The sequence below is a fragment of the Buteo buteo genome, chromosome Z (genome assembly GCF_964188355.1).
Source record: "Buteo buteo chromosome Z, bButBut1.hap1.1, whole genome shotgun sequence".
In the NCBI taxonomy this organism is placed as follows: domain Eukaryota; kingdom Metazoa; phylum Chordata; class Aves; order Accipitriformes; family Accipitridae; genus Buteo; species Buteo buteo.
In genome coordinates this window covers 4,623,313-4,908,223 of record NC_134204.1, presented here as the reverse complement: position 1 = coordinate 4,908,223, position 284,911 = coordinate 4,623,313, and the positions used below count along the sequence as shown (strand labels likewise).

Genomic DNA, 284,911 nt, shown 5'->3' with positions numbered 1-284,911 from the left:
CAGAAGTCCCTGTGAGGTGAGATTTGGGGAAGACCCTCAGCTCCCATCCCAGTGGACAATTTGCACAGCACTGATGGAGCGACCACCTCTAGTAACTAGACAACATCTAGCAAAGGTCACTAGGAAGAGATGGAAAACTCTGCTTACTCCCACAAAAGACACTCAGCTGTGCCTCTGATATTCAAGATCAGGGTATGTATGAGGTTTAAACAGTACGTGGGAGCACAGCTTTCTGCAAGAAGGACACTCAGGTGAGAAGGTCCTCCTACGTTCTGGCTGGATCCTTCACCTCGTCAGCTGGGGAACTAACTACAACACACTCAAGTGCATATGCAGAAAGTTTTGCCCTAAAGAAATGTTTGAGACTGGGCCAAGTTCCAGCCCTAGGGGCATTATCAGAGCTGCGAAGTAATGAGCTTCATTCATTCGATTTCATCCTTTTTCTGCGTGCCCACGTTACGCAAGCGCAAATACAGTTAAATTTGTCTAGATGTCATTGGGAAGAGGTGACGGATTCCCAGCAAGTGACAGGTCCTCCTGCAGATACCTCTCCTGCCTGACCTCACAGCCTTGCTTTTTGTCTTGCAGCGCTGAGCATTGCATCACCCTTTGACAGCGTCTACCTTGGCTTACACAATTACAACTGCGCCCTCGCCTGCATTGCGGTCGGGGGCATGTTCTACGCCCTGACCTGGCAGACTCATTTGCTGTCACTTGCCTGTGGTACGTATCTTTTACAAAAAGGGAAGACAAAAATTCATGCAGCCAGGCAGTCTACGAGTAGTACAGGTTTTAGAGTCAGCTACCGCTCTGCTGCAAAACTAGGTACTACGCACGAGGTTTTTTTTGCATTTCTGTGATGGCACGAGTTGAGCTTGGTCGCGCAAGCTGCAACTGCAGAGAGAAGGGCCTTTAGGCCCTGACAACTTAAAAACATCTGGAGACGGTGGCAGTACCGTTTGTGAAAGGAGCACAAGCTATGCCATGAGCAGAAGTTTAACAAATTAGCAACTCAACAGATGCACAGAAGCAGCCTTTTTGTAACTATATATATCATTAGAGGAAGAGTGCCATGACAAAAGAGCTGTTGCACAAGGTCAATTTAAAATCCATCTACCCAAAGACCCCCATCTCCAACAGCAGCCAAACCCAGACTCTATGGGAAGAGTTTAAGAACGGCGTAGCATATATAAAATACCCATGAAGATTCACCCAGCCTCCAACCATTTGCATTTCTGTAGTTTTCTGTCCTGAGCATGGTTTCTGGATTGCTCAGGAGTTTTCCCTTCCTTGACTTTGCCCTTGGGTGCCTTATCTCCTGCTTTGCCACCTCGGACATCCTGGGGCCAGGAGGGTCACTGCTAACTGCTTGAGGTTTGAAGCCAAAAGACGGGCGCTGGTGGAGAATTTGTGTAATCCCCCACTGCACACAGGTCAGGTTGTGCCAATTGATAAAAGAAATACCACCTTCAGCTACTCTTGACAAAACCACGTTCTTCATTCACCAGCCATCTCTACAGAGCAGGTAGGACCAAATGTAGTCCACGTGGCCAGAGGCAGCACTGGGGTATTTTAACTCATTGTTGAACTTTAACACTAATCCTCACATCATGTAGCTGGGAGGATATTTCATGGCGCCTTTGGACAGTATTACTATTTCTGATAACTTCTTTAGAGAGATGAGCAAGACTTTCCTCACCTTGAGCTGTCTTTGGCCTTCTTTTCTCAGCATTATTTTGTGCCTACTCCGGAGCAGCTCTTGCTAATGCCCTATCTGTGGTAAGTTTGGGGTTTGTGGTGGGTTTTTTTGTGGGATTGTTTGCTTGTTTGTTTTAACTGTATTTTGATTTGTTATGATACAATACTAAGGAAATGCCCCCAAAATCTCCATCAGTTTTGACAGCACTGAAGAGAGAAAGTAGTAGCCAGTGGCAGGTCTTGCACAAATTCTGTGTCAGTTGAATTGTGCCCTTGCAGACTCTATAGCTGATAATAAGATTTCAAAGACCTTTGGAGCATGTTATCCACAGTGGGATTGTGCACGTATATGTGAATTCCAGCAACAGCATATGGTTTGAGATGCAATACTTAGTTGCAGGCAATATTTCTGAACAATTCCCAATGGTCTAAATTTTTACTTACTTCTTCCAAGGTCATTCTCCCACCCTACCCACAGATATTATTTAAGTTTGATCTGGATATGAGAACTAAAATGCAGGGGACACTGTTCTCTTAAATACAAAATCATCATATCTGGACAGATCAAGAATGAGGTGAAGCCAGAAATGCCAAGCTTTGTTTCTTCCTTAAGATCTGAGGGATTAAAGCAAAACCATACTTCTAATAAAATTGATTTAGTAACTTAAAAGAAAAAATATTTAGAACTAGCAGCTTCGTGCATTAAATGTATTCATCTGGCATCCACTCAGCACCATGTAGATCCCTGCAGATGGATTGCTTTGTTAAGCACACCTGCTTTTGGGATGCATCAGAAAAAAAGGACATCTACTTTTTCTCCCTGTAATCTTGTTTTTGGCAGACCCCAAGTCAGGTCAAGAGGTGGGGATCACAGAGCAGGACTGCGGGTTGGATGCAATGCCAGTGACACGTGGGCACTGGGGATGGTGAATACGTGTGAACAGTACTCTCAGTACATGATATCTTAAAGGACAGCGAGGGTAGGATTTGGCTCATTTATTAGAGAACTTAAATGCCTATGTGTGAGCTGGGTGTCTTGGCTTTCATTACAGTCAGCAGAGCTCTGGAGCCTGATTCAGTTGCTTCAATATTGCTGCCGGGCACCACTCAGCACCGACAGCAGCATCTCCAAAAGGACTGAGGTCCCCAGTGCAGGATGCCTTACGTAGCCCCATACATTTCAGATAAACTAGATACCTCTGTGTGAGCAGCTGAATTAACATTTGGTAGCCGAGGAGCTTCCCAGACCTCCAGTGCAGAAACCTAGCTCGCATGTAGCCCCCACCATGTAGCCACCTGCATCTGGGCATCCTCCTCTGGATCCGAATGGGGGATCCCGTATTGGGGGGGGTTCAGGAAGACACGTTCTATTTCACACTGTCCTCAGGGTAAGGACAGGCTCTCCCAGCTTCTCAAATGCAAGAGTTTAGCAACGGGCAGAGGTAAACAAAGGGAACACGCAAAAAGAGGTACCCAAAGGCACGTGTCTGTCTGTCCTTTCCCCTTCCAGCTTGGGCTACCACTCTGCACCTGGCCTTTTTGCTTCTCCGCACTTCTCTTTTTGCTGATAAATTCAGACAACCCAGCCATCTACAAAATTCCCCTCTGCAAAGTCACCTACCCAGAAGCCAACCGGATCTACTACCTGAGAATGAAGAGAAGAGCATCAGAGAGCCGGAGAGAAGAGCAGAAACGAAAGGAGCAGAAACCCTCCGGGGACTCAAAAATAAGCACAGGAGGCACCCCCCTGTGCACCCCCAAAAACCGCCACGCTTACTGATTTCAAATGTCCACGAGTGTACAGGTTTGGGGTGTTTTTTCAGATGCCAGCCAAGCATACTACAGCCACAAACACCACCTTCGGCAGCGGTCTGCAGACTGGGGATTCAGCATCCCACGCTCCGGAGGAAAGACGATTTGCCCTTGAGCTAAGCTTTCCAAAAAGGACTCAGGTAACATAATAACGGCTGCCTTATCAATCCACAGGCTGTTAACTTCAAAGTCACCTCTTATCAATAATAATTATAAGAATAGGCAGAAGAACATTAAAGCTGACAAGAGGCTGTATTTAATTTCAGACATACAATTTAACAAAATAAATATGCTGAGAAGGTCTTGGTATCTAACAACAATAAATAATGTAAGAACTACATCAAGAGCTGCACTTCAAATTAAGAACATGTATATTTGAAAGTGGAATAAACAGACTGATCCCTTCCTTTCTTGTGTCAATGTCTAACCCTCTTAATCCCTTTAACAGCTACAACATACACAGGTAAATATTCTTACAAAGTGCATACTATTTTTGGTGCCATCTCCTGACTCCTCATTAAGTGCCAAGACAATGAAGGTATGAATATATATGCTCTAATCAGACTAGAAAAGTGACTAGCTAGCAATGATCAAACACTTTTCTTTTCCTTGCATAATTTTCTGTCTTACAAATAGAAGATCTCTCTCCTGCTGAATGCAGGATAGCAGGTCTGAATCCCTACGTGCATCCAGTGGGAAATAGGAAAACTTCATGTAAAAGAATGAGATAAACGTCTACTGCAGGTGGCAGTTACTGCAGCTCTTTCTCTGCCTTTCCTAGGGGAGCAGTTCCCTTGCATCACGTCACGAGCAATGAACAAGTCAAAGGCTCCCCTTGATGTTTCTTGGGTGTCAGACTGGGATTTTTACATGGGTCTTCAGTGTCTCGTGAGAAACCTCATGAGGCATCACCAGTTAGTCACGGGAAGCTGAGAACCCTCTTGCTGATGTTCTCCCTGGGAGTTGGTTTCTAAGACGCACAAGGTGCGAGGAGGACACTGCCACTTGATGCCTCCTCCAAGTGCTTCAGGGGCCAATTGCCCAAAAGAGGACTTTTCTTGAGAACCTTTTCCAAAACCTCTCCTAAACAAGCCTGACAGAAAGGCTTCCTCATCCTAAAGTCATTTCACATGATCAGTTTAAAAATCACAGACCCAAAGGACTTGAAGATTTAAAATCCAAAGAGACTATGTGACCACAAACACTCAGATCAGATGCTGTCCTTTCTGCTTCTGCTGTTTTGCAGATTCATTTGAGGGTCTTTGAGCAGGTGGGAGCCCAGCTCTAACCCAGCACTTGGACCTTTTTAAAAAAAGGTGAGCCTGGGTGCTGCTTCTGGGACTGTTTGTGTCTTTATAACCAAAAGACCAGCAACACAAGCAGCTGCCAGCCCCTCTAAATATCCCCTAGAAGCAGCATCCAGACTGAATTCAGCCTGGGAGACAAAACCTGTGCCACAAAAGTATGTTCAGATGCTTTTTAAATAGGTTAGGCCATTTCAGGGACTGGTAAAATTTAGGTCCTCCTTCCCCCCCTCTCTGGATGACAACAGATTTGAGATTCCACCTGGCAAGACAGCCTCACGCATGCAGATAATTCCAAATTTCCATAGCCAAGATCACCCTATTACTGAAAATTTAGGGATCGAGGGAGCTTTGTAGCCATTATAACCTGGTCCACCACCCTCAGACTAGCACCTGTGTTATACCTCTGTCCCATTTTAGACCTCAGGCCAACCTCTGAACCTGACCTTACAAATGCCCTCCAGGAAAGCACCGAGGGAACGAGCTGGCATTCCCACACGCCACAAGTCTTGAAGATTAATAAAAGACCAAGAATCCCAGCAGGCTGCCTGACACGTTAGCCGTGAGAGTTTTGTTGGCCCAGGGCAAACTAAGAGGGATGGGACTGACCACAGCTCGATACTTGACCTATGTCTATTAGAGGGAGGAAGATCTGCAACTGCAGATGTGCAACTGCAGATGTGCAGCAAATGTGTCAAAACCTCCCACGCAAATCCCAGCAGCCTCCCGGAGATGCTGAGCTCTGACAAGCAGCAGGAGCCCAGAGGCACAGGTGTATTTCTGTAACACAAGAGCAAGGGATGAAAAGCACTAATTTAGGAGAAACAGATGGTTGGCAAAAAAAACAACCTGGGACCCAGGCACTGGACAAAGACAGTGAAGCCTTTAAGCTATCACAGAGGACTGCTGCAAATAGATCTACAATCTCAGCCAGTGTTAAATGGTATTTGTAGGCTGCATGTGCAGCTGCTTATTCCTGCATGGTGACTCCAGAAAAAGCAAAGACACCATCAGGAAAGGTGTCAGCAGGCAGGGAAGAAAGCAGAGAGCCACAGGAGAACAAGCTGCCCTTTGAGTCACGATGCCAGCAAACCACTGCTGGTAGAAAAGCAGCCTCGTACGGTCACTACAGGCTGCAAGATCAGGGACATCCCAACGTTACTGCTGCTGTAGAGAAAACAGAGAAAGGCAGAATGACAGATGAGGTGATACATAGCTGTCTGAAAACCTTCCCTCTGCAGCAGTCAATGACATTATAAGCATCTGCAAACTAGCAGGACCCATTTATAGAATCATCAAATGGTTTGGGTTGGAAGGGACCTTTAAAGGTCCAACCCCCCTGCCATGAGCAGGGACATCTTCCACTCGATCAGGTTGCTCAGAGCCCCGTCCAACCTGACCTGGAATGTTCCCAGGGATGGGGCATCTCCCACCTCTCTGGGCAACCTCTCCCAGTGCCTCGCCACCCTCATCGTAAAACATTTCCTCCTTATACCTAGCCGTCCGCTCTGCACAGTTTAATTGAGCTCACACACAGCATTAGAGAAAGATTTGAATAATAGCAACATAAAGTTACAAAAATACTGCTAGAACCATGTTTTTTTAAGAAAAACCTCAACTGTGGTTAGTTATGCCAAGCATATTATTTTTTTTTCTTAAAATTAAGAGTGAAGTCCAAGCACAATATGGCTATTGGAAAGAATTTGTCATGTAAGAGCCACTATAGACATTAATTCCTCAGCCACAAGTAAATCCATCCTGAAATCAATTAGTAAAGCAATTTCTAGAGCTGAAGCCGTCCATAAAAAATAGGGTATAAACAGCTTTATTAAGTCTCTAGCTAATCAAAAGATTTGAGTAACTATAGCCAGTACTAATAATTCTTGAAAACAGGCAAGACAAATCAAGTGTCTCCTGGAAGGGAGCAGGAGACAATAAAAGCACCAACAGAAGTTATCAATGGTAGCCCAACAGCCTGTGCTCTATTGAGTTCTATAAAAAACTTTCATTAAGTGAAATAAAATGTACAGTTTTCAATGGGACTAATCATTTTGAGACAGTTCCAGAGATCTAACATAAAACAAATATGCCCATATAAAAAAAAAAAAAAAAAGCCTAAAACCTAAAGCTTCTTCTGTAGGTAGAGCAGTCACTCCATCCAGCTCACTTCCACAGAAAATGAAATGATTTTTCCTGTACAAATCAATGCCTGGCCTAGCAGTAGCATATATAAAAACAACCTCCTGAAAATTTGCCTGCAAAAACTGAACAGCAGCGGCAAATGGGAGCCGACTAAGAAACACGAAGGAATTGCAAGAGACCTCCCCGGTGAACAGAGAAGACCATCTATTCTGTTATAACTGGAGTCCAGTGTAAAAACAGCACCTATACTATGCGGTTCTAAGTAAAATGCTTACTTTATTGCTCCAAATGTCATTTTTCTTACTCTTCTATTTGCTCCATACCCCCTAAAAAAAAAAAACAAACAACTTTTCTCTTTGAGAGGACGTTCCCAGCTCTTCTCCCATAGACGTAGATGCTTCTGTTGATAAAATCAGTCACAGAACCTCTTACAAAAAAAGCTGAGGCAAGTGCTTTAGATGTCCTGGCTTAGGTATTGATGACTCCAGAGTGACTAACCTGTTAATCGCTCTTCATGAACAATTAGCAAAGCTGCGCTGAGGGAATGTGGAGGGCAGGGATTTGCCTTCTCAGTGGACATTATTTGCAGCAGAGGTAAGAGCCACGCTGCCATCCACACTGGAGCATCCTAGTTGTTGAAGAGTGATGTTTACCTCCTGATTCCTTCATCTGATGACCTTTTTTTGAGACCCAACAACCACCCCACGTAGTACTGGGGTCCAGAGCAGACTGAAACAGCAGCACAGAGGGAGACCACCATAAGAGATGGTGACACCTCTCAGCCCAGGGAGAATACCCAAAGCTCTAGGGCTGGAAAACCCACTTCTGTGCTTTTAAACAGGGATGAGGAGAAGTGGCTGCAGTGTCACAGGGGAAGAAAAAGCCAGGCAAAACATGATGGGTTAAAGTCTGGTGCCACTGAGCAGGTTTCTTTGTTGGTCTCCATTCTCAAGCTGCCACAGCTGCTCTGCAGCAGAGCCTGGGCCCTTCTCTCCCTGCTCCATCCAACGCTGCTGTGAGCTTAAAATAAATATTGTCATTTTTTCAGCCTTTCTGCAACGTCAACGCCTCTTCTTTCCGTACCTGCAACTACAGGTCGGTGCAAATAGGAGCGTGAAGTTGTCAGACACAGGGAGAGCAGGGGTCCCCCCCCAGCCCTTAGGCAGCATCCCAGCAGCCACCAGCAAATATCAGAAAGGGCTTTATGCTCCAGAGGGGCACTCCGGCAACACGGGGGCCTCGCTACAAGCCGAAAAGTCCCAAACTCTACAACATACCCAAATAAGGTAAGTCCCTACAATTTCCAGCTGCTGGGAAGTTGCTCTGTGCTTTGTCCATGCCAGATATCTCCAGTCTGCAATGACAGACGTATTCCCCAACGCCGCGGGGCTGACTCATTTTTTTTTGTTGATCGCATTTGCCAGGGTTACAGAATTACCACCGCTCTGAGGGTGAGATCTGTTTGCCAAATACTGTCCCCTCACCCCCCCCCCCCCCCTTCAACAGAAGGGTGTGTTTTAATTTGGAAGATGGAAGGAGTTCAAACAGGAAACAAACCCTTGATTGCAGTTGATTTTACAGTTCTCAGGAGGTCTTTTACAAGCTCCTGCAGCTGTTGCCACAGCTGGAATTCACACATCCCAGTGGTGGGATGAGAAGACTGGGGATAGCTCTGTGGGAAGCAAAGGTTTCTTCCGCCACATTTTCCCTGGGAATGAGTTTGGGCACCTCCGACTCCAGCTCAGCAGCTCCTGAGCACACTCAATTACCTTCGTGCATTTAGTAGCTTAAGCTGCCATGGAGCCGCTTCGTTACATCCTTCTCCGGGGACAGCCCTTTGCATAGACAGTTGAGGCAGACCCAAATCCATGCCCCCCAAATGTGCAGCTTCACTCAGCACAGCAGGGTTAAAGCACCAAGTGCATGCAGGAGCCCTTCCAAAAACATCCATCTACCTCACCCACCCAAAACGCCCAGGGGTTCGGGCTGCTTAGCGCATCTCAGCAGCTGCAAATCAAATTGTGCTGCACACTGAATTGCACCAGGCAAAGACAGAGAGACAGAAACATCCTCGACCCGTGCAGCTCGGCATGATCTGGAGTCTTTTTTCCCCTCGCTCCACGGCACCCCAGCCTGTACCTGACCTCCTTCCTCCACACCTCCCTCATTTCAACCAAGTGCTGACAGCTCTGTTGCCCTGTCATCCACAAATCTCCGCTCTGCAAAACCACTCTGCCAGAAAGCAGGCAGCGACTTTCTGGCTGTAGAGAAAACCAGAAAAGCAAAGATGATGACAAACTATCAGCCAGCAATGGTTTCTTACTGTAGCCAAGTGAGTTTATTTCACTTGTGTAAATTAAACTCTGTTTAGGGCATTTTCTGTGCCCAGAAATTGAATTATCCAACACATATGACTTTTTTTTCTTTTGTCTACTACAAAATGTGCATCTTTACTGCAAATGGATTTATGTTTGCTTGTGTGTGCATGTGCATGAAAATGCTGCTCTGTAGCACTCCTTGCAAAATTCCATAAGCATCTACAGGCAGTGTAACTCTACCTCTATCCATTGCACTGATTATTAATTTTCAGTTGTTCCTACTGTCTGCTGGTTCATTTCTGGATGCTGCCGGTCCTCTTTCTCCAGTCGATCAGAGCTGCAACCCATGCCATGTACAGCACCTTCCACTTCTATTAAGAACTACTTGGCAAGACAACAGTAATCATTGGGATTTATATGCTGAAAGAGTTTCTTGTTTGAACTGTTACGGTATTCCGCTCTTTGCTAAGGCCTAACTCATTCATCTCCTACAACTACACGTTTGTGAGAATGGATTATTTCCTTAAAAGCAGGCATGTCCTGGGTGAGACTCACATCCCTACCATCAGGGCAAAGGAATGAGAAAGGGCGTGAAACTTTACCAAGCTGAGATTAGATGCAGGGAAGTTAAGTGAACTGACTCTGAAATTGCAAAAGTGGATGAAGCAGCAGAAAACCACCTTGCCTTGTGTCTTAAAAATGAGGCAAGTCTGGCCAGCTTTGTCATTCTTATGGGGATCCTGCTGTCTTGAGGTAGGTTTGGAAAATAAGCCTCCGGATTTGGGTTTTTCCCTGGAGCCAGGAGAACAGGAGAGGGGTTTGAAGCTGAAATTTAGAATTGTTTGAGTTGCAATGTCCTCTCCGGTCCTGAAATACTTCGATACAGTTAACCTCAGGCTTCCAGAACCCTCTAGTATTTCAGGATGTTTCAATATAGCTGATCCAGTCTACAATGCTACAGATTACCGGGAAAACAAGCAGCCCTGAGGTTCAGATTCTTGGCATGAAGCAGAGAGCTTTTCTCACTGCCACCTCCTGGGTCCCAGGGCAAAGGAACAAACAGGATCATACCAAGAGCCAGACAGAACTGAAACTCCATCCTCCAGAACAGACGCACGCAACAGGGAGAGAAGAGAGCATCTGAAGCTCTCTGAAGCTGAAGACGACCGTATGAGAGGCCAGTGTCTTCCTGCACCTTATCTTGGGAGCCAGTTGGCCATAGTAAGCCATCGGAGCTAGGATCATGATGGTGAAAAGAACATTTTCCAATGGAGGTCCCATAGGTGCTTGCGACTCAATGTCATTTCCACAGGCATCCAGGCCAGCCTAGAGAAATGCCCATTGCTGATAAGAGAAGTGATGGTGCTGCTCGGAAACAAAGCAGGGAATGCAAAACCAAACAAGGGGAACCAGCCAGATGAATACACTTGGTTTTTCTTTGACCTGTATTTCATTGAGACATATGACTACCTGACCTTTCTCGGGGTCTCAGAGACATTTTCTGTGGTGGACACCACGGCCACCTCGATACTAGTGAATGGAGTGGTGCCCGGCCGCAGCTCATCATCACCTAGATGCTGAACCACCAGTGCAGCCCTTGGCATGTGTGGGCCTTGGCCAACTAGCTCACTTCCAAGCAATTCTTCACTCCCACTAGCACCAATGTTTTAAACAAATACCTTGAAAAATCTGCAACTAAAAGAGATGAGTCATTTGCTAACCCAGCACTCCCCTATTCCAAGCATTAGCCTATAGGAGGAGAGTCTGAACCTCTGCCTAAAGTTGGCACCTATTTTCCATGACAGCGTAGAGCTTTTTTACACCCTACTCTAGCCATAAGACATCTGCAACCCACTCTTCACAAATTCCTGGCCCAGTCCTATCCCAGGAGACAGAGACTATTACTTTTAATCAGTAAGTAGGTTTCCAGATAGCACTTATGCACTCTTGCATATGGATTGAGAAGGCGAGTCCTGAGAGCGTATCAAGCTGGACAGAAAGGGCAGTGGGTCTCCAGAGCAGGTGGGCAGAGGAGGGAAGTGATGTGTGTTCATTAGAACTGTTTATTTTGGGAGCCTACATCAGCAGCAGTATCCAGAGCCTTACAGAAGCTCAGAGCATGGGGAGTTTTGACAGTGCTAGGGCCAGAGAACTGCTGTTTATGAGCCCTCGAAAAAAATAGATATCTGAATAGTTGCTCTGATTTCCCAGCTGCACATGGGGCTGTGCTGGAGACAGACCACGAGAGGGAGCTGGACACCAGAGCCAGGCAGAGCTCCTTCCAGCCATCCCCATAGCCACTTAACCAAAAGCCATCCAGTTGTCGCACAGAGGAATGTCAAAGAGCAACTTTCTCTAGAGAATTTTTACAGGTCAAAATGAAGGGATAGAAGGTTCCCACACCAGCTTGGCTTTTGGTCCACTCTGTATAAACCCAAAACTATTTCCCTCAGCAAACAAGTGCAAGATTGTGACAGACCCCCTTGGTGCTCTGTGCTGAAACAGATTTTTCCGCTCTGCATTTGCTCATAAAAATGAGACGGTGAAAAGCAACGTGGCCACAGACATTGATGGGAACAGACTTGCTGATGTTGCTCCTCCAGGCACCCTGCTTCTGGGCTGAGCCTCAATACACCATCTGGTTATCTCCCCCTCTTGCCGTACCTCCGTTTCCACTGCCGCCTCTCCACAGCCCTCCAGAGAAACCACAGATTGGGAAAAATTCTGGAATTGAAACAGTGGGTTCGGTCCTAGTGAGCCTTCCAGCAGGAGGCCAGACCAGATGAGTTGCAGAAGTCCCTTACCCTGCTGGAGCTGTTTTGGAGCATCATCTGGTTTTGACACTGTCTGCCATAATATACTCACACAAAAGTTAATGAATTATGGGCTAGATAAAGGGACAGCAAGTTGGACTGAAAACTGGCTGAATGGTTGGGCTCAAAGGGTTGTCATCAGTGGCACAAATTCCAGCTAGAGGCCAGTAATTAGTGGTGTAACCCAGGGGTTATACTGGGGCCCAAACTGTTTAACATCTTAACTAATGACCAGGGTGATGGGGTAGAGTGCACTTTCAGCAAATTTGGGGAAGATACAAAACTGGGAATAGTGTCTGATACACCAGAGGGTCGTGCCACCATCCAGAGGGTCCTCAACAGGCTGGAAAAAAAAAAAACGGCTGACAAGAACCTCATCAAGTTCAACAAGGAGACCTGCAAAGTCCTGCATCTGGGGAGGAACAATTCCACGCACCAGTACATGCTGGGGGCCGACCAGCTGCAAAGCAGCTCGGCAGAAAAGGCCCTGGGAATCCTGGTGGACACCAAGGTGACCACGATCCAGCAACGTGCCCTTGCAGCAGGGAAGGCCAAGAGCTTCCTTGGCTCCACCAGGAGGACCTTTGCCAGCAGGTTGAAGAAGGCGATCCTTCCCTTTTACTCAGCACTGGTGAGACACATCTGGGCTACAGCATCCAGTTTGGGGCTCCCTGGTACAGGAGAGACGGGGACATACCGAGCAAGTCCAGCAAAGGGCCACAAAGATGGTTAAGGGATTGGAGCGCCTGTCATACAAGCAGAGACCGAGAGAGCTGGGAGCGTTCAGCCTGGAGAAGCGAAGGCTCAGGGGATCTTATCCATGTGTACAAGTGTCGGGGGGGGGAGAGTAAAGAAGGCAGAGCCAGACTTTTGTCAGTGGTGCCCAGTGACGGGAGCTCAGCTGCTGGGAGTGATTTCCCCCCCCAATGAGGGATGACAAGGAACCCACAAACATTGGCCCAACCTAGCAAAGGCAGACCAGGACTTGAGTTTTAGCAATCTGCCGAGCTCCATATGTGGATTTACGTCATTTTAGAGTATCTGTTGGAGTCCAAGAGCTGATGCAGCTCCCTGTGCAGACCTAATCCCTGCAGTGCAACCTGAGCCGAGGAGCACAGCCAAAACCAGCAGTATAACGGCAATCTGCTACCAAGTGGTTTTCAATGTCCCTCTTGAAGGCCACTGAGCCTTGAGAGAGGTGTGGAGACAGAGCATGTGAAACTGGATCAGGGCCATTAGAGCCTTTTCTGGCAGAGCTGACGAGTTCAGGCACTCTACCCAGCTAACACAACCAGACAGCTCCTGCCTGGCGAGCTAAGAGAGGCAGGAATCATTCAGGCGTTCCTCTGGGACAGCTCAGGTACTAAGTCTGGTTGTGATCCAGCCACCAACCCCTCTTCTGACCATGTCAACCACTGGGCTTGGTGCAAGGGGCGTCCTCAGAGCCGCCTTCCCACAGAGCACGGCAGGCAGAAGAAACACATCAACCAGCTTCATCGGCAGAGAGCTGATGGGTTAAGCCGTAGCTTCGGCCCACCTAAATCACACAGGACTTAGCTGCCAGACACCAACCCCAGCTGCCTTGTCCTCAGCACCAACTGGTCTTCACACATGCCTAAACCCAAGAAGCAAGTCGCTAGTCACCTGTAAGTGTTCCCTGCCTGCTCACTTTGCACATCATTACGTGGTTACCCAGAGCTCGTGGCCCGCTCCCAGACAGATGGTACCCAACAGCTACAGAACCGGCACATCTTGATCCTTTTGACGAGGAACAGCCTCTGCTGTTTTAGTCTTCCCACCTTGAATCCCAAAGCCCAAAAGACAGGAATAGTTACCTACGCCCCTGAGTGCCCAGCACTGGAGGTTAGTGATGGGCACCTGGCTTGGCATGGATTGAATCACACCTGGGAGGTTTTCTATCATTCCCACCCTCCTGCACCAATCCTATAGGGAATTTCAGTCCTCAGGCAACCAGGAGTGCTTTGGCCGTCTAAGGCACACATCCACGGGCAGACATTCCCGCACCTGACTCCAGCACCCCATCTGTGATCTGGCCCAGACCTATTCAGAAGGTAATTGTTAGAAATTTAGGGATTCCCTAAGGCAGTTGCTGTGGTACTCAAACCCTCCCCGTAGCTGGCTGCACCTACGATCCAGTGAACCCATGACACGGTATTGGAGATCGTCACTGCTCTGCTTCTAGTTCACAGAGCTGGCTGCTGCCAGGGACTTCATTCCCACGTAGGCATCAGCAGACTCGGACCCTGTTACTCATTAACCAGCTCTGACAATCTAAACAAAGCATCGCTCCGAGACATCCATCACGGACCTGCAAGCCAGTGGCTTTTTTTTGTGAATCCCCTCCAATGTGTCCACAACCTCATTAAAGTGCCAGACTCGGACAGGGGGGTCCCAAATCTGGTTTCGTGGAGGAAAGAGCCACCCCACCGCTCCGCAGATGGAGGCAGCACAGCCCGACGGCGAATCCTGCCTGCCCCCTGCGCTGCATCTCTTTCACAGAGAGCAGAAAAGCTGCTGTTTTACACAACTTGAGGCCAGGCCTGAGCATCCTCGAAACATGAGAGATGTGAAGTCTAAAACTCAATCCGATCAGATTCCCTATGAGGATCTCCCATCCAACTTACCCAATGCATTTCCCTTCTTTTGAGATGCAAGGATTCGTTTTAGCAGTGAGAAAGCAAAGGCAGCCCAAGAAGAAATTAACAGTAAAGGGAAAAAAATTTACTGCGCTGGAGTAAAGCAGCTTCCCCTGCAAAATTTAAAGTAACGTGTACTACTGGGTGTAAAGTCAGGGGATGGCAGAGTCTGGCTCGCTCACAACGGCTGGTGCCTGTTTGATTAGAGGAAGCCTCGCTCGCTCAGCGATGCTAAGCTGACAACCGCTATCAGATACCCTAGTCTTAGGCATGGAAAAAACAAATCCAGTCTCCTGTTAAATACATCTCCATCAAAAGAGAGGCACCCTGGGAAGGAACACAGTGAGAATAACGTCACTCCAGCTCACGGAGATGCTGAGGCTGTTTCCACAGGGCTGGAGGAAGCAAAGTCACAAAGTTAGATGGGTTTTGGTTCAACAACGAACCATTCGCTCCAGCACTCGGGTGAAGTTGCGCTCTAAGCCATCACTGTCAAAAAGTCCTAAAGTGAATTAAACTGTGGTTTAAATTAGCCTAACAGGTTCCTTTAAGTTCACTAGCTTTTTCTCTGCCCTTTCTCCTGTAATTCACTCCCTCAAGACTTCCCTCTCCAGCCTCTTCTCCACCTTTCACAGTGATTTCAGAGCCTTATAAACCCCTCAAATATGCCACGCTTCTGATATTCCAGATTCCTCCAGCGAGCCAGGGAGGCCAGGTTAAAAAAAAAGAAAGAAAAATACCCCTTGAATTTCTCAAATAACTGATAAAAAGCAATTAAACAACGGAAGGTCACCAGGTCCTCCACTCTGGTGTGTTAATAGAATAGTGCCTCCAAAAATTACCCAGAAACAGGAAAACTCAACAGGCTGCTGATACACGACACGCTGTGATGCACACTCCCAGGTCAGTGTTTTGAGAGGGAAGGATGCTGACCTGTCTTGGATAAGGAGAATAACGCTGGAGAGGTCGAGCTCAGGTATATCGAGAGTCTGGTTTGAAGCCTTGAGTCTTTTTAAGTGGTGGGGGAGGAGAAAGGACAGAGTTAAAGGAGAGTTAGTTAAAAAAACAACAAAAAAAAAGCAGCAGGGAAGAGGACATTTGGAGAGGCCGTTGGCAAGAGACCAAGGACAGAGCAAGAGGAAAGGTGGAGAATTCAAGAGGGAAACTTCTTAACATTTGCTTGGAGCTCACTAAGTGGGAGGAGAAACAAACTAATTAGTAATATCAGGACAGGAGCCATGCTGGGCTATATAAGCTGGTAGGGCATTTTCTTTTTCCCACTCTCTTAGCCCTGCTTTCCTTCTGTCCTAGCCAGCAAAGCAACAGCTACCCCTGAACTCATCGGAGAGGTAAGAGCACTCTCTTCGTTCCTTTGAATGCACAGCAATAAACATGCACCCTGTTACTGACTGACTGTCTTACCTGGATCTTTCTTCTTCCCCAAAACACCTAACAAACAGCATTTCAACAGTCCTCCTGAGTGAGAGCAGCTAAAGCTCAAGAGGAGCACAGAGGTTAGCGAATGTCACAAGAATTTCAATTCTTGAGAATTTTCTAGCTGGGTGAGGATTTATTAGTACTGCTTAGCCCAGTTGGCTGAACCTTTGAGGAAAAAAAAACCCCAACAAACAACAACAACAAACAACTGGAACTCTTTAACATGTCCTTTTACTGCCTTTCCATTCTGCAAAATGAAAAATGCCCAAATAGTAACAATATACAGTTAATGTGATAGTATCTCTGGATTTCTCTGTCCCCAAGAGAGAGATCTCTGAAAATTGAATTGCGAATGGGCTTAATGAATATTTGAATCTGAGGGATAAGCTTTCGTTTGAACTAATGCTTTGAAAAGTATCTTCTATTGGAAAACCTGAACTTTTTTTTCAGTGAGGGTCAAGTGCATTATAATCTCTCTGTGCTGCGGGGTGTGCTTGTGCGTGCGTGTGTTCCTATACATAACACAACACTACATTTATCCAGCTTTACTAAACCCCTGGTAACATTACACAGGCTATGCTGGAATCAGAGTTGCTGAGAATCTGGCCCTTTCCTCCTATTGTACTTGGATGCAGGAATTCCTCTAAAAACATGCTGCACACAGAGCTGGCTGCCCGCACGCTTCACAGCAACAATTCGGAGAATGCAAGATACAATGACTGTAATTGTGCAGTAGCAGTTCCTTGGACAAAGAAATACCACACGGTAATTTAAATCCTCTTGATTTACAGAGTAACTTGAATTTTGTCAGGGAGAGAGGAAAATTCCAGAAAGAAGAGAACGTGTTAGATAACTTTGCTGCATTTTTAGAGATAAAAGCCCCAAACCTAGCAACGCAGGCACCAGCTTGGAATTAACTATTACCTGGGAGTATTAAAACAATTAGCCAAATAAAAGCCTCTGCTCCTTTCCCAGCTGCAAGCACAGCACCACTCTTACCGTGCACAACACATCCTGAATGTGTGACCGGGCTTGTCTCCATTTCAGCATGTGAATAAAAAAAGTATTTTCAGGACAGATGTTGCAGGAGTGCAGCACCAGCACGGAGCCTGCTCCGCTGCAGCTTTAACGAGGCATTACTGAGATGCCGTAGGTATGGCGTGACATGGAAGAAGTGTACACAAGTGGAAGAGAAATTGATTTAGGGAGACATGAAGTTGCATAACATCAGTACTTTGCTAGAGCACATTTATTAACTCTGAAAAGATGATAAAAAAACCAATAGATTAGCTTCTTGGCCCTGAGGTGATTTCATTTTCATGCAAGAGAAACATCTTTTTTTTTTCTTTTCTATTCTCACGGGTTCCATTTCATAGCTGATACAAAAGTATTTAGATAATTCTAGCTGCAAAACTTTCCTTTCTGCTTACACAAGCATTCTTAGCGAGGATGGCAGAAAGATATTATCCAACAGCACAAAGATATCTAGGCAAGGAGAGGCGGCAAACATCTGGAATCACTGGGGAAAAGCAGCAGCGCCCCAAATCTAGCTCTCACTTTCCACGGTACACCATGGGAAAATAGTTTTAAATAGTTCCTCTGCACTCACAGCAACTCAGTCCTTGCACCACAGAGATGAAAATCACATTCAGACTCCCTCTGCCTGGGTCCTGCTGCTGCTCCTGTATCACACCAGTTACACACCAGCATCGGGAGCCCACACTGGTTTTCCTACCAAATGCACGTCTGGAGCATCTCTCCAGAGCGTACATGAGATCAGGAGGTGCACTTCAAGCTGTGTGTCTGAGAGCAGGACTTACACAGTCTTTAGTTCAGAATCTGAGATCAAAAAACACTTTCCCCGACTAACAGAAATAAGGAATAAAAAAGTTTTTACAAAATCCTTTCTCCCCACAGAAGCCAAGCAGTCTGTTCCAGCAGAATAGTCCTTTCACAATTATTTCCATTTCCCTCCTTCATCCACTAAGAAAAAAAGCCCACCTTGGCCGAAAACTGCATGTTAACATAACTTTAATAGCAGATCTTCACAAGACTTAAAATTCTCTGAACATGTCCATGTGTTCTGTCCTTTCTTAAAATGGCTGCTATCACCTACCCCCTAAAACAAGGTAATGTGTTAGCAGATCTTTCATCTGAGCATATACGGCAACTATCGCTTCTTATAACGCCAAAAACTATTAAAATTGCCCCAAAAATTCTCTGCTGGTGCTGGTTTCCAGGTGGTTCACTGCTCCTTTATACTTTCTTTGGACAACTAAGTAGAAGTAGAGCAAGTCCTCCATGCTCTGGATGGATGGGAAAATTCTGGATGGACGGGAAAATTCCCAGGCTGGTGGCGACAGCCGAACCAGCGCCCGCAGGAGGCAGCCCTCATGCGGCGCCTGCGATGTCATTTGGGGTGGCAGCGAAGCCAACGGGGCTGGATCTGGGTCTTTACGGTGTCACAAAGTTCTCATCTGAAACCAAGAGTGCTCTCGGCCTCCCCATTGCATACCAGGCTGCTTTGTATGTGATGGGGGTGTTTTGTAATGATTTCCTTCTCCTGTGTAAGCTGATAGGAAAGATGAACTGAAGTTCATGTGATTCCTCTCTAGAGAGACACATCACTTGATGGACAGGGACATAGTGAACAGGAGTTTGACCACCGGCCAGAAGGTGCCTGTGATCACCCCCCAAGCACTCCAATTTTGAATATTCTGGAAAAACAGGTATGCGGGGCATTGACACAGCCTTCGTCGGGGGTGAAGTTCAAGCCAGGTTGGTGGAAGTGCCTCACCTGGCCTTTTTGCCATGCCAAGTGGATTGAGCTGACTTCATTTCTGCCCATGAAAACCCAGAGCAAAGGAGTTCTCTGGACTTGCATGGTGCAGTACTACCTGCATAGCTGCCGTGCCAGCAGCACAGCCCATGTACCGCCAAATAGCGTCAGGAGCAGATAAAAGGTTTCACATCCCACAGGGATTCACAGCGTGTAATTATTACATAGCCCAGCGTAAAAATTACCTTGCACAAGAAAGAAGTGAAATTCCACTCGGGTACTCACCACGGGAGAAGTCTTTTCCCGTTCATTCTGGTCCTGATTCAGCACTGGACTCGCATTGCTTCACTGGGAAGTCAAATACGCACTTATGTGCCTTCCTACGGCGAAGCGACTCAAAGTTCTGATGAATTAGGGCTTCCAATCTGACCCGTTTTCTTCTCCACCATGTGAGTGAGCCAGACAGCGACTCTGATTCTTCTTCACGTGCCCATTACATCCCACGCTGCAGAACGTCTCCACGCTCCTGTGGTGCAAACAGCTCCTCACTCCGCATGCGGGGAAACATATTGGGCGTGCGAGCACGGGACACAAAACATCACTCTGTAAATGCAACAGCCCTTGACTTTACAGATTAGCAACAGAGAAAGCCTAAGTTACCTAAAGAGGAAGATTCTATAAATTGAAAAATTAAATGCAGTTTCACCAAATGAAGAGCATTTATCTTGGCTGGAAATTTTGATTTAGCTGAAAGTGCATCCAATTCACTTATTCCATTATTTCAGAATAAAATATGAGAAAAGCGAAGGTTAATGAATCAAGGTAATGAATTATAACTGAGCCAGGAAAAAGCCTTCCAGCACCAAGACACCATCCCTAGGAATACTCTCCTCCTTTTCTTTTCTTCCTCCTCTAGTTAAGCTCCTTGCCTTCATGTCCTACACAAAGTCAAATTCAACACTCTTCTACTTACTGGTCCTGTCTTCGGCTTCTTTCACATGGAACCTATCCTTGCATTAGGTGGGTCCTCCCAGAAGGCAGAAAATGTGTTTATTATTTGTGCAAATATTTATTACTTCTGAAATGTCACCAACAGCCCTCCAATAACACACAGTAAGAAACTGGCCAGGACATACATTAACCAGCCAGTCCCCTACACAGACTCAGAGCTGTTTAACAACGTGTCTGGGTCTGCAAGTGTAATGCCCAGGGATAAGGCTGCTTTAGCTTAAGTACTCAGCACCTGTATTTCTGAAGCATGGATTCTCTTCCCCAGCCGCCGAGAAGGCTTTTATCAAAGTTGCAAGTGAGTTAAGGACTAACTCCAACACTTTTGTGTTTGTATCATCCTATTTAGACTATTAACTCCCAACCTAAATCCTTTACTTCTTGCACAAGCTGCTACTCACCGGTGAGACCTGAAGCAGCTCTGGTTCTGTATTCACTCAACAACGTACCTTGTCTCGTGTTTTCTTTGTCTTGACAATTACCAAGAATTAGTTCTACTCTTCAGGAAACCGAGTACGCTCCAGGGAAAGGTTTGGCTGGTTTTGATTTGCTGACTTCATATTGAGAATTGGCCCTTAGACAAATAACGAATTGGCTATAGGACATGAGAAAGGTTGAACTGATCCCAATAGGTGACAGGATAGAGATCTATAAACCTAACTCTAGGTACCTATTATTGATGGCTGATGGATAAAATCGAACTGGAAATATGGGTTAAGCAGCAGAGGAAACGTAATCACTGAAGCAGCTTCCTAGATGTGCTGGATCTCTAATAAGTTGAATCTTGAGGTGAGCTTCAACTTCTGTGAAGCCAGTGTCCTTTAATGCCATCTTGCTCTTCTTGAAGTCGCCCTTTAAATCAAGAGCTGCTTGATTTCTAGAAAACATGGTATAGCTGAGCAGGGTATTAAAATAACATAAAATACTATGACACAAGGCTCAGTGGTTCCTTGCGGTGTTCAAATCTATGACTGCGTGAAAGTCTGGAAGGACAACGCAGGGTCCCAAAAGCACATGAAGAGGGAATGCGCTCATGGAGACATGAGAATCAGGTGTTCAGAGTAAGGATTTTCCTCTTTCTGGCTCCAAAATAACACACAGTGAGCAAAAATATGTGGTAGAGAGAATAAACAGGGATCAGTAAGAGGCATTGTAATGAACTGTCTTTTCTTTTTCCCTTGAATTTTACCAAAGGGTCAGAACATCAACATGGAAAACAGTGTTGATGTCAAGATAGAAACCAAAGGGGAAAGAAAGCCAATAAAGCAGAATCCACTGAGCAAAGCTGGGAAGAGAGTCTGCAGAGCTGTTGGGTACATCACCGGAGACATGAAGGAATTTGGAGCCTGGCTAAAAGGTAAAGCTACTTCATCATGACTAATTAGGGAATTCCAAAGAAGGATTGCATCAAAGGAGTAATAAGTAACTTCTCAGTAATGTGATTCAAGTTAGAGTAGTACAGAAACTACCTCTGCCCTGATTTATTTCCATTTTGTAGGGAAAAAAATCAGCTTTGTGCAGAGATCCACATACTGCTTAAATCTTGAGGATGACCGAGATGACATTTACCTCCCAACACGCCATGTACAAAGCGAATTTAGTCCCACAGAACATAGCCTAGGATGGTTATTTTGTGCTCTGCCATTCTTCATAATGCTCCCTGTCCTTTCAGCTGAGCAGTTTCTGTCAAGCCTAATGCCACTGTGAAGTTAAATTACACATAGGTAGGTGTGTTTGGTCCCCATAATAAATCAGCAATGGGATACACACATGATTTGCCATCTGAGGCACAGGCATCATAAATTAGCTGGTTCATATGAATCCGGTCCAGGGTACTCTGGCAACCACACTGTTCATCTCAGCTTTCCAGCTGTAAGACTTCAGTATAGACCATAATAAATCCCAGTCAGGTTTTACAGTCTTGTTGATTCATGGCTTCAGTCGTGCTGCCAAGTTCCACTGCCAAAATTCTTCCTGAGTTTCGAAAAAAACATCCTGAATCGGTACCATCTGTGTATTTGGGGGGGGAGGGGGGGGGCAGTTTATTATTTAATTTGATCTCTTCCAGATAAACCTCTCATGATCCAGTTTATTGACTGGGTGCTGCGTGGGATATCCCAGGTGATGTTTGTCAACAATCCCCTCAGCGGGCTTATCGTAGTTGCTGGCTTCTTGGTGCAGAACCCATGGTGGACGCTCACAGGCTGTTTAGGAGCAGTCGTCTCAACTTTAACAGCACTTATTCTGGGTCAGGACAGGTAAGACCATCCTTTCCCCCTTCAAAACCAGACTGTCACTTCAGTGCTGACTTATGTGTTCAACAAGCGACGCGGATGAAGAGCACGTATCTAGCCTTCACTGGCTATGTATCTGGTCTGGTAGGACCAGACAGATCTTCCCACCAGCTGCATCTGGTGCAAAGAGACCCTTAGACGTAACTGCCGAAGGAGTAGTTGCTGAGAGGACGTGGGACTCAAGTAAATTGAAGGTCGGGGCAGGAACCTTGGCAGGTCGTCGTCAGAGTCACAACTGCATGGGGAGGGAGGGGGTGATGCGAGCAAAGCAGCCCCAGGGGAGAGAATTTCGAGATAGTTGTTTTCTTCCCACAGATCAGCCACAGCAGCAGGCCTGTACGGCTATAACGGGGTCTTGGTGGGATTGCTCATGGCCGTCTTCTCTGCTAAGGGAAACTACCACTGGTGGCTTCTACTGCCAGTAGCGCTGGTGTCCATGACGTGGTAAGTCGGATGGCTCCTCTGCTTCTTATTCCAGTCCCAGTGTCCCCACACGGAGACTGAGCTGTCGTATTTTTATGCACTATGCTGACTGCAACACAAAACAAACACGACTGGCACATACATGCTACTAAATCTGTATCATTGTTTGCACTTTTAAACGCGAATGTAATCCAGAAACAAATAAACCCAATGGGGAAAGGAAAATCGATGGCTGATCATGTGTAATTCAATGCCCCAAATGTTAGCCATATTGCTGCCATGAGTCAATTCATTTTTGTTTCAAGAGAAACATTATTTTCACCATTCCCCACCACCATCAACCACAAGTGTTTCATCTATTTAAGCTGCCATATAAAAATGTCATGAAAATTTACTTCCCCAAGCACAGAAGCTGTTCAGTGGTCCCAAGACATGACGGTTGGTGCTAATGAAAACAAACAACTAATAATACTTTACTTATATATATGACACCATAATCTGCTAGGTATTTGGACAGTGAAAATTTTGAAAGCTGGCCTTTGGTCCCCAAATGTCTAGCTGGAGATTGCTAAACCACACAAATCTGTCTGCCTGGAGTTCGTGTGGTATTATACTCACTTTAATACGCATACATTTGATATCAGCCTTTACTTCTAATGACCCTGATCCATAAGAATGAACAAGGACACACAGCCTTCTTTGCAATTCACTCAGACCTGACACGGGTGTCCTAAATTCAATCCACTTCACGCACTAAAAGGAAAAAAAGTAAACACTGAGACTGAGCTAGGAAGTAACTCCATTAAATCACTGGATCCTCCACATGAATGGAGGATCTTGGCTCCTTCATGGTCACCAAATTCACCACATATTGCGTAACCTGACAGGAATCTGTACATTGCTAACTGCCCTGGGAAGGGTAGGAAATTTACAGGGTGACCTAGCATATCTCTGATTTTATCAGAAACACTAAGGAAATTAAACAGCTTTTTTAAAAAATAGAGTGAATTTCCTGCAGTTGGTTTTTTTTTATTGGGTTTTGTGGTTTGTTTTTTTTTCCTAGCTGACAAGCTCCTAGTGAGACCATTTTGTTCTTCTTTCAGCCCTGTTTTCACCAGCGCTTTAGGCTCAGTCTTCTGTAAGTGGGATCTGCCTGTTTTCACCTTGCCTTTCAACTTGGCCTTGACCCTCTATCTGGCTGCATCAGGACCCCATAACCTCTTCTTCCCTACAACCGTCATTCAGTCTGCAACAGCAACACCAAACATCTCCTGGACAAACGCCGAAATGCCAATGGTAGGCTGTCCTGAAGATAACAATCTTCTCGATTTACAAAGAAAACCACTATAGAATCATATTATCTTCCTTTCTGTTACTGCATTACGGCCTGGCAATACAAAATTGCATTTATGAGATAACTATTATCCAAAACGTAAAGGTTTACTCCAGGAATTGACATTTTTGATAGCTTGAAAATATGAATCTTTTTGGTATTATCTGCTATCTTTCATTTACAGTTGGATCTAAACTATAATCTTCAAAGTGCCTCTAGAATCTAATTACCCATTACTGTGCGTATACTGATCAGCACCCCATAGATAAGGTTGTGCTGATACTACCAGTTCATTCACAGGTTAATTTTAGTTTTCCATGTAAAGAGTGCTGCATTTTTAAAATTGCATCTTTCTGATTAGAAATAAGCAAGCAGATATTACTATGGAAGAATGGTTACAAATTTGGGTGCAGGCACACGTTCACATATTTTTAGCTAAGATTCAAGTGGGACCTTTCAAAAAAAAAAAATTATTCTCCTGCATAGCATGGTAAACAACATAGAGACTAGAGTAATAGCTTTCCCCTAAGGCTCAGTGGGCTCTTTTGAGGGGTTCCTTGGGAGTTATTAAGAAAAAGAAGTTAATTGATACTAAATAGCAATCCATATGAGTGAACATTTCTCAGAAAACATTTCCCGTGGCACATAATTTTATGAGGACCATAAATGGGCTGTTCCATGTGGAGGAACACAACATTTTGAGGAGAAGTGTTTCAAAACCATCTCTAAGTTGTGACCAAGTTGGGCTCTGTCCCACCAACCCAGCAACTTTTACACATTCATATTCCTAGTGAATCCCAAGGGAGTTTCAGGTATAAAAGTAGAAGGGGGATATAGCCTAACCTAAGTCTTGTAATTCTGGCCAAGACATTATTGGCCATTTCATCCTCGGATCTGTCCGGTCAGAGCCAAATATCTTCTCAAAGTCATCACCTACCTGAGCACTTCCATTTCCTAGATCCACTCTCATGCTCCATAACAGCAGGCAAAAACGGTCATGTCAGCAGCATGTGTAAAGATGATGAGCAAACCCTTTCACAAAAGACATTTGCATTTGATATTAGAGCAAAAACCTGGCAGAGGAGCTCATGGCTAAGGAACAAGGCGTGACTCATTTTCATCGAAGGGGAAACCCTGTGGAAATGCCCTGCTGTCTCCCGAGAACCGTCCAAACTTTCCACTTACAGTCCAGGAAGAGACACTGCATCTAACAAATGCCGAACATGAACCTGACCAAGAAAAATAGATTTTAAAAAAAAAAAAAAAATTACAAAGCCAATAACAAATTGTCTTTTTTTTTTCTTCTTTTTTTTAATTCCTGCAGCTCCTGCAATCCATTCCAGTCGGAGTGGGTCAGGTTTATGGTTGCGATAACCCCTGGACTGGAGGAATTTTCCTGATTGCTTTATTTATCTCTTCTCCACTCATTTGTCTGCATGCGGCAATTGGATCAGCTGTAGGGATGCTGGCAGGTAAGGACTTGACTTGTGTTGCAGATTTATATAAAAACATGGAGAATAAAAGAGGAACCGCAATGAGTGGAGCACTTACAGTCACAAATGTTTCTTCCATTGGAGAATGACTGCTTGAAAAAAGATAATATATACATATAATTCTGTTTTAAGAATTCTTTTGTTTGACTTCCCCATTCTCTTACCTCATTTCATGATGGTGGAAATCTTCAGAAGAAAGAAGCCTACTTTTGGCTGAAATGAATTTTTATCATTAAATACTTCATTTCTGGGTATATTCTGACGGGTTTAGGAGCGGCTTAATAAAAGTCATAGCCATCAGTCTGAATGTGCAGGCCTCAAGGATACATTTAAGGTTCACACGTATGCTCGTTCACTCATACATCTTTTGCTGAAATCACACGGCCGAATTCAGCTCTACAGCAGCAGGGAAATTCTGCCCTGATTGCATTAGATTAAAGCGGCTTTAGCCTTAGACCCTAGCAACACGACTACAAATCGGAATTCCATGTACGTATGTGGGCTAGAGCCCTTAAAAAGCTGGATTCATGCCATTTCTCAGCTGCTTTTTTCTCTTTAGCCAAGGAATGACACACATCTTTGACTTATTTTCCAGCGCTGAGCCTAGCAACACCTTTTAGCAAAATCTACTCCGGCTTGTGGGGCTACAACAGCTCCCTCTCGTGCGTGGCGATCGGAGGCATGTTCTACGCTTTCACCTGGCAGACACATTTGCTGGCAATTGCCTGCGGTACGTAGCCTATGGATTTTCACTATTACCGCGCTTCCTTTTGAAGTGAGACGAGATGCATTTATACTGGAGGTGGGCTGAAGCCAAACGGCCACCTCTAGACAGGCAGATGGACTTCGGCGAGACTGACGAACGATTGAGCTGGATGTTGGAGCCATTGCTCTAATGCACCCTGACAAAATAAAAGGAGCGCTTTCACTTTCAGCCAAGAGTTGTGCTCAAAACAAGAGCCGCAATAAGTGGATGCTGATTAACTAAGGTCTTTGAAATGAGATGCTTGGTTTTGAGGCATTGTGTTCGTTCAACATTGCTGGATGAATCATATTGTTTTTTCCAATCATAGATACCAGCTCAAATTCCTCCTTTGGAGGAGGACGTATCTAAACTTTGAGAAAACTGGAGCTCAAGATGAGTCCGCACCTATAGTTAGACAGTACAGTTTCCTCAGCCTACTGAAAGGGATACCAAAGGCATGAGCTAGGCAACACAGAATGATTGAAGAATTATTTATAAGGCAATTCCATATGAAATTTCAATATCACAGTGAGCTGGGAGTGAAACTATTGCTCATTCAGTGCTCATATAAAAAAGATTTAGCTTTGTATCTCATTGACCCACCTTCTAGCCCTAGAGGCAGGAGAGATGGGGGTGGAAGGCTTATTTTCCTATTTAACCCCATCCATCAAGCTACAAACTTTCCATGTCAGTGCATTTTTCAAAAGGCTCTGTTTCCATAGGCTCATTTTTCATCACTCCAGTTCTTTTTTTGTTTCGCCCTTTCCATGAGTTCCAGGTTGGAGGGGACACAGTGCAAAAGAAAAAGCTTTAAGAGGGGGCTGTCCAGGCATGGTCGTAAACACTGGTTGAGCTACACAAGGCAGTGTGAGAGATGTTTTGCCATTGCTGGTCTCCTCCGTGGGCAACCAAAATCACCAGGAACAATCTTTCTTTTTCACAGCGCTCTTCAGTGCCTACCTGGGAGCAACAGTGACTAACATGTTGTCTGTGGTAAGTAGTGTATTAGCTAAGGTCTTTTTACCCCAAAGACAGATTTGAACATTTTGTACATTTGGGCATTTTCCTGGCTTGTGAGGCAGAACACCGAGACTCAGAGAACAATTCGGCCAAAGGCAGAACGGGTCTGGGAGAGGGGACACGGTCTGCCCAGGGGGTTGGTGTGGTTCCCACTGAAACAGGCCACTTTGATCACCACTTTTCATCCTCAGAGCTTGTATGAACTGCCACAGCTCAGCCCTCAACACCTCTGAGATAATTACATGTCTATACTTTGTGCCTGAAGCGACTGAGAAAAGGGCCCTCCACACGTGTAAAGAAACCTCAAATTTGGTTTAATTGCTTTGCCCAAGTGCCAAAAGACACTCAGTACAACAGCCCAGGAAAAAGCTGAATGCTTCTGGTATCCACTCCTCTCTCACCTCCATCCAAGACCACTGCAGATGCACAAAGAGAAGGCAGCCTTCTCACCAGAGCTGGTAGATGTTGCAGGTTAATGCACTATGTCAAGATCTCGTAAAGAAATTCTGCCTCCCCAGGGAGAGACTCCATGCAAAACCAAGTCAAGACTTCCTTGAGAAAGCTTGTTCCAAGCTACCCGGCTCTGGGTTTTGTTCAAGGGCTGGGGCATCAAATGAAAGAAAGACATACAGTAAATAGGTTGTTTTGTATTTTCCTTTGCAGTTTGGGGTGCCATCAGGAACCTGGTCTTTTTGCTTGTCTGCGCTGACCTTCCTGTTAATAAGCACAAATAACTCTGCCATCTACAAGCTGCCGCTCTCCAAAGTCACCTATCCAGAAGCCAATCGAGCTTATTACCTGAAGATGAAGAAACATCAGAGGTCTTGCTGTGAGGTATAAAGACCCAAGAAGAGAGATACTTTGCAGATTTTAAGGCAAGAGCGCAAGGTGTTTCCCCAAAAAACATGATTTGTGTGCTACAAAGTCAAAAGACCAGAAAAAAAAATCACCATCTTATGAGTGGAGAGACTTTTTCCACTGCATTCCTTTGTGCTATCCTGATTAGATAGAACTGTGCTGTGCTGGAAGGACCTTTCCCAAGACCAATCTGTAATGATTCAAAAGCACATATGTCTGAAAAGACACTTCAATTTTAAGCAGTGGGGAAATGACTTAGAAGTTGAAAAGAAAAAATCATTCTGTGAAATCGAAGTCACAGCAATCGGACATAAAGCAATAAAGAGCAGAGCATCTCTCAGCATCTGATGGGACTCCTAATTAATGGCTAAAACCAGCTTACGACAGCAATAGGATACGTCTTAGAGAGCTTCATAGTAGCAGAGAAGTGGAATAAAGAGTACCCTTTGCTAAGTAGAAAATAGATGGTGAAGAATTCTACCTGGAGGATCTCTCAAGCCCAGTGGAGAGATATGTGCATTAGCAATCATCACACACAAGATGGACACAGATAAATTGCAGGCAGTGTTGCTAACACTTGCAAGACTTGTGGTAAAAATCACAATAATGGCAGGGAGGGGCTGTCTATCAGCCCCAGCTTTTGGATGTTTCAGTTTGCACTAGGCTGGAATATTTCCTGAAATAAATGTTTCAGGCCTACCCAGTTGCAGAGAAAAGTCTGTAAACCCAAGGCCAAGAAAGCAAATACCAGTGAAAAGAATCTTTTTCTAAAAAGGAAAAAAAAAAAAAAATGAATAAGATTAATGATTTTATGTTAATCTCATGATTTTTCTTGATACTTCAACTTGGTCATGTGTTAGCAAGGGAGGGGACAGCAGCAAAGTCATTGCTGTCCCTTTCCTATGCAATAAAATGGCTCTGTTCAGCCTGTGCACAAGCAGAACTAATGTGAGCTGATCTTCTTGACCTCTCTCCCTACACCGCCACCCTCGGCCCACAAATGTCAAGCAGCAAGTTCGTCTGCTGCCGAAGTTGCTGCTCTGCCATCTCCCTCCACGCCACGATGGGAAGAGGATGGTTGGAGGACTGGTGGACGTAGCAGAGGTCTACAGCAGACCAGCCTTGTGCCACCTTCTGCACGGGCTCCTGGGGTCTGCAGGTAGGGAAGGAGGAAGGTGACCCTGCACCCAACAGTGCTGGTCACTGCCTGGCTCATCAAGATACTTCATCTCATGATAAAGCTGACATCTTCACCAAAAATACTCTATACGCTCCGGTCCTTCGCTTGGCATTAGCCTACGTGCAGTAACGTTGCTTCTGGGAAAGCAGATCAAAACCTGTTCCTCTTATAGCAGAGGAAATAAAAAGTAGCCTGCGAATAGTGCTACTGCTGATTTTTGAGGTTGGGAAAAACACATGCCTTTTTGCAAACTTCAAAAAGATCTGAGTGAAAAATATTTGAGATGAACTGCTGGCAGTATTTTCTGGTGAAGTGTTAGGTTTTCAGATGTTTGACAGTATTTCTGTATGACTGACACTCCAGAGATCACTTGTAAAAATGTACCATTTCCTATGTTTTACTTGGTAAATAGCTACAAAATATTGTGTGGAGATAATTTTTAAAACAAATATTCATGCCTTTTTGAGTTTGGTATAAGTTTTCCTCTATTTATCACCACTAGCCTCTTCCAAAGACAGATTATCTCTTAAGTAAGTAGTATAGATGATGTTGGAAAATAAAGTTATGAAATGCGTGTGTGGGGGATGCTTTGGAAACTTCTAACTTCTGCTCTTTGTACTTATGGCATTTTGCTGCATCGATACCTTCTTAAATGTGCAAGTTGCTTCTGTACAGGAGGCACGATCAGCCAAAGGCACGGTGTTGTGCCTGCAGAGCTACAGGCAGAGCTGGAAACCTCCTCGAGACCAGATGAAGACTCATTCCTAGGGGAGATGCTGGACAGGCCCCCCAGACTGGGATTAGATAAGGTCACGTTCTGTCCAGAGGATGTATCTCTCCATTTGTCCATCTGGACAAATGGAAAAGGATATCTTTTGGTGTCTGAACTGACATCTCCCCTCCCAGAACCGTGTGTGCCCCAGAGAGGCAAACCTACAAAGGTTTTACTCTTATGCTTTCACTCTTATGTCAAAATCTGCACTCGGGCAGGAGTACACACTTTATGACCAGTGTAAATCAGCAGATTTCCTCCAACTGGTGCTATTTCAGCTTGCTGTTGCTGAGCAACAGGGACATTTTGGCAGTACCATAAAGAAACCATATGCACAGAACAGAGAAACAACAAAAGATGAAGGCCATGTCTCAGCCATTAGAAAGACTTTGCACGTCATTCAGAATTAATTCTCCATTTTACGCTATCCAGAGAATTCATTCTTCCCATCACCCCATGCAAAATAACAGTTATTTGGCAATATGACATGTATATCAGTCAGAATATGCATATCATGCTTTTTCCCATTATCGTTCATAATGCAGTCTTTGCTAACAGGACTAATTTATCTTATTATTGAAATTGTTCTTTTTTTCTTCCCCCCTCCCTTTACATCAAATAAGTTCTATTCAAGTCACAATTTTTTTTCAAGCACTCTTTTTGCGTTCTTGTTTCTGATACACAGGTGATACCAGACTCACAAGAAACACTTATGCTGGGCAGGAGTTTTGGGGCTCTTTCATGGACTACTATCCTTCCAGCGCCAGCATAACATAGCAAAAGAGGTGTCACTGCATTTAACATTTCTAAAAAAAAAAAAAAAAAAACAAAAAAACCCCAAACCCCCAAAAAAACCCGCAATGCCAAACCACTTGAAAACATCTGCTTGGAATCAGGTTTCATCCAAAAGTCCAACTCAACTGAACTGCCTCACTGCCATTTCCTAAGCCACTCTCATTCCTTCTGTCTGATGTGCGTAATTCTCTCCAATACTCCCATGGATTTCCACGTCAAGCAACTCCGCCAGTCTCTACCATTTGACACTGGCACGTCTCCTGCCACCAGTATCCTCCGCTGTAGTTCAGGGTGCTAGCCCAGGGTGCAGCCACACACCTCCCAGTCCCGCACGGGTTTGTTATTGGTGGTTTGAAGAGCAAAAACATGAATGCCAACTTAAGACAAGAAGTCGTAGGATGCTAAGCAAGGACCAGCAGGTATTTTTCAGTAGACCCTGCTTCTCTCCCTTCCCAAAGCAGCACTGCTTTCTCACGGAGCCCAGGGCATGCTGGCAACACCAGCAGTGGTAGGTACCAAGATGTGGGCTACAGCCCTCATTTCCCCTTCCCCCAGCAAACCAGTATGTGGGCGAGCGCAGAAAAGGCCAATATTTAGGCGGGCAGTGAAGATGCTACACCCTTGGTGACGCTGAACTGGGAGGAGGAAACTTTCAGCCCAGATTACCTGAAGACCAGACCCAAGAGTCGGTTGCAGAAGCAGGACCAAAAGCAGGGGGTATGAGTTTTATTTAGATGCTCAAATGTGGGGACGTGCAACAATATAAACTCCTTTATCTTATCCTCCAGGATTCTTGAGGGTTTTGTTTGGTTTTACCACATTGTACATGAAATATAAACAGTACAAAGAATGCTCGTGTTGATAATTATCTATTCTTTTGAATCTTGACATTTAGTATAAAGGGTAGAATTGACACAGAATTTGGCCATAGCTAGGAATAATTCACTGGCTAAGAAAGATGCTAGCCATGAGGAAGCAGGGCTGTGCATTCAAAAGAAATACTTGATTATTTCCCCCTCCCTCACAGTCTAAGCATTGCAAAGACCAGTATAGCAAGTGAATTGTTAGACACAGATGAACTCCTTCCTGATGTTCTGTCTTTGTCTTGCCATGGAAACCTGCCTTCAGGTGGTAAGGCCTTTTTGGTTACCAGCAGTTCAGCTTACTCAAGATTTTGAATGAGATGGGAAACAGCGTGACACTCCAGGCAAATACACCCCAGTGACTTAAGACCCTCACTCTGCTTATTCTCAAAGGCACAGGTAGACCAAGGTGAATAATTTGCCACGCATAGAAACGGAAAGTGTTTAAACAGGAGTCGGAAGCCTTAAGATTTCATAGATCTAGGCCAGAAAACTTGGGCTTAGGTCCCCAAAGGCTACGTACGTGCTGGTAAATGAACAGGATCAGGTGCTGGTAAATGAACAGGATCAGGTGCTGGTAGATAGACACCCATCCTGCTCGACTGAGCATACATGCCCTGGCACAGTCCCAGCCTTTGACAACCAGCATCCCTCAGGCAGTGCCTAGACACAGCTCAGCAGGCAGCGTGGACCTCTCTTGGCTCCTCAGCTAACATTGAAAGACGTTTCACTCGCAAACGGGCTCTGAAGGTTAAATCACATACCCTGAGCTTGAGCCTTCCTGACTTGCTATTGCATTGCAACGCAAAGTAAACCAACTTTGCTTCGTAGCATTCCGGCACTTTTCATCAGTGAGCGCCCCTTTCATACCGAACTGTTTGCAAGCGCAGCCTCCTGGTTTAGCAGGGGTTTAGCTCCTGCACCGTAGGGTTGCTGCCCACCCTGCCTCCAGCGTCAGGCTCGAAGATGTCCTTGGCACACACACGAGGGGAAGACCGCAGGAGACGGCGGCGTTGAAGCCCTGCCCTTTGCCTGACACAGAAGCACTCGCCTTGGGGGAGAAAGAAGAACAGAAAGAAAGAGGGAAACTCTACAACCTGGTGGTTCTGGGCATCACCCAAGGGTATCGCTGAAGAAGGATGCCAGCAAGGACCAGCAAAAGGGAGGCTGAAAGGGCAAACGTGTGACAGAGGAGCTCATGTTGCTTCACGTGCTACGGCAAGAGCCTCAGAGACTGGGGCAACGAGATCCAGTCTGAGGCTGGGTGAAATCCTGCCCACGATTACCGGTATTTCAAACTGCCCTAGGGAGCGACACCGCTTGAAAGCTGAGTATATTCAACCGCCACGAGAAGGATTTCTCACAACAAATTCAAACGCTTAGAAGTGAGCAATGAAATCAATGTGCAATCAAACAGAAGTACCTGTGTGGGAAAATATGGCTCAGTTGTACTTGTAACATCAGAGCAATTGCTTCCACTTTTAGGCCTAGTGAGGTCAATGAGATTATTTTTTCGAGTAAAATCAAACTGCACGCGGACATGATTGCAAAATTGGGAGTTCAAATGCAAACATTTCCTAGGAAAACCTTTATTTTCCTTTCTTTGGCCTCCCAGGAAAATATATAGAATAGAAAATGGATGGGAACCCTTGGCTTGGAAAACTGTCAAACTACAAATCCCCTCACTTTAGATTAAACATTCCTGAATCAGTCATCAGTTTAATCGGATAAGGCTGAGATCAGTGGAAGGTTAAGGATCAGACTTTCTCATTAGTATAATTAAAGAAATAATACTAGGAAAAGCATGCCCCTAGCATGGCGCACTGGGAAGGAAAAGAAGGAATTTTTTTCAATTAGAATTTTCCAGCAAACAGTGCTGGTGCCTCAGCCATAAAGCAGCTATAAAACACGTTGTAGTATATGGTTTTGGTGGCGAGGATGTGATACTCTATAAGAAAATCAGCCACCCTGGGCTACATTGCTGCACAAAGGATTTGCTACAGGTGAAGGCACTGCTCACAGCACTAACCTGTACTGATGATGCTCTCGTACCACATGGGCATAGCAAAGTGTAGGACAACCCAGCAGTGTAGTTTTCAACTTTACAGAAAATCTGTGGATGGTATCCTAACAATAGATATTTATTTATTTATTTTAAAGCAAATTAAATTAAGGGTCACATCTCTGTCTTTGAACTTTCTTTTCTATTAGAGAGGCCATTCTATTAATCTCATGCTATCTTCCCTTTCCGTATTTGCTGCTTATGAGACACAAAAAAAGAGTAGGCTATTTAAAGAGATAACAAAACTTGAAAACAGCTTCTAAGAAACAGAGAGGGAAGTTACAAACTGATGTGAGTAGAAATACTCACAGTAGAAGAGGACCTCCCTTGTCCCTTCCTGCACTGTCATTGCAAGCTGTGCTGGAATTCACTTTCATACACAGGGTGGGATGTTCTGCCCTGCTGGCAGGTTATGTTCTACTTGTCTACTGCAGAGGTTGCAATGTCTACGAAAGGCCCTACACATGCCAATCAAACGTGCAGGGCAAGAAAATTACACCTGTCTAGAAAAAAAGAACATGGAAGAGCAGATACATCCCTAGATTTCAGGGAAAATGGTTCAGAACACCAGTGAGCTACTAATTTAACAGCCTGACTATCATTAAGGATCTGTGCATAAAGCTCTAGGACTTATACCTAGAAAAATCAGGATGGGAACATGATGTACTGAACACCCGCCATAAGAATCCAACGCATGTGTCTCTGACTACACACATACTGGACAAACCCTCTGCGTTTTAATCTCTCACCTCTCAAAGGAAGATGTATCAAACTCTTCTTCAATTTGCCTTGCCTGTCTTTACCTTTTAGATTTCTCTGTGATCAGGCAACGCTTGTCTCCTGCTGCGCTCTCTGTGATAACAGTGCCTGGTACTCACCAAATGCTGTCCCAGTAAGGCCCAGATATGCCCTGTTTGACTTCAGAGACTCTTGTTGAAATGCCAAACTTTGGAGTCTGGTAGCTACAAACTCTTCATACGATTCGTGGAGAGAGAGAGAGAAAGAGATTCAAGGTAGAGAGAGAAGCACTTCAGTAATTCCATGATAATCCAACCCTTTCTGAAATAGCTAGCTAAGGAGGAGCAGCTTATCTTTCTCTGTTGACCACAGAAGGTGCTGAGGGCAACTAGACAACCACTTCAGTGACAACCAAGTTAGATGGGACAAATCTGGTACCTGTATTCAGCACCACACCACATAGACATATACTGCCCTTATCTACCTTGTTGTATGCTCTAATTATCTCACGTTATGTATTCACTTGAACAGAGACTCAAGTCTCTACCCTACTGTGTCATGAAGACTACTGAGAAAACGTGAAACAGCTTAGTGGCCTAATTCTAGATGGTAGCTCAAGGAATGGGCAAAGGCTCTGAGGGACTTATGGCACATCTTCCCCCCAAAGCCTTCCTACTGGGTAGTGGAGGAAGGTCCCTGCCCACCACGATGCTCTTTTGGTTCCCTGGTCATGCCAGTGAATCACGAGCAAAGCACTTGGAGCCTAAAAGGTGGACCAGTGAGGATCCCAGCATTTCTGCCCTTCTGGGAACTAAGCCTTCATATGATAAATAGCAGCACAATCTAGACAGGAGAGCAGAACCCATCTAGTTTTGTTTCAGGTTGGGATTCTGAACCCTGGTTTCTCGCACAAGGAAAGAGAGGGGGAGGTGGAAGGACACGGTACTTTGGAGAAAGCACAAATGTCAATTCTAAATGGAAAATGCCTATTCTGCCTATAAAACTGGGAGCAGGTTTTTATGACTTTTCAAAAAACAGAATGGAATTACACAAAATATGACATTTTCTGGGGTTTAACTTTTCATGGGAGAAACAAACACAACATTGATTTGTTTGTGTTGAGATGCTAAAACACGAACAGGACCGTCAGCAAGCAGTCAAGGGGCATCTGTCTAAGGCCTCTTCACTGCTAGTCTATAGAATGCTGTCACCTAACCTGCCAGCCTTAGCGAGCCGGTCATTCATTTCATTAGCCATTGGGATGCTGAACACCTTTTGTGGGGGTAAAAAAGGCAGATGAGGTTTTGTTAGTGGTGACAAACAGGCCACATAAGTAGTAGCTCGTGTTATGTCTGTCTCCCCTGACCTGAATCTTCTCTCGTCTGCAGGACGAGAAAATCAGAAAAATTCCTGTATCTGGCATTGCTATATATTTTTCATTACACATTCCCAGCTCATCCCCATCTTCCCTTTTCTCACTGTTGTTTTCCTCCACTCACACAACAGAGAAGACGTACAGCAAGTGGCAGCATCTGACAGCAAACGGAGGATCCTCAGCCACCTCCTGCTGCCAGAAACATCCTGGCTTTACTCTCCACCAGAGGAAGATACGACCCTTCCCTACATTCACACGCTCCCTGCATACAAAGCAGCAGTTTTCACCTGAATAGGAGGATCCAGAATGATAACGCCCTTGACACATCTCTGATTCGCTTCAGCATAACCCAACAGATCACTTATCTTCAACTTACCCTTATCTAAGCTGCGGAGGTGACTCAACCCTACCTACGCACAGAATATCTTCAAAATACAAACTGTCCCTCCCTAGAGAGAGAAATCCCACTTAACGGCGAGCGGTGTGTGGTGGTGACTTAGCAACAAGACGCATCTCTGTGCGTAACTTTTCTGCCAGGCACTGTGAGCAGCTAGCAAGCTTCCTACGTGTAATGAACCCAAGTTTTATCCAAGAGACAAGGAACACAGCAATAATTTGGAAGAACTACAAGTCGGAAAAAAATAAAAATACCCTAAAAGGATATTGAACTTCTGTCCTCCTCCCCAAGAAACCCCTTCCCTTTTCAGCTGTCGCACCATGAACGGCTCTTGAAGCCTTCACTCCCTTTTCCATTTCCCCATTCCTGGTTTGCTCGCAGTGTGTTGTTGGTGATGGACATGGTCAGCAACCCCTCTGGGGAAGCGTTCTAGCTTCTCCAGCACCACCAAACACTTGGAATTCACTAACCCTTGAATATCCTTAGCCACAACACCCTCCAGCTGCCACCAGAGCTTGTTCTGGGGTTCTCTGCACCTTGAGCAAGACCCTCGCTGGAGTTCACTCAACCCTTGCTGCCCTCAGCAGCTTGTTGGAAAGTACATACCATTCATTTCTCTCCTGAAACACCTAAAGGCACAGGATTGCATCTCTGTGGGGTGGAGAATGATGAAAGACATGACCTCGCAAGAGAGTCCACAGCACCGGAGACTCGCTCTGTCCGGGTACAAGAGCAGCATTCCCGGAGGGCGAGGACGGCAACAAAACTATCACAGAGACATTCAGTAAAGGTTTCATGCGGGCACATTACATACCATTTGATCACCCTTCATCCACATGATAGAGAAGACACTGTTTGATTACATTAGTTCAACCAGAAAAGACAAAAAAAAGGATTCAGGAAAGACAGGATCCACGCAGCAGTGCAGCAGACAGACCAGCCCATCCAAAACATGGTGGGGATTTTACATAAGGCAGCATGAGATTCCGTTTAGCCAAAACATGAGTGATACAGCTTTGGGATGAATTTGCCACGTTATAATTTTTTCTTTTACTAAGCCAAAGCTGAAAGCTGATACAAAGCAGAGAGAGAAGAACTAGATTAGTTTTGAAGGGGCAAACGCTGGCTAACATACCAAACGATAGATGTTGTGAACTGAAAGTTGTGCTGGGGATTGAGAGCAGAATAGCAGGAACAGAGCAGAAAAGGAGATCTATCCTTATCCCCGAGATGTCTGCAGATGTGCTGAAAAGCAGTGGAGGAGTGTCACAGAAATAAGTTACGTCAAATGTGCTTGAGAAACGGGCTTAGTTAGATCAAGACATCCAGACTTTCTCCACTGAATACCAAAAGCTTTTTTCTTTAGTACAAAAATGTTTATTGTTTTATATTTTGCCTGCAACAAAAATTCCAGAAGAAAATCTTTCCCCGGACTGATACCTCCTGGAAGGTGAAGCTGTCTCTCATCTTCAGTAGAAGCAAGGCTCAGGAGCAGCAGGAGCCAAAGAAGGAATTACACAAGAGGGATGCAATCTGCATAGCTCCAGGCTAAACTCTGCTGGGATCTTGTGGAATGGTCCTTCACAGCAAGCCAAATCACCCATCAGCTCCTTTCCAGTATAGCTGAAAAATCACAGCTGTAAGTATTTCGCTGCCTCCCAGGGCAGCAATTCTGCAAACAAGCAAAAATCCACACGACTCGCATAAACCAGCCAGGCAAAACCAGTGCCACCCTTCAAGCTAGAGCACATGGCAGGCCAAGGACTTTTGAAGCCTATGATACCAGAGGAGGAATATCAGCAAGAATGCCGTGCAGGAAAGGCACATTATCCTTACAACAATCCTTCTCCCAGAGGCAGCCGCTAACCTGTACGTTGCAGATTTACGTAATAAAGCTAAGGAGGTAACAGAGGTCCCATTTGCGACGTGACCTATAATCACGCCAGCAAGTTTTGCACGTTCATTTGTTCCATTGTCCTTTCAAAGAATGATGGCTATTTGTAAGACTTGCAGAAACCTGTGCTTTTAGATGAAGCCGTGAGCAAGCAACGAAAGAAATGCACCCAAACAGCTCTGACTTCATGGGGTTGTTCGTGTGCTCCTCAAATACACATAGCCAGATTTCTCCTGATCGTGGGAGAGGTAACCACATTCCGGTGCTGGAGAAGACAGCTGCTTACAGACGCGCCATAAAGCCATCCAGGAGTTCAGTTCTTCTGGGAAGCCATCCGAAAGGATTCAAAGGGTAACTGAGAATCGTTTATACACTCAGAGAAAAAGGGCCAAAGCCCTGATTATTCAAAATAATCAACCCTGACAGGCAAATGAGTGATTGTACCTCAGAGGATGCACATGTCTCTTCTTCCTTCCCTTGCTAAATCATAGGCTTATCTTTCTGCAGTATGATTACTTGTAACAAAGTAATGCCCTTTGCCGACAAGTACCTGACTCTGTTTCATCAACACGGGCTAGACCAAAACCTGTCTGTGTGACAACACTGGAAGAGGTTGCCCAGAGAGGTGGGAGATGCCCCATCCCTGGGAACATTCCAGGTCAGGTTGGACGGGGCTCTGAGCAACCTGATCTAGTGGAAGATGTCCCTGCTCATGGCAGGGGGTTGGACGAGAAGACCTTTAAAGGTCCCTTCCAACCCAAACCATTCGATGATTCTATGACAAAGTCACCTGCAGTCTACTCCTTGAAAGCCTACCTGTAGATGGTCTTAGTCACTCAGCTCCCTAACAGAAAGAGAAACCTCCTTTCCCCTCTTACAGCTGGAAACTACAACATGGGCAATCTAGGGTCATGTATTTTTAACTCTTTAGGTGCTTAAGGACATTTTGCTACAAGGCACAGCGGTTTTCAAACACACCAAGGTAAGTTCACACCCAACCCAACTGACTGTGGAAACCCCAGGAAGAGTTTGCCTTTGAGGACTGCAGAGCCTCTCTAGTTAACTTCACTAAGGTCTCTGAGGACGTCACGTGAGAAGCAGAGATTTTTGAGAAACCTGCCTGCCCCACGTGCCAAGAAGTGCCATTAACTGCTCGTTCTATTCGTTATGTTCACTCCTAACCAGCATGTTCCCCTCCCCAGCTGCTTTACCCAATTCCCAGCTTTAGACTACCAGTATTTTATTTACCCTGCAACATGACCAAATTTCAGCTTGCTGATGGCCTGGCTCCATCCTACTATGCTTTAAGGCAATCTCTTTGCAAAAGGGACCATGACCAAAGGTCACAATCCATAAAGGGGGTTCAAGATCGGAGAGGAAACAAATGACTGTATAGAAACGTCCACCTCATGGAAGGGCCATCCTCCCCTCATCTCCCAGGCTCTGCTGTTCTCTGACACTGCAGCATCATCTCTGCCCAACCCCAAGTTGCATCTCTTCTTCACCCCACTTTCCCACCATGCTTCCTCAGTTTCCCCCATTTTGGCACCTCTGTGTCAAGCACCTGCCCTCCTCTGGTGCCACTTCACTTTCTAATCTCGCCTGGACAGGAACGCTGAGCTTTCAACAAGCTCCTGCCAGCGAGGCAACAGCCACCTGCACACGTGGTCGTGAGCAGGCTGTATTAAGTGATGTAAATTGATCTATTGTTTGCTTCAACCCCGCGTGTGGTGAGAACTGATAAGAACAATGCACTCCCCATAACACTTCTCCTCCATATCATCAGCCTCCCATCTTAATCCCAGGAGTCCATGTCATAATCCATCACTGTTAATGAGTGTGAGCTCCCCTAGGTGGGGCCTTATCTCACTTGGTATCTGAAGGGCCACATGAGGTTATGGCAATAATGCAATTGAATAAAGGTGGAAATTAAGTAAAGGTGGAAAGTGGCTCTTTGGGAACACTTCTATGCTATCAGAGACCAGAGGAAGCAAAAGTAAATGCCTTTATATGCTACAACTCACATGTCTCTTCCTGGCATTTCCATCACTGGGACCTTCCAACCCAGCAGATTCCAGTACAAACAACACAGAAAGAGAAACTGCCAGCCTTGGGCACCTACCAACACACACAGGCACCAGTGTTGCTTGAAGGCAGGATTGAGCGTGCTGGAGAAGTGCTGAAAACAGTTTGCCATCTATTGCCACTCAATGTTCCATTTACTACCAGAAATGTTCCCTGAGGTGAAGGTGAAGAGTAAACACACGGGCAGTAATACTTTATCAGTATGTCCTATTCAGCCCTGTTGCCTGCATCGATCAAAATATCACACCCATTGAGCGAACTGAATGCCAGAAGAACAATCCCAAAGAAGATAAAACAGCGACGCAATCCCACCTTCAACCTGCCTTCTGGGGAACCCCTGCCACAGAGAGCAGAAATGACTCCTTCTCCTGGCTCTTCCAAGGGCAGGTCACTCCATCAGGGCAAGGAAAGTTGCTGCCTTCATCTCGTCTAACTCCTGTCCCACCTAGAAAGGAGCCAACCTTGCAGTGACAGGCTCTGCCAAAAATTCAAGGAAAGGTCTCCTCTTTCAATAGTACCTACAGCGCCTACCCTTTATACAGGACACGAGCTACCTACAAAAATTATTTGCAGCGGTCCCCTTAAAGGCAAAAGTGTCTACAATGCCCTTAAAATACGCTTGCCTCCGCCTATGACTCAGCCGCAGATTTAAACTGCAACGTAGACAGTCCTGGGACAATCAGGTCAAGGCTGTCAAAGAATATTGCCTGTGGACACAGTTCACTGGAAAGAGCGATCACTCAGCCTTGCCTCATTTATTACCTCAAGAGCTTGGTTTCACGTCTGCAACTCGCCTTTCCTCCCACGCTTGCCCAGTGGCTGGGCAGGGGCTGTGAGCACTGTGCCTTCCCTCACTCCCTCCGACCACACACGGTAACTCGGTACCTAGGTCAAATCCAAATTTTGGAATTCAGTTCAGGAGCAAATGGCTGAAAACAACCTATGTTATACTAGAAGTTATATGCCAGGTCAGATTAGATTGTGCAGTGGTCTCCTCTGGCCAGTCAACCCACCCTTCAAAGCTATTGCTTTCAAACACATGGCAAGCAATATTTAAGAGCAAGCATGATGGCGAGATACCCATGCAGGATGGAAAACCTGTGGTTGACCCTTACAGGTGGGTGAGCTGAGGAGCAGTCGAAGCACTTCTGGAGCTGCACAGCAGCAGAAGGGAGGAGAAATTCAGCTGAAGTCTGCTGGTGAGCAAGGGGAAATGGCTGAACAGCCCAGGCCTTAATCACATTTCAGATGCATGACAGCTTGGGACAGCAAGGTTAAAATGAAAATAAATTAAAAAAACCCAAATAACAAAAAAAAAAAACAAAAACCAAAAAAAAACCAACGACGACATCATCACAGTTACATTTTGCATTTAGATCAATGAAACGCTATACGCTATCGGACATTAGGAAGGACAAAGGACAACAGAATGGTAAGTTTCTTGGAGAAGGTGCCACAATAAACTTCACTCTAGAGAGGTTGGGTACAGGACCTCAGGCAAGGAAGGCTATGAGTAAAATCAAGAGGTAGAGAGGTATTCTCCAGAGGTACATCCTAGAAAGGTGCGTTTCTTTTCATTGCCGCAGATCTAAGTCTAAGTGCTTTTGAATCTGCTTTGAGTCTGCAAAGTCAGACAGCACAGAGGTGGTGGGGACCAGAGCTCCGACCGTGCATCAGTCCCATTGCCTCACTGGCCAAGAGTGTTGTGTCAAGGGAAAGTTCAGGACCTGCTTCAAATATAGCGTGGACTGATGGATATAACCCGCCCACGCTCCTTCCCAAGCTGCAGCTCTCATCCCAGAGAAGGGCCATGAAATCTACAGCTAAAGGAGCATAAATCTCTTAAATCGCCAGCTGCGCTCATTCAGCAGGGAAAGACAGAGCACATAAATCTCTCACTTTCAGTAGGAAGGGTAGGCAGCGACTTCTTTTCTGGTGGCATTTTAAGAGCCTTTAATCAGACACGTCATTCGGATTAGGCTAAAGGAGAGGTTTAGTGTCTCTTTTTTGCCAGCTGGCTCATCCCCTCGCTCAGGCTAATCCCAGCGTCACACAGAGACCAGATCTTTAGCACTTATTTGGGTGACAGGATGACCAGGGTAGGGGAGGACAGTCAGTGCTTGGTAACTTCACGTGGGTCCGAGCAGCATTGGGTTCAGTCCTAAAACTTTCTATTGCTATTATTAAAGCAAGTCCATATATATCCCTGGTGAGCCAAAGGTCTCTTAGGGTTGCCGTTCTGAACAGCCACATCAGGCGTTTAAGGGCAAAGCAGTGATTAAATCAGGGGTATCTACACTGTTGGTTAAGCTTAGGACCAGGTTTAGTGCTGAGAAGAGACAACCCCACTCTGCAAGCCTAGAGTAAACAGTTGCCTTATCCTGAGCTCTAGTGCTGCCTGGAGAAGCACCGGCATTATCGTGGCCCCAGGCTCATTCTCTCAAAGGCTTTGAGCTACCTTGGTACAAGGCAAAGTTGAGCACAGCATGTCACTGCCTGTCTGCAGGTGTCCCAAACGCAGTTCTTCATGGGCCTAGCTTTTGAACTAGGCTTTGAACTGGCAGCAGTAGGGACAGAAACGCACAGGTCTGGGAAATCAGACCCGTTCTTCATCTCAATACATGGATGTGACTGCAGAAGTCAACAGACAACAACTTACCAGAGAGACGCTCTCTATTTCTTCTTCCATCCACGATGCTCTGCCCATAATAAGATGCAAGCTATGGTTTTCATACAGCAATTGCCCACTAGAGAAAATTACCCAAATACGCCTTTAACTTGCTTTAGCTGATGTTCACCAGAGGCAACAAGGGCTCACCAGCACCCCTGGTGCTCCTCCATCAATTCGCCGCTGCAGCTTTGGTGATGGAACAGCTCAAGACCTTGCAGCGATGATAGGGCCAGGAGGTGAGTTTCTCAGGTCAGGAGCATTTGTAAGGGGCTGAGCAAACACCACAGGCGAGCGATTGAACCTGTAGACTTTCAAATTGGATCAGCAGGAACTTGACGCAGTGGTGACCATGTTCTGCAGCACCACTCAATGCCAAGAAGCAGGATCAGTGTCTTCTACAATAATGGTGCCTGGCTTTGACACCCTCCATCCCTCCCACCCCTTCTACTTTCCTTCCACTGTAGGTATACCTGTTAATTTTTTTCTCCCTCTAGCTTGGCGACGATGAAGTGGACGCACAGGGCGGATCGTCAGCTCCCTGAGAAGGGGAGCACAGCTCAGCTTTCTCCTGCTCAGCTGGCAGAGCTCAGGCAGAGGGAAAATTCCTCTGGCCTCCCAGCTTCACCTCCCAGCTACTTCACAGACCCAATCCCTTCAGGGAAGAGCGCCAGATTTAACAAAACATCAAGCTTTTGCGTCGAACGTGTGCAGATTGGCACACTTGAAGGACTAGGGACAGGACTTACACATGCCGCTGAAGTAATTGAAGTAGAAAAACTTGGAGCTGAAACTAAGACCCAAAGGGAGGGAGGAAGAACAACCAGCTTCACTCTAGTCCTTGACTAAGTGGGTGCATTGTCAGCACAGGTACAGCCACGCAGAAAAGCTCATCGTTCAGGTCCTCAGCGACAAACCTGGGACCAGGAGGCGTGAGCTCTGCCGTGCTCATCTCCAGCTACGTGTCGCAACCTGGATGCACATCAACCCCCCCCAGGACCAGACAGATGCACAGGTCACAGCAGTTTAACACGGTGGTCAGTGGAGGAGCGTGCAAGGTGGCATGGAGCAGCTTCTGACAAGTCCAAAGGGCTCTGCCTGCCAACGTACGTGGTGCAAGGGGTATCGCCGAACGGAGGGCGCATCTGCTAAGAAATCATCCTGGCATGCTCCTGGGTTGCCCTGCAAGTTTTGCCGACCATCCGTCACAAAACACGGCGGGAATTTCTCAGGGAGTTAGGAGAGATGAACGTTCTACAAGAGGCTAACCTTTAGGAGAAGTCAGCCACCGGGGAAAAGCTAAAAGGAGCTGGGAAACGCTGCTGGCCCTGTAAAACATTCACATTTCTTTACTTTCTCCATCAGATCACACTTTTAAACTGCAGCCTATATGGTATGGTACGTAACTCCGTACAGTGCCACTAATGCAGTCAAAGCAACACCCAGACACCATACATCTCTCCGCTTTCTCGGTGCCTCATGAGGCCGTCACCCGGTTTCAGGGCAGACAGAGGAGGCAAAATCCAGGGAGGAAAAGCTGACTTTGGCTCTCGCTGAAGGCAGTTTGATTTAGTCAGTACCATCTTCCAAAGGTAACCTTGAAAACCCCAGGACTGCTATTCATCAGACCAGACGCAGCCACGACGGTGATGGGGATGCGAGATACTCCACTTCAGCTGCCAAAGAGCACGGCACGAACTGGCCGTACCATTGGCAGGATGGGCAGAGAGCTCCCTATCTTTAACTGAAAATTTGCCACTGGCCTATATTCGATTGCTACTTACTTGTATTTACAGGTTCCTCTAGTTTTTATTTACGGGTTCTTTTTATCTAAATGGGTTCATCCGTTTTCCGAGTGGGAAAACCCACAAGTTTCCACTCCCCTCTCTTTCTCCAGATTCCATGTATTTTCGTAGCACGAGAAAGCACCAGAAACTGGTGCGTGTCTGGAACCAGATCTGTGATTGTTGCTTCTGTACAAGCACTGAGGGAAGATATTAGTAAAGTAACATAACAACTGCTGTCATTACCTACAGCCCTTAAAAAAAAGATTTACCAGGAAGAAAAACAGTATCTGATGAATATGGAAGACCTCCTGGTTTTGGTGTTGGACCAGAAGCAGCTTCCCTTACAAAAAACTTAAATACTACTTAAGCACAGAAATGGAAAAAAAGGTCACAGATAACAGAGTCTGTGGATCATATAGCCATGGATGTTTTTGTTTACAAAATTTTTTGGCTGATTCAAATAGTTTGTAAACATTTACAGCTATATGTTTTCAACTCGGTATTTTAAACATTAAAATGCTTCATTGCAAATAGCTATCTCATGGTCTGAAAAGAAAATCAGTCCAAAGATAAAACTCAAAGGTTTCATACTTCTGCACTGACTTACCAGATACTTGTCTAGGAGACGCTGGAGTAAAACACTAGAGAGGAAGAGGTTCATACTAAGTATTAATGGCAGCAATTCTTTACATAATCATTTATGCTTCACTGTAACAACATGTTTTTGGCGTGGATTTCACTTTAATCTTTTTCTTCAATCCATTGAGCCCCACTGTGCCATGAGTGGTGAAATGCTTAAAGACAGTCACAACACCAAAAAGTTTATATCACAAATAGATAAAATCAAAGAGTATATGGAGGGAAATGAGGATGGTGCACAGAAAAGGCACATAACGCAGATGGGACAAGGATACAGGTCTCTTGTTCACTGTTCCACCACCCATACCCTCAGGTTTCTCTGCTGACAAGGGCACATATTACTCTTTACAGCTACTAAGGACAGTTTGCAGAGTAGTTACAGCACTGGGTCCTAATCCTCCTGCTCGAGGAGGACACGCATAGGGACTGAGCAGGGCTCTAAGTCATTAGTTGAAATAATACCACCTTCTGCTGAGTAGCAACAGGTCCGAGCCACCGTAAATAACAGCTAGGTACTCTCAAAGCCTCCTCCAAAAACTGTGGGAAAACAAAAATCCCTCCCTTCACAGACACTCTAACTTTGACCAAAACAAAGAAAGGGTTCAGAAAGCAACAAACACACTTAATACTACCAAATCTCCAAGTCCCTCTTCTAGGAGCTTTGGCACAACAAGTTAAGAAAGGAACATATGTGGAGAGTTTAAGAAGAGGTGAGGAGCAAGGGGGAACCCTGCTATCTCTGCTGGAAGAAGGCGCTGGCTCTTGGTGCAGCAAAAGCAGCAGCAGGGACTCAGCAGCATCTTCTAATATCGGGTCTGGGAGGTCTCCAGCGGCTGAACACCCACCGCTGCCTACAGCGGGAACCGTGTGGGTGCTGCTGTCCCCGTCCCCAAAGAGGAGAGAAGCAGCGGGACCCTACAGCAAGCGTAGCTGCCGAAATGGGAAGAGGGAGTTGGACATCAGCCCTCCCTCTGGTCCGAAGCAAAAGCAGCGAACCTCAAGCTAAGACCTGATGGGGAATCCACGCGCCGAGGTTAAACTTAAGACTGTCATGGGATCGCCGTATGGGAGATGATGTGGAGGGGAGCACGGTCAGCTCTCCACAAACCCCGAGCTCCGCAGATCAGCAAACCGCACAGAAAGTTTGCTAAAGCTAAACCCAGAAGGAAAGAGCGAGCGTTTGCGCAAGGATTCTGGGCAAAAGCTGGAGCTCGGCTGATGTCAAACGCAGGTTAACGACAAGGAGGAGAACAACTCGCGACTCGTCAGGGTCACGGGAGTCCGGACAGAGCAGGGTACCGGCGGACACCAGAGTGCTCTTCCACCGCTGAACCTTGGCACAAGTGCTCAGATTATTTCCAAAGAGGAAGGGTTCGGTTTGGGTTTGGGTTTTTTTTTTTTTTACACCTAGGGATGACAACAACCTGTGAGCGTAAGGGGTAAAAGCACAGTTGGCCTGCAGGCTCCAGGTTCAGGAGAAAGAACTGCCTCAAGCCAGGAGAGCAAGGGTCTTGTTTACCACCTCCTTAAACAGATTGTAAGGATTTCCTCCAGACTGGTGAGTTGGTGGCACTTGAAAGCCGTCCCCTCTTGCCCCATCACACACGGAGTGGGTGTTTGCAGCCTCAGTCTGCAGTCCCCTTCCTTTAGCTGGAAAATGGTAATACTCCGATTCCCTCTGGTGTATTTTTCACATGACTGACCACAAAACTATTAATATCTGAATCCAGAGCTGGTTCAGCTTGACAACTCATTCCCTCCAGGGAGAGGAAAACCACAACTTCTTCCAACCCTGGAAAAACATTTTGTGTCTGCAAGACCAGCAGCTCAGATGTAATAGAGACGGTTCTGGTTTGCCGATACACCTTAGTGGAGAACGTCAACCAGCATGAGAGAGTTCAGCTTGTTTCTTCTGTGCCTCCTTCGCATCTCCAGGAAGGGTGAGTTCTGAGCTTGCTACGAATCCCTGCCTGATCAGGGCTTTTCTTTCTAGTCAAAGTACCCGGGGAATTGCCTGGTACAATAAACTCTCCAAGAATTGCTCCATCTCTTGCATTGCTTAAAAGGATCCTGAAATTCCAGGTGCATGTGAGAATACTGGAAAAACTCAAAGGTTTGACTCTGCAGTTGTCAGAGAGGTCTTTGGTTGGTTTTGTTTTGGGTTTTGGTTTTTTTTTTTTCTTTTTTAACTTGTGTAAGGAGTTCATCTAACTTTTCCTGTGCATTTTCAGTTGGATGCAGCATTTCCATCACCACCCAGAAATGCTATTTCACGTTCCTAGGAGTTATTATGCAACAAACACAATTTGCTCCAGTTCCACTGAGCACTTAAACTCATGTTTATCTTCAAGTATGCACTTAAATTCCATTAAGCTCAAAGGGATTTGCTTAGATAGACTGTCAAACTGTTTGCTAGAGCAAGGCTAGTGTCTGTGGTGGTCTCCAGCTCTCGGTCTTGTCGTCTTCATGATCTTTCCATTGACAACTAACAGGTCCACTGACCTGACAACTGCTTTCGGGAGTTACCTCGGGTAAGGTGTGTAGGCTATTTACCTGTGACCTTCCCTGTTTCTTGTGAAAGGTTTAATTCCAGGAACAAATGGAGGCTGGATATTAGCAGGAGGAAGCCACGGAAGACCAACCATGCTGAAGCTTTAAGGTTAAATTATACACAAGATGCTGACAACTCCCTCCACTCATAACCTAGGCAAACTGTGTTTCCATAGAAATGGGTGGAGCTGGTAACATTAGAAGCACTTATTTTTAACATTATTTCTCATGTGGAGGGAAAGGGGATGTTTATGTGCTAAAAAGAATGTTATTTGCTTAAGATTAGGAAAAAAAAAAAAGCAAACCAAAAAGGTGGCAGAGAAAAGCAAATCATACTCAAAAGCACATGATCTGCAGTTCTCCAAAAGTAAGAGTCACAGTGACATGCTGTAAAATAACCAAAATAACATGAAATAAACTAGAAAGCAATAGCATTTTCTGTTTTCACTGCCAGGTCCTTGTGCTCAAAGTCCACGAGCTTCCTAGAGGTCCTGTGGCCGCGTAGCCTTGTGTATTAGATTACCTGGGCTGCAAAAGGTATTCGTATCATTATAATGAATGACAAGGCAGCCTGACTTCAAATCTCAGTAATCAAAATACTGGCTTGGCACTGACTCCAGATAAATAACTTAATGGCAGAGAACCGGTCCTACGTTGGCCTTTGTCCATTGTGCAGCGCACAATAGATTAATATAAGCTGCACTGCCACTGAGGTATCTGTCAAATATTACGGAGAACAGATATATGAACAAGCAACAAATCTTATCTTAGAGCTTACATGAGTAACCCAACAGCTGAATACCTGCAGACCAGAGTGAAGTCAGCTAGACCAGGAATGGAGGGCAATTACTTACAGGATGCCTTTACATTTTTTGCAGTTTTTCTCAGCTATTGAGGGGAAAGCGCTGATTTAATGAAGCCATCAAGTGAGTTTCATAAGACAGGAACATAGCCACAGACATTCCTGAAGCCACAATCTGCTGCTACAGCTGTTGCAATTAGCAAGACAGTGAATAGATACACATAGCTGTATGGAAAGCATTGCTTAGCAGGTGCTGTTTGTCGATGCTGTTGGTTCCTGGGGAAGAGGAATGGATGGGACATTGAGTTTTCCCGATATATTTTTCAAAGGTAGGGAGCGTCCATTCAGGTGAAGGCTGTTTTTGTCACTGGACAAAAATGATCAGACTGGCTCTGGTGGCAGGGAGGTTCAGCTCCCCAGACTGCACTAGGATTTACTGTGACCTAATTTGGCCAAGACAGCAAAATCCCAACCAACGTTTGTGACATCTCAGCTGGAAAACTCAGGATTTCCCTTGTCAGGATGCCAGGACAAGGCCTGTCTGGGAAGATCCTGGCAGCTAGAGTCCGTGCAGTGATGCTCTGCTAACAGGGAGATGCTTTCTGTACTGCCAAGTCCTGTCCTATGGCAGGAGCTGATACAGAGAACTTGCCTTTTCTCACCAGCCTGTGTAAAATGATCTTCAAGTCTTTGTTCAGATCCTGTCACAGCTTAGGAGTAAGATGCTACTTTGTGATGATCGCAGCATTGATCATTAGAAACATCGTTATTCCCTTCCCCAGGGGTAATGCAACCAAGTGATCAGCGTAACAAATACTACAACGTAGGAGTGTGTGTGTGTGCACGCGCTCAAACTCAGTGCCTAAAGCCACCAAATTTCTCAATACATGTAAAACTTTTATTTTTAGGTTTGTTTTGGTTTTGGTTTGGTTTTTTTAAAGAAAAAAGTAAGCTGTTCCTCCAAGCACATTAATGTCCACTAACTGCAAAAGACTGTTACACAACTTAAGGACCTATCGTTCACTCCACAAACAAGAGGCCTGCTTAGGAATTAAATCACTTTCAACATGAGCTAGTCAGTCCCTGGAGCTCCGGTGCAGACCGGTACCAAATCCAGCCACAGTAACTGGGCTGCGCAATCATCTGCAAGTCCTCAGCAAGAACATGGAGCAGCACAGGGCCCACCACGAGAACGCAGCATCCGTTTTCTGACCAACAACGGAGCAGATGCAGGAAGGATGCCCAATTTTCCTCTTAAACACTCCGGATAACTCAGTGTCGATATCTCTTTTTGCTTCTAGGTGTGCAGTCCAATGGCTGGTCTGTTCATGTTCCATCTGACGTTACTGGTGAGCTTGGGAAGATGGTTATCCTGCCCTGTACTTTCACGCACCCCTACAAAACATTTGACCGGACCCTCACGGCCATTTGGAGGATCAAGGAACCTTACAATGGCACGATAGTTTTCAAGTGCATTAGCCAGAGCACCAGCGAGCTCTGTAAGACTGCCATCAGCTACAAAAACAAATACAAACTGCTTGGCAACCCCCGGCACAAGGACCTTTCCATCAGGATTGACAATCTGACCTGGAGCGACAGCGAGAGATACTTCTGTCGGGTGGAGTTGTCCGGAGATATCCACGACAAGTATGAAAGCAGGAATGGGATAAAGCTGCACTTGATTGGTAAGAGGGCGTGAAAGCCAAAGCCACCCCGTAGGGAAGTGAGAGCCACAAGATGTGGAATTCGATGAGATGGTAACAGAAGTTGACCTGAGATGGTCTTCCAAAGGGTTGGCTTTTCCAGCTCTGCGGATAGTTTATAACATTTGGGCAAGGAATAATCATTGCCTTCCGCAGCCTTCCAGTACGAGGCGATGAGCGCAACGCGGGGAAGGGAAGAGGAACAAAACTGGTAAGGAAATAGCAAGGCTCTGGCTGCTGGGGTAAGAGCCAGCCAAGTCCTGGGCATCCCACTTTGTCCCTGCAGCACAGGATCTGTGCAGGCAGCAGAGAGGCAAGCTGGGGTCAGCAGCCCATGGGGTGGGGATAAAAGCATCCTCTTCATCAGAATCTAAACAGGAAAGCCTGGGCGCCGAGCACATGTTAGCAAATCTTAGCACAAGAAGGGGGATTGGAAAGACAAGATACCTGGCATCCACGTGCCGCAGGTCCAAAATTCTCTGCAGCAGGAAACATTAAGTACAAACAGCCTGAAAAAACAGCTCGTATCAACAAACGTCAAATGCTAATCCCGTGTCCCAGGGTGCGCTCGCAGATCAAGGGAGTGCTGAGACCTGGGAACAGCATCAGACCTTACCCGTGGGTGCAAAGCTGCCATGAGCTGGATGATTTTCCTTGCAAAGTGAAACTGCCTTACGCCTGCTGTGCACTGTGGGCGTCCGGATAGGACCAGAGGATGAGTTCGGTTAATTCTTGGGAAGTTCTGCGTAATCAAGGCTCTCCTTCACCTGGAGTAGCTCCTAAACACCCTCACACACAGCATGACCAGGGCAGGACGGCAGCAAGATCCATCTCTCATTTGGGGAATGGACCCTGATAGTATGAATGGGAGGGGTTAAATAATGCTTAAAAAGTTATTTTTTAAACACCAAACCACACAGACACATGACACACGACTAACACAGCTAGCTTTCTTACGGATCAGTCCTCCAGCCTCAAACTCCTCCTGCATTACACAGACAACGGGGAAGACGTGCTGTAGGTGGTTGAAAGCTATATATTCGTTGTCTAGACTGACCAAAAATTAAATCAATGTTGAATTTTCCTCCGTGAGGACACTCATTTAGTTCCCTTCAATTTTCACAGTGCCTTTAGGAACCAAATGCATTAAATGGGTCAACAGGCCCAAGAGGGGAGGATCGATGGGTAACACAAGCTTGGTCATATCATCTCCGCCTCCTTAGCAGACTAAACCAAAGATGACATGTTCAACAGCGCATGTCTTAACATTCTGCATCCCCAAAATGATCTTTACCACTGTTCATGCAGTCACACAATCCCATATGCTACAAATCCAGGACACAAAATTAGTGGCCCTACCTTGGTATCGGTGTACTACACCAAAGCAACCAGGAACCTACACCAGTTGTTGGGTGGTCCCTACAGGGTTGGAGAAATGCATCAAAAATAGGTTATAGCAAGGAGCGTAAATGTTTCCCGACAATAATTTGCCAAATCTGGCAAGTCTGAGGCACCAAGCAAAGGGCTCGCACAAACGGATCCAGCCACGAGTGCTCTGGAGGTCAGAGACCAAAGGAACAGCCACGAGGCACTTGCAGGAGACCACGGTGGTTGCCTTGTCCCCGACCATGTGCAAATGCAGCTGGTCCGAAAAGGTCACCAGCTGCACCCGTGCCTACGTTGTGGACAGTACTGGGCTGCGATTCACAGTGCAACTGCAGAAAGCAGCCCTTCTTCATGGGCGATTTACAGCACAGCGCCTCTGCCTTCTGCCACCGTGGAAGGTCACAACAGTTGAAGTTGACCGAAGTTCAGAAAAAATAGCATTACAGGGATAAAACACAAATAGAGTACACATCCTTGCACCCAGGCTTTGCTGGGTGAAGCCCTTTATTCCTCTATCCAACAGAGGCAGGGTGGGGAAGTCTAGGGAAAGAGAGTGCCGAGAAAAAAAACGAGGAAGGGGAAGTTTGATCCCAACGTTACCCTGATATAGCATGCCGAGGGTCCACCAAGACTTCATTCCAGGTCTTTTGCATTAGACCTGCCTTTGAAACCTGACCGCTTTCCCTCCCCTGTTGTGATTTCTGCAGCTGCCCCCAGGATCACTAACATCACCGTCAGCTCCAACGGGGATCGCACCTTCCAGGCACGCTGCACCGCCGAGGGGGAACCGGCGCCTGCTCTGACCTGGACCGGACCACCCTACAGCAACATCACCTCCATCACCAGCATGAACCACCGCGTCACTAAGGAGCTCCGGTACCTGACCCACGATGGAAAATATACCTGTACTGCCGTCAACACCCACGGGAGAGCAGAAGGGGCTGTGTACTTCTATAAATTCAAAGCATCCAACAGCTCCTTCTTCCTGATCCTCATCTTTGTGCCGCTCGGAATTAAAGTGCTCATTTTACTGGTGATACTGAGCTTCACTGTTTTCTCGAGAGGAGGTACGTATTGCTGTTTCCCTTGGTAGTCTTCCTCCATCAGACTGGTAATCAGATGGGAGAGAAAGTCAGGCAGGAGGGGTTGGGTTTGTTTGGGGTTTTTTTTAATGATTTCACAATTTTCCACCCTAGGAGAAGGACATTTCTAATGGGAAATCTAAGAACAAGTAAGAGGGACCTCCTGGCTGGCTGAGTCACAGCCCGCGGACAGGAGGTCTCCTTCGGGAAGGGATCTTTGAATAGACAGAGGGAGCAGGAGTTTCCCTACCTGAGGAGAAAGGTTAATAAACTAACAGATGGGCAATTAGCAGAGAACCCACCGCCTACGCAACCAGATTTTTAATTTTTTTTTCTTGAAGCAGACTAATTACTACCTCTTCCCCTGTAGCCCATGGGCAGGATTTACCTTCGCTGCATCCCACACAACATTTTAATCTCCTGGGGTGGGCATCGTCATTTTACAAACCGCCCCTCGTGGTCTCCCGGGCCTCGCTACCCAGGTGGTCCCCGTCGTTAGTGAAATCCCACCTCCCAACTGCACCAAGGCCATGAGAGCAGGGAAAGCCCAGCTCGTAGGAGATGAAAATCAGCTCATGGGCCAAGGGATGAGACCTCCCGAGAAGCCCCAAGGCCGCTGGCCCCCCTGTGCCCACCACCCCTGCTGTGTGCTGGCGTGGGCAGGAGGGGACCAGGAGGGACTCCGGGGTTCTGCCTCTCAGGCTGGACAAAACGTCACATCGCCGCGACTCGATCTGTAGAGACGGTCCGACGTCAACCCCTTGCGAAAGCCACCGCTTGTCTCAAAACTGTAGAAGCGTCAAGACCAACCAGAAACACTTTGCTCCTTATATTCCAGTGCCTAATTCCCACTCCCACAACACGCCTGACAGAAGGTCTTCTCCCCAGTCGCTGGAGTGTCACAACCACACTCCAGCACAGCTCCCCGACACCTCGAGGTCAATCCTGGCTCCCCAGCTCGCTCTGACCCCATTGCTAACCCACGTCTGCCTTCTCACTTCACAGGTCCCTCCTCTGCTCCATCCAGCCTGGCCCGGTAAGGATGTCTTGCCTTCTACTCAATGTTATCCAGCAAGAGGGTAGAGATGGCTAAGGAGAGAAACGCAACGTGTCCTTGGTCTTGGCAACAACCTCCTGGCCTGAGAGCAGGCTCTTGGGACAAGGACAGGGTTGGGGTGATGGCCAAGAGAGCCGGTGTGAGGGACCAAGGCTTGGGCACTGCTGGGAGGAGGTTCTGATTTGGGTACAGCTGAGAAGAGACCCCACTGGTGTGAGGACAAGGGACAGTAGGTTGGAGAGACCACGGCACACGGATGCTGCGGCAGCAAAGGGCTAGCAGAAGTTTAGGTGAGCATGGTAGGAAACCACGTTAAACTAGCAAAAGAACCACCCAACCGAGGGAACAGACCGGGACGGGGTCTGTGCCGGGCTGAGGAATGACGAACGAGAGCGGGGAAACCGTGCGACAGACACCTTCCCCTCCCTCTGCACCCCAGTCTCTAATGGGGAAAAAAAAAAAATAAAAGGGTTCACGCCAAAGCTGATGAGATCTGTCGAGTGTGGAAGAGGTAGGGAGATACAAAATGGCCCACCTCAGAGTCAGCTCAGGTGGGGCAGGGCCCGATTCTTTGGCTGGCATCCATACCGCGCTCCCACAGTACCTTTGGCATTCCCCACTACCCAGCACAACGCCGTCCTTGGACACTCCCGACAGCTGTGGTGGCCAAGCCAGGAAGGGATGGGGGAAAAAAACCAAACAAACAAACCAAAACCCAACAAACTATAACGCAAAAACAACCCTTAGGCTAGACCTAAAGAAGCTGTATCTGAGGTCAGCATAATTACACCAGCCTGGGGCCGCTCCCTTCCAACCCGAGTTATCCCTATGTGATGTCTCCTTCCCTCCCCTTCCCCAAGACAGACGGGGATTTCAGCAGGACAGTCAAGTGTACAGCATCAGGACACAGCCAAAGGGGCAACAGGGAATTTAATCCTACAGTTAAATTTGGAATAATTATTTTCAAAAGCATCGTTTTGCTGCTTTAACAGTGTCTAAACCATATTGCACCCTCGATTTCATTTGTATAGATACGTACATAGATGCAAGCTTAAAAACCAAGCTCCTCCACGCTCTGGAAGAGCAGATCCTCTCAGGAGAAGTTTGTCACAACCTCCCGAGGCTCTGAGCAGCAGAGCAGTTAATGCTAACGGTGTAGGAGATCATTCTGGATGCTTTAAGGTGTAAAACATTAGATGCAACTCAAACACTTCAAAACCACCTGCTGCAGAAGGGAGGACCCGTGTCAGACAGTATTGCAGACGCTTAACTCTGACACTCCTTAACTACTAGCTGAAGCCACTTATAAAGTCTAGAGCAACCAGAAAAGTGTCTTCACCTTATTCCCTTCTTCTACCGCCAGGCCACAGCCGCAAGACTCCACCTACGAGAATTTTGACCGCAGACACGGCAGCGGCCAGACTTTGCCGACAGAAAGAACAGCCTCCAGACGCAGCTGAGGACCTGCGCCGTCTCATCCGCACCCGCCTGCACAGTTCGAATTCCTGTCCGCTCTCTGCAAGGGTTCCTTTTCCCAGCGAACATAAGACTGACGTTGACTGATGCGCAGAAGGTCGAACGGGCCTTGCACGTGCCTGACTTCCATCCCTGCTGCTGCTTACAAGCAAGGGAAGCCCTTAAAGGGAAAACAGAAGAAAGAAAAGAGAAAACAAAGAGGGATGGAGCTGGAAGAGCAGAAGAGGATCGACGTAGGATGTCAGTTCTAACCAACCTGTGTGTTTTTAGCCCTTATCAGATAGTGCTTAGCAAGCAGAGAACAGTCCACCATTTTCTCACATCTTTTTGCTTTGGTATTTTTCAAAAGTTACTTCAAAAAGCAGTTTTCAGCACTCCACTTGTCAAACCACATGCAGCTTCCAAAAGCCAGCAAGTGAGCTATTTTCATGTTTCAAATACCTGCTGTGAAAAACACACTACTGGAATCTCTGCTGGTTTGGTTTTATTATTATTATTATTCCTTAAATTGCAGAAGACTTTATTTAAGAGTTTGGAGGAAATCTTAACTTTCAAGAGGAGCCCAAGCAAAAAGGAAGAGGTTTTCCAGAAGACGGTAGAGCTGAAAGCAAGACACGCAAAGGGTGGTCTGTATTGTAACTCTACTGCACCTCCTAGTGCCCATGTGCACACACAAGCAGAATCTCAGAGCTTTTTTGATAAATACGCTGTGAAAATGTTTCAATAAACCAAATGGGCTTTTTTTTTAAAAGAAAAAAAAGCCCCCAAAATTATTTCTAAACAGCTTCCATCTCTGTATTACATAAAAAAAGTCCTTTAAAGCCTGACTGCTCATTTCAAATTCTTCTGCAATGAAGTCTCTGGCCATCCACAGACAAGTCTCTAACCCAACTGGGAACGTGCTCCAAGACCAGGTGAATAGACCCAGCTTATGGTACAGGATGATGCAAGTCAACCTGGCATCTTGGTAAGGCAAAGGTCCAGGAGACGGCTGTGAAGAGCGATGGGTTGGCACAGAAGAGGAGAAGAAAGAATGAAAAGCAAAGAAGCGACAAGAACCTACTTTCAGGTTTCTACCGCTGGATTCAATGCTCCGTGCAATCATTCCAGTGCAGCAGCTCCAAAACTCTTCCCTTAACGATCCTGCTTCTGGTAACAACCACCGCTGGCTGGAAGCCCAAGCTGCTACTGAATTACCATCAAGCCTGTGGTCCTGCTTGCAAGCTCACCCCCAGTCTGGGAATTAGTATTTTAAAGTTCAGCTCTTCATAACATCTGTTCTGGGAAAGTAAAGCGCGACTCTAAATGACTTGGCCAGGATAACAAGGGGGGAAAAAAAAAAAGGAAGAAAAAAATAAATGCAAGGAAATACTTGAACCTGATCTTTTCAATCCCAGTTTAAAATCCCAGCAGTGGCAAAGCCAGGTTTAATACAAATAGAAAGAGATGCAAAGATAAAAAGGAAGTTATAGCAGACGGTGTAGTCATGGACAGGTAAACTCAGTTTCACAGATGTCACAGGAGGAAAGAGACATCAATAATATTAACCGGACAAACTGAATTGAATTTCTGAGCCCTTATGATTTATAGACATATATTAGAGTAATGAGAACCCATTTCTACCTTTTTATGGGATTGAAGCTTGGCTTACAGGATTCTTCTCTTGAAAACTACTACTTGAGTTAAAGTAGTTTGGGTCCAAATAGAAGCATCAGACCTCGTGCCCCAAAACCACCCGGGATGCACTGCGTGTGCCCTGTTGCGTGTTGTCAGCGCCCTACACTCAGAACACTGCCAGCAAACGCATGTCACGAAATTGCTGCAGCAATTTAGATGCGAGGAAACTCATGGATCAGCGCTGTTTGACTTTTACTTTATTCGGTTTCCAGAGCACAGTCCACGTTAGTGCAACAAATGGGAGAACAAGGAGGTCCAGGTACAGGAACCCATCACACCCCTGGACACCAGGAAAGGCACAGAAATGAGTTTGCCTGAATCCTGTCCCTCTCCCCAGTAAGGGAACTCTTTAACCCATCCAAACGCCTACAAGATTGAGGATGAGCCACCTGAGAGCTTACAAGTCAGCGTTAGCAGGCCAGCAAACACAGGTGATGGTGTGGTGGGTGTCCACTGCAGACCACCCGCCCGGGCAGTACATAGGAAGAAACCCCACGTTGACAGGCCCCTGGTCCTCACAGGGGACTCAAACCAGTATATACTGGAGGGACAAAACACAGCACATGCCAGGAGGTTTCTAGTACTGACCTCATCTGGCCTACCAAGTGTGTTCCAGTTCCTCCCCTTTTCCCCTCACTCTCCCAGTTTGTACATAATCAGGGGTTGGGAGGATTTGGCCATTGCTCTGTCGAGCACTTCAGCTTCCAGAGTAAACGATACCAACTCCCAGCACCCCAATACCACAGCCCCTGTGGGATGCTGTAGAGGCAGCCTGCACAGAAAGCACTGTCTGCACACTTCACGCATCTTGCTGCTCAACTTCTGCTTCTCCGTTCCACTAACTTAATGCCACATTCAGCCGTTATGTTCATTTCCCTATTTGACCTTATTTTTTTAATAAATAGTTAAGCTGCAAACCACAGGCAACAATTCATCCCAGTGCAACAACTGCTGTGCAAGTCAAACATTCGAAAAGCCACAGATACTCATTCACCAACTAAACTGCATGAATTGTCCAAAAGGCACACTTTCCACTGCAATCTATAATGCTAGAAACACCATAAAACTCAGTTTTCCTTCTGAGATTGCCTGGTTCCATTTATGACGTGAACAAAAACACTGCAGTTTAGGGTAGGAGGGAGGGTGGGAGATGCTGGGAACATGAAAGTCTTTCCAGTAAAACCAGAAGAAACGAAAAGTCAATCTGTTGGGCACCACTCGGAGAATAATCCAAGCTCTGGAGTTCACATTTGCGACAGAGAACTGCCAGTGGATCTGTTAGTTCATAAAACTGTTTCCCTGTATTTGAGGAAAGCACAGGTTCAGACTTCCACCGCTAGCATGCTCACCAAGAAGCCAGAAGATTGGTGACACATACAGCAAAACTGTAGCTTACGGTGAGTTCTCCCTACTTCTTAGGACCTACCATAGAATGATACAGAGAGGGCTTTAACCACGACAAAACACATTGTCTTCCTCACAATTACTAGACTGAGAAATGGGAAAAAAGTCAACAGCATCATTTCTATTACATTTTAAGCAGTAAATTATTAAAGAAGCTGTTTCAATGGTCAAGACAAATGGACGTGATGATGGAATCAATGGTGTTTGCTGACAGCAGTAACCCCAGCCTGGTCCAACCCTGCCTACCAGCAAAGCCCTGCGCAAGAATGTTGTACCACCAGCACTGGAGGCATAGTTTTCTCCTTCTTCCCTCCACACTACCAGCTTTCCCCTCATTTGGGATAAATACCAAATTCCACAGTCTGGGTCAGTTGTTAGTGCTGAAAGAACAGAACCAGTGCATCACCCTACATTACCACAGAGTTTGGGGGGATTTTGCCAGGACAGAGAAACATTATTTCTGCCATTACACAAACGAGCTTTCTCCTGGGCTCTGGGCACAAAACCAGGCTGTTGTGTCACACACATGTTAAATCCAGGATGCTAAAGAGAAGAGTGTCCAGACCTCCATCAACTGAGCAACTGCGTGGCATTCCCCCATCACACTTCCCTCTCCAAGAACAATTACCTGTTACCTGATGTGGATTCTTCCCGCAAGTTGAAAATATCATGGTGTTTGTCACAAATTACTTGGGTTTTCATTTTTATTTTGCATGGTCTTTGCAGACATAGCATGTTATAAATACAACATTTGTAAAAACTCAACAGCTGAAACAATATCTCATTTTAAAAGTGCATGTCAAACATATATATCTGACTTTTTCACATTTTTATGCAACTGATCAATAACATAGAATCTAATAAACCCAGTGCTTTTAAGTCTTTGGGGGGAAAAAAAGCAGCAGAATGTATTCTTCCAGACATGAATTTTCCAAAAGAGTCTGTTAAAAAACATGCTGCATCAATACCTGGTTAGTATACAGAGAGATGTACATATGTATATATATTTATAGGCTCGCAGATAGAGCAAAGAACTCTAAGACCACATTAGGATGAAGGTGATCTAATGACCCAGCTGGCACAGTTAGCAGAAATCTGTCAAGAAGAAAAAGGTGATTTGTTCTCCAGCACCAGAACCACAGTTAAGAGCAACACTTCAAAGCATTATTGACCAGACAGTAGGTAGCACATCTCCTTCCTCTAGCGACCAGAACCAACGTTTTAACGTGTAACCATGTTCTAAACAGAAAGGCACAATTAATGGAAGAAGAGAAGTGATCATTGTTCCTTCACAGAGGTGTACAGACTGGGACTGCAGGACCTTGGGCCACCTCAAATGTATCGGTGATAAAAGGGACATTAGAGAAGCAACTGGGGAAACTCGCCTTCTGCTTTCCCTGAACAAAAGTGCATCTTATGGTCAGACAAGGCAACAAAACCAGGGATCATTCAGCTGAGACAATACATTTACAGGCTCGTGGTTCATGCTTTGGCAATAGAATTCTAACAAGGGATCACCGAATTTAATACAAGGTAAATACCTTTTCACAGTGTCATCTAAAATCCTGTCGTGCCATGCCCAGCTAGGCAGAAAAGAATATTATTAAGTGGTGGGTGTCCACTTGTTAAATCAGTATTTCCTAAACAACAAAACTTTCAGAACTAAGGAATCCTATCCAACATGATCATAACTGGCTATTTCCCTCCCAGACACTGGGGATCCAGAAAATCCATCTCTGGATTTAAATCACCTGACTCGGGTAGAAGTTACTTTCATTTAATCAAGCAATATGGATACAGACTAGCTAATATTTAGAAAATAGGGAAAACCAAAGTTCTTTAGTTCAAACTTTAGTTTGTATTTACAGAAGTGAGAGAAGATTTTAGGCTTACCTTTCTACTACAGATTTCTGTGGGATAGCAAAAAAAAAAGGCAAAATTTAAACGACTATCTTGCCAAATACAGGGATTTCACAAGTCTCCAGACACACACTCACATAAGATTCAGAGGTATCCTGGTTAAGAACGTCAAAACCTCTTTTACACACAATCCTCCACTCACTTTGAACTGGCCTGAGTAATGACACGTTGGAAAAAGAAAAAAAGGCACAAAGCAAAAACTTAAGGTGTTACAGGATGAGCTTTGCTGTCTAATGATTTGTACACCTATCCTCAGGTATCTCCTCTCAGATACGCACCATACACAGGAAGATACTCAAGGTGTTTTCAGTCAACATAAACTAAGCAATTCCACAGGCCTACAAATAAAAAGAAAAGAAAGAAAACTTTAAGAGGAGAAAACTTGCCAGTGTGCAGTTCCCATTCACACTTCTGACTTAATTAAAGTGGAACTCTGAAGGTAAAAATTACTTGTGCAATAACAACATTATATGTAAACCAGAGCAATCAACATTGCATGATGATTCTGTGAGCTCAGTGCTGCTATCGTATGCTGTCCAAATAATGCACTTCTGGGTACAGAGTGTTAATAAGGAGAGCCAAGAGATTATTGCCGTCTCGAAGACAATGTTCTGGATGCTTGATGAACTGAGAAGACTGGGAGAGCTGCTCTTGATAATCCATATATTGTTTGTTTGATGCCATAGATTCAAGAGCATTCAGTGCCTATAGATACAAGGGAAAATTCTGTTAGCTGTGCGTACTTTGGTCCATAACAAACTGCTTCATGAGCCATCGTATGCACAATTTCACTAGAAGATCCTTATCTCCTAGAGAACCCAGAGTATTCAGAACAAAACATTTGTAAAATACAATCACATAACAGTGCTTCAAGTCAACTCATATTTTTCAAGCTGTTTCCTCTCTGACAGCAACTGTTCTATCAAAGCTTGCTAGGATTCTGTAACTCAAATATCATAAAATATTTACTTCATGAACTCAAGACATAGTTTCAAGGGAATTACACCGAACTACAAACTGTGACACACTTGAACTATTCACTTCAGGTTGTTCTTATGAACATCTTGATTTTCATAAAATTATTCCCATGCACTTACCAAAACAACAACATGGTCAGTGCACATGCTGAAGAAGGAATGTTTATTTGTCATAGGGCTTTTAAGCCCTGATCTCACATAAACAAACGTTAGCGTGACCATAGCCCTTCTTTATCACTGAACAGCAGTGCAATCACAGCAGCACTATTTTTTCCTGTTTGTTTTGAATTCCTTCTACCTGCTATGTTCCAAAGTTTCTGAACTCAGGGTTTACAGACATAAGTTCATCTGCACCTTTTCAGTGTATCAGATTAGATACTGATGCCCTCGTACTCACACAGAACGCTGTATAAACAGTTTTACCTAGGATGACTTTAGGTTAGGGCTCAGGCACACAGCCCTGCTACCAGAGTTCAGTAAACTCACATCATCATCTGGCCTATGCTGCACCCGGCCTTGTCTCTGGCAAATTCCAACATGGTGTTTTGATGTATAGCAAAATAGTACACAGGTTTGTGATACAACCCCTTCCCTGAGAAGACAAGTGAGAGCAACAAGCTATTTCGGAAATTCAGAATTTAGAGCCAGGTGTAAAGCAGAAATAAAAAAAGATTGAGGGCATTCAGCGCCGAATAAAATCAACAAGCTAAGAGCAGGATTTAGTTCAAAAAAATGCTTGCGGCGACTTTTATAAGCTTCACCCCACAAGCCAAGCAAGCATGCAAAGAGGGCATGTCAACAAGCCAGCAATTGGCACACAATACCTGCTGGGCCTTCTGCGACAGCTTTGGCTCTGACCCCGCTTTCAGGCGGACTTGACTCTCTGCAGGAATCTGCACCAAGAGGAAGGCAGACAAACTGCGGGCAACCACCCGAAACCTTGCATAGGGAAAAGGACAGAGAGAGAAGGTGATACCAAATTTGCAAGTCCTCGACAGCGGATAAACTGGAAGTTCTATCCTATGAGATCTCTCTGATGAGGAACATAGTAAAGGCTTTAGAGGATCTTTTTCAATGCATTAGAAAAAAATAAATCACTTTAATATATACCTAACAGGATGTCATACATACTAGAGGATAATATAATACCATATGTATGAAATGTTACATCTGTTCCAAGCTTAGCTGAAGCTTTGAGGTCACATCTGAAATACTCCTTCATTTCACAGCCTTTGAAACAGTCTCATCGCCCAAATCAAAGGGCGAGTTGAACAAGACTAAGATTTCAGAGCAATTTCAACAGGATTGCATCCCAGAAGGTCTTTATAAACACAAAGTTATGTTTAAGTACTGTGTTGAATTAGTGTTCCACAAACATTTACTTATTTTTTCTTGGCATTCTTTCCATGGTGAACTTGATTTTAATACCTAACAACCAAACTTGGTGTCTCTCTTTAGAAGGTAAATTGAGTAACAAACAAGCAAATACTTCTTTGAGCTACTCTTAACATTTCCAACCCCTCAAGGTCAAGATGGAAAAGGCAACATGCATGTAATCATACAAACTTCTTGTGAGGTCAACTGGAACAGTCTTCTACAGACCAGATGAAAGTATCTTCCTCTAACAAACAGTCTCGCTACAAACTTTGCTGGAGATGGACATTAAGCCAGAACCACAAGTGCATTTCCTTTCCTTTTCCACCACAAACTTTGCAGAACTTCATATTCACTTCTTAACCAGATTAAAACACTTGCTACATTTTTTCTGTGATGGGCCCAAACGACTTTACAAATTTGGACAGCATGGATTCAGAACTTCTTTTGACATTGCACTGTGCAGTCTGGACCTAGGCTGCAGCTTTTTTAACATGATGACTCCAATCAATTAATTTGCCACACCTTCAACCCTTACCTGGGTGACAAAGGAGACCTCCTGCCTAGACCAATAGCACCAAGTATTCCAGAAGTCAGTCTCTCTTCAGCCAGCTGACTCTGCCTTCCCTGGATCGACAGCAGTGTCCGAATGACAGATTCAATCAGAACGGTGTCATCTTGCTCCATCTGAATCAAGGATAACTGCATGGCTTTATGCCACCAAAGAAACAGCTTTGCCTCTTCCTTCGCTGAGCTTTAGGTGAGATTTAAAGAATAAAATAAAACAAAATATAATTACAAAAAAGAGTCAGATGCATAGGTTAAGAAGTTTGTGTCTCTCCCCATTAGACCCATGAAGAATTCAGGTGGTTTATTAATGAGAGCTAATGTTACTATATGAGGATAGCATAACTATACTACCCCACCAGTTATTATACCGCTGTAACTGCTGTTGTTCTGGATTTGATCCAGACACCAGCTAGCAGGTTTTAAGGGCCTATAAGAGTACAAAAAACAATGCTTCCTTTTAAGCTTTACAACTGAGAATAAATGATATTGCAGCCATAACTGGATTTAAACTTGTCTAAGACTTGGTATAAAAGGAATAAAGCTGTATCTCTACTCTTTTTTTTTTTTTCCCTCTCTTCACTTACCAATAAAACACTTTAGGAAGCACTAGCTGTTGTTTCCACAACAATTTAGACTTTTAATATGACCTTCTAGAAAAGGAAACGTTGAAGTTTTTCGTTGAGCAAAGCACAAAGTGAAGTTCCCCCTATGATATTTTTAATCTTCCCCCAAACATTTTGCAGCTTAAGTTAACAAGCTCAGATTTTCCACATAAAGCATCAGCACGAGTTTCCTGCATCAGACTATCCTCACATTACTCCGCCCAGTCATTTCCCATCCCAGGCACCCTCAGCTTTGATGTTTAGAGCAAGGTTTAATTTGCTGCGTATGGTGGCTTTGCTGTCTCCTTCACACTTTGGCAATCGAATTACTATAGTACCTACAACAGTGAAAGTATTCGTTGAATTTCAAGAAACAGTGGGAATGTACGTTTTCCAAAAATGTCCTTTCACAGCAAACACGAACATTATGAACATTAACATGGAAAAATATTCACCACGTTTGCTAAATTCTGGCAATTTCAACAGCTACTGTAAATACAGCTGTTACGTACTTCAGGTAAAAAGTATTATCATTTTAATTCCAAAGCTATCCATCCTTTCCCCCTGGAACCCTGTTATCTAGCAAGCTGTTTTATAGCAATACAGGCCCCTAACTCTGGGCACCCCACCAAATCCACTGGGTTCAGATTTGGTTCACAGCTGCTGAACGCCAGGTGTCTCAGTGTCAAACTCAGTATTTAGCACATAACTTATCCCACCTAGTGGACATTCTGGAGAGTGGAACCCACAGTGACTTAGGGTTTGCTCAAAGCAGTTTTAACTGAACACAAATCCAGGCTGCCATTGAAATCAAGCTTCTCTGACTGAAAACTGACCAAAACTGCACCAGAAGTGTTCAAGTGAATAAAATTCCTTCTTCTGTTTAACCACAACTACTATTAGTGTTGGCACTGTTGTTGAGCAGACTCCTTAACAGGGGATATAGAAAGATCAGCCATTTCATCCAGCAGCTTGGTGAAATGAACCTAATTAACTTGGCCACCTAATTATACCAGCTATACAACTACAGCCTTATTTAAAAGTCAAAGCATATTCAGAAGCCTTGAGTTTCGTACCTTGGGTACACTTGCTCCAGCCATTTGTTGATGGTTAGCAGGATTTTCATTTCATTGGTAAGAGTTTGGTCAGTGTTTAGGCATTGCAGCAGGTAGACATATAGGGTCAAGTAGCTTCCTAAAGACAGACACTCCTGCAGGAATTCTTCCATGGTTAGCTCGGGAACTTGGAGGGAGGCAAGTATAGGGCCCCAGCCTAAATCCTGGTGGTGAGGAAAATCTATAAAGAAAACAAAACGACAGAACAAATTGCATGTGAGAAAGCAGTATTTGGTAAAACTTAAGAACTGGAACTACTTCACTGTGTTCCTGTAAGTTACAGAATTTGGGCTGGTTTAGCTGTTTTCCAGGTAATCGGTTTGTCATACAACTCTAATGGAGAGAAAAGAGAAACTCCACTATCATAGGGCACCTCCTTGAGGTAAAGTAGAGATATTTTCCCAGCATTCAGTCAGGATTAAATTTGAAAATTTTAGCGATGGAATTTTAAATATTTCCTTCAGGCATACTGAAATCTGATCACACAGAATGTGGAAGAAATTGAAATGTAGTTCCACAAGGAATACATAAACAGAAAAGGAAAAAAAAAAAACACAAAACCCACACCAAAAAACCCCCCACAGCACAGAATTTCAGAGTTTTACCAATCAAGAATATTTTTTCTTAAGTTAGCCCACAGAACACTAGAGGAGGGGACAAATACCTGTTTTGTTCTCTTGAGATGATTTTTTTTAAAAAAGTTGCAAAAGAGCAAATCGTTTTTCACAGAGACAGGTATAGTTGTTAAGAAAATACACAGTTAGAGCAGTTGAAAAACCCAAACCACAGTGCTCTAACTTTTCTACAACCAGTTACTACAGCACATATACGTGTGACAGTTGGGAGCCATTAGATACAAAGAAAGGAGCCCTGATTACAGATTAAAACCCAGTTCCAGTACTGGGCAGCAGGAAGCTGTAGGCATTCCAGACTATTTGTATTTAATGGGCATCCAAGACAGACTCCTACCTTCATTGAAGTAAGCAGTGATACAGGCTTCTGTCGTCTCTGCCATGTGTCGCACAGAGGCCAGGCTCTGACACGCTGCTGTGAGAAGAGGCATTGCTAACAACCCGTGCACTTTGCTGTCAATCCACTTTCGTAAGCTCCCCCGTAGCGACTCAGCTGTTGTAACGCTAGAATTGTTCATCATCATCAGCGTTTCTGTAAAGAGACTGCTGAGGGCCATATGACGTGTTTGCAGATCCATATCTGAAAGTCAGAAATAAGAGAGCCATTTCAGTAAAGAGACACTAGAACCCAAATTCAACTTCACCACTGAACGCTTTCTGTAGATACTGGGAAAAGCCTGTTGCTCATTACACATCTCAATTCCTTGTCTGTACTTATGAAGCTGCAGTAAGACACCCGTTCCTCGCAGTCTCTTCCCTTGATGTGATAGTTCATCATTCGTTAAACAGAGAGACAGCTGATAACACTGTACAGCAGAGTACATTGGAGCCCATCTTTCACCTACAGTCTCTTAACATGACTACAGTGCAAATAAATTGAATGATGAAGCACATTTACAGTCTCCAAGAAAACTTGGGTATTAAAACACAGTTTAAAGCACAGCTTAGAGTGAAACAATCAAGATTATAGGTGATTCAATTTGAAATATGACTGAGATGAGCCCTAGAATGTTGCAATCCCCTCATGCATTTCTAGGATTCTAGATTTCCTGATAAACCCAGTGTTCTGCCCCAGAATATTTTTTGAAACCATCTCTTGGCATTGCCTGAACATGTTATCACAGACAACCTGTAACAGTACCCTTGAAGCACAAATGCTTCCTGCGCTTGGCTCTTTAAAGTCTAACTACAGAGCACGTATTGATGAAAAAAGCCACTATTGTTATAAAAGAAACTTTTCAAACAACATCAGGCATTGTAAAAGGAAAAATTTCAACTGGTTATAAAGAAAAGTTGCGCACAAAGAAGGATTAATCACTGGAAAAACATCGCCCAAAGGGGTTGAGACCTCCACACTTGCAGGTATTTGGGAGCTCACTGGACAAAGCCCTGAACAACCTGATTTAACTTCAAAGCTAGCCCTGGCTTGAGGAGGAGGTTGGACTACAGGCCTCCAAAAGCCCTTCCAAACTAAGCTATTCTGTCTGTATCTACCTACTAAGAAAAAAAAAAAAAAGGGGGGGGGGGGGGGGGGGGGCAAAAAAAAAAAGCCCCAAAAGTCATCTGTCACAGCACAGCTCTCCAGTAAGGTAAAAATCTCTTATCCCAGACCAAGCAAGAAAGATGATGCCAGGGGGATAACCGACTTGCCTACGGTCACAACGAGTTTTACAGCCAAGTCCCACAGGCTGCAGACCACCGAGTGGGACCACCACCAGACACCAGAGCCCACCAGATCCTCTGGGACAAGCCCCGGCACGCTGCCCACGCGAGAAGTCCAGCTTTCTCCTCTTCAGCTGTCGTCACCAGAAGGTGCTGCTTGCAAAAACTTCTGCCAGCCCCCTCCAAACCTCGCAGAGAAGCTAAATCCGATACCACCACCTTCCTGCCACTCTGCATCAGTGATCCTCGGGCACGAGCAACACGGAGCATCCTCTCTTTCAGCCTTTTAACACGTACAGGTGTGCACAGGGCTTCATGAAACAGAGCTGCTCCTCTGATACTGGAGCTCCTGTCTCCTCCAAAATTTCTCAGCCACAAGGAGCGTCAGCAGCAACAGGCAAGCCTTCACGTCTCCTCAAGATGCAAAGAGTTTTACTGACTACGGGGCTGTCCTACAGAGCTTCCCCAAGTAGCAACACAAATACTGAGGCACAGTTATGACTCTCACAGATTTTCAGACACTTTCTGTTCACTCTTGCTAGCATACCTCTGTCACTCATAGACAGGAAGAGACACGACTCCTGACAAGTATTTCTGTGTAGTTCAGCAAGAAGACTGATTTCACCTGCAGTTTTAGTTTGAGAGAGGAAGCTCAGGATGGTACTAGACTAAAAATGAGATCGATATAAATGCTGTGGGTGTGGATACACCATACTACTAGTGTACATCAACATAATTCCCCTACTTCAATACAGTCAAGTTTTCCCAAATGCACAACAGTTTAGAATCGTTTCTTAGAACCCAATCCCTCAGGACCAAGAGAGTGTATTTGTGTCATCAGTTTTACTCACAACATAACCCCTGCTTTTTCTGTTGGTTCTGTCACTCTTGACAGCTCTACAGGGTAGTGTTCATATTTTTGTTTTGCACTAATATACCACCTATACATACATCTCCAAAGCAACATGCCCTGCTGCCCGTAAGGGAGACTTTATAGTAATGCAAGTAATTACATAGTCACAGATGTTCAACAATCCATGCAGCAGAATAAGGATCTTGACAGCTTTAAAGTAATTTGCCGCTTCTTTAACACAAACCTGGCGGATTAAAGATGACTATATCATCTAGCAACTTGGACATCTCTTGTTCCAAAACTGCAAGAGTAATCTTTCCGCTTTGTTCTAAGGTGCTGAGAAATTGAACCACCTGGCAAATATATGCTCGGCACTTCAGTGTTGCATCCTGGTAATCAAAATTAAAATAAATTAGAAAAAAAATCATGCCTAGTACTCTTTCCACACTCCATAATATACAAAAGCAGAACATGGCAAATGACAAGAACAGCTCAGAGACACTGCAAAACCAGTGCAACTTACAAGGTGGATGTGACTATCCGAAGATGAACCAAAGCCTGCTGAGATTTTCAGGAGCTTCACTATGAGTTCAGCCGCAGTATCCTTAGCAAGGATAACAGAGGGAGGGTAGTGACTGTTGCAGTAGCTGATGATGCTTTGATAAGACGAAATGCCCACAAGCTGCCAAGGAAGGGAGCTGGTCTGTCCAAGAAGGTTGATGAGTGGCGATTCCTGAAGATTTAAAGACATCAGTCTAAGCTCCACCTTCTTTGCCATTTTAAATTAATATTCACAGTACTCAATATTGGAAGGAAGCCAAGACTCCAAAATTTGAAGGAGATGGCTGAAATCTGAAGGAAATTTGAAGGAAATCTGGCTGAAAAGCAACTCCTCATTCAAGCAACATGTGTATGTCATCTCTAGCATTCACACAACAGTACTTAGACTACTTAGCTGCTGCAGCAGCTCTAACCAAGCAAAAAAAGAGAGTGAGAGACGTTAAAATTTGACATGTAAACACATAAAGACAGCTAGAAAGAAATGGAGACCCTACAAGGTAAAGTCGCTTCAGTAGAGGTTTAAAAAAGGCATTAAAAAAAAATTATAAAAAAAAATTAACCTAAGTTCACAGTTGAACCAGGTACAGAAGCCTGGTCCCTCGATTTTCCATTCAGTAAATCATCCAGCAACCTGGGGGACTCCTCAAGTGCTTATTCTCATAAATATCATCCTGAACAGTACAGGAGCCTACAGTATCCACAGCTCACACAGGCACTGCAAGTATGTAGATGGTAAAGTCTCTCTGTGTACAAGCAGCAGAGAGTCTATCCTCAGCTGCTGCCATCCTCCTCCCACAGGTTCGTATAAATCTGCAATACAAAAGGGCCCGCCTGGACACTGAAAACCACCAAATTATTACATGCTCTAGAAAGAACAAATACTGTAATTGTGTTGACATCCAACACAACCTAAAGACTTTAAGGATCCAGAACTGACCCAAATTAGACTACATCAACAAGAACGTGACACTGGTACATCAAGTACTTCTCAAGTTGCTCATGCACTGGAACGCAGGGCTGAGAAAGTTTGAGATTGAGGTCAACGTGTCACAGGAACGTTCTGGGAGGTAAAAAACAAGTGATGGAGGCTGTCAGTTTAACACATTGCTGGAGGCTAGGAGGGAATTCCTGAGGCTGACTCATACAGTGTGCAAACAGGTATCTTTCCAAGCTTGAGAAGTTTCAGATAAGCAAATACATTCAGGTCAAAGCACGTGGACTCTTTCCAAAACTGGAATACAATGTTGATCAAAGGCTGCTGGTGACAGCTTGACACAGCATCTCCTAATACCTCAGAGGAAATGCAAAACGGAAGATGCTGCAAGTGGGAGAAAGCTGGCAGATGTGAAATGGGACTTCTTGAAGATTACCCAGCCCCTCTGGAAGAGTCCTCCAGAAGGAATGGGCTGAACAAGACCACGCTAGATTTACCCACACAGAGCTCTCAGCAAAAGCAGGGTTTGGAAAGTTCATCCTAACACCTAGTGTTCTCCTTCCTATTCTAACAATTCAGAAATACTGGAATGCAACTATAAATGGGAAAAGCGCTGAGAAATCAGAGATGATCAAATCCCCCTTCAGAGTAAGGCAACAAGAAAACTCAACCCATGATTCAACAAATGAAGTAATCTGTTCCCAGTAATTCACCAGAAACAGACATATATCTGCTTATATATATTAAAAATATATCTGGTCTTCAAGATGTTGTTACGCCATTGTGACTTGTCATCACATCATATGTAGTTAGGAGGGGAGCATTTTATGGTAAGAAATACATGTTTGCAAAAGCAGTTCTGAGTAAGTACTGAACAACATTTATAAATAACTCCTGAGAAAACATGTTCAAGCAGACAACTAAATATTTTCCTTTTAGACAGCTATGAAAAACTATGCTCAGATCAAGTGCTGCTCCTAACCTCACAGGGACTAATCCCATTGCTGAGCTGTGCTTAACACAACCAACTGGAAGCGTGACCAGTACTGAAGGTCAGGTTGGAAAACATCACAAACATGCACAGTAAGACACAGAGCCAGGCATAAGCTTTTCATAAATGGAATTTTCATAAAATTCCTGACCATCCCTCCACAGATTCATGTTTGCCACTCAGAAGAAGCAGCAAGGAACAGCAGAGATTTACATGACTGACCGTGACAGAATAAATGTGACTCAGTGAGCCTCCCAATCCTTCTCACAGCATCACAGGTGCTACAGACACGAACACCACAGTCCAAGCTGCTCCTGCACTCACATCAGCAGACTGCCTGAATCAAACCAGGCAGACGCTAGACACTATTTTCACTCAGACTGTCAGAAGAAGCTTCACCTTAAGTTATACACAATATTGTGCATGCATATATATATGCATATATATATGCATGCACAATACATATGCATATACGTATAGTTGCACATAACATGTACACATATATATATGCACATGTATTATAGGTGCATATGTAAATTCTTGCTAATACTACCTCTACTTTGCATGTGCTTATAACTAAGGCTCTGCAAAACCAGGCAAGAGAAAAGGAAATGGACATTTTAATTAAGGGATGACCTAAGAGACAGAAAGCTATACAGTACAGCATCCCATACTTCAATGAAAAGAAAAACAACTGCACAGTGGCTTTATATAATAACAATAATTTTTTGAACACTAATGAAACTAGCATACATATTTGTTCTTTCAAAACCCAGAGTATCATTTTGTAACTCCAGGAAACTGTATTTATTTGCTTACTCTTTGCAACACTACTGGATCACAGCACCTACAGAAGCGTCTTAAAATGAACAGCAGCTCTTCTTTTTTCACACAAGTTATACAAAATGCCTCACATAAGGAATTAGTCTTGGCCATCTCTGGAATACAGTTTGGGTATTTTACCTATGCAAAAAACACTTCCAAGTTAATCATTCTGCAAGTGGGAAAGAAGTCACATCCTGTGCCCTTGCTAGCAAAAGATTATTCTTCTTTTAAGACAGACAGGTATGAACTTTTCAAAAATTACCTCTTTGCCTGCAAGTTGTTCCTCCTTTGCCAACAGGACCATCATATACAGCAAACAGACAATCATATTGTGAGTCTGAGGATGAGGGTTGGGATTCCAGGCATCAGAGAGGACACTGACCCAGTTTATTTCACATAAAACATAACCCAAGAATAAGAAACAACTCTTGGGGCTGCCTCTTTCAATCTAGGAAGGAAAAAGATAAAAAGACAGGCACGTAAACAATGTAAGATGTAAACACTTTCATACTTGTCAGTTCCTTAGCCAACTACAAATCTACAGCAGCATTTCAGCTCAGCAGAAGAGTAGACAGATGCCACTTCTCCATCATTTTGCTCCCCCCACCAGAAGAGTTGCATATATAACTCTCTAAACCTCTCAAACAACCGGTACAGAATACCAAGCTACTGCAAACCAGAAAAAAATAATCTATTACAAACTCTTAGCTGCATGATTGCATCCATTTCTTTTCACTCTAAGAGAAACTAAGAAAGTCTAAGCCTGTTTAGAGCTCCAAGAACTCATCCCAAACAGATAAGCAGTAAAACCTGAGGCATTTCCACACCTATCTGCAGCTTTACATTGTCTCAGACAACCTGGAAGTAAGAACAACATGGCAATAGTAAAATATATTAACTCCAACTAAATACATATTAAATATATATGTAATACATGGGACATTCAGATAGAGCAATGACAGATTACAAAGACTGCCAGCTTTACACCTCTCCACAACTTTGTCTAAGACTCAGCAGCACTCCTTCCCAAAAGTCAATCACAAAACGAGCAGCTGGGAATGCTACAAACAAACTTCAAAAGCTTACTTGCCAAAAGAACTGTCTCCAGCTCTCCAGTTATTTTCAAGGGCAACACCAATTATAAACTTAATTCAACAGATGCTGTGTACTCACTTTAAAGAACTCTTCCATAAGCACCTGGTCTGGATGCATTTCCTTCCATGGAAGCCTTCTGAACTCAGTATGGAAAGTATAGAGAATAAACTCTGGCATTTTGGGAGCTGTGCAACATTCACAGTAATGCATTAGATGTAACCAGAGAGGCCCATGGTGGCTTGGCAACAGCTTATCTAGATTCAAAGATAATAGCTGAATTAACAGCAGCAAAAATTCAGGGAAAGCTTGATTACAGAAGGAAGTCCAATTTTGAAGATGAAAAAACATACATGCAAGTTACGCTAAAATATATTTGTCAAAAAAATAAAGCACATTAACCTTTTAGATTTTTTTTCTCCAAATCAACAAGTGGGGAAGCTTATGATTTCATGCCCTTCCTCAATCTTTTGAAGAGTTGCTGGACAATAATCTGAAGTTATAACATACTCCTTCTGCGTAGAACTTCATTGCTTTTATGTTGCGTTCTTTTGGTTTTTTTTAAAAAGATCTTACGTATCTCAAATTTTATAAAACACACATTAATGTTATTTTTAATTATTTATTTTTACTTTGAATCTAGCTCATCCCTAGAAGTTGTTAAGAGGTATTGTGAAATTAATTTTTTTCCATTCCTACATCTAACTACACATTAGGCACAATAAGCAATGCTAAATAGGAGCTCAGAATGATCAGTTCTGGAAATCACATTATCCCCAAGAATAGCTGTCGAGACACATGTATTGGTCATTGTGACATGCTACTGCATATGTTGTATGGGAACAACATACAGACCTGGAATGAAGTCATACACTTCTCATGACAGCTCATTTTGCTATGTTTTCCTTCACATTAACTTTGTTAACTGACAGATACGCATTTATCGATCACATTATCTACCCTTGCCAAGGAAAAAAGCTGTCTTCTAAGGATGAAATAAAGAAATGCTCCTGGTACCACTGCAGTGATCATCTTGGTTAAAAAGTTCATAACAAACAAAATCCCCTCATGTCCCAAATCTCAGTCAAAAATCTTTTTTGGTCTGATAGAACAGAAAGTGCCACTACATTAAAATAGCACGGACTTCACCCACCTTTAAAGCTCTCGTGCAAAAGCTTGATGCAATCTGTAAACAGACAGACCACGGTGGATGCTGCAGGAGTGTCGCTCTCTAACCAAGGGTAGCAGGGCTGGTTACTTAAAAAAAAAGTAGTGAAGCAACACAAATTTCAGTGCTGAGTTACCAGACCATAAACAGATCATAAACACTAAAGCATTTTGAATATTCTAAAGCATAGTAAATCAATATAGTACAGGTATCAGAAGTTCTCTCAAACTCAACTCTCCGACCTTAGAACAGGTACATACTTAATATCACACTGAGGAGCCACGACACCACTGAGTAAGCACAGATTACTTGTTTGATATTTCATAACTGAATTAAAGACCAAAACACAGGAATTTCTGAATGACAGCACATACTACCTGCAGTCAGCCTTCCAATCAAGTGCTAAAGATGCGCTCACAACTCAAAAAGCTTTTGGTTTTGGAAGAAAGTAAAATTTAAATGTGTAATACTACAAATAACTGTCCATGTGAAGACAGAGGTATACAAGACAGTAGATCATCATAGGACTGATTTAGACTGAAGTTTCTTTACATATCACTGGCATTTGGGGTTGTATTTGTTTGGCTTCTTTGTTTTGTTTTAAACTAAGGCATTATAGATATTGTGGAAGCTAAAAAAAAGGAATCTAAAATTCAAATTTCAGTGTTTTGAGAACTGATTACAATCCGTATTTTTCTCATAACCAAGCTCTGGTCAGGAAGCAGAGATATTTCTTGTATCTAAAATAATTATTCAATCCAAGCCTTGGAAAATTTGAATCAGTTCCATAATTATTACGGATATGACACAAGTAACAGCTATTTAAATGGAAGGTCACAATACAGTCATGATTTAGAAAAAAAACAGGTTAACAATGAAAGCCATCCTTATAGTGCTAAAGTCTTTACTTTAGCAAAAATTCATTTAATGTTAAAATGCAATATATACCTTGCATCTTCCTTATCCAAGACCAGTATCCATGGTTTAAAGAGTCCAGCAATGACTGAATACAAGGACTGCAATGCTAGAAGAAAACAAAACAAAGAAGTTGCTTTTTTTCCTTCAAATCAGCAGCAGTGAACATATTACACTTTTCTAAACTTGAATACACCGTCCTTTGCTTAGTCCAACATTTAATCAGTTCTTCCTCATCAAATAAAAATTTAAAATACAATATGCTTATTAGTAACTCTCGTTAACAATATGGTGGTTGTAACAACAGTCATAAACATTTTGCATTGCTTAGATGTTTTATTAATATCACTTTAACACATCTGAAATTGTGGGGGTAATGATGATTCACACTTTAAACCCGCATATACTAAAATGGGTTTTGGCGATTTTCTCCAAATCAAAATCACACCGTGATGAAATTCAGTAGTTCCTCATTGCCAAACCTCTGCTCAGTGCAAAAGACTGTATTTTTCTTTGAAGACAGTATGATCTCTTCATAAAATAATTTTAAAGCAAGCTAAAATATAAACAAGCTTCCTCCAGCAAGCATAAAGATAAAGCATAAAGTCTCACATGGCCATGAAGTAGCATCGACATTTCCCATCTGTATTTTAATGCTCCCATCATCATACAAATGCAGAGTAAGAAGATTTTACTGTATGTTTAAATGGTCTTTAACAGAGGAAATTAGAGAAACTGAGTGCCTGTTCTTAAGTAATTTGCTTTTAAGACACATTACCTGCTAGAATTCTGTTACTGCCAACAGGCTCTTGGGCTAAATTGGCAACTTCAGTGTCAATAAGTCGTTTAGTAAGATACTCCAGAAATTTATTCACTTCAGCCACATAAGGACTCCATTTTGAAAACAGGCCAAAAGTCCTGAAGTCCATCGAAGCCAGTCGGAGTTTGCGGAAAGATGTGGAAAGCCATTCTATTGTCTCTCTAACCTGTAAAAAGAAGGAAACTATTAATCAGCTACAGAAAGACTGCACAGCAGTGTTATTTGTCACTGGTAGACATCTGTTTCGGCTGAAAAACATAACAGATCAACCAAAGAGGCACCCACCTGTTCTGCAGAGAGGAGAATTTTTGCAGCATCCCGCAATACAGGACTTTCAGTAGAATCACTTTTCTTGAAGCTTCCCTGTTCAGTCACTGATGAACCGCATCCCAAAGCTTCAAGTGATGCCTTCCAACAGTCAGGGCTTAGAAGCTGCTCTGATGAGCCTTAGAAGAAAGAGAAGGGAATACATTTGTGAAAATCAGGAGAAGGATATTAGTCCCTTTCTCAGTACAAGACAGAAGAGGTTGAAATTAGAGCTCCCTACTACATAAAAAAATTAGGTAAGGCAGGAGTTTAAAAGCCCCAAGTTAATGGTGAAAGAAACCTCCAATTCCCAAAGATAAGTAATTTAACATTCCTTTTTGGCATCTACATGCTCTCTTCTTAGAGAGTTTCCCAGGCACTTAGTACATCCTTGGCTACAAACACATATTAAGAGACAGTTGTTGCCTCAGCACATATGGTTTGACAGAAAGGAAGTACTTTTGTTCTCATTTTAGAGGCACATCAGTTTATAGGTAGCATCTAATGTGAACCAGGATATTTTCAGCAGATTTCAATATCAATCCCAAGGCTCCATAATTCCAGTTCTCAGTTTGACATTAAATGGTGCTCAAGAACAAGGATGCTGCATTAGAGACTGTGGCATAATTATAATTAAGTGCTTCCATTAATAGAAACCTCTCCTCCATCCTTCTCCTGAAGGATGAAAATCTGTTGTCACTGACGCGTGTACTTCCATCTGCAGAAGAGTGTTTCTTTCTAGAAGAGCTAAAATACATCTAACAAAAACATATTGCATAGCATGCACGTAAAAGTGCATACAGAAACTTAAGAAAGTTTAAGTCATTCTGTATTTGTTGCTAGTTAACTCTACCGCATGCAGTTCATATTTTTAAGCCAGAAGAGTTCTGTACAAAAGGCTTAGTGTATGCACCAATTCAGATACTCACTTTGCACAAACAATCTTAGGAAATCACTATAGTGATCAGGGAACTGATACTGGAGAAGGTTAGTCCAGTGCTTGCAGAAGATATTAAATGGCATCAAAATATCTTCTTCAGGTTCAAGGCCACATGCATTGAGAGCCAAGTGAATAGACTCCAGAAGATTGGTACGTTCAGATAGAGGTGGCTTAGCAACACTTAACCATTGCGTAAGGTCAAACTAGAACAGAGGACAGGAAGCATTTGTAAGTAGAAGCTTTAACAGCCACAACACCTTTAGGAGAAGGGAGAAATTGTCAGGGGAAAAAAAAAAAATCCTGAAGTTTTTATATATTTAAGAAAAACCTAATAAATTTGCACCTCATTAGCCCTAACTCAAAACCAAGATAATAGTCTCCAAAGGTTGATGTAGCACATTGCAGAAGTCCCTGAATTTATAAATCAACCCTTGGCAGGGGTTCTCAGATTCATAAAGATGTGTGTGAATTTCCAAGCTTCAGTACCACTCCCAAACAAACACTTAGAAGCATTAGACTGGGCTAATCTCCATAGTCCATAAATTTTCAGGTGGAGGTGCAAAGCTTTTGTAGCCTCTGGGCCATCTGTTCAGACCTAGGTCAGCAAGGACAACGCTCATCATTGCCACTAAGGACAGCTCAGAGTCATGTTCAAAACAGACTGACTGCTATTCACAGCTGTCAAACCCTGTCGATATCAAAGCCTAATAGTAATTTCTCCACTGACAATACAGGTAGACAGTATCATGCAGCTCTGAAACAAGAGATGTGCAAAACACTCGCTCTTACCTAACTCTGTATGTTTTAAGATAGGCAGGAAGAACATGGGTGCCAAACAGAGGTGGAAGACTCAGACACTGTTCCAAATTTTTTTTTTTGTTTTGATTTTTAAGATACCTGGAATTCACTGGCTATTTTGATGAATGTCTCTGCAGAGATATCAGGCAGAAGAAGCCATTGAGAACCTGCTTTACTTTCAAGAGTAAGAGTGCACTGAAGAGTAAGCCCTAGGAAGCACATACTGATACTATCTGGGCTAGGAAAAGGTAGTTTAAGCTTCCTATTTGCTTTTGTCTCCAGCCCCTCTTGAGCTTAAATACAACACATACCATTCAGGCTGAGCAACACAGATCTATAGAACCTGTCAATGTTATTTTCAAGTACCAGATTTGCACCTCTTTCTTCCTTAGCCTAAAGTCAGAGTCTTTAGGGAAAGAATACCCACAAAACAGACGCAAGGAGTACTTTACCTTTGTCAGAAGCATGAAGACAACATCACTGTTATCCTCACTCAGGAAGGCCACTACTTTTTCATATAAAGTCACAAATTCACTGGGAGAGGCAACAGGAGTGAAGTAGGGAGAAAGGAGAGTACAGAGCCTTCGATTCTGCAGGATCGTCTGGAGGAGACGTTTGCATTCTGACTTGGTCCCGCTGATGAACACCTGAGGAAATTGGGAACGGTGAGAAAAATGGCCCAGTATGATTCTATTGGAAAACCGACCTCTTAAAGCTTTTTGTCGAGACAAGTACAATTTTGTCCTTTTCTAAAAGGAAAGTTTTCTCAAAAATGACAGACTGTACAAGATCAACATCAACTAAATACTGCTGTTCCACAAGATATATTGTAAAATAAACATGTTTCCCAAACATGCTTAAGAACAGTGCTTGTGATCACACATGTTGTCTAAAAATACCTAGAAATACAATTTTTCTGATGGGATAGCAAAAGAAAACAAACCCAGATTTCAGCAGCCCTGCCTGATATTAGAAAAAAATGTAAACAGAACTATGGCTATAAAGAACTTTTCAGCACTTCAGCTGTTAGAGGCTCTTAAGGACAGCTGCACATGGGAACAAACTGTATCTAAGAGATGAAAATAAATATCTGAACCCAAAGCAGAGGCTAATGCTTTTTCTCAGAGCCCCCACGTAACGCATTCCCCACGGCAAACATTACCAACAGCAACAAGCACTTATGTTCTCTACCAGTAAACTTCTGGCTAGCTCTCTACACAAAGAATACTTAAAGGCTGTAGAAGAGGTGTGTCTAAATACAGAGGTTGACAAGATATACATCAGCTAGAAAAAGCAATCAGTAACAGCAAAACATATGCCCATACACTCTTTTACACTCTGGAAGTACCGAAACTTCAGTTACGTGCCCAAAAATCCAGCCTACCTTAGCATTTAACTAACACAGTGAGCATTTATTAGCACTGAGCAGGCATCTCAGAGCTACAGTTTTTATTTTGCTTATATGCAAGCTTAAACTCTCCTAAAGACTGTGTATATTTGTCCTGGTCTCAGCTAGGATAGAGTTAATTGTCTTCCTAGTAGCTGGTACAGTGCTATGTTTTGAGTGCAGTATGAGAAGAATGTTGATAACACACTGATGTTTTCAGTTGTTGCTAAGTAATGTTTAGTCTAAAGTCAAGGATTTTTCAGCTTCTCATGCCCAGCCAGTGAGAAAGCTGGAGGGGCACAAGAAGTTGGGAGGGGGGACAGCCAGGGCAGCTGACCCAAACTGGCCAACAGCGTATTCCATACCATGTGACGTCACGCCCAGTATATAAACTGGGGGCAGTGGGGGCGGGGGATCGCCACTTGGGGACTAACTGGGTGTCGATCGGTGGGTGGTGAGCAATTGCACTGGTCATTATTTGTACAACCCAATCCTTTTATTATTACTGTTGTCATTTTATTAGTGTTATCATTATCATTATCAGTTTCTTCTTTTCTGTTCTATTAAACCATTCCTATGTTAACCCACGGGTTTTGCTTCTTTTCCCGATTTTTTCCCCAATCCCACGGGGTGGGGGACAGGTGAGTGAGCAGCTGCGTGGTGCTTAGTTGCTGGCTGGTGTTAAACCACAACAGTATTACACAATTAATTGAAAAGAACAGTTGAAAGGGATTGAAGCTTAGACGTTAATTTTCAGGCTTCTGAATGTTTTAGACCACCAATATCAACAGGCAATTGAAATAAGCATTAGGCATCCAAAAATCAGAGGACAGACTCACTTGGCCTAGAATCTCAATGCAGGACGTGAAGAACTGCCTTGTGGGAGGATTGCGTTGAGTTTCATCACACACATATTCCACTAACATAAAAAATAAACTAATTCCAACTTTCTTAATTGCAGGCATAGGCTGCACCTTGTAGATATTTATTAAGGCCCTGAAAAAAAGAAAAAAAAAGGCAGAGTAAATTTACACATGGAAAATAATATGAGACAATAAAGAAAGGTTTCTTGCCAATATATAGCCTTAAGATGGATATTTCTGGCTCACATGATCATCAAGCATGGGTTGACAGAATCACAGCATCGTTGAGGATCTCTGGACCAAACCCCCCCTACTCAAGCAGGGCCACCTACAGCTGGTTGCCCAGGACTATGTCCAGATGGCTTTTGAGCATCTCCAAGGATGGAGACTCCACAACCTCTCTAGGCACCTTGTGTCATCCCTCACAGTAAAAAAGTGTTTCCTGATGTTCAGAGGGAACCTCCTGTGTCTCTGTGCCCATTGCCTCTGGTCCTGTCACTGGGCACCCTTGAAAAGAGCCTGGCTCCATCTCGTTTGCACCCTCCCTTCAGGTATTTCTACACATTGATGAGAAACCCCTGAGCCTTCTCATATCCAGGCTGACAGTCCCAGGTTTAGCTCAAGTCATTTTGCTGCCTGAAACGGGTATCTCCAAACCTTAGAAAGTCTCCATAATCAGAGTCAGAAAGGGATCATCAAAAGATTTTTCACAGCATAGTTCCAACAGATTATTTCTCCCTCAAATCATGTGTTCAGCATGTTCTTAGGCCATCTCAACTACATTTCTACTGCAAGAAAATTTACCTCATTTTACTTAACAGGCTCAGCAATAACAGAATTAAAACAGACTCAATCTTTTTTTTGTGCATTGCCAAGTAAATGTTTTATTGAGCTCAAACCCCCATCTTCACTGAGTCTGAATTTAAACATCTGAAAAACATTCAATCTGACAGCTGTAAATCCCAAGAACTAGCTCAGAGTTTTTCAAATTAATGATCAAGAATGAATGTGTAGAAATAGTAACCAAATATTTTTACTTGTACAGTGAGTACACTCTGTAGGAAACCAACTACACTAAAAGAATCCCAGCAGAAATCTAGAAGATTGAGAAGAACGGTGTTGCAAAACTGTTCAAGAGGAAGAGGGTCTTGGACTAATCCATTTATTCACACACACCCCCCCAAAAAGGAGTATTATATAATCCTCTTCCACTGCACAGTTTTGTTTCACACATTGAAAACCTACCTCAAATCATAACTCTCTACTAAAGAGCTATGTCCTGTACTATAACAGGGAAAAAACTACAGAGATATTAAAAGCATAGTTTAGCCTATGGCTGAGACAGCTGTGGTACAAGTTTGCCACTTCCTAAAGTTCAACATAGCATTCCTGTCATACTGTTTTGCAGGGTTAGATGGGCTATTCTAACATACAGTACAATAAACTGAAGTAGAAAACAATACTGTGTGCCCTGTTGAGGCTGAATGACCTTCTGATGATACAGTTATTCCTTTAGAGGTCTGTGTCACAAACATACAGGTCTTGGCATTCCAGCTCTGTTGTTGACCTAAGCTGATAAGCATTACAAAAAACACAAACAGGTTCCACATTTTAACTCTAACATATAAAAAAGAAATACAAAACATCACTACCTAAAAACAGGGTCTGAACAACCTACGTTATAAAATTTTCCACATGTACTGCTGCTTCCACAACACCCAGAGAAGGTGGCTTCGTAGCTTCTGCCTGCAGTTGTCTCACTTCTTTACGCAAAGCATGAAGCTGCTGGTTCACTGCTTCATTTTTATGTTTCCCTTCAAACTAAATGACAAAAAGACACATTCATTTCAGAGTAATTCTAAAATTCTTCTATGTTGCACCTATTGGTAAAAATGAAGCAGAACCCAGTAAGAAAATTCTGAATATAGATGGTTTTCCCCGAGAGCTTTGAGCAGATTTAGTACATCATGCCCAAGCACACATCCTTGGTCACGTTCCTATTTATTATCACACAGTAATATAATTCACATCTTTTACGTAAGACTTTTAATCCACAGGGACTGAAACTTAGAGGGGAATCAAGCAATTCCTGTACCAAGCAACGTGGGAATATTTCTATAAATATTTTCATGCTTCTATTCCTATCAGTGAGCATATTCATACATTCACACATTAGGAAGCAGTTTAGAATGGATGCTATGAGCAAAACAAACTTTATGTGACAAGTTATTCTTCAGCCTTTGATCTGTATCTCCTTTTGAGCATTACATACTAGTTATTTCAAGTAACTATTATATGTGTATGGATTTATTTAGTCAGCTGCTACCATTCTTGTAACCATTCAGCCATTTCACTTTCATTACCCATGTCCAACAGCCCCAAAATAGAAGTGATGCCATGTCTCCAACCTGGATGGTTAGAAGAGCTGCTCCCTGACAGCCTTTATTTGAAGTTCCCCGGCACTCCAAATGGAGGGTGATCTGCTCTTCCCGATTGACATACAGCTTGGGTACCGCGTCCAATATTTCACTATTAAGAGCAACATGCTGAGATTCCCAGAGAGCTGCAATTCTGAAAAGCATTCATTAATAAAGTTACCAAAACCTTTATTGAAAGCAGTAATGCTAAGAATTTATAAGCAAGAGATGAGACTTCAATTTAATGTGCTGTAAAAAAACTTGTGACACTTTCCTAGAAAACATAAAAGGTTATTAAATGAAATTGAGTTAAAACTTCAAAGTAGTAGCACTTCAAAGTAATAAAGAAATAGGTTTATAACTACAAAACTACTCAAGTCTGGGTGAATTTTTTAATTATTCTATATGACAACCTGGAAGGAAATCAAAAAGATCACCGTCTGTAGGAAATGCAATTTTCCACCAGACAAAAAAAGCTGGACTGTGGGATGATTCTGTCAACAGAAAAAAGCCCACTTAAAATTGCTGCTGGAATTGTTTAGACACATCCTCTCTTGGGCTTAGCAAGTTTTGGTTTGGTTTATAATATTGTTATTAAATGACTACTTTGGGTGAGAACAGCTATAGATTCATCAACTGTGTCTGCAAATAATTCAGCTGGATTCTCTTAGTAGGAATATTAAAAACAGAAAATCTCTTTCACTCACAAAGCTAATAGTTCCAGAAATCAGATTTCTCTCTTAGGGGCTCCAGTACTTCATATTGCAGCTACTACATTAGTGCGAAAGAGTTAACTAACTTACTGTCAACAAGTCTAGGCTAAAGGGAGGCTTTATTTTAAGAAGCATGCCAAATGAGAAAAGAAACTGTAGAAGTTAGATGTTAGCTAATGTAATGTCAGTCATTAGATAAGACTTGTGTAGTCTTATCTTAGTTAAAGGAGTGAAATAACAACATGATAACCAAGAAGGAAAAAAAAAAATGCGACAAGAAGTGGAAGCCAAGTACTGACAGCCTTGTGCCAACACCACAAATGAGGCTGCTGCAAAGGGCACCTGAAGACACTGCTAGACGTGCTAGTGAGGCAGAAGGAAAACAGCTATGTCTTACTTGGCATGTCGCTGCAAGATGTTAAGGTCCATGCGCATGAGCTGAATTGCTTCTTTCTGACTTACTAGACTGGCAGAGGAAATAACTGGCACAGGAGCTTTCATCGTCTGGAGCGGAAGAGGGGGCTTGGGAGTATCAAACTTCTTCAAATTATTCATTATCCTCTCTTTGGCTAGAAAAGAAACCAGGGCTTCAACATGCTTAATAATTCTTTCTGACCCAGTTTCATTAACAATATTCTTATCTCTTACCTGATAAAGGGTTGGTGAAATCTGTTTGACCTGCAGAAACACAGGTTGTATGTGATTCAAGCTGAACTTGCAGCCAAAGGTTTAGAGCTTCCTGAAACTCATGGCGTATGAGTTCAACATTGACATACTCCATCCACAAATCCTAAAGCACAAAAGAATTAAATTGTCATTCCCATTTTGGTCAGTACCATATACTGTGCATCCATCCAGTAGCTGGGTAACTAAAATAAGTACATAAAACTAGAGCCTGCAGTTTTAAACCATAGGAAAATTATTATTATTGGGGGGGGGAATCTATATTGAAGAAAAAAGCTGCAGAATTTTTATCACATATACTGATAAGCCACTGAAAAGCATTTGTGACAATTAGAGAAGAAATCAGACAAGCACGCATGGTATAATTTCTAACAAATAAGAGAAAGGGTACAGATTATTAAAACTCTGTTCCTAAAAAAGTAACACAGAGGAAACCAAGACAGTCTAAAACTTCATGGCATGATTTAACTGTAATCAGGCTAAAGCAGGACTGCAGGAATGAAAAAAAAAAAAAAAAAAAAAAAAAGGAGGCAGCATGAGGAAATGCCCTTCCAAAAATCTCCCCTCTCAGATGTTTTTTTAATTATACTAACTCTTTAGGTTTACTGGACAGAATAATATACACTTCCCACAAGCTAATTTATATTTGAACCTGACATATTACAGACTACCAACATGAGCAGATTTTGACTTCCAATATTCTGTCACTTAAAGTTCCAATTTCAATAATTCTCTAAAACCGTCTTAGAAAATAAAAAGAATTACAGAACAGTACAGAATAAGAACTGTGTTCTCATTAAGACAGGCAAGAAATCTACTCATGAGTCCTCGCTCAAACATAAAGGAAGGCAGTTTGGGATAGCACAGGATTTTTACGAAAAAAGTTAGAGCTGTGAAGGTATCATACATGCTATATGTATATTAAAGACCAGTGACACCAAGTCTCTCGCTACTTTGGAAGACCCATTTTAATGAGTGAAGTGAATCTGGGATCCCAGATTGGCAGTGTCATTAGCACTTCACCTGTTGATTCTGCATGACTTTAGCAAGTCTATGGGCATCATATTGCTTCGGTAAAGAAGGAATGTACGTGTCTCCTTTCTGGAAACTCTCTTCTTCCAACCACAAAACAAAAACATTACAAAGCCTGAGAAGAAAAACAAAAAGAGGAAAAAATAAATCAATGTGAACTTTAATTCTATGCACAGCACGTATTACACAGCAGTCTCATTCTGGGGTTTAGCTTTAAGGCAACAAATAGTGCTACAAGGTGACATGGCTCAAAACGTAGGTGTTTCAGATGTTTTGTGATTAGTTTACCAAGTGTCAGTTCAAAGACCAGCAGTGAAAAGAAGCTATTTAGAAAAATATGAAGGGCAATAACAAAGATTAACAGGACAAATTTTGAAATGGAAAGCATTTATGCAAATTAGCACATGAGCCAGGACTGGAATAGTCTCTTATATCAGGGAATCTCATCCACAATCCCATTTGAAAGACCAAAGAAAAAACAGCACATTTGAGCAAGTTTGGCTTCTCACCCCATGACTTCTCTAGAATGCTCGCTCCAAAAGGTCACACCTGAGTTGAATTATATCTTTCAATTTATTTTCAGAGTCAAATTCACAGCTAGTTTATTCACATTTCCTCCCCTGCTAACAATGCATTTTAACATAAATATACCTCTTTCTTCAACTGGCATCATTCTACTGAGTGGTACCCTTTTTATAATCATACCATCCAAGCTTTCCTGACAAGGAAGAACTAGAATGCCATTAAATCTTCACACTGTGGTATTAAATATCATTAGCAAACTCCTGTTTTCTATATCAGTGTCATTGGTGAAAAAATGGAAGTAGTCTAGTTCCAAGAATCAGTCTTTATGAACTCTACCAATATTTCCCCCCCTGTCTAGGTGGTCATTAAACATTCTGAGCATAAGATTTCCTTAGCTGTAGAGCAGTCTGGTTTTATGTTGGAGTAGGGAACTCCTCTGAAATGAAAGACTGAAAATATTAATGAAGTTACACCCAGTGAGCATCTCTGGATTATTTTTCACAGATGACCAAGGAGGATTTATGATCTCCCTTGTTTGTTTGTACAGTACCTACTGATTGCTGGGGGCAGAGCAGGGGGGAGCACTTAAAAGCAGCTCAGATCCCATATGCCCAAACCCCCTGAACAAGGGACTCTTTCCAAATAATCCTTTCAACTAGTTTCTGGGAATATTCAGATACTGTAATACTGCAAATATTTCTTAAGGTAGACTTCTCAGACCAAAAGCCTCTGTGTAACAGAGCCACGGACTTCTGAACAGCATAACTACAGTTTCAGTGTGGATGAGATACGTGTTACCACCCCTTACAAAAGTGAGCGTTCATCAGCTGAGTCGCAGTGAGTGACCATGCCCATCTCCTTAGTCTACTCCAACACAAGAAGAGAGTCTTCTGCTAAGGTTTTGGTTAAGCAGACATATCACTTTCCAGCTGGCACATAACACGCTTGTCGCAGCTCAACTTTAGCACGCTAACTGGGTAAACTGCACTAACTGAAACGTGTTGAAGTCCCCAGTAAATTCCCTGATGAAGTAATCTTATTCAGACATAAATTTAGGCCCTGGTCTGTAACAAACAGATGTATACACACAAAGTATCATTTTACATTTATAGCCAGTGACGTACATACCAGTAGCAGATACGTCTACACAGCAAATATTTTACCAGCATGGGGATACCATTAATTAAAAAAGCAAAGCTCTCCCCTAAGGGGAGCAACAAGCCCATCAACGATGTTTTATTTTTAGTAGTAAAATCAGCCCCCTCTCAAACAAAACAAGTTATATCAACAGAGGAACGGATTTGACCACAACTATACATACACCAAATGCCTGCAGTACATCTAGGTCAGCCAAGGGTCACATCCCTTAATGCCTCCCACAGCTAAGCCTGTGCTCTAGTAGTTGCTCAGGTGGTCGCATTGAGTAAGATTGAACTGGGCAGGCTTCTTTTTACCTGACAAGTTCCTTATGCAGTTCTGGTGAAGTCAGGTAATCTGCTGAGCAGCTTGCCTTCTCCGGTGATCCATCACTGCCCTCTGCAGGACTCTCTACTCTTAGTGCTTTACTGGCAGCATGGTGGAAGTCTGCTACCTCTATTAGCCGCTGCTTCATTTCATTTAGCAAGTTAACATGAGCTGCACTCTGGAAAAAACGTCTTCCAATACAGCCATCTACAGGTAATCTAAAAACGAACAAAGAAGGACAACAAACTCTTGTTGCAAGTTTCAAATCAGCATCTCTGCAAATAAATTGACTCTTTATAGAAGCTGCTGGTACCCACGGCTTTCAGGTGCAATCTTAGTGTGAGGCATTTAATCTCACTTGCAGTGCAAACTTATTAGTGCTTGCTAATCTGCTAGAGCCCTTATGATCAGACTCACCCATATTGTGGTCCTGGTCGGTGAAGGTAAAGGAGGAAGAATTTCTGCCAGATTAGCGGCATGAGAGGGTGGTCAGCAGGGGTAGCAAGGGCTTGGTGAGCCCAGCGGTAAATCAGGAGCCTCTGAAGGGATGGTACGATGGGCAGCTTCAGCTGGGTCTGTGCTTTCTGCAAAAAGAACGTTTTCAGATGAGTGTTCTGCTGTGGTTCCCTGTAACAGGCTGTCACAGGTTAACTTAACAGATTAACACAGCATGAAAACTCAGCAATTATGGAGGAGAAAACTTTGGAAATAGTCACACATCTGTTACAGGTCTTAGAGGAAGAGCTGCCCTGCTCAGTTATGTTGGACAGCTGTTAGAGAGCAATGCTACACCTCTGACTTCCATAAGACTGGTGATGTTAGAGAACAAAGCAGCAATAGTGAAGCACAGGGCACATTCCAACTGGTAAAAATAACAGTCTTAAGCCACATGAGGACGCAGAATCCTACAGTGTGCCACTTTTAGCTTTTTCCAGACTACGTTCCATACAAGCCTACTGAAAATCTAAAACAAAATAAAACTAATGTGAAGAAAGAATACAGAAGGAAACAAAAAAAATTATTTCTGCAAAAGCAGAATGAAGGCAAAGCAACATATGAGCAGCAGCACTCCCTATTAGCAACATGGAACACTACTCCACGGACCCATTAAATCATTAAGAAGTCACACACCAAGCTCCCATGGACTGTGCCTGAGGCAGGGGAATGGGAGGCTTTTCTGAGTTCCCAAGTATTAGTGCAGACCCTGGCACTACCTCATCCCCCACACTAGACCTCAGGAACCCTCAGCACCCTTTTCCACACACTACCCACATACTATCTCACTGTTTTCTAGCTAAATCGAGACATGCAAGCCCAGGGGCTAATGTTCTCCAGACTAGTCTCCAAGGATGAAAGACATGTATTAGTCTGGACATAGCCCAAGCAAACCTATTTTCATAGAGCTTCTAGACTACCTTCTTCATTAAAACACACTGAAAAAGTTGAGATGAAGGATGGGCCAAAAGTTACACTTCAAGATTGGACAGCTTTGGTTTCCACTTGCTTCATTCCAGAATTTCTAACTGAATTTGGGCAAAGAACCTGGAAAATGCTGCAACGTGGCTTAAGGCACACCTGACTAAGTGCCTTGTTAAGGGAAAGACCTAAATAGTTCTGAAAGTCTTGGAAAATAATTCAGCAAATACAGAGAAAAGCAAAGCCCAGACTTCTGCAAAATTCAGATCATCTGAGAAATGCTCTTTGAAATATAGACAAGTTTTGCCACCTGTAAAATAACAGTATCTGCACTCCCCATCTCAGTGGTATAGAATAAATCCACTGAAGATCATATGGCATTCAGATGACACAGAAAATCATGCAAGAGCACTAATTAGTGACTGACGTTTTCTGTAAATAATGGTATATTAAAAAACAGATATTTGCATGGTAGTTTTTAGGTGTTCAACTCAAAATGTAAAAGCAAACTTCCCTGAGATGTATTTTCTCCTCGAAAGCCAGATAAAGCATTACTTATGCTTTTATCCTGGTAAGAAAAAGTATGTAAGATAAAAACTGAACAATGCAAGGGAACACTTTTCTCCAGCAGTTCTCTCTAATAAAAGCGGATGAACAGTTCTCTCACCTTCAAAGCTTGATCAGGAGTTAAAGCATTAATAACCAACTCCCCCTCAACAACTCTGCGAAGCTGTGAATCTTCTTCAAATATTGACTCCATATTTAACACCATCCATGAAAACCAGACCTATACAACACAGTAGTAACAGAAATATTAATTAACAAAACGGCAGGGGTAGGATCAGGAAGCTTGTTGTTTTCTTAAGAGGAACACATTTTTGCCAGAATCTCATTACAAAGTTGCAAAAGCAGTATCATATCTGAACAAGAAACCTGAAAATCAGTTTCCTCCTTATCTACATTCAAACTTTCCCTGTGTATTTTGTACAATCTTGAGAAAGAAGGGGGAAACCAGGGACAACTGACAGAATTATCCAGAGAGTTCTGGAGAAAACAACCTACTCAAACACAGTAAAATAAGATCTCCTCTCTCCCACCTGCACTACACATTTCATCTGGGGTACTGCAGGTTTTTTTCTTTTTGCTTGAATAAGGAACTTGCTTAAGCAGAGAGAAAGCAACTAGTATTCAAAATATTTAACAGATAAAGACTGATTAACAGAAAAGTCAGGCTTTACGTATTTTCTGTCATTAAATATATCGAGAACAATTGAAGATTAAAAGAAATCTTAACTAATAAATCCTATTATACGGATTCTTGGACACAAATCAGACAAACTCTCTCTGTGCAAAATGTCCATGTTCCCTTTAGTGTAATAAACCCACAGTATTCTCTTAGGCTAAATTAGGATTTTATCACAAGAAAACTCACAAATACTGGGATAGGAAGAAAGAGGGAACAAGAAAAAAATCTGCAAAAACCTGTGAAAGCAGAAAAAACAAACCCCAAACCCTAGACACCTGAATATTGCTTATCCCAGGGTTATTCATACAACACCACCATACCACTTACCTGAGAGGAATTAGCATTGCCTTCAACAAAGGAAGGTGTCACATTGCCTGCCACAATCCAGCTAACAAGCGAAGACAGCAGACCTTTGTCACAATGATAGCCCAAAGCATTCTGCACGGAAACAGAAAACATTGGGGTTTTTACTGTAAGCAACCTAACAGATGATTTACAAGCTACAGACTTGTCACTCTACCTTCATCCAGGTTCCTTTCTGCCTCACGTTGCTACTTCCCAACCTCAGCTCAGCCAGTCACCACCGAAATGCCTGCTTGTACTTCATGCCTTTCTCAGTGAAAAGACTGTTACAGTAACAGTGTTTGTTTTTTCAGTGTCTATTTTTGTTCTAAATGCACTATTGAACACTTGAAATGCAAAGATCGCAAACTAAAATAATATGATAGAACTCTTATGAATGAACCTGTGTTCCAAATAGGTTTTAATTATTATTATGCTTAAAATATCAGGTTTCATTAATCTTGACCTACTCAGAAACAAATCAGATAACCCCATTACCACTTATCATCATGACTGTTGTTGTTGCATTTCAGAAAAATATATTCATATCAAAATTAGAATGAGCAACACGTGAACCGACCATTTACTCAATAGCTACACCAGTACACCACAGCTATTTACCTTGTGTTGTTGGTAAAGCAGCTTTTGTATACAGTCCTCTTGACTGTACTGAAAAGCAGCTTTACATAAGTCATCCAACAAGAAGAGTGTTGCCCGGTCCCTGTGCCACAGCTGCTGGCTGGTGAGGACCTGAACCCAGAACTCCAGTACTGCAGCCGGCCCCACTCCATTTGGCTGGTCACTTAGGAAAATGTGGGTCTGCCAAATTAAAGGGTAAAATTATTCAAGAGATTGCAGCTTCAATTAAAGCTTAAGAAATTATTGAAGAACTGTTTAAATTGCGTAAGGCTGTGGGCCTATCCTTAAAATAAATAGTTTACAACGATGCTCTCGATGCCTATGTAAAAACAGCTTTGTCATCTTCTATCTTCAAATTTCTGCAGATTCTGCAGTCTGGAGAGCTGCAGATTGTACTAAAAACAGACCAATATCACCAAAAACAGACACAAAGCCATAAGTGGGATCCCTGTGACCTGCAGGCATAATGGCACCTATTTCTGAAGTGTAACCTGCTGTTCCTGCAAAAGGACTTCCCAGAGCATGTCTGTTTCCCTTTAGTCCTTACCCCTCTCTAACTTGGTGGACCTTGGCTCTTGACCTCCCTGCACTTTGAAAAAATACTGTTCCCTAACACAGGAACATTTTTTCATACCACAGCCATAAATTAATGGTCAAAAGCAAAACTTTCAAACATTAATATATCTGCTGCATTCCTCAACTAACACAAGCAAGAAAGTAGGGCTGCATATTACAGTCCCTTTTTAGGCAGTTTTGACCTGGTATTAGAAAATGTGCTTTCCAAGAAGTCTGGAAGGCACATATTGTTGTCATGTCCAGTGTCATATGCATTGCCAGATTTAAGCAAGTTTAAGCAGAAGTATTTCAGGAAACCAAACCCAACTATTTCTGCTTGATGCAGGGTACTCCGTGGCTGCACATCTGCCAGATTCAGTATCCTTTCTAACCTTCAACACTAACTCAGTCAAAAAAGCCGACCTGTTTTTCAACCTCCCCTCGATTTTTTTTTTTAATTTTTTTTTTAAATAATCTTCTTACCTGTATCATACTACTGAGCAGCTTAACATTTTCTCCATAGCTCACACTTGTCAAGTGCTGTGTTACTTTATGGGTAACCTGCTGGGTCACGCCTTGAGGGACTCCACTATCCAGATGAAGGAAGAGTTGGATGTAAGATAAAAACCTAGGGATGTCAACAAATTAAATTAATTCTAAAATTTCTCCTACTGCATAGTATACAGAAAACCTGCTTCTAGAGAATTTAAAACCAGCTCAACAGCACTAGTGACACCCACATACAAGGACTCTGATTCACAACCATGCTACAGATTTAACCATATCATAGGCACAGTATGAGCAGTTCATGGCAGACTGTAATTCAATGCAGCTCATCAGGACTGAATAAAGTTCCTGATCCACCTCAGCATCCAAATCTAGCCCAGGAACCGTTTGGGAGACTGCCAGGTGGCCCAAGCCAAAAGCACCCCAGGGACCACATTACTAAAGGACCAGGACAGACAGCTGAGGTCCAGCACTTGAGAACACTCCCAGTTGTTGCTCAACTTACCAGTAGTGACACAGTTAAACAGTATTGCTGCTTGTCTTTCTCATTCACCTGAATACAACAGCTACTTGTAAATACAGCTGTCCGAAGGCCCCTTCTGTGGCGCAGCAGCAGCATCAGTGACAACTGTACACGTGATGTAGAAGCGTATCCTACTGACAACTACCTCCTCAACCACAGTCAGTGTCAAAAAGTAACTCAGCAAACAAACCAGATGTACTTCCCCATCATCTGCGTCACATTCTCACCAGATGCAAAACCCAGAATGAAGTCTGATAAGTTAAGATTAACTTCCATTGTTCTTTATCAATAAACATATTAGGAATGTATAGTGCTTACTGTTCATTCTTCAGGAGATAATACTGGCAAGAGTAAAATAAGGGCAAAATTTTATCCAGTACATGGACTACTGTTCTCAGATATCTAGACTGGATGAGTACAGCCAAAAGAGGGATGCCTTCAGCACAGAACTTCTCAATGCTGTAAAAAAAGAGAGAGAGAGAGAGAAACATATTGACTATCAGTAGAAAGGGAGACAAGGTGTTGATTTTTTTTTTGTGAACTGAGATGTAAAGACATTCGTATCCTTACACTTGATCATTGAAATCCTAAACAGCTAAATCCACAGGTTTTTCTTCAGCTATAGGAGTCATTCAATTGCTGACAGATTTGGTATTTCCTGCCCTTCTGGGGGGAGTTGTGTTCTGTCCTCCAAAAATCACTGGAGATGGGGGTCTTCAGCCATGAAGCCTCAATCAATTTAAAGCTCAGTGTTCTTGCCTAACCTAACCAACCAGGCTCCCTCTCCAGGCAAAGGAAGAACCTACAGAGGGAGCTTCATATTATCTAGCCTTGACATCTCCTCAGCATGGATGATGCTCTGGACATCTTTCTTCACTACCTATAGATGGAGCTCAGAGGGTTTCCTTACAGTAGGTACTTAGATGGTTGCAGTCAGCTGAATCCTACTCTTACTGTCCAGAAAACTCACTAGCAGCAACTTATTTGGTACATTGCTCTGCATCAAGTTTTGCTAACTGAGAAGGGTTGCACATTAGGAAAAGACATAAAACATTAATACTATGTCTACTCTGAGATCATGAAAAAGAAATATTATATTAAGTCACTAGCATACAGTACAGCGCTTTGTTTCTTAACGTAACTGGCCTTGAACTTTTGCATGTGATAAATATCAGTGTTATTGTTTAGACAGCAGAAGGATGTCAAATGGTTCTTCGCAAGGCCAAAGCGGGGGCAGGGGGGGAACCAACACAGGAGTAAAGAGGTTCCTTGTTTTTTGTTCCATGCTCAAAGACATGTAAACATTTCCATTCTCAAACCAGTATACCTTCACATCAGTCTCAAATTACTCCAGTGCTTTGAAGACGCACATATGTATCTATGGCATAACCTCAGCATCAAGTAATGGCTTGGGGAAGGAGAAGAAAGCCAAGACAATTTCTCTTTAAAGATTAAAGCAGTATTATATGCAGAAAACAAGTTAGTGAAAATTTTGAATAGAGTAAGAGATAATTAGAGAGATCACAGATTCAGGGAAAACAGACCTGGGAGAGATTAACCTACCCATGGCTCTGTACCTTAATCAACTAGCACATTTGATTACGTCCAAAGCCTTACCTACAAACCAGCTGAAAGCACTGGAAAAGACTGTTGGAACACAGTCAGGGCTAGGAGGTTCAGTATCAAGGTCATAAAGGTCTCTATCATTACCAGCATAAGTGGTTTTTTTTTTTCTTTTCACTATTTTCTGAATGGTCTACTTCAGCCCTGCTAAAAAAATTACCTGTAGAACAACCCTTTCAGTAAGTGTGGTTAAAAGTTATTCTTGTCCACAGCAATCATGCTAACCCCTCAGTTGCAATACTATTTCTAATGACTATTTTGACCCTAACACACAGAAGGCAAAAAATAGTATTAGCAAAATAAAGGAAATGGCACATTGTTCGAAACTACAGTCCCCAAAAGACTGCTCAGTCCCTTGCATCTGACGTCTTTTATTCTTTAAACGTGCATAAAGATGTTAATAGCCCTCAGTTCATCATTAGGCAGGCTGCTCAGTCACTGGGGCCATCCAGCCAAGACAAACACGAAAAAGCACGCTTACCTGTGACCTAGCGTGGTCATTGCCAGCGCCAGATAACAGCCGATAGGGATGCTTGCTTTGACAGCCTTCAGGAGGGGGTGAAGCGTGACTAACTCTGTCATATCGAGCACTCTGTCAGACACAGGGACTGCAGGCCAGCCATGCTGCATGCCACGGTCATTTCTGTGAAGCTTTAACCTCAAAACCAAACCCCACGCCCACTGATTAAAGGAAGTCTCCGGTGTTTCTCCGTAACGAACAATGCTGGCTAAGTAGGAGACCTGGAACGAAGCAGCAGGAACAGAAATGAGAGGAAGCACAGCCATATTACAGCACGTATGGCACTAGTCTAGGACTCGGGTCAGCTTGTATGAGTTTCCTCTTCTGTCACAATACCGTGACACAAGATCAGAGCAGCAGTAGTTAGTTTTCAGACACACCACGTAGCACCACCAATTAAATTTATCTGAATTATCTGTTTCTATGGCCTTGATTTCCACAACCCCTCTCCCCCCGCACCCATCCCTTTTGGTGAAGGCTATCAACCTATACTTGTTTGGCTAAAGTACTCCAAACTAGATATTGGTCTCAAATTAAATTTTACTATTTAAAAAAAAAAAAAAAAACCACACAAAAAAACACACACAACCTTCAGTAATGTTTAAGACTGCTAGTGAAAGGAATACAAAAGATATATATGTACAAAAATAACATCTGTCAAAAAAAGCCTAAAACCTGGTAGCCTCTCCTTAGAAAGAACTCTGTAATGTGGACAGGCAGAGTCTCTGTGTCATGTACATGTGTCCATTATCATAAAAACCCTGTCCAGATCAGAAGGAATTAGAAATCTTTGGGAAAAACTACTATACATGCTCTGACCAGTGTAAATTGCAGAGCTGGGAGTCAGTGCAGATATTTCATTCTCTCCGAGTGGGGATACATGAATCTAAGCATTATTTTCTCTCAAATTCCAGTTACAAGCTCACACAAGTCAGGACAGATTCAGCAATAAAAGCGGTAACCAAGGCTGAAATACGCTTAAAAAGATAACTCATCTAGCTGGCACAAGACAACAAACCATGATTTAAGAAGTGCAGAGAAGCAAGTCAGAAAAGAGCAGAGACAATAAGGAACATTCAAAGTGGGGGAAAAAAAGACTGGGAAAAAAAGCACAGAGCAGGAGGGGAGGAGAAAGCACTGTACAAGAAATACTGAGAAGACAAAGCACAACACAATGCTAAAAGCTCTGAACAAATAAATAGAGGCATCTTGGACTGAATATCCAAAAAAGGGATTTTTAACCTTGATCTTTCTATCCTTCCATTCCCCTTCTGTAACTTGGAGCCATACCTTCCTCAGTCACCAGTGTGCTGTAAAATCAATGTAATAAATGTTTGTAGGGTGTTCACGTAACACAGCACCGATCACTACAGAAAAGCTCCTAAAATCTTGAGTCTTTAAATAAGGTAAGACTAAGAGCTGGAGGCACAGGAAGGATGTCTCTTATGTTCACCAGTAATAGTAACTAGCCTTTGATTAAGCAAGTACTGGCCAACTCTGCATGAGTAAAGGATGCTTTGCAAGAACAGTTTGCAACTATCCAGCTAGAGGCTAGATAATAATGCAAACCTGCAAGGGGACAAATTTTAAATTTCTATTTCTCATGTAGATGTCCAACATAAGTCTAACAGTATCTTCAAATAGGTTTGTGGGTGCAGCAAAAACACTGAGTTGGTATATTATGATGTTCTAGTAGTATCAAGATAGTATAGCTTTTACAAAGAAAAAAGAAAACAAGGTCTTGGCCTGAAGTTTTTCCTATCTATCACTATCAATAATCTATTCCCTGTAATTCTGAAGAAGGAATACCTGTTTTATGCTTTCAGAAAGCAGCCCAGCATATGGTTTCTGGGAGAGATATTTCTGATACGCTTCCAGGACCATCAATGCAACTTCAGAATGGACAGCTGGATCCAGATGAAGAGCATCCTGCTAAAAACAGAATTGCACAACAACTTTGCCTCATTTAAAGGTCTCTACAACTGTATCATTCAGTTGCACTACAGAGAAATAAATCTTAATCTGAAGGGCCAGAAAGAGATTAAGTATTATAATACCTAGGCAAAATCTTGGCCAGTGAGAAAAATCTCAGACCAACATTGAAGAATAATGAGTTCACACTGGGCAATACAAAGCTCGACAGCTAGATTATTTCCAGAAAAAAAAAAAAAAAGGACTATAATCACTTCTCATGTGCATTTGGTGGATTTATAGAAATTAATCAAAAAATCCATAGATGGCATTTTAAATTACATAGTACAGATACTGGAAATCTTTCCTTTAAAAACAAAACAAAACCAAAAAAGGTATCATGGGTTTTTTGTATCAAAACACAGTAATTCCTCTTATCAATTGCCACATTAAAGAACTATTTTTTCCTGTATCAAATGGTACAGACATGACACTGTTATTGCACAGCAAAGACCTCACAGTTAGTTTTCCCTACCATTCCTTTGTTTTCATGTTTCATCAAGAAACAGGGAGAAAAAGTTAACGCAATCTTTATGTACAAGTATCAGCACAGTCAAAAGAAGAGTTCAGTATGATCAAATGCACGGATTACAATGCTAAAATGGATCACTGAACACAGGCAACAGGATTTTTTCCCCAATCTATTTCTGTTTCTCTCTGAAAAAACATTCACCCTCAGTTGGTTCCTGAACTGATAGAGCTCCTGGAGTAACCCATTCTATGTAATATTTTCCAACCATTTAAATAATGCTGAGTGCTTTGAAATCTCTAATTTCAATCGTTAGTTTTCTGGCACTGTGAAAACCATACCTGGATACCAGGCCACAAACTACAGTCACATCCGTCTCATACACACTTCTTGGAGGATTCCTCTATTTCTGCAGCCAGAGATATCTTAATCAAGTCACTCACAAAATTGTCCTGTCAGCTGTTTCCTCTAGAGAGGAAACTCCTGCTTAAATATCTCTTTTAATCTCAGCTGCAGACTACAAGAAAGCAACACAATCAAATCCTCAGGCAGAATGCTGCAAAATTACTGTGAAATTCCCATCCTGTGCCATCAAGTGTACAGCCATCATATAAAAGCATGTAATTAACTGTCTTCAAATTCTGTTATAGCCCCAGGTTGAGTAACACTTTTACTCTCCAAAACTGACCAAGTTCAGACCTCCTGTTTTTAATACATACATGCTCACCGAATCCCCAGTTTAGCCCTTCCAAGATAATGCAGGCTAGTTTGTTCTCCACTGTCGTTAGACTGTAATTTAATAACCAGTCACGAATCAGTGCTATCTCAGACGAAGAAGGCTTCCACAGGTACAATGGCAGTTCTTTAAACAGATATAAAGAAACCTTTGAGGGCAAAAGAGAAAAAAGGTTAATCAGTAGTCAGTATGGAACAATAATCAGCATTATGCTCTTCTATCTTAAAGAGTGATACGATCAAAAAAAACATGGACAGGTCTTTAACACAATCCATTCATACCAAGCCGTATCTTGTAACACAGTCTGGTATGGCCTCTAGTTTTAACTGCTTTACGTGATGGATGTTGGCACTTACCATCCCAACTTTCTCAATGGTCTCTTTAACTCGATCCAGCAGTACCGAAATAATCTGTGTGTGGATGCTGGCAATTGCTCCCAAGAGTTCTCGACCAACTTTTGAAAATGTCTCTCTTGTGGAAAGACTAACATAAGACAGCTGAGAAGATGAGCAGAGAAAAGTTACTGTTTATGGCTGACCTTCACTGACTGCAATAAAATGTCTTCTGAAAAATACAGAACTAAATTGCTCTTGGTGATCCTGGACAAAGTTGATAAATACCAATACTAAAACTGAAACTGATTGTCCTAGAAGATAAGGAAATTATAACGTCACAAAGTGCAAAACTAAACATAGGAACACCACCACCACAGACACACACTAAAAACAAAACAAACAAACAAAACCCACAAAAAAATTGCTACACACCACAACAGGAAAAAACACCACACAAGGAATTTCAGAGCTACAAGTTAGATCTGTGTGATAAAAATGAAGCAAAACAAAGATATTTTTGTTCATTTGTTTCATTCTGGCTTGGTTTACAGAAAGGCTGTTCTTCTCCCAGAAGAACATGCACTTCAGGATATTTCAATTCAATACTAGATTATAAACCTCAGAAGTCGTGCTTTCTTAGTTCCATGGTAGAACAAACTATAGAAGCCATGAAAGTTTCACACCTTCCACTCTTAGGAAAAGAGCATTCATTCTTTTCCTGAATGGACCAGCAATATTACTCGCCTCGTATATCTCCAGAACAATGATTTTGATAAAATCCTCATCAACATCAGCCCGTTTGGTTTGTGCCATCTGAGCAAATGTGGTGAGCAGACAAATTTCTTCTGAGCAGTTCATTGATTTGAGATACTTTTCAAAATTTTCAAGGTGCTCTGGGTCTAGAAGAGAGTCACATGCAAGCAACATGATAAAAGAACTGTTATAGGACATACATCATCAATATTTATACATTTATTGACAGTCCAATCCCAGACAAGGAATCAGTGACAACAGAATAATCATCGCTGGGTTAGTATTCTCTCTTCAGAAGTGGCTGGTATTGGCTGCTTTAAAATAAGGTGCAAGAAACACCATAATATGCAGTGAGTCCATATGATTCAGTAAATATGCTAGTAATTCATAATTCATAATGAAAGCTAAAAATGCTTCAAGAACAGCTGGAATTCAATTTTTAATATTATTTTAACTATGTAATGTTAACCATTCACAGGAAGAATTGCTTGAATCTTTTTGCTTTTTAAAAATGTTATCATGGTTTTGGCTGCCATTACATATTGGAGCAATTAATTCCACAGATTAAGTCCAAATTATATGAAAGAATTCCAATTTTAATCAGCACACAGTCAAGAGAAGATTAAAACTAAGCCCATCAAGCACAGCAGAGAGGTTTCGATCAAGTTGAGAGATTGCTCATTCCGCATACCATGATCTCAAGCAGCAATTAAAGCGGGGAGATCATTCTATGCCGATTACAAATAAAAATACTTCAATCTAGGCCCAGGGCTAGATGCTTATGTCCAAGAGTTACAAGAAAAGGTCGGTTCCAGTTTCTCAAACTCAATACAAGAAAATTACTGAATGTACTTGTTTGGAAAAAATGTCTGAAAACAGAGAACTGAAGTTGCACAGGACAGGAAGGATAAGAGATGCTTTCACTTGAATTCAAGGCAGGTTTCCTCTTTAAACCCAATAGTGAGATGTTGCCAAATGCAAATAAACATTTCATTCCTCGGGGTGGGGGACAACAGGAAAGGAAGGGTACAACAAAAAACTGAACAGGAGTTTAAAATGATTTTTATTTCTTCCAAATAACTTTAAATAAAGTCTGTGCAGCAAAACAAGCACTGAAAGCTGCATTTGAACTGTAAAATTGTTTGGAGAGCGGTGTGCTTCCTCTGAAGCATAACATGCCAGTAAACAGTTTACAGTGATCTTACCGTACCAGTTGAATATACTGAAAAAGCACTCATTGTGGCACTCAACTACTTAATCTGCACAGGCACGTGCTCAGCAGGCTTGTGATTAAACACTTCCACTTACGTTACATTCTATTTTAAGGGCTTTCAAGAATTTTGCAACTGTACTTCAACCTGAGAAGGTCAGACTTGTACAGCCAAAACATCTCATGAACAGTGTGCTAAAGAATTGGGCAATTTAAGTAAAGAGTTTTCCATATAGTAAGACAAACTACACTCCTGATAAATGGATGAGACATGTCTATTGTATCTATCTCCCTTTCCTAATGCTACCTTTTATCCTTATAGCAGAAGCTACAGAGCACTGTAGTTGTTGTTATTGTTGTTTTGGGATTTTTTTAAGCTAACACAGAAGGACAAAAAAAAAAAAAAAAAAAAAAAGACTATGCCATTGCTATATATAAAGGCATAGCAGAATTACTCACAGCATGGAGAAGGGGTTTATATCTGGTAGCTTTCATAGTCCAAAGGTTATCCTAGTAAGTGCAGCTCCATCACTGCACTCCATTTTATCATTCTCTTTCTACCTATCCCTTAAAAGCAACTATGGTCCCACCTCCATATATGCAAGCCTAAAGCTTCCATCAATTACCAAGGCTTGCTACCCCTTGTAGATTCACCACTCTTAACATTTCTCAAACTTAATCTGGGAAGGGAAACCAATAAAAATGGTTCTCTCCCAGGAGAACGTTAATGCCATGGTCTTTTAGGGTATGAATTGCAGGAAATTAAGTCAGCATTATATTGGTAAGTGTCAGGCAAAAGAAGCTACTTCAGAAGATTAGACGGAATTCACTGAAAGAACCGTTGATATTCCCTGTCTAGACATTCGTGAAAAATAGTATTGTGCTGACATAACCCATCGAGGAGAATGAAGAGGATAAAAATATCCTGTGTCAGCATACCAGGGACTTTAAAACATAGAAGTTAGCTAGAAGCAAAACAAAGGCTGAACAACAAAACAAAACAAAAAAACAAACCACACCACCACACAAAAAATCCCCACACACCAGAACACCAGTGTTTGTTGCTGTCAGAGCTGCAACCCACTACATCACATTACATTCTCTTTGTTTGAGATGCAGTAAAAATTTCTTGCAAAAACAAAAATAAAGAAGTCCTACTGAAACAGTGTAACCGTTACTGTTTTGGCTGGCAAGTGCTAATCAGATCAGCACTTCATGAAGTGTACACAGCTACAGCCTTGATATCCCTCTTCCACTCCACATTGCCTTAAATGTTAGCTGAGCTTGCACACAGTTAAGATACTCAGTAACCTCTCAAGATCGACATTTTCTTCTGCTTCTCCATCAAAAGACTTGGTTGATGTGGTAACTGCTGTCTGGGCTACCAGCTAGCTGGAAAGTAAAACTGACAGTGTTATTTGCTCTCCCTGAAGACAGCAAAGAGGCTGTGAAGTAGGGAGTTACTGCTTTGTTTACCTGTCTCCCTGTCAATCAAGTCCTGAAATATTTTCCATGAAGGCAGCAACAAAGGGGAAGTAGCATTCCAGCTGGCTTCTAAATAACTCCACTACAGCTGAAGCCACCACAATCACTGTGGAGATGAACACAGGACAGGAGTCAAGGGGAAATAGAAAGAAAAGGTGTCATACAGGACAAGATAAGCATCAAAAGAAGGCTTGAGATAATGGAAACATCTGTAGTTGTGGAAGATAAGCAGATCTCCTACAATGTAAGTTACTGAAGCCAAAACTAGCAAGATGGGGGAGTGGGGCAGGGGAGAAGAGGACTGGGGTATTTATAGAACTATCAACAGTCAACAGCTCACAAAAAAAAAAAAAACCACCAACAAAAAACCCCACCTAACCCTAAGTGATACAAAATTCTGTATTTGAGGATTTAAATCTTACTTTCTAAATACTATCGAAGGCCAAGATGGGACCCGATATGAGGATACACAAGATGTACCTACTGCATGGCGCTCTTGCAGCTCTCTGAAGCAGCCAGTAGCAGTCACTATCAGAAAGAAAACTAAAAGGACAGTAGATCTGACAATGCCTGTTAAAATGAGAGTTTGGTCAAACAAGTACTGGGAGACCATGAATTGCCCAAGACACTTATAAGGCCTCTGGACGAGTCATGGTGCTGAGGGTGTATTTAACAATGCAGCATATGAAGAACTAAACCCATAGCTGATGCAGCAGTAGTTGGATTGATTAGAATTGGTTCCGAGTGTAGAAATTCTACCTTTGAGTCTTTGTTTGCAGTCAGCAGGTTGCAGAGTAGAGCAGAGCTTTTCCAGGTGCTCGCTCTCTGCACAGTGCATGACAAAGAAGAGCCTCCAAAGCATATTACTGGATAAGGTTCCATAAGGCATCTCGGACATGAACAACCAGACTCCCAACCTGTTGGATTTGAAGAGGCAGACAAACAGTTTCACCCTGATAAATCCCAACATTTGAAAAGGAGACATACACCCACATCTCTGCCACGTAACAGAATTAGGAATGTGAGGATGTGTCTTAGCATCTCAAATTCTGAGTTAACCTCATTCTGAATTGAACAAGTCCTCAGAACTTCTATCAGAGGCTAGAATTCAAGACATAATTCCTCCCCATCCTGACGCTACCAATGTGCTGAAAAATCCTGCATATTGCAGTCTTGTTTAAACCATTAAGTATTTAAAGCTATTCCAAATCCCAGTTTCAAATATCTGACTCCTCCAAGACAAAGCCAGTATCAACCACATAGGACCGCCTACCTTTTTGCCTTCAGAACATGTAGAACAGCTCTGAAAAACAATTCATCAAACTCCAATTGCAATTTTTCCACAGAGTAGGGATGCGCTACTGATCCATACTGTCTACTGCCGCTAACGTATTGGGCCCAGTGGTCACTCACATGACAAAGTGTCATCCTACACAGCAGAACAAACGAGTCAAAGAAGGATCATTAAGTACATCATCACCATATAAAAACACAGACAAGTGCAACTAGATCAGAGTCTAGTCACAAGAGACATGTTCAATCCTTTGTCCTCTGGTTTCCAGAGATTTCCACATAAATAGCATTTCCCTCCCCTCTTCAGACAGGGTTAGTCTAAAATTCCTGTGCTATCCTTCCTTGGTTTTGCAAGCAAACAATGCATAATATTCTGTTATACCCAATTAGTTTGTGTATGAACTTTGGAGCCTTAAGGTAATCCTGAATGATTATGACGATGAAATGATGAAATGGCAGTACATGCAAAAAAAATCATACAGGAATAATTATACCAAGAAAGTTACTGCTCTAATAACACAAAGGAAAACGTGGATTTTGTTTCTGACTTAACTGTATCCCCCCCCTTGAAAACACACTCATAGAAGCCATATAAAGTGACTGCTATGGATTTAAAAATAAAGAGCAACTTTTAGGTTTCAATTACATTTGCTTACTGCAACAATGACAATTTTCAAGGAGCAAATTAAAACCCTAAAACAATTCTGGATAACAATGGAAAGAAAGCAGTAACAATGGTTATAAATAGGGGCAATTTGAGAAACTGTTTGTTGGATTTCAGTGACTTTCCAAGGCAAGCCTGAGCACATCCCTCATGAACACCAGGCTGGATTCCCACAGCTGACCCGGCTCCTTTGTACCCACAGCATTTAGATTCTGCAATACCCACTTCACAGGCAGCTTTAGAGTCAAGGACCCTGGAATTTCAGATTCCCAGATTGGCTAACCCTAAACTGACCAACTCTCAGAGCAAAATCTACCCAAGAACCATTTGGGTTTTTTGTTTTGGTTTGGTTATTTTGGTTGGCGGGGTTTGGGTTTTGGTGGTTGTTTTTTGGTGTTTTCTTTTTTTGCAGCTCTGAACTTTAAACCAGACTGTATGAAAAAGATTTAATCGTATCAGAGAAAATATTCTCTTACTTGATCAGCTGACCAATTCGCTTCACAAACTGTCGGTACCGTGCTCTGTTAAATGTTTCTAACCCCGCAGACAGAAGTTCCACTAACGAGTTTGCAAAAGCAAAAATCTTCATCATCTCCTGAGGAGTTGTTTTTTCAGGAAAATAAGCACCTAAGACCAAGACAGAAAAATACATCTCAAAAAAAAAAAAGTGTGAATTCTGGATTTTTTAAGTAACTTTACAAGCACTCAAAACAACAATTCATTGTTGTTTGAACAACAGTTCATTGTTTGCCAGCTACATAGTGAACTGAAATTTATGTTTTGTTTATGAAATGTACAAAAATACCTGTTAAGTATGAAAGTACAAATAAACTATGCAAGCTATAAGACCTCTAGGAAGCAATTACCTTCATGTACTTATCCAGAGATTTAGCAAAATAAAGAATGAATAAATAATTGGAGAAAAATCACAGTAATGTTACAGCTAAGAGGCAAAGGGGAAAGCACATCTGTGAGTGTAACTACTGAGCAGATCAAAACTAAGGGAAAGGACTAACATTTTGCATGCTTGTATTGCTCTAAGTTTTTAAGGTATCCCATACACATGGCACACACTTCCATCTCATCTATTTAGTCTGTGAGCTGTTGCGCAAGTTCATTATTACTTCACTGAGAGACTCTAACGCAGTAGCATTCTTGGCAGTTTTAGTCATTAATATAATTAGCGTAAGCAAAATGAAGAACAGCTCTTCAGCAGCAGATTTATTTACCTCCAGACTTAAATCCAAGGAACTGCTGAAAGAGTTCATGAAATGGAAACTGTGACAACAGGGCAATCAAGTCATCTTCCAAGAGCAGAATCCAGCTTGTTTCAGGATCCTCATCCTATAGACAAATACAGTCACTTTTAGTAGCTTTACAATAAAACACATGGTAGAAGGGCCTCACTACTGTACTAATTACAGTTTGCTTGTAAGCGGAAACCAAAGAAATTGCAAATGAACTCTCCTTCACACGCACACACAAGCTTCTAAATTCCTCTTCTGTGTGTGTTTCTACATAAAAGCCCTCATCAGCTAGGAAACAGAACTAGAGGCAATGCTATGTTAGTCCAACTCACCTTCTGAAGGTAAGCACCTATTCAAATGTTTGTCTGCTTCCATGCTCCTTCTGCATGCAATAGCTCAAACATTTATATTCTACCTGTTAATACTCATTCCTGGAAGCTCCACTATCTACAGTTATATCACAGAGATAAAAGGAGAGTAAAATAGATCTCAGTTTCAAATGATGCTTTTTAAATGAACAAGTCAGCTTTTCTTCCTCCATTTCACACACACACAAAAAAATAATCAATAAAATAAGCTTGAGCAAAAGCATAAACGGAAAAAAAGAAAAAAAAGAAGTCATTTGCTGTACCTCTTCACCTCCTTCATCTACCAGGGTCCAGTTTCCAGATTCTTTCCCAGATGAAGAGGAACTTTTCCTTTCACTTGGTTTCATATGGCACATGAAGTCCACCCGATTTCTGATTTAAAGTGAAAAAACAAGTATATAAAAAATTAGAAAATTAAAAATTCTGAATTAAGTCATCTTTTAGTAAAGAGAAGATATTAACAGAACAGATACAAGAACAAGAAATTAACAAGTATGTCAGAAAGCTGCCTGGCAGAAAAGGACCTGGGGGTGTTGGTCAACAGGCAGCTGAGTATGAGCCAGCGGTGTACCCAGGTGGCCAAAAAGGCCAACAGCATCCTGGCCTGTGTCAGAAATAGTGTGGCCAGCAGGAGCAGGGAGGTGATTGTTCCCCTGTATTCGGCACTGGTGAGGCCGCACCTCAAATCCTGTGTTCAGTTTTGGGCCCCTCGCTCCAGGAAAGACATTGAGGTGCTGGAGCGTGTCCAGAGAAGGGCAACCAAGTTGGTGAAGGGTCTAGAGGACAAGTCCTATGAGGAGCGGCTGAGGGAGCTGGGGTTGTTTAGCCTGGAGAAAAGGAGGCTGAGGGGAGACCTTATTGCTCTACAACTACCTGAAAGGAGGTTGGACAGAGGTGGGGGTCGGTCTCTGCTCCCAAGTAACAAGCAACAGGACAAGAGGAAACAGCCTCAAGTTGCATCAGAGGAGATTTAGACTGGATATTAGGAAAAAATATCTTCACTGAAGGGATTGTCAAGCATCGGAGCAGGCTGCCCAGGGAAGTGGTGGAGTCACCATCCCTGGAGGTATTTAAAAGACGTGTAGATGTGGTGCTTAGGGATGTGGTTTAGCGGCGGGCTTGGCAGTGCTAGCTTAATGATTGGACTCAATGTTCTTAAAGGTCTTTTGCAATCTAAATGACCCTATGATTCTAAATGATGCTATGATAACCTGATATCCTCCAAGACTCACACTAACCTTCCGCATTCTGTAAATGATCTTCCAAGCAATATTCTGAACAATGTAAATGGTTATCAGCCCTGTATAGCAAGCATATTTAAATATGCAATAACACTATTCTTGCCCATGTGTAAGAAAAATCCTTTTTAAAAAAAAGGATATAATATTTCAAAAGTAGTACTCTACAACAACCATTTAAGGCTATCATCTGGTGAGTCAACAACAAACAGGACAAGCACAAGCCAGCTCCACTATACAACTTTCGTAGCTGCACTAGCTGGACACCACATCAATGTTAGTAAGACTGGTCTTACTACCACAACTAAAGACCTTCCAGGAAAGAGTTGCCTCAAATCAACCCAGTTCCCGTTCCATGTAGTAGACCACCTCAAGTCTGGGATACTAGTTTTCGGGCTCTATATACTGTACAAATCCTTAGTTGTTCAGACGTACCAGCAAGTTAAACAAATGTGCAGAAAGGTTACATGAAAAGTTAAAATCATAACATCCAACTTCCTTCTAACTTGAACTGTACTGCCAGAACTCTGCACACAGTGCCACAAAACTCTGGAATAATTATCACCCTCCTGAACACCTTCAACTTATACTCTGATAATACCAATCTATTACAAATTAAATAAAAGTTTTAAGACACTGATTTCACAAACCAAATTCAGAATTCAAACTTGTTCCTGACACGGAGCAACTGTAACAAAGTCTCAGCTCTTTTACCAGTAAGTACACCCATTGTGGAGGCTCTGCATTCTTGTATCAACAGTCGAGAGCATCACTCCAGACACCTTAAGGTAGACCTTGTTCAAAACACAAGCATCAAAATGCTTTGGCAGTATGCATGCCCGGAGGATACACTTGTTTCCCCAGGCAGCTCTAGACTGGAAATGTGAAAACAAAGCCCTTAAAAATAATAGCCTCCAATAAACAGGACTCCCACTTAACTCAGGGTCAGAATATCAACACCACAATGACAACCCTAAATACCAGCAGTTTGATTCTTTGACACTAAAATTTGGGCAGCTGGGAGGCAAGTTATATATTTTATCTGAAGCACCTAACAGTTTTCACTAATGACTGACTTCATCAACTAGCTTCTCCAAGCACCAGGTATTCCTTCTAGATTAAAAAAAGGATGCAAAATCAGTTAAGAAGCCCAACCAGCATACACATCAACTTAGCAAACCCTTTACTCAAGGGCTTCTGTTGAGGAGACAGTATAATGAACAGGCCATCATGCAAGGCAAGAACTCTATATTTTAGAAGTCACAGTAACAAAACATGTCAGTCTTCACAAGCTACTTGACAGCTGAAAGCAAGCTGCATCATACTGTGCACAGTCGGAGAACGTACTTCCAAGGCTGTATTTTAAGATGAATGAGTAAAATCAGTTTGAATTAAAGTGTGAATGTCTTTCTTGTGCCTGCTTTTATAACTTTGCCTGCAATGAACTCTGAGTTTCACAAGCAGATCATGTGTCATGTTTCCTACTCTTAAATAATCAGAACATATTTATAAAATCATATTCATACTTACTTGACAGGAGACATAAGCAAGGCAAGAGATTGCATGAAATGAAAGACACCTGATGGGTTATCCAAGACTTTGATCTGAAATTAAATGCAAAAATCTAAGTAAATCCAAACAAGTAAAACAAAGCGCAAATTAGTTTTAGTAGAGAAATTCAAATTCTGAGCTTTACATTTTTCACTAGCTTTTTGTTCATACTAAAAAGTATCCATAAAAGACAGTACCCACACCCTGGAGAAAGTATTGCTATGGCAAAATACTGGGATTTGTCCAAAATAATTACTTATAAAGGAGGAAAAAAAGAAAAACCCAAACAGATCAAAAGCTCCACAAAAAAGGCAACTTATCCGTTTCACACGTACTTCTGGACACCAGCAGGAATTGGGATGTTAAGCACTGGGGAAGTTAGGATCCTACCATGTTAGGTTAACGGTTTGACTCAATCTTAAGGGTCCTTTTCAGCCTAAATGATTCCATTATTCTATTCTATCTTTTCATTTCCTTGCCTGCCTTTCCCTTGTTAGTGTAATTGCAATCCTTTTCCTACGGCTAGATTACCAACATCCTCCCCTCTTGGAGGGGCAAAAATGTTCTTTGCAAGAATGCCCTGATGGCTTTGGATATCTGCACTCCCTCTGATCTATACAAAGTGAACTCTTTCCCTTGGCCTTGAAATTACCTAACTAATAAACTTTACAGTGAAACCAGTCCTATTTCAATGTGCAGGATATAAAAATCTGTTCTTCCTCATCCCTTATACATCACAGAGCTGCCTCCAATCTCACTTGTCTCATACACAGCTGCTGCTTCAAGTCTAAATATTCTTTCCATTTCTTGGACAGCACTCCAAACCTTCTGTTGCGTGAGGCCTTCTGAGGTGCACTGCAAGTCCCCGACTCCCTTTCATGGACTCTCTCCAGACAAGAATGAGAAGTGTGTTTCCCTGTAAACCTGCTCACAGTTGGGCTAACATGGGTAAATACATCCCCTGACAAACCCTTCACTGTTACCATGATTCCACACACCTGGAAAGATGGTGTCAGTCATGAGCGATTGACTAGGCACAAGACACTGTCCTACCCACTCCACTCCAACTTTCTGACAATAAAGAATTAAACATTCACACCTGAATGAATGGACAAGCCCATTCACTGATCCCAGCTGGACATCGAAGGATGTGGTTGAAGAGGAAGAGATGGTCACCTGGACAGCCAATTCTTTGCAACACGGACACCTAAAGGGAAGTATATTGGAATCTTGGAAACAATTTCAAGGCTCATTCCTTTATAGTCTTGCTCACTAGAGTAATACTGTTTTTTTGTTTCTCTTCCCATGCTTTCTAACAAACCTCAATTTTCAGAGCAAGTTACAGGAGAACAATATTTAAAAGTCTGTTTGCTTGGCTTATGAGCCACAAACCACTTTCTCTGGTGTACAAACATGAATTACTTTACAATCGCATTAAAAACAAATTTATTTAGAAATCAGCAAGAATAGAAGTTTTTCAAAAATGACAAGTCTGAACAGTTTTAATTTCAAAATAAGTAAAAGCATAATGAATATTGAATATTAAGTCCACTCTGAGCAGTGTTGGCTGCTCAGGGGCCAGTCCTCGTTAATGCTGCTGACCTCCGTTGACTTCATCAGCCCAGGGAATTCATTATAAAGATTCACTAACAGATTCTGTTGCTCAAGTAGAACGAACCTCCCAAAAATTGCATGTGGCACAGTAAGAGAAACAGTAACACTTTCAGAAATTACCCCCAAATTCATCCCTTGTGTTGGATCAAACAGATATATCCATGCTTACTCCCTCACCAGTCTCTGCAGCCACATGAGAAGGTCACTCTGAAACTGAGGATCTTCAATAACTCTGCGAGTGAAACTGAAAAGGACGCTGATACATTCCTTCAAGTGGCCCAAGTCTGAAGAAAGATTTTCTGATTGCTTTGAAACTGTAAATCAAAACCAGAATTAAGGAGTTTTGACAAGCAGCTCTCAGAGTGGTAACATAAGTAGTGGTTCTGAAGCGATACAGAAAACTTGCTCTATCTATACATACCAAGACGTTTCAACACAGTTGCTTGCTAAATCCGACAGAGAAGAACACTTATGTAGAGTACTTTATTTCATCTTATAATTTAGCACTGGACATTAATTACAAGAAGAATATACTATGGTTGCTCTCACAAAAGGCCTTCCCTCAACACAAACTTTGTAAGAACCACCATTTACTATGCATATGAACAGTCTGGGAGGCGGAGGGCAAAGGGAGGAGGACTAGGAAGGATAAACACCTGCGGTGGGAGGGGGAGGAATACTTTAGCTAAAAGATTATATTGGCGCAAACCCAAGTAAGTAATATACTTAGGATGAAAATCAAAAAGATTTCTCAGTATTAGAGCTGCAAGATTTCAAATGGCCTTCCAAGAGGAAGTAAAGCAGGAAAAATATCCAGCTGGTTTTAGAATTATGCATACTCAATTTGGAAAAGGGACTATATTGTATGTTGCCTTTGACAACAAAAGATTGGAGTCCGGGTTTCCCAGCCCACCCAGTGTTCCTCTACAGTAATCAGTGGCAGTATGTAACTTAGAAGAAGGTAATCCTGCATTCAGCTTCCACTCTCCAGGTGAATAAGGCAAGAGAATTGGAGTTTCTCCTGGGAGATCAGAAGGTTTTAATATCAGAGGAGAAACACAGCAGTATACCAATTCCACCACAAGACTCCAAAACTGCAGGTGAACAGGGCATTCGGCACCCTGAACAGCACGGGGAGCGGTCCAGACCAGCAACACACCTTGTTCTTGCTGCTGAAGAGCCACTGATCTCAGCAGGGACGAGCTGCTGAGCAACCTGTAGACATACGACTCCACTTGCAAGCGGGACAACACCGAAGTGTACGAGTGCAGCGCCAGTGTCTGATGCACATGCTCTGCTTTGGCTTCAAACAGCTTTTTCAGTTCCCCCAGCACACTTTCATTCAGCTCCACTGTCTGGTAGCGATGGTGACCTGTCACTTTGCACTGATCTGCACAGACACCCTGAAAAGAAAGCAATTATTTTATTGAAGTGGTTTTGTCATTTTGTTGAGTCAAGCGTGCTTACAGAAATTAACCTTGACATAACCTTCCCCTCAACAGATTTCAGAGCCTTCATAAAAGGGGCCACTTAACAGGTGGAAAAGACAAACAAGTCAGAACATCCTACATATGGTTTAGAGCTGCTTATTACTGAAGATTCATATCCCTTACTTCTGAAAAAATTACTCTACAAACCCTCAATAACTCAGATTTAGAAATAGACATGAAGTGACTTGCCTGTATCACTGACAGATGTGAACAAAATCAGGTCTCTCTATTCCCAGTGAGCGCAACTGCTTCTCAGTTTATAGATTTCCATAAATATTTGGGTCTGCTATTTTAAAGCTAAAATATGTACTGAAACAAGATAAATATTTTTCTAAGCTCCCAGAACTGAATATTTATACCAATTCCCCATTGTACATTTAAAATTTTCAGAAATGAACTGTACTCTAACTTTTTTCCTCAAACTGGAATTAAAAGCTGAGGCCAGTCTTCCTCTGTCCTATCTCTAATTCTTCAGCACAAGAAAACCACAATACGCAACATTCCTGTTATTCTTCTATGCAACCAGGAAACGTGCTTCAGAGCCAGCACTTTGGAAGCTTAGCTTGAAATTATCCCTGTGTTTCCTAAGTTTGTAGAAGAAGAATTTTAAATTGGCATAAAACAATTATTCTGACATACAATAAATACATAATGAATCAGGATAGAACAAAGCAAGCAGCAAGCTTAGCCAACTGTATGATGCCCAGTGGGGATGCAAGAGTGAAGCCAAAATTGCTTTCAGTGTAGAAAGCGATCAACACAAAACAGAGTCCAGTGAGGTTCAGCATTATACCCTAATAAAAAGGAAAAGATTCCAATCTGTTCAGTGAATGTCTCTCAACATCTCAGCTCTGAGGAACTGCACAGGAGAGGCACTGCACTCACAGAAACAACAGTGAAGCCACCACATACATAAGTACTTAGCACCGTTGGGCAACTTGGATGGTGTGTTGCCTATGAACAGCATCAGAGCGCCAGAACAATTTTATTCACTTGCACTGTAACATTCAGCTCCAAAAACAAGTTACACAGAATGAGTGTGGGGAAAGATTTTTCTGACGTGTGCACCAGAGAGCTCTCCAGACCCTTCTGGTTTGCAGACAGAAATGCTACAGAGTACCACCACCACCCTGGAAGTAGCTAAAACCACAGCTACATTTATGGAGCAACTGTTACTGAAAGTGGATGGACCTCACATGCCCTTTGCTTTGAGCAACAGGGTCACCCACAAGCATGACTCAAGGTCCTCTGCAGCTGCCACCTCTGAAAGCAGGACAGTCAGGAATGACGTCAATGAAAACTGTCACTACAGGCAGCAGGCCAGATGGGACATCACCGCTACAGTCATTCTGACGTCCTACTCCACCACGTATCCCCTGCATCTACCCGAAGCACTGTGGCACAAACTTCACCTAACACTACAGGCAGAACTGGCTGTACACAGCTCATTCTGACTAACTACACACGAGTCTGACTCCCAAGAGATCACTAACAGAGATCCTAGTACCCTACATTCATCAGAGTTTAAAAATCAAACAACAAACTGTCTTAAGTCTCAACAGAACGATACTCTGAAGTACTGGGGGTTAGTCGAGAGACAGGAAGCAAAGGCAACCATCTCTTTTAAAACAACGGAGCTTAAATACAATAAACTTGACAGCAAATAAAATTAAGGTCTGGAATCACATCCAAATAGTTTGGGTTCAAAAGTAGCTTCAGCAACAGCACCTGCACAGTTTTCTGTTCTTCTTTAAAAGTCCATAATCTCCCCTTAACATTTTGGCAGTCTGTTATCATAGCCTGCAGCTCTGCCTCGGCCAGCAAAAGCTGCTTCCTGCAACGCATGTAGTTCAGGAGCAGTTCATAAAATTCGTGCCTGTCCTGATGAGCAACGCTTTCGAATTCCTCTGCATAGGAGTCAACATTTTCCAACCATGAACACGGCTCAAAAATTTTCAGCTGTTCTCTGGTAAATGGCACCAGTTCTGGTTCGGTTGGGAGCTCTGGATACAACCTTTCATTGTGCGACAGCGGTTTAACTGCTATTATGGTTGGTCTCTCATATGACAATTCAGTCGACAAGTTTGGATAAACTGGTTTCAATCCCGATCGCTGAACACGTGGTTTGGATTTCTCAGATTGCTGCAAGATACGAGGAGGAAGCTTCTCTGATGAACAGACAAGAGGATTTCTATCATCTTGTACATTTTCAGTTACTTTGTCCTGTACAAAGCCCGCTACTGTCCGAGAGCCAGCAGCACTAGAATGAAATGTACTACTCGATAAATCAGAGTTTCCTGATCCGCTAGCAACCACCTCCACAGGACTGTGAGGTTTGTCTAACTTGCTTTTTCCACTCTTCTCAACACTGCCCCTGCATTCCTCATGGGAATGATCAGCTTTGAACTCTTCTGCATTTGTGGGAGGCTCTAGAGTCACTGTCGAAGATCCTTCATTTGCTGAAGATAAATTACTCTGGGAGATGTCGCACACATCTTTTACAGTTTTTCCATCCTCTACTTCATCACTGAGACAAATTTCGGTAAATTCTCCAGGACGTTCCACTTGCACTTTACTGGCTTGAGAAGACACTTCTGCCACGGGAGGGAGGAAGACATCATCAGACTCTTGTATGTGCGTCTCCTCACTACTTTTTTTCTTTTTTTCCTAGGAAAAAATGAAAAATTAACAGTGTCATTACCAAGCGAATCTATCCCCCTTGCATCCCCAAACCCCACCATCACCAAAACTAGGATTTGTCAACATCACAACTCCAAAAGCCCCTCTTAACACATTTCATAACATTAGATGTAGAAACAACAGTACCAAACAGATCCTTGTTCTTTAGCTGCCCTTTGAAGACTGCCTATCAGTGTCTATTTTCTTGGTCATCTCTTGAACAATGCTTCAAAGTTTCTACGTAAAAAGCTATAAATATCACAGGACAGAATGTTTCATTAACATATAAAATAATCAAAGTAACAGGACCCTGACCTCTAAAAACAGCCACTAGATTTCAACATATTGCAAAAAAAAGTTACTTTGCAATTCATCTTAAGGTTTACAGGAGTATTTTAATGAATGGAAAATTATTTTCATAAAAGTAATTTCAGAACCAAGAAAGTCTGGAATGGACCCCCTAATTACATTATAAAACTATCACATCATCTGTACATTTACTGAAATACCTATTTTCAATAGGCATTATACACTAGAGGTGTAGAAGAACTTAGCAGTGACATTAAAATTGTAACCTGATTATCCACTTTTAAATTAAGATCAGCTTGGGGGTAAATACTTCCCATAAACCTAGTTTAAGGTATAGATTAGCCTCCTTCCCAAAGCACCGCATGGGTTGCACAGGAAATCAACAAGATTTTGTCAATTTGTAAATCATTTGCCAATTTGTAAAACAAGAAATTGGTAAAGTGTTTTGCCAATTTGTAAATTGTTTGTGTGTACCTACCAGTTTATTAGGAGCAAAACTGACAAGAGTTAGGTTACAATGCTCCAGTTTTGGATGACCCAGATAATATAAAAAAGAACACAGCTGAAATTAGGAAAAGCTCTCAATATTCCTCCATGACTGGGGAAAAGATGATAGTTTTGGAAATTTGTTGACAGTATCACATATACTTTCACTAAACATCTGACATGACTTTGCCTTATGAGAAGGATTACAAGAAAACGGCTCAAATCAAGGCCCTAACTACCTTCAACCTGAAGCCTAATTTTACTTCAAACATATGCTCACAGCTCCTTTACAAAACAGCAATACACTGGCTTTGCTTACAGATTGTGTCTTCCAGTATATTAAAACCTGTAAACACTTCTGATCACGAAACAGTTCTGACACACTCCAAGACTAGCTAAAGCTACAGGTGAGAGGTTAAAAACAGATCAGCACAATTCTTTAAACTAGGACTTGATGTTATAATAAACATCTCCAGACAATTAACTCAAAGTCAGTCCTTTCCACAGGGCACTATATCACTAGATCATATTTTTGACAGTGTACTAATCCACATACTTTACAAACGCATACTGGTCCTTTCCTCTCTAGAATCTCAAAGTTCCCTCTTGCAGTCCTCATACAGAAGAAACTCCCTTTATCTCTCAGTAGCATTCTGTATTCCTCACAAATGCTACTGTTAGATAAAATAGTTGGTTTTAAAATTTATAAAGTGCCTTTCAGTTCTCACTTTCCAAGGCAAAAAATGCCATAATCGTTAACAGGGATTTCATCTGAGAAAGGATGAGAGAAATCAGGTTCTGAATTAACATGAAAGCAAAATCTGCTGTTCTCTCTTCTGAGCTTTAGCCTTTAAGTCAAAGATGACACCTGCTCCTTAGCCTTGTCCCATGCCTAACCATTCTCCTCTCCTAGCACATCGGTGAATGACACTTTGAGCTCTAAGGACACCTACCATTTCTCAAGAAACATCTCTGCAGTAACTGAGTGCTACCCACCAAGATGGACACACACACAGGTTCACCTTCACCAGTTCCAGGTTCACTGGCTTTGCCACCTAACTGTGTATGAATCAGTCTGGAGTTACTGGTGCTGGATAAGCTTAACTTTGGAGCTACTATTTTCAGAAAGCCCTGGGCTCCGTTCCACTACTTGGCAGCCCCACAGCTGAGCCAGCCTTTCTCTCAGCTCACAAGAATTTCAGCTTTTCAAAGGATTATGGCTGTTTCTGAGGCATGGGGATGGAAAAGTCCTTAACGTGACTGAGGCCCAAACTGCATCCTCAAATACCCCTGCCTATTAACAGAGCTGAGCATAGTAATAGCAACAAAAATATCAGGAATGGGTCATGTGTAACACTGAAGAATTCTGGATTCTCACACGTGACACCGCCAGTGAATTGTTTCACAGTGAATTACACCTGGAAGGGATGGCCAAACGCAGCAGCCGCGGGAGTCACCATATACATCCTTAATGAACTACCTGCGTCATCTGTGACTCACTGCCTTCCTGCAGGGAACTGATTCTCTTCAGCAGCAGTCTTAAGATTTGACTGCCTTGCACATGCTATAGGGCTGAATCAAAACAAAAACAATGACACACTTACTCTTCTGGGATTGCTTTTCCCTCCAAACATTACTTGCCTGGAGTTCAGGAATCACAGCCATTGACACTTAGATCTAACCCTTATTTTACAAAACAATGGTCAATTAATGCATTAATTTTGTTTTCACAAGGCTTTGACAGCCATGACTTCAATACCTTTGCTCTATATGGTGCAGTTTACAACATAAAAGAGGTTAAGCAATTAAGGGAAATGTTTCTATTTAGACTCAACTCTGAGGCAAGATATTTTGGTTCGGATCATTTCCACAAACTACTGAAATTCTGCGTAGCACAGCTACAAGGAAAATAAAGCCTTCAGAAAGCTGTCAGTACTAACATCATGGAAGAGGAACATACAACGGGATTAAAACCTAGGAAGAGCGATGCTTAACAACTGCAGCACCAACAAAGAACAAACACTGTCGTCTGCTATACATAGCCTCATGTTTTGAGCATTTCAAAGCCAAACCGTTCCGTATGAGATGTAGCAAGACCACCATCCCATATTGTACTAAAACACTGCTAACGGCCAATAAGTTCTACTGCTCTATGACTTCACCACAGATGCAGCTCCAGCTGCGCACAGCTATTGGAGAAGGCCACACGCTATAGGAATAAAAAGCTTGTTTACACCCTTCTTACAACACAGAAACTATCACACCCTTTACCTGGCTGCCAACTAGGTCTTCTTACGTCGCTTCAGGAAAGCGCAGACGTTCAGAAATCTTTTTAGAAAAGCGTGCCCACCCCGGCCCCCAGCCCTAACAGCTTCCAGCAGAAGAGGACAGACATAAACACCGCCCAGAGAAGCCACCCTTCCCGCCGCTTTAAAACAAAACCAAACAAGTAAAAAAAAAAAAAGAAGAGTAACACAAATAGGAGCCTGATCCCTTGACCAAAGTCCCAGGGCGCCCGGAACCGCCACAAACGAGAGGCGGCGGTGACAGACCCGCCGCTGGGCCGAGGCCCCCCGGCCCCGGGAGGGTGAAACGACACCCTGGGGATCTCCCCGGCCGCCCCCCGGCCCCGGCCCACCCCTACCTTGGGTCTGCTCTTGGCTCGGGCCTTGCGGGGAACCCTCACGGCCTCCGCCATGGCCCCCGCCCGCTGCGGCGCTGCCGGGGCGACTGGGGGCGGTGGCGGAAGGGGCGGGACTGTAGCTACTCCCTCCCGGCCGCTCGCGGCCAATCAGCAGCGGGGCAGCTACGGCAGGGGCGGAGGGACACGCCGAGTCGCGGGGCGTCACCTCCTCCGCAGGGGTCTGGCAGGAGGCCGGACTCTCCCATAAGGATCTGTGGGGAGGCCAGGCTCCTCTATAAGGATCTGTGGGGAGGCCAGGCTCCTCTGTAGGGGCCTAGGAGGAGGCCAGGCTCCTCTATATGGGCCTGGGAGGAGGCCAGGCTCTCCCATAAGGATCTGTGGGGAGGCCAGTCTCCTCCATAGGGGCCTGGGAGGAGGCCAGGCTCCCCTATAAGGATCTATGGGGAGGTCAGGCTCCTCCATAGGGGCCTAGGAGGAGGCCAGGCTCCCCTGTAAGGATCTATGGGGAGACCAGGCTCCTCTATATGGGCCTGGGAGGAGGCCAGGCTCTCCCATAAGGATCTATGGGGAGGCCAGGCTCCTCTATAAGGGCCTAGGAGGAGGCCAGGCTCCTCTATAAGGGCCTGGGAGGAGGCCAGGCTCCCCTATAAGGATCTATGGGGAGGCCAGGCTCCTCCATAGGGGCCTGGGAGGAGGCCAGGCTCCCCTATAAGGATCTATGGGGAGGCCAGGCTCCTCCACAGGGGCCTGGCAGGAGGCCACGCTCTCCCATAAGGATCTATAGGGAGGCCAGGCTCCTCCATAGGGGCCCGGGAGGAGGCCAGGCTCTCCCATAAGGATCTATGGGGAGGCCAGGCTGCTCCTAGAGGGAATGTGGGGTTAGAAGCCCAACCCCTATTACTGAGGATGGGGAGTGTATGGTCTCTTCTGCCTGCGCCATGGCAGGACGTGGAAGTGCCGCTGAAGTGGGGCAGCCTGTCCTGAGGCATCTCCAGGTGCAGCGGAGCTGCTGGCTCAGCCCGGAGGTCCAGGCAGCACTATCCCTTCTGATCCCTGCCCTGGAACCCAGGTGGCCCCAGGGAGCCGCGACTGGGGCAAGTCCAAGCCCCACTGGGAGCAGAAGTAACTTCTCCCAGTCCCCAGACGGACAAGCCCCCACAGAGCTCAGGCCCACCTTGCAGAAGACATCGTAGTCAAGGAGTTAACGATCTTGAACAGGCACCGTCCACTCTGCTGGACTTTGTACTTGGAGCTTGAGAAGCCCACGTGTTAGTAATCTGTAATTTGCAATACGTGTGAGAAAGGTAAACTGTACGTGGGTCAAGGCAGGGATGCACTGATCCTGACCAGGAGCCCATTGCACGTTCAGGAGCCAGTGACCCCCTCAGCAGGCGCAGGGCTCTGCTGTGCTGCACAAGCCCCTTGGCCGCAGGATGAGCTCAACCAGTTCATGGTAACTGGGGGGCCCGCGGGCAGCTCCTGCCTGGTACCGGCCCTCAGTCCATCTGCCTGGCCCTGCCTGTATCTGGAAATAGAGCGAGAAGTTTTCATGTGAACTTCCGTCACGAATAGAGTTGTTTTCTTGTGATAATTTGTGTATTAGCTCACAGGACCAAAAAGGGAGAGCTCCGTCCGACCCTGCCCTAAGGCAGGGTGCCCAGCATCTGAAGGGACGTAAGATTTACTCGCTATCTGTATGCCTCTTCTTATTCTATCTTATTAAAGCAGTTGTCTTACTAAGGCATTTGTTGTCTCTCTCTCCCAGGGGAGCACCCTGGGGAGGGAAGGCAGGAGCTGCGCAGCTGGTTATCAGGGTCTGGAGGGAGGCCAGGCGATTCTATAGGAGTCTGGGAGGAGGCCAGACCCTTCTACAGACATCTCTGAGGAAGCCCAGCCTCACTATAGGGGCCCAGGAGAAGGCCAGGCTCCTCCGCAGGGGCCTGGGAGAAGGGCAAAGTCTTCTGCACCGCTTGGAAGACAACCAGGCAGGGGAAGATGCTGAAGATAAAAAGCCATTTCAGTGCTCATGGGCACACAGACTTGCTTCCCAATAGCTCCATGTCTGGACACTCCGCTTCCAGGCCAGGGTTTGCTTGGCTTTAGGTCTATTCAAACAGTTGGTGTATTCAGGACCAGCACCTCTATTTTGGGATTACTTCTGTGCAACTAGTGAATGTGCAAGCCAAGTTTCAGCCTCACTGGGGACTTCAGCATCCAGAAAAGCCTAACCCCGTCTATTGTGCTCAGTCAGCTGAAAAATCCCAATAAAGAAACCACATAATGTATTGTAGAGTAGATACTTTTCCAGGGGTAACAGCCCTACACGGTCTGTAGTTCATGGCTAATCACAAGTACTTGTCCTCATGCCAGCCTTCCTCGGGGTGTTCTCACCCACAACTGTCTTGGTACTGAGCAAGTACTGAAATAAAGGCTGAGCAAGGATATGCTGTTATATACTTCCTTCCAGGAGAGGCAATTCACACCACCCGAACATCCCAGGGTGCTTTGAAGGTGTACCAGCCCCAGCCCCGACAGAAAGTGAATGTGACAACGTTTAAAAAAAGCATATCCAGCACACAAGTCTCAAAACTTATTTTTAAAATACATATTTAAAGAACTAAGACTACAGCAGGCTCCTTCAGAAGAATATTTGTACATTTGGTCTTTCAGAAATAAAATAGGACAACTGATTCCTTGACATAGGCACTTTACACAGTTCATTATAATGCAGCAGGAGAGATGTTAAAGCTCACTGTGATCTTCTCCGCACAAGGAAAATCAGTAAAAGCCCCAGGAACTGGTGGGCTTAGGCACACACTGAAGTCATGCAGATTCAACTTGAAGAACATTACACAACTAGCAACTCCTGTTACTCCAAAGTTAGTCAACTGGGACCAGGTTTAGACAGCGAAACTGTGCCCTGGTCCCCATGTCCTGTGTCCCTGCGTCCAGTGTCATAAGGCACTGAGGAGCTGTTAAGCAACACCGCACGCAGGGACTTCAGAGAGACCAGCAGCCCTGAGGACGTGAGCTTCCGAATCAAAGCCATAATGATATATACACTACCAAGAAGGGCATGAATTTTGAGGAGACTGGTCAGAAAAGCAGTTGCATGGCTCCAGCCCAACATTAGTAACTAAGTTTGTTTATAGTGTTGCATGGTCAGAACAAATCCAAAGTTTTGGGACTCCCAGAAGTTAATCAGATGGGGTTCTCCAGGGACTACCAGGGACAAGCTATACCATGAACCTAAAAAACTGAAAGCCCCTCATTGGAGAGGCGGTTGGCAGAGCTGACCGACTTCCCTCCTATCCTCAACAACGCTGTAGGGTGCAGCACGTCCCAGCATGTTTGTGGCAGCACAGCCTCTCACGAGGTAGCTGCGCTGTGGGCTGCTGCACCAGGCAAGATCCAAATCAGCTCCCAGTATCGGCGCTTGAGCCTGGAGCACATCTACAGCTAAGCCAGACAGATCGTGTAACCGTTGGTGCTCCTCTAAGTAAGCTCCCTGAGAGACAAAATTAAAACCTAAGTTTAATTACCATTAATGAAAGACTTCAGAAACAGGCAAAAGTGTAACGTGAGATCTGAGTGGGATACATGTGCCCTGAACGCAAGCCAGCGTGCCCAAAGCCTCGCGCACCGCTCCCGCGGCACATGGGACTTAGTTCTCTGGAGAGTGGCAGGCTCCAGCCTCTCCCAGATGGCTGCACTTTAGAAGAACTTCAAAAATTTCTTCTGACACAGATCATCCCTGTGTCTGGGTCGATTGCTTATATTCCCCTAAGTGTGAAGATGGGATATCCATCCAAGGAGTCTGCTGATCAAAGGCACAGATTTTAATAGGCACTTTCTGAATGTACAAATAGTCATCAGAGTCCTCAAATGCTTTCTTAAAATGGAGATGCGCTTCAGCTCTGTGTGGCTGGGAATAACTGGAAACGACACCGCTGCCACGCTGGCCAGACCAACAGTGTCTTCTGCCTGGAGAACCTACAGAACAGGATCAACAGCGTCTAAACCACAGCTCCAGCTCAGACAAGTGATGGGAGGGCTGACATGATCATCACTCCCAGTCAGTCACCTCAAAATGTCATCCCTTAACCGGTGGCCTTTCTTTCTCCACTGTCCCTCCTCAATGTAGCTGCATCTCATATTACATCCTTTCTTCATCAAGTGTGAGTACTTACTGTGGCTATTAGTGATGTATCAAGCTGTAGCCGTCAACTGTGGCGTAATCAGGCTCACCTGAAACGCAGAGCACAAAAAAATTAGGTCTGCTCATGAGAAGTGCTCATTACAAGACTTTACACAAGACAGAAACATCACGCGCTGGCCACCCATGTTAAAGGGATGGGAGGCAAGGGTGAATGAGACTCAGAGAGATGACTTGATTTGCCAAAGAACCAAAGCAGGACCTCATTTTACCAAGCCCTGCTGCAGTATCCCATCACTGGAGAGGCACTGGGAATGATATAGCTCATGCTGCTGAAGCAGAGAATGGCAAACTGCAAAGACTGGTGGGATCCCACGCTTAGACATCCTTCAGCTTCAAGAATGCCTACAACGCAGGGATTTGATCAGAACTTCTCCTGGGTGACACCTTGCCTCCAAAGTCAGCACCCGCCTCCCCAGCATCTTTCAGTGGGGACCAGAATTACAGCAGGAGCTTCACCTAAAGCAATCCCTTCAGAGAGCTAACGCTCATGACCTGACGGGGAAAAGCAAGAGCAGAGAGATCCTCTCTGGGGCCAGAAGCCCCATAAAGCAAGTAACTCACCTGGAGCGCTGGTCGGGGTGGGTAGAGGTCCCCTCCTGCACAGAAGAAAACACAGAGCTGAGGATCTGCATGGCCATGGGACTCCCATTGCCCTGGCTCTACGCTCCTAAGATGCCCACCGAGAGCTGGCAGGAGGGCAAGAGGTTTGGCCAGCCTGGGCTTTATGGAGACCTGGTACCAAGGCATTTCATGGTGGGTTCACCACCGATAGCCAGCTTGGCAAACACAGGAATTGAAGCTGATACAGTGGGTGAGAGGAAAAAGTAACCAAAAAGCACTAAGTTGGGGAAACATTCACAAGTGAGCCTCAGGGCATGACTTTTTAGATGCCTTTTGCCCAGAGTGAGACGTCAGGAAGCCATAATTGCACATGACTCCTCTCCCAGTGTAACAGCCAAAGTGGCACACTCATCTTTAGCAATAGTCTTTAATAGCCCTGAATCCTCATCTGCCCCCCGGCAGAAGCATCTTTCACCCTGTCCTCCCTGCCCAGCTTCTGTCCCGGGGGAGTCAATTCAGTTCCTCCCTCTACCCGCGCACACTTTTAACTGATTCATCTCTCCTCAGATAGACAGACCACGTGGAGAATCATGCAGGAAAACCCTCCTGGTATCAAAGGCTGCTGTAGAAGGGAGTTCAGATAGTTCCCAGAGACAGTAAGACATGAAAATCACTATTCCACAGGCTGCCTTGCTTTTCTGCTGTCTGAGCACCACAGCCCCTCACCTCCATGCAAAGGACTTCTGGAATAGGCTTGGTACAAGAAAAAATGAGCAAACCCTCACCTCAAGCACTGTCACAATAAGATTCCCTGCCATGAGAAGGGAGAAATGACCCCAAAAGGGGGAGCAAAAACCTCTGACTGGGCTTGAGGGGGTCCTTGAACAGCTTATAGTAGGCAGCACACTGGCATAATTCCTGCTGTGAAAAGTGGTGGACTACATAGCGTGGGAAATATTTTCCTCTAATACTCACAGGTCAAGCCTCCAATAGACTGAAAGTAACAAAATACGCTTTTTTTGGCAGGAGAGCATAATTTGCAATAGCAATTGCTATTGTACAAGTTATACGCCTTACCTTGATATAGGTACAGGAACTGGACTTCTCACAGGAGTTGCATTTCTCTGTGTATTATAGTAGTTTTCATAAACAACAGGAGCTAGGAAAAGTTAACAGTAGTAAAGTACAGACCTTTTATAAGCATAAACTACTTGTCAACACCCACAGTCAGCTGCTAAGTCTTTCCTCTCTCTGGGAAAATGCCTGATCTTCAGGGGCTGGTGATAAGTGGCAGAGACTAGTGCTGCATGCCAGTTAATGAAAGGAAGAATGTTGCAAAATCAATGGGTTTGCATCCAAAATGATGCTGATCAGAGCAGCAGCTCTATGAGGAGTACAAGGAAGTCAGCACTACTTTGTGAGATTGTACTGAGCTCTTACCTGGGGCCAAACTTCCAGTTTTGCGCAAATTTACAAAAAAATCAATATCCTTCTCAATGCTGCACAGTTCTAAACTCTTGCGGATTTCCTCATATTTCTGCCAAAGGGAAAGAAAAAGCATTTCTATACATCAGGTCAAAAAACAAGAGGGTTTTTTCCAATCGTTTATCACACATGGGGTGAAAGTCCAATGTTCACCCAGGACACAAGCTTCAATGTCAGGGGAATCTTCGAATCACAGAATGGTTTGGATTGGAAGGGACTTTTAAAGGTCATCTAGTACAACCTTCCTCCCACGAGCAGGGACATCTTCCACTAGATCAGGTTGCTCAGAGCCCCGTCCAACCTGACCTAGAATGTTCCCAGGGATGGGGCATCTACCACCTTTCTGGGCAACCTCTTCCAGTGTTTCACCACCCTCAAAAAATGTGGGAATCACAGAGGAAACCTCATCTGCAAGAGCTCTGGCCAAAACCTTCTGCCTGCACGCTCATGCTGGTGTCTGGTGGCCCATCAAAGGCCACAGCCCAACTCAGACATAACACAGCTCAGTGCACAGGAAAGCAAATCGGGCTCTGCTTTCCAAACAGAAGAATGAAGGTATGGAGAAACCTTCATGTGACGTACCTCATCATTCTGGACGCAGTCCTGGGAGAGCTGGTTGACGTGAAGCCAGAGGGCGTTGCGGAAGTAGTTGATCCGCTCGCACTCCTGAGTCTCAAAGAACTGAAACGACACAGACAAAACGGCCCTAACATCTTTAAAACGAGAGCAAATCTCTTTTATCCTGATCGTTTCTCACCCCCAAGCGCCACCTCAAAGATGACTATCCTCAGCGAGGAGCAGGTGGTTTTGGTCTTCTGCAGGAAATGTGGAAACTACGAGTCCTCCAGCTCATCCAGAGGAGAAATCATCCCTCTATGCAACCAGGTATTTCAAAGATGAGTGTTAAGCTCTGGAAGGTCTGCAGGACTGATGTGGAAGGGGTCGCTCGGCACACCGCTACTTCTGAGGAGACCAAGCCAGCTTCCTAAAGGCAGTGCATGTTCCCTAGGTACCCCACGGTCCTACGGTCCCAGCTCACTTCCCTCCCACAGGTATAGAGCAATAAAAAAGCACTGGGGATGTATGAAAGAAGAGGTGCATTGACTGGTTGGTCTTCTCCCTCTTTCCTGCCCAGCCCTTTTCCAAGCAAGTTTAAACCCAAGTCATTTGAAATTTGCTGTCTGGTGTACCTCAATTTCACGTGCCTTTACACATTTCCATGAAAGATAACCTTTCATCCCAAGTGTAAGTATACACTAGTTATCAGTTATGACCTTTGCAACACACCAAGGGGAAAACCTCCAAATGATCCATCTGCGGAAGTGAAACTACTGCTTCCCACACCCCACCATCAGAGAGGTTTTTGGAGACCCCAGACCCCAAAAGCACACCACCACTGAGACACCAACGCACGCCACGCAAAACAGACAGCAAATTCCATTTTAAAAGGAAAAAAAGTAAAATAGAGCCCTGAGGAGAGATAGCTTGGGAAGGGATTGGCACGGCTGGGGATGGGAAGACCTTTTGCAAGCTTGCAGCAGACCTGGGATAAAACCTGCATCTCTGTAGTCCCTGTCCATCCCTCGGTCACAGATCACAGCCCAGCAGCAAAGCAGCTGCACTGTCCTCTCGCCACCAGCTCTGGACTTCCCCAGCAGGTGCTAGAAATCCTTGCTAGACCATTTTGCTATAAGACAGTCTGCTTTAGGCTGATCTAACCACCCGGAGGGGTTCCCTCACTACCACGCGGTCCATGAGATACAAGGTGAAGGGCTCCTGGTGCATGGAGATTGCTTCACCCAGCCTGTGTCCCCAGCCTGCCACCAGCCTCTGCTGCAAAGTCATTTAAAGCCTTTCAGAGTTTCAGAGTCTGCTGGGTGGCGTTGCAGCTATAGCACATATTGGCCTTGAGTCGCCGGGCGTGCAGAGGTGACCATGACCGTGACTGTTCAAGACGACGGCCACACCAAACGTGCAGGAAGGTAATGGGCAAAAATGTCACTACTTAATGCACTGACTCTGTCAATTTTAAAAGGCGGTGGAAGAAAAAAAATAAAAATAACAGAAGAGTAGAAACCTCGAAGTAGTGGGACATTGAATCCAGAAGCCAAGTGTGAGACACACGCAGGGTTGGCTGCGACACCTGCCAGAGGAATACAGAGAAGGCAAATCTGCACCGTCCCTGATCCCCACAGCAAGGGGACGGACATCCAGAGGACCACACTGCCACATGAAGGCGTTTTAGGGCATTTACCTCGCAAGCTTTGATGTGTTCTTTCTGCCATTCTTCCCGGATCTTCTCCAGTGTGGTAACGCTCTGCTGGTAACTCCTGTCTGCGAGAGAAATCACACTGTCATCTGATTAACATTAATTAAAAAAACCCTTCACTAGAAGGTAATATGTGAAGCCTGAAATGGCTGGGAGAAAGGAGCAGTAATGCTTGAGCTTGGCTATGGGTGGGCACGGCAAGGGGACGCAGATTTGGGCAGCGAGGCGAAGGGTTGTGCCATGGGAGCAGCCTTGGTGGGGCCATCCGGGCTTCTCCAGGGCAGGAGCCCACCTCCGGTATCTTGGGCACGTGTTTTTGAGGACCTGTGCCTGACCCAAGAGCTGGAGCTCACCTGAGAGCCATGCCCCACGAAACGCTCCCCTCGCCCTCCAAACGCCGCCATTTCCACACTCACCAGAGTCCTCCAGAGCCGATTTTGTCTGAGCCAGCTTCAGGAACAGCTGCCAAAAATGGGAGAGAGAAGAACGGTAGAGGAGAGCCCTGGCACATCGACGACGGCACTGCAACCCAACCAGGGAACATCACCAGCCCTCCCGTCTCACCCCAAAGCTGGGAAAAGAGGCATGGGGCAGGAAAACTGCGAGAAGAGACACCCCTTTCTCCCCCTGCCCCACGGCCACCCCTCTCTCCGTACCTTCTCCTGCTGCTTCTGTGTCACCAGGTTTGCGTTGCGATGCACAGCCTGTTCCGCCTCGTCCTTATCCCTGCAGCGCTGCTCGTAGAGCCGCTTGGCCTAGGAGAGCCACCCAACGGGGCAGGAGCATGTCAGCGAGCAACGAGATGCAAAATACAGCTCACGCGGGAGGCTTTGGGGGAAAGCACAGACTACGAGCGAAGAGGCAGAGATGCAGGTTGCGGAGCAGGCGACAGCACGCAAGGTCCTGGGTACCCAACTGCTTGGGCAAAACCGACCTCACAAGTCAAACTCCTCTTCATTCAAGATGAAAAGCTCATGGCAATCGAGTCCATGACGTCTAAATCACTCATATCCAACCCTGCAAGGCTACCGTCAGCCACATCCCTTCAGTTTTGCTGAGCACACCCTGCACGCCACTCACGCAGACACAGTGTAGGGACTTGCAGCAGAGGAGGAAGACCTTCGCGCTTATGTCCGCCCCAGGGCCACGTGTGTGCACGTTAGCAGTGTTAACCCATACGGCAAGAAACAGCAGCACTTTTGCTTTACCTCCATGGTCTTCTTGTACTGCAAATTCCTATTTTTGTGAATCGCCTCCATTATCAGCTCTATCTGTGAAAACAACAGACCCAGAGTCAGCACGTCACTGGCCATCGACACTCCAGGATGAACTACATGGTTTAGGAAAGGAAGAGGCACGGACCAGATTGAGATGGGTTTAAGGACCTTCTTCTACCCAAAGCTTGTTCACAAAACCCATCCGAGACATTCATCTTTCTATGCTTCTATCTAAGCCTTCACTTGTGTATGCAAAGGAGCTCTACAATTGAAATCCTAGCAATACATACTACTCTATCATCTCCATAGGGTCTGGCAAAATTGAGAAGCCCACTGCCCTCTGCTAGGTTCAAACCAGCCCCTGGTTCTAGCAGTTTTCCCTCATTTTCCAGACAAAGGAATCTCAAGCCAAAAGAGGTTAAAAGGCTTACCAAATTTAGCAGACCATATGGAGATCATACAGCACTATATTGGGGCTGGTTCTGTTTAATATCTTTATCAATGCTCTGGATGAGGGGATTGAGGGTACCCTCAGTAAGTTTGCAGACAACACCAGGTTGGGTGAGAGCGTGGATCTTCTGGAGGGTAGGAAGGCTCTACAGAGGGATCTGGACAGGCTGGATCGATGGGCTGAGGCCAATTGTATGCAATTCAACAAGGCTCAGTGCCAGGTCCTGCACTTGGGTCACAACAACCCCATGCAGCGCTACAGGCTTGGGGAAGAGTGGCTGGAAAGCTGCCTGGTGAAAAAGCACCTGGGGGTGTTGGTCGACAGCCGGCTGAGTATGAGCCAGCAGCGTGCCCAGGTGGCCAAGAAGGCCAACGGCATCCTGGCTTGTGTCAGAAACGGTGTGGCCAGCAGGAGCAGGGAAGGGATCGTCCCCCTGTACTCGGCGCTGGTGAGGCTGCACTTCGAATCCTGTGTTCGGTTTTGGGTCCCTCAGTACAAGACAGACCTTGAGGTGCTGGCGCGTGTCCAGAGAAGGGCAGCGAAGCTGGTGAAGGGTCTGGAGCACAAGTCTTGTGAGGAGCGGCTGAGGGAACTGGGGTTGTTTGGTCTGGAGAAAAGGAGGCTGAGGGGAGACCTCATTGCCCTCTACAACTCCCTGAAAGGAGGTTGGAGTGAGGTGGGTGCTGGTCTCTTCTGTCAGGTAACAAGCGATAGGATGAGAGGAAATGGCCTCAAGTTGTGTCAGGGGAGGTTTAGACTGGATATTAGAAAAAATTTCTTCACTTGGAGCAGGCTGCCCAGGGAAGTGGCTGAGTCCCCATCCCTGGAGGTATTTAAAAGACGTGTAGATGTGGTGCTTAGGGACGTGGTTTAGTGGTGAACTTGGCAGTGCTAGGTTAACGGTTGGACTGGATCATCTTAAAGGTCTTTTCCAACCTAAACTATTCTATGATTCTCTATATATATGCTCTAAAAACATTCCCAGCTGAGGCTGGAATCCCTGGAGCTGAGCCCCTCCTATCGCTGACCCCAAAAGGCACCCAAAGGAGAAGACGTGGCAGCGAGAAGAAGGAAGTCAGATGTTGCCGCAGGGTTCACCGACACGGTTGCGACACGTAGGAAGGAGCTCAGGATTTCCTGGCAGCAGCAGGCACTAGGGGCACAGAGGGGCATGGTGGGACACACCGCCCGGAGCAGCCCATCGCCAGGGCAGGATTGACACCCTGCCGTGAAGGAGCATGCTCCTGCAGCGCCTGACCTTTTTCCGATGCAGTTTTTGCTTTTCCCTGAAGTCCTCCATTTTCTTTGCTTCCTCCCGAAGGATTTGCGCCAGCTGGATGTGACCTTGTCCCACATTGTCTATTTCTGCAAAGAAAAAAATTTAAATATATATATATATATATTGCTAAAAAGACTCTGTTGCTCAAGTCAACTGTTGTAGCTGACATCAAACAGACCCCAGATCATACATCCCCTTGCAGAAACATATAACAGCAGCGGCACTTTTGAAGGACCCTCCAAGCAGCGCTTGCCTATGTAAGGATCAGTCCTGCTGGGGCCTGCCCTTCAGTTTAAGAAAACTCCTGTCAAGAGAGGTTGTTCAAACAAGCACAGTCACATCTCCCCCTCATCCAGATGAATTCAGGCACATTTCAACACATCGCAGCCTGAAGGAGCTATCTGAAGGAAGCATCGCCCCGGACTAGCACGCAACCAACTTGGGGCACAGAAAAATTAGCGCTAAAAAAACCTCAGGCTCATCTTGCTGAAGGTGAGCGGCCACACCACGAACCACCACACCAGCAAGCTCATCTAGGGAGTTAAGCCAAACTGTAGCTCACAATTCAACCCCCGGAGCTGTTTCAAACCCACAGCTATTAATAGTCAGGTGCTGCGAGGGCAGAACCTCGTTAGGGAGGTCCGCCAAGGGACGGGACAGCAGACGAACGTGGCTTGGGGCAGAGGGTGGACTCAGCACAGGGTAGCAGTGTTAGACCTCCAGGTATGGGTGCTGGCTGCCTGTACCCCAGCGGGCTGTGACATATGGCAATGAAGGGACAACGTAAGGTGGCCAAAGCGTCGTCTTTTAGATGCTCCAATCAGAATCATAGAATGGTTTAGGTTGGAAAAGACCTGTAAGGTCATCCAGTCCAACCGTTAACCTAGCACTGCCAAGTCCACCACTAAACCACGTCCCTAAGCACCACATCTACACGTCTTTTAGATACCTCCAGGGATGGTGACTGAACAACTTCCCCAAGCAGCCTGGTCCAATGCTTGACAACCCTTTCGGTGAAGAAATCTTTCCTAATATCCCATCTAAACCTCCCCTGGTGCAACTTGAGGCCATTTACTATTGGCCAATTGCTTGTTATTTGGGAGACCCCAACCTCCTTTCGGGCAGTTGTAGAGAGCGATAAGGTCTCCCCTCAGCTTCCTTTTCTCCAGACCAAACAACCCCAGTTCCCTCAGCCGCTCCTCCTAAGAAATGCCCTCCAGACCCTTCACCAGCTTCGCTGCCCTTCTCTGGACACGCTCCAGCACCTCAAGGTCTTTCTTGTAGTGAGGGGCCCAAAACTGAACACGGTATTCGGGGTGCGAATTACTGTGTATGTGTCTGAAAAGGGCAAGGCAAGCAAGTCCAACAAACTCCAGATGAGCTTCCCATGCATAGCTTCTGATGTACAACATGAGCACGACCTCTGAGCTGCAGCCCGCCCCGAAAGCCCAAGAGATCCCCAAAAGGACACCCTGTGGGTCCACTCTCCCACCCGTGCCCTGGAGCACTTGGTCCCAAACCCTGCTGGGATGAGCTGGGCCAGGAGGGCAGCCTATGCCTGACCGCAGCATCGCACAGGTTTAGAGAGAGGTTCCTCTGCTATTTTCTTCCCAAGCAGTTGCCTGCAGGCTTTGGTATTGCCAAGCGTCCTGACAAAAATCGAAGAATTACTTACGTTGCTTGAAAACATCCAGGGATCTCTTCAGAGTGCTGAAAAACACAGGCAGAGCTTTAAAAAGAGTGGGAAAGCACCGCCAGGCACAGGCATCAGCAGAGCACCCTTCCCAAACCAGGTAGCAAGTCCCTCACTTAATGCCAGCCAAATATAGCTCGAAGCAGGTTTATTTACCCTCTTTACACCTCCAGCTTTTTACCTCTCAGCAAGTATAACACAGCTCGCTTGGTCTGAGATTTACTTTACATCTTCCTGAACATTGGACGCTATTAAAAATTCTGAGTTTCATAACAAATATTTCATGCAACCTCCTAAAAGCATCATTTCAGACATACGAACACCTTCTACATGGTGCGTTGGCCAGCGGCTGGAAACGTTGGGAACTTTTCTCCCTATTAACATTGTACAATAAAGATTTCAGAAACGTTTTGTGTGACACCTTGGTATAAAACTGTAAATAAATGATCAGAGAATGTCGGATCGGGCATGTATAAAATACAGAAACAAAGAAGGAAGCAGATGGTGCCAAGGGTTACTGAGGAAATGGAGACCCACTCACAGCGCCAACCGCAGCAGCCACAGCAACGCTGCAGGGTGGTAACATGCTGGGCTTTCAAGATTTGTTTGGTTTGAGTCAAGGAAGTACCTGTACTTCCCTCTGGCCAGAAAAACAAGGTCTCATGATCCTCGACCCTCTGCTGAACCACCAGCCCACATCTCGCCTGAGCGTCTGTGATGCTTTGGTTAGTCTACAGCTGGTGGGAACTTGGTGGAGTCCAACTCATTTTTTGGTGAAGGCCAACCCAACTATGCACCGTTCATTCACAAGACCAATTTCAGATCAACTTCTGGCAGCATCCCAATCACAGCTCGACACTGTTCTATCTCTCACAGCCTCCTTCCTTCTCCTCCTCCCTCATTGCTCCAAGTAAGGACAGCCATAAAAGCAAAACACACGCAGGACTGGGAACTTACTTCAGTTCTGTCTGCCCGCAGGGCTTCTTCTTCGACAAATTAATGAGCTCTTTGCCATATTTTTCTTCTATAATTGCCCTGTTGAGGAAAGAGAGAAATGAGAGGAAGTTCTTATTTCAGAAACTGATACGTGTTTGCAGCAGAGGCCAAACCCCACTCGTAACACCCTCCCTACCTTCTGACCTGCTGTAAACCAACTGTGGACGGTTGGCTGAAGGCAGACTGTTGTTTGCAGTTACCCAACAGCCTTTCTAGTGAAAACGCTTTTTTTTTTGTTGTGTCTGGGGTCCCTATGCGTTGCTCTCCCCATGTCCCCATGGCCAACGGGTGCAAGGACCACCTCTGCAGGAGATGAAGGACTAAGCAACCAGTGCAGCTGGTGGTTAAATGCAGCCAGGGGAGTCACCCGAGTAGTTTTTAACTCAGTTTCCGATGGGAACAAGGCTTGTGCGATCACACGTTTTCAGTCCATCCACACAAAGTACTTTTGAAGGTGATTTGGCTGATTTAAACCAAATGTGACAGAAGGGAGTTGGCACCTCAAAGACCACTCAGCCACCGTACACGCACCCGAAAGCTCAGCTGGGCTATTTCAGCTTTTCAGGACTTATTAAAATGGGGCAATAGGTACTCTTTCCTGCCCACCTCTGGTCCTTAGGGAAAACACCTGAAGAAGAGGCGACATCTTGTAAGGTAACATAAATAACACCTTTGAGAGATCGTATTGTCCTTCCCTCTTGGAAGAACGAGGGAGAGGGGAAAGAAAGCTTATGTGTTGCAGTCTAAGAACAACCAGCGCTCTGCAGTTGCTTTGAACTCTGTACAGACAACCAGGGCTGGACTTGCTTGGTCAAATGTAGGGTATCTCCATCTGGGCAAGCCGCCCCAGCTGTCTGCAGTCAGTGGAGAGAAGCTAGTACTGCTAGAGGCTTGGATTAGAAGGTCTACTGGGTGAAATAAATAGCTTCCTAAAATGCCTGTATCTCTAACACAGATGCAGATGCCGATGTTGTTGATTTCTAGAGTTTGGCAGTTGGGTTCACTCAACTTAACTCTTTAAAAACTTGAAAAGCTTGTAGGGAAATGGAAGAAATAAAGATTATAAATTAATTTTTTTCCTCTGTCTAACAATATTCCCATGAACTTCCTTCTGAGACAAAGCATCAAATCCAACAGGCATGTTCTCCGTAGCTGGGACCACGTAACGGCTGTGCTGTACATGGAGAACCGGGCCATGTTCGGAGAGGGGTACCAGTAGCAAGTCCAGGTCCGGGCTCTAATCTCCTCCTGGCTAGACACATCGGTGGGAACCTACACCTCCTTCAACAGCAAAGAGGAACAGGGCACAGGGTGTGGAGGAGGCTTTTTGTACTCTCCCCGTTGTCACGGACAAGTGGGACACGGTTCTCAGGGTTCAGTGGATGGTTCCTCGGGCAGCTGGAAAGCCCAAATTTTCCTGGAACATGGGATTACAGCCTAGACACATATAGGTGTATTACACACTTCTAACTGCAGGTTCTCCCCCTTCTTCCTCCCCATTACATTTGTTCTAGGCTGTTTTGTACCAAGTCTTGTATTCAGAGGTTTGTTTTCTCCAGTTCTCAATACCAAAATGACATTAATTCAGGGTTGTTCTGCAGCACTATTTATATTTAGCCATTGATAACCAAGTGAACCGTAAAGTCAAAATACATGGCCAGACCACCTCAGTTGTGCCTTTTTAGCTACAGAACCTATACTTAGGTCATATCCTCCGATTAAAAAATGCGCTAATGCGACTACTTCTTTTTAACATAAAATCTGTGGGCTGTTTATAATGTATAAAGATAAATTCAGTACAAAGCTGTGCCTCTCCTATGCCAAGGTCTTCACCTGATCTTCTGCAAGCTGAACTTCATGGGAGAGTGTGTGGCCTGGGCAGGCCACCAACAGCTGCAAACACATCAGTACAGATGTCTGGCAACATGTAAAACTGAATTATTAAACTGCTCCTGATTCCTCTTTTTTACCAGACAGTTCAAAATGTGAGCATCAAGCTCTGGGCACCATCACTGTCTCGCAGCTGAGGATTCCTGGGCATGGACTTCATACCACAGCACCAGCTGTGCAAGGAAAGGAAGGTGTAAGAAAACAAGTTCCTCATCAGTCAAAAATCAAAGGTGTTTTAACATAGTGGACAGCTAAACGTGACACAAACCAAACTGGGAATACAAGGAGCAGAAACAGTGCCACCGCCTCACTTCCCAGGTTCAACCCAACCCATTTTCAGAGGCAGCTCCTTACCTTTCCTTCAGAAAGTCTTCAAACTCCTTGCAGTTCTTCCTGCCGTCATTCAGATGTTGAATGATGCTGTCGTAGCCAACTGTGCTCGTCAGATCTGTACTCTGAAAACAGAAGAACAGCAGTCATATCCTCATCAGTGCAGTCATTTGCACAAGCAATGCCTCGGCTGGGAGCAAATGGGCAAGTCCCTCTTTATGAAACAAGATTTTTTTTTTCTTTTAGGAGTGGGAGAGGCTCCAGAATGAGAACAACGGTGACAATCTGGGACAAGGCACTTCCATAAATTTCAGAAAACAGAAGAGCTCACTCCTACCACATCCTATTTGCTCCCCCCTGACCTAAGCACAGCTGGCCCCACAGCACATGGCATCTCCTCCTAGGAGCTTAGCTGTCAGCTCTAACATAATGAAATAAACCGCCATAAACCCTCCAAGTCTCTAGATATAGCCCGTCTTACTCCTGTTCCTCTCAGTTTCTGCAGACATGGAGATGGATCTTGGTTAGGGTTGACTTGCACTATTCTGGGCATCACCCTCACGTCTGGTTGTAGGAGCCTACATCTGGGCTGGAGGTGAATTTATCAGACCTTTCTGCACAGGATCGCTGAGCTGTGGGCTTTTCTCGCTGCCCTCACCGAAAGGTATGGAGGCACCCAACGATTGCTGCTGCAACAGCCTTCTCTTTGGCCTTGCAAAAAGCAACACTGTCCCACACATCAATTCAAAACACCACTGTAAAGATCATTTCCCTAAGTGCCAGGTCGTCCCCCACCATTGCTCTATGTCCTTCAACACATCACACAGGGCTAGCTTCTTCACAAAACATCACAGCCATGGAGAGGTCCTGCCTCCACCACCCATTGGGCCAAGTCCCATCTTCCAACCCAGGGCTCTCAGCCCAACAGTGCCACTCGCATTTCCCATAGAATTCTGAAGGATCAGTGCTTTCCTTCAAATTACTTCTTAAAAACATATATTGTACCGATGCTTATTAAAAAAAAAACAACAAAAAAGAAAGATACATGCAGCAATGATGTAGGTGGGCTAGGATGAAGGTTGACTAACTCTCCCCCATTCTTTCCTCATACCCATGCCTGGAATCACCTTACGACAAAAAATGGGGTTTTGCCCTATGACCGTTGAAGATTTACCACCCTGGAGACCACTTAAGAGCAGGGCTGCTACGTGCTACGATAATACAAAGAGGTGCTCTGACCATGAGCTCTCCTTCTCTGGAAGAAGCCTGAAGCGGATGGAGGCAGCTGAGCAGAAGGTGCTACTTGTCATCTTCGGCAAAGAGGACAAGTCGGTGTTGTACGGAACAGCACATACGGGAGCAAAAAATACAGGGAAAGAGGCTGCAGAAAGGAAGCAATGGTAGGAGCAGTTACGAAACTCAGGGAAAGTAAGGAAAAGCCACAAAGAGTTATTAAGAAGCTCGAAGAGGAATAACGGCGGAACGGAGAGGTTCATGAAATGGTTGGAAGCCAGGGTGAGAGTACGCCGAGAACTGGCGTGAAAGTGTGGGCAGCAGAAGGGTGGATTTCTTGGGAGTTCGTACCTGGTGCAAGAAATGAGGAGGAACAGGGCTGCTATTTGTGATAAATGAAGGGTTTAATTATGTGGATTTCCCCTAAGGAGTCAAGGACTTGATTGTCAGTGGCCAGAAAGCAAGAAGTAAAGCAGAGATCTGGTGGGGTGGGACCTGCAGGAAATCCCTGGTTATCCCAGATCAGCTTCGTTCCATCCGTGGCACGCACGGGAAGAGAGAACTGTGGAGCAGGACCTAAGCAGAGACCCAAACAGCTTCTGTTTCTTTACAAAGGACAAACGTTTCTCCAAAACGGGCTTATTACTGATAAACCCACAACCAGTTCTCAGTTTGTGTCGCGTCTTTGCTAATCGGGTCTGCGAAAAAGGAAACACGCTTGCACTGAAGTCAGTCTTCGTGGCAGTTGCAAAACGCAAGAACATCCTAACTTGACTTCCTATCCCCGGTTTCAAAGGAAATAAAAGCCTTCGCAGCACCCTTCTGGGCAGATGTTGGCACGGAAAGAATAAAAAGGACCAGCACGAGTGCCCGTGGGATGTCCCAAAGGCAGGAAGCAATGAAAGAGGAAAGGCAACACGGCAAGCACAGAGCCCTGGGCGCAGAGGACGAGATGTAAAGACATAATAAACTAAGCCAAAGACAGCTCTGGAGGATGGGGAGTTGCGCCAAGCCCTCCCCAACCAGAAGGATGCAGGAGGACGAGCATCTCTCCTCCCACCCTGCAGCGTGTGGCTGTCCTGGTCCTCCCCAGTGGGCAGAGCTCTGAGCCCATGTGCTATTTAGAGGACAACCCATGGAAACTACAACCAGATGACTTCAAGGTGACAAAGCAGCAGCTGATGTTTCCCAAGCCCGTGGGCTCAGCAGGACTTGTGCGTCGTTCCCCACCCCTTCCCAATCTACTGCCTGGGATTGCACCATCCTCCCAATGGACTCGATGAGGAGAAGGAATTTGTGTGTTGCTTGTGATATTTTGGGGTTTGTTTGCACTTTTAGCCAAAAGAGAGGCTAAAATGCTCTGGTGGGGATCTGAAGTGACCTTGCGTGAGTCACGGCTAAAAGGCAAGCTGCTGAGGTTGACGTTTCCATCTTCTACCCCACTCTACATGGAAAACCCCCTCCAAAGACACACTTGACAAAGCCCATGACATGGGAAAATCATAGATTTGTTTAGATTGGAAAAGACCTTTAAGATCATGCAGTCCAACCGTTAACCTAGCACTGCCAAGTTCACCACTAAACCACGTCCCTAAGCACCACATCTACACATCTTTTAAATACCTCCAGGGATGGGGACTCAACCACTTCCCTGGGTAGCCTGGTCCAATGCCTGACAACCCTTTTGGTGAAGACATTTTTCAAATGAAGACATTTTTCAAACACCCCCAGTTCCCTCAGCCGCTCCTCACAGGACTTGTGCTCCAGACCCTTCACCAGCTTCGCTGCCCTTCTCTGGACACGCTCCAGCACCTCAAGGTCTGTCTTGTAGTGAGGGGCCCAAAACCAAACACAGAATTTGAGGTGCAGCCTCACCAGCGCCGAGTACAGGGGGACAATCCCTTCCCTAGTCCTGCTGGCCACACCATTTCTGACACAAGCCAGGATGCCGTTGGCCTTCTTGGCCACCTGGGCACGCTGCTGGCTCATCTTCAGCCGGCTGTTGACCAGCACCCCCAGGTCCTTTTCCACCAGGCAGCTTTCCAGCCACTCTTCCCCAAGCCTGTAGCGCTGCATGGGGTTGTTGTGACCCAAGTGCAGGACCCGGCACTTGGCCTTGTTGAATTTCATACAATTGGCCTCAGCCCATCGATCCAGCCTGTCCAGATCCCTCTGCAGAGCCTTCCTACCCACAGGCAACCTGTCCCAACCTTCCCAAAAATGAAAGGTTTAGGGCACCGCACTGCTCATGCACCATCACTTGAAAGATCTTTATTTATGCAGAGCTCTTAGCATCTCTCCGCAGCTTTCTCTGCTTACGGAAACACAGCAGAAGCTGGATGACTATTTTTGTAGTGAGAAACACCATGCAGTAATAAGTAGCTGTGGTATTCTTGCTCGCAGTCAGTACAGCCTCAGAATCACTCAGGGTCCTGCAGAGATTGCCGAGACCAAGAAAAACGTTTGCGCTGGTGCCTGCAGGGAGCAGGGTGAGGAGAGCAGGAGATGCTGCAAGGGGCTGCCGCTCCTCCCCGTCCCATAACCAGGTGGGTACAACAGGACAGACAAAACTCACCGCAGGGAGGAAAAGGACTCGCTGCAAGTTCACCTCACCCACCTGAGAACGGCAGCCTGTGAAAAGCAGCTTTTCGATTAATATCTTGCCATTTGAAGCTTCCTTCCCCTACGCCAACGCGCCTACCCTGCTCGCCCCAGAGACGCAGAAAGCAACGGACTGTCCCGCCTCGATGCAATCCCTTCTTCCCCCAAACCCCACCTCGTTCCTTTCGAACGACGACCCCAGGATTTCATAACGCTGCCGATGAACTCCGCCGACCCAGTTTAGAGAAGAGTCCCCGTTTAGAGAAGAGCAAGGAGGGCTAAGGGGAAGTGAAATGGCCCAGCCAGCATCACATCGTGAGTCAGCAGCCGGGGAACGAACCCAGGAGCCCAGGGCTGGCAGCAAACTGCCCCATTGCCTGACAGCGGGGACGCAGGAAAAAAAAGGAGTTTATCCCCGGCCAGCCACACGAGGCTAGAAAAAAAAAAATATCATGGCAATGAAGAAGAAATACAGCCAGTCGCAGCACTGACAAAATATCACCCGTAACCCTCGGTAGAGGGGCCAGCGGGGAGGAATCGACGGTTCCTTTGCTCTGCAGCCAGGGGCAAAGCATTTTTTTCCCCCCACGCTTTGTTTGTGCCATTGCAAAAAGAGACGCAATAGCTCTTTCCTATGCGCTGGGGGGGTAAATCGGTGTTTTCAGATACTTTGCCACATGCTTTGTTAGAAAATTAAATATGCCAGTGCAGCTTTTGCTGCAGATGACTCACCGGAGCCGTGGATTGTTTTAGCAGCATCAGTTTTGCTCGGCGTGACAACGAAGTATTTGAGAGGGCCTAAAAGATTTAGAATACCTAAGTCTGTTTTACAAAAATTGCTTAACCAGAGCAACCTCAGTGAGAGTCAGCAGGTCTCAGTCTTCAGCATTATTTGCTTATTTTTTTAATATTTTGCCAAATGCTTCTTTTTAATGCACCCCGCGATACACTGCAGAGAGCAGAGCATTGGTTTTGTCTCATTACGAGCAAAATGACCAAAAATCCACTCTCTGAGTTGCAAGCTGTTAGCCAATAGATCAGACTTAAAGCGTAGCATTATCATCACTTCTATTTTTTCCCACATAGTTTTACGGGACCAAAGCGCTCTGATGAGACCCAAATCTTTGCTGTTGGGTTATCCGAAATACTCTGCAAGAACAGGCTTGGGGAGAACCATGCGCGTACCAAGAAAACGATTAAAGTGAAAGAAGAGACCTCATATAGTGAAAGAAGAACAGCAGGTTGCAAAAAATGAAAACCCCACACTTGCTCAACTCAGGGCAATCGCTCCAGGCAGGGCAAGAGGAAACAACCATGATCTTTGGTGTATTTTAAGTTTTGCACAGCTCTTTTGCAGGCTGCTGCAGCCTGCAGGAGGGAACGTCACATGAGCATCGGGGGCAACGCACGTGCAGCTTCAGGCATCTCCGGATTTTGGCTTCTGCGTGAGCAGGAGCTGTGGTAGGATGCAGAAGAGCAAACCCCTTTATTTAAGGAAATTTATCATCTCGTTCTAAGACCTAAGAGCATGAGCAAACTCCAGCGCCGAGAGCAAGGTCGCGGCGTGCTTTCTCGACGGAGTGCGTCGCAAGCATCACGCCATGAACTTCGGCAGGGACCGGGTTCCAACGCAAGAAAAGACAGACACATGCACCCCACCGAAAAAAACAGAATTACCAGGGTTTAAAGCTAAATCAGTCCCCAGGTGAGGCTTGAGGCACAGCCCCGCCGCTCCGGCAGAGCAAGGCGGGGGCTGCAGCTTAGCCCCACAAAAAATTTGGCAGTCGCCGTTCACAACGACCAAAACCAGCTCAGCTTTTCGGAGGTTTGGTTATTTTTTAGTCTTCGTCCCATCAATCGGAGCATCCCTCCCCTGGATGGGATAGAAATCTCCCCTTTCCTATCAGGCTGTCGTGACCACTGCAAAATCACTTGCTTTGGCAGAGCTCTCCTTCGCTTTTTGACTCAAGCAAAATAATTTAAGAGGAAAAATTGCAGGAGGAAGTTGGCGCTCTCTCACAGCACTTAACAGCGAACCACAGCCGGACGAGCAGCCCTCCGCGCTTCGTCAAAATTTCAGCCCTCCGCGCTTCGTCAAAATTTGTGTTTTTCTGCCCATCTCTCCTTCTCCCCCTCCCTCCCCAGCCCTCGCAGCTGATACACAGTCACTCGTAGGTGGCATGGAGACGGCTCGGGGCTGTACTTGCCTTTTCCATCTACCAAACAACCACAGCACGGCCTCGATCTCTCCACTGAGTCACATCCATCACGCTCCCATCCAACCTCCGCCCCGGCTGAACTGCCCCAGGCACGTCGGTCGGGGGGGGAACAGAAGCGCACAGCCTTCGGAAAGGAAAAAGCCAAGCAAAATCCTTTGCAACTGCAGTAGTTTCGGACTCAGAAAGAGGATTATTCAGTAAATAGACGTGTTTCTAATAAAAGGCATGAGTGCCTTATGCAATGTCCCAGCTCCTCCTTGCCTTCGGGCAGCTCCTGCCCCTATATTTTCTCCCACCGAGCCCCCTCCTCCAGGATCCTCCTTCAAAAATGAAGGAGAGGAACAAACCGGGCAGCGCTAGCCGAAGCCAGCCCGGCAGCGAGGACCAATTTTTCAACCCAACGCACAACTGAAGCATGACAAACCTTATCTACTCAGCTCTCCCGGTATCACGTTATTCCCCCCCCCAGCCTGGGGGATGCTGCCACCACCGCCGTCACCCTCCCATCCCTCCCCTGCGGCACATTTGCAAAGCAAAGGAAGCACGGGGGAAATTTCTCGGGCGACAAATAGCTGAGAAACAGCTGCCAGATGCAAAGCTGACTTCATTTTCCAAGCCAGGTTCGACACCTATGTGGGATTTACATATTTGACGGTGCTGTGCCAGATAATACGCTAATGATGCTGGGCGAGCCGGGTGCTCTGCACTTACCCTTCTCATTCCACAACACACGGGAGCCCCAAACCCGGCGCCCGCTCCTCCCACGGCCCATGCACCTTTCCCCTATCCTGCAAAATGGAAGCTGCTTCCCAGGAATCACCCGGGAAAACCTGAGTGCCGTTCACAGACGGGGATTTTCAGCCCTGAAAACCAAACTTGTCATTTATGTCCTGGTTGCCGTTACCTGGAACGCCAAGAGGAACTGGGCAGCCGCAGTGCCCGTGCTCTGCAGCAGATAAGCGGCTCTTCAGCACTTCTCCATTCCCAAAAGCACAGTTCGGACTCAAAACAATAAATTGCGGTTTTCCCCGAAACACGGCTTTTCCTCCGCAGCTCGGCAGCTAGCAGCAGCACGCCGAGGGACTCGCTCCTAGTCTGGGATTAGCTCCCCATCAAACGATCCTTTTTGCCCAGGGTGTCTCAGAGTAGTTCACCGGTGGCCAATTATAACATAATAAAATATAATCAAGCCCTCAGCCCGGCACCGATTTCCTCCAGCACGGCAGCGGCAGCACGGGGACACATTGCAAAGCCACAGCTCTCGGGACACGCGTGGACGGACACGGCTTGCCGGTGGGATGCTCAGAACCTTCAGCAAAAGCACCCCAGGACCACGAAGACGGCTTTGGAGCCAATTTTGACCAAAGAGTGGTGACCCCCCCACCCCAGCTGTGAGCCCCCCGGCTCCATCTGGCTCCTGTCCCTGCTTTTCCCCCCCTCCCCAGTTCACCGTGCCCCCGCTCACCCAAAAGTGATCCCTGAACTTCGTCTCCCGCATGTTGCCGCCGCCGAGCTCCACGGCCAAACTCCACGGCCGAACTTCGCCGCCGCTCCCGGCCCCGCCTGGCCCCACCCCACGGGGTGCGGTGTCCCCACCCCACGTCCCGTCCCATCCTCCCCACCGAAAACACCCCGTTACGTCCACCCCGCTCGCTTGGTGGAGCTTGGCTGCGCCCTCCTGGGGTCTCCAGGGCTTTTTTTGGGAGGGAGCAGGGTGGGCTGCTGCAGAGGGGATCTCATCTTGGGGACGCGAGGCACCACAGGGAAAAACCCACTAGTGACGGGTCAAATCCCACTGACCCGCACGGTTTCACGAAAGGAATGCGGAGCGGAGGGTGAGCATCGTAGTTTTCCCCAGCTGGTTCAGCCAGAGGTTGGTGGAGCATTTTGGGAAGGTTTTACCATACCTGTGCTGTTCTTGTCCTTAATTAGGGGCCGCTGCCCAAGACGAGGCGGTGGGTGAGCGACCTCTGAGCGGTTCTTAAAAAAGGAGGAAAGCAGATGAGAGCGGGCACTGTGTGGCGGAAAGCCTGAATCATACCTGCTGCCCTCACCCCGCTGCCTCTGCTCTAACACAAGGACAGCTAAAACAGTCCAGGGAGGTAAAAAAAAGGCATTTTCCATTTAATTAATTAAGCAACCTGAGGGCACTGCCCCTCAGAAAACATTTCTGAGGTTTTATACTGAAGAAACCAGGTTTGCACAGATTTTTCTTTCAGTGTTCGTGGCTGCCCCGGCAGCAGAGATACTGTCACATCCGCGTTTCAGGTCTGAAAGGTTTCAGTCAAAGCTTTGAAGAGGTTTTACCAACCTCATCTGAACATCTAATGAGCTGAGGTACAATCCGCCCAGCTGCAAGCGCACAAAAAACTCCAAAGTGTGAATTCTGGAATAAATTTCCAAGTTTTCCTCATCTGATCTGACTGTACTGGAAGGGCACACCTTAGGACAAGCAGATAAGCCCGAGTGGTGTTGAGACCCAAAGCCCGCAGGACAGAGCAGCGTGGATCCAGGCACAGCAGCTCAGGGCAGCGTGCCCCCGTTAACAGTCATCATCAGCACATCAGCTTTGGCATCACCCGCAGAGAGCGCGGGTGTTACCGCAGCGCTGAGTTACCTGTCACAGAACACCGTGCTGAAAAGGGGTGTTTCTGGGATCTTTCTGTGATTTTCTGAATCAGCTCTTCAAGAGAAGAGGGCACAAACCCTCACCACAAATCCACACCGCCACGACCCACTCAGTATTTCTCAGCTTTCCAGAACCACCCTGCGGCCAGGGCAGCCCACAGCACCTCTCGGGACTTGCGACCGACTCTTGAAAACCAGCCCCACCATCATTCTGTCTGACTGGACAGGAGGTATTTACCTCCCGGTGCTTTAATGATGAGGAAATCACCACCTTCCTAAGTCACAGCAGCAACAGGAAAGAAATCAGAACTTTGTAGTATTTATCTTGTTACCAGAAACAAATACATCTCCGTGTAATTTTGGACCAAGACACCCCTGGACTCGCTGCTTCCTATCTACAGCAGCATTCAAGCAAAACATGGCACAGCAACTCCAACAAGTAAGTGGGGTTTAGTCACTGTGCAAGAACAGAGTCGCAAGCTGTAAGGGACAAGCGATGCAGGGTAGCTGGAGCAAAAAGGCTCCACGGCAGTATTCCTTCATGCCTGTGAAGCCTCCCAGGCACTGGTGATAGAGCTGTGTGTCAAAGAAATGAGATTGTGAAAGACAAAAGGCATTCCACAGGAAGCCCTCCTCCAGGAGCACAGCATTATTCTGCCATGCCAGCAATTCCCAGAAAGAAGTCTGACACTCCCAGACTCAAAGTGTTTATTTTTTCCTGTATGGCAGAAGCCAGAGCTCACACTCTCAAAGCACCCAAGCTCTTAATAGAGAAGCTCGTTAACCTGGAACTGTGTGAAGGGCTTAGATGAAATGTTTCCAGCTGCTTGTAACACAGCAGGTTTGAACTCGGAGGCAGGGTGCTCCTGTGAAGGCAGCAGGCTGGGAACAGAGCAAACAGCCTCAGCAGAAATGCTGATCACAGGTAACCGTGGTGCAGAGGCTCACTGAGGATTAAGGACCAAGTTCCAGTGTACCAGGTGAAGCTGACTACACCACACAAAGCAGAACTGCTTTAAACTTAACTTTCCCACATTCCAGACAGAAGTTCTAACACTGGGATCTTGTACCTCACCTAGCACACAGAAAAAGTCACAAAATTAAAGATGCTTTGGTGCGCAACCTCCCCCCAAACCATTAACAACTGCAGAGAGTTTACTGACAGAACAGGAGTCACTACAGAGGATGGTGGCATTTACATCTTTAGCAGTTACTACTGTAACAGCTAAACATGCCCTTGTCCTGAGAGACAAGGACAGTCAGTTCTGAAAGCACCCATCTTCTGAAAGCCAGGCACCAGGGTGGGTTAGGGAGCAAATCTAAGAAATACGCTGTCACAGTATCAGACCATTAAGGAATACCGCAAGGTCCAATTAGTTACCACCCGTGACGACACAGCGCAAACTGCTTCCCCAGTTGTACGTCCTTCTCCGAGACGAGCTGCCTAGTGAAAAGGGTAAGAACTGCAAGAGCGACCCTCAGCTCTGTCACGATGGGAGCTGCAGTGTTAGCCACAGAATCCAGCTGCTACCCCTACTCCTTCCTGTAAGGGGAGTTTGATCCACACAGCAGGTAAGACGTGCCCCAATTTTTCCAAATTCCTTTAGCAAGCATGTGTCCAGGGGAGTTTAAAACCACAGAGTTAAAGGCATGTATTGCTTAAGTAGCCAGCCAGAAAGGCAATAATTTACAACAGAATATACGAGCCTTTTTACATGGAAACTTTTATTCTCACCGAGATCTGTACATTCAAGTTGCACGTACTTTTAAGTCTTTGATGGAGCTAGAGCACAGGACCACGACAGCCCAGTCTGTCTGAGCAGTTTTAAGAGTTTATGCCTCAAAAGTAGCCAGGAAACTTGTGACTATTTCCTTCAACTTAGCTTCTGTCTGGTCAGAGATCTTCCCTTCAGTCCTGTTAAAAGAGTTCAGTTAAACTTCTGACACAGGAATAAATATATGGTTAATCCCTGACTAGGACAAAAAAAACCAACCCACAACACTTTACAACAAACCTTGCAATTTCTAACAAAATTAGCAGATGAATTAACACATTTCTGTCTGATGCATGAAGCTATACCACCAAAACTAACGTAGCTTCCCTTCTCCTAAAAAAGTTAGTCCTGTTGAAGAACTAAGGTTTGTCAACAAATACTTTCAAAACAGCTATACATAGTTCAACAAGGCTCCACTTTCTATAAAGCTGTGCCTCAGAGATGGAAGGCACGTGATTTGACTCATGACAAAACAAGCCAAGACCAGTTTACAGTACAGGGCTATGGAAAGACTCAATCCCCAACAGTTCACTCGCCAGCAGGGAAGGCAGTGAGCAGCACTTAATCCACAGTAGTGTAACGGCTTAAAGCTGTCAAAAAAGATGGGAACTGACAAGATTAAGTGACTTAAGTATTGGACTAGAGGAGACATATGCAGGTAGATTCATTTTAAGCATCAGGTGGATGCTTGTAAACTGTGAAAACTGGACAGATGAAGCTGAGCTCTGGACAGCAGCGCAAGGACAGTAGGAAGGCTGATTTAACCTCCAGTTCTGATACAGGCAGCTTAAAGGCTGATGTTCTAGGATACACTAAATGAACAGTTCAGTGACCATTATCTGCACTCCAGCCATCAAGTCAACACCCTTGGGATGAAGTAAGATAAATCATCATACCTGATCGTGGAGAGGAGAGCCTGGTGCTGGCTCAGAACATGAGCTAGAAAAGCACTCTCAAATTTAGTGATTTTGCTGGGCTCCAGCTTGTCCAAGTGACCTCTTACACCAGCATAGATGACTGCAACCTGTTCCTCAATCGCCATGGGCACTGCAGAAAAGAAAGCACTTGTGCCATTGGTAACTCTTACAGGGGAGACATCAGTACTACAAAGTCCTCCTTTGGAGATCAATGCACACATACAACATGGTTCAAGTAAGTCTGCATTTACCACATCCACAGAACAGACACGGTAAATGCTGGCACAAAGACCAACCTCATTAGCACAGGAGACTAATGGGAAATGCAGACTTGTTATGTCCAAGATACTCACCATACTGTCCCTGTTTGAGAAGCTCTGTCAGACGTACACCACGGTTCAGCAGCTGTTGTGTGGCAGCATCCAGATCAGACCCAAACTGAGCAAAGGCAGCTACTTCACGATACTGAGCCAATTCCAGCTTCATGGTACCTGCCACCTACAAGACAAGACGCAGATCAGACTGAGTTTGACCAGTTTTTTCAATGAGTCTAGTAGTTTGCAGGTTATCTTCAGCTGACAGTTGTCGCAAGTCAGCTTTGCCTTGCGTACCAGTCAAGTGAATCTCAAGATACTGACAGATGACTATACGCATTCCTAAAAATCCCACCATCTGCTTGGCCTTTTAACATGAGCATACTATTCCTCCCTAAAATGGGCATAGCTGATATTAAACCTCTCTAACTCCGTATCTGGACTAAAAGAAGTGTGGGGTTAAGAAAGCATTCTCTATTTCTAGTTAGATCAGTACCCAGTTCAGCATACTGAAACTTACTAGTCCTACATCTTTACACTGACACTATTCCCCCCCCGCCCCAGCAGGCAATGGAAATATCAAACAGATCCCTAAAGTTTGTACTTTTATAAATTCATAATGCTAAGGAATCCAAAGCTTTATTCCCTCTCTATTCACAACTCTTTAGAGTGAAATGGGTTGGAAAGCCTACACGCTACTCATCTCTAATGAGAGGAGGAGCAGCAGTTTCACGCTTACCTGCTTCATAGCCCTGGTCTGAGCAGCAGAACCTACACGGGACACAGACAGACCAACATTGATGGCTGGACGGATACCTTTGTAGAACAACTCAGTTTCCAAAAAGATCTGTAGGAGAAAATTGTTTTATTATCATCTTGGTCAGAAGCCTGGAAGCCTCCTCAGAGACCTGCCAGTAAGTTACGCAGAAGTATCGGCATGGGAAGAAGTCCTACCTGTCCATCAGTGATGGAGATGACATTGGTTGGAATGTAAGCAGACACATCACCAGCCTGAGTTTCAATGACAGGCAAGGCAGTCAGAGAGCCACCTCCAAAGGCATCATTCATTTTGGCTGCTCTCTCCAGCAGGCGAGAGTGCAGGTAGAACACATCACCTGGGTAGGCTTCACGACCGGGTGGACGACGCAGCAGCAGAGACATCTGACGGTAGGCAACAGCCTGCGTGGTATAAAGAAAGCTCTCAGACTTCAGTAGCTCATTTAAAATTTTGAATTTCTAAACCTGAGGTGATCTTACAGCTACAAACGCCAATGCTAGACTATGAGGCCTATAAACAGTATTTCCTGACCTGTTTGGATAAGTCATCATAGATGATTAACGCGTGTTTTCCATTGTCTCTGAAGTACTCCCCCATGGAGCAGCCTGAATAGGGAGCCAAATACTGAAGGGGTGCTGCATCAGATGCTGTTGCAGACACCACAATAGTGTACTTCATGGCATCTGGAAAGAATTGGAGACACACACCACTGTGAGCATATTACCTCATCAGGCCCATCATCAGCAAATACAACACGCACGTGAAGTACTAGTTGCTGAAGCAAGCCCAGGCAACATCACTACATTACAGGAAAGACTGCTGTACTAGATTAACACATCCATTAGCTCAACTAACTCAAGAAGTTTCAAGAGCGAGTTCATGGCAGCTAATGCCTAACACTTGCAGACTTCTTTACCATTTAAAATGACTTTCACGAAGATACGCTTTGGTTCTAGAAGTAACTCAGCCTTAAAGTCTGTGATTTCCTAGCTTCTGCAAGGAGATACTACTGGTTTTTTCACAGTACCAAACAAATTACTGTCTTTAAAATGGGTTTATTTTCCTGCTAGCTAGGACTCCGCTTGACCTGAAGGCAAGAGGTAAGGTGCCTGATCTCTTGCAAGCTCTGTTACATGTGCAGCCTTGGTCAGTAAGATCACTCATCAAGATCAAGATGCTATCATTTAATCTCTTAGGTTTGGGCTGTAAAGGCTATGTTTTGGCAGTAAAGGCTCTCTTCTAAACTTGCAACTGCCATTCACACTAACTTGCATACATATGAAATAAATGCCAAGTCCATAAATACTTGCAGGCCATAGCTTGTCATCAGGCCTGCCTGACCACCAAGAGGAAGCTCTCTGAACTCTGCTAAGAAAAACATGGAAGATGACTTTTCCGGAAGAAATGCAGCAGTTTTCAGGCCTCATGCTAGTCTCCTAATGCAATGTAGCAAAAGAGTTTGTTTTTTTTTTTTTTTTCCCCCCAGATACCTAGAAAGATTTCTTATCCAGAAAAGCAAACAGTTCTCTGATCTAATAAGAAAATAATTCTGTCCACACTCACAGCTAGGAAAGGTCATAGCAGTATTCAGTATTATAATGAGAACAGGGCATCACTAGCTGCCAGGCTCAACCATCTTCAAAAATCTGTACCTGCATCAGTGAGCCTCTTCACCAGCTGAGCAACAGTAGATCTCTTCTGGCCAATTGCAACATAAATACAGTACAGCTTCTTTTTCTCATCTGTTCCATCATTAAATCGTTTCTGGTTGATTATTGTGTCAATTGCAATTGATGTTTTCCTGTGTAACACACAGGTTGGTTAGTTAAGTTGCCTACCTTTCTCCCAACCTCTAAGCAGTTCTGTGTTCAGCTCTGTACATTGGCACACACTGTACTTGAATCTCTGTTTAAATAAACATTTTTAGCTTGGGCATTTAACTTACCCGGTCTGCCTATCACCAATGATCAGCTCACGCTGGCCACGACCAATTGGCACCAAGCTGTCCACAGCCTTAATACCAGTCTGCATAGGTTCACGGACAGAGATTCTGGGAATGATCCCAGGGGCCTTTAAGCCAACTCTTCTACGCGTCTTAGATGAAATAGGACCCTTAAAAGAGAGGAGAAAACCAGCTGCAGTCTGTATCACATAGATACAAGCAGAGGTAGTAAACACCTAGTAACACTCACCTTCCCATCAATCGGATTGCCCAGGGCATCCACAACACGACCCAGCAGCTCTTCCCCGACTGGAACATCCACAATGGCACCAGTCCTCTTCACAACATCCCCTTCCTTGATCAGTCTGTCATTACCAAACACGACAACACCAACATTGTCGGGCTCCAAATTCAAGGACATACCCTAGGACAAAGATCACATTATCCTGAGAAACCCATAACAACATTTACAAAAAAATTAATACATTAACACCCATGTGATTATTCTACAGTGTAGAAGATCCAACCTAATCTACCTCAATCTTATTTGCAACAACAGTCAATGTTTTGCTTTTATGTACAATGCACATTTGTTCTTCCATACTCGTTAGAGAACCTGCCTAAGCCTTCAGCTTACCGCATAATTATAGTTGCAGCAGTCTACCATTCAGTCATTTCTCTCTCTAAAAAGAACAGAAAGTATAAGCAGGGTTCAAATACAACATATCTCTTTTGGCTAAGAATTGGACAAGGGAAAAGCACTGGCTTCTTCTCTGCCTAAGGCAAGTTAGGTCATTAAAAATACTGGAAGGGCTGTTGCAGTACTCTCGGAACAGTCAGACAGCTTCTTAACTCTAGTCTGCTCTTAGGACTATAAGAAGTCGGCAAACCACACACTGTATTGAAGCAGAGAGGCTGTTATTCAACAGGCAACAGAAAAGCCAGCCTGAAACCAAAGAAAACAAAATCCAATGCCAGACTACTTCTTATACTTCCTAGATGAAGACAAATAAAGCTCAAATGTTGGCCAAGAACCAGATACTAAAATCAAAGTGTTACAAATCCAAAGAATATTTGCTTTTTGTAGTATTATTTCAACTAATTACTACATACTAAAGTTGCAATGAAGTCTGTAAAAGGTCCATACAAGTACCTCTGAGCATAGTCTTGCATTCTCCTTAAAGTCTTCTTTGTATTTCTCAGCTAAACAATCTGCTTTAATGAAAGCTTACCTTCAGTCCAGAGGAGAATTCAACCATTTCTTCTGCTTGGACATTTCTTAGGCCGTACACACGGGCAATACCATCACCAATTGAGAGCACACGGCCAGTCTCCTCAAGTTCAGCAGAGGTGTCAGCTCCCAAAATACGTTCCTCGAGAATAGAGGATACCTCAGCAGTACCTGGAAAGAGACATTTGAAACCACATTTAGCACATTAAGGCACAGTATGAACTCAGTAAGCTTTTCTTGAATTCACAAGCCAAGGTACTCTTTTTCAGGTATGCCACAAGGTCTGGCAAGCAACACTCTTGCTTACATAGGACGCATAAGAAGTAACAGCTTCTGTATTCACAGCCAATAAAAGCAGTTTCAACTCATCATTACAAGCCAGCTTCAATCAAAACATTGATGGGTGTTTAGCTATCAATTTCTTTCATTATGTCCTACACTATCAGCAATCTCTCTCCCTTGAAAGCAATGACTAAATAATTAGCTGTAGCTCAGAAAGAACAGACATGTTAGCTCCGCTTGCAGAGCATTTACTTCGACTGGAGGCATCAAAACATGCTGTCAACTGATTTGTAATCCAAGATCCAAACATATTTAAAGGAACTCAATACATTTAAGGAGGAATTTTTTCGATATAAACTATAAAAATGCATTCTCCATCTTCCTCAAATTTATTTGGCAGTGTACCTCCAACAACTTTTTATTTCCTCAGCTATGAAACAGTAAATAACACCCTGAAACTTATTTCCTAATAATACTTTTAATCACCCTAAACCAATTCAAAAATTGTACATGAACCACTACCACAAATACAGCTATGCAGTGCCACTGCCTGCTCTAAACACCAAGATGCTGGCAGCAAAAAAGTTATACTCAAGGACACAAGGTCAAACCCAGGCAGGCCTGGAAAAGTTATCCATTCCTTCACACTATTACAAACAAGACAGGAAACTGGAATTTGAGGCTTTTTTTCAAATAATTCTGCAGGAGTTGAAGACTGAATCAAATCCTCATGAAGCAGGTAAGTTGTGTAAGCCAACTGACATGTGACCACTCTTTTGGTTTGGGCATAATTTGAATAGTTATTAAAGTGAAGTCTCCTGGATGCAACTGTGTAACAGTTCACTGTTAAATACTATCAGAACATAAATGTCCCCAAGTGTTTTGTCAGCTGACACACACACCCCTCACACTCCGTATTCACATTCCTTTTTGTCTGATACAGCAAGTTCTTAAACTGCACTCTTACATGAAGACCATTCTCAGACTCACCAGTTTTCTGAAAGCATGTTTTGGAGGCATGGATGTTTCTTGTTGCAACAAATGCTGCACCCAGGCTGTTTCTGGAAATCTAAAATAAGTAATTATTTCAGTAACAGTGAGATTTCCTCTATCATTCAAAAAAAAGTGTTAAGAGACAACACGACAAAATTTTTGATCATAAGTTTATACATTTAAAGTGTCACAGTTTTGCATTGAGCTCCACAGCACTCCATTCACAAATTGAAGTTATGGAACCAAGTCCAGCACTACTAAGCAAGGATAAATGGTAAAGGAGATTGCTCCAAATTACTTGCTGCATTTTTCTGCATTGCACTGATGTCACCATCACAGCACTGCAGCAGCTCCCAAAGCAACACCTCCTCTTCTTGGCCACCTTTCTGCTAAACATCAAAAGCTTGGGGCATAAAGAAATCAGTGCATCCCTCATGGTTCTGCATAAAGGAGAAATAAGATCGTGTCTTCTAAGGGTTGGCCTTTCTAAGAAAAATCTAGCTACAGAATTGCTGAAGTAGGGCTAGAACAAATACAATAGTAGAAACGGAAAAAAAATAATCTGTGATAATGAACGCATTAAAAGATTATAATCCTACATCCCAAGCAAAGCTCCCAGTGCAGTCCCATGCAGCCTTAACGCCGTTTCTCTGAAAGCCCGGGCAGGCCTCTCCTCCGTTCACCTTCACAAGGGACACCGGCCGGGAACGGGTCCCGACAGATCTTCGCACCCTCGCTCTCCCCACAAACACGAGGGAAAAAAAAATGCCACCTGGGAAAGCCTCGCAGCTCAAATCCCTAACCCTGACGGGGATCTAGCAGCTTTCAGACGTTAACCTGAACCCCAACAGTGCCAATCCGCATCCCTGGGGAAGGACACGCCGTCCCCTAGACCCATCTCCAAAGCAAGGGCACCCCCGTTCCTCATCAGAGGATCGGGCCCCGCTGTCACCCAGCCCTGAGGCGATCCCCCCACACACAGCCGGCCCCAGTCTCCCGACAGCGGGAGGCCGCTGCCCCTCAATGTCACCGCGGCCCCCAAGATGGCGCCGGCGGTGGCGGGCGACCGCGACCGCCCACCCACCCCCGAGAAAAGAAAACGTCCTCACCAGGCCGGCCTGCCGCGGCAAGGAGCGGGCGAGGGCGGCAGCCACACGGGCGGAGAGCATGGCGGCGGCGGCGGCGGGCGGCGGCTCCTCCGGAGAAAACCGAAGCAGACGTGAGGCGGCTGCCGGCCCCGCTCTGTCTCCACAAAATGGCGGCGGCGCGCTCCGCCCCTGTTGGCGGCGAGGCCACGCCCACAGCGCGGGGCGGGGCGAGCCCCGGAAGTGCTTCCCCCGCCGCCATCGTGCCCCTCAGATGCGGTAGCGCTTTGTCCCTCCGTGCGCCTCAGAGCACTGAGGGAATATGTCTCTATATATTTTAAAAAAATTAAAAAAAAAAAAACAAACGGGGCTTTTAGAAAAACACCCCGTTGCGGTAGGTGCCCTTGAAATGGCCCTCGGCGGGCGGAAGGGGCGGAGAGCGGCGGCGGGGCGGGGTTGGGGCGGCATGAGGCGGGCCGCGGCCGGTGTGAGGCGAGGGAGGTTAGGGTGTGAGGGCTGGGGGTGGTTGGGGGGTGTCCCCCTTTTTGGGGGTGTTCAAATTTCAATTTTTGTGGGAGCTGCGGGTGCTCATGCTCCTAGCCGCCCCGTCCCGTAGCAGGTGCTGGTGGCAGAAGAAAAGTGTGGAAAATGGGGGTAAAAGGAATGCAGTGTGCAGCACCATTTTGGTTTTCTTACCAATACTACAGAGGAGCTTAAATTTTTTAGCCAGTCTGCTGGTAATGCGTTGTCACGACCCACTCGAAAGAGGAGGGTGAGTGACTCAGATTCACAAATCCCAAGCGGTGTGGGCTAAGGTGAGATAACTCTCAAGGTCCGTATACAAACAGCTACTAGATTCCTGCAGTGATTAGTATATGTCTTAAACTAGGTTTTCCGTTAATTGGTTAGGTATATAACAAGTTATGGCAAGTCGTAAGGTACGCTTTGCGTTACTTAACAACTCTAAGAGAAAAGAGAACTGGAGAGAGAGGGAGATAAAGAGATCACCAGTCCTGGTTCCAGTGTTGGTCCAGCCAATGGGGTTTCTGGTTTGTAAGAGTGTTCTGCAGAATTCCACACACTTTCCTTCTTCTTTTATCTTTTCTTCTCCTTTTTTTTTCTTCTTATTTTAGTGGCACCTATCTTCCCCCTTTATGTTTGCCATATCAGTATGACCCACTTTCTTACTACGATGGCAGCTTTGTTTCAGGTTCTTCCCCCTTCCTCCAGGTGACATGTAGCATGATGTGGGTTGAGAGAGGGATGCAGTGGTCACATATGTTTAGCACGATCTTTGTAATCTTCATTAGCATATGTAGGGGCGTCAACTTTTAATATGTATTTCGCGAGTAATGAGGTGAAGGTCATTCGTCGGACATGATGGCCCCAAAACCAGAGAGTTAACAAACTTCACAAGTTACACCAGGGCAGAACTGTCCTGTCTCCACAGGGCTTCCTCCCCCAACCGCATCCTTTGCTATTCTTCCCACGTGGGTCAAGTGTCCACCTCATCAGTTCATTGAGCATCAAGCCTGCATTATTCAGTTCAGGGTACTTGTGTTTGAGATATTCCTTGGAAAGGCTTGGAGAGCCTCTGCTCCCAACTCCCCTTTACCAAGTTTTGTCTCTCACCATTGTTCATGCTTCCCTTGGGATGCTTCTCTCAATCTTTGTTTCAGGGAGTTACAAGCTGTCTTTTACATACGTGAAACCTAAAAGCTGACACCATCAGAGGTGATGGTGACAGGGTCACAGTGTCGCAAGCTGCGAAGAATCTCGCTGCAAGAGGCAGTTGTGCTTACGGCAGACAGGGATCTCTCCCTTGTTATGATCCATCTACCAAGGCCTAACCCTGCAGGGACAGCACGCTTTGCAACAAGTCCCATAGGTGAGACATAGGATTTAGTCTGCCGGGGAGAAAGTGCTGAAACTCAGGCAGGCACAGTGTGATCGTGTCCCTGTTGGTAATCCAGAGAGGTTAGTAAAGCACAGATCGCAGCAGACCTTTCTGGGAATTGCAAAGGTTAAGTGAAACATCCTCAACCATTTTGACATGCATCGCATCAAACATGGTGCTTCAGCAATGTTTCTTACGCTGATTATTTTGGTAATCACTTCAAATTCTGTAATACTGCCTGAAAAAAAAAAAAACCACAGTGATTTCAATAACCCATTTAAGTCTCATGCAATTGTGCTTTTTCTGTATTGCTGAAGAAAGATGATTCCTTGATAATTGTGTAAAGGGTTTGACTCAGAAGGTGCATTTTTATGGTGTATTTTCTAATAAGGAGCACAGCTTTTATATGAATTTATGTAAGCAGTGATATACCAGCTGTTCAAATTTCAATTTTTGCCCTTTAACTTAAAAATACGATTTAAACCTTTTTGATGAAGGGCTTTATATGCTATTATTTGCAATTTGCCTTGTGATATATGTGAAACATACAGTTCCATCCATCAAAACCCAAAATCCCCTCAAATGATGTTACTGATTTGAGACTATTTCCTTAAAAATACAGGGTATAGGGGAAAAGCAAACTCTTTCAAAACATTTAGAGCGTTTAAGTCCACTTTGGTAAAAGCGTTGGCTGCAGCTAGTGAGTTGAGCTGATTCCCCCCCCCCCGCCTTTAAAGAATTTAAAACTAGGCAAGTGGGCGGGGTCCTGCTGGGCGAGGCCTTAGGGGAGGCCACGCCCCCGAACTACAATTCCCGTCAGGCCCCGCGGCGCGCGGGGGAGGCCGGGACGGAGGCGGGCGGTTCGCAAGCGGCGGGAGGCCGCCATGGAGGAGAAGCTCCAGCGGGTACCGGTGGGGCCGGGCCGGGCCGGGGCGCGGTTGTCTCGGTGCGGGGTTTCCTGGAGGTGGGCCCCGTCTTGGGGCCGTCTTAGGCCGGGCCCGGCTGCCCCTCACCCGCCCCGGGGGCCCAAGGCCTAGCGGTGGGGGCGCCGGGTCTCCCCCCCCGACACACACACGCACCCCGGGCGCGGAGCCGGCCCCGGTGCGTTGTCGGAGCCCTCGTCCCGCTCTGCCGGCAGCGCCTGTCTAGGCCCTTCCACACCCGAGCCGTGTCGCTGAAGGCTTTGGGGGACCCTGGCAGCTCTTGCTCTGCTTGTCCGGCGCTGGGACGTGCGAGGTTTAAGGGCAGAAACGAGCCCGTGTCGGTTTCTTGCCCCTCTGAGCGCTGGGGGACCGGCAAGATGTGGTCCCTGGTGGGTTTTGCAGCAGCGGAGCCTCCCTTCGCCCGCTTCATCCTCTGCTGCCTACTAGATAACAGCCCCAGCTCACTGGCCTTTAAGCATAAGGCTGGTTGAAGACGCTAGGTTATGGAGGTCTTGGGCGCCTGAAGTTTTACGCATTTCAAATCTTTCTCGCTGGAGAGAGTGGCAGAAAGATGTAATTCATCCTTTGTTGGGAAACTTGGCTTTCTTGCAGTATTAGAGTTTTCATCTACACGTAATTAGTGCTGTCTGCTTCTGAGGGTTTGATGGTTTTCTCCCCGCAATAGTTCAGGGTGGTGTTTGCTGTGTGCAGTGTATGTAGCTGAGGTGCTGGTACAGTGGAAGCGTAAAGAAGGATATGCTAGAAAGAAATGTCTTTTTAAGTTATAAGGCTGGGTCCTTTTCTATCAGGTTGCTTAAAGAGCCATAGACAAGAATTTGTTACCTCAGTGTTGAACTTCCATGTGTTCAATTATTATCAGTCACAATCTCTCTCCCATTTCTGACCTTCTTTTCAGTGGTAGAAACTGTGCTCTGCAGGGCTCCTGCCTGCGCACTGAAGTAACCCTTTCTGCCCTGCTAGCCCATAGAGACTGTTCCCAATGATCGTGGTTTGGGCAGTTTTATCCCATGCTGCTTTAATGCAGTTTTTATCAGCTGCCCAAATACCCATTTAACATCTCTTGGATCATTAGTGTGTCTGTAACAAACATGTCATGTGAATAAAAAGATTAAAATTTCATCATCTGGAGATAAGCAGGTGTCCAGAGAAATGAGGGAGATTAAAATGGAAATGGTTTTCTAAACTACAGAGGGTGTTTGAAGAAGAGACAAAGGAAGTTGAATTCCCTTTTTCCACCCATGCCTCAACTGATATAGCAGGAGTTATTCTTCAGGAATGCAGAGCTTGCAGCACTTTATATTTTTCACATCTATCAGCTATTTTCTGTCATTTCACTTGACCATTAACTCTGTTTTTTCCCTTCTCTGGCAGGTTACTTTATGGCTGAAGAAAATATATGGGAATCGGCCTGTTCCACAGTACGAAGTGAATGCAAGGACAATTGATATCTTGTATGAGCTTGTAGAATGCAATGAAGCCAGAGACAGGGATGTTTCTTTGCTGATAGAGGACATGAAGCAGAAGGCAACAGAATACGAAGCAGAAGGTGAGTTTGAAGCTCCAGTTCTCAGTTCCATCAAAGTTAGTTTTTCTCAGTGACCCTGAAGATTGTCTTTGTTAAAATCTTTCAAACAAATATATATAGAAACGGACTGAGCTTTTGTTCTGGTACAGCTTTTACTACAATGCATTCCATGCCTTCTTTTCAGCAAAATTTACGGTGACATAAGGTTGATCAAGAGCAATTTTTTAAGCCATCTTGAGCAGGCTGTAAATACGGACAAGCAGATTAATTGCTAAAACCTCCCAGCCTGCTGGGCTGAGTAGCACAGCATTGAAATATTGGCTGGATAGACAGGGAAGCAACCCTACAGCTGATTTAAGAGTCTGAGCTGGTGCTAATCCACTGTTAAGCAAAGCGCTTGAGGAATCTGAAACAACAGTGAGATGATTAAGTTATGCTCGAGCTGTCTAGAGTGAGTGTTTAATAATGTGGGTTTTTTTGGAGCAAGTGAATGGTCCAGGGGACCATAATTACATTTTTAATGCACATGTTAAAAGAGAGATTCCCATCTAGGCCTTAAAGAACAGTAAAATGAAATTACTAATTTGGGTTGTATTTGTTTTTCAGCTAACTATCTAGAGGGCCTTCTTGCAGAAAGCCTGGGTCTTTCCCTATCCAGTCTGTCCAGCGAAGGCACCAGCTACCTCAGTGTCTTGGTAGACAGCGCAATGACACTTGAAACGAAGGACACTTCTCTTGCTAGGTAATTATTCCCACTGTGCATCAGGAGTGATGGTCTGTGCTGTTTCTCTTTGGTTTTTCAATTCAACAGTTTCAAACTTGACTCTTGTACCAGGAACCTTACTTGTCCAGCTTCTTTCACACCGCTTGGGCAGCTTTGGAGGACAGGAGAACTGAGCACAAAGCTCTAACTCTTGATAATCCCAGCAAAGGAAGTCTCTGAAGCCTGAGAGGTGCCTCAGCCACAGTTAATTCCCTCTTTTGCCCCTGCTTTTGTGGTGAGTGGCTGCAGGATGCCGCCACTCAGACTGCCATGCCAGGTAGCACAAGCTAGAGCAGGTTTCGTACTGCTTAGGCAAGGACTGGGGATCTGTAACTGGTCTTTGTCTCGGCTCCTCTTTCTTCCCTCTCTTGCCTGGCCTCAGTTAATGTAAGGAGATTTCCTTGGCTCAGCCACAGAGAAATGGCAGCTGTTAGTCTGCTTTTCCTGGGCCCCTCTCCCTAGCCTGGCTTTGACCCATAACACAGCAGGTTTGTGCTGAGCACTGGCAGTCAGGAAGGGCCGAAATCTGCCTTGGAATCCAATTTTTGTATGATGTTCAGGAGCTTGGCTCTTGCAGCTCTTCCCCTGAGCTGGAGGGGATAGCAGCTTTGAACCATTTGGGAAGAGGAAGAGACTGAAATACTGCTGGGCATATCTCAGGGACGTGAGTTTTCAGGGACTGAACACAGTTTCTCTCAAAGGCAATTTGGCAGGCCAGGAGTGGAGCATCTGATCATGTCAAACCCAGTGGTTATATTCACTAGAGCGCTAGGTCTTGTTTACTTCCTCCTACTCAGATTGCTGGGCCGTTTCTGCTTCCGCACGAAATCTTTGTTAGTTAAGGGAAGCAAATACCCTTAGTTACTTATTTTACTTTCCTCCTCTAAAATAGCTGGCAGTTATCTGATGTATTATAATATGAGAACAAAAAAAAAAAAGTCATTTGTGGAAAGTGTAGAGAAAATAATAATTCTGAGTTTCAGAAGAGCTGAATCCTGAGCATTCCCACTGAATCTCTTTTTTTCACCAGTTTCTTCTCTGCCATCAATGATATGACTTCGGAGCTGTATGCAACAGAATCAAAAAACAGAGAAATGGAACTGGAATTGAGCAACCTCAGGAAAAAACTAACTGCAGCGGTGATGCTGGAAAAGCAGTTAGAGGAGTGAGTAATGGATGAGAAAGGGGAAAGATGTAAGCAATACTGCTGATCTCTGCAATGTGGAACATTGGTTGTGATAACCAACACAAATAGTTTCAGATTTTTGACACATCTCTAAGTCACAATATTGAAAGCCATGTGCTGTGGACACATTCAGTAATCAAAGGAGATTCGGGATACAATCAAACTCATTATTTTAAACCAAAAATGGTCTACAAGCAGTTGTCAGATACGGGCTTGCATCCTCCACCGGTTACCTTCGTCTGAGGGTGAAGGCAAACCTGATTTTCTTACCACACTTAGTGTGGGCTCTGAAGTCAGAGTGAAGGAGTCAGGCAAAACAAAACCTGTTCCCAGGTAAGAATTTCCTTTAACCAGTGTGTGGGAGACTTTAAAAAAAAAAAAAAAAAAAATTGGTATCAAGTCTGTTCCCTAGAGGATGTAATCTGAGGTGCTTTGCCAAGCACAGCAGGATCAACCCCTGCCTTGAGTGGGGATTGACCCAGATGATCTCCGCAGCCTCCTTCCAGTCCAATTATTTTCTGGGTTTTGTCTTTTAAGGTAGTAATCGTGACACTGCTTGTAGCAAAGATACCAGACCTGTATGCTTTGTGCAGGTTTGTCATGGCCGCTCTCTGTGATTCTAAGTTTAGCTTGCGTAGCAGGTCTCTAACTAAATTAGGGAATTATACAGAAGGCTATTACTCTTTGCTTTTATGCAGCTGGCTTTCCCCTTGGCCTCTTTTTTTTCCCTGGCCTTTGGGACTCTGGATGTAACAGCTGTGGATGTTTCCACTGGGAAAACTCACAGGGAAATGCAATTTTTTGTCCATTCTCTCCCTTCTTGTGTCGGTTGTATTACAGGTTTTAGCTTGAGCATAGATAATTAAGCAGTATTGATATACTGGTATCTCTTTGAATATAAAAGTTTGTTTCTGTTTGTATTTTTTTTTTTAAGGGATCTTAAAAAAGCAGAGGAACTTCTGGAGGTAGAAAAGGCCAAAGCTGACAGCCGATCCCAGAACTTGAAGTTTCTGAAAAATAAATCTGAGGATTTAAAAATCAGGATCAAGGCTGCTGAGGTAGATGGAAGGAATTTTCTAACAAGGCATTGTGACAGGATGGCACAGTCATGGTTGGTTGGGACCAAACATGTAGTTACAGAGACATCCCAGGAGCTTCCTAAACGCCAGGTCTGAGGACTCGTGCTAACAGGACAATGTTTTACAACACTTCAGTTGTTCTTGCTATAGTCATGGTCTCTCCCCAGGACATCCTATGATAAATGCAGAGACACTTTCTCTTCTTTCACTGGGAACTGCATTAGCTTGGACTATCTTGTGCTTATTGTGAGGTACTGTCCTATAGGAGTATACAGACAGCTACCAGTAGAGCAGCAGATTCACTGAGGTAAACTGTGTGTCAAAATTCTGAACATAGCCATTTTTTTGAAATTAATAAATGATTAAACACAGAAGGCAGAAGTTCCGCTGTCGTCTTGACATTTCCTATAATGCTTTATTTAACACTTGGATGCTGTCCGATACCTTGACAAATATGAGATGGAAAACATTGTTGATGACATTTTACTGAGAAGCCTCTTCCCAGCCTTGCCATGTGCTCTTCTCCCAGTAGTTTTCTGGAAAGACTTGTTATTCTTGATACAAATTTTCGTAGCAACTGATTTCATATACTAGCTATAGCTGTGGTTCAAATAGATATTTCTGGTGTTGTCAAACTGCATTCTTGTTGGCCTGTTTAGATCAAAACCCAAGGAAATGGTAAAAATCTTTCTCCTCCCTGTTGTATTTTGTGGTCAGTTATGAACGAACCCTTTCCTGTTTGTAGGAGCAGCTTGCTGCCACGGGGTTGGACCAGTCGCTGACACACGAGTCGCTCATGAGCCTGTCTGAGGTAGGTCTTTTGGTACAAGATGGATGTTTCTACAGTGGTACAGAGCAGGCTTGTTTGTTGGGTGGTTTCAGGAAACGTAGTTTGCTGTTTGATTACGTGAACAAATATTAATGGTAAAAAGAAGCACAAATAGAAATCTTGTAGATGGTTATCTCTGAACTTGAGTATGTTGGATAGCTTTGTCTCTCCTGGAAACTGAGAAGCATCTGGGTGCTGAAGTCGTACCTTTTCTTCAGGGTTAGATGTGGGCTTATTTTGGAGTTGGGAAGAAGCTTTCCTTCTGGAACTGATTGAGGGGAACAATTGGAATCTTTGGTTTTGTTGCCTTTTGTTTTTCCCTCTTTTCTCTGTCTGCCTCTGTAATTGGGAATATAGCCTACTAGAGAATTTCCACAGAATAAATTCCCTGCCACTGAAAGAAAATTGGCAGCCCGTGATCTGTGTTATAAACAGTGGATATTCTGTGGACTATATCCTGTTACATGGCTACCTGAGTATTGCAATTATTTGGTAGAATGACCCAGGCGATTCTTTCTAGTTTGTGTGAAATAAATCTGCTTTCAAATGCTTCACAGTGAGGGGAGGAGGTCAAGTGAAACCCAAATTCTGAACCACTGTGTGCTTTTTTTTTTCTTGTGTCTTTTAAATGTAACTTTTCTCAGCTGTATTGTAAGCCCAGTGAGATAATTTGTTAAAGGAAAAAGCACATGTGTTTGTGTTGTTCTGTCTGCACTCACTGCATTTTAATATTATTTGCTATTACTGTAATGAGAACTTAGTCTTTCTCCCCATTTCTTTTTCTAGCTTTTCCTGCAGGTCGGTTAAGTTGAACAGTGGGACAGGTTTCCTGATTTTCATGTTGTCATTCTCATGAAGCAGCACTGGGTGGCAATGTTTACATTGCACAGTGTTTCAGAAGCATACTAGCCAAAAATAATTTCTGTTGGAATTTTACATAGAAAAAGTCATAGGCAATTTTCTAGACCTGTCATCTTCTAGAACCTGAGTGTAAGGGCAGGTTTGACTCCCTGACATTTCTGTGTCTGCTTTGCCAAGAGCTCAGTGAATTGAGCAGCACAAATGACTTATCTTTGGAGCGCTTTAGTTTTTTTGTGGGGTTTTTTTTCACTTTTAAGTTGATTATTTGGAAAGAGTTGAGGACTGTGGAAGGTACTCAATTTTCAGCCCCTAAGAGAAATTATCTCCCCTTGTTAACAGAATAAGCAAAGCAGTGCAAGTGTAAGGGTTGTCTTTTTTTGTGACCACATGTGCAAAACACAGAAGCCATAGGCATGAAAGTGTATCTCCTTCCTTGGGGCTCAGTCCTCTCTGGCCTACAGAGAAAATCCTCTATCTGGTGGATTCTCATTTCAAATCCCCTCTCCTTTCAGGGAGGTGAGATCAGGTGGTTATACTGTAAGAAAAGACATCTGAAGATGTCTTGAGAACGAAGAAAAATTCATTGATACCTCTGTGTAAAATTTGAGCTGGGTTTGACTGATAACGGAATGAATAACAGAGCTTTCGTCTTCCATGGGTTTTAAGAAGGATTGTGAAAGCTCTCCCCAACATCTGTGGATTCTGAAATGCTGTAGATAATTGTGGATCTATTTCACTGATTTACGTCACTTCTACAAGTAAGACTATAGAATATAATCTGCCTTGCTCTCTTCACAGAAACTGGCTGGACTGCAGGAAGAAATTGTGCCTTTGAAGAAGAAACTGGAGTCCTACCTAGATTTAACTCCTGTAATTCTTTTTTCCACTGTTCTATTGTATTTGCCATTAGATTAATTTTGATGGACTTCAGAATGTAAAGGCTATTGTTGTGATGATTTCAGTGAACAGGCAGATGTCCTACAGGTCTATTAATGGTGTAAACAGAAGACTTTACTTAAACAGGAGGCTATTTATTAATCAAAGCCAAGAAATTATGTATGCTTACCCGGCAAACTTTGCTCTAACAAAATGCACAGATTTGCTGGGTAAGCTCAGTATCGAGGTAAATTAGCTAGAAGTTGGACAAAGAAATGTGGAAGAAAATATAATTCCTTAGTATAACAAATTTTTTGAGATTTACCAATATATTAGCTGTACATGTCATCAGGCTGTCAATATGGTGGACACAGCACATTGTGCAGGGGTTGGAGCTCTGAGCAGGATTTTAATGATTATGACGAAATAGCCAAATGTAGGTGTTGTCCCCTAAACAAGTACTCTAGCTAGTGTGAGTACAGGCTGCTTCATAATTTTGTTTGATTTCTCTTGAGGATGCTGGGTACTCAGCTCTCTGAAAATGCAGGTTTCTCATTTAGGTGACCAAATTGCAGTTTTGAAAGCCCCTGTCTCTGTATCTCTTCTTCATTTTATATTTTGGCCATTGTCACTATTGGTCCCTGTGCTAGGAGTTACTATCAGACTGCTGTGGGAAGCGTCTTTTATAAAGGGGTTCTACTTTTTTCAAATTAGAATGCTTGTTACAAAAGATTGTTCCAGTTAAAGGTGATTTTGTGAACAACGTTGTAGTGGCTTAAAGAAATCATGGGTAAACAAGGCTTTAGTCCATGAAACAGAAGGCCTTGGCTTTGTGTGGCATCGGTACATCGCCACCTGTGATACTTGGGATGACTGAACCCAAGTATTTCCAGTCTCCTTTGGAAGGCTGCTATTCCTTTTACAGATAGGTATTAAGGACTCTTTGTCATTCAGGGGAGAAGTAGCAAAAACTGGAGTGTGATTAGTTGAATGGGTTTTTGTTTTATTAAATACGATTGTAATTGTTTATAGTTTTGTATTTGAGTTACCTGATAGGTCCCCTGTTACCTCCTCATCTGAGCAGCCCACAGCCTTTAATAGAGCTAACCTCAGACCTTTCTGTGTAAGAGGTGAAAAAGATTTACTCCAGCTCTTACAAATGAGGCATAGAGGTCCAGAGAAACCAAGAGACTTGTGCAGGAACCCATAGAAACTCTGAGATTAATCACGTCTCTTGTATTATGAACTAGGGACCTGTCTGCTGGGCCATGCTTCTCTCTTCACCTCTTTAGCTCCTCCATCGAGTTCCTGCCTCTCAACAACTACTACTGTCTCCCTCCTAGAAGAAAAGGATGAAGGGAGAGAGGGTGGCACTGCTTCTCTTTTAACTCCATCTTACTCAAAGAGGCAGCTGCCTTCTTTCCTCAAGCAAAACAGGACATTCAAATTGAATTGGGTTCCCCCCTCCCTCCCATCTTCTTGTTAGTGGAGACAGGGAGAGCCCCGGTGCCTCGCTTCTAGTGCAGGCAGAAGGAGGGAGGAAGGTTTGTCCTTGCAAGCTTATTGTGCTTTGGAAAATTCATGCACAGATAAGTTTAAAATCCAGTTCCTTGATGGGTTTGGAAAATTGCTAAAAATGTTTTGGTGTGGGGGGTTTTTTTTGAGACTTTAGGCCATACCAGATTTTTGAAAAATATGTGATTACTCAAACCAAACTGATAGTAGGCTTTTAATTTCAGTACCTTATGGATGTGAAGGGTGTACACAAAACTGATTTCGTTATCCCTGAATTCCCCTGCAGCACATCATTAGACTCTTGCAATGATGCAGGGACTCTTTTTCCAGCTGAAATTGATTTTTATGTCACTTTCTCTCAATAGAATCCTTCCCTTGCACAAGTGAAGATTGAAGAAGTAAAACGAGAACTGGTAAGAGCTTTTTATCTTTCATGGAGATTTAAATGAGTGCTGTCGTTCCAAAACAAGCTATATATATTGGTTGTGGATTTATCTACCTCAGATTATAGTCTTAATGATCTCTAGAGGGAAATTCTGCTCTGGTAAGGCAGAAGCTGTGCATATTGGTAGGAGGAACTGGTGGAGGAATGATATCTAAGCTGCAAAGGCAGTTGGGCATAATGGTATCAGTGGGGATTAGGTATCTATATCCCTCTGGATTTTGTCTGCTTCACCTGTCAGAATGTTTATTCACTCAGCTGCGTTGCAGCTTCTTGGTCTCACAACCTTCCTTGCTGCTCCTGAACTCTCAGAGGGCTCTAGGGCCTGTATTTTATCTAACAGCTGCCTTGTAGACTGCAGTGGGGACTTTCCCCTATAAAACATAATGCTTCTTTCATCTGTGCTTGTGTAATTTGCAGGTGTGGTTTTTGGGAAACGTTCACATAAAGCTGTTTGGGGAGTTCATAGGCAGCTTTTCTGAGTGAGCTGGGCCACATTTGAGCATAAAACCTGTCTGTTTCTTTGGGCTACTGTCTGCTTGCTCATAGATAAAGCACAAGGTATTCAGTGATAAGCCTTAAAGCTGTGATAAAAAAATCACAGCTAATTGAGAGTATCTTGTACATTTTCAGGTGGGACTGCTCAGGTTGGTAAGCCACTTGTTTTTGATTCAGAAATACAAGCTCACCTTACCAGGCTGAGGCTTTTACCAGGTCAGAATACTCACCTCAGGAGAGTGTTCAGCTTGAAGGCGTCTAATATCCCATTGGGGCACAGTGTAAAGGCAACTGAGCTTGTTTAGCCCTTCATTTGGAGATTTCTCTGTAGTTGTCTACAGAGGCTGCTGCCATTTGCAGTAGTGAGACCTTCCAGTTCAATACCTGGGTTAATCTTGGGTTGCTAATAATATCCCAAGGTTTGATCATTGTAGATATGTTTGTCTAACAGGAACGTAAGAAAACTGTTTCATGGTCACTGATTCCTCTTGGTTTTCTCTCCCACTAGAATGCCTTGGAGGCTGAGTTCTCAAAGCAGATTGATATGCTGACTCTTGAGATGCCAGAGCCCAGCAAACTCCAGTTCAGCTGAAGTGGCCTGTGTGGAAGATTTTCCTTCTGTTGTCTATTTATTTGCACTAGTAAAACATTTTGGAGTTCTTACGTACTTCTGCAGCTTCCTGCCTTACTCTTCTTGCTGTTGGATGGCACAGTTGTGACCTTCCAGCAAGCATGCTCATTTTTTAGGGGTTCATGTTGCCTTGTATTTGTAAATGTTACCTGTTTTTCATAAAATAACCCCCAAACTTACTGTTTTCTTTGTCAGTTCTTTTTCCGTATGTGACACACACCTGTAACTGGACTCCAGATGGCACCTTCACCAGGAGATGTCCCTGTGAGGATTTGTTTGACCATTACCACTTAGAATTGAACTGCTCAGGAAGTCTACTTTTCTTCTTTTTCCCAGTCCAGGCTCTGGACTGTGCTTTTTCCTGGAGTCCTCTCTTTGGTGGTACAAGTACAGTGATGACAGACTTTCTTTACATCTGCTAGGTCACTGGCTTTTGCTCCCTTGTTTTGTTTTCTCTTGTCATTTCAGGGTTGGGGACACATAATTTTTTTTTTTCCCACTAATAGCTTGTGTGATGTTTACTAAGTTTGTGAAGATGAGTTCTAGAATCATACCTGGAGTGCTTCTTAGTTTGAGCACTTTAAACAGAAGTGAACAGTTAATTTTCTCCTTAATGTCCTCAGCAGGGATTTGATATGTGAATCAAAGTGAACAATATGGAAATTGTGATCTAGGGCTCAGGATAGGAGTTCCCATTGCCTTCTAAAGCCCTGCAGCATCCGAGACAGCCCACAGAGGAGATTTTCTTGTGTGTCTGATGGCTGTCTACCTTTGCGGAAAGAGGTCGAGCTCTGACCATGTTTCACGTGGGTCGTAGTATTGGTTTCACGGATCAGCGAATTGTACTGCTCACACAGGTAAGAGCTGAGCTGAGGTGTAGCAGCATCAACCTCCTAAGGTTCAGTAGTTTTCGTTGAGAAAATGGAAGCTCACAGCACTAACCTGTAAGGTTTGCCCATGTTCAAGGCTCCTAGAGATAGCAGTCTACTGCTGACTACTTGTTGTTTCTCCTTACATTAATAAATAAAGCTGAGCTAAGCACATGGAAGTAGAAAAATAGCTGTATGGATAGTGAAGCGATAGCTTTAAAAACAAAACCCAGCTTTATAGTAAGACCTTTCTAGGCCTGAAAATACATAAATATTTTTTTAGAACCACTGTGGGATGTGATCATTCTGAAGCTAGATTGTCCCTTCCAATTCTACCTCAAATGTCATCTTCCAAAAGGGTCCCCAGAGCCCTCCTCTTACGTCCATGCCACCACCACACCAGCCTTAAAACACCTCAGCTTTTAAAGTTGTTTTGTATTAAAGCCAAAATAGGAAAATCTCCTGTGGATGGGGAAAAATGAAAATCTAGATATAGTGGCAGCGCTTAAGGACATCAAGCAGGGACTAGGGCTTGTTTGTACTGGGCAAAGTCCAGACAAATAGCAGCAGTGCTCTTGGTGACAATTTGTAGCTACATCTGTTTATGATTAGAGTTGCAAAAGATTATGGTAATGATTTAGCATGGTGTGCCTGTCCCCCGGAGCTGTTACTTCACTGCAGAAATTGATTTCACTGTTTTGTAGGAAGAGATTCTTACTATGGCTTCATGTCCTCCCTTGAAGCAATAGGATCATGAGATCTGTGTCTGATTATGCTTAGGGTGTAGCTCTGATTTCTAAGAAGCCGCAAGCTCGGAATGACACTGGTGTCGGTAAAGTGCCACAGCCTCCTCACCTTGTGACCTTCTTCACCTCATTTCTTTCACTGTGATGGGGAAGAATTGAAGGATGTTCAGAGAGCTGCTGCTTATGGGAATCTTTGTTCTCATCTTCCGTACACCAGTGGGAGTTGCTGTTCACTTTCAGGTTTTTAAATCAAGACATTAGGAAAGGGTTAGTTACCTTAGTTTCATGGCTGTTTATCTTCAGTTCCTTCTGGGCTAGAAATCAAGATGGCAAAAGCAAGTGGACAAGCTGCCTTTTGTACAGGTAGGCTAAACTGGCTAAGGGAAATTACCTCAGAGGTAACTGATGTGAAATCTAGAGCAGGCACAGTTGTGCAGGGATGACTACAGGTACAGCTGCCTCTTGCCAAAAAAACACCAGAAGGTGGCAAGAGAGTAGTCTTTGAATCTGGAAAGAGCAAGAGCATAATCTGATTGTTCCTCTTGTGGAAGGGGAAAGAAGTCATAATCTTGAAAGGCATCAGAACATAGCTGGGTAGACATCAGAGAATGATTTAACAAGAAAGCCATTGTAAGGCACTGGAGGTCATGGCCTGACAGTTAAGGAATCTTAATCTTAATCACTGGGGGCTTTTAAGACCAGATCAGAAATGCTTTGCTTATGTGTTTATAACATGAAGGAGCATTGATTGTGCTTTGGGATAGAAAGATGGATTAGATGAGGGCTCGAGGATGCTACCAGCCCTGCTTTTCAATGAGAGCTTTAAGAGTTACTCAGCTAATATTGGATGAAGGCTTTTTAATGCACACGCGTAACCATGACTCAAGGCTTGGGAGGATTTGCCGGGACTGTGGCGCTCCCTTGGCACCACTTCATTGTAACACCGCACCAGTTGTGAAACCTGGGGAGTGTTTTCCCCCTGTGCCCGCAGGGCAGCTGCACCGCTCCCCGGCTGCTGCTGTTTCGCAGCATGTGCTGTGTCCCATTCATTGGCAAAGAGCCTGAACAGAGACAGCGGCAGGGCCAGACTGACTCAAGAGCTGCCCAGAGATAGCCAAGTGTTGCTTCCTAGCATTGAAAATGCAAGGAGAAAAAAAATAGCCAGCAGCTGCATTTGAGCTGTGTGCCACAGCTGTGCCATCTGCAGCACATGCAACATAAATCAGCAGCCAGTTGTCAGGTCCGACAGTTCAGCTTTTGATGGATATGGGGAAAGTCAAATAAACAAGCTTTATGCAGCCAGTGGTCCGTCAGTAAGATTTCTCAGCTCTTCATTGTGCATTTGCATGGGCAGAGCGCCTTGCAGGGCAAGCGGAGGTGTCCTTCCTCGCTGTTGGTGTTTTGGGGCGGTACAGCTTTTCCAGCGCAGGGATGGGATGCCGGCACAGGAACGCCTCACAGAGGTCCTGCCGAGACAGGAGCACGCCAGTCTGAGTGCTTGGCTGAGAAAATGTTAGATTTTGGGCTTCGCTCTCTACCCTGGCAGCTGTTGAGTGTTTCCACAGAGGTCACGCTGGGTGGTGAGGAGCTGCGGCAGCCTGGAGGGAGACTGCCAGCTGGACCCCTCGGCTGTTGTATGTTATGAAATAATCGCCCAACTGAGAATGACACGAATGCCTGGAGAGGCCTCCGCTGCTTCAGCCTCACTTCAGATTACATCAGCTGCTCTGCTCTGAACTCCCAGCCTGATTTTTGGAGACGCCCGTCTACTAACACCTGCAAGCTGAGAGCAGTTGTGCTTGCCGGGAGCTTTGCGTGGGGGTCCCGCAGCTCCGGGGCAGCTGCCCACGGTGTGTGACGCTGTGGGGCTGGAGCCAGAGCCAGGCTGAGCTGCAGACCCCTCAGTTTTACAGATGAAGTGTGAAAGATGTGTGCGCTTTATCACCGTGTGCTCAATTCCTCCGCCTGGAAATTGTGATGATCCAAATTCCACCTGAAAAAAAAAAAATCAAAATTATCCACTAGATGTGAAAACCAGGGGTCAACCTCAAGTGTAAACTTGTATATGTTTTACCACAAAGGGACATACTGTTCTTATCAGGCCAATAGGCAAAATAATAATGGCTTTAGGAAAAAAATTAGAATTCATCCCCAGCTTGGCTAGGGGATAGAGATTTATTTAAAACAAAGCATTTAGGTACTAAAACCAGAACAATAAAAATAAAATGCTGGAGAAATGCAAAATACATGAAGCAAATTTAAGGCTACTGAGCTGAAATATGTATCTGTTTACTCAAAATGCATTTAATCAAAAGAAGCGGATGGAATCTTTTGGCTATATATTTTGGCTAGTACTATAGAAATACTCTATTTGTTGCAAACATTTCATTCTGGTTGCTTTTCAAGTTTCCTTTGACGAACAGTATTCAAAATTTTTTTTCATATTAATCCTTTAGTAGATAGAGAATATTAACATGGGACTTTGTAATTAAATACGATTTTAAAAATATTAAAGTGGTTTCAGTATTTATTTAAAAAGTAAGTTGGTTGCATTTTACACCGTCTCCAGTAAAAAACTCCAATACTCTTCCAATACAGGATTCTGTTTTGGGAACTTACAAGCAAAAAATGCCTGTAAGCATACTTAAGATTTTTTTAATTGCATCTAGTACTAAATAGGTCTTACAGGTATAGGAGAGATTTTGTATTTCTGAGCTATTCTTTGAATTTTTAAATTACAGGGTCAGTAGTGAAACAATAGTAATCCTGGTCCGTGCTGCCTTGCACGCTGCAGGAAATCCTTCAGTTTGTCTCTGAGTACACAGCTGCTGTTAGTAACTTCAAGTGGCTTTAGAAATATTTTTTGTTTTCTTATACGCTCGCTTCATTAAAAAATTCAGTACTGGGCTGAAGTTTTCTGCTCTTCCAATTCAGAAATATTTGTTCTGAAAAAAAACCCCACAAGCGAATAAGCAGAGGCTTTACCAGTAAGCGTGTGTTTAAAGTAAAACTTGCGGTTCCTTCTCTCCTTGCTGGATACTACCTACGTGGGAGGATACAGCACTACCTCCATCTGCCTTGGAGTCATTCAGCATTACACCGTCCTTCCTGAACCGTGTAATCTCTGGTAAAAAAAAAAACAAGCAACAACTCCAAAACTATGACCTAATCTAATAAACGCTTCCTCTAGCCCCTTGCTTAAATATGCCTTTAATGCTAATTAAGCAGCATAGCACAGCTGCTTAATTAGCCAATATTGGCTGGTAAAACCCAGCAGCAAGGAAAGGTTTTATCTCTCTTCCTTCCCCAGGAGACACAGGCTGTAGCTCGGGCGTGGGTGAACCCCGTAGTGTCCCGGGCACCTTTCCTGTGGTCCCCGTTTGGCCGCCACTGGTGGCTGTGGAGGACTCTGGCTGACTTTGCGAAGGAGCGGGCGCTCAGTGAGGGGATGGCTTGGCTGGGTTTCAGCGGCGCATTTGTGATTTCAGATGCTTGGCAGCCTGCAGCCCAGCTTGGAAAACGGGCGTTGTTTAAATGTTACTTGGAAGGTGAAGTTTCTATATATTCCTTTCTGCAGAGGATGCTTAGCAATGTGCCCACGGGTGCCACCGTCAGATGCATGGGGATGGGCTCTTGAAAAGTCATTCTCCCAGTCTGGAGCTGGAGGGAAACTTTTGGCCCAGGGCTGGGGAAGAGATGGGAGTGGGGACGGAGGAGCTCCGCTCTCCGTGCCAAGAGCCGGGTGAGGGAAGCCAGCCTGGAAGCCCTTACGACCCAAAGTGCTCTCACAACCAGCTTTTACTTTGACACAGGAGCATGGCTTGGGGTCGCTCCTGCTGTTTGCTCCAGCGCTGAGCTAATTTCCTCCCATTGTCTTTGGGGAAGCGCAAGTGCCGCAGAGGGGAGGTGGTGGTGGTGGTGACGGTCCCCTGGAAACTGGGGCGCGGGGCTGCACCGCTGGGCCCCTCTGCAGCTGAAGGAGCTTCTGCCGCTCTGTTCCCCGGTGATCCTGTCTAGAGATGTCCCACCGAGACTCCCGTTTCTCAACTGCATTTCTTCGTGGTGGAGGAGTTCTTGCCGCTTCCCCGTGGAGGTAACTAACGCTGAAATCATTTCACTCTTGGCAGCGGCGGTCAAAGAATGATAAAACAAAGCCAAAGGAGCCTAGAAGAGGCGCTGGGCTGTACTCCCTAAATTCCTGGAGCCAGTACCACCTCTTACCTTTCCTTCTCCCTTCCTAATCTTACAGCCCATCTCCCTGAATATTCAGAATGAGTCCCCTGGTATATCTCCTAATCTGGCATTTAAAATCTCAGGCAATAAAGCTTTCACCACTTCACTTAGGGAGACAATTTTCCAGCCTACAGTTCTCCATTCAAAAGCTTTCCACCCTGATCCTCAGCTTAAACATGCCCTTCCCTAATTTCACCCCATTAAAATCATTAGCGTATCACCAGTCTTCTCCCTTCATGCCACTTACTTCATTCAAATATTTACAGATCACTAATGTCTCCCTGCTTAGTTTACTAATTCCGTTGTACCTATGATAGTCAGAATTTCTTTTTTTTCTTTCGTAATGCCTCCAGCCTGCAGATTCCTTCAGTCGTGGTTCTTTCAGCTCCTTTCCATTTATCACTCTTCTTGCAAATGCGAGGCAGATGCTCACCGCCCTCGCCTGTGTCGTTATGCTTTTCTGTATGCCATCCAAAACTGCAATGCCTGTTCCTCGCCGCCGTGTCCTAACGCCTGTGCAACAGCATGCCGTCCTCCGGGTGTCTTTCAGGAGTCATGCCTCCAAAGCACATCCTCCCCTGTAAATACAGATTCTGGATTATTTTCCCAGAAGTAGCCGGCCAGATTGTGGAAGCTGATTTTAGTTGGTGGCAGAGCACGGCTTGAGCCACGTAGGAAATCAGAGCAGACTCTGGATTCGAGCCCCCAGCAGCCCCACGCGGGGCAGGTTTTATCTTTTCTTAAGTGCGGATTTTGTTAGCGCCCTGCTTGTTCCCTCTTCTGCTGACACCGCCAATATTGGATGCACCAACAAGGCTGGTGCTCTTGCAAAGCAAGTTTCTTACATGTTTGGTGAGAAATACCTTGCAAAGTACTGTTTTAAAAGAGAATCGTGAATTCCCGAATATGTAGCTCTACTCCTACCTGAATCTCACTCTTATTTCTCCTCAGTGTGATAAATTCTTCTGAGGTCGTATGTGATGTCTGTCTTTGTTTTGCACGTCCATGTACGTGATTTGGGGGGAGGAGGTAGATGCCCACATGTGTTTCTATACAATCAACCCTATAACGATTCTGTGCCATGACCAGTGGCTGTGGAGGAGCAGGATCCTCCAAGGGTACAGCATCTGCTGTACAATGCACGTTCAACACTTGAATTTCCCAGGTGCTTGTAGGCCCCGATCAGAATTTAGGGACTATACTGAAACGATTGCTGCCACGTTTTCAAATTGCCAAGCACTACCTACAATGTACTGTGCAGTTCTGCAGCATATATACCCCGGGGCTGCAAAGCCAAATACTCTTGATTAAGAAACATCAGAACGACGTTTACTGCGTGCATTAGAATGTCGCCCTAATTGCACGCCATGCTGCTCCCACCCAGTCCCCAGGCCTCTGATCTCAGGGACCGCAGGAGCGGGATCACCAGGATCAGCGTTGGAGGGAGAACGAGCGTCGGCCGAGGGACCGGTGAGAGACGTTTGCCGGGCTCCTGCCGCCTTCGCCCGCGTCTCTCCCGAGCTCGTCCCTCCTCGTCAGCCGGCCCGTGTGCTGGGGGCAAGACGTTTCTTCCTCCTCGTTTCCTTCTGCTTCCTCCACTGCTCTTTTCCTCCGGCCGCGCTCGCTTTGCCCGCTCCTGCTTCGCCGCTGGGAAACCAAACCCAGCGGCGTGCCGTTAGCCCGCAGCCAGGTCTCCCTCCCGCCTCATTTACCTCAGCGATCCTCTACGGCGGGCGACTCCACGTCGCCAACAGCCCCGGCGACGGCTGCCGGCCGCCGTTCCCCTCCCGCCATTTCACCCTCACCACCACATGCCTCTCTCCGGCCGAAGCCGGGCGCGTCCCCTCAAGCGATGGCACCCCACGGGACCTGCGTGGGGGCTGCCTGAAGGCTTCGTGGCGGGGGAGGGCCGTGTGCGAGCGTCGCGGGTGGGAGACTGCGAGGGCGGTGGGTGACAGCCCGCCCGCCTCAGGGCGCCGCGGGAGGGAGGGAGAGAGACGGAGAGGGGGGGGGGGCGGGGCCCGCCGGCCGCGGCGCCGCTCTTGGCCGCGGGGTGGCGCTGTTGTCGGGCGGCGGCCGCTCTTGCGCGGCGGCTCGGCTGCTCCGGCGGCGGCGGCGGCGGCGGCGGGAGGGAGGAAGTGACGCCGCGCAGCGGAGCCCCGCGGCCTCCGGTGACATTCTCTCTCTGTGGCGTCGGGGGCGCAGGGCAAAGGTGGGGGGTGGGGGGGGGGGGGAGGAAGGAAAACCGCGGCGGTAACAACAAGGCTGAGAAGCCGGCTCCTCTTCGGCCGCTCCATGTCCCAGCCGCTGCCCCCCGCGGGGGAGGCCAGGAGGGGCCCTGAGTCGTTGAGGTGAGTGGGGCCGGCGCGGTCGGGGGTTCGCTCGTTTGCGCTTCGCCGGCGTGGGGCCGGGTCGGGCCGCTTCGCCTCAGCGGTGGTGGCGTCGGAGCCGTGGCCGTTAGCGCCGCTGTGTGTGTGGAGGAGGGGGGGGGGGGGTAGCGGCCTCGTCGTCCGCCGTCCCCTCGGTTGTTCCCCTCAGGGCCCGGCGGGAGCGGCCCCGGGGCGGCTCGGAGGGGCCTGGTCCCAGGGGAACCGGGTACCCTCCGCGGCGGGAGAGGGGTTTCAGGACAAACGTGGGTGCCCGGTGGGTGGCTTTTAGGTGTGACCGACTCGGTGAGGGGTGACCTCCATCAGGGCCCAACTCGGTGCCTGGGAGGCAGGAGTCCAGCCTAGCCGCCGCTCTTTTTTTTTTTTTTTTTTTTTTTTTTCTGTCCTAATCTTACCCGGAGTCATCGGATGAAAGCCTCGCCACAGCTCCTGGAAGCAACTTCTGGCCACTTTGTGTTTCCCAGGACTTCTGTAACGCGTCGTGGGATGGCGTTAGCTGTTGGGGGGGAAAGGGCTTTGAAAAACAAGGCGTGTAATCGCTCTAGTTTTACGCTTCTCTAGGTTGGGTTTGTTGGGGTTTTTTTTTTGCTGCTTTGTTTACCTTGGATGATGTGGGGGTATATATTTTATGTGGAAAAAAAGTTCAAGTTGTTCGTTGCTTATCTAGCCTGAGTTCCCCTTGAGCTCCTAACATCTGATGGGTTGCAGATGTGGCTTTCAGCGACACAGCCGTCCGAGGAGGATATAAAATTTAACTGTGCTACTTGTTCTCTTTAAAAAGGAAAAAGGCAGTCTGAGCAAACTTGTAATATTTTAACTACTTCCCCGGTTCCAGTATGGTAACTTCCCTTGCATTGAGGTTATTGGACAACTACTTAAAAGGCCACTCTCTGAAAGACTTGGGGTTTGGTTTGGTTTTTTTTTTTGTTTACATTATGTAGCTGGTAGGGAGAGCTTCCCCTTTTGTTAAGTAGCATCTAATTGTATTTATGTCTTAGTTTGTTAATAGTGGAACAAGGCTACTTGTATTAAAGTTTGTAGGTACTTTTGTGAAACCGTAACTGCAGTAACTTGGTTAAACAAGGTCTTGGTTGTAACTAGTTACACACCGTAAACCAGCACAAAGTACCTAACAGCATTTCAAAGGCTGAAGAAACCTGTGTGTAGAGATGCTGTGGCATAAGTCAATCCTGTTTGGTATTGGTTTGAGGTTTTTTCCACTGGCAAGTAATTCTAGCTTTTAAAAATGAATGAGTAGTAAATCTTTGAACCCTTGAGCATCTCTTTAAAAATGTAAAATTTCTCTGAATTCCCCTCACCCACCCCCCCCCCCCCCACCCCCCCCTCCAAGATTCTATTTGCTTTTAAGTCTTCTCTGGTACTTGCCAAGCACAAGACTGAAAAAGTTTCACTTATAGGCAAGTGCTAGCCTATTTCCAGTTTTCAAGCTAAAATTTTAAGTACAAACAGTAATAGCTCTCCCCTTAGAACCACAAAGAAAGGTTAAATTTAAAATATTTCTCTTAAAGCATCTTACATTGCTTAAGTCTATTAAAAAACTTAATGTTTGACCTTGAGGTGGAAACTGGGTATGGTGCTTTTTTGAGGTCTTCATCTTGTGGTTCTCCTGCCCTAGTTAACACCTGTAATTGCTGTTTCTGTGATACGAGAGCTGAAAGTCAGTCAGTCACAACAGTGCAGCTTCCCCTGTTGCCCTGGAGGAGGGAAACATTGCCTTTGTGGAGCGAATATGTTGGTAATGAGCTCTAAGGAGAACAGTAAGTTGCTTGTCATGTGTTTGCTAAACCCCAACATCCCCCCCTTATACGTGTGTGATTCAAAAGCAGTGAGATGAATGAAGTGCAGAGAACTCGGCTGTCCAACAGCAATCACTTTTAAGCATTGTTTTCTGAGTATTTCTCACATCTAGTCTTCTAGAGCAGTCTGGTGCTGGCAAGAGAAGCTCCAAAGGGGAGGGTTATGTGGCTACTAAAAGCTAGTAAAATACTGCTTTCTGTGGTTCTGGTATACCAGTAACACTGGTGTTTTGTCTAGGGGATTAGGAGGAGGGACAGTGGGGGTGACGGAAGGTAGTACGTGAGTTTGGGCAGCTGGTATTTATGCTCGAGTATGAGGATAACAGTTCTGACTCATTTTTAAACACTTGAATTTTTAATTATAATGTGTCGACTATTTCTGTTTGCTCTTCAGCCTAATTGCTAGTTGGCATCGTGAAGAGGTGCGATGAGAAATTCCTGAGAAATCAGGAAGAGGAAAGGACTGTGGTCTTCTTACACAGTCAAGCGTTATGATGTGTATTGCAGTACAGCCTGGCCATCTATGCTTGTGCTAGATAAGTGCATGAAGGCTGCCTGCTTGGTAGAAATTAAAGCACACAAACAAGTTGGGAAATGAATGGATACTTTAAACTGGGTACTGCGGAGGGAGGGGAAAGGGGAAGGAACCTGAAGGCAACCGCAAGGCAGTTGAGAATGGTCGATATGGAGTGGTCACAACACACACAAACCAAGGACTGCTCTAACTGATAAAAGAGAGGTAGGAAGGGTGTTTGTGTATGTTTGACAAATGGGCAGATCACGCTGGCAGCTGACAGTGTGGAGGAGGTGAGGATTAATGAGGTAAGATAAGATTGGATGAACAAAGAGTAAATATAGAGAATCATGAGGGGCTTTGAACAGTAAGCATTAGCAAGATAAGTTGGTGTAACTTGATCAGAGCAACAAGAAATAATTGCCTTGGTTGTCCTGACCTCCCATCTCCTTGCAGTTTATTTACCTTTAAAATGCAGGCTACTTTGCCTTGCCTTGATTTTGTTCACTTTCTTCGCTATCTTTTGTATATTATCACGTCAACTCCCTGCTCCACCAAGGATGTATGCCCATCTATGACCCACCTGTATATCAACATCTCACTTAAACATCTGCTAATGAGATGGGAGTCTCTATGTACCACGCTGTGAAAGCAGCCGCAGACGGAACATTTGCAACTGTCTGGTTACCCTCTGACCGAAATGTCACCACTAGATATGTTAAAGCTTTGGAAACTTTTAAAATGAGTAAATAGTTTCAAGCAACCTCTATATAGTTTTCTATAATGCTTCAAAGTTAGTGTGTTGATGGTACTTTTTGACAGAATTGGGTCTATGGTCAATCTCAGCTTCTGTGTTTTTATCTGCAGTTGACTAAATGACTTAGAAAACTGTAAACATTGACAGAAACTGAGCAGCAGATTTAATAACACATTTACTAGATCAGAGTGAAAGATTTAAATACCATAGTTACAAGCGTATAACTCGCACGTCAGAACAAGCACTCTGGAAAAGAAGTACTAAGACTTGAAAATTTTTGCTGGCTTGAATGTCATCGGTAGCAATGGGGAACCAGAAATGAACCAGCAGTGGGAGAGGGGGACAGGTGTAGTGCTGGGAAAGAGCTCTGGGATAAAGTTGTGTGGTACGGTGCGTGTCGCTGCACAGTTGCAGCTCCGAGAGAACCTGAGGCTTACGTGGCAAGGAAACCACTTTTGTCTTGGTTTTCTAGTACGTGAGTCAAAGTTCAGCAGAGGATCGACGCTTGTGCCTTTAACTTTAGCGCTGTAACTCAGGAGCAGCTGAACTGTTACAACAGCAGAATCTGTGGCAGCAAATACTATTGCAGGGAACTTAGTATGATTTTCGTGGTGATTTGTGTTGTCTTTCTGTCGCATCTTTGTTCCAGGTTTTTAATGCATAATGCAGTTCCGAGTCTGCAGCTTGAGGTCGAGAGTGCAATGTCTACAAATGTGCAATTCTGAGCAAAAAGAAAACTGAATGAAAGAGACTGTAAATGAAAATGTGCATATAGTGTAAATATTAGCCTCTGCAGTTGCTTTCTCATAACAGAGTACATCTCTGAGCTAGGCTGGAGTGACTGATACCTTGTCACTTGCTCAGTGTTACTGCTAAGGGTTAGAATTTAAATTTGTGGTTGTCCGTTCCCACTTGTTAGTGTTCCCTCTTCACATGCCTGATCAGCATGAATAGAGGCTGTACAATTTCTCCACGGATATGACTTACTTTTCGCAGTTTGGGCACACATCGATTACTCATTCAGGACTGAAAATGAGATGCGGCTCAGTCGCTGAGGTGTTGCTGTTACACCGCTGCAGATGCATTACTGAATGCACAGGGGGGTCAAGTAACATGCCCGTGGTCATCTGGTGAGTCAGCTTTAGATTCGGAATGATCCAACCTAATATCCCTTTTTATTTAAGAAGGTATTTAGGGTTTTATGTCAATTTGACCACGTATTCTGTCTCTTGGATGCTCAGAAATTAAGTAGCAGAATAGTGTACATGCTTCAGCCATATCATGCCTTGTGATATTTGGCCTCCAAGAGGACAGCTTAAAAGCTGTTAGGACTCAATCTGACAGGTTGTTAATCATAAGCAGAACAGGTGGTCACTTTCTAATTAAATGCAAGTATTTAAGACTCTTTCAAGCTAGCATTTTTGTTTCAATGTACATGGATCATGGATTTTACTTTATAGTGAGACTTCTGCAGTGTCCTGCACAATGCGCTTCTGCTTTGATGCTTCAAAATTTCCTGGAAATGAGCAGGAAGAGCCAGACTGTGATTGGATAAGTGTTCTTGCTATGTTTCTGCTGTAATGTCTTGTTTCATGGTGCTTGGTCATTAGCTTTTCAAGACTTATTTTAGAGAAGGCAGATTTCACTTCCATTCATCCAATATGGGTAGAGACCAAGTGACTCACAGGAGCAGAGCTGGGAATAACTAAGAGCCAGACTTTATAATACGAGTTGTCTGTGTGATGATGCAGTTATTACCGTTTCAGAAATTTGTTTTTCATTGGGAGTATTGCATTTCCATGGTACCAGTTTGAGGTTGGCACTGTGTGCTCCAATAGTATTGTCAAACGTTGTGAAGTAAAAAGCAGCAGCTTAACATGATAGCCAGGTAAGGTTAAGACAGTATTGTTCTCTTGTACTGTGGATTTCTCATCAGCTGGTAATCTCCGGACTCCTCAGCTCACTCTCCCAGTTCTTGCTCTCAGGGAGTGCCAGCTCTTGCTGGAGGGACAGTTCTAAGTAATCTGGCAAAAGAAAAATTTTAGGGAAGAAGGGTTGGTAAAGAGTAGGTCAGGAAGCTGTCTACTAATTCCATATGCTTGTGGTTGGAAATACAATGTAAGATAAGGGGGGTTTAGAGGCTGTCTCCTAGTGAAGTAAGTTGGATGAAATGCTGGTAGCCTGAGGCTTCATTGTGTTTAGTAAGATGTCTTTTGGAAATGAAGCTGTCATTGTGGGTAGCAGTGCCCGTGAGCTGAATGACTGATAAATACAATTTGAGTTGTCAATAGCTATGGTTCCTCCAGAGCTGGTAATACTTTTGATCAGCACTATGCAAAATCTGTGAGGAGTTACAAAAAAGCCCATTTCTTTGAGTATTGTTTTAAAAAAGCCTTTAAGGTGAAGTTTTATTTTCCATGGTTCCAGTTACTGATATTAATAAGTCATCATAAAGGCAATTCACAAGCTTTGGGTCTGTTCACTGTAATAAAGGAAATCCAGAAATTGGTGAATACCATAAAACTAAGCTAGGGAAGTTTAGTGACTATCTTGCCAGAGTCAGCTAATTATTGAGGGCTTACGAAGTTATAGACATCGCCTCAATTTAAAGTTGGTTTGATAACAGACACTTGATTTCCCTTTTTTGTTTTACAAGATCAAAATGGTTTTCCTACTTTTTAACACCTGTAGTGGATTTCACTGTTTGTCTGTGTGGAACTCATCAAGGTACAGCAATAATAAGATTCTGTGTTGAATGAACAGAATGGGGTTGAATTAATACTCATGACTTGATGCACTTTTTTCCTTCTATTCTTTTGCTGGGGAAGTTGTATATATTGTTTGTCTCCTGTTGCTAACCATTAGTTTTATTCTTATGAAAGCTCTGCCAGCTGAGCTTCTTTTTCCTAAATCAAGAACAATAATGTAACAAATCATTTTGGGGTAAATTATGCTTTTATTTAAGGGTCAGTAAGTTTAGGGTTTTGGGGGGGGGTGTGTTGTGTGTGTTCCCCCTCCCCCCCCCCCCTCAGTACTTGCATGGTACTGATGAAAACTACCTTTTAATTTTCTTTTGTTCTTTTTATAGCTGGTAACTTGGTATCCTTTTACATGCTGTTATTTAATTTCTGTAGTCAAATATATGCAAAGTCTTCCATATGTTGTGGGAAAGAAATGTCTGTTTCCTGGTCTGTCTGTTATCCTCTCAAAGTAGAGGTCAGATTTCTTCATCTTTGCCAATTGGGAGTAAACACTGTAGGAAGAAGTATCTGCTAGTAAAACCAGTGTTAGAGGCATTATTCACAAGGCACATGTAACTGGCTTTCGACCTAATCAGTTCTGTTTTTTGAAATACCCAAGGTGGCTTTTGTTCATTTTTAGAACCAACCTGTGTTTACTTCATGCTGGGTTTTTTTCATCTGTTGTCAAAAGCTTATTCTAAATTAACCCTCTCCTGCACTGTCCTTTTTCTTTACCAGGCTTTGTGCTCCTTCCATAACAGACCGTGCCACTGTCCCTTTAATTCTGCCAGTTCCTGCAGATGTTTGTCTGTGGCTGTGGCATCCTACAAGAATTTAGCTTTTTTGTTGCTTTAGTTTCTTAGGAAAGCTCAAGTAAGAGTGTTAGGATTTGTAAAGATACAGACTCAAAGGTTAGCTAACTTGAATTAGCTGTGCTCTTGAGTATGGTTCAGTGGCACGAGCGAGCTTTCTTGGTGAGAAGGTAGCGGGTTGTTTCCAGTGAAGCTACCTATACCTGTTGCTTATTGAGTCCTAATTAGGTCATGATAGACCAGTGTCATGAGTGCTTTCTTCTTCAGGAGCACTTTGGACATGTCAAGACTATGGTATTGATTGTTAGCAATCTTGTGGATGTTGAAATCAATTGGGACCTCTTATTACTGGTCAAAAAATGATCAAGGGTTTGGTGTCAAGAACAGCCCAACAGCAGTTGGTATCTCACTGCTACTAAAATTTTCATAATTGGAATGCAATGTGACTTTGCCTTTAGTGTATTGATAGCATTTATTTTTTCAGTAATATACCTACTGCAAATTCATGTTGCAGTATTTAGATTTTATATTACGAGCTTAATAATTAAAGAAACAAATGAATAATATTAGTGGCTTGTGGGTGAGAAAATGACTTCAGATCAGATCAGGGTTTGGTTGGCTTACAGCTCCTTTCCAGCCTTCCTGTAGAATTTGGGCATGTCACCTGATCTCTCTTCTTCAGTTGGCCAGACCATAAAATGGGTATGTTACTGCCCTATGCCAGGAAGATACCGGCTTAAAGCAAAGACACAGTACTGGTGTTGAATTAAAGTATTTGAAGCTTTGAAATACCTGAGGGTCAGTTTTGTTTATTTTCTGTGGCGAAGATACGTAAAAAGGTCCGATTGTAAAATACTTACGAACTGTAGAGTCACTTAATATCTCTTAACTTATCTTTGTTAAATGGCTGTCATAAATCCATACCGCTTCTAGTTTGGTGACTTGAGCTCTTGGATAGCTGTAAGAGATGGGGAGATGCTGGCGAGTCGCTGCGTGAGCTGTGGAAGTGCCCGCAAGACAGCCCGGGCGGTTGTAGCGTCGGTTCGGTAGGCAGCACTGTTACTGGAAAGGAACGTTATGCAGAACTTGACAAAACAGCTCTCTTATCTGCTGAGACTATCTTTCCTCCTGATGTCAAGGGTTATGCAATTTTGGAGTGGTGTTTTGCAAGATCAGGTGAACGGTCCAGTGCTCTCCCTTGCTCCAGGCCTGTCACTGCTGTCTGTTGTGTAAGATGCTTGCCTTGCTGCCCTTCTGGACCCTGACTCCGATCTCATCCAGCCAACTAGCCCCCTGTTAAGGTGCACAGCTTTCCTCTGGGAAGTTGAATTACAAAAGAACTTGATGGGTGCTAACTGGCCCAGCATGTAGGCAGTTCTGCCCAGCATGTAGGCAGTTCTGCCCAGCATGTAGGCAGTTCTGCCCAGCATGTAGGCAGTTCTGCCTCTTAACAGTGCCGGTGGACTACCAGAAGTGGACTTGAGGGCTCCTGGAACTGCAGCCTGTGTCCCATGGCACTCACTGCTGCTTCAAGATTCCCAAATAACAGCAATTAACGTTTGTGCCTGTCTGTGCTGGACCGGCTTTGATTTTTGCAGACGGCAGCAGCACAAGCCCTTCTCGAATGAATACTGCAGTACTAAGATGACTTTACTACTTCGAAGTTACATTGCAGTTGTCCTCATCTGCCTGTTGGAGCTATTGGTGGCTAACACAATGTTTGATTAGTTTCAGGATATTTCAGATAACTGTTCTTAATAGAAAGAAAATCTGTGCTCTGAAAATCAAGATTAATTTGTTACTGTTATGCTCAAGCAATTTAAAATGTGGCTTTTCTGTGAGCATTACTTTATTGACCATTGTAGAACAACAGACCAACATTTCTTGAGGAGAAGAGGTCTGTTTATATAGAATGGCATGAACCAGCGGAGGAAGCACAGAATACATTTCCTTTGAGTAACAGAAATGGATAGGTAATGTGGGAAAATTTGTTAAACTCAAAATCTTAGAAAAAGATGGTACATCTGTATGACTATCCTCAGTAGGGTGATCTTCTGCAAGCTAATATATGGCAGAGAGAAAAAGAAATGAAGCATGGCAATCCTAGCATTGATTTCTGCCACTAGTTTTGTTGAAAGAATAATGAAAAAATACAAGAGCGAGTTGCTTAAATTTTTTGGAACAGATAGCAATAAAAATATGCACCCTCTAATTTTTAGAGTAGAGAGCATTGTGAACTTTAAATTGCTGCACACTTGAGAAAAATGGTTTCACTATGAGGAAGAAATGAGGTTTTTAGAAGGCTAAGTGCAGCCAACCCTGTGTGCCTTTATCTGTATGCTAATGAATTTGTTTTTATGAGGACTTTTTTTTTTTGTGGGATTCCAGTGCAGCTGGTGAATGTTTCTGGAAGCCTGTGTGCAGGCTTGTGAACTAACCCATAGCTGGTAGTTACCTTTCATTTGAAAGAGGCAGAATATGTGCATTAAGCATTACAATGCAAAAACCTGTATTTAAATGTAAAGTCTTGCTTCTTATTTATGATGAAAAATGTTGCTTTTCAAGGTTGCAAAGGATGCTCAGCAAACCTTTGTTTTAACACGTATACTTGTAATTTTTATTCAGTCTTGGATGATTTGTGTATGCAGCCTGTTGAGCACTCAGTAGGAGCAGCTTATTTTTAACCTTCATTTGTTTATGCAAAACCAGTTGAAACACAGCATTAGTTTAATCCTTTCTTCTTTTGTTTCACACAGCAATTCTCTTACCATGTTGGTTGTGAAGGGTCCTATTCTTTAGGATTGCTACCAGGCCTGATTTATGAATCATCTGATAAAGAGCCAGCTCCACTCCCAGAAATGTGCCTTAGGTAGAATTGTATGCCAGTGAGTCAGCTTTAGGGCAGCATTTTCAAAGGAACACTATATAAATTACACAGTATCCATGTGGGGGTGGCTTAGTGTTATGAAAAAATCTGCTCTAGAGCATCGTGCACACACATCCACACAGAGCTGAGTCAACTGTCTTGAGTTAAATTGGGTGCTGGTCACACTTGTGTTGTTTTAAGTGCATGGGTATGTGTGACACTTACATGAAAATAAAAAAGAATGTATGGTATCTCGGGGAGGAGATGAACAAGTCCAAAAGACAGCAGTTGGGAAGTCCAGAAAGCGTTGGTACATCTACATTTGTCTGGATGCAGATTTGTCTTGTTTGGTAGAGGTCTAATGGTTTGGCTTGATTAGTTTTTAGTTACTTAGACATCTTGTTATTGGGCATATCTGTATGTGCTGTTTGTACTAGAATGTTACTGGTGAGTTTGCTGAATTAAGTGTGTTGGCTTTTAATGGAAAGCAAGGCGATTCCAAGTAAAAAAAACCAACCAAACAAAAAAAAACCAAAACAAAAAAGAAAAACCAACAACACGCAGGTACAACTCCAAAGGTTTTTGGCAAAGCTCCGGAAGTGGCCAGAGTCACATCTTCAGAGTTATGTGGCTCTGTCAGAAGAGGGCATAGCTTTGGTCTTTGCCAAAAGTTTCTCCTGTATTACAAAGTGGACTTGTGCGTCATGGTCAGCTCTTCAGTACCCAGGTCATGTGCTGCTTCGGTCCTTTCCCAACCCACCATCCTTAGACACATAGTCTATCAAGTGTTTGATTCGGAGTTCTTGATGAGCTTGTCTGAGCATTTACATTTTTTTAAAAAGTCAGCTGTTTCAAATAATTTTATTAGCCTCAGTTGTATAATTTGTCATTACCTCTCTTACACCTCTGATTTATTCCATCTATGCTTAGATATGTTTGGTAAATGTGAGATAATGTAATCCACTGGCGATGGAAATAACCATTTATGTAAGTATAAGCCATTATAGCCTTTAGTTCTGTATAAATATGAAAACAAATTCAGATTTAGATGAAAATACTGACTTCTGTGACGCTGGGGCTAGAAGGTAGTAGATGCTCTGGAAGGATCTCTGTAGTTAGCTGTGTATTCTGAACAGGTAACTCCTATGCAGCAGTGCAGTTTAACTTTTCATTTACATAGTCACAAAAGCTTAAAGAACATACTTGATGTTATTTTCTGCAAAAATGTAGGTACGGTTTCTCATTTTCTTTTTAAATTACAGCTTGCAAATGAATGGCTGGTGGTGCAAGGAGCTAGGTTGTTCAAACTGTTTTCTTTCAGTGCTAGCTAAAATGGTATTAAAAGTGTTCTGCTAGATAATTTTTTTCATTTAAACAGTTGCTAGAGCTGGCATACAAAGGTGATATGTTTGTAAGCAGGGAAAAGAAGTGGTCTGTTGGACCCTGCGTAAGAGGAAACGGGTTGGTAATAAACTAAAGTGACTTTTAACAGCAAGCAGCTATGAAAAACTTAGTACTTCCGAAGTAAGAATCTGTCATATCCACAGCTGCTGAGAAAAAGAGCTGGTTTGCTTCATTCGTTCATTCATGCTAGGCATTCTTTATCATTAATCAGTTCAATAACACCTGAAATGACAATGTACAATTAAGGTTAGGGTGCCATGGTGTTTATTAAGTATTTCAGGCCTTATCATTTGTTTGGGTGAAACTCATTTCCTTCTGACATTGCAGGATATGCAATTATAAACAATAACATTTACTGAGAGCAAACCAAACAAAAATATTATGACAGATGTATGAGTGGCCAGTTATTGATTGATGAACGGCATGCATGCCATCTTTGATATAACTCTTTATGCAGTAGTATGTATTACTTAATAGCATACATCCTATGGTAGTTCTTTAGAAAGCTACTAACACCTCTGTTTGAATTCAATTTCTCATTTTTTAATCATTTTTTATCTTCAAAAATCTCAGAGCAAACAGTGCTGTGAAAGAAACACTCAGTGCCCTCTCCTGTGTCTCGCCGGAACCTGTGGGTTCAAGGTATGATGAGACTGAACAGCAGGTAGTTTTTAATCAGATTTGTTTTTTTCTAAAGGGACGGTTTGTGCTTGCCCTCCCTTCCCTCCTTCCTGCCAGCTCTGGTGGAAAATTTCACTTATTTTCTAGTTTTGTTTTCTGCTGGCTTAGTGAAGTGAATCTATCCAAGAAAGGATGAGCCAGTTCTGGTGCAAAGGAGGGAACATGACTGCGCAGTCATGGTTAGGTAGGGGGTAAAACCCATCCCTGTTAGCGGCAGCGAACTGTGAGATTGGCTGGGCTGTCTCTGCTAATCTGACCTTCAAAATCCTTCTGGATTTCTTTGCTAAAGTGCAGGTTTCATAGTGTACAAATTCTGTGCCTTTACAAATGAGTGCACAATTTGAAAACATTTCCCAGGTAAAGGTACAGTTAGATATTTAAGGGCTTCTGCATAATGGTGTGTTCTCTGGCTGGAAAATAAAATAATTTCTGTTGGAAAAATCTAGCACAGAAGTTTTTACAGAATTGCCTTTTAAAATTGTCAGTGCAGTATCTGTGCATCAGAAAAAGGAGAATGACATTTCTAAGCAATGTCTAATTAAGTATCCATCTGTGTGTGTAAGCACCACAACTTATTTTGCAGTGCTACGTTCTCATTTATGTAAAAAACTGCTCTTTCTCTAGCATGACCTTGAGATTACCTTTTCTAGTACTGTTACTAGAAAAGTGAGTGGCAAGAAAGGAATGGGAGTTCTTCAATATAGTCTCTCTGATCTCTACATTTCTTGAGTAGAACTAAATCAGTACGTTTTTTTCTTTCTTTGAGACAAAGCTTTTCTTGGCATAGATATTTTCCCCTGAACTGTCTGTATTCTTCCTTGCAGCAAAGTCTGTTTGAGTCACGATAGACTTTTTTTTTTCCACTGAGATAAATATGAAGTTCTTATTAATATATATACTAATACTCAAATTGTTGACGTTTAAATAGCCAGTTCAAGGGACCTGGAGAGTACAAATCTCATTAGAGCAAGTATTTTTTTCCATGCACACAGAAACACATGTCAATGTTGACAAATAGACTTTTGTGAAGTTACTAGTCCCTGTGCTGCCTTCTCACTGAAAATATAATTCACTGATCACTGTATGAGGGATCAAACCAGTGTGGTTTGAGTAGGTAAAGAAAGTTCCTACTTAATAATAAAAAAATCTTCTTAAGTCATTGTAATTAGACTGTTAGCAAGGTGTCAACATGTAGATGAAACGTAATTTTTTCTGATAGGCCAGAGAGATGGAAAGGCAAGTGCAGGTGTTCTTATAGTCCCTTTGGGAGCTGTGAGGTAGATGATGTTCCCAAGTAGGACATTGGTGAAAAAAAGAGTCTCTAGTTCACTTCGGCTGCCCTTTAGCTTTGTGTCGAGCTCTGTTCTTTGTGCTCCCCAGGCTAAAACGATGAATAGTGCAGAAGCTGTTCTGCAGTTATTAGTATGAATATTTAAATACATTTCGTTTGGCCAGGCTAATATTCTTCTGGTATGTGTTTGAGCAGCCAAATTTTTCCTTACACGTACATTTCAAAACTCTTAGAAAACATATTTTTCTTTTCAAAGTGCATGACCAGAGCAAAGCCGGGAGTTACACTAGCAGGTACAATACAAACCCCACTGTGTATAACTCTTGGCCAGTCATTCAGTCATCAAATCTGTGTTTTACTTACCTGTATAATAGGAGAATTATTTAATAATGTAGATTTGTAGATGAAGTATATAGAAATACCGATTTTATTACAGTATTGGGATGTGTTTATGTCTTGGAACATGTGTATTCATCATTTGGGTTTGTTGATGCTGTGCTGTGGCCTTGGAAATAAATTGGTCCTTCTGCGATATTTATTGCCTACATTAAATTACCATCTCCAGAAATTCTTCTTCTAAGTTGCTTTCAAGAGAGTTTTACTCAGTGCAAGCATTGGCAAACATTTTTCTTTATATATATATATATATATAGATGGTCCTGTATTTTACACTGTGTATTTTATTCTTTTTTGGAAAGTAAAATGCTGGGTTTACTGTTTGTTTGGGGTTTGGGGTTTTTTGGGTTGGGTTTTTTTTTTTTTCATATTTAGCAGACCTAGAGTTGTCATCTCCATCTTTCTTGTGTTGTCTGATACTAACTAAGCTTTCCTTCCTTAACTGGTGTTTCTCTCCCGTAAATATTTTCATAATTCCCTTGCACTGTTTCATTCATTAGCCTGAAGGAAGCATGAACACTTATTTTAGTATTCTTTAAAAATGAAGTTTCAAAGTGGGTTAGGGCGGACAGGACAACACTGAGCTTTTCACAGCACCTTTTAGAAGCATGGAAGTAGCCTTACTCTCTGCTGCAGATGGAGGGGGGGGGAAGCAGCGTGCAATTACATACGTACAATTACAGGCAGCTCAGGATGGATCAGGAAACTGAAGAAGGATTGTCAGGGTACAGAAAAATATCTCTGAACCATCCATGTTTTCTCAGGCTGCTCAAGTAATAATTGCCTTTGTAGGAATGCATTTTTTAAAAACAGTGGATTAAATCTTACTACTGCTTTTTCTTATCTATGCTTTTTTTGAAGTGGCATAAATTTATCATTTACTATACTTGTAAACCCATAAACAATTTGTTCCATACCATTCATCTGTAAGTGGAATGTGGTAGTTGGAAGATCTTTCTGTTGAATTCCAAGTGAAAATTTAGGTGGAAGGCAATGTGTGAATAATGAATATAAAATTATAAATATTGATCACTAAAACAAAATTTCCCTGAAGGTGCTTCAGGTACTTTTGGGTTGATAATGTGCAAGTTATCAATCAGATAAATAGCCTGGGTTTTTTGTATTTGTACTGAAGCAATGCAATTTATTAAATTATAATTTGAAGTAACATGTAGGATACTGGTGTGGGTGGATACTGTTTCTTGCTTGCAGCCCATACTATTTGATGCTGTTTTCCTGGCTGATTTGAGAGAAACTAGGTCAGCCTGTAGGTTCTCATGCAAGCAGGACTTGTATGGGAGACACTCAAGAAGCACTTGAATGGTGTATTAGATACTCCTAAAAAGTCTTTACGTGACTCACTAGCGTGGTAGTTCTCTGCTGAGAACAAATCTGTGTTACACATAGCTAATGTTTCTAAAGACCTTGCCAGTAGATGTTGTAAACCTGTGTCCTTGACAATTTAGTATCGCTTTATGGTGCTTCTTGTAAATACAGCTTGGTTATGTGAGATCTGCTGGCAGAGCAATTCCACTGGAGAAGGAAGGTGTTTGTAGTCTTGCTCTGTAATGTTCAGCAGCTGCTTGGTTTGTGCTCAAAGTGACTGGATTTCTTCAATGTCACGTTGGTGCTGTAAGTTTGTGAATTACCAGAAAAATGTAGTAGTTTTATAAGGTTGAGGTCCTGTTCAACTGAAAGTAGATTTCTCATAGATATGGAACCTGAACTATATTCTGGTCTGTCCAGGTAGATGACTACCAAGTCTGGGAATTTTCAGGCTGGCATTGTTTGTAAGGGCTAAAATTCTCCATTAAAATATGTTTAAAGATCTAGGTAAAGAAGTTTAGCATATGTTGCTTATAATATATTGATTTAACTTTTCTAGAGTAAAAGGTTAGAAATATTTTTATTATTTTCTGATCTGTTTTGATTATTGTAGTGAGGTGAACCACGTTTAATGTGATTCTAGTACTGTCTTTCATGGGTGTGTAAAAGGAAGAGTAGTTTGCTGTAACAAGATGAGTTCACTAGGAAAAACTAAATGAAGAAACCCAATACGATACCGAACCACACTGTCTGTAGTTGAAAGCAATGAGTGGCTTAGGTAATATTGTGAAGAGCAGGACTAAGTGAGTTATTTGGGTAAATTATTCTTACTGTTCTGTTCTCATGCAGGCTGCTGTGTTGCTGAAGTCCCTGTCTAGTTCACACAGTCTTCCAGACCGCGTGCTCCATGCTTTGAGACCAGGAGGACCTTGGTGTTCTGAAATGAAGATGGAGGCAGTGGGAAAAGCAGAAGAACTTGTTGATTCAGAAGTTCCACCAAAGACTTCTGAAAAGCAAGAGACTGCTCCTGATGAAGACGGACCTATAGAACTCGAGACACAAACTCAGAAAGACAACGTGCCCACTGCAGCAGACTCTGCGGTGCTCTCTTCAATGCCTTGCTTACTGATGGAACTGAGGCGAGACTCCTCGGAGTCTCAGCTAGCATCTACAGAGAGCGATAAGCCAACGGGTGGTCGAGTTTACGAGAGTGACTCTTCTAATCATTGCATGCTTTCCCCTTCTTCCAGTGGGCACCTGGCTGACTCAGATACATTGTCTTCCACAGAAGAGAATGAGCCCTGTCAAGCTGAAGCTGCTGTAGAGGGAGACCCTTCTGCAGTGTCTGGGGCTGCAGTTGGGAGGAAATCCAGGAGATCCAGGTCTGAAAGTGAAACTTCAACAATGGCTGCCAAGAAAAACCGACAGTCTAGTGATAAGCAGAATGGTCGAGTTACCAAGGTAAAAGGTCATCGAAGCCAAAAGCACAAAGAAAGAATCCGGCTCTTAAGACAGAAACGGGAGGCAGCTGCTCGCAAGAAGTACAACCTGCTGCAGGACAGCAGTACCAGTGATAGTGACCTGACGTGTGACTCGAGCACGAGTTCATCAGATGATGATGAAGAGGTTTCAGGGAGCAGCAAGACAATCACTGCAGAGATACCAGGTAGAGGATGTTTTTTAAACTGAACTGTAACGCATCTGACATCGTTTCTCAGCTGTCATGCTAAATTAGATGAGTGACACTTGAGAAAAACCAGGAGAACTGCAGCTCTGTGTAAATTTGAAGACTGCAGTATGTTAACAAGACATGGGCAAATTTTAAAATCTGTTCTGAGGTTTCAGTGCACTTTTGCACACCAGCAAGGCATAGAAATGGTAAATTGGAGGAAGGACTATCTTTGAATTCTGGAATTTTCAGATCTTTTCCTTTGTAAGCCTCTATGAACTCCTATCAGTGCTGTCAAATCCCATTAGATGGTGATAATCTAATAAATACATTCTTAAGATAAGTGGCCAGCTTTGCTTTAATATATTAAGACCACAGCCCAGCAGCTGTGTTAGAAATAACATGGCATTCCTTGTGCCCATGTTACAGTAAGGCGCTGTTCATTATTGCACTTACGCTGCGCTTTCAGCTCTACGTTTCAGTGCATGACAAACCTACTTAGCCTTATTGTAAATTCTTGCAGATCACAGCTGGTCACCTATTTTAGGACGTAAATATGAATTTCTTTATGTAGGTGCCCAAGCTATATCCACGCCTAAATTTTCAACATTTTAGACAAAGCTGTTACCATTTTCCTATGTCATAAGGATCTCTAATTTCTATACATTTAATTTGCTGACACATCCGTGTTAAGATTGGAGGCAGCAAATTATAGGGGCCTTCTTATGATTTTATTAGCAAAAGAAACATGAATTCTTCAAGTTTTTTTTGTCTGCTGAGTCTTTGTTATTTTATTAGCCCAAGTGCCGTGGACAGGATTTTGTGTGAATTATCCTTGCAGCATATTATACCATAGAACCATCATCATATGGCAATCTTCATATGGCAATCAAAAATAAAATCACATAAAAATAAACTTTTTGGCTTGCCAATTTTTACTGGGTTACATGCCTTTTTGCCTCTTGTGCTAGAAGTTGGTTTTCTTTTTTTGGAGATAAATATCAGCTTACATAGGGCAAGAACATTTAAAGGAAAACTGCAATAATGAGTCTTAAGTTGCTGAATAATGTTTTCTAGATGAATTATTTAAAATATTTGCAGAAGATTTTACAAGTAACTGTTTTAACTGACTTGATTATGATGACTGATTCTGTCACCATGAGAACTGGCATTTTTCCCACATACTGCTAGGAAGCAGGTTGCACAAAGGAAGTTAATGTTTATTATTAGAAAGTCTGGGAAAGGCAAAGTCCTCCTATAATTATTGTGTAGTAAGCTTTTAATAGAGATCTAAAATTATTTTTACCAATTTAGTCGTTAGTCAGACTTGTAGCTTTCATAGTTTTGTGCCTTTTTATTTACTATATTTACACTTTGCTAGGCAATTAAAGTGTGATTTAAAGCCTGTAAAATAAGACTATTTCATTGAGTTTTGTGACAGGTTCCTCCCTACTCCCCAAAAAAACCACAAACACACACAATAAATCCCCCAGCTTATATTCTTTTTTTAAATTCATAAAAGTACCTTGTGACCCAGAAAGGCACCACATGGTATTTTCAGATCTGCTTAGATTTCTGACTTCCATTGCAGAGACCTGAAACCACTCTAGGGTACTTTTTCTAGGCTCTTCTGTGTTTGAGCTCTTGGTCTTAACCATGAGATGCTTGCAGCGAAAAGGTCCCATTGCGGTGTACGAAAGAACTTGATTATTTAGTGATGATTACACCAAGGCCCAATTTTACCTGCGATGCAAGATGTGGGAGTGCAACAACAGTCCTGAGGAACAATGACGTTTATTTTTATTTCATAGCACGTATCATCTGCTTGATACTAAATTACATTTAAGATATTAAAACTTTTGAGCTGTCCTTTTGGAATTAAGTGCAATGAGTACCTGCCACACTGCAGTTTTCCTTTAAATAGAAACAACTTTGGTTTGTGGGGAAACAATCTCCAAGTACAAAAGAAAAATATTCTCCATAGAGATAAGGACAAGGTTGGCCAAAAAGGCATCCTGTGCTACTTGTGGGTTAATGAAACGTTGTGGTCTTAACAGATGCAGTGGAGCTGTGAGTCTGAGTAGGAGTCCCAGCTCTCCGTCGCAGTGGTAGGTTCACATGCCATCTGCGATCCCTCTTCTCGGAACTGGCAAAGTGCTTAAATTATTTTTTTTGACTAGAAAGCCATTTTAGTGCACTTAGCATTACACTGTGAGTATCCTCAAAATTTAGGGAATGAACATATAGTTAGAAAATAATACAGGGTATCAAAAAGCATAACTGGAAATTCAGGCCATGAGTGTCCTCTGCACACAGTCAGAAGCTAAGAGGTTTAACTTGATACTTGAGTGTCAGGAAGCTACGATACACCTGTCAGAAGGACATAAGCATGAAAAAACTTTTGCCTATACTTTTGAAAAAAGTCTGTACACATTGATGCAGAAGAGTTTTTTTTACAGGTAGACTGTGTTCCCCTTAGTCTGTGTTTGGACACTTCAGCTGTAGTGTTGGTTACTGTCTCAACATAGCTTATTATTGGGACTGATTTTCAAACATCTGTTGTCTGAAAAATAGCTTTGCCAACAGAGATGCTCTAAAATTTTTAGTGACAGTTAGTGTGGCCTTAATGTGTGAAGGTTATGTATACTCTGGCTCTTAACCTTCTATCAACACACGTAGTGTTACAGAAGACAGTTTGCTTGTGCATGGTCTGAAAATTGAAGTGCCACATTTGAGAATATAGTAGTCTTTCATGTTGTGTAACTGAACCTCTTCCATTTTAATAATGCAGTTAGTTTTTTCAAACCATCCACATCACTGGCTCTGAAATATGTTTGGCTAAATGAGTAAGGTAAAGAAAATGTTCAGTGAAATACATAATAAGGCCATGAAGTTGTGAACTGAACAGTTGTGCAATATAGAGTCAGTTCTCTCTGCTGAACGCAAATGTGGATTAAAATACTGGCAGGCTTGTTTTTCTTCTTGAGAAAGACTGAAGAGCAAAGAGTTGAGATCCTGCTGGTGCTACTTCAATACAAATCTTGTGAGCTCAGTAGGAGCTAAGCACAATATATGTTACGTTGTCCTGAATGCATTATGTGGTGTTAATTTACACCTGAAAATACAGGTTCAATCTAAACTTCATGGGTGCTACTGCAAATCTTTTCACTGACCTGAGCAGTCATAATCTTGAACTCTTTAATTCAGGGAACACCATGATTTTTGAATTATTGCAGATGAGGAGCAATTTCTTATCTTTTAATGATTGAGCCTCTCTGTTGGCATTTAGGATTTTACCATTCTTAAACAAACACCAGATTGTATTCATAGCATAAGAGGATGATCTTTGAGTCCTGAAATAGGTTCTGCTAGACCTGCTACTGTTGCAGGTTTTTCCTTTAAACAATTTCAAATTTGACCATGCAAATTAACTGTGAATGAAATTGGCATGAGAGCAAGTCTGGGAATCAATATTTATTTCTGTGTAAACACTTTCTTTGGAAGAAGGAAGCGGTTTTTAAAAATTCAAATATACAAAAATATTGGCATTTTACCACCATTGTGCTTTCTACAACTCAGGAAAAATCTGAATTGAAATAGGGGTGACTTAAGTTTTAGGCTTTCAAAATATCTGTTAAAAAGTTTGAATATGCAGAAATGCAAAGAGAGGGGCACAGCGTGTGTGAGGGACTCTCAGCAAGGTTACTTCCTCCGAAGAATTGTGCATAGACCTTGAATGAAGCATCTTGCAAGGGATGAATTTGGTTAAAGTAACTCAGAATGACAATTAACTAAGAACGGTGTGGGGGGAAATCTGTTAAGAGTGATTTGCAGTAAGATACTAATTTGAAAATGTCAGCATAATGACACGGAGGAATCTACCGTTGCTAATTAGAATGAAGATGCATCATACCTTCTTAAATTGTTGTGTTGTCAGACTTCCTAAATTAAATTACTTTGGATTTGGTTATTATTTACATAGTACTTAATAGATCCCATAAAGAGACAGCATTGGGGCATTTCTTGGGTGCTGTTTTGGAGGAGGTATTGTCTTGACAATAAGATGCATCTTGGATTCTGACCCCTTTGTGATTGCAAATTTTTTGCCTTTTAACTTGGCATAACTTCCAAAACTATAGAGCTGTAAGTTTACAGGTAGCAAAGGGACCAAATAGATAAATGCTAGCATTTTTAATATAATAAAAATGCATTTTTAGGCTTGATTTCCTTTTTAACCCTGAAGGCCACCAGTAAAGAAAAGATTGAGTAAGACTTGTTATAAGAACTGCAAGGGAAGCATTTGAAACATTGATTTGCTGCTACTGTAAGTTGTAGATATACTATGAATGATGCCTTTTAAAAATAGTATTGCAGGGTAAAATATATTTCAATACATAGTCTCTTCAGTTTACAAAACAATTTTGTCAACTTTGACCATGCTAGTTCATTCTTAATCTTAAAAGCCTAGCTAGTCTCACATACCACCATCAATAGTTTTTATTTCAATTGCAATTAAAACTTAACATTACTTAAAGGTGTCTGATCGTAAGCCTGTGGAAATCAGAAAGACCGCCATTTAGTGACTTGATCTTAGGATAAGATCCCTGACTAAAGATGAATAAACAGAATCATATTGGATGTTCAACGCCGGGAGTATATGAACAGAAGAAATATTTTTTTCAGGGAGGAAAAAGACATTGAATATACAAAAGGAACCACGTTTTAGGAAAAAGGTACCATTTTACTTAATTACTTTTAGTTAAAATGCAGTCGGAGGGATGTAGGTTAGTTGCTATAAAGTAATTTATTTTTGAGCAGAGGACCTGAATGCTGATTTTCCAGCCTGCCTGATAGATAAACAGATCGGAGAGAAGACTTAAAAAGTAGGGTTTTCAGTAGAAGGGTTTTGGCCCCTGACAGGTAGCATTGCTACTGCTTAGATACAAGAGAATAATCCTAGGCTTTGTTTAGCTGTTACTGAAGGACTTATGTATACCTCATTTAAATAGCTCCTAAAAAGAATGTATTGTTTAAGTAATACTGTAATTTCATGTACACAGTGAAATCCCAATAAAGATTTAGTGCCTTATGTTTTTATTAGTAAATATTTACTTAGGTTGTGCAATGATTTCTCTCATTCTTAGGATATTTGCTATTATTCTTAAGCTAGAGGATCCCACAGGTTTCATGTTTACATATTAAATTTTCAGGTTCTGTAGCTGCTTTGTGTAGTTTAATGTGACGCTTGATGCTTGTCTTGTTTTGGAATTACCTTAGGTAACATCTGTGTGTTCAAACAGCATGCACACGTTGTTTATTATTCCTCAAACAGGTACAGAGCCTTGTTTTCTTGGGGTTTTATTGCTTCTTAGAGGATTCCTGAGTGAACTCTAAACTTAAAAATATAGATACTGCTGCCTTTTCTTATTGATACGTAGAGTAAGGTAATGAGGATGGCCTTCTCTTGTTGCTGCTGAAGTTCTTCCTGATAATCCCAAAGCCAGTCCTTTTAACCATCTTTTTGATGGATAGAAGGAAGGAGAACAATTTCCTTCCAACTACGCCCTGTCTGTTTTCTGCCTTGCCTAGAATTAACTCTAGAAAAGCCGCACAGCCGGTGGCTGGTGCGATGAAGGGCACGCTTCTAGTTGGTGTGAGGTTGATCACTCCTATGTGTCGTGTGGATTACCCTGCGATGTAGCTGTGTCCATCAGACCTAACAGAGGTTGCTTTCACCTCATGTATTAGCATAGCATTCACATATCTTTTTATGTTTGTGTGTGTGTTGTATATTCTCTTCATTGATGTTTAGCGTGTTTTCCAAAATTAGACCAAGAGCTTTGGGCTTGGCTACTTGAGATGCTGCAATCACTATATCAGCCTTTATCTCTGTTATCTTGTGTACAATTTTGTCTATGTTTAACAGTCCATTATAAAAAGGTTCAAGTATGTGAGTAAAATATGCATAATTATTCAGGTTTATCAGTTAGACAATAGTATTTTGGATTGTAGCTTAACAGAACTAAACATGTTATTGTATAATGTTTTTGACACCTTCACTTGAATTCAAAACAAATTGCAAGGGAATTGGACTAATTTGGTTGACTTATAAAAAAACAACAAACCTTTGTGACAGAATTGTCTGAGAATTCTAGAATAAAAATAATTTTGAAGCCAAAATCTCTATTACAACCTCAGTGAGTGTAAAATGTTTTGTTTTTTTTTTTTTTAATGGTAATACTGCTGGTTAATACTTGTTAATTCTTCCCCCGTTGTCATATCCAAGGGACACAATTAGAAAAGTTGTTTTCCTGAGTTAACATGCCTTAATAAACAATATTATGTTCTTACTTAATGATGTCTTATCAAATGGCCTCAATGTCTTTAAAGCTGGCTTCAGTCGTGCTGGGGGATCTGGAGGAGCGACCAGGGAAATTCCAGGATTGCTTGACAGGGGCACCGTGTGGGATAGGAACTGCATAGGCAATGTCCTGGAAGAGGCCATGAACTGCTTTGCCGAGATGCAGAGGCAGACAGAGGAGAAATTTCGCATGTGGATAGAAAAGCTAACCCGTCTTGACACGGATGAAGAAAGCAAGCAACAACTGGAGCCCAGGGAACCTAAAATTCAACTAGTTGGCCAAAGAATCCCCCCTACCACGCAGTCAGGGGCTTTCATACAGATGCCTGATAGCCAAGTACTTCCACAGCAGTCATTTAATTCTTACGTGGGCTATCAAAATGTTGATGCTACGCTAGAGTTTCCAGCGACTTTTAATAACAATTTTCCACCTATCTTTCCAGAGAATGGGAATATTGCAGAGCCTGATCTGAATCAATCATAAACTTAAAAAAATCCAATCTTTGCAATCTTGATGTTACTTTGGATTATGCTAAAAATAAGGTTTGCTTTTCTCTTTGTATATGTTTGTTTTGTTTTTCCTCTTTTGCGTTTTGTTACCATGGTATCATTTTTTTTAATTTATAGAATATATATGTAGTTTAAAAAACCCCACAGTATACCCACGTGCATGTGCCAACACACACATACAGACACCTTTAAAGGTGTGTGTGGGGGGGGAACCACCCTAAGCTATCATCACCAAACTTGGGAAAATATAACTTAGAATCCTTGTTTAGATACCCCAAAATCAGTAGAGCTATGTTTGCTACAATAGGAGCACTCAGAGTATTCATCCGAATGCTCTTTTTGCATGTTAAAACACTTATATAAGGAAATAAGTTTTATATTTCAAGATGTAAAGTACCCTAGAGAACCAGACTAGATACAGACCCATTAACATTTCCTTAACTATCTGTTTACTCCCAAGTTTTGCAGCTTGAACGTTACACATTAGTTTTTTCTTCTTCCTTTTTAGGCAGAAGTAATAAATAAGCTTACCCTAAAGATTTAGCTATATATAACAAATGTGCACAACTGATTTTTTTTGTCTCCCATTTAGTAGTTCATTTTCTGTCCAGAGTTTTTAATGTCACTGCTGTGTTGCACATGGCATATTTATGGAAGCAGCTGTCTTACGTTGTGTGCACAAATACGCACATGTATACACATATATGTGTTCGGTTTGGGTGGAAGTCATCTCCTCTGATTTTAGGTGTCTAGTTTGCTGTCCTGTGGATCTCCTTCCGAGTCAATGGGAAGAGATAGACACCTACAGAGGATACCTCCTGGCAGTGTCTTTCTCTTCCGTTAGCTGTCTAAACGTCCCTTACGAACAGTTTAGAATAGAAAACTTTGGGCTAAAGTTAGGTGAGATGAATCACACCCAACTGTGTGTGCATGCATGACCTGTGCACACAAAGGCCTGCTGCTTCCTTCTGTATATATGATCAAGCTGCATCCTTCATGCTGGAATAAAAATAGTCGTGTCAGTCCTAAGATAAGCAGCCGTTGGTGGATGGGTTGAGCCTTGGCACAGGAATTTAAAGGAAGGCTTGACAGTCAGATTAGTAAACACTGTGGTGGTCTGGAGGTATGGGTTGCTGGTCTGGGTCAGACAGCAAAAGCTTCTTCTGAACCTCGTTTGAATGCCACTGAAATCATTATTTACTTGTGATGGCGAATGCCAGAACATTAGTTTCATTTAAATAATACAATAACTTGCTATTGTGTGGATTTTTTTTTTATACTGATAGTTATCCTGAATAGGCAGGCTTGAAACTGTGATGTTTAAAGTAGGATTAATTTAAACTATATATATTAGAAATCTCTATTTAATTCTTCCTGTTATCACTACACACAGGGATTTTTTTGGTCACCTCTCCATAAAGGCCTTTCTTCATGTGAAGTAACTTCTCTGTAGCTACCAAAAATGTATATTTATCATCAGTTACAACTTGCTAAAAGTTTCTAATGCAAATTAAATCAAAATTCTAATAATGGAAATTGAAAGTCTTTGCATAGACATAGTTTAAGCAAAGAGAACACTATAGGTCTCCTTTAGCTCTGTTATTTTGCTTTTTAAACCACAGTCAATTTTTTTCATTTTTTCTAATTTAATGTAATTACTTTTCTTCCTGTTGGAAGTAACCACTGTATCTTCTGTAGGTCTGATTTTTTTGTTGTTGTTTTTTTCCTCCCTGCAGTCAGTGGGAGTTTTTCCATCAATTTATATGAGGATTTGGCTCAAACCTGTAACAGGAACTCAAGAAATGCTTTTTGTTATCAGTATAATACTAACACTGGTGTTTTAACATTATTCTTGGCCCAGACATTTTTTTAAGTATGTGATGCCTTCATTAAAGAAAAAAAAAAAGAGGTTAGAGAGCTGTGTTATTTTCAGAGTAACTGTTTGAAAGACTATGCAGGAGATAATTTTTAAGTACTGGAATAAATTCTTTACGGATCACCTTCATGCATAATTTTGATACAAAGATTTTGATATGAACTTGTAAGAAAACTCCCTCATCTGACATTCTGTGCGGTTTTGACTTCACTATAGGTAATAAGTTAAATGAGTTATTTTATGTTTGATTGCAATTTAATAAACTTGTCCTCATCTGTTTAAAATTTAAGATCCTTCAGGGAAGATTATTTGCTGATATGAAAAAAAAAAATCAGATCCTTCTGGTGTTCATAGATTTGATATATATATACCTTTATGACAATGGTAAGAGCAGCATATTTTAAAGCATGACAACTTTACAAGTCTTCCCATGCATGCAGAAGCAGCTTTTTGCAGTGACTGATTTCTTTTAATGTGTAAGAGTCACTTAACTCAGTATGTCTGTAAGCATGCCCTTAACCTTTTTTATAAAATAGTATATATGGAGCAATTAGGTATTTCAAAACAAATTGTGTAAGGAGATTAGTTGAACTTATTTATCTCTCAGACTGAGACACATTTACATACGGATCTCATAAATGGATAACAGCTTTGTTAGGTATGTAGCCAGTGAAATTTCTGCCAATCTTCAATGTCTTGGTTAGGTAACCTTTAAAAAAAATTAACAGTGTTGAAATAATTCAGTGTATTAATAGATAAAAATTCAGATTTTGTTACTACAGGCAAAAATTAAAAACTTTCAAACATTTTTATCCATTTACTGTTAATTGTTATTTTCAATGCAAGCAGGTGTGAACGTGAAAGACCAAGCAGAGGATTATAGCAGGTGAGCATACAGACTTTAAAGCTGTACTCTTTCTAGGATAAAATTATTCCAAGGCACCCAGAAGACTGAGGGAATAGTTTGTATTAGATATAAATTTAACTTAATTTCCCCATAAAAGCTACCTAGTGTTAAGAACACCTGTGCAAGACCAGTGGTTGTAAATGGTTTTGTAAATGGTAAATTTTATTTTGTTTGGTCGCTCTTTTCGCTTGCTTCAAAACTGGAGCCAGATCAGCTGTCATAAATCAGCTCCTTTGAAATGAAAAGTGTGCGTTGATTTACACAGTTGAATATCTGGTCCATTAGCTTGTTTTCCATGTGAAGAAGTATGTTTCTCCTTCTAGGAACCCCACCTTTCTGTTGTTCAGGTGTAGTATAACCTACCTGATGAAGGATTTGGCAGGCTGTGCAATTAAACAGGAGCATCTCTCTTCTTGCTTTGTATTGTGAATTTGAAAGATGCAGAGCACTGAAGAAACCAATGTTCAGATACCAATACTAGTGATGAGTCTGTATTTTAAATGTGTGTGCAACAGCCTTTGGCATCTCTTTGAGAAAACGGATTCTGAATACATAATTTCAGATTTTATTTTTTTTTCTTTCCTGGAAATATTTTTGCTATATTACATGGCTGCAGTTAAGTTTGTCATGATTTCCATTATAAGCTCTTATTTTCAAAGGGCTTTGACTAGAAACTTTCAGGGAGTTAAAATTTCTTCAGCTGAAATTTTAACATAAGTTTTAATCTCATCTATTCTGTATTTCATTAAAGCAGACTGGCGTTATTTAAGATTACCAGAAGGAAACTCTTCTACTTTCCAACCCAGAGTTACATTTTGAATGTATGTTTTTGCCCACATCTCAACAATTTACTTCAAAACCACCAAATTTAACAAGGAGAGGAGAAGTCAGTAGGAGTTTTGCACAGATGTGGGGAATTGCAGATGATCATTTAGAGTTTCTCTAATTGCCCTAGGTTTTATACTTCAGAATGGAGTAAAGAAACAGTCTAGTTTCTTTAAAGAATTTTACTTATCTTATGGTTTGAAAGAGTAAATGCATCAACTCAGATCAGCTGGTGTAGACTGCTGTAATTCTGGGGAAGATGGTGCCAGTTTAACCCCAACTGGCCTATTCGAATTCCTATATACTGCCATTTTTAATATCAAATTATATGTTTTCAGTGTGGCAGCTGTTTCTGCATGGGGGTAACTGAACACCGGTATGATGGCAGTTGAAATTTAGTAGCAGGTGAAACACAGCTACTTTGTTAGCAATTTTTGTGCAAGTGCAAAAGAAAGAAGTCCTTATATAAAGGCTCAATTTAAATGTCACTAAATGTCAAACTGACAATTCAGTAAATGAAAAATTAAAGGATCTGCTCCTAGAATTGGACCCTATGTAGGAGTCCTTGGAAGTCCAGGGGCTTTAGTGTGCAGTGTTTTTGCAGGCTGGGCTGCGGGTTCTTCCCCAGGCATTTGTGCGGTTTCCCTCCCTCCAGTGGGGTTTGGTAAGGAAGGTCTGTAGGAAATTCCACCCTTCACACATAGTTTTATCTGAAGGTTTGGGGTTTTGCTTCACATGCTTCTAACAAAACATCTGATTTTTCAGGTTTTGTTTAGAAAAATAAAAATTTAAGGTAATATACCACATAAAACAAATTCAAGTAAAGGCAGTGAAACTTAATTCAGTTTTTCTATTGCAAAAAAAAAACTGAGCAGGGGGAAAAAAAAGAAAAATCTTAAACCTTTCAGATATACTGCTCTTCAGTGTTATTTTTAATAGTATTAGGACAAAATAAATCAGGCAGAAATATACATATCTGCTTTTTAAGTTCACAGTGTCTTTTAGTGTTTTTGCAGGATTGTTAGGTTATTTTATCTGAGCTGCTAGAGTTAAGACTGGAGGACCAATCTTAACTTCAATGAAACGGGATTATATTTGGCAGTTATTTTACAAATTGAAACGTATTTATTATCACTGATTTCTCTTGTTAATATATTTTGTCTCTTTCTGTATCCACATACTGTACATCTCTTCTTTTTTTTTTTTGTAAAGTAATATTTCAAGGGCATTAAGAAATTGAATCCTAGCCCTATTAAAAGCAGTAGAAACTTTCTACTAATTTTGATGGGGCTAGCATTTCACCTCATTAGAAATTGAACTTATTCTGCAGTTTTTGGTCAGAGAATCCTTCAGCTGACTTTAAGGGGAGGCTTTGCCTGATAAGTGTGTGTAAATCAGGCCAGTTGAGTAGATATTTTTAAAATAACCGAGGTCTGCACTGTGACCACTGCAGTTACATTTGGAAGCATTAGAACAAATGCACTGTGTAATTTGTACTGTAGAAGCTAAAATATTCAGGCTGATTGATAGAGATGGACAGTACCTTGCAAAACATGAAGCTAGAAACCGGTCTTTCTCACAAATTTTATTAGTCGCATAGTGTTAGATCAGCAAAATTGAAGGCACATGGAAAATAGGCTTATTAAATTAGAAGCATTTTCAAGCACTCGGTTAAATCTCGCAGGCTGATCGAGCAGGAGGTTAGTCTGGACCATCAAAAGTTTTGCATCAAGGCTGTATCAGTCCTTCCATGGGAAGATGCAGTTTACTTGTAAAAATATGATGTTTTCTGGAGGGGTGCGTACAGGGTGCGTGTTTGCCTGCCTTTTCTTAATGTAAGTTTTATTCACATAGGGAAATTATTTTTTTTTTTTAACTCTCTTAGCTATGTAGGAGTAGGGTGTGATGGTTTCCAAAACCCTCCTGATAGGCTTTTGCAAGTAAAACTGGAGAAGAGATCTGGCTAATATATCTGCTTCCATAATTAATGAATCATAAGGTGGTATCAGGGAAAATAAATCCTATCATGAGATGGAAACTGCATGCCACTGCCTGGTATTTTCGATACACAGCCATGTTCCATGTGCCTTTGCTTAATGCACAATGCAAAAGACTTTATTATGTCTTTATATATGATTTGGTAAAAAAAATCCAAGATATTTTCCATCTAGTCATCAAAAAGCCCGAAAGAATGAATGTTGATCAGCAAGACTTGAATTTTTGAGATCTCTTTTGATGTGATATATTAAAAATGATCCAGTCTGAGAACAGATACTCATTTGATCGTGTTGTTTTGAGTTTATTATTTTATTATTATGGTAAAAAAAACCAAACACAAAAGCTTTACTGTGTGAAATGAAGGAAAATGTGAGGAAAGTGGATTCATCAATAACTTTTTGTTCACTTTATGACTCTAGAGAGAATGTTGTTACACTACTATTGTTTTTTTATTGTATTTACAATGTATTCTTTGCCTAACCCTGTAAATTTTGAAATGTAACTACTGTAACCTGGAATAAATAAATAAATATAAGTAGAAGTGAAGCGTTTCATGTTGCTAAACAACATAAAAAACCCCACAGATCTCCTGCCCCCTTCCCCCCCCCAATCCCCCTTTGGGAATTGTTTTAGGGTTCAGCTAGGTTATGCCATTTGAACTGCACATACTCTATGAAACTGCAGCTCTGGATCATGTTTTTAATAATACCAGGTTTGTATTGTTTATCTAAAACAAGAAGACTGTCACTTCAGCCTGTAGTCTTGTATATGAAGCCTTTCTGTTTGGATCAGTTACTGATGTGTCTACTGTAGAACTGTTTTGGCAAGTCACTTAAGATGAATCTTCTAGGTTTTGGCACAGAAAATATGATTATTTTGATTACTGTAATGATCATCTGATCTTAAAATTTATGTAGGTATTGAAGTCCTATGTTTTGCTTAATCTTGAAGTGAATGGAGTTCTCTTAAATTTGTCAAGTGTAAATGAGGGCATTCTTAGATCTTTTACTGTTTTAAAATGTCTCGGTATTCCCTTTTGTTATATAAAAGTAAATGCAGTTTAGTTTAGAGTACTGAGATTGAGACAAAGCAGTGCCTGAGTTCACACTGAAGATGCAGAGGTGAGGCTGGAAGAAGCTGTGTCTCCCTGGGCTTGCGATTACCTGGGTGTTTCTGTGCGTTGCCTTTTTAGCTTTTGCATGTTTCACGAAAGCATTCCTAAACACTATTTTTAAACTCCTCAATAATTTACCAGTTAAAAATAGCTCAGTAATTTGAGGGGAGTGTTGTTTTCAGCAAAGCCAAGCTCCTCTGCTTGTTAGCCTTGAGCAAGCTGCAAATCTCTGCTTGCCTCAGTTTCTCCCATAGGCAAAAGGAGGTTAATAACCACCTCGGAGCTCTTTGAGATCCACTAATGGAAAGCTTTTTGTAAGAATAAAGTGCTGTAATTATTATTGCTATTATTATTGTACCTGTTCTGTGTGTTTTAAAGCTTAGGGTGATATTCACACCTAAATAAGGCTCCACGTCTCCTCATTGCAATGACACTGATGACTCCAGAGGGCAATTTAGACCACCCAAATTAGGCTTTTAATTTTGAAATTATTTCAATCAGGATAGTCCTCTGGAGATGTCAGTCTTTTTCCACTACTTGTAGAGAAAGTATAGTGAAGTTTAAATCCCATCCCTAAGGCTGGAATTCATCTTGCTGAAATTCAGCAGTGTAAAAGTTAGGCGCCTTGTCTAAGGTGGTTGTCTAAGCTTTTTCCATTTACTGGGGAAGGAGGGGAGACGATGATGCTCCAGGCTGCAATTTCCAGGCTGAGATTACTTGACCCTGAAGTTCCTCTCTCTGGCTACAGTGGGAGGGAGTTTAGGTGATGAGTTTGGCACTACATGCCTAAATTTTAAGAAAGCTAAAGAGAAATAATGACTTAAAGGACTAAATTCCCTCTTTAGGTTCTGCCAGCTAATATCTTTTGTTTCCTATGATAAAGTACTGCTGTGCATTGATACACAGCTGTTGCAGTGCAAAGGTACGGTGCTTCTTATAGGATTGCTGCTTTTAACCTACAGCTGAAATTTTACGGTTCATTCCCCCTTTTTGCTTGTGCTGCCATTATAATGAATTAAGGGATAATAGGAGTGTGGAGCTTACAACACAGTTTAGACAGCTGGATGTTGAGATGTGGCTCTATGAAAAGCATGAGAGTGGCTAGCAGATAAGAAATTACTGAATTTTCTATGTTACAAGCTTAAAATAAAAATTGATGTGTGTAGACCTGAATTTTTGTGCATGTGGCTTCTGATTCAGTTGTCCTGAGTGGAGTTAGTTTTGATGAGCTCTGTAAATTAAGGGAGAATTGGACACTTGGAAATGCTTGTCCCCATGATGACCTCTGCCTCTGAATTCTTTTAAAAAAAAAAAAAAAAAAAAGGCAGTCTTTCCCTCCCTCTGTTAACATTAAATGTCAACAGCTGTATTTTGCTGCTGGTACTTATTAACTTTCAGCCTTGTCTTTTTCAAGCATTTATTGCTTTAGAAATGAATTAAAGCTTATCACCAGGGAAATGTAAGTCTTTCAGCTACCTTGGCTTCTCAAAACACGTGATTTTTCTGAAATAGATTGTTTAAATTACTGACCAGGGAACCTCCTAATTGTGCTACATTAAATTTTGATTCTGGCATGGTTTATTTTTGTGTCTGTTTTTCTATCTGTTGAAATCCTGTTACAGTCAGTAATTTACAAGAAGTGGCTCTATTGTAAAGAAAAGATGATAAGTTACAACTATGGTTGTAGTTAATCCTTTTACATTTTCAACCTGAAAGCATTTCTTCACTTATTTCCTAGCTGAAGCCAGTTGTCCTTATTTCTTGGTACCACACATTCACTTTGCATCACATCATCGGATGATCACGCAGTTGGCTAGGGAGGTATTATTTATTTCCGAATTTAACCCCTCCTGTCCTGACCTTGTAGCACTGAAAAGGTAACGGACTTTTGGGAATGGAGGATTTTTAGAGGCTTTTTTTTTATATGCCTTCACTACAACTTTAATCTAGTTGTAATTGTCTACAACTTTTCTATTGTTTTTTGTTTGGTTTTTTTTTAAACACAGGTAGGCAATTATTGCTTATTTCTTTTATACATGCTGGGAATCCTAGGATTTGTTGCAGCATCATCGCCGTTATCTTGGCCTCGTTGGTCATTTACTGGTGATAGGTATGGATAACCCTGGTGTCAGGGGCCTTTCATTTCCAAATCTGATCCTGAAAGGCAAGGCTGAAAAAAGCAAAAATAGATCTCTGCTGTGATTGCTTTGTAAATAGGCAGCTTGTTTTTTCCAGATTGTTAAATTGGTGGCTATTAGACTGACAAATATAATTACAGTATGTAAATTATATTGAAAATATTTTTGTCTGTTTGATGTATACTAAATTTAAGCTAAGTTATAAGGTGTGCTGTTTGGAAGTGTGGAAGATACAAGAGTGGAGCTACAGATAACAAGTTTATGCTTGTATTTCCTACTGATGAAGACTTTCACACAAGTTATTTCTATGGGTAGGTGATGAGAATATCACTCTGCATGTATATACATTTATTATACATTTTTGCATGATTATACATGTAGGAGTGGTACAATTTTGACTTGAGACTATTGGTGCCTTTTGTCCAAATATAATTTTACTTGTGTAGACACGTCTATCTAAAATCAAATTTCTCTTCTGCTTTTGGAGTTATCTTAGTAAGAAGCAAGAGAAACAAAGACCTGAAGGAACAGTACATAGCTCCTGAAATTTTAGATAACCTATTGAAAAAATGGTCAAATAGTCAATATTGTACTTGACCCTCGTATCTTCTGCACTCGACTGTTTATTTTTATAGCTCACATTATATATGTTCACGCTGAACTCTGATGATAAGACTGAAAGAAAACATGCCTCTCATGATTTAGTCCAGTTGTAACTTCTGCATGTAATTTAATCATCGGCTTTCACAAATAATTAACTGAACATCAGCCAGCTTAATTTTGAACTTGGTATTCCATTATTTTGTAATTGCCTTTTAAAAAGACAAAGATTGTCTTTCAGTTAATTATCAGGACTTTTCCAGTCATAATCATCAGCGTTTCATGTTGCGAACAGTTTGGTCTTTAATACATTGGCATTTAACTACCCATTTATTTTTGTCGGGTCTGTTTTAAGTTTGTAATATAACATTGGTTTATGAAATTGTTGTTTTGGAGGCAGGTCTGATCGGAAATATTTTGTGAATTTCTTCATACCTTGTTGCAAAACTGATCTTTAGTACAACTTAAGCAATATGGTCACTCTTTAATGAAGTGTGTTGCTAATCACAAAATAGGCGTTTCTTAAAATAGTGAGTTGAATTGTGTTTCAGGAACCAAGTTACAAACCTCCCCCCCAAAAAAACCCCACCCCTGAAAAAAAACCTCAGTAGAAACAGCTTTCCAGAGGACTAAATTCGAAACTTTTAGTTCATCATGCTCTTTCTGTCTTCAGCAAGCACTTAGCACTTCTGAAAGAAACCAATCTTTCCTGAAAAGTCTTTTCATTTTATTCTTTGTGACTTTTAAAGATTTCTCTAGTCGTTTTATAATTCTGAAGGTTCTATCTTCATAAACACATTATTAGTTTAAGATTATTTTATATTATCCCATACAAATTGAACCCTCTATGTATCATACCCGTAACAAAATAGTCCTGCAGACACTCAACTGTCAGAATTTCCTTGGAGTTAAAGAATTGCAGTAGCTGCTGAGCTTTGGCCCAACCTGTTTTCCTATTTCATACTCATTTTTGTGGATGAAGTCTTGGCCCAAGGAAGGTTTTGATTCTCTCATTTGGGGAGTGGGAACTTCAACCATTTCCATCCACTCTGAGTCAATAAGCTGTAGCGCAGACAAGGCATTGAGTTAAAATGTGCATCCTTTTAGAATATTTATCCGTTCTTTCTTTGCTTCCACATTAATCCTTGTCTTGAATTTGACTTTTTTTCAGAGCCTTTTCTCTTTGTAGCATCCTTTTCAATTATAAGTGATTTTCATTCCTCACAAAGAAAATAGTCCGTCCTAACAAAATAGACCAAAAATAGCTTTTTGTTATTTCTCAAGAATAGATTTCAGAATCATGTAAGCAATTTTCTCTCCCTCTTTTCCCCTTCACTTTGGTGGCCAAAAATGCATATGGTAATCATGTTGAATTAAAAGCATATTTATCACTGTACATTATAGTTTTGTTTCTTGTTATTCTTGATCTTAAAAAAACAACAGCAAAAAACTTTGCCATTTTGAAAAATTTCCCTGTCCTTGACAGGTAAATGTTATGAAAGGAAGGTTGTCTAATATTAAATTTATTGTCACTGGATCAGTTATATCAAAAAGTTAGTTTTATTCAGTCAACCATAAAGTAATGTAAGCTGTCACTTGAGTTTTGTAAAATTCTCTAGATAAATACCTTGTCTTGCCAAATTTAATGTCCTGTAACTTATTTTTTATTTTAAACTGAAATTTTTATCCTTTTTTAGATTGTAAATGTAATGTTGTCAGATACGGAGATGCTTATGTGTTAATGTAAAAGATAATCCACAAGTAACTGATACATTGATAAACCTGTTTTTCTTACATTTGTGTTTTCTGTGTATGCAAAGGTTAAAATGTCTCTGTAATCTCAGACCATGTTCATTAAGTGCAGTTTAATAATTCATATAATTTCTAGGTCTTTAAGAGCCTCATGTAGGAGATTGCATTAATCCTTAAACAAATTATTTGTACTTTTAAAGGTGTCTTTCACAGTATCCTGACTTCTAATCCACGTTGCTTTTCTCTCCTTCTGCAGATGGACCTCCAGTTGTAGCTCATTATGATATATCGGACACAAATTCAGACCCAGAAGTGGTAAATGTGGACAATCTGTTGGCGGCTGCCGTAGTTCAAGAGCATAATAATTCTTTAGGAAATCAAGACTCGGGATCTACCTGGAGAACCAGAGGGCTGCTAGATGAACTGAGTGCTGATACAGGTTTGTTTAAATTCCCCTCCTCTGACACTTGTTCCAGCATCTCAGTCAGTGTCTCTCCCTTTCTTGCTTTCAGTATTTTTTTAGTTTATACAGCTTTAAAAACTCCCTGTGTGGATTTTGCAATAAATCGGTATAGGTGCTTATTAAAAATCTGACATTTATTCCAAAATACAACTGATAAAAATTGGCAAAGATTCCTGCCATGTATTTTTTGACACTAATTTTCCTAATTATTTTTTCTCCTTTTCCCTCTAATTACTTCTTGGAACTTAGGTCTGGGGTTTTGGTGTTTGTTTTTTTTAAATGAAAGTGAGCTAAGCTTGTTACTAAATGGTTGATTATGACAACCCATGCCACCAGCTAGTAAATAGATCATGATCTCATTTTAAGTATTATAGTTGTTGTCTGTTTATGTCTTTTTTGTGTCTTTTGTTTGTCTCTATTTCTTTAAAATGCAAGCATGAATTATTCCCATATTCCATCTGCATTTCTAACGTACCTTAGAAAATTTGACAGACCAGCATCAGATAAAGACGAAGGGTGAAAAGGTGTTGGTAAGGTGGGCTTAGCATCAAGAGACAGCAAAGACATTTCCTTCAAGAAAGCAAGAGTGGGAATAATGATGGAAGAATTCAGAGAAGTTCATGTAGCTCATAAAAATTGTTCAGCTTCACTAAGCGCTTGCAATTCTTCACTAACAAGAGTTATACAACAACATGAAATGCTACTGTGTTTTGGATGTAGAGTGCTAACAGGGAATATTTCCTATCGACTTCATCCCGTAGCCTTGTATGCCAACATATTGCCTTTCTTTCCACTCATCTTTTTTAATACATGTTAGGATTTTTAGCTTCATAAGACACGGAATCTTGCCCGCAGTGGTGGCGCACAGCGGTTTTTTGTTTCATGCTGTGTTTTCCAAACGCAAGCCTGCCAAAGGGCACCTACATTGGAAGCATCCTGGTATCTCCGAGCTACTTTTCAATGTCTATAAGGCTTAAAGAAATACAAGTATGTGACTGATTTTGAAAGAGATGTTCCATTATTATAGAGTGGACGAGTCCATTATTTGAATATGAGAATCTCTGATGCATTATTTTCACTGTGGTCTGTGGCTGGATATTGTTCCAGCCTTTTTGAAGCGAGCTGGTGTTTTTCAAGCTCACTGGTATTGTTTGCAGAATAGCAGCTGACTGATAGTTAGCTATTTGACCCCCAACAAGCCCACTCTTTTATTAAGTGGTGTATTAAATGTTTAGAACAGCTGAAGTTAACTTTATTATATAGCACTAATGGATTGGTACTTCAAAGGAGTGTAGGAAAATAAAAAGTAATGTTTCTTACCAAGCTTTCTTCCACTTTCCTCTTACGAGTACAATGTTGTGATGCAGGTAAAGTTTGTTTTTCTTCCTTCCACCTATATCCAAGGGGACTTGCAAGGAAGAGGTTGCCAGGTAAAAGAAAACTAGAAAACTTCAAGAAACTTCTTCATCCCTGACCCTGTGGGAATGTGTCCAGGCAAATTTGCTACTGGTGCTACGGCCGTGTCGACGTCTAAAGGATGCATCTCTCTTTTTTTCTTCCTGCATACACCTTGCCCCAGAGCCCCAGAGCCTCGGTACACTTCTGACTGCACATTTGTCAGTACTGGCCTTTTCTTTCCATGTCTAGGATTGCATATTTGGAAAGCAGAATTTTCAAATCTTACATCTTGTTCCCAAATTAATCTTCAGCCAGTATCTAATTTAACAGACATTTAATGATGTGTTCCCATGGGAAAATAACAACATAAGCTTTATCTAAGTGAAAAATCTTATTAGGACACACTATCACATCTTTGTGCATGGGCAAATATTTTGGGCTGTTTTGCAAGCCCTGATGTTGTAGGGCAAACAAAACATCTCCTTTGGGCGTCATCCTAATGTTTGTGCAAAGAAATTAACAGTGTAGGCATGTTATTGGGCATGAAATTTGTATGGCCAGAGGCTGTAAATCTATCTGTATGCTATAATCCTGATTTACACTCAGCTACTCTCGCAGTATTTACTCTGCTAATCATGGTTTCTCTACTGCTAATTACCTTTTTGTTGTCTGAACTTAAAGCTATGGTAATATATGAAAGCTCTTTTGGGGCTCCCATTTATACCTCTGGGGATTCATTTTGGGGCTATTTAAGAGCTGGTCTGCTTTGCCCCTCTGCCAGACATTACCCTGTCTAGCAGAGGGTGCAGAATGGTGGTATGTCATTAATAGAGTAATACGACATATTAAGGCAGGTTGATATCCATCCCAGTCTGTGTGAATCCATGACCGAGGATTGTGTTACTCTGCTGCTGCCTGTGCTGTAGCAGCGGTGACATTCAGGAGCGGGGCGATGCAAATCACTGGGGCGGTGATCCCGTAAAGCTCCCGGTTTGCATCGCCAGCACATGAATCAAAGCCTCTGAGTGCTTCCATTTCATGTTTCACAGTGTGCCCAGCCACTTCTATTAAAGAAATACCCGTGACCCATTTTGGGACTTTCTGGCAGTCAGTGATATTTGCCAAGAAACGTTCAGCTGAGCTGTGATGTTAGGAAAAGTCTGCCTGGGCTGTTAATTTGTTTTAAGTTCAGCTGACAAATCTTTTTTGTCTTGTGAGATGGAAACTCCTCCTTCGGGTACAGGGCAACACACAGGTTTCCTTCCCTTGTTCACCCTGATCAGATGTTGCACCAAGCGTCTTCACTTTGAAAAACTGAGCATACAGTATGGTCTCTGCCCTTCTATTTGCTTGCTTCTTTTCCAAGTACTTTAGGCAGTCATTAGAAGGTTTCCCTGGCACTTGTTTAAAGTTTAATTTCTTCTCTCTGTGTCCTCTTGATCTACCTGGGGGTATAATCAGTTCTGCATGTTCGCATGCCTTTGAAATTCTGTGGATCGTTGTTGCGTCCTCCTCCTCTCATCTTTGAAGAGGTGTCCAGTCGAACTAGATGTACATAATATATTCATCCAATCTCAAATTTCTTGCTCGACAAATGATTCTTCCCCTGTGTAATACAGCTGAGTGAGTGGTTTCCAAGAAGTAGGTAGTGTCGTCTGCTTCAGGGCTGCCCAGCATTGCCCAGATGACTGCTAAAGAGAGACAGTAGAAGTAATCTCTTTTTTAGGGGGGTAAAAAAAAAAAAAGTAAAAGCTACCTTTTTTATTGAAATATTTTTTTCAAATTGATTTTTTAATGATTTATTTTCTATAAAACAAATCATCATTTTGGCTGTTTTGTGTTTTCCATGCAAATATTATTTAATACATCACAACACAGCTTCACTAATTGCGGTGAAGGACCTTCTTTGCAGAAAAGGCAAAACCTGCTACACTTGTATTTAGAGAGGACTTGTTTGACAGACCAATGAACTGGATAGCATTGAGAAACTGTAATTAAAAACCAATGCTGCTGTATATGGAACTTATGAAAAACAGATTTTTTTTTCAAGTATTTTTAATAATGTTAGAGCAGATGTGTGAAGCAGTGTGACCAGAAAGTGATGGGTTTGTTGTTTTTTTTCTTTTTTTCATTGACCGACTTACCCTTATTTAAAGAAAAAAAAAAAAAAAAAAAAAAGAAAATAAATTCATTTTCCTTGGTGTGTGTGATGTTTCTGTCCAGCCTATGGGCTTTGTTTGCCACAGTATCATTGAGTTTGATTTATTGACAATAAATTGTCTTGTGTCTTTATTTCAGAGAGGTTTAGGTACAGTCTAACTCTTAGCATTGTCATAAAATAACAGCTGGAAAGCCTAATTACATCAAGTGTGCTTGATGCGATAGTCAGGCTTTGTTCAGATTTGTGTGCTAACACCATCACTAGAGCTATTGAGACTGGATAAATCCAGTGGTCATCCTGTATGTTGTGATGAATTGAAAGCTGGACAACTTGATCTAATAAGATTTTCCAATTTCAGTGTTTCAATCCTTTTTTTTTTTTTTTTTTGTAAGTTGGAAAATTCCTTCTCCAGCTGATTTCTGAGTTGTGTATGCTGTTAAACATTGGCTGTATTTGCATTTTCTCCATCTGTAGGTCATTTGGATCCAGGCTTCCTTGCAAGTGACAAAACCTCCTCTGGTAATGCCCAGATCAATGAAGAAATTAATATCGCCTCTTCTGATAGCGAAGTAGAGATTGTTGGAGTTCAGGAACATGCCAGGTATGAATTCCTTTTTTCTTGCTCTAATATTTCTTTTATTTTATCAGAATATCTATATTGCCAAAATTAATAAAGAAAAAACTGCTGACTTCCACTTCTGTAGTTATCCATCCATGACTGATGCCCAAAAGGTAATAAATGTTGCACTTGTTTTTTCTATTCTGCTGGTCATGGTGATGTTTTTCTTTAGAACATTACCAACTTGGTAAGTATTCAGATTAAGCTTGTGATTTGATATCAAACATTAACAGGCTAAACATATGTAGTATTAAAATACCAAATACTGAGATACCAAATTTATATACATCAGGAATTCCAATTTTAAGGGCAAGGTGTGAATATGCAAATACATAAACAAAAATATTTATGTAGGTTCTTGTTTCCTATCAAAATATTCACTTTAAGCATTTAATCAGCTTCCAGTTTATTGAATAAATCAGTAGTTGTAAAAAGACTATCAACTTTTCAAAGGCCAATGTCATAAGATAGCCCTTTCAGATTAAAAATTGGATCCTTGTGATTCTTGGTTTTATTTCAAGATACAAGAGAGTTCAAATCCCTAAAGCAGATGAGGGTAAGGAAGCCAGAGGTTTCTCTCAAGCTCAGATAGACAGTTGTCCCGCTGTGCTTCAGCTATTACTCTTGATAGGTGTTTTTGATGTTACCCTTCATCTTTAGTCTATGATCTTTCCTTGGCTTAAGGTATTAAGAAGCAGTTGAACAAGACTGGCATTTTCATATAGTATGGAGTGTTAATACGGTGGAATAAAAGCAAGTTAAAACAGTATACAGACAAGCTCTTTCTAAAACTAACCTGCTGTCTGGTGGATGCTTGGAGGCACAAAAGGGGTGTGAAGGACAAGGAACAAAGCTGTTCCTCATTGTCCCTTCACTGCATCTTTCTTGAGGAAAGGAAGAAGGAAGGTGTATAGGACCCAATTTCCCAGGCAGGAAACTGTACAGATAGTGTGGGCACAATCCAGTGCTGTTGGATGTGAAAAAAGGGAAATTTTAAGGTGCCGAAGGAAGAGAGATTTTGTCTTTGCTTTTAGAATAGTGAAGGTCTTTGCATGGCAAACTCTTTCGGAAGTTACTAATTCCTGAGGAAGTAGCTCTCCTGGCTGTTTATCCAGCAGACCCAGGGCTGGGAGGATCTTTGTCCTAATGGTAAGCAGTGTGGACTTGTCCTCCAGTAGTAGTTTGTGTAAATCTGTCTAGCACTACGTACGCACAACCCTTCTGCTTGAGGACCCTATTCAAAAGCTTTCCATGCTGCTTGCCTCAATAATACTTACCATGTACAAAAATGGAAATGTTAAGTAAATGCAGAGTTGCTGTCTGAAATCAGTTTTAGTAGGTATGGACTGAAATAGTTTCAGCAAAGATAGACTTAAAGCACACTTTTGTGCTTTCCTTTGTTCATGTAACCATCTACCATCTCCCAAAGACTAGTTTTTACTGGCTTTATTGAATACTCACACATTTCAGTTGTTCGAATCCTATTTAGATTTTATTTCTCTTGCAGGTCTAGGCTTGCAGTTATGAAGTATTGATGAGCTTCTGACAGGGTTGTCGTTTGGAAAAGGTTTAGGTTTTTTGATCAGTATTTTTTGCATGCTTAGTTAGTATGGTGTTTGGATGCAGTTCTTTTGCTCACACCGGTTTTTATTGTGCTTCCATATTCCATGTCGTTGTGGAACTGGTGTGAGTCGTGACACCCTAGAGTTTGTCCATCAGTTGTAGTTTTTCAGATTGCTAGTGAATTGGTGGTGTTTCTCATCATTGGAATATTACTTGGCGTCTACTTAGGACACCAAGTCATGTTTTTCAGTTTGTTTAATTTTTCTCCAATAGATTTTTTTTTTTTAATCGTGCATGTGTATAAAGCAGTCTTCCTCTGTTTTTTCCTAGGGTTTTTTCCCCTCCCACCCCTTTTTTGGTTGCCTTTACTTGGTATCTTCCCTTAGCTACAGATTGGAAAGCATGTTCCCTAAGCTAATGTTTGATTGAACGTTTTGCTATTGGCTGCTTGTGTGACTTGTTTGAGGATAAACACTTTTCATTTTTGTGGGGTATCATTTCCTTGAGATAATTTGTAGCTTGCATTTTGTCATCTTTGGGGAGAAAAGTTAGTATTAGCTTTGCCTAAGCATTGAGGACTGTTCTGTATCAGAACGATGGACCATAGTCCCTGAGACTGAATGTCGTATTTACTTTGCTTTGGCTACAAGCTTTTCTTGTCAGTTATGCTTAATTTTTTTTTTTCTTAAAAGAAAGCTTTAAAAAAATACAAATCCCCTACATTTGTTAGAGTTCTGTCTCTTACTACTAATTCTTTGTAGATATGTACTTTAAGAATGTATTTTTAAGATTGAAGAAGTAATAAGAAAGTCATTCTGAACGTCACATCCAAAACTAAATAGCGTATCTGAGAAGGAAATGAGACATTTATATTCAGACAAGTTAGAGCTCGGAGAATGAGATTTTTCATTCTATTTCATGAAACTCTAACCAAGCCAAGAGAGATGAGCATAACCTAAGTAGTTCTGGAGAAAGTAAATTGCACTACCTTAAATTAAAACAAATAAAATGTAAATGTCAGGAATATTTGACCAGTGCAGAAAACCTGGGTTCCTGAAATACAGTACATGTGCCTTCACAAAGAAATGGGAAAAGGTTACCCCAGCAGCCAAACATCTCCTCCTTACGTAAGCAGCCAGGAGCAGCTACAGCCACCACCAGTGTTACAAGAGCAAAACAATTTTTGGAGCACTAGGTGTAAAGTTTTACTGGCACTTGTTGAAGATTTACAGCTGGAAATGGAGTGATCATCTTAAAAGACTCCAGTAAATTCTTGTCATCACTTCCTCATGTAACAAAATTAGTCTTTCTTTTTTTTTTTCCTAATTATTATTAGCTTGTACTTCAATTGTCACATACCTATTATGAATATAATAGGTAAAAATACTGTGCAAATAAGTAGATATGTACCTCACTTCAGCAAGGCACTTGAGTGTGTGCTTATCTTTAAATACATGATTTAGTCTTATTGACTATAATCATTGAAAGCTTAAATGTTTTGCTGAAGTGCGGTTGTACTGTTCTCTGTGAGCACTTCCCAGCATGTTTGTAATTTTTAGTTAAGACCAAAGAAAAATCAAATGTAATGGCTGTAATAATGTAATTACAAGATGTCTCTTGTAATTATTGTAATGAAAGTATCATTATGTCCTTATTTTAACATGGGTTTGATTTCATATAGAAAGATAGCTTTTCTCTTTGTCTCATCAAGCCTCACTTAAAATTTTTCTCTTTTTCAAAGTCCAGCGGGTAAAACTGCTAGCAGGAAACTACGCTTCTGAATAATGCATGGTACTATACATGGTGGGGCAGACTTCTTCAAGATCCTTAGGATCCATGCATGTATTTTGTAAGGAATATCACTTTACACCCACTGGCAGAATTCAGTTCTTAAAAATAATATAATCCCCACCCCCCCCCAAAGTTTAAGTTTAGTCTCAGCTTTGTTTACTGGCTGTTTAAGATGTCATGGACTCTACAACTGGAAAATCCACAAGGACATTTTGGAGAGGGACATGTTAACAAGATGCCTAAGTGATAAAACACTGCAGCTGAGAATCTTGTGCCCGAATTCGATAGTAGCTTTAATCCTTTGTGGTTTTTGCCTCGCTACAGGTGCGTGCATCCCAGGGGAGGTGTGATTCAGAGTGTGTCTTCCTGGAAGCATGGCTCAGGCTCACAGTATATTAACACTCAGCAAACGCAATCATGGACAGCTGTGACTCCCCAGCAGAATTGGTCTTCACCCCCAGAAGTAGTAGACCTCACTTTGGATGAAGATACCAGACGCAAATATCTACTGTAATGCAATGTCACTGTGTTTTTGTCCCCCACCACTTCTCCCTTTTGTGGCACAGAAGTTCATTGTTAAAGCTTCAGCTTCAGAAGCCCTGTTCTTGGCATTACAAAATTCAAACTCATGAAGTTTTTCATTTCCATAAGAATGTAGTATAATTTCAGTATCATTTAAAATGGTTTTGCCTTCTCAAAGGAGGATTCCTCCCAGAATTAAAACCCAATAGCACCAAATTTATAACACATCTACAGTTACTAACGTGTGTGTGTTAATCTGAAGAAATAACTGTGTGCAAACTTATGTCCTCCCACCCTTTCCCACCTCCAACTTCAGAACATTTTTAATTTATCAGTATATTGAGTTTGTTAGTAGAAGCTAGTGTTTTGCTGTGCGAGCATCAGTGATTTTGAGAAATGCTGTGTCCTCACTGATTTCAGTGGAATTGGGGGTATTCAACACTTCCGAAAATTGGGCCAAGAGTATTTATACCCAAGCTGATTTGGTTATGTTACCAGCAGGAGGGACTGTCTTTAATACAAACGGCCCATAACGTATGCACTGAACAGCTTTTTAATTAAAGGATTTTTATTTTCAATATAATTTATAGTTTACACTCTTTTCAGTGCTGAGTCTTCTGTCTACTTGACTACTGTGTTTCACTGATCATTTCCCACAGCTTGTTACAGTTTAAGATAGTAATAGTAGTGACTTAGTAGCAGCTGATTATTGCAAAAGCACAAAAAAAGTAATAAAAAGGCCCGGCATCCCTCTCCTCTTCAAATATAGCTGAACTTTTTTACCTGTATCTGAGTCTTGCCTGGAGTAGGAGAAGAAGAAAAATGAAACATTTTGCTTGGTAGTCCTCATTTCTACTGTTGCTTATTTGCCTCACTGACCATCTCAAAAAAAAAAAAAAAAAAAAAACAAAAAAAAAACCTAACAAAACCAACAAAAACCATGTTGCGAAGCCGCAGTCTGGCAAAGCACTTTAGCAGATGCATAGCGTTCAGCTCGGACAGGTCACTGAAACTCGTGGGGCCATTCAAGTGCTTAAAACTCTGTCCTAAGAGATGTTGCAGGATCAGGGCCTAAGGTTGTGATTTTTTTTTTTTTTTTTTTTTTAAAAACCAACTAGATCTGCACCATTTTCCTGGCTTAAGGTCATGTCTCTTATCCTAGTTTTGGAATTGTTTTTAGGGTATGATCCAGGAAACACTTTCTACCAGAATATTTACCAAAATCAGTGGAACTACTTACTTCAGCAGGCTGTAGTTTCTGTAGTGTAAATTTCTGGAAATTCCTGCCCCTCATCTGTCATTTTGAGCCTTTCTCAAGGCAAAAACCAAAGATTAGACTTTAACAAGATGCTACTCACTTTAAATGTCTATTGTGCAATTAAAATGTTCCTTTGTATTCAAAATGTTTCTAGTGGGAATTTTGTACAGCTCTATCATCAGATTTTTTGCCATTTAAGGCTGAACAAGGGGTAGTCAGGACATGGGAAGCTCTGTTTTCTTTTTGTGTTGGCTGGTTTCTAAATTTATTTGGCTTCCAATAATTTTATCTCTGGGCAAAAAAATAAATAAAATTACCTATGTTGTCACATAAAGGAAAAAAACAAAACAGCAGTGGTGGTATAGTTAGTAACAAACAGCTTTTTCTTTAATAGGCAGAATGGTTATGACTGCACTTTAAAGAACAACTAGGTAAGGGATTGATATTCCAATTTCAAGCTTTCTGAAACATTGAACATAAGTGTATTGCATGGCCAGAAAAATGTATGTGGTGCTTCTAGTGACCGATTTCTTTCTCTGGGGGTGGGAGGGAGGGAGCGCCGCGTGGATGGAGCCCATTCGCATTGCAGTAGGGAAAAGCCCGGTACTGTTGGGGCACTATATCAGTAGTGGCTGTCAATCTTTTCTCCTCGTGTTTTAATCATGCAACTCAACCGTTGTTTTAGTGGGCTAGCACACATGCTGTAAAGGTAACTTTGGAACAGTGATTTAGTGTGGCTGCTTTTTCCTGTTTCACAAAGTCTTCTAAAGATCAGTTTTGAAGAAAGCTGCAGGGACCCATTTGTAGTCCTTCCATGAAAAATGCAAACTAACTCTTGTTTTTCAGTTTGTATATGATGTGACTTCCATGTATATATAAAAATGACTGCGTCCTAACCAAACTTCCTCCAATTGTGCACTGTGTTTGTTTAAACAATTCATGTATTGTAGTGTGATGCAGGTTTTCTTTTCTTTTATTTAAAACACTACATATTTTCTCTTATTCTTAACAAATTTGAAAGGGTAGTGATCTGAAAACTGCAATCACTGGATAGCTAAGAAGTGGTTTTGTTTTGGGTTTTTTTGTTGTTTTGTTTTTTGTTTTTTTGTTTTTTGTTTTTTTTTTTTAAAGAGAGCAAAAGGTGCCTGGATGGTTTTGCTCTCCTCAGCAGGAAAGAGAAATGTTAGCCATTGTATGGCTAAGAACCAATGCACTTGGGGCCTGATCCAGAACCCATTGGAGTTGATGCGCGGCTTTCCATCAACTTCAGTGTGCATTGACTCAAGCCCTTCATGGTTTAGCAGTTCCTGAATTGCTGGAGTGTGAACTTGGAATCTTCTGTAGTGAAGACAAATCATTGCTTAGAATATAAATGTTTAAAACGTGCGACTCTAGGTAAAAAATTTGATTCTTCTCGACACTCATTATTTAGTTCTCATTTTCCATCTAGTATTTAATGGTCTTTGGAGAAAAAAATAATAATAAAACAGAGTGTTATATATATAAAAATATATATATTTTTGGTGCAAGATGAGACCTTCTGTTTTTTGAAACAAGTCTGTAGCATAAAGGTTAAACTATTTTAAGACAAAATAAAATAGAGTGTATTATTTAAACAATATCAATTTGTTTGGGATTTTTTTTTTCCACTTTCATTCAACATGCTGCTGTTTGTCACATCTCCAAAATAAAGCCTTAAATTCTGGGAACGGGTTACAGCCGCCCAAACTGAGCACTGTTCCCTGCTGTAACGTGTTTCATTTCCAGAATGTAAATGCGATTTCCTGACCGCAAAAGCTTGCTTTTATCTCCCAGACCAGGACAGGACCACCTCTTCTCCCTGTAGCGCCGGTGGGGATGCCAGGGGGATGCACAGGTAGCAGTAACGAGCAGCCGCTGCCCGTCGTGCTCTGCAGAATCCCTTCGAGGGATGCGGTTTCTGCACAGCCTCCATCTCCCCGCACATCGCAGTCCTTCGGGTCCCTGAGTGCCCTTCGTACCGGTATTTCTCCGACTGCGTCCCCTCGTCCCATCCTCACAGCTGTCTTCTGCCGGTCAGTAAGAGCATTTGAGTAAGAGACCGCTGTTAGACTCGGATTTTCTCACGCAGCCAGATGGTGCTGGCAAGCTCCTCTCTGCCGCCATTTGAAATGGATGCGTGGACCAGCTATGAAGCTCTGGGCAAGTCCTCGCGGACCAGGAGAGGTGGTGCCAGGCTGAACAGCGTTCGGAGAACCGCTAAGTTATACCAGGGAATTTACAGGTGCAAGTAAAGAGAAGGATGGTAAGTGTAACTGCACTGTGTTAAACTTAGGGTCCCGCTGCCTGCTAGTTTTCTCATAGCCAATAGGGAAATAGGAATATTAATGAAATCCATTACGTTTCCAGCTAAATAGGGGAGTTTGCTTTAGTTCTGATGTTTTTCTCATGTGAGGGAGGCTCTCAGTGGTGTGAATAAGGAGAGCCATTTACCCGTGTATTTTAAATGTCAAGGAGGGTAACGAGAGTGAAGTGAGTTGGCTTTTCAGCCCCGCTGAATTCTTGGCTTTTGTGGAGCTTGAAAATATAAATTCTGGGTCTGGTGGTGGTTGTGGAGGTGGACGCCAGGCTCGGATTTTATTTCATGTGTATCACCAGCTGAGGGAGAACAGCGCTGTGCAGTTTGGTGCAGATACGGGAAGAGGAGAGCTGACGTATCTCCTGAATCTTTTTTTCCCTCCATCACCAAGAGATACCCAGAGTCTTTAGACTGCAGGATACACTGAATGGAAAGCTTAAAATCTCTCCCGTGGCACTCGGCATATCCCTCGTGGCTCGGGCCGCTTTGCTTTTATGTAGGAGCCGCTCAGCTTTGTGGGAACTGTCATTTCTGGGGCAATACGAGAACTGACAAAAACTACCCAAACAGATTAGATGTTGTATTGCTTTCCCAAGTGAATTTGTTGCAATGCAGATTAATTTTGTGACTGAAAATTTAGTTTGCCTGCCTTAAATTGGGAACTGAAAGGGTTTTACTAAGTGGAATAGTTCCCTGGTTCCCTGGAGAATCTGCAAACGGTGTCCTTTGCCGAGTGCAGCAGCTCTGTTTGCTGAAATACTACTTGTTTCTCCCTTTCCTTTTTAGGGTTGTCACCTCTGAATGTCAGCTGCTGTGGCTTTCTCTCCAGAGCATCACAGGGATAGATGCAGTTTCCCTTCTGTCTGCAAAGGAAAGGAGCAGCGCACCTGCAAAATGCAAACTTGCGACGGACAAACCCTGCATTTACTTTTGTCTTTGGTGCAAATAAGGTGAAGGCCCTCCTTTTATCGAAACTAAACAGCAGATGAGGATCCAACCCCCCCCCCAGGTCTATATCTTGGTACCAGGGAGTTTATGAAAAGTATAAATGCATTCCTGAGAGTCCTTACGACTGCTGATTCATAAATGCCCCTTGGAAGTTTTCTCTCGGAGCTGGTTAGTCATCTGGATTTGCAATTCAGTTCAAAATTAGAATTGAGTGCCAGTTACTGGGAAGGAAAGATCTTTCAGACAGTAAATCTCAGGGCGAAGCTGGAGTGGGCAGGAGAAAACTGTCTGAAAGTTTAATTTCAGATAATTTTCTACATTTACTAGCTGCACCAGCAGCTTTGGGTGAATCCAGGGCAACCACATCAGAACTGGAAAAAGAAACAAGTAAGAGTACGCTGTCAAATTCATTTTTCATTGCTGTAGGTGATGCAAAGTGAATGCAGAACTCCTGGAGTCTGGCTGGTGCCTTTTCCAGGACGGTTCCTACGCGTGCCTCTGACAAAATGCCATCTCGTACAGCTGAGGATTGCATTTGCGTTGTCCATGGCTTCGTAGCATCGGCAGCTTTTGGCTGGGCCGTGGCCAAGGACACCCAAATCTTTCCCATTTCCTTTCTGCCAGCTCCTTGTGCGTCTACCTTAAAGTTGACACCACTGAACTCCAGTGTCACGTCCATCACTCCAGCTCATCCGACATCATCCACAACTTCCAGTATTGACAGTGCTGCTGCACAACTCTCTCTGATCAGCAGTTTTCAGTAGAAATCTCCAAAATCACTCATAAAAATAGTCACTTGCCATTGCTTCCTTGGAAATGAATCTTTTCTAACGTTACCACCAGCAAATTTAATTATCTACATCCTAAAATACTCTTGATTTTCTCCCCATCATTACAACTATAGCCCTGTGGATGCCCCAGTGTTTGGCAGCATGGACCTCCAGGGGAGGCTGCCATTTCGAAGCAGGGTGCGTTCAAATCCCCCCTCTGGGGCTGTAGATACGTAGATGTTTATCTGCGGTGTTCCGAGCTGGCAGTGGTCCTGTACACCTAAAGAGGAGCTTTCAAGTCAGAGGTGGTTGGGCTGGAGTGTTGCTTTTAAGATCCTAATGGGAAATGTGTCACTTGTGTTTTGTGTTCTCACTCAAAGCTCATCTTACCTGGCGCAGGATATGACAGAGATTCATGAAAGGGTAATTTTCTTGCTTTTCCACATGATTACACTTCTCATTCAGGTCCATTTATTCACACTCTCCCTGGACCGCCTGTGACAAAACCACTGAATAAAAATACCCCTCGCAGGAGCTCTGCCAGTTACAAATCACCGGCCGAGCGCCTCGGATCTGTTTTCTGACATCTCACTAACACCCCCCTTCTGCTAACACTTTACAGCTCTTAATGGGATCCGTCGTTTACATGAAGAGCCAAAGCAAAGCTCTCCGCGACACGGCGATGTGCTGGAAACCACCTTGGCTGGGCTTTCCTCCTTCTGGTCAGTAGCACATCCCCGAGAAGAGGACACCTCCTCTTCGTCTCTGCATTGCTCAGAGCAGCAAGAGAGAAGGACACCCTAAGAAAATCATTTTGCACTTAAATAAAGCAGTGGGGGGGGGGTGGTTAATGAATAGATTTGGGCAAAGCGGTGGTTCTTCTGCGCATTCGGGGTTGGCTCTTGAAGGTGAGGGACTGCACTTGCTCAGCTTCCCATCTCCCTTGCATGGGAGCGGGGAATGATAGAGGCATCCTCACATCGTGGGGTACCAACGAGGACAGGACCCGTGGGAGTGGGACATCACCGAGGGCAGCTGGTAGGTGACTCCTTAACTTCTCCTCCAGCTTCGCCTCTTGCTTCTGGAGGAGATCCCCAACCCCTGGGCAGAAGGGTTATCTCCATCACGGTGGAGCGATGCGGCCAAACCCTCGGCTTGTAGACACATCCCTGGTGGGGATGGTCTCTGATTTTCTCAGCGAAGGTGGGAGATGGGCCCTACCTGTCTATGGGATGCATCTCAAGGAGGAAAAACTACAGGTTTGGGTATTTTGTCAAATCATTTTTGGTTCTGATGGTTCTTTATGCATGGTGGGTCTTTTCTTGGATTGTTAGTGTCGGGTTTCCAATCCCATGTGGAACGTTAGGCTGGACAGGTAGTGACAGGAACTCACCCTTGGGTCTGTGGAAGAACCAGAGCTCTTCAGAGAACTATTTTCAGCTCCGGACAGGTAAGAGGTGGAGATTATCCAGACAAAATCCTGGTGGACAATCAGACGTGGGAGCACCAGCTTGTAGAAACACCCCCATTTCTGTGCTTTGCCTAGCCAGCCTCCCAAATACCTCTCATTAAAAAAAGTCCCTGAAATGCCAAAAAATCCAATCGCTGGGAGTCACTCCGTGTCCACAAACCATGTCTGGCCCGGGAAAAGCCAGACGTGGGAGCCAGGAGCGTGTAGGGGAAGCAGTGTATGTACAGTATGACCTTCCCCAGGTACTCGGGGCCAGGCAGAGGTTTGCTCTGACAACCCCAAGATGTCCTAAATAACCGCTCAACCCATCTCTTAACACCTAACACGGTCTTGTGGCTTTTTGGTGTCTGTTGGCTCCGGGGCAGGTGTGAAGCTGCTCAAATGATCATGCATTACTTAGGCTGGAGCAAGTAAGCAGATGCCTTCCCTTGAATAATTGAAGGCTGGGTGTTTACATCTGCTGATGCACTCATTTGCCATGGGTGTGTTGTAGATGGATCCTTGATGACGAGCATCACACAGCCCCAGTACAGCCCTTGGACTCCTCTTGTGCAACTAAGCCCATGCCACCACCTCAGACCCTGACTCGTGATGCCTGGGACGTGACGAAGGGACCGGAGAGCAGTGTGCTGCCGCAGGGAGATACAAAACTGGTCTCGCTATTGTTCTTCATTTAGTTGGGTTTTATTTTTTGCATCTTATTTTCATCAGTCGGGGCGGCTTCCCCCTAGGTTTGGAGACCACTGGCCCCTGCAGAGGTGGGGAGATGGGTGCGGGTGGCCTTTGGGATAACCCAAGGCAGACTCTAAGCCATTAGAAGTCAACAGTGGGGAAGGTGAAGAGCAGGCTGGTGGTTTAAGACACCCAGAGCAGAAGACAAAACAGCGAGTAAATCCTAATGAGAAGAGGAGTAACTTCAAAAGGCAGCTCACAGCATGTCTGGGACAAGACTTGGCAAGTTGAAAATGCTGTTTAGTTCATCTCCTCCATTGCCAAAGGGGGATGAGCCCCTGGTGCACACCTGACCATCCTCCACACCTCCTGAGAGTGTCTGAGGACCTTTTCTGTGGCTGGGATGCTGCTAAAACATAGTCTCAGGCCATTAAAAAACCCCATCCCACTTGGAGCTGTGGAACCACGGGCTCCTTGCACAATCTCTCCTTCCTCCAGCTGCTCATTAAGAGGAAGAATTAGGGCAATTTTAAATGCAGTCCTGCTTGGGCATGGCACAAGGCAGGGAGCATGCCTTCCAGGAGAGTCTGAGCTCCCTGCCATCCAAAAAAGTGTTGTTATTATAATCCTTTATACCCCGGTAAGCAGCAGCACCGCATGCAACAGCCAAGTTTTTTGGGGGGTGATGCTGAGATCCCCCATCCTTCCATGACCAATGTGAGGTCTTGCCCTGGACCAGCACTCTCAGCTTGCCTGAGGGTATAGCAAGACTTAAAAATGCTCAGAAAAGCTCCCAAAACTCCTTCAAAATTAGCTTTACACCCACTTTCCCCCCTTCCCTGTGCTCCAGGGAGGAATCCCCTTAATTCCTGGTGCTCTAGGCTCAGCCTGATCTGCTCCCAGCCCCACAAAAAGGCTGAGGGGGGAGTCGTGTGGATGGAGGTGAGGGTTCTCAGCAGCACCCAGTCTGCAAAGGAGGTAATATTTATGATTTTTAATGTTATTTGGCCACTGACATTTTAGCTCAGAAAGCTTGGGCTGGAAGCAGCCTGTAGGAAGGCACTAGATGGCACCAAAGCCGGAGGATACGGGCTCCGGGCTGCCATCACACCCTCCACTACATCCCCCAGCATAGGGGAAAGTGCCCCTGAAACCAGGCAAAAAGGCTCGTGGATGTGAAAACAGCAGATTTTTTGGTTTTCTTGACCACGCTGGACTCTGTTGCCTCGGCCAGACCCTGCCTGCGTGGCCAGCATCCATCCCACTGCAGGGAAACGGGCCCCAGGAAGAGCAGAAGAAATCGAATCATCTGGACATAACACCAAAATTAAATTACCCAGCTGTGATTTTGAGGTAATTAACCACTGATGAGTCCGATGGAGGGTCATTTCTCTGGGTATCAAGCCCGAGATCTGGGAATGCAGACAGGGGTCGTTGACCTTGCCTTATTTTTTGTTAGTTGCAAAGCCACCTTGAGAGCAAGGAGCGGATTTCTTAAATAAAATATTGCAACGTCCTTGATTAGTGGTAGAAATTGTGGAGTTTTGCAGGAGGGCTGCTCCCGAGCACGCTGCCAGGAGAGGGCTTTCCTTTCGCCGCAACTCTCACGCCAGCTGCAGTTGCATCCCAAAGCTGCTGCTGCAGGGAGCTGGTGGGATGCTGGGATGGGGAAAGCATCGGGGACCACCAAGGAAAACACACCAAAACCTGTGCTCCCCAAAAATATGGGCAGGACGGAGGAGAAAGGATGAATTTGGGGCCATTCTTCTTGAAATAAGGTGATGTGAAATATCCTAAAGCCCAATCCCTGCCGCCTCCATAGGGAGGCACAGGGTTGACGTCGAGGATCTGCGCTTAAAAGTGTAATTCGAAGGAAGCATTTAATCAGCCCCAATAGCCTGCTCCATTCTCAATGCAGCGAAACATCGCCAGCTCCCATTTTGCAACAACTATCACGTGTCAGAAAAATGACTTTATTCTGTAGGCTGCCATACCCATGCAAACAGAGAATGAAATTCCTCGAAGCAAAATAATTCAATTTTAGCAAAATGATGAGACATAAATAGAGGGGACATCATAGAATCATAGAATTGCTTAGGTTGGAAAAGACCTTTAAGATCATCAAGTCCAACCGTTAACCTAGCACTGCCAAGTTCACCACTAAACCACGTCCCTAAGCACCACATCTACACGTCTTTTAAATACCTCCAGGGATGGTGACTCAACAACTTCCCTGGGCAGCCTGCTCCAAGTGAAGAAATCTTTCCCAAGATCCCATCTAAACCTCCTCTGGCACAACTTGAGGCCATTTACTATTGTCCTATTGCTTGTTATTTGGGAGAAGAGACCAACTCCAACCTCCTTTCAGGTAGTTATAGAGCGATAAGGTCTCCCCTCAGCCTCCTTTTCTCCAGACTAAACAACCCCAGTTCCCTCAGCTGCTCCTCATAGGACTTGTGCTCCAGACCCTTCACCAGCTCCGTTGCCCTTCGCTGGATGTGCAACGCCCCATCCCCTTTGCCGCAATAAATTGTGATCCCTCTTGAAAAGAGCTGGGGAGGGCACTGGGTGGCCGCTGGGTCCCTCTGAGCAGCTGTGAGCTCCCAAAAATCCCTGCTCTCAGGGGAAGAGGAAAAAAATCACCTCGTGCTTTCCTCCGGAGAAAGTCCTGGGCTGCACATCTGAAGTCTCTGGCAAAATAGGGGTACTATGTTTTCTTTCTCGCCTCCTAAATGGCTGCTTTTTGGATCTGAGGTTTTTACCCATTTTCTTATTTTCTCCCCATATAACTGGAAAATTGAAATGCTCAAATGTTTCATTTTAAGCGAATGCATAATGATTTTCTCTACTTCACCTCTTTTTTTTTTGGAGAAAAGAAAAAGAAAGGGGGTAAAAAGCACAAGAGAGAAAATTACAGGGAGGCAGAAAATAAAGGAGCAAACTAAGCATAGATTAAACATCAGTGCAACTAAATCTCAAACAAAGCCCTTTCATGAACCAGGAGGCCCCCCACTTTCTGGCTCCCCACCTGGATTTGGGTTGCTGTCACTCCCAGGCACAGTACAATGCCATGGTGTTTGCTGGAGAGATTTCTCCTCCCTTTTCACCCTTTCTCTATCCATTCTTCATTTTGCCTTTAATTTTTCCACTGTCACCTTTCCCTGGAGGTTCTCCTCTTCAGTGCTGGTGTCCCAAGCCCAGCGGGCTTTTTGCCTCCCCCCATCTGAGACTTGAGACCCTCAAAACCCCAAACCTGTTCTTCTTCGTGGGGTTTGTAAGACCCACCACCCTTCCCACCACCCTTGCCCTAGAAGCACCACTAAAGATCCAGCCATGACCGTACTGTGATTGTATCACCATTGACATCAAGACGAGCTGCCAAGGATATCATTATCCAAAGAGTAGCTGAAGGTCAGAAAATAAAATAATCAAAGCCTCAGACCGTCATCTAGCAAAACCATCACATTGTCCACGTGCTTCATCCCTACCAGGGGCGAGGCATGGGATTTTTTCATGCCATCAATCCTATTGCTCTCCACCCTGTCATAAAATGGCCTCTGGGAGTGCAAGATGTCCTTCTTGAGCAAACCATGGCTTCAAAACTGCTGGAAAAAGCCTTTCACTGGGGCTCTTCCACTGTCCTGCCAGAGGTCAGCCAAAAACCGCCCAAGTTTTAAGAAAATTGGCTCATCAGTTTTTGAGCCGGTTGATCCCATTGTGACTTCCCAAAGGATTTCACCCAGCTCGATTTTGCAAAGAAGGTGAAAAACCCGTAATCACATCGAAATTACAGAGGGCTTTGAGGTGGGCAGAGGGTGAGTGCCAGGTCTGGCAATGAGCTGAGAGTCACAGTCACCCCCAGACCTGCCCAAGGATGGTGGCTGATGTGCCACATGTGCCCCAGAAATTCTCAACTGCTCTGTATCACATTCATATTTATTGAATATCCTCCCTGCATGCCTGGACAAGGGGAGAAACCTTTCCCGTGGGACCGAGGGGTGAGACATCCCCAGTGCCTCAATGCCTGTGCCGTAGCATCTCCAAAACACCTACTCCACAGGTACACTGGTGACACGCGTGACATCCACGAGGCTGGAGAACATCACACTGAAGAAGAATTTAACGGTGTTAATTTTTAATGAGAGCTTGGGGCAAAAGTGGGAGGATGCCCGAAACTGGGGGTGCTGGGACCCCAAAAAGCTGCACTGGGGGACACCAACAGGCACCGGCCATGCAGGCAGGAGGAAGCCAAGGGCTAATTTTAACGTCAACCTGTGCCGGCGGCATCTGCGTGACATGCAAAGCCCCAGCGACGGATCGGGTGTCCCCGGGAGGGGGGGGGAGCGTGCACGGATGAAAAGCAACAGCGGCGAGGGCTGAGCCCCACAAAATACCCGCGACAACTGCCGCGGCGGGGCCGGGGGCCACGGGAGCAGCTGCCCAAGGCAACCGGAGCCGGTGGTGGGGCTGCAACCCCCGGCCCGGGGCCAGCAGCAGTCTCAGGGGACCATGGAGGGGACGTCGGGGTGGTTTTCAGGGTACATGCACGTCCTGGGAGTCCCCTGGGGCCCGTCCTGCAGGCGTCACGGTGGGGACGGGCGAGTGGAGGCACTGTAGAAAGCTCTCCTTGGTTGACTCACGCGTGGGTTTGGCTACATCACACCTTCCAGGCGTTTTTAGCACTTAAAGAAGTGTCCCTTTGTAGGATGTGTTTAATACAGTGAGCTCAAGCAGATCGTACCTTGCTGCTGGAAACGATTTCTCGCCGCCGGTAGAAATGGGTGGAAAGCCTTAATTTTTCCATGCTGCACCACAAACAGGGCACAGGAAGCGTTTCGTTACAGCGTAAGCATGGAAAAAAAACCCCAAAAAACAAGTTTGCTCCTTCCTTGGAAATGTTCGTGCTGGTGGGACGACATGTGCTACCTGCAAATACTGAGCATTGCAGATCTGGGGCTGGCCAAGCCGTGGTGTGGGCATTGCTCAGAGCAGCGTGGTGACATTGTGGGACAAGGTCCAGAATTTCCCTGCCAAAATCCCTCCTGGAGTCAGTGCAGCCTCCTGGGAGACACTGAGTTGGGGGCAAGGCAGGAGGGAAAATCCAAACTGGGATGCAGTCGGGTGGGCACTGGGAGGCAGTGGGCACCTGTAACTGCTCCTGCTCCCATCTGAGGGGAGTTTGGTGCAGCAGCGGTGTGAAAACTTACCCAAAAGAGCCCTTTTGGGTGGCTGTCCCAGCTCTGAAGAAGGCAGCGAGGGTGCGCAGGCAGCTGTCCCTGCTGCCTGAGGATCAAGTTAATCCTTCCCACACCGCAGGGCTGGCATCTGCCCTCAAGCTGCGGGGCTGGGAGGGAAAAGGTTAAGCAGCTCCAGGTTGCCAAGCCCCCATTTTAATTCAGATCAGGAAAAAATACCCAAAACCCAAAAAAACCCACACAAAATAAACCCAACGACAAACCCAATGCAATAATCCAGGCGAACAAATCCATCGCGCATACACGTTGGGGAGCTGCCGAGCGCTTAAAACCTGCCAGATGCACGGGATGGATAAAGCTAAGCGCGGATTAAGGGGCTCCCCACGGCGGGATGGCGGGCACTGCTGGGAAAAGCCCGGCAAAAAAACAACCCCCGGGTTTGGCTAAGGTGGGAAGGACACCCCAAAAAACGGGTAGGATGCTTCCCGCGGCCTGACTGAAACCCCTCCCGCGCGCCGGGGCCTTTCCCGCTTCGTTATGAGTTTTAAATAAACGAGGATGAACTCCCCGTTGGGGTTTTTTGGGGGGGGTGGGGGGGGGAGGAGGGGGTAATTTTCTTCCTTTAAGCCATGGGGGTTCTTTTCCCCACGAGGAGGGCGGCTCTGAGCCCCGTGGGGGTTTTCCACGAGCTCTCCGCACCCCTGCGCGCTCGGCCGGAGCCATTTTAGGGTCACCGCCGCCCGCAACCAGTCAAGTTCTGTCAGCAACTGGGCCGTCAACACAGCAGGCCGCTGGAGGGGCCGGGGGAACGACCCCCTCCGCCCATCCCTCTCGCTTCGCGCCCCGCTCGACGCGCGTTTCCCGCCCGCGCGGCGGCCACGGGTGTCAGGAGGGACGGCGAGGCGTGTCGGGGGGGGGACGAGGGTCTATATGGAGGGATCGGCGGACGGTGGTCGCGCCTCCCAGGCGTCCTCCTCTGAAGGGGGACAGCGTAGCCGCGGGCCCCACGGCGGCCGCCCCTCAGGGGAGAGGGCGATGCGCGCCCCCGCGCGTCCCTGAGGGCGGCGCGGCCGTTACGCGCGCGGCCGTTACGCGCGCGGCCGCACGCCGCCCCTTCCGCCGCCTTTTTTCCCCGCCCCCCCCTTCCCCTCGGTCTCTTATTGGCCTATCGGGGAAGGGAGGGGGCGTGCCCGCCGGCCTTCGGCGCTCCGCCATTGGCGGCGGCCGCCTTTGTGTGCCGGCGGAGCGGGCGGCCGCCACTTCGTCGTCGAGGCGGAGGGGCCGGCGGGACCCGGGGCCGGGTCCTGGGGGTTGTGGTGGTGGTTGGGCTGGGGGGGGGGGGGGGGGGGAAGGAGGAAACGACTCGGGCCGCGCCGCGCCACAAAGGCCGCAGCATGGTCCTGGTGCACGTCGGTTACCTGGTGCTGCCCGTCTTCGGCTCCGTGCGCAACAGAGGTACCGCGCCGTGGGCGGGGGGGGGGGGTGTGGGGGGGGTGTGGGGAGGGCCGCGGGTTCGCGTCCCGGGGCCGCTCCGCGCGGGGGTTTGGCTGCGTGGGGCCCGGCGCGTAGGGTTTGCGCGCAGGTCCGCCGGTTTTCCGGGTTCCCCCCTCTCTCCCCCGCACACCTCATCCCACCTCACCCCCCCCCCCCCCAAAAAAAAAAAAATAAAAAATTAAAAATAATTCCCCATCCCTGCGCTTTCAGGGTTGGGGAGAGCCCGCCTCGCTCCGCGGGCGCGCAGGGCTCCGCGCCCCCCCCCCCCTCAGCACCCCCACACCCACCCCCACGCACACACAGTGCCCCTTCAGGGGGGTGTCCCCCCCATTTTCGACACCCCCACCCCCCCCCCGGGGCCGCCCCGGCGCCCACCGCTTGCCCACCATCCCGCCTGCACCTCCAGTCTGTGCTTCGGTAGATCCATTTTCCTTTATTTTTATTTTTTAAATTTTATTTTTATTTTTTGATTTGAAACCCCTTCCCCCCCCCCCCCACCCACCCCACCCCACCCACCCCAGTCTTCGCCGTGTAGCGTAGCCACCAGGCCATCTCAGCGTAGCTGTAGACGATAACAGCCATTTTTGTACCTTCATCCTGTTTAGCTGAGTACATTGCACTGTAAATTCCTGTTAAGTGGATTCATTTTGCTGTGGTCGTTGGGCGCAGAGTCTCCTGGGGGTGGCCAAACGCCCCCAAATGGCAGCCACCACCCCCCCTCCAAAGAAAAAAAAAAAAAAAAAATTAAACTGGGGAGGGGAAACCCGGCAACGAAACCCCCCAAAAAAATAAAATTGGAGAAGGGAAACCCAGCAACAAAACGCCTCATTCCAAAAATTAGAATTGGAAAAGAGTTGGAGAGTACGATCTGTGATTCAATAGGGGCTGAAATACCTCCCCCCCCCAAAAAAAAAGCTGTTGGCCGACACTGATGAGAGCTCTGCAAAGTGGGGGGTGTCCAGCATCATCCCCGTGTCCCCGCCGGCGGTGACACCGCTGCCGACAGCCGTCCCCCACCGCGGGCGCTCGCCCACCCAGCCGCTCGCCCGGCCAGCCCCACGCTCCATCCCCATCCCGAGCCACAAGTGTCCCGTCCCATTAGTGCACCTCCGACGTGGCGAACGAGCCCCCCCTATCCACAACCCCCCCCCCCCCTTAAAATTTGCTTGCGAAAAGAGACGACTGGCAAAATGGTTTTCCATTAAACAGGGATAACATTTTTTTCTGCTGTGCTAAATTACTTCCTGTTCTTATTTTGTGGGTAATTTTCTGTATCGAATATCCTTTGGTTGTGTATCTTCACCTTTTTCTTGTACTAAAACTAAAGCATGGTCTGTATTTTTTTACATTACCTAGTTTCTGATGTAAATCTCTCTGTAGAGACATACCCTGCTGAAATGTAATGTGCTGTAGCCTATACATCTGCTCAGTGTACGCTGCTTTTGTTCTGTTGCCCTTCCATAGCATGGTGGGCCTTGCCTTTTTGTATTGTGTGCATGATGACATTGTTACACACGATTCCACTAATACTAATATACGATCTCTCAATAAAGAAACTAGTTTTCCTATATTAACCTAGTGTGCTTTTTCTATTGCTGTTTTCCCATTTATTGTCGTATCCTGCTGTTTAGATTTTTTCCTTGCTTTCCCCCATCGTGAGGTTTGAGTGAGTGGATTTTTTTCCCCGTAGTGCAGATATGGGGGCTTTTTAATACATTTTTTTTTTCCTCCTATCCCATATCTATCCTCAGCATTAGTCTGTGTGTACATACTCCCTAGATGCACAGTCCGTATTACCGTTGTGCTGATGCAGAATTCTGTTTTACCGCAGAATAGCCAAAATAAAAGGGTATAAATCCAAGCCCTCGTTATTAATAAAAAAAAAAAGGTAGATATTTGATGAAGGGTCTGCTGCTTATTTCATTCTAGTTACAACATTGCACATTCCTTACCAGACTGATACCAAAATGAGAGGGACGACCTCCGGATGGATGGGGGGAATTATTATTTTCTTTTTCTTTTTTTTAAACTCTGATTAACAAGAGGTAAATAAACCTGGGGGGGGAAAAAAATCCCTTTAATCTATTAGCTGTATATTTAAACATATACATATATACGAGTGCCCTGCCCACCATCTGCTAGGCGAGAAGTTGCCGTGCCTCGGTCCCGCGGCGACTGGCACGCTATAAATATCTTCACTAGACCCCTGCAAGGCAGGGCTCGTAAAACCGTCCCAGCTGCTAATGTTGTAACTACATTTTCCTGCTTGAAGCCTCCAGGCCCACCATCTTCTGAATAACCCGATTTGGTCAAAAGACCAAACCGTGGGGTTGGGAGAAAGTCACTGGGAACCTTAAAATGTTGGAAGCAGGGAGGGATGGACAACCAAATTGCGGTCAGCGAGCAGTTTTGCTGCAGCTGCAAAGCGATAATAATACCGGTCACCTCTCCTTGTTCCTGCGCCAGACCTTCTTTCCCAGGTCTGCAAAATGGTCCTGTAAAACCTCCCAATTTCGGTTTGGATGCCAGCAGAAACTGAGGAAAGTCAGGGCTACCAAAAGTAGGAGATGGGGCTGGGGTTTTGGGAGGGGGAGGGGGCGAAGCATCTTGTCTTAATTGCATTTCCACAGAAGGGGGGAGAGACACAGGACTGGTTATTTGTCTTTAATGAGAGGAAGACAAATTCAGCAGGTCGGTGGTTCCCACCGCTAAAATTTCAAGAGGAGCCACTAGCAAACAAAACAAAAGCAAGTGGCTCCAGCAACCCGCCCTGCCTCACCCCAGCATCCCTCGAAGAGACGCATCATTTTGCAAGGCCGTGCCTTTCCACCTCCCTCCTAGCTTTATCCTGAGTTTGGTTGATTTTGTTGTTACCTATTTTTATTTTTTTTTTTTTAAAAACCCATTTATTTATTATTTCCTTCTCCATATTTCCTTTTCCGTGTATCTCGATGACTGTTTGGCCATCCTGTTCCCCTTCCCTGTATGAGCACAAGCGGGTTGCCCCCCTGCTTTTTCCCCCCCCCTTGGATGTAGTGTATGCTGTGGCCCCTTTGTTCTCGCTCCATCCTCGCCCCGGGCCAGCGCTGAGCTCCGTGCGTGACACATGTCCCCGTACGCATCCCGAGGAGGGAGGCTGTGCTTCTCGCTTGCATGAAGGGAGACGTGCATGCCTGTTGGGGCTGATCATTTTCCAATGTGATTTTATTTTTTTTTTTTCCTTCCTCCCCCCCCCTTTATTTTTATTTATTTATTTATTTATTTATTTATTTATTGAAATTCAACCCCCCCCCAACCTCACATGAGACAATGAGATTCGGGTTATGGCGTGGAAAAAAAAAAAAAAAATGAACATCCCCTCCCCTCCTCTACCCGACCCCAAAACCCAAACATGGATAAACCCCGGTCCCTTCCAAAACGTACCTCGCGCTACGGACACCTGCCGGCAGCTGCCCCTTTGTTAGGAGCGGCGGATTCACTGCAACGAGTGTAATAATCCCCCCCCCCCCCCAGATTTTCTTCCGCAAATTAGTGCTAATACAGAGCAAAACTGTTTGGTCAATATGCTCTGAGGATGCCTTGGTAATCTAATAATACGGAAAGCTGCTGGGTTAATGGCAACTGGTACTAAGCAATTTATCATCCGCATCATATTTTGACCTGTCTTGTTAGAAACACGTTCTTACAAGAGGAAACATTTCCTCCCCCCCCCACTCCACCTCCCAGCCTTATTAGTCAGTAACTATCAGGCTTTCATAGCTCATAATCCATCAAATGCATCCACAATTTAATGGCTTAATTCCTTTGACGCTCCGAGTCTTGAAAAGCCACCTGGTAGCGAGAAAATAATCTTTTTTTATTTTAGCATCGCGGGCTGAGGAAATCCAAGGCGAGTCACGTGCTGCTGGTGCTGCTGTGGGTGTGGAGGCACATGCAGTGATTTCTATAAAGCCTATACATCTCTCCAGCACCAACCTGTATTCCCGGGCTGCTTTAAATAACTTCTTTCAATAACAGGGAGGTGGATAATCCCAAACACACACAAAACGGGCTCCGAGATTCGTTTCTGTAAGGGTCGTGTAAAGGTCTTATACACATCTGCGTGCATTTAACGGTGCCGAAGGGGAGCTGGACCCATCTGTCCCTCACACGGGGTTTGGGGTGCTGTCACAGTTTCGCTTTTAAGAGAAAGAGAAACAAATAGCGGTCACTTTTTTGCTCATATTGGGAATTATCAGCAAAGTCTAATGAAAGCTGATCCGGATTTACCTTGCCGTGTGCGGATCTGGCCCCGTGGAAGTGTGTTATTTAAGAACCGGTGAGTTGGTGCCCGAGCGAGAAAGCAAAGGCAGCTGCGAAGCGGAGGGACGGGAGGTTTTGGGGGGTGTGGGGGGGTGTTTGCCACAAAACCCAGGAGCTGCTCTGGTTTGGGGGGGTACGAGGTGGTGGGGACACGGTCCGGCATCGCTGGGTGCATCCCGGAGAGAGCGTGGGGTGCCAAAACTGGGGAGGGGGGGGGGTGAGATCCGTAGGTGCCGGGATGCTGCCGTAACCATCTCCGGCCTCGGTCCTCGCCGAATTCTCCTCCGTGAACCTCCTGGAAGGCCTTTCCTAGAGTAAGTCCGAGCTTCCTTTTTTTGTTGTTGTCGTTTTAAACCCTGCTCGTAATTTGGGGAGCACCTCGTTAGCCGAAAGGGGAGGGCGGAGCGCTGCTGGGGCAAGCGTGGGGAGCCCCGTCTTCCCAAAAATGTAGGAGAAACCCCCCCCTCAAGGACCACGGGGAGCACGTGTGACATCCAAGACCGGCTCATCCCTCTCCACGGACCAGACGGAGGTGCAGGGGTGGAAGGAGAGGCGAGGACGGCTCTTTCGGGGCGCTCTGCGGGGCACGACGTTGGGTAGCGAGGGCACGGGCATCCCCTCCGGCCCCTTTACGTGCTGGTTTAAACCCAAACCGTGCGCTGGGGCATGTCCAAACTGGAAGATCCTTATCTCTAGAGGTGTTAAAAAGGGGACGCGCGCTGCAGCAGGTCAGCTGAGAAAAGCCTTTCCCACCCTTAACCCGGGAGCACTCGTTTTGGGAAGAATTAAATAAAAGTGCCCGAAACGCAAGGGGAGACTTTGCAAAAGGTCTTCTCCTACGTCTAGAGCATCTCCGATATCCGTCACCTCCAAGACCAGAGTTGGTTTGGCAATTGGGAGAGGCGTGATGGCACCGCCAAACGTCGTGACTCTTGGGCATCTCACGGGATTTTGGGTGTTTCTACAGAAACCTGCAGCTCTTGGAGTTGGGCGGTAGCGCAAGGCTTCTCGATGGAAGGGTGGTATATGAAGCAGAGCTTCAAATTGCTGCTTGTGGCAAACTTGGGGCTCAAAACTCAGAAGTCGGCTACGACGCTCGGGAGGGTTTTTTCGGCTGACGCGGTGGTTTGGGAAGGAGAAGGGCGATGTGTGGCTGCGGTGGGGCCAGGGCAGGGACCCGCAGGTGAGCAGTGAGAGTGGGCCTAAGAGCCAGTGGGGAAAATGATAATTTTCTCCCTTTTTGGGTTCAATTCAGGGAGACGGAGCGGGTCGGTCTGCAGTCGGGGTTGGCAGGGAGCTTGCGGTTTCCCAAGCGGCTCCGCACAGGACTCCACGGGAGATCCCCCAGTCAAATCCTTGCGGGGTCTTGTCTTACTCCTAAACCTTCTTAGGGAGAAAATGGGGTCTTTGGGGAATGGCTAAATTCTCCTTTTAAAATAAAAAAGCCCCCAATCGCTTTTCAGCCGGAGCGACAGATCCTGGTGATGGCAGGGACCGGGCTCCTGTGCCGGACGGCAGAGTTCGGCAGCAGCCAGGACGAAGGGAAAGAAAATCCATGTCTGCTCCATGCCTCCCCACCACCTTTTCTTAACCCTTTCTGCTCCTCCTCTGCTCAGTTTTGCAGTCTCCCAGGACCTTTTTCTCACCCATTTCCCTGCCTGCTGGTCCTTTACATTTCCCCAGCCCCAGCTGGGTTGGGCTGGTTGGCACACGCTGTCCTGGATCCCTCTTGGTAAGTGTCCTTAACCGCTGTTGTTTTCTCTCCCTCCCTCTAAAAGCTGCAAAGTCTGCCTGCAGGAAAGTCGTACGGCTCGCAGCTCTTTAATGAACGTTATCGCTTTGGTTTGAGCGATTAAGCCCGGCGGGGTGAGGAGCAAAGCAAGTGCTGGAAGCAGAGAAGATGCAGGTTATGGGGAGAGGCAATAAGGGGCAGCTTGGGACCCTCTGAAGTGAGGACGTGCTTGTGGGGAGATGTTTGGACGAGGAGGTGGGTAGCTTGGAGAAGGAGCTGGATGTCTCTGTCTCTCGCACCGCATCCCTGTGCTGCCGGCAGCTCACAGCGGCTGCCCTGCCTGGAGGTGACCCTCCGAGGTGTGGGTGACCCTCCAAGGTGTGGGTGACCCTCCGAGGTGTGGGTGACCATCGGCTTAGACGGAGCTGCTGGCCGTTGCCGTCTTTCCCTGGGGTGGCTCAAGCGATGCTGCGGAGCTGTTACCGTGTGTCGCTCCTCCATCTCCACCCCCGAATGGTACAAGGAGCAGCTATTTCCCTAAACGAGGAGAAAGCTGGGCCGTGGTTACCTTCTGGGACTTCTTTGAAGGGACCTTGAGCAGGACTCTGGTGGAACTGGACAGCCCACCAGGCTACACGTCCAGGCACCCATCACTGGGGCTGAGTTAGGAGCTGCTCTGGAAACCTGCTCTTTTATTCTCCAGGCTTGAGAGGGTCCCTAAAAGACATTCAGAAACACGGTCCCTTGGGCATCCGTCGTGCTGCAGCTGCTCCCCATGTCGGGCTCTTCCAGTGAAGGGTGGGGATTGGGAAACGTCCCCATAGCGAATGTGCCCTCCCCAGCCGTGCTCCGTGTTGTGTCTCTGGCCTTTCTCCTTCTCCTGGTGGCATCTGACTCTTCCTTCAGTCACGCTGCTAGCTCAAGGTGCTGAGATATCCAAAGGGATCTTGGTTTTTTTTTGGAAGCTGTGGGTGCGTGGCGAGGCACCGCTCACGAGCGCTTGCCCAACCAACCCGTTCCCGTGAGAAGTCTGCTTGAAAACTGGGCACCTACAGACAAAAGAAATCTTTTTCCTCTTTTTTTGATAGCAGAGGAGGTGCCTGTTCTCCTGCAGCATTAGGTAGGATCTCATTTGCCTGTGCTCCTCGGGGCAGCGGAGGATGTTTGGTCCATTTGGGGCTGATCATCATCAGGTGGTGGGAGCTGAGACTTAAATAGACTCTCCTGGGAGCCCTAAACCTCAGTGAGGAGCAGCTGGAGTCAGAAATGAGCTGTGGCTTCACGGTGAAGCTGCCCGGACGTGGGATCGGACACCAAGCTGCAAAGGTCTGAACTTGTTCGTACGTGCATAAATCCAAATTAAGTCCTCAACTTTTAAAAGAGTTGCTTGGCATTTATGCTGGGATGAGTAAGATGAGAATCTGGTTTGAGGTGGTCGGGTTTTTTTGTTGTTGTTTTGCTTTGTTTTTTTTTTTTTAAAGTAATTGGCAGCAAACTGACCGCAGTCTAAAGGTATTTTGTTTGCGTGAGGATTTGGTGATGCAGTTGTCTTTGCAAGACTATCAGCGGCGTGGCGTTTGCTGGCAAACTTGAGCGGGAGTTTTTTTAAATCTCAGGCAGTGTCTGAAGGTAATGGGGGTGCTAATGCTTCAGGAGAGGTGTCCGTCAAGCCTGGCAGTTTCCAAAACCTCCAGGCGGAAAATACTGTGTCCATAATTTGCCTGGCAGGAAAGGACCTGTAAATCTCATGCAGATTACCGTGCTTCTTGTTGTGGTTTGCTAAATCCACATTTCTCTTTCTTGTAGCCTGGCCTTTAATATTAATATCTTTAATTTCATTTATAAATTCACTTATCAGCTTTCATTAGTCATCCCGTTAATGACCCCAGGCAAGAAATTTGTCATCTGACGTCAAAAGGCAGATTAAGGGACTTCTAGAGCCTTGGGGAACGGCTTCATGCTGCACCGGAATTATAGCGGTTGGCATATGAGGCTAATACTATGTATAATTTGCATCTGCTGCTCAGGGGATGAGTGATTATTTTATATATTTAGCAGAAAACAAGAGCATTTCTTAATCATGAATGGTGTTACGTTTCCTGCAAACTCTGCAGTATTATGAATCACTGGGCTATAAACATCTTGTCGCTGGCGTGCCTGGTTTCGCATTACCATGGTGGTAAGCCCTGGAGGGTCGGATCCTGACAGCTCGCCTCCTCCTCAGGGCGGGTTTACTGCACGAATGGCTAATTGAAATTAAGAAGTTCCCTCACCGCTAGGAGCTGGAAGGGACCCGGAGTGGATTAAGCTTTGGTTGGCCAAAATTGAGCATCTTTGGTCTCTGCTCTCCAGCACCTGTGAGGGTGTTGGTAGGGTTTGAAGATGGGTGTCTAAGGTATGAAAATGGGGAAGAAAACTCACAATATTTGCTCAAAACATCTGGAAAAGAGCAGGGGTGGAATGAAAACAGGTGCGATGTAGCATCCCCAGGCACTGGTCCCTTCAGGTCCATCCTGATGAGGCTTTATAGATGTTAGGAGCAACCAGTGTGTTGGAATAAGCCTTATCTTGTCCAGGCATTATTTGTGATATCACGCAAATCTCCGGGGACTGAGATAAGGAACGAGGAGGCTTTCTGTGCAGAGATAGCATGACGTGAGTGGACTTAGGGTTACAAGGCTTTTTTTTTTTTTTTTTTTTAATAGTGAATGTCTCAGTTGCATGCAACCCTATACAAAAGGGTCCCCTTCCACGCTGGCCATCTGCAAAGCCCGTTGGCAGCCCCAAATTCCCTCTGTACACCGCTGCTCTGGGCAGAGCCTCCTTGGAGATCGACGGGCTGCAGGTAGCTCTTACCTGTCGTGTACCAAAAGCACTTACCGAGCTGGTTTTTGCTCATCCCTCGTTGGCCTGAGCGGGAAATTTCTGTAGGAACCTGTAGGGGGTTGTTAACCTTGGTTGGACACCAGGTGCCCACCAAGCCGCTCTATCACTGTCCTCCTCAGCAGGATAGGGCGGGGAGAAAATGAGATGGAAAAGAACTCGTGGGTCAAGATAAAGACAGTTTAATAAAGCAAAAGCAAAGGCTGTGTGTGGAAGGAAAGGAAAACAAAAGATTTGTTTTCTACTTCCCATCAGCAGGCCGTGTCCAGCAACTTCCCAGGAAGGCAGGCTTCATTACTCATAGCGGTTACTCCAGAAGAGAAATGTTATAATAACGAATGCCTCCCCGCCTCCTCTTCCTTTCTCTTGGCTTTTATTGCTGAGCAGACGTTGTATGGTATGGAATATCCCTTTGGTCCATTTGGGTCAGCTGTCCTGGCCATGTTCTCTCCCAAGATCTTGCCCACCCCCAGCCTACTGGTGAGGGAAGAGAGATAACCTTGATGCTGTGGGAGCACTGCTCAGCAGTAGCCAAAACACTGGTGTGTTATCAACACCTTCCCAGCTGCCCATACGAGGGACAGGGCTGCTCTGGGGAAAATTAACTCCATCTCGGCCAACGCAGAACCTGAGATAATGGTTATATCGTGTGTTAAGCGTGGATCTGGGAGAACCTGGAGGTGGCAACAGACGTGGGCAGGTGCTGCAGGCTGACCTACGCCGTCTGGCATTTTGATCGCCGGTGCGTGAATCTGGCCGGGGTGGGAAATGACAGCCTGGGTGAATCCGGGTGGCCATGAGGGAGCTGGAGGTTGGGGGGGATGTGGGGAGATGGAGCCCCTCAACCTCCCATCTGCAAGGGCTGAAGGGTGACCCCCAGTCCGGGGAGTGAGAAGGACCTGGGGGTGTTGGTCGACAGCCGGCTGAGTATGAGCCAGCAGCGTGCCCAGGTGGCCAAGAAGGCCAACGGCATCCTGGCTTGTGTCAGAAACGGTGTGGCCAGCAGGACTAGGGAAGTGATTTTCCTCTGTACTCGGCACTGGTGAGGCAGCACCTCGAATCCTGTGTTCAGTTTGGGACCCCTCACTACAAGAAAGACATTGAGGTGCCGGAGCGTGTCCAGAGAAGGGCAACGAAGCTGGTGAAGGGTCTGGAGCACAAGTTCTATGAGGAGCAGCTGAGGGAACTGGGGTTGTTTAGCCTGGAGAAAAGGAGGCTGAGGGGAGACCTCATTGCCCTCTACAGCTACCTGAAAGGAGGTTGGAGTTGGTCTCTTCTCCCAAATAACAAGCAATAGGACAATAGTAAGTGGTCTCAAGTTGCTCCAGGGGAGGTTTAGATGGGATATTAGGAAAGATTTCTTCACTTGGACCAGGCTGCCCAGGGAAGTTGTTGAGTCACCATCCCTGGAGGTATCTAAAAGACGTGTAGATGTGGTGCTTAGGGACGTGGTTTAGTGGTGGACTTGGCAGTGCTAGGTTTGCGGTCAGACTCAATGGTCTTAAAGGTCTTTTCCAACCTAAATAATTCTATACTTTCCTGCTCTTATCAAAGCAGCAGCAAAACCCATTGCCCATCCTTAATCTGTTGCTCAGCTCTCTGCCTGACCCCCTTCCACATTAAATTAACTAGCAGTGGCCGGACTCGTGTCTCTGAGGTTGTTCCTTGAAGCTGCAGGCTCAAAATACGGTATTTCATGGGAACTGGGCCCCGAAGCAAGGGATGTCGTGCCCCAGTGGGGAGGTGCATGGATGAATGATGGGTGGTGGACCAGCAGCTCGGGTGATGGCACTTCTATTGACCTGAGCTGCCGGGGACTAGAGCTACGTGAGAACAGAGATATCTGGTTTTGATGGTGATGATTATTTTCCGGTTCATTGGGTGAAAATTTATTTTCCTGGCTTTATATTGTCTTTGAGTTTTTCAGCAAAATGGGGAGGGGTAAGGAGGGGGGAGGCTTTTAAATGGTTCATTTGAAGTGAGATGAAATAGGCTGCAACCCCCGAAGTGAAATGCTATCTTATGGCAGAAAATGAAACGGCGTCAACTGGATGCAGGGAATAAAACCAATTCATCATAATCTTTCAGCTGGGTTTTTTTGTACAGAAATGTTTCACCTAGATGTAATTTTTTTCATATCCAAGAGACTGATTTGGTATTTTCTACTTACTTGGAAAGTATGCAATGGTCAGGAATAGACCGCTGCAGTCCTCTGTGTTCTTGTACTGTGAAACCACGTTGTGATTTTAGTGTGTGCAGAAATCGGATTTATTTAATCAACAGAAAGTGCTTTAATGCCTGAGATGAGCCTTGGAGAAGCAAAGGCTGTGTTCCCAGTGCAGGAGGTTGCAAAATGTAGTTGTCCCCTTACAAAACGAGGGAGGTCATGTCAGCCCCTGCCTTTCCTTCCTTCTCACCTCTACTGGCAACGAGGGTGGGTTTCCAGGCTTGTGAGTACCAGAGGGGGTTTCCAAAACGAAAATGAGAGCTGAGGTCTCGAACGGGATGTGCAACCACTGCTTTGCTCCTCGCTGGGCTCATCCGCCTGAGCCACTTCAGCCTTCAGAGACAAACAGCACCTTCTCCGTGGTGGATTTGAGTAGGAAAATCTGTCTGGCGCATGCAATTACAAACTTACCGGTGGAAATCCTGGGTGTTTTGCCAAAGGAGACCATAGAAGCACCCTGGAGATAAGGACATATCATCATGCCCTGGGTCATCTGCAAGGGGACTCCTGTATTGCCAGATCCAGATGGCACATGATACCATCCAGGTGGTGCTTCTATAGGGGTGTTCTGGGGAAGGAAAATATTACCAGGAGGTAGTTACAAGCTTAGAAAAATAGGACATGGACCGAGGGGAGGGGAGGTAAATCCCCCCTGTCCCTTGGGAAGAAAACGGCTCCTCCTGAAAGGAGTTTGGGTGCTGTGAGGGAAGCCAAAGTGTGTTCAGTGTGACTGTTCTTCCCGTAACAAGCAATTTTGAGCCCCTTTAACAAAATCAAAGGCCAGACTTCAACAACATCCAGGAAGCTCGTAGCATTTTGGGGCATATGTTACACTGGCTCATGCCTTCGTCCAGACCGTGCCAGACCAGCTGTGCAGAACTCCTGCCCTTGTCCTAGGATTCCTTGTCCACAGCCCCGCATCTCTCGTTGGACCTTTTTCTCTTAGAAACTAAGCAATGAGAGGAGGTTTTTTCAGCCTGGGATAACTCTGGTGCTGGCAGCCCCAGGCTTAGACCCATGTTTTGGCTCTCTGTAGAGACACAACATTTGCTGCTCTTCGGCAAATGCATTGTGAGGCTGTTTATATGCCATATATATATATATATATGGTCCTCCTGGCCAGCACTGCTGTTGATATTACCTTCACTTGATTTCTTCACCTCTACCTCTCTTTTCCCACCACATTTTTAAATATCTGCCATGTTTTCCCCCAATGGATGTGATGGGTTTTTCTGAATTTCTCCTTCCTTGCATTCGTTCCCCAGGCACCAAAGTCTTCCTCAGGGCTGGTGCTGGCTGCGGGGCTCAAACCTGCTGGAAACACTTGAGCTGCTCAAGCATGCTGGTCTGGTGTGTGTTGATGGAGGGGAGGGTAAGGCACTGCTCTCCATGGGATGGTGTGTCCAGAAGATGGAGAACCTCCTTGAGAGCTCTGTGTGGGCTGAAGGGATGAGGAGGCTGAAGAACAAGTGCTGTCCTTCGGCCGCTGCATCGAGAGATGGCTGTGATTGATGCTGTAATAACGTGTTGGGAACGCAGTGATGGGGAGGTCTATCTCGTAATTGGAGTACTAGCTTTAAAGCATGGTCACATTGGCCATTTGGCCAGGGGAAAGGAGCATTGTGGTGTGGTGCTGAGTGGGTTCTAGGTACACACCCTTCACCCGGCGTCACTTCTAGAAAATATTACGTTTAGAGGCAGGGGGTGGTTTTGAGGGATGCTTTGCAGAAAGTACCTGGGCAAAAGTGCTGTTGCTCTTTCATCACGTTGAACAGGGAGCGCTGGTGCCTCTCGTCTCCCCCACCTCCTGTTTTTGGTGCACTGGCACAACTGGTCACAGCTTTCTGGCCCCGTGGTGGGAACGGGGAGGCAGCAAGGGCTCCTTCCCAATGCTCTGTGATTCAAATGGGGAACAGGGGGATGGATGTGCTTCGCAGAAACCCAACCCACTGGCAGCATCCCTTGGGGGGGAAGGTGACATCCAGGCCAGCATGAGACCCAAAAGGCATCAAAGAGATGCTGGGACCCTCCTGCAAACCAGAGCCAGGCGGGTGGGTGGTACAGGGGAGGAGGGATATACCAGGGCACCCAAAAACTAACCCTGCTTGGAGCTGCCACCTCTGCAGAGGATTTTGGGGAGTCCTCTTTGAACGCAGCCTGTTGGAGGTAAGTTTAATGGAGCGGGTGGGTGTGCAGAGTTGGCACCCTCTGCCCTGAGCTGAAACGTTCCTCTCCAGCCCATGAATAGACCCAGCTCCTGCTTGCTTTTCTTTTTTTTTCTTTTTTTTTTTTTCTTTTTAGCATAAAAAACAAGCCTGTTTCTAGTGATGCACACACTTTTGCATCACGCCAGGGAGCTGGAGCTTTGAGAAAGCCAACAAATATAATGAAACTTTGTGATCAAAAAAAAAAAAAGGGGGATAAAAGCCTAGAACATGTTACAACAGTAACATGAAAATGCAAAGTGTTTGCCAAGGTTCCGACACTAAAAAGCCAATGAAAATCTGTTTTGTTCTTATCGGTGCCTGCCGTGAGGGGTCTGCTCCCCATGTCTCCTGGGGTTTGGGGTTGGCTGTGGTGCAGACCTTCAGCTGTAGGAGTTGCTTTCTCTGCGTGTCCACGTGCACACCACCTTCCACGGTGAGGAAAGTGGCTTTCACCTCCGGTGTCCTGCTCTCTCCAAAGAGCGGGGCTTAAATTTCCTGGTAAATTTGCATCTGTGCAAAGGTTTTAGCTGAGCTTTTGTGTGGAAGTGCTGGGTGATGGTGGAGGAGGGAGGGCAACACACAGTAGGAAGCCCCAGAGGCTCTCAGGGCAGTGGGTGATGGACCAGAAAATCAAAGAAAAGCAGCAACACACAGAGAGAGATCCCACGCCACGGGCTGGGGATTCTCGTCCGTGTGGCTTAGTAATGGTTAGGAGAACTGTGGGTCTCCACCGCATCCAAACTGGACAGGGGTTGGGGGTGGCCATTGACTGGTTTCCACAACATTAAGAGGAAAGAAGACTTTTGTCAGGCAAGCTGAGCTGCTCTGAAGGGCTGGGTGCTTTGGTTGAATGAGCCACCACTTGTCATCGAGAAAATGGGGCATTCAGGAGTTTGGCAACTCTGCCCAAGCTGCACCTGTAATACTAGGGCATGTCTGCATTTAAAACTACAAGCAGGTTAGTGGTAGTGGGGTTTTACACTGCTGTGCTGCTACCCTGAAACACGGAGAGCAAAATCCATATACTCCAATAGAGCAGAAGAGTAAATGACCTGGCCGGGACGAAGTTTGCCATCCGTACAGCTTTTTTTTCCTCTAAAAAATAAGAATGATCCCACTGTAAAATGTCAGGAGTCAGGATTTTGCACATCCAGCTTTCTGTGTGAGGGTATTCAGGGCTTGGGGACTGCCTGCAGGCATCTCTTTGGGGCTAGATATTTGCAGATCTGCCAAATCTTGGGCAACTTCTGAGCCAACCAGCACCTCCTAATAGAGCTGGGTTTGATTTGCTTGGTCAAAATGCTTCTTCTCAATGGAGGAACAGGATTAGATGCTTTGTAGTCCATCTTTCTCAAAAACACGGAAGAAATTTTAGAAATGCAGCGTGCGGCTCGGCTGGCGCTCTAGAGGCGCCAGGCTTTAATTAACATCACTGAGAAGTTCAGATCCCAACTTTAATTCCTTTTTGTTTGTAACTGGGAGCTCTGAGGAGTCAACAGATTTTGTGGCTTGAACAGATGTTATTTTTTTCCCCAGAGCTGGGCTGACTCCGAAATACACCTCTGTAATTGCTGCTTTTCTCTCTTCTACTTGATATCTGCCAGAACCACCATCCAACGGACATTACATGGGTTAGTGTTATTCATGCTGTATTATTTCAACTCGGGCAGAAGTCTTCTCCAGGATTCAGCCGTTAGCGCTGTGAAAAATCTTGTAATCTTTTTTTTTTGCTTTCTCTGAAGGTTCAGTTACACTGTGAACTGACAACATAAATGGAAAATGCACATCTAGGATTATTTTCATTCCAGTCTTTGAGTGAAGCCTGCTCTCCTCGTGATGCAGAAGTGCTGTGCGCTGCACCGCTCTCTGCGTGTGTGTGCATTTACAAGAACACCCCTTGCGAGGGTCGAGGAGACTTTTTCCATGTTGGTGGTGCTTTAAGAGCTGTAGTGTGGAGGCACATACCCAGCTGCCCCAGAAGATGCTCTTAAAAAAAAAAAAAAAAAAAAGAGCATCTTCCAAAGGCTGATATAGTTGCAGAATAATTCAGTGGGAAAGGGACCTCTGGAAGTCTTTGGTCCAGCTTCTTGCTCAAGGCAGGGCTACGTTCACAGTTACTAAATGTCTCAGGGTCTTGCCCAGCCAAGTCTGGGATATATTCAGGGATGGAGGTGACAGCACCTCGGTGGTCCCTGCTCTCTGGTCAGCAGTCCCTGGGGGTACACCCACTCCTAGGGCTGGATGGGCAGTCAGATGGCGTGGGCAGGGGTGCAGATGTGCCTGCCATAAACTTCAATGTTGGATGCTTCCCTTCCATTCTGCACTGGGGTCATCCCCTCCAAACAATTTTCTATGGGTAGGGATATCCACTTCCACGGCCACGTCTGCATGGGGAAGACCCTTAAACCACCACGGGTCTGCTCCGAGGCCAAGCAGCTGGGCTGTGTCCAACCCCCGGAGCAGAAACCTGCTCTCTCCAAAGGGTTGGCCGTGTTTCTGCTCGCCCAAAGGACACACGTGGGTCCAGGTGGGCAGTGGGCACAACAAGGTGACCGCCAGCTCCGCAGATCCCCACTTGGACCCTCTGGTCTTTGCTAAGGTTGAGTAAGTGCTTTTGGTCTCCCACCTTTGTTTCTCCATCTGTGCAACGTACCAGTGCCCATCTCGCTGGCCACCTGGTATAAAAATCAGGGAACAAGGCACATGCAGACAATTCTGCTCCTTTGTAGGTAAAATTCCTGGGAAGATGTAAGTGTGGATGGGGAAAAGCAGATTACTGGTTTTCATCCTCCTTTCTGTGGCCACTGCTGAGGCAATGTGTTACAGGAGACGTCTGAAGAATTGTATTTAGCCATAAAATCTTGGTCAGATATCTCTGCTTTCTTCAGGACATAGATTTAAAATGAAATAGAAAGCTGACAAAGCTGAGATTTTTGGATGAAAAATAAAAACCTCAATTCTTTCTTGGTGTAACAGATACATATATATGTGTTTTGGTTTTGGTTTTTTTGTTTTTTTTGTTTGTTTTTTTTTTCCAGAATGGTTTTAACATTATTTGGTTTTGAACCAGGGGGAGGCATTTTCCCAAGGTCACCCACTGCAGTAGTGGGAAGAGTGATTCAGGCCCCATCTCCTCTATGAAATCTGCTTTAAAAATAATGATCTGGGGGAAAACCTGGCTGCTGACACTAACTGTACGACTCCTTTATCTAGCTCCTCTGATTGATAAGTTTGCTTTCCCCACGTAGCTGACAGATCTTGACTTTTTGAGTCCGACAGCGACTTTTTGCAATGCCAGCTGATACAGGGCCATGGAGACTTGTGGCCACTTCTCAATAGCAGGGGATTTGTCGAAGTAAATCAGATCTGGAGTCGCTGAGAGGGAATTAATGTGAAATGCCTTGATGTTAGTTTTACAGTCGCTTTAATAGGCATAACTACACTGTTAAACTGATCTGCCTGTATTTAACTCTTATTTGTACTTGAGTGGAATAAATGTTTTCCTTTAGGAAGGATGATTTTTACAGAGTAAAAGAGCTATTATAAACCTCCCAAATGCTCAGCAATAATGACATGACAGCTTACAGCCTGAAACCCAGACTCCTTATGCTGTGGCAGTGCCTTAAAGTCCTATTTCATCCTCTTCCTCACCTCCTCTTCTCCCTCATCCTAATTACAGTTTTGAAAGGTCTCCGAAACGATGGTGATGGGCACAGAGCTGGTTAGACCTTGGGTAGTCACACACAACTAAAATCGTCGTCTTGCTTCAGCAGAACAACTCGTGACTTCAGCCCAAGTCAGCTTCTTCTCCATGTTGTTGTGTTACGTGGTGGAGAACATCCTCACCTTGGTACCTGAATGGGGCTTTGATAAATTAAGGCTCTATAAGAAGTTGCAGCTTGTACTGGTCTGGCGTAGCCATGAGGTGGCTGCACCCTCAGGATCGGATTAATTGTGCTGAAGAGCAGGAAATGTATTTTCTGACGTTTTTGTAGGTCCTGCTTTGGCTGTGGGTGACAGCAGCTATACCACGTCTTTGTAGAAGCAGGGAGAGAAACTGCGAGTGTTGTGGACCAGCGGCCACAGTGCCGTGCTGCAAGAGGTCGGGAAAGCGATGGGGTGGGCACCTTCATTGCTCATTTCTCATTTTCTTCATTGCCGTGCAATTGCCAGCTCCTCAAAGCTTCTTCCCAGCCAGATACAGAGCCCAGGGGGTGGGAGGTGGATGTCCCAGTGTTGGTGGCTGTTGGGCTGTTAAAAGCAGATGGAGACTAGCACCCAATAGGTCTGACTGAGGTGGACTTGTCCTGACCCGAGGTCCACGAGTCCAGCGACGGGGAGGATCCTGTAGCATCCTTAAATCCTCTATATGCTCTTTGTGGCAGGCAGCGGGATGAAAAACCTTTAACCTTGCTCATAAAGTGATGGGCAGAAGTACGTGGCTGGGGGTGAGGACTAGAAACTGAGACAGAGCAACCCTGCTGAAATCTATTTCTTGCTTTTGGGTTTTTTTTTTTTTGTAGGGTTTTCGTGGATTTTTTTTTTTCTTTCCTCTTCTCGGCTCTATCTTTCAGTTGAAGCTCATGCAGATTTGTCACAGGTCAGGAAAACTTAAGCCATGATTTGTAGAAGATGAATGGACTTTTAAAATCAATTTTGCAGTCCCTGGTGTCAGTGGGGTGCCAATCACTCTGTGCTGGTGTTTCCCAGTTCCTCTGCTGGTATCATTAGGAGGCACGGGCAGCATTCATTACAGGGAGGCCGAGTCTCGCCGCCTCTTAATGGAATTGAGCTGCCTGACCTTAATGTGTGACTGATATTTAAATTGAAGTTTCTCTGGACACCAGCAGGTTGTAACAGAAACAATACAAGCCCAGCAATGCAAAGCCTTAGCCCCAAGAAGACAGCAAAATATATAAATTAAATCTAGTAATTAGTAAAAATCCTTGGGGCCTAGAGGTCACACATGGAAATAAAAAAGTGCATTTTTTTTTTTCCTGCTTCTCAACCACACAGGTTCCTGATAGGCTCTCGTGTCCCGTGGGGAGGAGCATGGTACAGTCTGTTTGCCCTGGACTGGTGGGAAATTTTGAGATGCTCCTGGCCCCTCTCAGATGGGTGCATCTCCAGCCCCATAGCCATCACCATCACCCTCCCGGTCTCTCTTGCTTTGCTGAGATGCACAGCCGCTGTACTCCCGAGACCCTCAGCCGTGGGGGTCTCTCCTGATGCACCCATTGCCCCGTGGGGTCCCTCCTTGCGGGTGCGTTACCTGCAGCGACTGGGCTCCCTATGGTTCCCATCTGGCCTCAGGGACGGTCACCCGCTAAAAATCCGTAGGTGTCCAGAGTGGATGTGGTCACTCCGCATCCCTGGTGCTCGGTTGCAGTCCTTGCTCCACTGGGAAGTACAGGCAACAAGTTGATTTAATATGATATACGTGGGGATTGGGGAGCTTGCGCTGATTTGGGATGCTCCCTCGGTGAGGTTGTCTGCTGTCGAGTACGTCTGTGCAGCTGGGTGACAAGCTGCGCTGGGCAGGGGCTGTTTTCCCCCCTTCCAGTGGGATTTTTGAGACTGTGGGAAGAAGCACAAACCTCTGCCTGGGACCCAGCACTGGCCAGTTCCTGCCCTGCAAGTGCCAAAGACAAAAAGTACGAGTAAGTGTCCAGGCTGGGACCATCAACCAGGTTTATTGCCTGTTCCCCTCTCCCCGTGAGCCGCGCTTGCCCCTTGGTGGAGCAGGGCAGGAGGCAAGATACAGGCAGGGAGTTCCAGCATGGGGCTCTTGCAGGGAAAAGTAAAATTGGAGAATGAGCCCACCATTCCAGCTGTTTGACAGGGAAAAGCGTGGTCCCTCCTTGGTCTGGAGCAGATGAAGACATCTCTCTGGAGCCAGCAGGAAGCTCTGGGCCGGCTAAAAGATCCAATTACAATTTCTTAAATTGTAAAATTCTAAAAAACCCAGTGCCCTCCAGGATGCATCTTCCTACTCCTGGTCATACGTGTCCATGGTTTGCAGGGCAGAAAACTGCAAGCTGCTGGAAAAAATGGTTCATGTAAGGCAAAAAAGGGGTATCTAGGCTGCTGCTGGTAGAAACTCAGCCCTGTTCTTTGGTTCATCTTCCTACCAGTGGTAACACACTAATCGGTGTGGGAGCCCTGGGTGGGGTGATGCCTGCAAATGCCCTGCAAGCATGGGGTGATGTAGGAGACCTTGACTGGTCATAGGGGAAGAGGTGGCTTCGCTCCCCGGAGCATCACCGAGAGGCAGTGGGGAAGGGAACGACATGGCAGAAACCTGCAGTTGTACAAAAACCTTTTCATGAGAGATATGCAGAGGAGAGGGTCTAGCCCTGGGTCCACGTCCTACCACTTCTGCTGCCCAGGCCAGCTCTGTCCTCTGCCCAGTTTCCACCTCCTCCTCTGTAAAACAGGGTGCATTCACCAGCCCGGTTCTCACTGCACTAGGCAAGCACTTTGCCATCCTCCCTCTGTGCCGTTTAAGTACAGAAACAGCTAATTTGGGTGCGCTGTGATTTGCCACGGCACAAAAAAGTCTGCTTGAAGGTCCTGCAGAGGAACCGAAATCAAACAACTTTGACATGGTCTCACAAATGAAGCTGAAAGGTCATAACAATATCAAGCAGGAGGTCGTGAGCAGCGCTGCAAGCCTCTGCTAAATATCAGCCAAAGATTAGTCCATCCTCTCCGAAAGGCCAAGAGCTGTAAAGGCTCAGAGATCCTTCTGTCACACGTTCAAACTCACGGCATCTAAAAATGGCACAAGCCCCCTGTGAAAGAGAGACACAGCTCCAGGTACAGCAAATTCACGGGAAAATGTCAGGCCAGTGAGGTGTGCGAAAATGAATTTGGAAATTTCTTAGATTTTTATTTTTTTTAACTCCAAAAGGGACCTGTAGATCGTGTGGCTAGCGCTAATTAATTTGGCGTTTTGCCGAGCATTGTCATCAGAGTTTAATCAGCAGCTGTGAAAAGGAGCACTGTCCGTCTGCTGGCCTCCCATCCCGGCTCCTGGGTATGGCAAGGGACACCTCTCTGTTAGATAGATCACCACGTCCTGCATCTGAAAATCTGGTCTTTTAAAGGCTTCATCTGACATAGAAGTTGCAAGGGCAGGAACTGTACTGGACAGGAATTTCATCTGGGAAGAGCAGAGTCAAAGCATCAGGTTAACTGAGGGGTTAGACTCTTGTGGAAAGAGCTCAACAAGGCAGCAGGCTTCTCCCCAAGCCACCGACCTTCTCCTAATAGTATTGTGCTAATTAACTGGCAAATTCCTTGGCTCTTGTGGTGGCATGGATGGCTGGTCTACCCGGGTTCACTAATTCTCCCCTGGTCCAATTTCTGGTGTCTGACACTGGGTCTCCCACAACCTCCAGAGGTCCAGGACCAGGAGTTTGAGGAGCAGCTGAACCTCACACCCATTAAAACCACAAAAAGCCCATAGGGGACACCCTGCCACCATGCAGTAACCCACTGGAATGAGAGAAACCTCACCTCGTATGTGGTGGGTAGTGACTGGTCCTGAAAACATGTGAGTGGCTGCTTCAGTTAAGTTAAGAAGTGCCTGGTTAAGTTAAGAAAGTTAAGAAAAAACTTCTGCCCAGTTAAGAAAGCCCTGGAGGGACACATGCTTTCCCTGCCACAGCATCTCACCTTCCTCCCCAGTACAGCCCACCCGTCTCCAGTCATTGCCACTATTTGTATTGATGGGGCACTTAACCAGCCCTATAAACAACAATTTACAGGTTATTCTGCACCCTGTAACCAAAACCCTCTTCTTTATTTTGTCGTCTCTGTTAAGAGCAGCACCCGCAGCCCTGGGAGCTGAATTCCCCCTGAATGCCAGCTTTGGAAAACAAGATCACGGTGGCAACCTGGTGCTGCTAATGGGCTTCTCCAAGGGGGTTTGCTGGTCCAGCAGGGCTGAGGGCTGTGTGGCTTCCCAGTATCTGCTGTGCTTGCCGGTTATGCCGAATGGCAGCGTGTAGGTTTCCAAGGTAGATGTAGCGAAAACAACATCCACGTGAGAGAGGAAAAATGTTTCTGTCTGAGCAGGCTTGGCAAAACCACTGTCAGGAATAGTAAAAATCATAGCAGGAGGTCAGCTCGGGTCCCAGCTGGGCGGTTTGCGATGGGAGGAGGCAGTTCTTTGAAAGAAAACAGTGAAGGGAGATAAACTCGTCTGCCATTGCTTTGGTAACCCTCCTTTCGGGTCATTTAAGGCTGCCTGGTTTGGCTTATCCCCTGCTGAGAAGCACTTTCTTCTCCAGCAGCTCCCCCAGGTCCCCAGTGCTCTCCATCCCACGAGGTGCCCATCATGTCCAACCAAGGGGGTGATGGACCATGAGGACTCTGGACCCGGACCGGTTTCCCACCCTGCGATGCTCAGTTTAGCTCTGCCTGAACTAATTTGAGGAGGAGGCAGACTGCTAGGGGTTGTGTTTTTGCTCGAAGGAGGGAGTAGACTTTGCTGCTGGGGTCCCTCTCCCCCTCCCCTGCATCCTCCTCATCTGCTCAAGCCCCTCATTCCTCCCGCGGAGGCTGGAGAAGATGTGAAATCAGGGCTTGCAGGTTTGCGTATGGGTCTCCCTCGTCCCCCAGCTTGGTTCTTTCTGGATTTGTTGGTAGTTTCTGTGTCTTTAATATTCATGTGGATTAATCTCGTGGCTCTGCAACAGCTTTTGTGTTTGAGGTGGCTGGGTTTGCTTCTTTAGACTAGTTTAATTACTGGCACTCTATTGCCTTTAAATCTAAAAGGAAGAAAAAAAAAAAAAGCCATTCATTGACGGCAAGCACAGGGAGTGCAGACCTACCGCTGCTGTCTTTCCTGCAGACAGATTGAAGCCAGGATGCGTGGATTTGCAGCAGACACACCTGGCACCCGCCTGATGTTAAGCAAATGCTTCCCAACTGTGGACCGCGCCTGGTGTTTTCTCCAGAGACCCAGCTGCGGGAGCTGGGTTACATCTTATGTGCACGAGAGGTGGGAAGACCTTGCTGTGGTTGGAGCTAGCTTTGGAGGCAGTGTTGCAATTTGCCCACCTACCAACTCCTGCGATGGCCTCGTTGCGGCAGGAGGATGCTCCTTCCTTGGGTGCAATTGCTATGCCGTGTCAGAGTAGTTTCACGTGAGCAACTTCTTGCTGTGACATCTCCTACGTGCTTTATAATGTGGCTTATGGCTGGTGTTGCTTGAGGACAGATGGCCCAAAGCGTATCTGTATATTTGGGAGTTTTTCTTCCGATCCACCACTCCCTCATTTAGCGAGTCTCCTGGATCCTGTGCAAATCCATACCATATGCGGGCTATCTCATTCCTCCTGGAGACTACACGTACGCAGGGCTGACGGCAGGCTGGGACCTTCTGGGACAAGGGGTGGGCTCCACAGCACGAGCCACCTGCCTTGTTTCCAGCCAGCAAATTCCCTGTATCTCTCTTGCAAGTTATTCTTCACTGGGTCTGTCGGGATTTGGGGAGGCTGAGAGGTGGGACGAGTGCGTAGGGAGGCTCTGTGCATGCTGTTGAGTTGCGAGCCTGGCGTTGAGATGGAGAACTTGGTGGGAGGCCGTTTTGGGGGAAAATTTCCAACCCTGTAGGGTTGCCTTCAATCCTCCCTGCCAGCAAATGGGGACGTGGCTCAGGGAGGACGATGGGTGGATCCACACCCCGTGGAAAGGACATTTTCCTAATGTAACATCTGCAGAGTCCTCCTCAGGCCATGTTGCGTCACCCTGACCCAACATCAGCCTAGCTCCCAATACCAGTGCAACATTCCCATACCCGGCAGCCCCCCACTGCCTCCTGCAAAAAATCCCAGCCCTGCAGATAACAAAGCATTCCGATAATGGCACCAGCTGGACAGTAGCCCAGGGTCCCACTGGAGACCCTCCAATGTCTGGAGCTGACCGTATAAGCAAAATCACTGCTCTTTCTCTCTGCTCCAGCTGAGGTGGACTTTTGAAGGGCAGCCAAGCCCTTGGGCTGGGGGCTTGGGGTGTCTCCTTGGCTTTTGGCCACTGGAAAGTAGCTGGCCTCGGTAGAGCAAAGGCTGAGTTTGGGGTAAATCTGAAAGTGCTAAAATCCTGGTGGATAGCTGACAAAAAACCCAATGTTCACCCAGGGGCTGGTTAGATAGTGCTGGGCTGCAATAACTGACTGAACTCTAGAGAAGTGGGATGTCACAGGGGTGCAATTAAAACAGCAATCCATCATTAAAACGTTTTACTGGCATTGATTAAAGGGCTTGGGGAATTTTGCCATGTTTTAACTTTTCCTGAACATCAGGCTCAATATGCCAAAGATCGAATAATCCGGCGTTGCGAGTCACCCCCCGAAATCTCCAGCTGCAATACTGGTGCTGTGCCGGGCGAAGGACATTGATCCTGTTAAAGAGCGGATATTAAAAAAGGCAGGATATTTGAGAAATGGCATTGTGGACTCTGTGTATCTGAAAAAAGCCTGCTATTATTCAGTATAAGCTGCTTTTCCAAAATTATCGGAAGGTAGGAAAAAAAATCCCACACATTTTTCTTTTCCCATTTTACATGTTCAAGCCAAAAAAAAAAAAAAAAAAGGCTTATGAGATTTAAGCTATTTATTACCAAATAAAACTGCATCTGGGCTGTGTGCTTCTGTGCCAAGTTTTGGCCTCATGAGAGCACAAACGTCGAGAGTTACGAGCCCCTCCAAAGCGAGGTTGATGACGGAAACATTGACTTAGTCTTAACTCTCTCAGGGATGCCAGATGCTTGTTGGGATATTTCAGAAGCTGATTGCAGGGAAATGAGATGCTGCCTGAGATCCTACCTGGTTGCTGCTGGGCCACCTGCAGCCCTGCGGGATATTCTTGATGGAATAAGCAGGAACCTGATTTCCTATTCCCATTGTGCTGGAAAAGTGAGTCTGTTGCAATCAGCCCTCTTTGACTTCAGTGGGAGGGGAAAATATCCACAAGCGGGTGGATTTTCGTGACGGAAGGGACAGTTGTTGTCACCTTCCCCATCTCACAGCCCAAAATTAATTCCTGTCTGAGCAAGAGGACGTTTTTAGGAAACCATCCAGCCTCAGCTTTATCTGGTGCTGAGGAGGGGATTTTGGCTCTGGGTATGCGATGCCTGTGTTGGCTGGAGGTCAGTCCCAGCCACTGGGTTTTGTTGGGCTCATTACCAGGCTGATGAACCTCATCCTGCCCAACGCACGTGAGGCACCATTTTAGGTTGTGCTCAACCGTGGTTTCAGCTTTTCTCTTTCTGACGTGGAGTCACAGGTCTCCTGCAATGTGTCCCTCCAGGGTACACACATGGCACCCTTGGGCTCCCCTCCAAACCTCCTTCCTGGCTTTGGCATCAATATAAGGGGCTTGTTGCTCCCAAGGGACCCCACCTCCTGCTTTTTATGTAGCAAACACTTGTGCCTTCAGGTGCTGCCGGGGCTCTGGGAGCTCATGGTTTGCTGATTACCAAAAATCACTTTCCCTCAGATAGCCTGTCACCTGCAAATAGGACCTGTATGGTTTTTCTTAGATGGATGACTTTACATTTAGCCCTATAAAATACATATTTCTTGCTGTCTGTGTAGTTTTCCTTTATATGTTATTACAGCAGGGCTTAGCATCACTAACTCATGCCAGGACCTCATGCGGAAATGTAAAGTAAGAGCTATTTCTGCATCGAGAAACTGATGTTTTACTTGTACTTTAAACATAGCTCGCTCTCTCCTGGAGCGACACATACCTATAAAGTTTGGGATATTAAGTTTAATGGGGAACAGGCTTCCAGGACCTTTGATTTTTAGCTCCAGACTTCTTATTCATGGAGCATAAAAGTAGAATTGCCAGGACCCAGGACTCACGGTACCTGGGGTTTTCCCAAACCTGAGTTCAAATCAGTTCAGCATAAAGAGCTGCTGAGCTGCCCTGACCCACGGCAGCTCACTGCCAGCACCCACCGCATCTCACTCGGCTTCTCTTCAACCTTGGTCCTTGGGATGGACCATGGCCCCGGCTGCTGCTGCCGCCGTCCTGGGGGTGCAAACAGGTCCCTGCACTGCACCTCCAACCAGCGCACAGTGATGATCTAACCTCCAAAGTCCGTTAGGTTAATTAAATGAAGAGGTCCAGTGGGGATTGGGAACTGGAAGGAGCTCCACAGCAAGCCCCCATGCTGAGGACCGCTCTTGGACTGGGGAGGTGAACTCATGGGCTCAGGATGGGACCTTATAGCGCTGTACAGGGGATTTGCTTACCTTGTTCTTTCACTGTATCCCGTAGACCCGCCTACTTGGAGCATTTCTGCTCTCTCTTAAGAGATAATCTTCGGTTTTTTGTACCCTAGCAATTGTAAGACGCTCCTGTCTTCTGGATATTGTCACTTGGAAGAAGTGCCAGCTCTTGAATGTCCTGCCTTCTGCCTTGTGGGGTGAGGAAGGGCATTTTTTGGTGTGGCTTTGGGCAGTCTTTAAAAAACTCGAGGGAGAGTGTACAGTATATTGGCTTCCCTGCGTGGCAGGTACCGCGCATGCTGCAAGAGTTGCCCTCCTGGCCCCACTGAGGGTCTCATGCAGCCCAGTAAATGCTTTGCACCCTACCCGGCATGTGTCTGCAGGGTTTAAGATAAAATCCAGAAAGTGACCTACAACACGGGATCAACCAATCCCTTTGCAAGGGGACATGCCATGTCCTGACTCCCATCCTTGCCTCTCACTGCTACAGACTTTATTAGCCCTCAGCATTAATTAATAGTGGCACTAATGACACACCCAACGCTTGCCACCTCCCTTTCTTTAATAGCCAGCCTGACTTCTTGCCGCTCCCCCGCGCTGCGCTTTCTCCGTGAGGTCAGACAGCTGTTTTTGGGTGCTAGGAGAAACAAAACTGGGAGCTGTGCTCCACTGTCAAACAATTCTGGCTTTGAGGCTGATTTGCCAGAGAGCCAGCAAAAGAACCCCCGTCCAACCTGATGTGCTGTTCCCAGAAAAGGTGAAACACTCCGCTGGTTTCCCAAACCTGCCCCACAAATCACTGCCACTCACTCTGGAGCTGCGCAGACGTGTTGGGTGGGATGTCCCACCTCTGGGCTTAAACTGCAGATAAATAAATCCAGCAGGAAACCCAGCTGGTTATTACAGTCCCATTTAAAACATGGGGTGGGGGGAAAATCAATGTATGTGAGATGGAGATGGATGGGATTGATGCATAATAACCCACCCAAAATAACCTCCTCTATGTTTTTAGGACAAGTTTCAAATGCTGCTCTGATCTCTCCCTAGCAGGGAGGTTTAAAGCAGGTCAGGCAAACTGTGCCCCAAAAAGCATCTTTTCCTTCTTTGATCATAAAGGGAAATCCCTATGAACAGGGGATATAAGGTGTGCGGAGAGGAGAGGGCTGGCACCAACGCTGCCGGTTCTCACCCGAAAACTGCCGAAAAGGGAGGGGATGTTTGGGCTGGCACAGGATTGTGGATAAGCCCTGGTTCCCAGGTACCCACGAAATATGGGCATATTGAAGGACTCTGCTCTCGTCTGAGCCGTTATGGCGTGGGTTGATGCTGACCAGATACAGGTTTGAGACTAGGTGGGATCACAAAGCCTTTTACTTAAACGGGGACAAGAGACAGCTGAGGGCATTGGCTCTTCCCATTAACACCTTCTCTGGGGAAGGGTTAAAGTTGCATTTGGATTTTAGACCCACCAGGTTTAGCGGCGTTTGGGTGGAGGGTTTTGGTTCGGGCTGTCGCAGAATTAAGAGGCTCCGTGAGCAATGCAGCGCAACACCCAGGATCCTGCCAGGTCCTTGCAATGTCTAGCTGGGTTTTTTTTCCCCATGGTTTTGGCTTTTTGCCTGGTTCTGGATGTCCTGCGTATCGTTACTGGTAGGAGGGAGCTGCTGCAAGGCCCCTGGCCGGTCATTAGGAGCAGTAAAGAGTGTTTTAAGGCAGGTGTTGAGCACTTCCAAATGTCTGGGGAGGGCTTTGGACACTGCGAAGGCAAGGAAACATTGGAAACCCAAGTATTGAATTTCCCTTTCCAAACAACTGGCTGCAGCATATCGCTGCCCGTCAAAGTCGAAGGCTCCTGCGTGCACAAGTCAGCACGTTTTTACATTCCCAAGGGCAGGGATAGGGCTTGCTCCAAGTGCTTCCCCTTTGCTCTCTGCAGGCAGAGCCAAGTAATAGACCGCTGTCACGTCAGGATTTTTTATTTTTTATTTTTAAATTGAGGATGGTTTCCTTTCCCTGGTTAATGTTCCCATTTCCAGGTTGGGGAGTGATTCACATGGATATAACGCCCTGCTAGTAATGTATGACCACAAAAAGATGAGCTCGCTTGCCTTCTTTGGCCAAAGGGGCCCCTGGCCCCTCCAACTCCCTTTTCCACTTTTTTTTTTAATTGGGCTAACAGTCCAAACCTTGGAGAAGAGCCACTGAGCCAAGGTGCCTGCTAATAAACTGGGAAAAGCTCTGATTTTTTTTTGCCTTTCCCGCTGTACGGCACGTAAAACGGGCTTGGGTTACACATAGGAGCTGGCTGGGATGATGGTGGGTGAGAAGAGATGGGTGAGCACGTCGGGTTGCATGGATGATTGGCAAAGCACCAGGAGTTGCCTTGAAGTTCAGGTACCAGGCAAACCCTCTCTGCCCTTGGCATCGCCGGGGTTTTGCTCGAACACAAGCCCTGCAAATGGCTGAGCAGCCCAAAAATGTCATTGAGAGCTGAGACGTGACCCCTGCTTTTAGCCCAGGCTTTAAGGGCAAGCGATTCGTGTCGGCTGTTCATTTTCCATCTTTTCTGATGCCTTCAGACCAAAGAGAAATGAGAGATGTTATGAAAAAGTCGCAGAGGGGGTTTGCAACATCTTTCAAAGTTGCGTTTCCTCCAGCGCCCTTTCCTGGCAGATGCACAGAGCTGGGGCCAAAACCATGAGAAACGGGGCATTTTGGGGAGGAAGAGCTAGGCTGGGTGGGAAACATCACACCAGGCTGCTGGGGCCACCTGTCCCTCCAGGAACATGAGAGCCTGGGAGGGGAGTAGTGAAATTGGGACCATTAAATCTCAGAAAACATTTTCTTTCAGTGTGGTTTGGTTGGTTTTTTTTTTTTGGTGTGACAATCCAAAAATTGTAAATACACCCTCAAACACCGTACATTAGAATAAAGCTATAATTAAAACATAGTGTGAAGTACAAAAGCAAAAAGACGGATTTCAGTGTAGCAACGCCGCCAAAGTGTTTCTCCTTCTTCCTTGGAAAATATTGCTGAATTCAACACGTTCCTGTGAAACATCATCTTCAACAAAACTTTTTTTTTTTCCCCCTGAAGCTAGTGGAAAAGAGTTGCAGAAAAAACCCCTCAGACAGCGCTGTATAAACAGCCGTCTCTCTCCCGCCATGGGTCCAGTCTGCCCAGTCATATCCCAATAAAACCTCTTGCTGCTCCCCATCGCTCAGCATTGCTTCAGCCCAAATAGAAATATGCTGATAAATGCTGGTTATTGCCAGTTGTAAGTGGTTTTTTTTGTTGAATGCCGGGTTTGGGCTCTGGAATGAGTCCCAGCTCAGCCTTTTTTTGGGTACATCGGGGCCGTATGTGGTTCCCCCCCCATGGTGTGCAGGAGAGGAGATGCTCTGCTCCGTCTTAGGGACTACAGGTGTGTGTACAAGCTCCAGCCACGCCAGCTCACGTCGCTCAGAAATCAAGGAGCGGTTTTGTCGGGGTGAAGAGGATGTTGAATGGGGATGGTACGAGCAGGCAGGGGCGATCTGCAGTCTCCCAGGTCTGTGTCCGCGTGGGTTTTGCGATGAGCTGAGCTGGGTTTTGCCGTGCCGGCACAGACGTCCGTAGAGGAGGGATGCAATAAGGGCTGTTGCGTAGTGGTGACCACCAAACTGTTAAATGACGATGGGGGGGCCCATCTCGGCCCCTAAACCCCTTTGCAGCCCTTTTCTATCAAATGTGCAAGGCTCTGAGCAGGAGGATGATAAACATCCAAAACCTCATGTTTCCATCCAGGACCCAACCACGCTCTGCCAACCAACACACACCAGCCCTTTGCCCACCCCAAGGGCTCCATCCTGACTCGGTCCCTGGTGCTGCACAGCCTGGCCAAGCAAATAAGGCAAATGAAAATGCTCTTTATCCATCGCTAACACGTGCCAGGGCTGCTCCTCGCCTGGCCACGGGCTGGTGCTGGGGTCTGCTACCCGTTGCGTGGCACTAGATGCTTGGGACGGCAGGCTGCACCCTGGGCTGGATTTGAGCTGGCTGCCTATTATTTTTGGCACGGTTCTTGCGATTTACTAAACGAAATGAGAAAGCTGTTGGGGAAGGTGCTGAAAGTGAGGCAGAGTCCTTCCTGTCTGATAAATTTTTCTCAAATTCTTTCCTCCTCCTCTTCCATCCTCCCTGCCCCAATCTCCTCACCCTGCAGTTTGCTATCCTATAACGGGAGTGAGACGGCATAATATCTCCTTCTGTGCAAGACCACTAAATTTTCATGCAGCTGAACATACTGTGGATTTCGTCTGGGGGATTATTTTTTTAATTTTTATTTTCCAGGTGCATTATCACGCATCATTTCCTATTAGCAAGTCGATTTCACTCATTTAATAAGGGTATATACACAAATAATTTACAAAGGGTTAACACGTGGCTGATGGCACCAGGCAATTAGTAGCTTGTTTGTAAACGAAGTGTGACTCGAGTCCCCCGTGGCGGTCCTTCTCGGTGTGTCCCGTGAAGCCGGAGCTGCTCCCACGATTTTAGCCTTTACTCGCTCTATACCATGGGGACCGATGCTGACTTCCCACCGCGTTCCTGACTCCGAGGGGAATTTTAATGCACATCCAGGGAAAGAAACTGCAGGCGCCTGGGCTATTAAAAGCCTGGCAGGCTCTCTGCGGAGCCCGGTGCTTGGAGAAGCACCGCGAATGGTTCCTGTTTATGGGGTTTATCTGCTTTCCCAGGGCAGGAGGAGGGGTTGTGGGGGCTCTAATCAGGGCAAAACACCCAAGACGGCACGGCTCCGTCCCCCGGCTCGGCCGATTGCGACGGGCAGATCTTCCGCGGCTGCAAAATCTGTCAGTGAGTGAAGCCAGGGCTCTTTGGGAGCTGCCATCTCCCTCTCTAGCCGCGATAGGATCGAGAGGTATAAACAGCCCCAGCCTCCCCGCTAACCCCCTTCAGCCCCCACACGCAGACCGTGAACGCCTCGATGAGCCGGCCAGGTTGCCTTACCCAGGGGAAAAATTCACATGCAATCGCAGGCAGCTTTTAACAGCGTAAGACAGATTTTGGGTTTTTTTTGTTTTTTTCCTCGCGAAGGTGGCTGGGCTCCCTGGGCTGCAGCTGTCTGCTCGAGATACCCATCCCCAGCGCCAGCTCCGGGCCTGATCCTGCATCCCTTACCAATAGCCTGACTGCATCAAAAATATTGTTGCCATGAGGAAAGGAGGTGGAAATAACTTGTTCTGCTTTCTGGGTTTTTCTTTTCATAAATCCCACAGCATCCCCTGTCTCTCTGCAGGGATTACCCAGGGGCTTTGCATCTCTGAGGTGGGTCAGTGTTTAATGAGCGCGCCGGATCCCTTGAGCCTTTCTGGGTGAAATATTGCCGGATGGATAAATTTGCATGTGCGTATGCATAGTCAAATCTTGATTGATGTTAAAGGAGAATCCCCAGTGACAGAAATAGCCAGTATCAGACCAGTACATCCCTGTGACTCGATGTCACATACCAACCTGCATCGTTTGCAGGATTCACCTGGGGTGTGAAGGAAGCGGAAGCATTTCTTTTAAAGAAAAAAAAGTCCAGGCTGCTTCAGATAATGTATAGGAACAATAAATATAACTGTAGAACTGAGAAAAAAAAAAAAAAAAAGCCGTGGAAGTGAGAAAGCGGCGGCGAGGAGGATGTGATGAATTTCCCTGCGGGTTTCCGCTGTGTTCAAAGCCTGCGTGAGCGAAGGGTGGAAACGGTGTGGTGGCGAGCAGCCGAAGAGGTTCAGCTATCCATGCGCCTGCATCATCTGTTGGCTTTCTAAAAATGAATTTCTACCTCCTCAGTTGGAGACTGCAGCCTGTAACGCCACCTTCCAGCTAAGTGTTTTGGGTGCTTTGTAAATAGCTGTTAAGCAACCTTCCCCGTGGGCTTTTTAGTTGAAGATTGTCTTCATGGTGCCGGTAGGGAGATGGGGCCACGGCGTCGCCGAGCTGTGTACCTGTGGGGAATATGATAGACCCGGCTCCACGGCGGGTCCTCGGCATCACGGCATGAAGCCGTGACGTCTGTCGTGGTAGCGGAGGTGAACCAGAGCGGTTGGGGCAGCTACTGATCTGCGCTCCTGTTCTGGTAATGGCAGGAATTAATGAAGCGCTGATTTCCCCTGGCCTTGATCCCTGGCACTGGCCTTGGCTTTGAGACGTGACGGAAGAAGCCGAGGGGGAGAGGATGCTGCGGCTATCAGAGCATCACACAGGGCAGGGAAGCATTGCTGGTGGTCACCCAAAGGCACAAGGTGGATGGGACATCCATGGCTACATGGTCCTACACCATCATGCTGTGCCGTAACCTCTTTTGGGCCAGGCTTGGCCCCAGGCATGTCAGAGGACCTCATAGCTCCTCTTTCCCACCCCACAGATAGCCTGGCTTGCCCAAGACTTGATTCACTTCTCCACTGGATCTCCTCTTTGGCTCCATGTGTTAGGGCAAACTTTTAGACTTGCAAGGCGCTTTTTAGACCTAGATTATCTAGGCTCAGGCTTAGCTGAGGCCAGGCAGGTGTAAGGCAACAAGGGTTGTCCAAACTGGGAGTTTGGGTGGGTGCGTGGGCGAGCTAAGAAAGAGAGCAGACCTTGCAAATGTGTATGGTCAACAGAAGAGCATGAGGAACGAGTATGGAGAGGGAAAGGAAAGGCAAAGAAGGGGAGGGGGGAAATACCCCCCTGCTTTGCTGAGAAATAACTCAGTTTAGATGCTTGCATTGAGACAGAGGTCTTTGATCTCAATGATATTTGGCCTGAACCAGTTAATGGGAGACTGCACGAAACCGGAGTAAGTCTTCTGCTTTGCTGACACAGATGTGACGCATTGCTCATCTCAGAGCTGCTGATCTGAGGTTGCTCTGAGCTGTCATCATCTGCCGCAGCAACAGCATTTAAATGAAAGGAAGAACCAACAGGACAAGGAAAGAAGGATTTCTGGCTGGGGGGCAGCCTGACAGTGAGCCCATAGAAATTAGTCCTCCACGGCTCCGGATATGAGCAGCCGGAGCTACTTGTGCCACCAGGAGGAGCACGTCAATGAATCTCATGCAGCAGGGTGGACGTGGGGACATGTGTTTCCAGCTTGGCCTCAGGTCAAAAGCCTCTCAGGCCAGGTAAGGACTCCTCTCTGCAGCGAGAACACTGGGCTTCCCCCTCCCTCTTCAGCTGGAGGAGAGAAGTGTTTGCAGCAAAGACCGCTGAAGCTGAGGAACCTGCTAGGTGTCTTTGGCATAGGCCATAAAAAAAAATCTAAGATCTGGCTGACATCTCTTCCTGCAAAATCAAAGTATCCCAATGGAGAAGGAGGATTGTTCTGTAGGATGTAGACCAAAACTTGAGCTTATTGAGCTGGCAGAAGGTCTCTGTCTTGCTGCTCCCAGAGCAATATTGCCTTCCTGCAGCCAGTTCTGGGGCAGGTGGTGGGGAACGTGGCTCATGGAGAATGCAATTAGTGGCTCTGGAGCTTGATAGGCACACTTTCCAACCTCATGGTCTTTGCTGCAGAAATGTCCTCAAAGCTTAGCTAATGAAAATGTCAGCCCTGCCCTTGTTCTGGGGAGTGAAAACAAAAGCTGGAGTGCCATATCTGGACTGGTTTTTAGTCATGGATTGCTCTCTGCTCTGGCAGATATTACTGTCTAGGCAAAAAGCAGATTAAATCCATGCATCAAATTTTCTTGAAGCGTTTTATGGGCAATGCTTGTCAGTTCCAATGCAAATGTGATCTAGGACCAAACTGCGGCTTGGGAAAGAGAAGGGAGATGTGCTAGCAGAGTAATCATTAATAGACACTGATAACATGAGATTCTCCATTGCATTGAATAAGGGTGAGAGCCTGAGAGCCAGATTTTGGTGTTGGTCATGGTGAATTACCTGGAGTAAGGCTGCTCAGCTGGTGTCAGCAGGGTGACACTGGATTTACCTTGTGTATGCGAGACCGATGCACAGATTTGGAAAGCAGTCTCCAGCGAGGCCCTCTGTGGCTAGATACAATGAGCAGAAGAGGCTAAACTTGAAAAAAGATAACTCAGAAATGTAAAGTTCTGTTTTGCGCTGTTATTTGATTGCCAGGGCTTTCTGGGGTCCACCAGTACCATGCTTGGCAAAGTCTGTCTCTTTGTTGTGCAAGCTGGTTCAGTTATGCCAGCTGTATGACTTGATGACTGCTAATAAGCATAGATCTGCTGCAGTATTCCCTAAAGTCTTTGCTTTGCCATCAAAATCCTCATCAGCAATTAGATTAGTTGTAGGGAATGAACAATTACAACACAAGATAGTGTATTATGTTAAGACAAATTGATGGGTTTTATTTAATCATATGGTCCTGGTCATATCTTGATAGTATTTTTCCTATGGAGGGAAATGCATCATTGCACCAGTAGGTACCAGAAAAAATACTAAAAAATGCTTGATTTAATTGACTAGTGCCTCAAACTAAGGCAAATTAACTCTCTGTACAAAACCAAAATGAGTTAGGCTTTACTGTAGGTTATGTTGGCTCTGCATGTCTTCCTGCCCAGATATCAGAGATAAAGTTTGCACTTTGTGGACCGCAGGGAAGTGTATGACCAAGTTCCTCACAAGGACTGTCTTGGTATGGGAGGAAAAATTCAAGTCAAAAGCACTGACAAGATGATCTGCCCACCCTCTGCTCTTTAGTTCATCATGCGTTCGGCATCAAAGGCCCCGCAGATGTTTCACTAAATCAGACTAAGGCCTCCCAAGATACAGCAAAAGGCTGGAAATCCTTGGCTAAGGTTGCACCAGGCATCAAGAGACGAGAGAGGTGCATAAGATGAGAGACCGGCTTTTTCTGCTTATGTGCTACAAAATGTGTCCCAGTAAATGTGGGGGAATATCACTGAGCTTCTCTGTCTTGTGTTGCCCTAAGCCATTTTTGTCTGAAATACAACCAAACTGCTGCCTGGTGGCACAGGCTGGTGTGTTTGGGTGTGCGGAGGGATTAGCACTTGAACCTGATCTCTCACCTTGTCTTCAGGCCCCGCGAAGACCTGCAGGTGTAAAATTGCTCACCCGTGACTTGCTGGAGCAGTTTTCCATTGGGAGGACCCATGGCCATCAGAGGTTGAGCAATTCACCATGAGTTGCTTTGCAAGTACCCGGCAAACGCAGCAGTTAGGAGGCATCTCCCCTTGATTATGGTGTTGCTCGACTTTAGCAATGAGCCAGGGCAGCACAGGATCCCCAGGTCATTACTCAGCCTTTACCTGTCAGTATGGTGAGTTGGGGCCAAGCCAACAGCAGCAAATGCAACCTGCAGTACCGGGGGAACGGGGTACGTGTATGGTTCTTGGGTCTGGGTTTGCAGTTCCGTCACTGAGGAACGGCGGGTCCGATCCCACCTCCTCTGGTTTTAATGAATAACATAGTCGAATCATGCCGGTATCTGACAGCATGAGAAATTATGACCTTAAGAAGTTCTGCTGCTGGTGACATGCGTATTTGTTACCCACTGCCTCTCTCAGAGGGGCACTACGGAGGATTAGTTTGTATTTAAGAGATGCTGTGTGTAATTACTTATGCACGGTTTTGCAAACCATTCATTTCTGTTAGGTCCTCTCCCGTTGTTTCTCTTGCTGACATCTGGCTTGCTTTGTGCATCTTCTGCTTCCATATGGGCATGAACAGAAAGCGCTCGGGGCTCCCTGAGCTGCTGTGATGGACTGGGCCCGCCTGCCAGCAGAAAGGAGAAATGAGCAGAAGGGATCTGGGTGAAGAAGGCATGATGTGCCTGCCTCCTTCTTGGAATGACACTCAGTGTCTCTTGGTGCTGTTGTTCCTGGATATTTTGTGCCATTCCCAAAGATCAAAAAAGAAAGAGGAGTTTTTTAGGAAGATGAGGTGTTCAAAACACTGCATAAAAGGGTAGGTGTCCTACCCTGGGGCTCATCCTCAGCAAAGAGGCATCTCCAATAGCCACACTCAAGTCTCATCCTTCACCTCTGAGTTGACTCTTCCCCTAATTTAAGAGCCAAAAGTTTTGCCGTGACGCCTGTAAGTGCTCTAGGAATGTAGGAATTAAAGTGTCAGATTGGGCCAAGGGCCCATCCAAGCAAAGATCTTGAGCGAGGTGCAAGCCAGTGCCAGATGTTTTGCAAAAAGCCTCCGCTATGGATATCTTTCACACCTCATTTCTTCCTCATTCCCATCAGTCTCATGGCTGGTCTCATAGCAGTCCATGTTGTGTTTCCTGCAGCCGCTTTCTCCCTGCATGCAGCTCACGAGGATGGGCTATTGAAAGACGCATGGTCTTAATCCCGGCCCTCTGAAGTGGAAGGTGTCTCATTCACGTCCTGCAGTCAGTGAGAGACAGTTTCTTAGAGCAGAGATTATTTCCTTGCCTATGGGACATTTTTAGACAGGCAAAAGAAATACCTTGAGTTGCACGGAAATTCAGCAAGCTTTGAAAACTTTGGTGAGCTCATAACCCATGAAAATATATTTCAGAAAACAGATTTTTTTTTTTTTCCTAAAATTTTGAGGCTATTTCATAGAATCATAGAACAGTTGGGGTTGGAAGGGACATTTAAAGGTCATCTAGTCCAAATCCCTGCCATGAGCAGGGACATCTTCCACTAGATCAGGTTGCTCAGAGCCCCCTCCAACCTGACCTGGAATGTTCCCAGGGATGGGGCATCTCCCACCTCTCTGGGCAACCTCTTCCAGTGTCTCACCACCCTCATCGTAAAACGTTTCTTCCTTCTATCTTGTCTGAATCTCCCCTCTTTTAGTTTAAAACCATTACCCCTTGTCCTATCGCTACAGGCCCTATTAAAACTTTTGTTCTTTTTCTCTTTAAGACAGGCAAACCAAAACAAGCTGAAGCACTTTTCATCAGTATACACTTCAATCTGGAGCCAAAAAGTCACTCTGAACCCAAACCTATGTTTTGGTTCCAATGGTTTTTGGAAGAGAAAAACCATAAGTCAAAACCAACCTTTTTTCCATGTAATCAGCGTTAACTGACCTGTTCTCTTTTTGTAACCCTTTTGGCAGAGGAGAGAAACACCTGTTTGCCCAATTCTTGCCCCGGATGGGCAACCATGGGGCTGGGCTGCCCTGGCCGCCGCTGGCCCCCCCCCGTGACGGCCGTGCATTTCTCTTCCAGGTGCTCCTTTTCAAAGGTCTCAGCATCCCCATGCTACCTCCTGCCGGCACTTCCACCTGGGTCCCCAGCCTCAGCTCTCCACCGACTTCACCCTGCCTCACGCGGTCCAGCCCCAGCCGGGGCTGACCCCCCACATGGCCCCCGCGCACCAGCACAGCGGTCCCCTCCACCAGCCCTTGGCACCGGTGCCAGCCCTGCCCTTCCAGGACGTGGCCGGACCCTCCTTCCTACCTCAGGCGCTTCACCAGCAATACCTCCTCCAGCAACAGCTTCTCGAGGCACAGCACCGCCGGCTCATGCCCCATCCCAGGTAAGGCGATCTGACTCTTCCCCAAGGATGCTGAGAAGCGACGGCAGCCTCCCTTGAGAGAAGTGGCTTCTGCAAAACCCCGGCAGTACGCGGTGGGGAACCTTTCTTCAGAGGTTCGTCTGCGTGCCCCCCCCCCAAAAATGCATCCAGCGGAAGGGAAGTTGCAGGGCAGGTTGCACCTCCAGGTGTATCTTTCCCATGGGGATCCATCCCATGCTCATCTCGTACGTCCCGAGGTCACCTATCCTTGTCGCTTGTAGGAGAATCGTGATGGTAACACCTCGGTGTTGCAGTGAACCCGTCCTGCGCGGCAGAGCGAGCGATAGACGGCGTGCACGAGCTACCTCCTCGTAGCTGCTGTTTCAAAACCGTGTAAGAGATCGTATCCACCTGCCCCGTCAGGTTTTGCGCATGAAGAGCTCGCTCCCCTGGGTCTAGGTAGGCTTCCCGGCTCTGTGAGGGGATGATGCTGTTGACCCGCAGCACATTCAATTGCAGAAAGCAGCCTAAATTCGGACTGGGCTGACGACTGCAGAGAGACTGACTGTAGCTCAGCAGAGGTGGAAGTAGATGCCTGGCCTTGTCCTGATTGTGTTTCTTGAGAGAGGGGTTTAGATAGCACGTAGGAGAGGAGTGCTTTTTTTGGAAACATATGGAAGCTATTTGTGGGTTGTACCCGTGGATCAAGAATCAGAGGATGAATCTTTGCGATAGTGCTTCATTTGGAAGGAATGCTACAGATGGAAAACGCTTTCTTTCCGTTCCCTTTTTGTGTGAAAATTGTGTGTTCTTCTCATCCTTGTTTTGTTTTGCATAAGCTGGATTTTAGGTGGATTTAATGATTAGTTAATAATTGGGTAGCAAATATGTGCGAGGCTGAGGCACCGATGATACAAGTGTTTATCTCTTAGTCATAAGCTGAATTCAAATACAAGCACGGAGCACAATTCCATGCAGAAGCTGCTTTGGTAAATGCTGTCAGTGTTACATTTGCAAGTGGGTTGCTGTGTGGAAAAGGGCAGGAACCTCTTGCCCAGTCCCACGGCCTGTTTCTGAAAGCACAGCTGCATCGGAGGAGGGTGTCAGAAACGTTACAGGTGGGGGGCATGAGGTCCCAGTAATGGGAATCTGGGTCATGCCCTTAAAACTGAAGCCTCTGAACTGTGGTTGCATGAAAGATTCTTTATCTAGTAGTTCCCTGCTCCATTTTCTCCAGTGTTTTCCCATAGCTTTGCTTTGCGATGGTTCCACTGGTGAGCAGGGAGCAAGGGGTATGAGTCTGTCTGTAGTGCAAATCCTGCTTGTGTATCCGCCTTGTACCTCTCCAAATGTGGACACTGATCAAGCAGCCCGTGCTCTTCCCCTGAGTAGTTCAAATGGGCAATAATCACAAGACGAGACTCAAATCCGTAGAAAAACCCTGCTATATATTCTACCGCTTTCCCTTCCCTGCTTGCAAAGACAGCAGAGCTGGGGGAGAAGGTGCTGGATCCCAGCCTGGCCTGTCCATCATCCAGAGAAACGTTGGCAAAGGCCAGCGAGAGTAAATTCTGCTTTTAGTTACTCCTGAGTAATCCTGTTATGAATGAGGTTCCCCAGGAGTTTATGGACTGCATGGGGAGATGAGGCAACCTGCAGCTTCTTTATGATGATGGATAACGGCTGAAGCAGGGACATGTTTTATCTTGTATGTTGTTTATGGGGCTGACAGTGGAGAAAAAGAAAATACCGCAACTGGCACAAAGCTGCTAAGGAAGAAGCTGTTTGGTTGCCTCTTTTTCTCTCCACGGTGCCATGAAATAGCATCCTCTGTAAACTGAGTGGATGCGGACGCCGCAGGGGGTGAGCGGAGGTCTGCGTTACGTCCGTGGTGACCACGAGGGAGTGACATAGCTCTGGGTTCCTCTTCCCATCATCCCTGACACCTACCTGGACTCTTTCTCTTGGAGACATATCGACAAGCCCAACCGTTTGGGTTTTCCCCTGGTTTATTGACACGGGCTCGGAGGGAGAGCTGTACGTACTCGTGCCCGCCGCGTGGCTAACTCGCTTGCTGGTCTCCTCCTCACCGCAGGCGGGCTCAGGAGCGCATGTCTGTTCAGCCTCACCGTCTACACCCCAGCTTTGACTTCAGCCACCAACTGCAAACTCCACAACCCATGGGGCCCCAGCCCAGGTATTTAGCCGAAGGCACGGACTGGTAAGTCTTCCACGTTTCGCTCGTGAGTTGAATGAGGTGTTTAAGAAGTCCTGGGGAGGTTGCAAGGGTTGGTGAACGTCATGATGGATCAATGCTTTCATGAAAGCTAATGGTTCAGCTCAACAGACACAATGCGGGGGGGTGCGCGATGGGAAAATTAATCTCTGGGAGGGCCATGAGTGTGTGCTGAAGCCTTTATGCATGTATATGATAACATCGAGGCATTGATATCATAGAGTGCAGCCAAGCATTGATCTTCCCCAGGGGCTTTTCCTGCTGCAGGGCACAGCCAGCGTCTTTTTTCTGTAGACCGACGTCTCTGCCTGAAGTAGATCTTCTGCTGTCCACCAGGCACTCAAAAACCAGTGGCCACAACTTTTTCTGTGTTCTAAATTAGGGAGCACCGTGCTGTCCTGCCCCGCAGGGTGGTGTGAATGAATTAATAGTTGTTAATCGTTCTCCCACTGTAGTATTCGATACCCTGGAAAAGCTGAGCGAGGAATTGATCGTTTTGTTTTCAGAGCAGGTTTTGGGCTCTTGCGCAGTTAATAAGGTATGGGCCCCTACTTGGAAGAATAAGAAAATAAAAACATGCTTCTGAGTAGCTGCTTGTTAGCTGAGCAAAGTCCATTCTGTGCACTGAATGGAAAAAATAGCATGTGAACATGTAATTAGAGACAATCGCAATGTGTATGCACAAGGGGACGGAAATAAAAAGGCAGAGGAAATCTTAATTATGGCATTTCCTAGCATATGAGCACTTCGCTCTGTAAATGGAGAGTCCTTTTAACACAGGGGTTTTTTTTCCCCCTCCGGCGTAATAATACACAGCCTAAAATAATGGCCAGATCCTTCTGCCATTTTCTTCTCAGGTGTTCCCATTACTGGCACCACTGTGGAGCTGAATTTGGCCAGGATGACATTGTTCGGATCAGTTTGCAAAGCGGTTCACGCACCACCCGGATAGAGCCATTCTTTCTGCCTCTCTTTCGGCGCAGAGTGTTTAATTATAATCATTAAAAGGATCTGATAAAGCGTCGCTTTATGTTCCACTCCTCCTCCCTCCTTTTTCCCCCTGTGTTGCTCCATAGCCTTATAAAAACCTAAGGAGTGGAGATGACAGAAAACATATACTGTGTACATATATTTGGGTGACTCACTTCCCCTCGGGCCACATGTACAGCTTTGCCCAGTGACAGATATAAAAACTTTCCTTTAATGTGTTGCCACCTCATGAGCAGCAGCGGCACTCGCTCGGAGGCGGTAGGTGGTAGGCACCGTTGCGGGAAATGGGGATGGAAAGAAGATCTGAAGGTAATCAGTCATCCCAGACAGCCCAATCTCCATTAAAATCTTCCAGCGAAGAATAAATAAATTCCCATTTGGTTCCTTAAATCATCTTCGGCACACGCATTGGGTGACGACCATCCAACCTGTTATGTGGGGCCTTATCCTTCACTTCTTGGTTGTTGGCAGCCCGTGTACCATAAGTATCGCAGCTCTTGAACCTCGCATCTGAGCATCAAGATGCTGTACAGTAGCACAGGCTAGAAGGTGGTGGTTGGTTTTGATTTCCTTCAGCTAATGTGCTCTGCTTATTCACCCCCAAACCCTGGGAAAACAGCATTCCATGCAGTATCCTGCTTTGGACCCTTCTGTAGACCCACAGAATCGCTTCAGGAGCCTCGACACCCAATTTTAAGGCTCTAGCTGCACTGGTGCACAAACAGTTCAGCAGTGCTGTCATTCCAATTACTTGTGCGAGTTAATAGTGGCCATTCATCTTTGAAAGATCTCTTCGGTCCTTGTTCTCAAAGCACTCTGTGGATTATCACGTCTCTTTTGTAGACAGGGAATATGGGAATGCAGAGAGGAAGAGGTCAAGGTTATGCATCAGGCCAGTGACAGGGCTGGGAATGGACCCAACGCCTCCTGATTTCCCCTTGAGCCTTCCATCCACTTGGGAACAGTCTTAAGCAATTGGATAAATCTCCACAATTGTGACACGGGAGCTGGAAAATGCCCAGCCCTGCGGATTCTCACCCTGGTTGTGTTCCTGCCAGTTGCCTGCTGTGTTTTATCCTCTGCCAGGTTTTGTCTGTCTAGCACATACATGGCTAGCACAGGGCCAGCAAAATTGTCCCTCTCTTTTCGTCAGCTTGATGTGGGGTGTTTTATTAGGGGGTACTAGAGGACTGGAGCTGCTGCCTGGTACACAGGCTGTTCTGGGTAAAGGATTTCTGCATTTACTGTCCCCTCACGTCTCTTATCTGCTGTTGGGCGAAAACAGTTTCACAGCTGCTGGAGGACACGTCTGGGTTGCTCCTAACCAGCCGTGGCACTCGCTGCCGCTGTCCTCCTCACGGGGGAAGAGAAGTTCGAGGCTGAAATGGGAAGCCACCCCTGTGCTCTAATTAGCTTTGCTTTGGTTAATGTGAAGACAATGGTTATTAGAGCGCCAGCTTTGGTAATTATGATAAAGTAAATGACGTTCAAAGCACTTGTTTGCTGAGAGACTCCTTGGCTGGAGAGACGAGGGATCGGCTAATTGGATTATAGATGGAGATGCCGGGTTAGGTCTCCTCCCGTCCCCTCCACACGGCGTGCGGATGGGGTTGCGGTTTGTTGCTGCGTGCTTGGATCGGGCAGAGCTGCGGCGTTTTCTGGGATCTTGGTCAGGCCAAGTCCTGGGATTGAGCTGGGTTATTTTTCTGGAGGAAAAAAGTGCCCAAACTCACCAAGCTCTGCTTGCCTGGGCCAGGCTGTGTGTGGGCAAGTGGGACCATCGGGGATCTCCTGCTTCACTGGTGCTGGCCCGCTGGTTGTCTGACACCCTTTCTTACAGCAGTCTCATCCAGAAATTTCTTAAAACCTTTATATTTTCTGCACGAACAGCAGTTCTGGAGCTCCCTGAGGCTGGGGCCAGGCAAAGTGCGGTCTCCCTTGTTTCCCCACGTCCTACCATGATGTGGGCTGGGAAACCTTCAAAGAGAGCAAAGATACATCAAAAAAGCCCCCCGAGAGTGCCTAGCTGGCTCCTAACAACTACCCAGAATGGTTCATCAGTGTGTCCCCAGGGAAATTAGCTGTATTCCTGCAAAATATTCAAGACAGAATGCAATTGTTTGCAGTGATGACAGCACAGAGAAGACCTGGTCTGGCTGGGTTGAGTTACCGAGCTTGGATATCGAACGGAGCCACCAAAATGTTCTTGCTCTGAAATTAGCAGGCTGCATCTGCGCAGCTCTTGACCCTGGCTAACACAAATGCCAACCGGCATAAAAACAACCCCTCTTTCCTTCGTGCTAGCCTGGTGGGCGATAGCCCAAATTGGAGGAAACTCCCTTCCAAGCAGTAGCATCACCCCAGGCTGAGGAACCCAGAGCAGCCCACGACCCACCAGGGGAGGTTGCCCTGTGAGCAGGATCTGACCTGCTGTAAGCCATAAAATAAAACCACGCGGTCAAAGCCGTATCTTCATCCTCGTGCCCACAGGGACCTCAGCGTCGATGCGGGACTGACTCATGCCCAGTTCCAGGTCCGGCCGGTCCCTCAGCCCTATCAGCATTACTTAGCTACACCTCGGATGCACCATTTCCCCAGAAGCACATCCTCGACACAGATGGTAAGTGAAACGCTTTTACCAAGAAATGTTTTAAGCATTGTCTGCCAGAAGGCAGTCAAAATAAAGGCTGCTATCTTTCTATCACCTGTCTTCTGCGAATCCTACTTATCTCCGGCCGTGGGAGGGAGTGTCTGAAAGGATAATGTTGCATCATTGCACTCTGGATTAGAGAAAGGAAAGAAAAGCTCAGCTGCTCTGGAAAGATTCGGTCCATCACGTGCAGCACCACGCTCACAAGCTGGTCTGCAAAACCTGGGCAGGGTTTGAGAGATGCAGCAGTTATTACTAATAATAAAAATACTAATAATACTGGAACAAACTGTGGGCTCCCAGGACTTTTTGTATGCAGAAGGATTAGCAGTAGGTGACTCCCTTCCTTGGCTCAACCCCGAGGACCGTCCCTTATCACGTCATCGTTCTCTGCATCAGCCTTGATGCCATCTGTAAAGGTTTTGCATGACCTCTTGCACAGCCGGAGGTGGGGTTTGACGAGAAAATGGGCTGACTGGGGTCATCTTCTGGCCCTTCTCCTAACAGGGTGCTGTGTTTGGTGCTGAGCCATGCCAAGAACTGCTAATCCTCAGAAATCCCACGAGGGTGTTTTTGCCTCGTGCCCATAGCCGGACCCTGATGCCTGTGTTCTACAGCAAGGCTTAAAAAATCAAAGCTTGGATGAAGAGAAATCCACCCATTTAAAACTAAATAAAATAAAATCTCTTTTTAAGCTAATCCATGTTGAGAATCTGGAACTGCAATGTTATAAATGCAACAGGAATTATTATAACAGATAGTCTATTCAGAAGAAATGCATGTTCTTAGTTATCATTTATAGGAGATCTATTTAATAAAACCTCATTTTTTGGTTATTAAAAGGCTTCCACTGGGGAAGGTGTCGGTCTGCTCTTTCATTGTGAATTTTTAAAGCACTAGATTTAAATCAGGCTACACAAGGGATTTCTACGTGCAAGTACAGGTGACTTTATTTTCCTCCCTCTCTTCTTGCAGGTTGTTCACGAAATCAGAAATTACCCTTATCCTCAGCTTCAGTTACTCGCTCTTCAGGGACTGAACCCAAGCAGGCACACGTCCGCTGTGCGGGAGAGCTATGAAGTATGTATCTTGGGGACTAGAATTATTATTAAATGTTGAAATGCTGGGAATCTATGCGAGCTCTGGCATAAACTTGTAAGACTGTTTTGTGGCATGGCAGCTGCATTGAGTCTTGCAGCAATTTTAGTAATAACTGGGAGGCAAAGGGGTTGGATCAGTTTGGTAAAAGTTGGTTTACTCCAAGGTGCCTGGGTCTGGCTTGGGTTGACTCTGGCTCCCTTCATGCCTGTGAACAAAGTGCTGTAGTTCTACAGGTTTTTTTTTTTTCCCAGCCTGTCAAACGGAGCTCAAATTCCACCCTAATTTCTGAAATACTCGAGATCCAGCTCTTAGCCTTGAACCCTTAGTTATTAGCCCAAGTGCTAGGGCTCAGATCCATCATTAAAGCACGGCTGATTTGGGTTTGATGGACATTTCTATCAAGGAAAGGACAGGAGGGAACCTTGGTGACCAGTAGGTAGGTTGGGGTGGTGGGACCTCGTGTCCCGGGAGCGATGCTGATGGCAATTTACTGGTGTTCCTGTGCCGCAGGAGCTGCTGCAGCTGGAGGACAGGCTGGGCAGCGTGAGCCGGGGTGCCGTCCAGAACACCATCGAGAGGTTCACCTTCCCCCACAAGTACAAGAAGGTGAGCGCCCCAAAACCGCCTCACGGCTGCCAGCCCCTCTCAGTTGGCCAAGGGTTGTGGGCACAGAGCGGACAGAAGGAAGGATGTTGGTGGGTCGCAATCCTCAGGGTTGGCGAACTGGCGCCGTCAATCGAAATATTCCCCGAAATGGGGGAGGAATGTAAAATCCGGAATCGATGCTTTAATATCTTGTGGGGCTCCCGGGCTGAAGCAGTGGTGTAGCTCAGCTGGCTGTTTCTCACTTCTAGGCTAGGAAGCTGCGGGCCAAATTTTCAAAAGGGTCTCAACCTTCTCCCACCCAGCGGGTGCAATTTCACCCCTGTCCGCACCTGGTAAGAAAGTGCACACACCAAGGGGGCTTCGTGCATGCAAACCCACCCCGTTCTGCATGCAAGCCCAGGAGGGCGCGGGCTCCATGGTGTGGGGGAGGTTGTCCTCCCCTCGCTTTGCAAGGGTTGTCTCCTCTGTTGGGAGCTGATCTCCTGCCCCTAAGGAAACGGGTGCCGTATTTTTGGGGTTGTGCTAAGGAGAAAAGGGGGAAAATGCTTGTTTGGGTAGTAATTTCACGTGTTGGTCATTCCCGGCTGGGCAGTAACAAGTAGGGATGTTGCATTGCCCTGGTTGGAAGTGAGTCAACTCCTCCTGCGCTTATCTCTGACCGCATCTCCAGTGGATCCAGAAAAATCATATTGATAGGAATGGATGTGTGGAGGGAAGAGGAAAGGGGAGAGCCGACAGGCTAAGCACTGCCCCGTGGCGCAGCGTGGGGCTGGCCCAGTGGCCAAGCTGGCATGGGGCACAGCGGTTGCCCTTCCTGGCAGTGGTGGCCCCACATGCTTTGGGGTCTCCAGGAGAAGCCTCCAGCAAAGGAGACCATGGGGCTAGCCCCACTGCAAGGAGGATGGATGGAGGAGGTGGGGGGGGGCTCTGTTAGGGCAGCAGAGGACAGGGTGCTCCTTGGGGCACTACCACCAGGCCCACTGCCACCAGCCCCAGGAGGAGACGTGCCGACCAGCAGCATGTTGGTGGCATCCTCCCCTCACTGGCTTTTTTGGGTGGGCTGGCTTCCCCAAGCTGGAGGATCTGGCTGACGGATGAAGCTTTTATTATTTACCTTCCTGAAACTACCAGGGCTTGGGAGAGCACTAGAAAGCCAAGTCCTAACCAAATTATGTCTTTAACCTTGCTGCAGAGAAGACCGCAGGAGGGCAAAGCTGAGCAAGAGGATGGAGAGGAGTCGGACACCGACGAGAAATGCACAATCTGTCTGTCCATGCTTGAAGATGGAGAAGACGTCAGGTACGATCCTTCCATCTGCTCCTCTGACTCTGGATGCCATCTCAGTTGTGTTTATTGGGATTAATGGTGGCATGCACTGGTGGGATTGTCCCTGTTCTCATCCTGACAAACGCACTTGGGCTGTTGCAGGGTCTGGGAAACTAAATGCCATTTAGATGGACATCGGTGTGGCCTGGAGGTAGGAAGAGCAGCAGAATGGCCAAGTTTTTGTAGTTGGGTTTGGATCACCTGCTTCAAGGCTGTGCCAATGGGCCAGCTGGCAAGTGTCAGAGAAGGACGGGTCCCAGGTCTCAGACAGCCATCTGGAGCTCAGGGACATCGATGTCTGAGCCTGACAGATGACCAAAGTACGATAAAAGGGAGTGCGGGTGTGAAGTCCAGGGGATTTGGGCTTGTGGCCAGGAGGGACCTGCTTTATTGTAGAATAAGTGCGATTACTCCACCCGCACGGTCGCAGGGAACCGTCCTGAGCCAACAATAAAGCCCCAGTTAACCCTCACAGACGTCCCCAGTCTCTTGGTTGGGTCAAATCTCTGCTTCTGGATGGGGGACAGAGGATGGGGACAAGCAATTGCAAGGGGCTGAGCTACCATGGCTGAAGGAGCTGCAGGTGGGTGGTGCAGCTGCACTACCTGGTCCTGCTCCTCACCCTTGAATTGCCTTAAACCATCAAGAAAAACTCTGATCTTCTTGCTGTGGGTCCTTGCGGCTCAGGGTCCCTCCGGCTCATGAGGGTGAGCAAAGGTGATGTAGGAGAAAAGCAACCACAATCCCTGGGGCACACCAGACACCCGCCTGACTGCTAATAAGCCACATCGATGAAGAACCAAGAGGCTTTGGAGTATAACCTAATACTCCTGAAAGGTTAAAAAGCAGCAGCCAGGGTAATTAATAACTGGAACAACTCAGTTCAGGAGGGTGTGGGGTTTTCTAAAAGGCTTTTAGCCAAGAAGGACATCATCTCAGAGTTACTGCCCTACGTGAGCTGGCGTGGTTGGGGAAGGCTGTACTGGTGTCCCTGCATCGGTGCTTTCCCATGTTTGAAGCAGCCCCGGCTGCTGCTTTCTGGCTTTTCTTGGTCCCCTGGACCTTCTCCATCCTAACGGGGTGGTACTTCTCTCTCTGCAGGCGGTTGCCCTGTATGCACCTCTTCCACCAAGTGTGCGTGGACCAGTGGCTGGCCACCAGCAAGAAGTGCCCGATCTGCAGGGTGGACATTGAAACACAGCTCGGCTCGGACAGCTGAAAGGACTGGCTGGACACACCATTTTCCTTACCAGGTCATATGGCCATAAACCCTTGCAGCAAAATTTTTTGCCTTCTGAGCCATTTGATTGAGAGGAAAAGTCTGCAGGCACGTTAGTGAGGAGGAGGAGGAGGAGGTGGCGGTACAATATCTAGCAGTAGGAGATATTGCACATACGCAGGATACGGGCCCGGTGAAAGGGAGCTGGCATTCCCGGAGCTCAGAGACCCCGTGCTGCAGAAGATTTAGTGTTGAACATGAAGGAACTAGTTGTGGTAGTCTGGCCTGTCAATCCTGCATTTCATGAGGATTGTATATATACCTCTCGAATACGTAGAAACATGTTAGGGGTCCTTTAGCTATTTCTATGGATGGCAGCTGGAGCATGTTAGCTTAAGAAATGTTGTGTTTGATGCCCTACTCATCTTGTGGTGGACATGTTGCTGTTACCTAATTTGCACCAAATATTTTTTCATAGATTCCTTATTTTGGTGCCTGATTAATACATTGCAGAGGGGGAATAGAGGTCAAGCTTTCCCACCCTTGTGGGGGAAGAGGCGAAAAAGCAAAATCCTGTTTACAGTCAGAAGGGTTGCGCTCTTTGCCTCAGCCGCGTGTGCTTCCTTTCCTTGCATTTACAGTGTGTTGCAAATTTAGAGAAACTTAAAAAAAAAAAATAAAAATTGGGAATGAAATGAATGAAGCAATAGGGAGAAGCTTCGTTCCTGCTTATCTGCTGGTGCTGGACACTTTCTGTAGGGGCACGATATTGGAGTAGATGCTGTTTCTTTGCTTTCCGTCTCTTAGCGATAGCTTGGCATATCGAAATCCAAGGAAGGGCTGTCTTCGTAATTGCCGTTGTCCACGATGCTTTCTCCTGTGAGATGTGAGGCTGGTTGGCTTCAGCAGCCACTGCCAGCACTGGTCCAAAAGGATGGTTACTGGAGTTGGTGCCTATAGCTGTGCTTTGGGGTGTAATAACGCCAGAGAGGTGCTGAGAGATGTACGCTGCCGAGTCCTCTCCCACGCAAAACCATCTCTGCTAACGGGAAAGGAGAAAACTCGATGCTGGCAAGGCACTGCTGAGGCCGTGAGCGTTTTGGCACGGGAGGGGAAGGCAGATTGGAAGGGCAGTTTGTTGCTTTTTGGAGGGGCTGGGTTGTGACCCTGCTTCAAAGCACGTGCACCTGCGCCCGCGTGCGTTTGTATACACAGGTCATATCCATACGGAGAGTGGAGGGGTTGTTAAAATGAAACTTAATTGCATTAATGCTCAAAACAGAATTAGGAGGCGGTCCCCGAAGGAGTGAGCTGTTGCGATCCAAGCTTCCCCTGAAATGAAGACCTCGGCACGCCAACCACAGGGAGTGAGCTGAAAACTCCCCGGAGAACTGACATTCACAACCAAAAACCTTTTTTTTTTTTTTTTTTTTTTTTTTTTTTTTTGCATACTAGGGGAGCAAAGGGAGAAGCAGAGGAACAAGGGGAATTAGTCAGGAACATTATATATTGAAAATACTGATGTGGTGGGAATGATTTCTGGCTCCCCTGAGCATCTGTTTTGCTGGAGCCAAGCGGTGCTCTCCAAGAAGAACAATCATAAATTACCATCTGAGAGATCACGGATTTCCCGTGAGCTGTAATTGGAAAACGCCAACCTCAGAGACAACCCAGAGATTTTTCTTTTTTTCCCAAATGGAGAGGGGAGGGAAAGAGGGGAGCCCCACGGGGTGCAAGGATGCAGGAGCTCCTCTCTTGCTGTGCCCATGCAGGTGGGAGGGATTGGAAGGGGACACATGGTGGCATATAAGGAAGATAGAAGGAAGAAATATTTTACAATGAGGGTGGTTGAGACACTAGAAGAGGTTGCCCAGAGAGGTGGTAGATGCCCCATCCCTGGGAACATTCCAGGTCAGGTTGGACGGGGCTCTGAGCAACCTGATCTAGTGGAAGATGTCCCTGCTCATGGCAGGGGGGTTGGACGAGGTGACCTTTAAAAGTCCCTTCCAACCCAAACTATTCTATGATTCTATGATATATTTGCCACCCAGCACAGGCGATGGCTTCTTGGGGGATGTGGTGGTCCCAGCCCTGATGTCCATGGGTCAAGGAGTGGTCCATCAATACCTATGGGGCTTGCTCCAGCAGCAGCAGATTGAAGCAGCATTAAAAATAATACTAATATTACTAATAATATGGACAAGCAAAGCAAGGATTTGCTGGTAAAATACACTGTAAGTTGGTCTGGTCTGTCCAGGCGTGAGCCAGGGACAAAGCAGGGGGAGGAAAGGGGCAATTGAGACCCTGGCCAGGTGGGGAGGGAACGAGGAGCGCTTCCGAACCGCGTGTTTTCTTAAAGCCTATGCGAAAGTATTACTATTTGCCTAACGAACAAGCACAGTTTTTAAAAAAAAAAAACAACAAAAAAAAAAAAACCCTTTGGTGAAGAAAAGCACCAAACTCCCGTGGTCTCGTGTGAGTGACTGATCCCAAGGTGCGTGCGAATTTACAGCGTCTGGAGTTGCATCGATGTGTCAGGTTCCTTTGCGTTTAAATAATTTGTACGAGTAGGATGCGATAATAGGATGAGTTTAAAAACAAAACGAAACAAACAACAAAAAATCTCTAGGAACAAAACATTGATAGTTTACAGGGTTTTGTGAGTTTAAATGCCTTATATTTAACAATCATAATTTATGACTAACTTGTAGATATTGTGGGTTCTTATTTAATTATTTTTATAGTTGTTTTTTTGCATTTTTAATTATAATTTATTTATTTAGAAATTAATACTAATTTTTTTTATTACTCCTATTACCTCATTTTTGCATTGTTTCTGGGAATGGAATGCTTTGCATGCGTCGGTACTTTAAAGAAAAAACTTAAACATGGGATGTGGGGGGTAATGCTTATCTTATCAAAAAAAAAAAAAAAAGAGAAAAAAATCAGGGTGTGTGATTACAAACTGTATTACTGTGGTGCTGTTACCTTGGATACATTCCATAAAAATGCAAACCTTTGATTCTGTATGCTGTGACATAGTGGAAAACTGCAATATAGTGACTGTGTTTAGCACATATATATGAATATTATTTGCACTCATAATCAAACTCTGGTGATCCTTTCACTTGCGTCCTTGCGCATTGAAGGTGATTAACGGCGCTCTGCAAAACCAAAACATTTTGGTCGATTCTTGCTACCGCCCTGTCCCCGACGCCGCTGGTGATGCTACTGCTCTCGCTGCATGTGTTACCCTGCAATAACACCCGGCGGGCCCCCGCTACAAGGCTGTGCTTGGGGCGATGCATGCGTTTAGCGCAAGACTCTGCAAATTGCTTCAAAAGCCGAGGAAGGGAGCCCAGGCATGGTGGCTTTGGCCAATTTTTGGTGCCTATCAGTGCTCCATCTGGCTTTTTTCACCCTCTGTGCGTGCACCCAGCTGGGCGCTGCAGGGAGGATGGAGGAGGTAATTGAGCCTGAGCTAGGAGGCAACAAAACTGAGGGATTCGTTGTGATTTTGAAGGGTTGACCCATGGTCTAGCTGAGAGGGGCTGGGATGGACACGGAGGAGATTCAGCATCCTTTTGTGATGCCTGGACGTGAGAGTTTGCTATAACCCAGCCGTGAACCATGCACGGAGCAGAACCCTCAGTGCTGATCTTCTTGCTCAATTGGTTTCATCCCCCTCCCCCCCCCCCCGTTAAAGGGGAAACTTCAACTTGGAGCTTTTTAAATCCACTGAAGAGCTGGGACGTGCACCGCAGCCTTCCCATCCCCAAGGAGGAGATCAGCCCCAAGCTGATACCCCGCTCCTGCGGCCAAGCATCCCCATCCCCAGCTCTCGCAACGCGCTGCCCTTTCCCAAAAGGCTCCGGAATATCACGTGCTTGAGCCTAGCAAGAAGGTTAGAGCGTCTTTGATAATATTTTAAGCTTTAAGCCATAACCCCTCTCGGTCAGCGCAGATGCTCTGCCATGTATGGACAGAAGTGGGGTTCAATGCATGTGCTCAGCCAGTAGCTGACCCCCCCCTCTCCCCAAAAAAAGGCTTTGGATGCAATTCTCCTTTGGATTAGAAAGGCACAAAATGACTGTACCTGAATTTTTTTTCTCTGTCCCTTCAGGGTGCTGCTCTGCTTTGTTGACTTTGCCTTACCCTGGGTTTAAAACCTGTCTGTGTTTTTTTTTCCTTGCTGCTCTCTAATACTCCTCCCCTGTAGCCTGGAGCTGCGGTTTTGAGCCGTTCAGGGACAGGGGGTCAGTTGTTCCCCCCGCAAAGACACTGTAAAAGGGATAAGTAAAACAAGGAGCGAACAAACAAAATCCTCTCCTTTAATGGCCCAGGCTGGTGAAAGGATCACCCACATTTTTGTACTCCTACTGCTGTTCTGTTGTGCTGTGCAACATTTTGCTACATAGACTATTTTATAGAAGAAAGCTAGAAAAATATTTATTATTAATATTAAAGCAATAGTGCATTGAAGAAATGAAAAGACATTAGAAATTGTGTAAATGCTTAGATTCACTTTTGGTGGATTTTTTGTACTTTATTTATAACTAATAAAACAAACTGCATTGCTAACTATAAACCTGTGCCACGCAGAAGACACCTGGCAGGGCCATCGCTTGGTCTTTTTTTACCGTTCATTTCTTGTTTCTTTGGGTTGGAGTCAATTCTTCTTTCGCTGCTTATGCCTTTGGACTTTGATGTGCAAAAGAAACGCTGCTGGGGTATAAAATACTCTGCCCAGCTGGTTTGCAGAGGCTGTTGGTGCTTGAGCTCCGTGGCAGAGGCGAGGTGAGACTCTCCACGCCGGGCACACCACCGCGTGTGACGTCCTGTGGCACCAGTTTTGTGATTAGGTACCAAAATCGCTTTCTAGAACCAGCCTGGAAATTGCCTGTTAAAGGGAGATTTCTCCTCTAAACACATCCCACTGTGCCTGTAGGATGTCTCTGGCAAGTCCTGCAGCAATACTCACAGGTCCTCCGTCCTCCCCGTGGAGAAGCATCTCCCTCCATGTGGGTCTCCTGTTTAATAACTAAGGAAAGAAAAACTTATTGGAAGGAAAAAAAAAATCCTCCGAACTAATACAGATATATTTGAGGGTATTTTCAATCCTTTTGTTACCTTTTGTTGGAGAATCCAATGGGCCAACTTCACATCCTGCACAGCTCATTTCGTAGGTCCTTTTGCGCTTTTATTTTTTCCCGCAATGAATGGTGCCCGTCTCTGCTCCTACCCACTCGCGATTCAGCTGTTCCTCCTCACGCATTTCATATAGAAAGGCTGAGACCAGTCCCCAGCTTGGACTATGTGATTAGACTAAATAAGCCTTGGAGACAGGCGGCTGCTGATCCTAGAGATTTGGTGCCGGTAGCTGAAGGGAATTGCCGGCTCCTCCAGCATCCAGCAGAGGCTGCATAAGGGATGCATCGTATTCAAGCAGTACGAAGCTCCCATTATAGGAAGCTTTTACAAATTCGGAAAACGGGTTAAAAATGACCTGTTGGTCCAGCCGGGGAAAATCTCAGTTGCTCGCTGAGATTTTGCTGATGTCCTTCGAAAGGATAACGGCGCTGGGAGACTTGCTTGAGATGGCAATCGTTTTTTCGTCAAAGCTGCCGCAGCAAACACGCCGCTGCAATCTGATAACAGCCCTGCCGAGCGCGGGGAGCAGTAACCGGTGGCTGCGCTGGGGAGGGAGAGGGGTTCTGCCCATTAAGGTATAACAGCACGGGCCAAAATGCAACATCTTTATTCACTGCGAGCATCTGCTCTTGCAGCAGCTGCCCGGGGTCGGGAAGCTTAGCCCTTATTTGTGTTTTGTGGTATCTAAATCCTCAGTTGACCTACAGGTTGCAGCTCAGAGCTGTACAACGCCATCGGTAATTTTTGTTGTTTTTTTAAAATGGACCTTTCTTCTATGTCAAAAAGGACTTCTACACATAACGATGGGGCAGGGGAGATTACAAGCTGGATGCTCCACACCCCTCAGTTATTCTGCCTTCATGCACGTAAGGTTAGTGTACATATATGATGCTAGCAAAAATGTTTCACAACAATTTCGTAGAGATTTTCAAATAATTCTCTGCATCCTGGAGCAAGAGACAACCAGTCCCTCTTAGCATCCAACACTGCAAAGGATTCCTTGGTTATACTTGGTTTCACTGGCAGCATCCAAGTGCTTTTTTTAAACACGGCACTACATCAGACTCCCAATACGATGGGGACCGCGGAAGCAATGGGATAGCCTGGTTTTGCAGACTCCCACCAAGTACCACCATCCTTGTCCTTTGCTCATGCTTCTCATCTACGTTAATGTTTTTTGGATGAAGGCATGTGCATTAAAACCCCACCAATTAAGAAATAAAGAGAAAAAAGAAAAAGGTAAAGGGTGGTGGAGGGAACAGGAGCTGTGCATCTGCCCAACGTAAGAGCTTTGGGATGCTCTGCCCCAGCAGGCAGAGGTTGCCTGAGTCCTGCAAAAGGCACAGCGCTAAGGCAATTTTGGCTTTTCTCCTCCCCAGTTCTCCACTTGGCCAAGAACGTGTTGGTTTTAGCAGCTTAATGCAAATCCAGCCCTTGGAAAAACTTCACTCTTGCCTTATTACTTTTGTAGCATTAGTTGTTGTAGCAACAGAACGACTCCCCAGGGCCAGGGTGGAGTTGAGTTTTGCACAAACAAGGGGCATTTTGGAAGTCTTTAGAAGAAAAAAGCAGAGGTTTTTTCATGCTTTGCCAACGTTGCCTTCCTGGGAGGGAGTGAGGTTGCTGACCCTCTACCAGAAAACTTCCCTTCAGCCCTTTTTAGGGTAGCACTGCCTGAAGGTCAGCACAGTTTTTGTGTTGAACATGCCCATCCAGGGGTGGCAGACAGTTTCGATGGCAACCCAGGTATCAAATCACCCACGCAGTGATTTGATGACCTTGAAGATGTTCACTCCTGCTTCAACAGGACCTCAACCCATGGCTGTAGCTACTTGCTCCTTGTGATTACTCCCAGATCTGAGCACATTTCACATGCAAGATAAGGATTTCTCTTTCCTCCTTGCCCCATGCAGGGTTGGTGTGTGGATCGGGAGCTGCTTCATTGCTCCCGAGGGCTGGAAGCGTGGAGCAGAATAGGTCCCGCGTGCGTCACAGTGAATTTGCTCAGGGGCTGGCAGGGGTTAAACTGCTGCGATGCAGCGATGCTGTAAAACCAGCGGCTCTGGCATCTCTGCACCAAGTGGGTGCTGACTGGAGCCAAGCGGAAACGCTGGGACTACAGCATTTTAATGGGAAAAACTCTTAATTTCGCTGCAGCACACATTTGCCTAAAAATGGGACAAATCCATTGACAGGGAGGGGTTTTTCATAGCCTTGGTAGACTGGGGTGGGAGGGAAAGCAGAGCGATCAAAAGCCTGACCCTTTTTTTCTTTCAAAACACCCACTGAGGAACCGCTGCTTTGCAATGACATTGAACAAGAGCAGCAAAAGCAAATGCTCCAGGTTCTGCCTGTGGGAACCCCTGGCTGTCCAGGCAGCCCGAGTCCCACCCCAGAAGGGTCCCAGGGATGCAACACGCCTGCTGACCCCAGCACCCACCTCCAGCCCTCCTGAGGTCTCTTCTGGTCCTCCTGTGAGCTCCCAGCCCTGGCTCGGCCCTTGCTCGGAGCTTGGGAGCATCAGTCTGCAGTGAGGAAGGAGAATACAGCCAGTAAAGGCTGCTATTATTATTCCCATCAGTGAGTAGTTGATCATTGATGAGGTTGATTACTGGGCTCATTTAAGCAACTTGCTCTGCTCCAAACCCATCAGTTACCATAAAGGTTTCTAAAATGAATTAGTCTGAGCTATTATTTGCGAGCTGGCACAGACAGCCCTGAATAAGCTCAAGTCTCTTTGGTGGTGCCTACTGCGGAAAATAAAGATGCAGTGCTTCCCTGGCAGGGCTTTGGTGGGATGCAGCAGCTTTCAACTATCCAGGAGCAATCGACGGCACCTGGAATACATCCCTAACTCCTGTCTCGGCATCACTAGCCTTTGCTGGAGCCTCCTTTGCCCATGACCAGGCAGGGATTCAGCAGTGGGACAGTCCTGCCTTGTAGCCAGGCACATCCAGGTCATGTCCCAGCAGAAGCATCCTCCCCAACCCAGGGACTGATGGGGTGGGTGGGCTCAGCAGGTTTAACCCCCTCTTGATCCATTTGATCCCCATTCGCACAAAATACTTGTTTAAAATCAGCTTCTGGGAGGGGGAAACGACCTCTCCTAGGACACGGGTGGGCCAGGAGGAAGGTCTTCTTCTCACAGTGGCTCAGACATCCCCCTTTCTCCTCCGAAGGATGTGTCCTGCTTTGCTCCCTGGGGAGGGAGATGGGGCTCTAGAAGTAATGGTTTGTAAACAACTTTTCTTGTTGGTACCTGTAGAGATGCGAGTAGCTGGGAAGAGCCCATCTACAGGAGCACAGGCCCTT

General features: G+C 44.8%; 9 protein-coding genes across 18 annotated transcripts in view; 6 read left to right on the top strand and 3 right to left on the bottom strand.

Annotated features, from left to right (window-relative positions):
* The window catches only part of LOC142026930 (urea transporter 2-like), an 8,034-nt gene extending 4,263 nt beyond the window's left edge, over positions 1-3,771 (top strand). The window contains exons 4-6 of the mRNA XM_075020417.1: positions 589-723; positions 1,730-1,779; positions 3,209-3,771. Coding sequence (XP_074876518.1) covers positions 589-723; positions 1,730-1,779; positions 3,209-3,478 — 455 coding nt within the window. The 3' untranslated portion in view covers positions 3,479-3,771. The remainder of the gene's footprint in view (positions 1-588; positions 724-1,729; positions 1,780-3,208) is intronic.
* Positions 3,772-15,817: 12,046 nt separating this feature from the next.
* On the top strand, positions 15,818-29,884 carry LOC142026929 (urea transporter 2-like). Of its 2 annotated transcripts, XM_075020415.1 has the most exons (9): positions 15,818-16,093; positions 21,163-21,325; positions 22,037-22,226; positions 22,578-22,706; positions 23,789-23,981; positions 25,343-25,490; positions 26,107-26,241; positions 27,200-27,249; positions 27,940-29,884. In XM_075020415.1, the coding sequence occupies exons 2-9, from the start codon at positions 21,178-21,180 to the stop codon at positions 28,114-28,116; spliced, it is 1,170 nt and encodes a 389-aa protein (XP_074876516.1). In that variant the 5' UTR covers positions 15,818-16,093; positions 21,163-21,177; the 3' UTR covers positions 28,117-29,884. The 2 variants fall into 2 exon arrangements, with proteins under 2 accessions (XP_074876516.1, XP_074876517.1); XM_075020416.1 differs by lacking the exon at positions 15,818-16,093 and having other exon boundaries at positions 21,184-21,325; positions 22,057-22,226.
* Positions 29,885-46,364: 16,480 nt separating this feature from the next.
* SIGLEC15 (sialic acid binding Ig like lectin 15) lies at positions 46,365-55,429 on the top strand. Its single transcript, XM_075021250.1, has 5 exons — positions 46,365-47,329; positions 50,043-50,426; positions 52,538-52,897; positions 53,918-53,948; positions 55,333-55,429. The coding sequence occupies exons 1-5, from the start codon at positions 47,278-47,280 to the stop codon at positions 55,427-55,429; spliced, it is 924 nt and encodes a 307-aa protein (XP_074877351.1). The 5' UTR covers positions 46,365-47,277.
* A 3,490-nt stretch (positions 55,430-58,919) lies between these two features.
* On the bottom strand, positions 58,920-116,682 carry EPG5 (ectopic P-granules 5 autophagy tethering factor). Of its 4 annotated transcripts, none has more exons than XM_075021246.1 (44): positions 116,580-116,682; positions 112,190-113,128; positions 110,131-110,374; positions 109,149-109,285; positions 108,457-108,564; positions 107,337-107,410; positions 104,832-104,940; positions 104,183-104,297; positions 103,430-103,580; positions 102,270-102,425; positions 101,756-101,913; positions 98,293-98,447; positions 97,570-97,710; positions 97,197-97,361; positions 95,847-95,969; positions 93,999-94,258; positions 92,213-92,353; positions 91,348-91,492; positions 90,292-90,489; positions 89,656-89,766; positions 88,750-88,869; positions 87,084-87,250; positions 86,657-86,884; positions 84,669-84,792; positions 83,610-83,751; positions 83,359-83,530; positions 82,240-82,402; positions 81,510-81,652; positions 79,808-79,964; positions 78,034-78,228; positions 76,773-76,986; positions 75,823-75,983; positions 75,496-75,703; positions 74,751-74,826; positions 73,788-73,891; positions 72,716-72,891; positions 71,805-71,990; positions 68,755-68,964; positions 68,476-68,620; positions 66,054-66,296; positions 65,046-65,265; positions 63,336-63,551; positions 62,248-62,362; positions 58,920-61,151 (listed from the first exon to the last, which is right to left on the bottom strand). In XM_075021246.1, the coding sequence occupies exons 1-44, from the start codon at positions 116,631-116,633 to the stop codon at positions 60,969-60,971; spliced, it is 7,752 nt and encodes a 2,583-aa protein (XP_074877347.1). In that variant the 5' UTR covers positions 116,634-116,682; the 3' UTR covers positions 58,920-60,968. The 4 variants fall into 4 exon arrangements, with proteins under 4 accessions (XP_074877347.1, XP_074877349.1, XP_074877348.1 ...); XM_075021248.1 differs by having other exon boundaries at positions 58,920-60,784; XM_075021247.1 differs by having other exon boundaries at positions 95,847-95,966.
* A 2,529-nt stretch (positions 116,683-119,211) lies between these two features.
* Positions 119,212-140,587, bottom strand: PSTPIP2 (proline-serine-threonine phosphatase interacting protein 2). 2 transcript variants are annotated; one of them, XM_075020617.1, is made up of 15 exons: positions 140,488-140,587; positions 132,994-133,094; positions 130,711-130,788; positions 129,736-129,770; positions 128,040-128,146; positions 126,322-126,384; positions 125,770-125,868; positions 125,530-125,575; positions 125,099-125,178; positions 123,427-123,525; positions 122,800-122,896; positions 122,437-122,518; positions 121,360-121,394; positions 120,770-120,827; positions 119,212-120,572 (listed from the first exon to the last, which is right to left on the bottom strand). In XM_075020617.1, the coding sequence occupies exons 1-14, from the start codon at positions 140,518-140,520 to the stop codon at positions 120,778-120,780; spliced, it is 1,005 nt and encodes a 334-aa protein (XP_074876718.1). In that variant the 5' UTR covers positions 140,521-140,587; the 3' UTR covers positions 119,212-120,572; positions 120,770-120,777. The 2 variants fall into 2 exon arrangements, with proteins under 2 accessions (XP_074876718.1, XP_074876719.1); XM_075020618.1 differs by lacking the exon at positions 119,212-120,572 and having other exon boundaries at positions 120,766-120,827.
* Positions 140,588-143,358: 2,771 nt separating this feature from the next.
* Positions 143,359-151,158, bottom strand: ATP5F1A (ATP synthase F1 subunit alpha). The gene is made up of 12 exons (XM_075020357.1): positions 150,992-151,158; positions 149,880-149,958; positions 148,609-148,778; positions 147,627-147,800; positions 147,380-147,546; positions 147,087-147,235; positions 145,966-146,117; positions 145,611-145,835; positions 145,396-145,503; positions 144,696-144,840; positions 144,322-144,472; positions 143,359-143,565 (listed from the first exon to the last, which is right to left on the bottom strand). The coding sequence occupies exons 1-12, from the start codon at positions 151,049-151,051 to the stop codon at positions 143,484-143,486; spliced, it is 1,662 nt and encodes a 553-aa protein (XP_074876458.1). The 5' UTR covers positions 151,052-151,158; the 3' UTR covers positions 143,359-143,483.
* Positions 151,159-153,701: 2,543 nt separating this feature from the next.
* Positions 153,702-164,192, top strand: HAUS1 (HAUS augmin like complex subunit 1). The gene is made up of 9 exons (XM_075020361.1): positions 153,702-153,769; positions 155,180-155,354; positions 155,940-156,075; positions 157,127-157,261; positions 158,217-158,340; positions 159,107-159,172; positions 160,850-160,921; positions 162,808-162,855; positions 163,891-164,192. Exons 1-9 carry the CDS (start codon positions 153,749-153,751, stop codon positions 163,972-163,974), a joined length of 861 nt encoding a protein of 286 aa, XP_074876462.1. The 5' UTR covers positions 153,702-153,748; the 3' UTR covers positions 163,975-164,192.
* A 5,429-nt stretch (positions 164,193-169,621) lies between these two features.
* ARK2N (arkadia (RNF111) N-terminal like PKA signaling regulator 2N) lies at positions 169,622-217,999 on the top strand. 4 transcript variants are annotated; one of them, XM_075020359.1, is made up of 5 exons: positions 169,622-169,721; positions 187,703-188,519; positions 206,860-207,042; positions 211,100-211,226; positions 214,923-217,999. In XM_075020359.1, exons 2-5 carry the CDS (start codon positions 187,796-187,798, stop codon positions 215,110-215,112), a joined length of 1,224 nt encoding a protein of 407 aa, XP_074876460.1. In that variant the 5' UTR covers positions 169,622-169,721; positions 187,703-187,795; the 3' UTR covers positions 215,113-217,999. The 4 variants fall into 4 exon arrangements, 3 of the variants coding, with proteins under 3 accessions (XP_074876460.1, XP_074876461.1, XP_074876459.1); XM_075020358.1 differs by lacking the exon at positions 169,622-169,721 and adding an exon at positions 172,057-172,212; XR_012648947.1 differs by lacking the exons at positions 169,622-169,721; positions 206,860-207,042; positions 211,100-211,226; positions 214,923-217,999 and adding exons at positions 172,044-172,212; positions 194,913-196,118; positions 196,202-196,613.
* An 11,059-nt stretch (positions 218,000-229,058) lies between these two features.
* On the top strand, positions 229,059-281,036 carry ARK2C (arkadia (RNF111) C-terminal like ring finger ubiquitin ligase 2C). Of its 2 annotated transcripts, XM_075020138.1 has the most exons (9): positions 229,059-229,227; positions 266,032-266,341; positions 268,416-268,541; positions 272,037-272,166; positions 273,172-273,276; positions 273,808-273,903; positions 274,152-274,235; positions 275,096-275,202; positions 276,331-281,036. In XM_075020138.1, the coding sequence occupies exons 1-9, from the start codon at positions 229,167-229,169 to the stop codon at positions 276,446-276,448; spliced, it is 1,137 nt and encodes a 378-aa protein (XP_074876239.1). In that variant the 5' UTR covers positions 229,059-229,166; the 3' UTR covers positions 276,449-281,036. The 2 variants fall into 2 exon arrangements, with proteins under 2 accessions (XP_074876239.1, XP_074876240.1); XM_075020139.1 differs by lacking the exon at positions 274,152-274,235.
* The last annotated feature ends 3,875 nt before the right edge of the window (positions 281,037-284,911 follow it).

Excerpts from the sequence above, each read along its gene's own strand:
- LOC142026929 (XM_075020415.1), top strand. The coding sequence starts at position 21,178 with ATGGAAAACAGTGTTGATGTCAAGATAGAAACCAAAGGGGAAAGAAAG. Across the intron at positions 22,227-22,577 it reads CTTATTCTGGGTCAGGACAG|ATCAGCCACAGCAGCAGGCC; the intron begins GTAAGACCATCC and ends TTCTTCCCACAG. Across the intron at positions 23,982-25,342 it reads CAAACGCCGAAATGCCAATG|CTCCTGCAATCCATTCCAGT; the intron begins GTAGGCTGTCCT and ends TAATTCCTGCAG.
- SIGLEC15 (XM_075021250.1), top strand. The coding sequence starts at position 47,278 with ATGAGAGAGTTCAGCTTGTTTCTTCTGTGCCTCCTTCGCATCTCCAGG. Across the intron at positions 47,330-50,042 it reads CCTTCGCATCTCCAGGAAGG|GTGTGCAGTCCAATGGCTGG; the intron begins GTGAGTTCTGAG and ends TTTTGCTTCTAG. Across the intron at positions 50,427-52,537 it reads GATAAAGCTGCACTTGATTG|CTGCCCCCAGGATCACTAAC; the intron begins GTAAGAGGGCGT and ends TGATTTCTGCAG.
- EPG5 (XM_075021246.1), bottom strand. The coding sequence starts at position 116,633 with ATGGCGGAGGCCGTGAGGGTTCCCCGCAAGGCCCGAGCCAAGAGCAGA. Across the intron at positions 104,298-104,831 it reads TAGATGAAGGAGGTGAAGAG|GATGAGGATCCTGAAACAAG; the intron begins GTACAGCAAATG and ends ATTTGTCTATAG. Across the intron at positions 63,552-65,045 it reads CTGGAGCAAGTGTACCCAAG|CTCAGCGAAGGAAGAGGCAA; the intron begins GTACGAAACTCA and ends TCTCACCTAAAG.
- PSTPIP2 (XM_075020617.1), bottom strand. The coding sequence starts at position 140,520 with ATGCGGGAGACGAAGTTCAGGGATCACTTTTGG. Across the intron at positions 125,179-125,529 it reads ATCGGCTCTGGAGGACTCTG|ACAGGAGTTACCAGCAGAGC; the intron begins GTGAGTGTGGAA and ends TTTCTCTCGCAG. Across the intron at positions 121,395-122,436 it reads GTTCCTGTACCTATATCAAG|GAGGGGACCTCTACCCACCC; the intron begins GTAAGGCGTATA and ends TCTTCTGTGCAG.
- ATP5F1A (XM_075020357.1), bottom strand. The coding sequence starts at position 151,051 with ATGCTCTCCGCCCGTGTGGCTGCCGCCCTCGCCCGCTCCTTGCCGCGG. Across the intron at positions 147,547-147,626 it reads GCAATCCGATTGATGGGAAG|GGTCCTATTTCATCTAAGAC; the intron begins GTGAGTGTTACT and ends CTCTCTTTTAAG. Across the intron at positions 146,118-147,086 it reads GAAGAGGCTCACTGATGCAG|ATGCCATGAAGTACACTATT; the intron begins GTACAGATTTTT and ends AATTCTTTCCAG.
- HAUS1 (XM_075020361.1), top strand. The coding sequence starts at position 153,749 with ATGGAGGAGAAGCTCCAGCGG. Across the intron at positions 156,076-157,126 it reads AAGGACACTTCTCTTGCTAG|TTTCTTCTCTGCCATCAATG; the intron begins GTAATTATTCCC and ends TTTTTTCACCAG. Across the intron at positions 162,856-163,890 it reads AAGAAGTAAAACGAGAACTG|AATGCCTTGGAGGCTGAGTT; the intron begins GTAAGAGCTTTT and ends CTCTCCCACTAG.
- ARK2N (XM_075020359.1), top strand. The coding sequence starts at position 187,796 with ATGAAGATGGAGGCAGTGGGAAAAGCAGAAGAACTTGTTGATTCAGAA. Across the intron at positions 188,520-206,859 it reads AATCACTGCAGAGATACCAG|ATGGACCTCCAGTTGTAGCT; the intron begins GTAGAGGATGTT and ends CTCCTTCTGCAG. Across the intron at positions 207,043-211,099 it reads TGAACTGAGTGCTGATACAG|GTCATTTGGATCCAGGCTTC; the intron begins GTTTGTTTAAAT and ends CTCCATCTGTAG.
- ARK2C (XM_075020138.1), top strand. The coding sequence starts at position 229,167 with ATGGTCCTGGTGCACGTCGGTTACCTGGTGCTGCCCGTCTTCGGCTCC. Across the intron at positions 229,228-266,031 it reads CGGCTCCGTGCGCAACAGAG|GTGCTCCTTTTCAAAGGTCT; the intron begins GTACCGCGCCGT and ends TTTCTCTTCCAG. Across the intron at positions 273,904-274,151 it reads TCCCCCACAAGTACAAGAAG|GCTAGGAAGCTGCGGGCCAA; the intron begins GTGAGCGCCCCA and ends TCTCACTTCTAG.